Source organism: Schistocerca cancellata, chromosome 10, assembly GCF_023864275.1.
Source record: "Schistocerca cancellata isolate TAMUIC-IGC-003103 chromosome 10, iqSchCanc2.1, whole genome shotgun sequence".
Lineage (NCBI taxonomy): Eukaryota > Metazoa > Arthropoda > Insecta > Orthoptera > Acrididae > Schistocerca > Schistocerca cancellata.
Window position 1 is genome coordinate 142,329,481 of NC_064635.1, and position 288,358 is coordinate 142,617,838.

At 44.1% G+C, this 288,358-nt stretch overlaps 1 protein-coding gene, 1 non-coding gene and 1 pseudogene across 2 annotated transcripts; all 3 read left to right on the forward strand.

The window, feature by feature from the left end:
- The first annotated feature begins 22,968 nt into the window (after positions 1–22,968).
- Positions 22,969–23,043, forward strand: Trnat-ugu (transfer RNA threonine (anticodon UGU)). Its single transcript has one exon. It is a non-coding gene; the product is annotated as a tRNA-Thr (tRNA).
- Positions 23,044–96,507: 73,464 nt separating this feature from the next.
- On the forward strand, positions 96,508–96,625 carry LOC126107107 (5S ribosomal RNA; annotated as a pseudogene).
- Positions 96,626–103,545: 6,920 nt separating this feature from the next.
- Positions 103,546–230,738, forward strand: LOC126106204 (cytochrome P450 4g15-like). The gene is made up of 5 exons (XM_049912437.1): positions 103,546–103,791; positions 132,673–132,906; positions 158,988–159,218; positions 197,797–197,997; positions 230,310–230,738. Exons 1-5 carry the CDS (start codon positions 103,546–103,548, stop codon positions 230,736–230,738), a joined length of 1,341 nt encoding a protein of 446 aa, XP_049768394.1.
- Positions 230,739–288,358: the final 57,620 nt, after the last annotated feature.

A 288,358-nucleotide genomic window follows, 5' to 3' on the forward strand; every position in this document is an offset into this window, starting at 1 on the left:
GCAACGCATCCCAGATATGCTGAATAATGTTCATGTCTGGGGAGTTCGGTGGCCGGCGGAGGTGTTTAAAATCAGAAGAGTGCTTCTGGAGACACTCAGTAGGAATTTTGGACGTGTAGAGTGTCGCATTGTCCTAGTGGAATTGCCCAAGTCCGTCGGAAGGCGCAACGGATATGAATGGATGCAGGTGATCAGACAGCATGCTCACGAACATATCTCTCATACTCGTATCTAGACGTGTCAGGCGTCCCATATTACTCCAGCTGCACACGCCCCACACCATTACAGCGACTCCACGAGCTTGAACAGTCCCCGCTGACATGCAGGGCGCTTGGATTCATGAGGTTGTCTCCAACCTGTACACGTCCCTCACCTCAATACAATTTGAAACAAGACTCGTCCGACCAGCTGTAAGTAGGCTGTTTAGGTTTTTATGTTGGTAGCGCCACATAGCGCTCTTTATGAAAATCACTGACTGTGCTGTTTGCAATCTGTGGCTGGTTGACATTGTTGGAATATTCGCTATTGTAGTGTTGGGCAGTTGGATGTGAACAGTGCGTAGCGTTCCGCAGTTGGAATTGAGCCGCCAGCAGTGGTGGATGTGCGGAGAGAGATGGCAGAATTTTGAGAGCGGACGATTTGTACGTGTGTCCGCCAGAAAAAAGAAAGTTGTAAAGATGGATGTCATGCAATGATAGATATATGATGACTTTTGAACATTATTAAGGTAAATACATTGTTTGTTCTCTATCAAAATCTTTCATTTGCTAACTATGCCTATCAGTAGTCAGTGCCTTCAGAGAAGGTAGAATCTTTTATTTAGCTGGCAGTATTGGCACTCGCTGTATTGCAGTAGTTCGAGTAACGAAGATTTTTGTAAGTGATTCATGAAAGGTATAGTTTATTGCTAGTCAGGGTCACTCTTTTGTAGGGATTATTGAAAGTCAGATTGCGTTGCGCTAAAAAAATATATTGTGTGTCAGTTTACTGTTGATCAGAATAAGTAAAGACAGAAATGTCTGAGTACTTTCAGTTTTGCTCAGCTGTTTGAAAATCAAATAACTTAAGAGGTCTACCAGCACAGTAATTTATAATTTTCCAAAGGGGACGTTTCACAGCCATCATGTTTCCAGTCATCAACAGTCCACCATCGGTGTTGACGGGCCAAGGCGAGGCGTAAAGCTATGTGTCGTGCAGTCATCAAGAGCACATGGGTGGGCCTTTGGCTCCGAAAGCCCATATCGATTATGTTCGCACTCTGACACTTGGTGATGGCCCAGCACTGAAATCTGCAGAAATTTGAGGCTGAACTTCAGTCGTCGTTGGTCCCGTTCTTGCAGGATTTTTTTCCGGCCGCAGCGATGCCGGAGATTTGGTGTTTTACCAGATTCCTGATATGGTTCAAATGGCTCTGAGCACCATGGGACTTAACACCTTCGCAGGTGTCGTCAAGATTCTGAAGGCGACTTATCTCCTTTCTTTTCACCCTGTAGTGCTTGTTGGATACGTTGTTCCACAGGCGACGTAGGCAGTCCAGGAGTAACTGTTTAAAATGCCTATACTTAGGCGTGGCGGGCCGGCGGATAATTGTATACCTGCACCACTCGTTAATATTTTATTGTTGAGCGTGCTAAGGGGATCATAAATTTGGTATCTTCGTTTGTAAAGTCAGATCGAGCATTGCAAGCCCTGATTCTGCTTTATCAGGAGTGAATTGTTGTGGGCGTACGTTCATCTAGCTGCTGTTATCCACCGAACGGCCGTTCTCTGATGCAATAGAAAAGTTCAAAACAGCGTTTTCCTGGTTTTCAACATCGCGTCGTAAATCTTCGATGTGCTTCAACAAAGCGTCGCGCCGATGCGTAGTACTCTGCGTGTCTGCGGTAGACGATACTGAACTGTGCCGCGTTTGTTCGTCTACAACGGAATTCAGTATACGAGGTCACCACTTTAGCCGACTACAGCTTATCTCTGTCCACTAAAGAGATTCAACGAAGTAGTTAGGCAATAACTTTTTATTTTAAGCTCAAATTACACAAACTGGAAAGTCTAAGTCAGTACAAAGAACAATTATAAAAATTAAACGGTAAAGGAGATTGTCCGTGCGCTCGTCGCCACAGAATAAATCTGCGCTTCACTGTGCATTCACAGACGTTCTTCTGGGGATTCCTACGGCAGCTTGTGATTACTAACCTTCATTCACGACGTATTGTTTACGCATTTATCGCCTTTGTCAAGTACCTAGGGATACAATTTTGGTGAGGTCGTGTGTAAATGTGTGATTTATGTTCAAAAATGGCTCTGAGCACTATGGGGCTTAACAGCTATGGTCATCAGTCCCCTAGAACGTAGAACAACTTAAACCTAACTAACCTAAGGACATCACACAACACCCAGTCATCACGAGGCAGAGAAAATCCCTGACCCCGCCGGAAATCGAACCCGGGCGCGGGAAGCGAGAACGCTACGGCACGACCACGAGCTGCGGACTGTGATTTATGTTAGTGACTATATTGTACTAACGAGTAGAATGATGTGACGTCCGTGTTACACCGTTTTTCAATTGTGTTATAACTGTTAGTGTTTTGATAAGACAGCAAATGACGTAAATATATTGATATAATACGTTAATTATGGTGTTAAAGTAGTTTAGTAGTTCACTCTTACGACGTATAACGTTTACAAAGATTACATTATTTTATTAACTAAATTTTGTCACGATTATCTTTGGTTATTGCCATAGAGTAGAAAAATCTTGCGTTCTGGGCATGTTGTCAACATACACTAATGATGGTCATTTGATCTCTGGATACTGCAGTTTGTTCGTGCTGTCTGCATATTTCTAAACTTATTACGCGTAATTGTTGCGAAAGGAAGTACACCACACACGCGTTGTGGACTTGACTAAACGGAACTTATTGTCAGTCACTTCCAGCCACTCATCCTCCCACCGACGCATGACTCGTGAGCTCAACAGCGAGGTGAGTGCGTGCGGGGGGATAGCACACTGAAATATTTGTGGATCGAGATACCCCTCCTTGGCTGCTAGATCTGCCCTTTCATTCCCAGCAATGCCAACGTGCCCCGGAACCCAGCAGAAAGCCACCACCTTCCCCAGTCGCTATAGTTGGAGGAGGGCATCCTTGATGGTCTGGACTATTTTATCTGCTGGATACAAACGTTGCAATGAGTGAAGGGCACTTAGTGAATCGGAACAGACAAGAAATTTAGGACAGGAAGAATGTCTCATCTGCTTCAGTGCCCGCAATATCGCAGACAATTCTGCATCAAAGATAGTAAAAGTCTGAGGCAGTCGAACCTTGAGGACACGGTCCCGGAAAACAACAGAGCAACCAACGTAATCCCCTTGTTTCGACCCATCCGTAAAAACAGCTACATTTGTCGCGGTGCTCAGATAAAATGGCTAACAATGGTGCATTAAAAACGGTGACAGGAGAGCAATCTCTCATGTACTGCACCAAATATAAAATCACTCTGGGCCTCTCCAGTAACCAGGGTGGCAGGTGGTTAAAACCCAGGATTTGGGGTTGTACAGACTCCATACCGAGGGACTCTAGCGCACGATGCACACGGATCCCAAACGGCAACGTAGCCCGGGGACGGTGGGGAATAAGGCGGTCCAGAGGTGGATGGGCAACAATATGGTGAGCAGGCGAGGTTGGAGTTGCAAGAAACTTACAAGCCTGGCGCACCAGCGGGAGCTGCCGCCGGATGGTAAGTGGCGGTTCCCCAGCCTCAGCACAGAGGCTGGGTATGGAACTGGTCCGATAAGCACCCGTGACCAGTCTAATCCCTGCATGGTGGACAGCGTCAAGGATCCACAAATAAGACGGCCTCGCTGACCCATACACTGTGCACCCGTAGTCCAGGCGTGAACGCACAAAAGCTCGATAAAACTGGAGGAGAGGCGCCCTGACCGCCCCCCAAGACCTGGGATGAGGATGTTCAGTGCCTTCAGGGTTCTAGCTTTCGAGTCTCGTAGGTGTGGCAGCTATGACAACCTGGACTCAAAAATTAGGCCCAGAAACCGCACTGTGTCCCTAAAATGTAGGACGGTATCCTCCATATACAAGGCAGGCAAAGAAAAAAGACGACGAGAACGATTAAAAAGAACACAAACACAATTATCGGCAGAAAACCGAAAACCCGTCTTTGCAGCCCAATCCTCCAACCGCCGCACTGTTAGCTGCAAGTGACGGCTCACGGTTGCAACACTGGAGAAGGAACAGAAAACAGCATAGTCGTCCACAAATAAGGAGCACTGTACTGGACTCCTCACTGTAGACGTTATACTGTTGATGGCTATGGCAAAGAGGGTAACGCTTAAAACACTTCCCTGGGGGGGAGGGGGGGGGGGCTACCGTTCTCTTGCTCGAAGCGATCAGACAGTGTGTTACCAACTCGGGTCCGAAAAAACCGCTGAGACAGGAAAGACCGTATGAAAATGGGGAGGCGGCCACGAAAGCCCCATTGATGCAATTGTGCAAGAATACAGTGTCTCCAAGTAGTATCGTATGCGTTACTGATACCAAAGAAAATACCGATACAGTGATGCTGACGGAGGAAACGATACACGTGTGGAGAACGGTGGATAGTGGTATCGGTCACAGGCAGGCACTGTAGCGGAAATGCTGAGCGCTCGAAGGGAAGAGCCGTTCTAACCTCAAGCCTACACTCATATTTTCTGTAAATATTAAGTGGGGGCCCTCCACGCCAACACTTGGACGGTGGCTGTTCAACAAGATCTACTGTCACCTCTGCTTCGGTTAGGATCTAAGAAAAATTTCGTCTACAAAGCAGCGATCTATTTTCGCCTGGCTTGCTAACCATTTTTACCTTCCAGAGAAGCATCACGAATGGCGAAATCTGAGTAAAACCTACACATTTCTTCTAGCTGCCATGTTAAAATTTGCTTCTTTTGCCAAAACACAGCGGAATTAACACCGTCTCACCTCAGTAACATATTATGCAGTTGCAAAAGAAGTCAGACAAACCAGTTTATTAAGTTTATTAAGTGAGGAACTGAGGAAAAGTAAGATCAGTAGCGAACGAAAAAGCACGTTCTCGGTACAAAAGAAATATGTAATGTCTTCAGTTATGTTGTTCCAAAACCCAAAGCATTTCTCGTTTCACCAGTTGTCGATGGCCCTTAAAAATTAAATTTTTTTCATCGAAAAAGTTTGTAGTTAGTGGAATAACACAGAAGATTATCAATATTTGCACAATAACTATGTCGCAAAACGCTCTCCTCTTTGCGTGCTACTATTTACCAAATTCTCGTTTCGGTATCTGAAACCGTTTATGAAAGCTTTGGATTTGTAGGTATTTCACTCCGGCTTTATCAGTGGCGCAACGCGATCGCAAAATGTGTGTGCTACATCAGATCAGTTTTCTCGAAATTGTTGACAGATAGAGATCTTCAACCAGGTCTAAAGAAATATTCGACACGAGGGTGGTTTGAAAACTCGGAATCGCCGTGAGAGGTCAGCGCTTCGGCAACTGGCTGTTCACGTAATATACATTGGACTGTTGCCTGTAAACACGTGCCACGTCAGAGCTCTTGGCAGACAGCTCTGGCGGTGACGTTGCTCTCATGTTCTCGCGTAGTGATTTGCGAGGATGAGAAAGATCGAGATTCGAGCAGTGAAAAGAAAGGTCTGAAAGCAGTCAAGCTGATTTCCAGAATACACTGGTGGACTATGCTGCTTCACATTCAACTGTTACCAAGTGGAAAAATGAATTTAAATTTGGTCGGGAGAGCTTAGATGATGATCCGCGCAGTGATCGGCCAAAATGTGTCAATACTCCAGAAATCGTTGAAAAAGTGCACAAAATGGTCATGGACGATCGCCGATTGAATGTGCGTGAAATTGCTCACGCTTGCCAGATGTCATCTGAAAGGGTATATCACATTTTAACTGAAGAATTAGAAATGGAAAAATTATAGGTGCCGCGACTCCTAACGCTGGATCAAAAACGTGCCGTCTACATAGCAAAATCAAACGAACTAGGTGTGAATTTTTGCCACCCCTCCTTATTCACCTGATACGGCTCCGTCAGACTTCCTTTTCTTTCCAAAACTGAAAATTTTTCTTCGTGGACGAAGGTTCGCGTCAAACGAAGAATTGATAGCCGGAGTTGACAACTATTTTGGAGGCCTGGAAGAAACTCATTCTCGAGATGAGATCAAGCCACTGGAACATAGTGGGGCCAAGTGCATTAATCTACAAGGAAACTACATTGAAAAATAAAAAAAAAAAATCAGGGATGTAAGTACTTTCTTTCTATTCCGTTCCGAGAACTTTTCAAACTGCCCTCGTATTTTAGCTAAACTTCGTATGCAACAACATGTTATGTAATAAGCACCAAACGCAAAATCATAGCGACCTCTACTTTCCATTTCAAACTTTTACTGCCGGCCTAAGTGGCCACGCGGTTCTGGCGCTGCAGTCTGGAACCGAGAGACCGCTACGGTCGCAGGTTCGAATCCTGCCTCGGGCATGGATGTGTGTGATGTCCTTAGGTTAGTTAGGTTTAACTAGTTCTAAGTTCTAGGGGACTAATGACCTCAGCAGTTGAGTCCCATAGTGCTCAGAGCCATTTGAACCATTTGAGCCAAACTTTTACGAATTTCATGCAGTATCTTACTTCCGCGTATATATCATATCACCATTAATGAAATGATGGGCTCGCCATAATGAACCTGACATACAAAGATATACCAAAAGCACAAGTGAATTTTTTTTTACCGATTACTTTCTGTAAGATCGTTTCAGAAAGATTGCAGGGCGTGCGCCTTGATCCTGTCATCATTGACCAGCCGAAATGTTTCAGACATCGTCGACCTTAACTTCCGCACAAAGGAATGAGCGCGCCCAGCGCTTTGGACGAAAACTGGTCACTGCGCACTGGCCACCGCATCCTGCGCAGACTGTACACTGCAACTGCTTTGTTTGTTGTCATCACAACACTGGAATACTCAAGCGTAAATTGCATATTCTGCTCTGGAAATAAGTCAATAAGAAATCAACAGACTGAATGTGAATCGTAATAATGGGGAACAAAAATCTGACAAAGACACACATACACACACACACACACACACACACACACACACACAAGGTAACGAAACTACAAAACCAGCTGCTTTGTTGAATTTTACTTTCGGTTTGTTGCCTTAACGATCTGATCTACCGAGCACAGAGTAATGTTACATAAGATGCCACCCATGTGTATCGCCCACTTCCCTTGATGCTGTTAGATGGTCCGACACTGAAGAGCTAAAATAAATGTTACAGGAGCTATGGTTAATAAGTTCAAGCAGTACACTGTGTTTTAAGGGGAACTGCGGGGTAGCAGCGAGAGCAGAGCGCAACTTGTCATATACGAGTGGGATACATCTGACTTTGTAGTGCATTTAACCAACGATCGGATTTTTTATTCACTTATTACTTAGTCTGTAATGTGGTGGGAAGCAAATGCGTGAAATATGTACGCAAAGTGTTACCAGCAAACAGTAGGCTAACCTACAAGAAAGAGGAAAATAAATCTACAGAATCTAGAAAAAATCTATGAAGCTCATGGTATAATTGCTAATACGTGGCAAATTACGTGGCTTTCGCACACTTTGAAAGGCACTGCCCTGGTATCAAGTCGTTTTGCAATACTATCACATTAAAATATACTACATCAGACTCGGTAATACGATTAAGTGTCTTATAATTCCGAAAAATTACAAGGCTGACCCGGATACCAAAAAATGGTTGCATCCGAGCTGAGAGATTTGTCGCAAAGAAGCTCTTCAGACTTCAGCTCCTTGGATTCCTTCGTTTCTCTTAAAACCAGTTTATTCCAGTATATTTATGTATAAATTACAAACTGTAGTCATGTTTACAAAACATCTAACCCAAATCCACGGCACCTAGGAAGATAATCTGCCTGTACTAGTGATGTAATGACATTCTAAACGTACAGGGCCCTTCACAGACTAACCTACAGTGTACCGAGATCACTTTACCAGGCTGGCAGTGTCTGCTAACAACACAAAATCTGTACTACGAATCCGAATACTCACTATCGAGATATTTCTACTCTATGGTTGTTCCGCTTGACATTTATGGTTTACTCATTTTCGTGTTCTAGGAGCTCAATAAAGCATTTGAGATAATACTTGTGTCACAATTCTGCATTCTCGTTTAATATTAGTTGTCGGTATTTTCTCGCCTGTGTATAGATTTCCATTTCTTCAAGAATGATCATTGCAAATCATTTTAGAATTCTGTGTAGATTTTGGAGTGTAATTACCATGGAATCAGCAGTGCGGTTTCAATTTTCAAATGTGGAGAGAAGCTCGATTGATTATTCTCGCTGTCTACAATTTGTTCCTTATGTCTGACTTTAAAACTGCTTCTTGTTTCGCCAACGTCATACTTGCAGTAGACTAGTTAGTACACTAGTTAGTAGACTAGCTGCAGTATGCAAGTGTACTTGATCGGAATGTCAACCAGAGTCACAACTACGACTACAACTAATCCTACCCCACATTTTGCATTATCATACACTCCTGGAAATGGAAAAAAGAACACATTGACACCGGTGTGTCAGACCCACCATACTTGCTCCGGACACTGCGAGAGGGCTGTACAAGCAATGATCACACGCACGGCACAGCGGACACACCAGGAACCGCGGTGTTGGCCGTCGAATGGCGCTAGCTGCGCAGCATTTGTGCACCGCCGCCGTCAGTGTCAGCCAGTTTGCCGTGGCATACGGAGCTCCATCGCAGTCTTTAACACTGGTAGCATGCCGCGACAGCGTGGACGTGAACCGTATGTGCAGTTGACGGACTTTGAGCGAGGGCGTATAGTGGGCATGCGGGAGGCCGGGTGGACGTACCGCCGAATTGCTCAACACGTGGGGCGTGAGGTCTCCACAGTACATCGATGTTGTCGCCAGTGGTCGGCGGAAGGTGCACGTGCCCGTCGACCTGGGACCGGACCGCAGCGACGCACGGATGCACGCCAAGACCGTAGGATCCTACGCAGTGCCGTAGGGGACCGCACCGCCACTTCCCAGCAAATTAGGGACACTGTTGCTCCTGGGGTATCGGCGAGGACCATTCGCAACCGTCTCCATGAAGCTGGGCTACGGTCCCGCACACCGTTAGGCCGTCTTCCGCTCACGCCCCAACATCGTGCAGCCCGCCTCCAGTGGTGTCGCGACAGGCGTGAATGGAGGGACGAATGGAGACGTGTCGTCTTCAGCGATGAGAGTCGCTTCTGCCTTGGTGCCAATGATGGTCGTATGCGTGTTTGGCGCCGTGCAGGTGAGCGCCACAATCAGGACTGCATACGACCGAGGCACACAGGGCCAACACCCGGCATCATGGCGTGGGGAGCGATCTCCTACACTGGCCGTACACCACTGGTGATCGTCGAGGGGACACTGAATAGTGCACGGTACATCCAAACCGTCATCGAACCCATCGTTCTACCATTCCTAGACCGGCAAGGGAACTTGCTGTTCCAACAGGACAATGCACGTCCGCATGTATCCCGTGCCACCCAACGTGCTCTAGAAGGTTTAAGTCAACTACCCTGGCCAGCAAGATCTTCGGATCTGTCCCCCATTGAGCATGTTTGGGACTGGATGAAGCGTCGTCTCACGCGGTCTGCGCGTCCAGCACGAACGCTAGTCCAACTGAGGCGCCAGGTGGAAATGGCATGGCAAGCCGTTCCACAGGACTACATCCAGCATCTCTACGATCGTCTCCATGGGAGAATAGCAGCCTGCATTGCTGCGAAAGGTGGATATACACTGTACTAGTGCCGACATTGTGCATGCTCTGTTGCCTGTGTCTATGTGCCTGTGGTTCTGTCAGTGTGATCATGTGATGTATCTGACCCCAGGAATGTGTCAATAAAGTTTCCCCTTCCTGGGACAATGAATTCACGGTGTTCTTATTTCAATTTCCAGGAGTGTAAATATTGTTGCTAAACTTGTCATGACACTTAACTGTTTTAAACAGTGTACTGCTGTCCAACTGTAACTGACATATTATTTCAATATATTTACGTCATTTACTATCTTACCAAAACAGTGATGGTTATAAGGCAGTTCACTAACGAGGTAATGTGGACATCACATCATTCTAAACGTGAGTAGAATACAGTCATTTTAATATAAATGATAATCACATTTGTATACGGTCCCAACAAAATTTCATTCGCAGGTACTTGACAAAAAAATGCAGTAACGTTATGCTGTAAATGAATATTAAATATTATAAGGATCTTTCTAATGATCATGTCATTATCTGATGTATCATGCTGCTGGCCCTAAAGAAGGAGAATTGTTGAACTCGCTGATGTGGTTGAAAACTTTTCCGGTCTATGCCTTATGACTTATGAACTGAATCCTGCTCATTATATTACTTCACCTGGTTTCGTGTGGATGCTCCACTGGAAACTACTAAAGCAATTGCAGCTTACTACCAGTACTGAAGAACTCGAGATTGTTGGCGTCACGGGTGGTACTGTCCATTGTTCTTACAGACATGTCGTTGTCAACAAGGATTTAATGGCCACATAAGACGATAAAACTGACGAATCTTACATAACAAGTTCTGATGTGAATAGCCACTACAGATTCCAGTGTCAAATATTGTATAGCTTTTTCCAGACAGTCTTGAAAACGTAGCAGACTATTCCAAAATAGGGCACGTTTTGGAAGTAAATGCCGAATATCTTGAGAGTATTCAAGCTTTTCATTCAAATTTGCCCTTATGTCAAGCAAAAATGTCCACGGTAACAAACCTAAGAAATTATTTTCGACGTTTATTTTATTCACTACAGAACTTTGAAACACTGTTTTCAACTTCAATTGACTTCAAAAAAGATTCATCGAATTTTATCATTTAGGTAAGCTCCTTGGGTGAAGACATACTCTGAGATCAATGCACAAACACGCATGAGTGCAAGCAATAGTGTGTTTCGAAAAATGACGCAAAATATGTGAAACACACAGGACTCAAGACTGGCGACATCCAGAAGGCAGATATAAAACAGGTGCATTAACTGCCAAAACAAATTTTCATAGAATTGTTATTTTTAACGAATATTTTGTCAGAACTGAACTGATCAGGCTTATAAAGTCTCTGATAAACCCATTAGCAAAATGGTTCAAATGACTCTGAGCACCATGGGACTTAACTTCTGAGGTCATCAGTCCCCTAGAACTTAGAACTACTTAACCTAACTAAACTAAGGACATCACACACACCCATGACCGAGGCAGTATTCGAACCTGCGACCGTATCAATCGCGCGGCTCCAGACCGTAGCGCCTAGAACCGCTCGACCACCCCGGCCGGCAAACCCATTTGCATTTTTGGATATTTTGAACACCATTCTTATAGACTGTCATTATCTATGCACATTAAACACGTTTCCAGTAAATCATGTAAAGCTGTGATAGGCACTGATAATTTAATTTATCACATTACAATTCCAAATAGTTATGAGGATGTTAGGAATAATGTCCATGCAAGGTCTGATACTTCAATTATCAGATATGATATTCCGCTGGAGAATAAGAAGGGGTTGGATTAATCAAAAATGGTGCAAATGGCTCTGAGCACGATGGGACTTAACATCTGAGGTCATCAGCCCCTAGAACTTAGAACTACTTAAACATAACTAACCTAAGGACATCACACACATCCAGGCAGGATTCGAAACTGGGACCGTAGCGGTTGCGCGGTTCCGGACTGAAGAGCCTAGAACCGCTCGGCCACAGCGGCCGGCTTGGATTAATCAAAGACAAAATATATGTGTGCCTATTGTAAAATTTGTTGGTTTATGAGCTAAAATATAGGCACTTGTCACAGTATGGACGCATAAGGTGGAGGGAAAAGAGTATAAAAAGACTTCTCCTAATACAATGAATCCTGTCGGAGGAACATCCGCAACTGAGCATTATACCAGAGGTGGAAAATACCGCTACACCTGTAAGGTTCGTTTATATAGGACACGACCGGTTTTGGCCTCTTGTACATTCATCTTCAGGCGTCGTACTGAAAATAGCAAGGGACGGGAGATAATTCTTACACGCAGCAATACACATGGAAAAAAATGTTCCGTAAGATTTTTTTTTTTAACCACCGGTCGGAGTAGGTGCTGTAATACCTAATTCAGTGCGAAAGTGACACCAAACAGTACAACAGACGACTGACTGGGTAAAGATATATGCAAAGAATACCAGGAGAAGTCTTGCACCCGGTGCTGTGACTCCAAGCGCCACGGTGGACGAGTACAAAACGCCGTGAGCTACCAGCGAGCGCAGAGCATGGAGTAGCCTACGTGAAGGAGGAAGCAAACTGGCAAAAGAACTGCCATCTGTCGATGGGAAGAAGAACGCGGGACCACTAGCCCTGCCGTTCACAGTCTGAATTAGAGATTTACATTTAAAATTATCATGTAACTTTGTATATAATGTTTCTTTTTTTCGATTTTTCATTTTAAATGTAGATCACTAATTCAAATAGTGAACGGCCGGGCTAGTGACCCCGTGTTCTTCTTTCCATCGGTAGATGCACGGAGGTAGAATAGGCGAGATGGTGCTAAAGACATACGCGGTACGTTGGTTTGAAGCCAGTGGGCGGGATCTCCTGCCATCTTAGATCCCCCAAAACATTAGCAGACGCGTGTTTACAATTGCTTCTTGTTCGTTATTTCTGTCGTGTGCACACGATATTTGTTTTATACAGTAAATGTTACACTGTTTTAGTTAACAACACTGCCTAAGGAACGCAACTTCAAACGTTTTTCTGGCCTTAAATGCGTATTCGATACAGTAATACCACACGAAAATATGACGCTTCTGGTCTCAGTACTTTAATTCCTTTTTGTTTATACACTTCGAATAACCTATGAAAAGATCCGCAGCTCGTGGTCGTGCGGTAGCGTTCTCGTTTCCCGCGCCCGTGTTCCCGGGTTCGATTCCCGGCGGGGTCAGGGATTTTCTCTGCCTCGTGATGACTGGGTGTTGTGTGATGTCCTTAGGTTAGTTAGGTTTAAGTAGTTCTAAGTTCTAGTGGACTGATGACCATAGATGTTAAGTCCCATAGTGCTCAGAGCCATTTGAACCTACGAAAAGCGTGCTTTCGCAATCCATTTCTATTCACTTTCATTGTGTTTGTGTCGATAATTCATAAAGCCAGAACTCCAAAAGCAGTGATTGATAGTTTAGAGGCACCTATTTGTATAAGTTGCATTTTCAAGTCAAATGCAAATTTTAAATGTTCAAGTGTGCAAGAAACTTACCTTATTTTCTTTGGTGTCCCGTAGATATATGCAGGGATGATATAAACAAGCCAGCTGTCATGTCAACAAAGTGAAAGATTCGTGAAATTACGAAGGAAAAGAACTGAATTTAAGCTTGTCAGGTCCATTGTAGTTTACACATCTGCTTTGTTTTTAAATTGTACCTACCAATCGACATTCAGTGTGGCAGATGACAGCAATTTACAGGGTAACGCGACAGCACAGTGATTAACGTAATAATCTAAATAGCCTGGACTTAGGTAGGGAACTTTGCTTTAACAAATATGTAAAGCTTTAAGTACTTATAATTCAATCACTGTAACAGGCGTTCACTCAGAGAGCTCTTCGCGTTGGATTGATAGGAAATCTACAGTTAAATCACAGAAATAAAACCATACAGTAAAACTTTATAGTGCATCAGAATTTCAAGTACATATAAGAAAATAGCGCTTAAGTCCAATTGCGAATGAAATGTGTTTTGTTTACACTTTAGACTACGATCAGAATGATTAGTACGCCCGTAAGCAACACAAGCCGGCATTTTTTTTATCAAAACACTTCACGACTACACGGAATCAAACGACCAGAAGCGAATGTTTTGGTGTAGCTAACATGGTGGACCTTCAGTTGGGTCGGCTTCAAGTGTGTGACGTCATAACAACTCCTCTTACTTTTACCTCCATGGGTACATGGCAGTACTTTTGCCGCTCTGGTTTACCAGTTTGCTTCCTCTTTCGAGTACGCTACTCCATGCCCTGCGCTCGCTGGGAGCACACCGTGTCTGGTACTCGTCCACCACGGCGCTCGGAGTCACAGCAGGAGGTGTAAGACGTGTCCTGGTATTCTTTGCGTATTTCTTTACTCAGGCAGTCGTCTGTAGTATTGTCTGGTGCCACTTCAGCATTGACTTAGATTGTGCAGCACCAATTCGTCCCGTGGTTTTTAAAAAAAATTCTTATCGAATCTGTTTTGTTTGTTTGTTTTTCGTGCGTATAGCTGCGTGTAAAAATTATCTCCCGTCTCTTACTATTTTCAGTATGACACCTGAAGATGGACGTATAAGAGCCCAAAACCGGTCGTGTCCTAAATAAACGAACCTTACAGCTGTAGCGGTATTTTCAACCTCTGGGCGTCTGCTAATAGGTTAGCCACTGATAGTCACAGGCAACTTGTGTTGGTTTCAGAAGTTAAAACAATTGCATAGTATGTAATACAATCAAAGCACCATGTAGCTTCTACTTTTATCTACACTGAATGATATACTTCAGGCTAAGGCGAATACATTGTCTTGGGATCAGTGTCACATGAAAAATGATAGCGAGGAAGGTGACAGATTTTATTGTAAATACATGAAAAAATGCGAATAATGTTACTAGCTGAAAAATGTAGAAATTGTGAAATGGGAGAGTACGTTTAAAAAATGTGAATGATGAAAGACATGAAAAACTTGTGTGTGTGTGTGTGTGTGTGTGTGTGTGCGCGCGCGCGCTCGTGTGTGTGTGTGTGTGTGTGTCTGTATGTGAAAATGTAAACAGTTGATTGCAATTGTAAATTGTAACTGATGTGAATTACGTACATAACCTGATAGACTAGATTAAACTCGCTAATACCAGTTTAATGTGGTGTATTTTAACCATAATGTATTTGAGTGAACTCCTTGACTGTTCCTTTGTAGGGTGTTGAATAATAATCACTGCCAGTCACAATAGATGGTGATTTTTTTTTTTAACACATGACCGTATTCGAGCTTGTGTGTATCTTCTGGTGTCTTACATTCGTGTACATGTTTCCATAGTGAGTGCTGGAGATCAGTGTTTAAATCAAAAACAAACCCATCATATGACTAAACAGACTAAATGAAACATTTAGTTGTGGCTAAGCGACATGTGTTATAAAATACAGTATTCTAGTAATTACATACACCTGGTGTATCCACATCATTTCCACATTCATTTAAAAAAATATTTCGTTTTTCACTTATTAATTATATATTAGTACTATGATAAATATTGGTACTTCCACTGAGCAGGACTTTGTTATACAATGAAGCATAGGTCTGAAGAATGCCCTTCTGTATCGTATTGGGTGGCAGGAAGAGTTGTTTATGGCAACATGACTACTGGTGAGTTTTCTTAATTTGAAAGACAATTTTGTTTTTTTACATTTGAGATCGTAAGAGCAAGAAAATGGATTCCTCTATCTTCTTGATGGTCTACAGTGAAAGTAATGTTTTTGTACATGCTACTGATAGAATTTGCAAGTTTTTCAATTTGTTCGGTTGGACCCCTGTACAAAGTAATGACATCATCAGCATACCTTTTGTTATAAATAATTTTTTTCTTTAAATAAAGTTCATGACTGAAGAATTAATTTTCTGTATGATTACTGTAAATGTCTACAAGGATTCCTGCTAGCTGGCCGGTGTGGCCGTGCAGTCTAGGCGCTTCAGTCTGGAAACGCGTGACCGCTTCGGTCGCAGGTTCGAATCCTGCCTCGGGCATGGATGCGTGTGATGTCCTTAGGTTAGTTAGGTTTAAGTGGTTCTAAGTTCTAGGGGACTGATGACCACAGATGTTAAGTTCCATAGTACTCAGAGCCATTGAGTTACCATTGATTCCTGCCAAATTACTGCCTGTTGCAAGGCAATCTTCTTGCTTGTATATTTTGTTGTTAAAAGTGAAATAATGGTGTGTCATGATTAGTTCTAGTAACTCAGTGACATCATATGTCTCAGCCTTGGATAATTTCTGTTTCAGTAGGTTGTTTGTAATTATTTGGATTCTGTCATGATTAGGTATGTCGATGTAAGGATTTACTATGTCCATTGAGGCAAATTTGGCATGCACTACAGTTCGTGTAATTTTGATATCTTCCATAAGCCAACAGTTACTCTCAATTGAGAAATTCTTTTCGTAATTAAAAACATTTATGACAACGATTTTAGCTTCCTGCTGATAAAATACGGTGGACTATTTCTTGAGTTAACAACAGATCATGTAGGGAATTAGATTTATGAATGTAGACCATTTGAAGATGGGCACGAGCCTGAAACCAGTCACATGTTAAATAAAGTCATTTTCTATTGTGTCTGGTAGCAGTTGTTATTCTACACACAGTATAATATGTTCACATTATCTTGAAACTGTCTGAGTTCAAGTATGTTGTATAATTTTTGATAAATTGAAAATTGCTTGTTCACATCGGTTTGTGATCAAGAAATGTCTACCATAATTGCTCAGGTAGTTTACATGTGAAAAATGTGAAAACATTTTACAATTTAAACTCTGAATATATCTTATTATAGTAACAATGTGTGTAATAGGCTAAAATGTAATGTAAAAACACTGAATAAAAACATTGTGTGAAAATTTAGAAATATGTAAAATTTCAACTACCGTGATGTACTGGTACTGTATGAAAATAAACACCTCAAACAAAGTTTTGCATCACCCCGGTTCCCAGAACTCCTGAAGATAGACGTTCACTATGGATATTGCATCACAGACACAGTACCTTTGACTGTTAAGAGATGCCACGAAACCCGCCCAAAGATGTAAACAACCATGTATAAGAAGGGCTTATTGGATGGAGAGGGTCTGACAGCCAGTCAGTTCCAGTCATTCCACCAGGAAGGACGTACACGGCTAGTGTTGCCTGTAGTTCAATCATGTCAAGACGGTCAATACCGGGGTTCTACAGCGTTCGCATTGTCACTTTGTGCAGGAAGGGCTCTCAACAAGGGAAGTGTCCAGGCGACGTTGTTCGAACATGGAGGTGATACAAAGACACAGGAACTGTCTATGACATGCCTCGTTCAGGCAGTCCAAGGACTACTATACAATGGATGGCCGCTACCTACAGATTATGGCTCGGAGGAATCCTGACAGCATTTCGAATAATGCTTTTTCGTGCAGCCACAGGACGTCGTGTTACGACTCAAACTGTGCGCAGTTGGCTGCATGATGTTCAGTTTCACTCCCGACGTCCATGGCGAGGTCCATCTTTGCAACCACGACACCATCAGTGCAGTACAGATGCGCCCACCAACATGGCGAATGGACCACTCAGGACTGGCATCACGTTCTTTTCACCAAGGAGTGTCGGATATGCCTTCAACCGGACAATTGTCAGAGACATGTTTGGAGGCAACTCGGTCAGGCTGAACGCCTTAGACCCATCTGTCCAGGAAGTGCGGCAAGTTGGAGATTCCCTGCTGGTTTGGGGTGGAATTATGTGGGACCGACGCACGCTGTAACCATATCGGCAGCATATTGGCGAGGCATTCGTCTTCATGAACGACAGTTCGCACCCCCATCGTGCACGTCTTGTGAATGACTTCCTTCAGGATAAAGACATCGCTCGACTAGAGTGGCCAGTAAGTTCTCCAGACATGAACCCTATCGAGCATGCATGGGATAGATTGGAAAGGGCTGTTTGTGGACGATGTGACCCACCAATCTGAGTGTTCTACGCCAAATCGTCGTTGAGGAGTGGGACGATCTAGACCAAGTGCCTTGATGAACTTGTGGACAGTATGCCATGGCGAATACAGACATTCATCAATGCAAGACGACGTGCTTTTGGGACATACAATGTGTGGTTTTCATGAGCAATAAAAAGGGCGGAAATGATGTTTATGCTGATCCCTATTCCAGTTTTCTGTACCAGTTCCGGTACTCTCGGAACAAGGGTGATGCAACACTTTTTTTGATGTGTGTATATAAAAAATTATAATAAATCTTACACTCATGTTCAGAAGAAACAGAACACCTTGAATGAATAGAGACAGGATCATCAAAAAAATGGCTCTGAGCACTATGGGAGTTAACATCTGTGGTCATCAGTCCCCTACAACTGAGAACTACTTAAACCTAACTAACCTAAAGACATCACACACATCCATGCCCGAGGCAGGATTCGAATCTGCGACCGTAGCGGTCACGCAGTTCCAAACTGAAGCGCCTAGAACCGCTCGGCCACACCGGCCGGCGACAGGATCATCATATGTTCTGCAGAAATGATTAGCATTTGAACCATGTTGGCCCGCAGGTTGAAGGTCAACATCGATATTGCAGCCCGACATCACCTACTGGTAAAATGTTCCTCCGACTCATCGCTGTAAACCTAATATAATGGATCCGTGTGACATGAGCAGACATGCAGGAGTCCTTGCAGACGTATGCCCGAACCGTACTGTCAAATCAGTGAGTTTGAAAGACAACGCATTGTTTGCATGAGAGAATGTGATGCACCCGGTCGGGAAATTGCTGGCCATATGGGACGAAGTGTTTTGTCAGTGCAACAAGTGTGTGCAGCATGGTTCACGGAAAGGCGTAGAACACGACGGGTCAGGTCGCACTACCCAGACCATTCCCCAAAAAGATGGGCACCTCATCTGAATGGCACTGCAGGACATATCTGCGTCCTTCTGGGCTGTGGCACAACAGTGGAACACTGTAACACTTCGTACCCTATCAGGGATTAGAGTCCGTCGCCATTTATTATGGCATGGTTTTCGTCCACCTCTGCACTTACCTTTTACGAATGTGCAGAAACGTGCTAGACGGCAATGGAGTATGGGACGACGTGAGTGAGGACGGGAATGGCATCAGAGTTTTCAGAGGAACCCAGGTTTCGTTTATGTGAAAACGATGGCAGTATTATAGTTCGCCATAGACGGGAGGAGCGGCGTCACAATCATTGCATTCACACAAGACATTCAGCGCCAACTGAAGATCCTAGGGTGTAGGCTGCTACTGGGTACAGTGACAAATCACAGCTAGTGCATGTCCAGGGCGCTGTGATCGGTGTGACGTACGTGAACGACACGTGTAGCCCTGCCCTCTCTGCTCATCACCTCAGACGCCACGTTTCAGCAATATAATGCAAAGCTACATGTTGCTGCACAGACATGTACCTTCTAGGTGTCACAGTGTGTGACCCGCCAGATCACCAGACTTGTCGCCTGTCGAAAATGAGTGGGATATGGTGAAACGACTGATTCAGTGTTGTGATCCAATGACAACCACTAGAGATCAACTTGTGGAGCCAAGTGAAGGCAGCATGGGTGGCTATACCAGAGGAAGCCATTTGCACCTTATACACATTGATGTCATCGCACGCAGAACAAGTTATCAGCGCCAACGGCGGACTCTACGCCTACTAAGTAACAGCACACATGCTCAACTGTGGTGACTGAAAAGCTAATCATTTCTTCAGAACATACTAATGCACGTATCCTGTGAATATGAATGTCTTATCTCTAGTCGTTAAAACTGCTCTGTTTCTTCTAAACATGTGTGTGTATCTAGAGGATTCCCTTTGTAATATGTTGCTCATGCTTCATGCAAGAGATGTAGATGGAATGTCACACAACATTAGCAGAGTTGACTTCTGTTATCTCTCTTAGCAGGCTGGCTTGAGATACAAGAAGACATATACACTCCTGGAAATGGAAAAAAGAACACATTGACACCGGTGTGTCAGACCCACCATACTTGCTCCGGACACTGCGAGAGGGCTGTACAAGCAATGATCACACGCACGGCACAGCGGACACACCAGGAACCGCGGTGTTGGCCGTCGAATGGCGCTAGCTGCGCAGCATTTGTGCACCGCCGCCGTCAGTGTCAGCCAGTTTGCCGTGGCACACGGAGCTCCATCGCAGTCTTTAACACTGGTAGTATGCCGCGACAGCGTGGACGTGAACCGTATGTGCAGTTGACGGACTTTGAGCGAGGGCGTATAGTGGGCATGCGGGAGGCCGGGTGGACGTACCGCCGAATTGCTCAACACGTGGGGCGTGAGGTCTCCACAGTACATCGATGTTGTCGCCAGTGGTCGGCGGAAGGTGCACGTGCCCGTCGACCTGGGACCGGACCGCAGCGACGCACGGATGCACGCCAAGACCGTAGGATCCTACGCAGTGCCGTAGGGGACCGTACCGCCACTTCCCAGCAAATTAGGGACACTGTTGCTCCTGGGGTATCGGCGAGGACCGTTCGCAACCATGCAGCTGGGCTACGGTCCCGCACACCGTTAGGCCGTCTTCCGCTCACGCCCCAACATCGTGCAGCCCGCCTCCAGTGGTGTCGCGACAGGCGTGAATGGAGGGACGAATGGAGACGTGTCGTCTTCAGCGATGAGAGTCGCTTCTGCCTTGGTGCCAATGATGGTCGTATGCGTGTTTGGCGCCGTGCAGGTGAGCGCCACAATCAGGACTGCATACGACCGAGGCACACAGGGCCAACACCCGGCATCATGGTGTGGGGAGCGATCTCCTACACTGGCCGTACACCACTGGTGATCGTCGAGGGGACACTGAATAGTGCACGGTACATCCAAACCGTCATCGAACCCATCGTTCTACCATTCCTAGACCGGCAAGGGAACTTGCTGTTCCAACAGGACAATGCACGTCCGCATGCATCCCGTGCCATCCAACGTGCTCTAGAAGGTGTAAGTCAACTACCCTGGCCAGCAAGATCTCCGGATCTGTCCCCCATTGAGCTTGTTTGGGACTGGATGAAGCGTCGTCTCACGCGGTCTGCACGTCCAGCACGAACGCTGGTCCAACTGAGGCGCCAGGTGGAAATGGCATGGCAAGCCGTTCCACAGGACTACATCCAGCATCTCTACGATCGTCTCCATGGGAGAATAGCAGCCTGCATTGCTGCGAAAGGTGGATATACACTGTACTAGTGCCGACATTGTGCATGCTCTGTTGTCTGTGTCTATGTGCCTGTGGTTCTGTCAGTGTGATCATGTGATGTATCTGACCCCAGGAATGTGTCAATAAAGTTTCCCCTTCCTGGGACAATGAATTCACGGTGTTCTTATTTCAATTTCCAGGAGTGTATATCCCTCTCACACACTAGCCTCCCCAAGGTTTCTCTTTCTGAGGCAAGTAGCAGCACTGACACACTTAGTATATATCTCACATGCGTGTGTGTTTTACTAATGATGAAGCTCATGTACTTATTCGCTTCTGAACATGGGGAAAAATGTTGAGACTTAGCAAGTCAAACTTGTTCCCACACTGCCAGCTGTTGGAGATGTTAACTACCGCAGGCGTAGGGAAGTGTGGAGGTGTCAGCTACCAGAGGTGTCAGACACTGGGAGTGAGGATGTGTAGCTGCTTTAAGTGTAAGGTTCTGGGGAAAATAGTCCTACTTTCATTCCCTCTGTAATACACTGTTGTCATTTCTCTAAAGTAAGCATTACAGGGAGATAGAGAGAGAAAGAGAGATATAGGTAATATATATACTGTGCTGTATAAATCAAAGAGATGTGAAAATATTGTACATAACCTTTTGACTTTTTTGTGTGTAAATGAGATAGAATTTAATGATGAAGCAGTACAGCATTCACAGGGAAGAATGTTGTGCAGCGTGTGTGTGTGTGTGTGTGTGTGTGTGTGTGTGTGTGTGTGTGTGTGTGTGTCATGGCACCAATTTACACAATTCAAAAGCAAATCTCTTTGATCTTAGCGTCAGTTTTACTTACTTCATACGAAGCTTACATAATTTGTCAGTAGCTGTTCTGATTGTCTGCCTCATTTTAATATCCAGTAAAATACTGCCTTGTTACTGGCTGCCTCATTTTAGCGCCCTCTAAAATATAAGGAATTCACTGGCTTTGGAGTAGAAGGGAGGAGAGAGGGTTGTGAAGGGGTGAATGGTGTGGCATGTCACGTGATGATGATGACTGATGATTTTGATGTCGTCACAGATAGGAAGGGTGGTGCTTGATGCTCTCACCTGCTGATGTTTTCTCTGTAATAAATCGGTCAGGACGGCCATAGCTATACTAGTTACGGCACAACTTGATTGAAAGGATGTACTCCTTCAAATTATGTATCCTGAGGCATCTAGGAATCATAAAGTTGCTAGTGGAAGAGAGTGTTTGAATGGGGGGGTGGGGTGGGGGGAGGGATTTGGGGGAAGAGTAGATGTTTGTTGGAGATCGAGGCTTGAGCCCGACAAACTGGTTAAAATAAACGCAGCTTTACGCACAGAATAAAGCAGCTAGCAGAGCTCCACCAAACTAGTCTTCGGACCGAAGACAAAAACACAAACAACAGTTACATAAAAAAAGAAATATTTGAATTTTCAAAGATTAAGTTATCTCAATACTTCTAGTATACATCAATTACAAAATTTCTTCATTTCTTGTTATTCAAATTTGGATTCATCAGTTTAATTGGCTGGGAACAATGTTAAGTATCACACTTAGAGAGATTTTGGAATCATTTTCTCGCAATGTTAATACATACAGTAAATAGTCAAAATAATTATTAATAGCATGATGATTTTTGTGGACTACGTGGTGACAACTGCCCAAACAGAATTCTGGTGTTTCTCTACGCTTAACTCGAGGTGGGCGAGTACAGCGCACTATTTTGTGTTTGGAATTGGGCGTGAACACACTCACTCGCTCACTTTGGTTCAGCAGCATGGAGGGTTTAAATGATAATTAATTGAAACCCTCAGCTGCCGACAGGTGTTTTTGATATACCTCGATGGGAACAGCTGAAAATGTGTACCTCGACTGGGACTCGAACCCGGGATCTCCTGCTTACATGGCAGGCGCTCTATCCATCTGAGCCACCGATGACACAGATCTATGCCCTCGGTGGCTTAGATGGATAGAGCGCCTGCCATGTAAGCAGGAGATCCTGGGTTCGAGTCCCAGTCGGGGCACATATTTTCAGCTGTCCCCATCGAGGTATATCAACAACACCTGTCGGCAGCTGAGGGTTTCAATTAATCCTAGGACTCACTCTGGGGTCATAGGTGACCCCAATCATCTTTACTATGGATAAAATAATATTTCTATTTCTTGTAAAAATCCATAATTTTATGACTTTTACCACACAGCATTGTAGTTCTCTCACAAAAAATTTTTAGAACGCTTGACGCAACATTTAAATCAATAATTAACAAAAACTACTGTTGGGGTCAATTATGACTCCACATAGGTTATATGTAACATTCATAGAATGTATAGATTATCAACTATCAATCTCTTTCTTAGGTATTTTGAGTTGGTAACACTGAATTCAGTTGTTATTCAGGTGTTACTCAGAACTAACCTCAAACTGGAAGTTCGTTTGTACGTTTGTTGTACGTTTGTTGTTGCAGTGTAATTTCAGCATGGGTGGAATACGTTTTGCTCCTGGCTGTAGTGTAGGACAAGCTATGGAAGACTTATTTCGTGGCAGTAGTGATTCAGAAGGTAATGACGCCGAAGATGATGGAACAGAGACACAGGTAGACCACAGTGATGAAATTTGTTTACATGAATTAGAAGAAAATGATATTCTTGCTGAAAATGATGACAGTGGAGAAGATGAAAATGCAGTACTGGTAAGCAGGGGTCGGGATATTGCATGGAGTACAAAAGAACCATCAATTCGTAGATTTCCAGTCCGCAACATACAACGATTTTCAGCAGGTATTCCTAGTACAGTTAGTGTTAGCTCAGCTGTTGACTGTTTCAGGCAGTTTATTAGTAATGAATTGCTGGATATAATAGTTCAGTTCACAAATCAACGAGGAAATGAATTGAAAGTGTCTGGAAAATTAGTTGACTGGCGTGATACAGACAGATGCGAGCTTCTTTCATTTTTAAGCTTGCTGATTCTGTATGGCGTACAGAAGAGCCGGGGGAAACCTATTGACGAATTTTGGGCCTCTGAATATGGCACTCCTGTATTCCGTGCTCCTATGTCGAGGAGGGGATATCAGGACATTCTGCGTTCACTTCGTTTTGACGACCGCATCACAAGACTTGAAAGGAAAGAGAGGACTGAAAATAAGGCTGAAGCTGTACAGGAAATATTTGATTTGTTTGCCGTGCAATGTCAAACATCATTTATACCTTCCAGCAACATTACTGTTGATGAACATCTTTGCGTATACAGAGATCGGTGCAGTTTCAAGGTCTACATTCCATCAAAGCCAGGAAAGTATGGCATCAAGATATGGTGCGCAGTAGACTGTGAACATGGTTATCTGACAAATCTTCAAATGTACACTGGAAGGAGTGGTGATGTGAGAGAAGTGAATCAAGGCAAGAGAGTGGTCTTAGATTTAGTACGTCATCTGGCTGGCAGTGGTAGGAATATTACCACTGACAATTTTTTCACGAGCTATGACCTTGGCCAAGAATTGTTGAAAATGAAGTTGACACTTGTAGGTACTCTACGTTCTACAAGAAAAGAAGTCCCAAAAGAGTTTTTGCCTTCGAAAACTAGGGAAGAATGCACTACCAGATGTGCATACAGTGGTAAAACCCTATTAGTTTCGTATGTTCCAAAAAGAAATAAGGCTGTGCTACTTCTGTCAACACAACATCAATCATTTGAAGTGCCCAAAGAAAACAACTTGAAACGAAAACCAGAAGTAGTGTTGTATTACAACTCAACAAAATCAGGTGTTGATACGCTAGATCAAATGAGCTCTTAGTGTTCTGTGAAAAAGGGTACAAAACGTTGGCCATTAGCAGTATTTTATGATCTTGTCGATCTAGCTGCACTCAATGCCTACAGACTCTTCTGTGTTGCTGTTGAAAAAACAGAGAGACGTCTTTTTCTAATGAAGTTGGCCAAAGAAATGGCAAAGCCCCAAGTGGAACGTCGTTTGAGTTTACCACAAGCAAGGAACAAGGATATTATAGGCAGTTTTAAAGGGTGTGGATTTGATGATCTGTTAGACAATGGACATCCAGACGTAATACCCGACAATCAGAAGAGAAAGCGAGGCAGATACCCCATTTGCCCCCGATCAAAGGATACAAAATACAGTTCAACATGCAAAAAGTGTAACAAATTTGTTTGCAAGGAACATTCTGAAATAGTTACTACTTGCAAAATATGTGCAGATGACTATGGTACGGATTCCGGTTAGAATTATGTTTCCTGTTGAGTTGTTCATCACATTTTCTGTAAATTTGAAGCCATTGTGAAACATTTATGAGTGAAACAAATTATGACTTAGAGTAATATTGTAACTTCTGATATGTAATTACTCTGCCATATGTAATTTGATTCTACTATGTACATACCTGTTAAAAAAGCTGTGAAATGTGTCTAAATAATAAATAAAATGCAAACAAACAGTATTAAACGACAGTACGTTGTTCGCTGAATGATTAGTACACACAGTCAATTATATATTGATTGGGGTCATGTATGACCCCAGATGGAGTACTAGGGAAATTTTAGCAAAGTGAGTCCTAGGATTAATTATCATTTATTCTAGAGAAGCTGCACGGTCATCAATGCTATCTGTTCTTTCGAGAACAGTTCTATCTCCATATAAATGGAGGGTTTAGATTTGTCCCCGGTGGGCCTGTTATCTACCAGGACGGGTCACTACGCTATTTCTGGTACTATTCGGAGCAAGTTGCAGACAACACGTCACAGATGGCAGCACTGCGGCCAGCGGCTTCATCCTAATATCGTGCACCAGGTGAACGTAAACTGGAACCATCACACAGAAACTGTTGTGGGGAGGGCGAATGAAAGACTGCGTTTCATGGCAGAGCACCTAGAGTATTCAACAAATCTTTGCTACTGTGAAACACATCGCCTCTATTGAGAAAGTGCTCATACCTCGTCAGAAATGATTTAACAATCCACGTTAACTAGATATTTTTTCATGTTTTGGGTCATACTACCAACTCTGAAGTTAATCATACAGTGTACGCTTTCACGGCCGGTGCTGTCTTCAGTTGAAACTTCCGGGCTGGGAGGCCGTGGTCGATGTATAAAATTTGCACCTAACGTTTCGTCTCCATCTGCGGGAGCCATCTTCTGAGGTCGTCCGGCTACTGCAGGAGGCTGGGGTCAGATGGAGACGAAATGTTAGGTGGAAATTTTATACATCGACCACGGCCTCTCAGCCCGGAAGTTCCAACTGAAGAACTCTGAAGTTGCCTCCCCTCGAATCTTAGCAACAACAGTACCGGTACCTCTATTCCAGTTTCAGAGGTATCACAACGGATTACGATTATAACTTTCGACTCGTTCGTTTCCAGTGAAGAGACCCTTACCTCAAATTGATACATTTATACTTCTCCATAATCCTAGAAGGCCTGTAACATCCTCGCGCAATCACCTTGTATATACAGGGTGACATTTATTGAACTATATGAAATAAATCGTCATAATTTCTAAACGGTTTATCTTAGGAGTTCAAACCGCACAGTTGGCCAGGGGGCATGATGGGAATTTGTATGGTTTGGTTTAGCGACGAAGCCTACTTTCATCTGGATGGGTTTGTCAATAAGCAAGACTGACGCATTTTGGGGGGACTGAGACTCTTCATCCTCAATGTGTGACTGTGCAGTGTGCAATGTTCAGTCACGGAATAATCGGTGCGATATTCCTCGATGGCGCGTTGGCTACCGACAGGTACGTGTAAGGCTTGGAAGATAATTTCATCCCCATTATCCAACGTGACCCTGATTTGAACAAGATGTGGCTTATGCAAGACGGAGCTGGACCCCGTCGGAGCAGGAGGGGTTTTGATGTCCTGGAGGAGCACTTTGGGATCGCATTCTGGCTCTGGGGTACCCAGAGGCCTCGATTAGCCGCCATATTTTCCGGATCTGAACACATGCAACTCCTTTTTGTGGGGCTATATAGAAGACAAGGTGCACAAAATGACTCAAAAACCACTGCTGAGCTATAAACAGCCACTGAGAAGATCACCGACAGCATCGATGTTCCGACACTTCAGCGGGTCCTGCAGAACTTCGCTATTCATCTGCGCCACATCATCGCCAATGACGGCAACTATATCGAAGATGTCATAACCAATATATATATATATATATATATATATATATATATATATATATATATATATATATATATATAACTCCGCCATTGCCGGTCCCAAGCCCGGATCCTCATCTTACAAGTGATGAAGGAGGAGGAGGGGGAGGAGTAACAACCTCGTAAAAAAACCTGGGTCCATCTGGCTCCGGATGGTAGCACCCTGTGAGGGCCCCTGCCTAGGGTTACGGGTGAAAACCGGTCAACGGTCTCATAGGCGGATGAGGAATTTTTAACTCCCAACGGCTGAGAGAGCGGAGGAACCAAAAATCTATAACTGCAAGCGTCTGTACCCAGATTAGGCGGCTTGTGGGCAGCGTCTGTTCCTCATGTTAGAGGCGGCTGTTTTAAGAAAAACCTTCTAACGCTAACAACGTTAGTCGTATTCCTGGTAGGTTACGCAAGTAATCTCCCCAACTTTGAAGAATTTCAACAGTTACAATCTTAACGCATGATGGAAATGTCTTTCAATAACGAAACTACCCCAGGTGGCCAATCCACCGTCGGCAACGACGCAAGCAGACCCATGGATTCTGGGCAGTCTGCAACACCATGCAAATCCAACAAGATTAAACCCAGAAAAATCTTCAACATAGCAACTCTCAACATAAACTCCCTTCTCAAAGTGGGAAAACTTAAGCACCTTACAGACCAGTTACACACGGAAGACATACAAATTGTGGCGCTACAAGAAACTCGCTTCACTGATGAAAACACATTTGAATCAAACAAATTCAGAATATTTAAAGGAAAACCTGGAAAAATTGTAATGAAGAAATGCCCTCAGCTTGGCACAGCTTTTGCTGTAAACACAAAAATTCTGAACTCTGTCGAACATTTTTGGTCAACATCATCGAGAACATCTTTCCTCACTTTTCGATGTGCAAATAAAAAATACACATCAATCAATGTTCACGCTCCCACAAATGACAAAAATAATGCTAAAAATAGGGAAGAAACAGATGAATTTTGGGAAAACCTTAAGGATCATATATCAGAAATCCCAGAAAACAATGCAAAAATACTTCTAGGAGATTTTAACGCTCAGATTGGAAAAGAAAAGAAATTCCGCGATATTGTCGGCAACTTTCCCGCACACAAACTAACCAACAAAAATGGAGAAAGGTTAATTATGCTCTGTAAGCAGTTTAAACTCAAGCTAATGTCAACACGTTTTAAACATCTTCCCAGAACACAAAAAACCTGGGTATCTCCGATAAAGAGTATCGGAGAATTTCAAATAGATCACGTTGCCATCTCCTCCAAATGTGAAAAAGAAATATTGAACATACGTGTCCGAAAATCTCTAAACCTCGACTCCGATCACTATCTCACGAAAATAAAAACTAAACTGATCCCACAAAACAAACAGAAAAGCAGAAACGGTGAATATAAAAACAGAAATAAAATAAATTTTGATCTTACAACCCTGAGAAATTACAACCTTAAGTCCAACTCTAACCTCAAGGATTTTCAGAAAAAACTAAAGACATTCTCCCCTTCACAAAACCTCCAAGAATTTCAGAACAATTTGATTGAGGCAACAGAAACAACCTTTCCAAAAAAGAGCAAACCGAGACACCCGTGGTGGGACAGCAACTGTAATGAAGTTCTGCATGAAAGACTTAAAGCCTGGAAAAAGTGGAACTCACATAAAACTGAAAACAACTTTGATGAATTTAAGCAAGCCAGAAAGAATGCCTCGAAAACTATTCGCAACACCAAGAGACAATATGAAAAACAAGAACTGGACTCAGTCGAAGAGAATTTCAAGAAATGCAACACGGCAGCTTGGTACAAAACATTCAACCAGAAACTCCGTGGATACCAGTACCCTTGCCTAAACCTTATGAGAAATAATAAGACTCTCGCCACCAACAATACTGAAAACTGTGAAATCCTGGCTGAATATTTTGAGACACTCCTAAACTGCCAAACACCCATCCAGACTCTCAGTTTTACGCAACCAGAAACATTACCAACACATTCAACACCTCCGACACGAGAGGAAATCACAAACATAATCAAAAATCTCAAAAACAGGAAAGCATGTGGAGAAGACACAATTACAGCAGAAATGCTCAAACTTGGGGGAGAAACATCAGTAGAAGCACTACACAAAGAACTTGAACAAGTATGGGAAACCAAGAAAATCCCAAGTCACTGGAAAACTGCCCTAATTCACCCTTTGTTTAAAAAAGGTGACAAAAGGGATGTTAACAACTATCGTGGAATATCGCTGCTCCCATTCCCATACAAAATTCTATCAAAAGCCCTGCTCAATCGTGTATCACCAATTATAGAGAAAAAACTTGGAGAATATCAAGCTGGCTTCAGACCAGGAAGATCCTGCGCCGAACAAATTTTTAACCTCAAAACAACAATGAACTATTTATCTACAAGGAGCAAGAAATATTTCATAACATTCATTGATTTCAAAAAAGCTTATGACTCAATCGATAGGGACACACTCATCAAAACACTTCGAGAATATGAAATAGATGAAACAACAATCACCATAATCAAAGAAACATTAACAAATACAACATCAAAAGTAAAATTCCAAGGAGAAATTTCACGTCATTTCGAGGTCAAAACCGGCGTCAGACAAGGAGATGCGCTGTCCCCGGTACTCTTCAACTGTGTTCTGGATAAAGTCATAGCAGAATGGAGAAAACTCACGCAAAAACGTGGAGTTGAGAAAGTCCAAATTGGAGGGAAGTGCTACGAAGCCATTGAAACCAACTGTTTTGCCTTCGCTGACGATCTCGCCTGTTTAGCTTACACACAAAAAGACACAATAAAACAAATAGAATTACTTAAAGAAACTGCTGAAAAAGCAGGCTTGCAAATTTCATTTGAAAAGACAGAAATCATTACAAATATCAAAAATCCACCAAAGAAAATAACTACGAAATACGGGAAAATACAGGTATCTAAACATTTTAAATATCTTGGTGAACTAATTCAGCCTGTGGCAGAAGGTCATCCAGCCTGCAGGGCTAGAATACAAAAACTAGAGACAGCAACTCACTACTGCAGACAAATGTATTCAAAAAAATGTATATCCAAAAACATTAAACTCAGACACTACCAGACTGTCATTAGACCGCAGATACTATATGCATCAGAAACTCTGGCAAATTTTACATACGCAGAACAGATAGAAAATCGTGAAAGAAGAATTGTGAGGACAATTCTTGGACACAGGAAAATAACAGATGATCAAGGCAAGCCTGTATACAGACTAAAAAGCAACGAAGAAGTGTATACGAAGTGCAGCAAAATTACAGACGAAATTAGAAAAAGAAGATGCTCCTTTTATGCTCACATCATGAGGATGAACCCGAATAGGCTTACAAAACAAATATTTTCGTACATCGCAAATCTAAAAAATAAAAATTAATGGTTTGTCAACACAGAAAGAGATCTAATAGAAATGGACATAGATCAGGAAACAATATTTAACAGAAACCTTTTTAGAAAAAAACTGGATTCATTCACGGGTTTCGGTGTGAAAATTAAGAAGACTTGTGGAACTAAATGGTCTGAAGAGAGAAAAGCCGCCTTCAGCGCAAGAATGAAAGAAGTGTGGACTGAGAGAAAGAAGACTTCCCAGAAGCGCAAGAAATAACTGTTTTCACGGTCTTTAACGGCCAAATTTGTATTATATATATATATATATATATATATATATACACTCCTGGAAATCGAAATAAGAACACCGTGAATTCATTGTCCCAGGAAGGGGAAACTTTATTGACACATTCCTGGGGTCAGATACATCACATGATCACACTGACAGAACCACAGGCACATAGACACAGGCAACAGAGCATGCACAATGTCGGCACTAGTACAGTGTATATCCACCTTTCGCAACAATGCAGGCTGCTAGTCTCCCATGGAGACGATCGTAGAGATGCTGGATGTAGTCCTGTGGAACGGCTTGCCATGCCATTTCCACCTGGCGCCTCAGTTGGACCAGCGTTCGTGCTGGACGTGCAGACCGCGTGAGACGACGCTTCATCCAGTCCCAAACATGCTCAATGGGGGACAGATCCGGAGATCTTGCTGGCCAGGGTAGTTGACTTACACCTTCTAGAGCACGTTGGGTGGCACGGGATACATGCGGACGTGCATTGACCTGTTGGAACAGCAAGTTCCCTTGCCGGTCTAAGAATGGTAGAACGATGGGTTCGATGACGGTTTGGATGTACCGAGCACTATTCAGTGTCCCCTCGACGATCACCAGTGGTGTACGGCCAGTGTAGGAGATCGCTCCCCACACCATGATGCCGGGTGTTGGCCCTGTGTGCCTCGGTCGTATGCAGTCCTGATTGTGGCGCTCACCTGCACGGCGCCAAACACGCATACGACCATCATTGGCACCAAGGCAGAAGCGACTCTCATCGCTGAAGACGACACGTCTCCATTCGTCCCTCCATTCACGCCTGTCGCGACACCACTGGAGGCGGGCTGCACGATGTTGGGGCGTGAGCGGAAGACGGCCTAACGGTGTGCGGGACCGTAGCCCAGCTGCATGGAGACGGTTGCGAATGGTCCTCGCCGATACCCCAGGAGCAACAGGGTCCCTAATTTGCTGGGAAGTGGCGGTGCGGTCCCCTACGGCACTGCGTAGGATCCTACGGTCTTGGCGTGCATCCGTGCGTCGCTGCGGTCCGGTCCCAGGTCGACGGGCACGTGCACCTTCGGCCGACCACTGGCGACAACATCGATGTACTGTGGAGACCCCACGCCCCACGTGTTGAGCAATTCGGCGGTACGTCCACCCGGCCTCCCGCATGCCCACTATACGCCCTCGCTCAAAGTCCGTCAACTGCACATACGGTTCACGTCCACGCTGTCGCGGCATGCTACCAGTGTTAAAGACTGCGATGGAGCTCCGTATGCCACGGCAAACTGGCTGACACTGACGGCGGCGGTGCACAAATGCTGCGCAGCTAGCGCCATTAGACGGCCAACACCGCGGTTCCTGGTGTGCCCGCTGTGCCGTTCGTGTGATCATTGCTTGTACAGCCCTCTCGCAGTGTCCGGAGCAAGTATGGTGGGTCTGACACACCGGTGTCAATGTGTTCTTTTTTCCATTTCCAGGAGTGTATATATATATATATATATATATATATATATATATATATATATATATATATATATCAGTTATTGTCACTCTGTACAAACCTTTACACACGCCTGCGCCTGTAACTTCGACGCTCTGTAGCGTCGTTGGATGACGTTTCCGGACACGTGTCCCGATGTAAAACTTGATCTACTCAGTCCCCTCTACAACCTTCAGAAGTGTGACCATGAATTACGGAACACCCTGTAGAAAAGTCTTGCCTGTGACTACATACTGACATTCTCCATGACCACCCGTTGCCACGCACTCGTCGCTCTGGTGGCACATAGACCTTAGTCTCATGCCGTTATTAAGCGAGTTTTAAGCAAAACTAGGCGAAATACGGAGCTATAAATCTTAGGAAAAGTTATGCACTCTTTAACTTTCGGAATTAACCCTATATGTAAAAATGCGTTTATTGTTTCATTCACCGGACATAATACGGTGACTGCGCGGATTCTTCATTCAGGCCGGCCGCTGTGACCGAGCGGTTCTAGGCGCTTCTGTCCGGAACCCTGCTGCTGCTCAGGTCGCAAGTTCGAATCCTGCCTCGGGCGTGGATGAGTGTGATGTCCTTAGATTATTCAGGTTTAAGTAGTTGTAAGTCTAGGGGACTGATGACCTCAGTTGTTAAGTCCCACAGTGCTTAGAGCCATTTGAGCCATTTTTTAAACCCTCACCACGTTTTCATCAATGAAACTTTACCAACGATGAACAGATATAAAGAAAGAAACCAGATAGACTTAAAGATGATAATACTCGTAACTAATAAATGAATAATCGAGCGGTACACTACAGTAATTTCGGATAAAATTTCGCTTGTTCTTCATAAGCCCATTTTCGTAAATCAGTTACCTTATTCGTCATTTGCATCATTCTTCGTGAGTATAATGACCCAGCAAAGTCTGAATGGAACACGTTGAGGACTCTATCACCATTACATTGCATCGTAAATTAAACAATAAAAAAATGTTCAAATGTGAGTGAAATCTTATTGGACTTAACTGCTAAGGTCATCAGGCCCTAAGCTTACACACTACTTAACAGAAATTACCCTAAGGACAAACACACACACCCATGCCCGAGGGAGGACTCGAACCTCCGCCGGGACCAGCCGCACAGTCCATGACCGCTGCGCCTTAGCCCGAATGAAACTATAAATATATTTCCACATATGCGGTATGATTTGTAAGTCATTTATCATTTAGCTGTGCCATAGAATACTATTTGCCCACCACGCGCACACCCACTACCACGCACCGCGACCAAACTACCTTACTAACAGAATAGCTGCATTCAGAATATCCTTAGCGAGGTGTGCGTCTGGAAGCATCCCGTATCTAGAATGGCACTCGTGTCTTCTCTCACGTAATATTATTCTGCCCCAGGCAACTCCGTGTTTCTGAGCAAGTTCTCAATAAAAAAAACCTGCTGACCTCGTTTGCCACGCGCCCAGAGAGCGATTCAAGTGCACATTCTCTCTCTCTCTCTCTCTCTCTCTCTCTCGCTCTAGCAGTTCCAGGACTAATTCACTCTCTACGGCCCTACACACGACTGCTAAGATTTTTTACCATACCACGTCAATGATATTGCTAGGTTTCTAGTAGTTCGAAGAAAACACAGATCACACACTTCAACAAGAAGGCTGGCAGAAGTTATCCATAAAACTACTGTCCAGTATCCTTGATATCCGTTTGTCGTAGAATCTTAGAACATATTCTGAACACAAATGTAATGAAGTATGCTGAGGCGAGAAAAGTGTAAGAAATGTACAGTCATGCTCAAAAGTATCCGAAAGACCTGAATTGCATTTCGCCTGATTCGCATGTAACCCACATAACGCAGCTGTCTAGCAGGTCCTGTAATCGCTCCTTGGTCCAGTCGTTTGACTATTGAAAATGGTTCCAAAAAGTCACCACTAGAAAACACTGCTCTGTATCGCAATAACTTAAGATGTAAAGTAATACTACGATACTACAAATATCAAATAACACCTTATCACAGGTAAGACTGTCCTTAACGCTTGTAAGCTCACATTTATTACAATAAATGACATACCTGAAATGTTTCCTCTTCAAAGTAACATACCTTACTTATTATTTAACACAAAATGACATTAAAAATTTAAGTTATTCACGAGCAGCTAGTTGAGAATATGTATGAACTTCAAATGACACGACGAACCGTCTCGTTCTGCATATGGATTCAAACCCAGGTCATGCAGACTAAGCAAAGATTTCGTGACTGACGGAAACTAACAGTCATTCCTGATTAGGCATACAGTGAGTGATATACCTCCATTTTAGACAGTATCAATTAGCAAATACCAACTTTAAATTACATAACGCAAACATTTTTAACGGACGCGAATTCCTACCCAGTACCTATTGTCCCTGTTAACGAACTACGAGAGATGTTAAATATTGCTTCTTAACAAGTAACTTAATTGAAATCCCGTGAGGTAAAGCTTTGTGTTGGACAGGGATTCGAACCCAGAACCTAATCGGATTGATATATAAGCACAATCAACTGTAACATATCGGATTAGCTCGGCAGTAGCTAGATGTTTTAATTGAAATGACGAGACGAAACATTAATGTTTTCGTTCCCAGGACTCCTACCCAGTACCTATCGCTGTTATATTCTAGAGAAAACGAACGTTAAATATGGGTTTGTTGCACCAGCAGCGAAATGTGAGCATGTTTGAACTAGAAATAATATGACGAAGACTTCAGTGCTGACTGGGAATAGAACTCCACACATATCGTTGTTGACTACACACAAAGAGACGGCAGCTACCGAATTTTTCTCCACGAGCAGCTCGGAATAACATCTTGAACTTACAGTGATCTTGCAAAAAGTTCTGTGTCTCACTGGGAGTCAAAAATGTCAAATATCATTAGTGTTGACAACGAATGAAAATACATTAAAAATCGAAATTATTATCCACCAGCAGATAGGTGTTCTATGCTAGAGCTTGATAATACATAATGAAATCTTTAATGACGGACCAGGATTCGAACCTATTCACGCGCAATATGTGGAGATGTTGAGGAATCTGCAGTTTTGAACAAACAACAAATTGTAGCCGAGCTGTATTGTCATGAAGGGATCAGATGCCGCGTTAAGGGCGGTCTGAGTTGCATTCCCAGTTCAGAACCTTTTTTATCGACATACAGAAGCTCAGACAAAAGATGGAATAAGTGTCCTGTGAGCCTACATAGCGATTGTTTCGTCACTAGAAATAAATAACTTGTATAAGAAAGGTTACTGGTGATAGAGTTTCTACATGTCGCCACTCCAGACTTTATTGTGGCTCAATCTAACTTCTACTTGGTAGAGAAGGAATATCATTTTTAATGTGAATTTCAGACCACAATGCCTTTATATCTTCTTCACTTGGTGTAGCCAGAAGAAAATGGAATCTATCTCTCCCTACCTAAAATCATTGACCGAAGCTGCAATCGAACCCAGACCAGAGATATACGAACCCATTATCATACCAACAGACCACCAAATCCCGTTCTTGGTGGCTTATTTTTCTGTCTAACGCCTTTGTGCCACACTGGCTTAGATATCTGACACACAGGCTCCCTGTATCAATTTGCAGCATGTTCAGTAAATTCATTTGCTTGGTTGACCGAATCACCATGAACTAGCTACCTCGGCTACCCAGTGCATACATTCAACTTTATTTTGTAATCACCAAAATAAAATCACGTAACTGCCACCAACACAGAACTGCCAACAGTGTAGGATGCAGAAATTTAAATAGGAAGTGTTCCTTTCCACTTGAGCTACTCTATTGCGCTATCTGTTTGTTGAAAACGTCGTGCAGTGCAAAAGAAAAGGTATAACTGTTAGTCTCTCATAAGTATTCGCCTGGCCATATGCATTATCCCCACAGCGCTGTGGAATGCAGAAGTTCTAGAGGGGTTATAGCTCGGTGTCCGATAGTAGCGTAATGGTAAGTATCGCGCACGGTAAATAAGATGTCGCGAGTTCGGGTACAATCACTGCTATATATTTTTAGAACACAATTCTGCTGTCTGCTAAAGTTATTAATGTAATGGAACTTGTAACATAAATCCCTTCACTTCTCAACCCAAAATAGTCGCATGTGGGGAAAGGGCTAAGTTCTGTGACATTTTATTCTTTTCAGGTTTAATAGACAACCAGGCAGCAGATGCATCTCGAAACTTTTGTATTACGTATGGGTAGAGCGCATCGTGCCAAATTACGTCGGAAAAGTATTTTCTACACTAGCTTGTCGTCTGGTAGTGGCATTTGTTTCTTCTTCAAACGGCTTCTTATTGACAGCTTTAACTCAGAACAAATTTTCTACATGCATGTAATCAATAAACCGCATGTGCATTTTCAGACTGTTATAGATAACATCAGAGAATTCGCATATATCGTTGATGATTAATTTCTCTCTCATGTTTACTATTGTTTTAACAACACTAAAGGAAACCTTTCGAAAATTGTGAGTTGTATTATAAGAAATGTAATAAAACTAGCCACAATAACTTTACGACGAAAGTCTGTTGTAATAAAACTGAGTATCTGTACATAAGCGTGCCTCTATCGATACGAATTGGTAAAATACTACTCACTTAGATTTTGATGGGGTCTGTGTTTAATTGGTATGCTGTGTCATACTCAAGGGGTATGCAAATGTGGCACTTCATAAATAAAGTTATGTATTCCTAGAAACCCAAAATTTGCTTGTCAGCAACGGAACGAGGCGCTACCTGTTGTGCAGCATTGTAAGTTTTTCACCGTTGCACTTTGAGCCGAAAGCATTTTCTTGCGATTTCCTTATCGATGTGCTTGTAGCTCTTTCACAGAAGGGATAAAAACGCTACACTCAGTGAGACTGGAACTGCAAACCATAACAGACACTTTTCCACAGGTCAGCACGTTACCACAGAGCTGGCGAAGAAGTATGTATCTTAGCTTCATCTTACAAGACTAATAGTGGCTAGAACTCGTAAACCGCTATTTGAAGGACGAGATTAGTTGCGATTTCCACGTGCAACGACTTTCCTGGGCTGAAAACCGTAAATTAACGATCTTTTGTTACACCTCAAGCGATAATAACTCAGATTATTGAATGGAAATGACAGGTAAAATCAAGTGAACTTTAAGGCTTAATTCCGTGCACACCAGGAAGTAACTCGTCGATCACAGAGTAGCCAAATCTCAGTTACAATACCAGCAGGAAGAAGCCGAATCGATGTGATCCTACAGCGGGCTGGGAAGTGACCATAGCTGGTGTCTCCAAGTCGCGGCTGCTACGGCCTGGAATACGTAATGCGTCTGATTCGCATTTCTGTAACAAGGTTTAGGGACTGGAGTGTAGTTACTAATAATACTCAGAACTGACTGCAAACTAAGCATCATAAATCAGTAACTCTCATAGTTGTTTTTATATTTCTTTCGTAAGTGTACTCAAAATTAAGAAACTCATTTACAGACGTTTTCGTGCCTCGCCGATAATCGAATGTGTGTGTGTGTGTGTGTGTGTGTGTGTGTGGGTGTGTGTGTGTGTGTGTGACAGAGAGAGAGATAAAAATCAAAAAGAATGAGAGGGAGAGAGAGAGAGTAAAAAATTGTAAAGAAATTGAATCATGGTATGTAAAGAAATCTTTCATTAAAATAACACGTTCCACATCATTACGAAACATCGTATTCATGATCTATGAAACAAGAATTAATCTAATGTAATCTAATCTAGTCATATCATATTGATGACTAGCCATGAAGAGTCATGATTTAACGAAATTTTTGCCAATACCAGTAACCAAATCTAAACTTGAAAATAAAAGACCACAATTTTTGTAATAAACTGGGACTTTTGTCAAGACCCTTTCGTCCCTAATCTAATCTAGTCATATCATATTGATGACTAGCCATGAAGAGTAATGAATTAACGAAATTTTTGCCAATACCAGTAACCAAATCTAAACTTGAAAATAAAAGACCACAATTTTTGTAATAAACTGGGACTTTTGTCAAGACCCTTTCGTCCCTAATCTAATCCAGTCATATAATATTGATGACTAGCCATGAAGAGTCATGAATTAACGAAATTTTTGCCAATATCAGTGACCAAATCTAAACTTGAAAATAAAAGACCACAATTTTTTAAATAAACTGGGACATTTGTCAAGATCCTTTCGTCCCTAATGTAATCTAGTCATATCATATTGATGACTAGCCATGAAGAGTGATGAATTAACGAAATTTTTGCCAATACCAGTAACCAAATCTAAACTTGAAAATAAAAGACCACAATTTTTGTAATAAACTGGGACTTTTGTCAAGATCTTTTCGTCCCTGTTAATTAACCACGAAAGATGTCTGATATACCTCTATTCTGATGTAACAAAGTGTGCATGCATTTAAAGATGAAGTGCATGATGTTAAGCTCTGTGACGGAGATAGGAACCCAACACGTAATCGGACTGTTAACTAAGTAAAATTACATGTTTCGTATCGGTTTTTCTTACCAGCTGCTAGTTGTTTGAATTTAAAATAAGGATACAAACTTTTGTGCCTAAGCGACAATGAACTGCACACCTACCGTGCATCCACGAATATAGCTTAAGTATCAGTTGTTTATTTACCAATAGTAAGATGTGAGCGTGTTTGACCAGAAATAACGGCACCTATTGTGATTGTTGTCAGCACATGAACAGAAATTAAAAATGCACGTTAATTTTCACTAACAGGCCGATGTGCACGTCATAGGGCTTGAAATGAAATTATGAATATTTTTGTGCTGTATCAGAAATCGAACCCACACACTTGCCTTTGGAGGAGACGTAGAAAAGATTGCAGTCTTGAGAAAAGGAACGAAATTATTGAACTATACTGTTCCGAGAGATTCAAATCGTCGAAAGAGGAGATACGAATTCGAATCACAGTCCAGCACCAAATTTTTCAACGTCTCTATGTCATTCAAGTGCAAGTAAAGTAAGATCCCTGTTCCTTTAAACGGCTATCGGTTCATCAAATAAAATAAAATTTTCTAATGTAAGTACGGTTACTGGCGACTGTATTTCTGTTTACCATGACTTCCGCTATGTCATTTCCCAACGTAAACCGGCTCTGCCCAGTTGGTAACGAAGGAACGTTATGTTTAATGCACATTCTGGATTATGCAATGCATACGGATTAGAATTTAGTGGTGCTCCCTCTTCCACTCCAGTATACAATATGCCTGACAGAAACGGGCCCTTTATCATTACAGGCCCTGGGCATTGCAACATCATACTGACAACAGTAATGTGCTTATACTGACAACCTGACTGTTCGTTTTACCTGATTTTTTAATCATTTAAAAAAAACAACATGACCTTCCAGTTGGAGAGATTTCGTCCCTCTTTTCCTTCTGTGAAATTTGTCAGTAAGCTTTTTGCCTTCCAGCCAGCGAAATGTGACAAAGTACGGCCGGTAAACTATTCAAAAACCACGATTTAGTGCCGTTAAGACGATGTCTTTGTCGTTGTTGTTGTGGTCTTCAGTCCTGAGACTGGTTTGATGCAGCTCTCCATGCTACTGTATCCTGTGCAAGCTTCTTCATCTCCCAGTACCTACTGCAGCCTACATCCTTCTGAATCTGCTTAGTGTATTCATCTCTTGGTCTCCCTATACGATTTTTACCCTCCACGCTGCCCTCCAATACTAAATTGGTGATCTCTCGATGTCTCAGAACATGTACTACGAACCGATCGCTTCTTCTAGTCAAGTTGTGCCACAAGCTCCTCTTCTCCCCAATTCTATTCAGTAACTCCTCATTAGTTATGTGATCTACCCATCTAATCTTCAGAATTCTTGTGTAGCACCACATTTCCAAAGCTTCTATTCTCTTCTTGTATAAACTATTTATCGTCCACGTTTCACATCCATACATGGCTACACTCCATACAAATACGTTCAGAAACGACTTCCTGACATTTAAATCTATACTCGATGTTAACAAATTTTTCTTCTTCAGAAATGCTTTCCTTGCCATTGTCAGTCTACATTTTATATCCTCTCTACTTCGACCATCATCAGTTATTTTGCTCCCCAAATAGCAAAACTCCTTTACTACTTTACGTGTCTCATTTCCTAATCTAACTCCCTCAGCATCACCCGACTTAATTCGACTACATTCCATTATCCTCGTTTTGCTTTTGTTGATGTTCATCTTATACCCTCCTTTCAAGACACCGTCCATTTCATTCAACTGCTCTTCCAAGTCCTTTGCTGCCTCTGACAGAATTACAATGTCATCGGCGAACCTCAAAGTTTTTATTTCCTCTCCATGGATTTTAATACCCACTCCGAACTTTTCTTTGGTTTCCTTTATTGCTTGCTCAATATACAGATTGAATAACATCGGGGATAGGCTACAACCCTGTCTCACTCCCTTCATAACTACTGCTTCCCTTTCATACCCCTCGACTCTTATAAATGCCATCTGCTTTCTGTACAAATTGTAAATAGCCTTTCGCTCCCTGTATTTTACCCCTGCCACCATCAGAATGTGAAAAAGAGTATTCCAATCAACATTGTCAAAAGATTCCTCTAAGTCTACAAATGGTAGAAACATTGTCGTAGCTGAAGGAATTTAGTTTCGTCTTAAATCGTCTCAAGCAGCAACGTTCATAGACATTTCAAATAGGAAAAAGCTCATTATCCAGGTACGAAGGTTGTAAAACAAACTTCCCACAGTTTGTGTTAGGTTGATCTTTTCGTCTGATAGCACTGCGTAAGTATATTGTCTATAAGGTATCACAAGTAGTTTTCCTGTAACTGTGGGAATCATTGGTTGAAAATGAGTTTAACACCAATGTGTACGGTACTGCTAAATATTCAAAATGGTTATCAACCGAAGTCTGAGTTCATCCGAAAACTGAGGCTAGTTTATAATATTGAAGCTAGACTGTGTATCCTTGTCTTCCTTGGGTGGGCAGTGGAAGGTGTTTACACACACGTATACAATACTATGAATACTTCGAACGCTATAGTTCACGTTGCTCTCATAAACTACTTTTGTTTTTTTGATTCTGTTAGGTATTCAGCGTGCAATATGTGTTGTAGATACAGTCTTAGAGCAAAAAATTGACCGCCGAGTCGTTCACGTAAAGTGGGTAATACAGTCGTGCTCCTCTCAGAAAGACAACGATTTCTTGTCACATGAGTGATATCAATAGCAGCACAAAATTGTATAACTGGAGTAGGATTCGTTATGAATAGTAAGGTAGGGCAGAGAGTGTGTTACTGTGAACAGTTCAGTAACAGGGTTGTTCTTATCAGAATCGACAGCAAACCAACACCGACAACGATAGTTCAGGTATACATGCCGACGTCGCAAGTTGAAGATGAAGAGATAGAGAAAGTGTGTGAGGATACTGAAAGGGTAATACAGTATGTAAAGGGGGTTTAAAAGAGGAGAAAGACTGAGTTCTGTGACAAGTTTCAGCTAGTAATAGCGAATACTTTGTTCAGGAATCACAAGAGAAAGAGGTATACTTGGAAAAGGTCAGGTGATACGGGAAGATTTCAGTTAGATTACGTCATGGTCAGACAGAGATTCCGAAATCAGATACTGGATTGTAAGGTGTACCCAGCAGCAGATATAGACTCAGATCTCAATACAGTAGTGATGAAGTGTAGGCTGAAGTTTAAGACGTTAGCCAGGAAGAATCAATACACAGAGAAGTGGGATATGGAAGTACTAAGGACTGACGAGATACGGTTGAAGTTCTCACAGGCTGTCGATACAGCAATAAGGAATAGATGAGGAAGCAGTACAGTTGAAGAGTAATGGACACCTCTAGAAAGGGCCATCACAGAAGTTGGGAACGAAAACGTAGATACGAAGAAGGTAACTGCAAAGAAACCGTGGGTAACAAAAGAAATACTTCAATTGATCGATGAAAGGAGGACGTACCAAAAAGTTCAGGGAAACTCAGGAATACAGAAACACGATTCACTGGGGAATGAAATAAATTGGAAGTGCAGGGAAGCTAAGACGAATTGCCTGGAGGAAAAATGTGAAGACACCGGAAAAGAAATGATTGTCGGAAGGGACAGACTCAGCATACAGGAAAGCCGAATAACTTCGGTGACATTAAAAGTAAGGGTGATAACATTAAGAGTGCAAAGGGGAATTTCACTGTTAAAAGCAGAGGAGAGAGCAGATAGGTGGAAAGAATACATTAAAAGCCTCTATGAGGACGAAGATTAGTCTGATGTGATAGAAGAACAAACAGAAGTCCATTTAGAAGAAATAGAGGACACAGTCTTAGAATTAAAAGAGCTTTGCAGGACTTAAGCTCAAATAGGGCCCAAGGGATAGATAACATTCCATCAAAATTTCTATAATCATTGGGGAAAGTGGGAACAGAATGACTATTCACGTTGGTGTGTAGAATTTATGAGTCTGGCGACGTACAATCTGACAGAAAAGCATCATCCACACAATTCCGAAGACTGCAAGAGCTTACAAGTGCAAAAATTATCGCACAATCAGCTTAATAGCTCATGCGTACAAGTTGCTTACAAGAATAATATATAGAATGGGAAAAAATTAGGATGCGCTAGATGACGATCAGTTTGGCTTTACAAAAGGTAAATGCACAAGAGAGGTAATTCTGACGTTCCGGTTAATAATAGAAGCAAGACTAAAGAAAAATCAGGACACCTTCATAGGATTTGTCGACCTGGAAAAAACGATCGACAATGTAAAATGGTGCGAGGTGTTCGAAATTCTCAGAAAATTGGGGTGAGCTATAGGGAGAGACAGATCATAGACAATATGTACAACAGCCAATAAGGAATAAAAAGAGTGGACCAGGAATGAAGTACTCGTATTAAAAAGGGTGTAAGACAGAGATGTAGCCTTTCGCACCTACTGTTCAATCTGTACATCGAGCAATGATGGAAAATAATATAGGTTCAGGAGTGGAATTAAACCCAAGGTGAAAGGATATCAATGAAATGATTCGCTGATGACATTGCTATCCTGAGTGAAAGTGATGAAGAATTACATGATCTGTTGAATGGAATGAACCGTCTAATGAGTGCAGAATATGGATTGAGAGTAAATCGTAGAAAGACGAAGGTAATGAGAAGTAGTAGAAATGAGAACAGCGAGAAGCTTAACATCAGGATTGATGGCCACGAAGTAGATGAAGTTAAGGACATCACAAGCAAGCTAGCTATGGCTGAAAGGGAATTCCTGGCCAAGATAAGTCTACTAATATCAAATATCGGCCTTAATTTGAGGAAGAAATTTCTGAGAGTGTACGTCTGTAGTACAGCATTGTACGGTAGTGAAACATGGACTGTGGGGAAACGGAACAGAAGAGAATTGAAGCATTTGAGATGTGGAGCTACAATGGAATGTTGAAAATTAGGTGGACAGATAGACATCTGTTAAGACATGATGGAGGGACTTCTATGGTACTAGAGGGAGCTGTAGAGGGCAAAAACTGTTGAGGAATCCAGAGATTGGAATACACCCAGCAAATAATAGGACGTAGATTGCAAGTGCTACTCTGAGATGAAGCTCTTAGCACAGGAGAGGAATTCGTGGCGGGCCGCATCAAACCAATTAGAAAATGACAAAAAAAGAAAAAAAATAGAAAAGAAAGAAAAAAGGATTAGTAATTTTATTTATATAAAGCAGATTGACAATACTTAACTATAATGTACAAAGGACGACACGCAATATAAATCCGAGTCCTTGCTTTACCCAATACTCAGACAAGCAATGGATATGGATCACTACTATCTGATATCGTAGCACTCTCTGTGATACCGTGCTAATACTCTGCAAATCCTGTCCATTAATGTCCGTAAAGGGAAAGCAGAAAGGTGGTAGGAGTATATAGAGCGTCTATACAAGGGCGATGTACTTGAGGACAATATTATGGAAATGGAAGATGATGTAGAGGAATATGAAATGGGAGATACGATACTGCGTTAAGAGTTTGACAGAGCACTGAAAGACCTGAGTCGAAACAAGGCCCCGGGAGTAGACCACATTCCATTAGAATTACTGAAAGCCTTGGGAGAGCCATTCCTGACATAACTCTACCCTCAGACTTCAAGAAGAATATAATAATTCCAATCCCAAAGAAAGCAGGTGTTGACAGATGTGAAAATTACCGAACTATCAGTTTAATAAGACACAGCTGCAAAATAATAACGCTAATTCTTTACAGACGAATGGAAAAACTGGCAGAAGACGACCTCGGGGAAGATAAGTTTGGATTCCGTAGAAATATTGGAACACGTGAGGCAATACTTAATCTACGACTTATCTTAGAAGAAAGATTAAGGAAAGGCAAACCTACGCTTCTAGCATTTGTAGACTTAGAAAAAGCTTTCGACAATGTTGACTGGAATAATCTCTTTCAAATTCTAAAGGTGGCAGGGGTAAAACACAGGTATCGAAAGGCTATTTACAATCTGAACAGAAACCAAATGGCAGTTACAAGAGTCGAGGGGAATGAAAGGGAAGCAGTGGTTGGGAAGGGAGTGAGACAGGGTTTTAGCCTCTCCCCAATGTTATTCAATCTGTATATTGAGCGAGCAGTAAAGGAAACAAAAGGAAAATTCGGAGTAGGTATTAAAATCCACGGAGAAGAAATAAAAACTTTGAAGTTTGCCGATGACTTCGTAATTCTATCAGAGGCAGCAAAGGACTTGGAAGAGCAGTTGAACAGAATGGACAGTGTCTTGAAAGGAGGGTATAAGATGAACATCAACAAAAGAAAAACGAAGGTAATGGAATATAGTACAATTAAGTCGATTGATGCTGAGGGAATGAGATTAGGAAATGAGACACTTAAAGTGGTAAAGGAGTTTTGCTATTTGGGGAGCAAAATAACTGATGATGGTCGAAGTAGAGAGGATATAAAATGTAGACTGGCAATGGCAAGGAAAGCGTTTCTGAAGAAGAGAAATTTGTTCGAGTATAGATTTAAGTGTCAGGAAGTCATTTCTGAAAGTATTTGTATGGAGTGTAGCCATGTATGGAAGTGAAACATGGACGATAAACAGTTTGGAATAGAAGCTTTCGAAATGTGGTGCTACAGAAGAATGTTGGAAATTAGATGGGTAGATCATATAACTAATGAGGAGGTATTGAATAGAATTGGGGAGAAGAGGAGTTTGTGGCACAACTTGACTAGACGAAGGGATCGGTCAGACTTGTTCTGAGGCATCAAGGGATCACAAATTTAGCGTTGGAGGGCAGCGTGGAGGTTAAAAATCGTAGAGGGAGACCAGGAGATGAATACACCAAGTAGATTCAGAAGGATGTAGGTTGCAGTAATTATTCGGAGATGAAGAGGATTACATAGGATAGAATAGCATGGAGATCTGCACAAACCAGTCTCAGGACTGAAGATCACAGCAGCAACAATGTCCGTATTCTGAGCGATTTGAGCGGCCGAGGCTGACCAGGAAGGGCGCTTATATTCACTTCGACGTGAGGGCGTTCCTGTGGTGGGGCGGTCCTACTCCGCCCACCATTGGCCGACGTCGTTTCACCGCCTTCTCTGGTCTTGCGTTCTTCGTCTTCGTTCCGGCGCTTGTGGTTACGCCAGAACATCGACCCTTCTAAAACGGCCAAAGACGATTGTCGGTGACGCTGTTGTGAAGTGGATACGCGAAGGAACAATCACAGCATAACCAAGACAAGGCACATCTCACGTACTGACTGACTGGAAACACCGAGTTCTGCTGAGGGAGGTTGTAAGAAACAGCGTGAAGTCGGCGACAGGAATCGCTCGTGACTTCCAAAGGGCTGCCAGCAGTTCAGCCGACACAGTGGCTGTGTGTAGTGAGTCAAAAGCAATGCAGTGCAGTGGCCCATATGCCACACATTTTTGGAAACAGTGCTAAGCGATCAGTACAAAGAAACACCAGCCAAAGCTGCAAATTTCAGTTTTCTTATTCACTCGGTGACTACTTTCGAGCTGGGACGCATAGTCAAAATTCGTATTTCCGAAAATCCAAAGACCATGTGAAAAATGTGCAAATGGACAGTTACTGCACATACAGAAAACTGTTGAACAACAAGTTTGTTTGTGTGGCCGTCCTCTGCAGCAAGCATATAAATACTTGTCTCGCAAATAAAAGTGCATTTTCCTGTTGCTAGTTACTTTATTTATCCTATACGCGTTTCGCCTTCTCCTGTTCTAAGGCATAAGTGGGATCTTTAAAAATACAGTTTTGTTAGTTTTAGATTATTAAACAGTTTTCTTCACGATTTTTCTGTAAAATAGTAATTACTTACTATTTGCTGAACTGCGTTTCCTCCCATCTGGTCTGGAGGTCGCACTACCACTGTTATCACTGCCATATAATCACATCTTTGTGTTCTGGTCTTCCATACACTTTTCAACATGTATCTCACTCTTTTTGTAGTAGACTATTGTTATTTTGTCACTCGATACAACTATTTTGTCATACATTGTTTTTCGCAACGTAAATATTGCGTCTCCATTACGTGTTTCATCTTCTTTCGTATGTTTACCTATTTGTTGCTAAGCTAACGAAGTTTGAGACTAACTTCTATTAATGATGTTTATACCGTGTGTGAGTATGAGTGAGGGAGATGATGATGATGATGATGTTTGGTTTGTGGGGCGCTCAACTGCGTGGTTATCAGCGCCCGTACAATTTCCCAACCTTTTGCTCAGTCCAATTTCGCCACTTTCTTGGATGATGATGAAATGATGAGGACAACACATACACCCAGTCATCTCGAGGCAGGTGAAAATCCCTGACCCCGCCGGGAATCGAACCCGGGACCCCGTGCTCGGGAAGCGAGAACGCTACCGCGAGACCACGGAGTGAGGGAGAGAGGGGGATAGAGGCGACGAGATTCTTTTTTTGGTGGGGGGGGGGATGGGGAGTACTAGCTATTAGCAAGTGGTTGAAAACTTTGGTGACAGCTGATTTCACTTTTCTTTTCAATGTTATGTGGAGGTGTTCGTGGATGAGTGAGTGTAAAGATGTTGGGTTCTATTATTATTATTATATTGGACAATATTATTATATTATTATTTTATCTATTAGTGTAAATAATGAACTGCTCAGCATGTGTAGCTGGTCATACAACAGGATTTTCCCCTCAGCTTTGGTTTTCTGTATGTGGTAATTTCCTTGCATGGTGAGGAGGTGTTTTTCATTGTTGATTCTAATTACTTTCATGTCGTCTTCTCCAATGGTTGGTTTGTGGCCATTTTCTCTTAGGTGTTCTGCAAATGTGGAGTGGTTTGTCCCATATTTCCAGGCTCTCATGTGTTCTTTGTATCTGACATCAAATATTCTACCTGTCTGTCCTGTGTATCTGCCTTCCCGAGTGTTACATTGTAGCTGATATATACCTGCTTTCTGGTATATGTCTCTGTTTTTTGTCATTTTTGGGGTGTGTTTTTATATAGAATTGTCTGTTGTGTATGCTATGTTTATTCCCTGCATTTTGAAGATGTTGGTGATTTTATGGGTGAGTTTGTGTTTGTATGTCATTGTGTACCATCTCGTTTTCTTTCATATTTTTCTAATTATCCTGTGTAGTTGTTATGGGACTGTGTGTTTGTGTTTGGTTCTGTTGTGTCGCTGTCTGTGGTTTGGAGCGTTCTGCTTTTATTTTACTTTTAATTTTCTCGTTTAGCTTTGTGACTGTGTTATTATTGTCACTATAATATATGTAATTATGTTCAGTTCTTTTTGTTAGTTTTCTTTGGTGAGTGGTACTGTGTTGAGTCTATGGAGCATGTGTCGAAGTGCTGCTTGCTATTGTGTGGGTGGGTGGTTCGACGATTTGGGAATGATAATGTCCGTTGTTGTGGGTTTACGGTAAATTTCAAACATATGTTTGTTGTTTTCATTTTTGATTGTTATATCCAGAAAGTTAAATTGGTTATTCTGTTCTCTTTGAATTCTGAATTTTATATTTTTATGTATCTTGTTGATAGTATGTAGTTTTTCAATTACTGCTTGTGGTTCATCTATTAAGCAAAGGATGTCATCCATATACCTGAACCAATATAATATGTTGTATTCTTTTGCTACTAGTTTTGTGAAAATGATCAGTTCAATGTGGTTTATATAAATATTTGCTAAGGCTCCTGAAACTGGGGACCCCATTCGTAATCCATCTTCTTTTAAATAAAATTCATTATTGAATTGGAAGTAATTTTGTTCTGTTATGAGTTTTATTAGTGTGCATATTTCCTTAATCTGTTCATCAGGGAGTTGACTATAAGATTTCAGGTTCTTCTCTATAATTCCTATTGTTAATGGTAATGGTATGTTGGAATACATGTTTTCTATATCAACACTCCTTTCATTTGATTCAGGTCCAATACTGTCCAATATAATAATAATAGAACCCAACATCTTTACACTCACTCTTCTACGAACCTCTCCACAGAATATTGCAACGAAAAGTCAAATCAGCTGTCACCAAAGTTTTGAACCACTCGCTAACAGCTAGTACAACCCCCCCCCCCTTCAAAAAAAAAAACATACGTCATGGGCTCTATCCCCCCCTCTCTCTCTCACTTATACTCACACACGGTATAAACATCATAAATAGAAGTTAGTCTCAAACATATACTTCGTTAGCTTGGCAACAAATAGGTAAACATGCTAAAGAAGATGAAACACGTAATGGAGTCGAATATTTACGTTGTGAAAAACAGTGTATGACGATATAGATGTATCGAGTGACAGAAGAACAATACCAAAAAAAAAGAGTGAGAAACATGATGAACAGTGTATGGAAGACCAGAACACAAAGATACGATTGTATGCAGTGGTAACAGAGGTAGTGCGATCTCCAGACCAGATGTGAGGTAGCGCAGATCAGCAAATCGTAAGTAATTACTTTTTTACAGAAAAATCGCGAAATGAACTGTTTAATAATCTAAAACTAACAAGAACGTATTTTCAAAGATCCCACTGGTGTCTTAGAACCGGAGAAGGCGAAACGTGTATAGGATAAATAAAGTAACTAGCAGCAGGAAAAGGCAGTTTTATTTGTAAAACAAGTACTTAGAAAACTGTTGGTCTGCACATTTTTGACACGGTTTTTGCATTTTCGAAAGTACCAGTTTTCACTATGTTACGATGATTTGAAAATGCGTCCCAGCCCGAGAATAGACATCCAGTGTATAAAAATAGTGAAATTAGCAACTTTGACTGGTTCTCCGTTGTACTGATTAACTGAAGTCACTGACGCACAGCTATTCCAGCAAGATGGAACTTCATGAATGCTAAGCGACGCTTGTGGTGTAAAGAGCGGCGTCGCTGGCAGGTGGGTGACTGGAAACGTGAGATCTGGAGCGATGAACCACGCTGTGCCCTGTCGTGTGTAAGGGATTGCGTTTGGCGAAAGTCTGGAGACCGCTACCTGCCCACTTGCGTAGTGCCTCACGTTAACCAGGGAGCAGGTGCTGATACGTTACGGAGGTGTCTCGCGTGGTTTAAGTGTGGTCCCCACCTTGCGCTTAACAAAATACTAAATGCGGAAGGGCATGAACACATTTTACAGCCACGTGCACTGCGTGCAGCAGACGAACAGTTCGGCGACGATGAGTGCTAACGTCAGCATCACTGTAATTATATCAACACTTATATATATATTTTTTAAAGCATCACAGTGCACCCTGCGGTAAAGCAGCGTTCGTTAGGCAATGATCCTGGAGACAATGTTGCTGTTTGTTGTTATGGTCTTCTGTCCAGAGACTCGTTCCATGCATCTCTTTGTCCTACTCTATCCTGTGCAAGCCTCTTCATCTCCGAATACACTCCTGGAAATTGAAATAAGAACACCGTGAATTCATTGTCCCAGGAAGGGGAAACTTTATTGACACATTCGTGGGGTCAGATACATCACATGATCACACTGACAGAACCACTGGCACATAGACACAGGCAACAGAGCATGCACAATGTCGGCACTAGTACAGTGTATATCCACCTTTCGCAGCAATGCAGGCTGCTATTCTCCCATGGAGACGATCGTAGAGATGCTGGATGTAGTCCTGTGGAACGGCTTGCCATGCCATTTCCACCTGGCGCCTCAGTTGGACCAGCGTTCGTGCTGGACGTGCAGACCGCGTGAGACGACGCTTCATCCAGTCCCAAACATGCTCAATGGGGGACAGATCCGGAGATCTTGCTGGCCAGGGTAGTTGACTTACACCTTCTAGAGCACGTTGGGTGGCACGGGATACATGCGGACGTGCATTGTCCTGTTGGAACAGCAAGTTCCCTTGCCGGTCTAGGAATGGTAGAACGATGGGTTCGATGACGGTTTGGATGTACCGTGCACTATTCAGTGTCCCCTCGACGATCACCAGTGGTGTACGGCCAGTGTAGGAGATCGCTCCCCACGCCATGATGCCGGGTGTTGGCCCTGTGTGCCTCGGTCGTATGCAGTCCTGATTGTGGCGCTCACCTGCACGGCGCCAAACACGCATACGACCATCATTGGCACCAAGGCAGAAGCGACTCTCATCGCTGAAGACGACACGTCTCCATTCGTCCCTCCATTCACGCCTGTCGCGACACCACTGGAGGCGGGCTGCACGATGTTGGGGCGTGAGCGGAAGACGGCCTAACGGTGTGCGGGACCGTAGCCCAGCTTCATGGAGACGATTGCGAATGGTCCTCGCTGATACCCCAGGAGCAACAGTGTCCCTAATTTACTGGGAAGCGGCGGTGCGGTCCCCTACGGCACTGCGTAGGATCCTACGGTCTTGGCGTGCATCCGTGCGTCGCTGCGGTCCGGTCCCAGGTCGACGGGCACGTGCACCTTCCGCCGACCACTGGCGACAACATCGATGTACTGTGGAGACCTCACGCCCCACGTGTTGAGCAATTCGGCGGTACGTCCACCCGGCCTCCCGCATGCCCACTATACGCCCTCGCTCAAAGTCCGTCAACTGCACATACGGTTCACGTCCACGCTGTCGCGGCATGCTACCAGTGTTAAAGACTGCGATGGAGCTCCGTATGCCACGGCAAACTGGCTGACACTGACGGCGGCGGTGCACAAATGCTGCGCAGCTAGCGCCATTCGACGGCCAACACCGCGGTTCCTGGTGTGTCCGCTGTGCCGTGCGTGTGATCATTGCTTGTACAGCCCTCTCGCAGTGTCCGGAGCAAGTATGGTGGGTCTGACACACCGGTGTCAATGTGTTCTTTTTTCCATTTCCAGGAGTGTAATTACTGCAACCTACATACTTCTAAACCTGCGTAGTATATTCATCTCTTGGTCTCCTTCTACGATTTTTACTCTCCACGCTTTCTTCTAATAGCAAAATGGTGATCGCTTGATGTCTCAGAACGTGTCCTACCGACCAATCCCTTCTTCTAGTCAGGTCGTGCCACGAAAGTTCTCTTCTCCCCAATTCTATTCAGTACCTCCTCATTAGTTGCGTGATCTACTACTCTAATATTCAGAATTCTTCTGTAGCACCACATTTCGAAATCTTCTATTCTCTTCTTGTCTAAACTAGTTATCGTCCATGTTTCACTTCTGTACATAGCAACTCCACACAAATACTTACAGAAAAGGCATCCTGACACTTAAATCTATACTCGATGTTAACAAATTTCTCTTCTTCAGAAACGCTTTCCTTGTCATTGTCAATTTACATTTTATATCTTCCCTACTTCGATAGTCATCAGTTATTTTGCTTCCCAAATAGCAAAACTCGTTTACTACTTTAAGTGTCTTATTTCCTAATCACTCCATTATCATCGTTTTGCTTTTGTTGATGTTCATCTTATTTCCTCCTTTCAGGATAGTGTTCATTCCGTTCAGCTGCTCTTCCAGGTCCTTCGCTGTCTCTGACAGAATTACAATGTCATCGGCAAACCATAAAGTTTTTATCTCTTCTCCATGAATTTTAATTCCTACTACAAATTTTTCTTTCGTTTCCTTTATTGCTAGCTCAATATACAGACTGAATAACATTGCGGATAGGCTACAGCCCTGTCTCACTCCCTTGTCAGCCACGGCTTTCCTTTGGTGCCCCTCGACTCTTATAACTGCCATCTGGTGTCTGTACAAATTGTAAGTAGCCTTTCGCTCCATGTGTTTTACACCCGCCACCTTCAGAATTTGAAAGAGAGTATTCCAGTCAACACTGTCAAAAGCTTTCTCTAACTCTACAAATGTTAGATATGTAGGTTTGCCTTTCCTTATCCAATACCGTTCGCGAAATGGACTTGCCCGCCCAGACTCCAGCCCAGAACCTAAAGGATCACCTTTGGGAAGAGTGAGAACGTTTAATTCGCCCCAGGCACCAGAGTCCAACATCCTGCTTCCTCTGTTTTCGCCTGTTGAGGAATTATTAGCAGCCATTACTGCACAGACATTCAGACATTTCGCTGAAAGAATCCATATACGAATATAAGCCGTCATAAAGGCGAACGTTGAACATACCCCATATTAATATCCACTTATAAGAGTCGACGAGACCGAGAATCATGGCACAACAGCCCATCCGTCCAAGTTTCTGACAAGAATAGCACACAGAAGAATGGAAACGAAACCTGAGGATTTGTTAGATGATGATCAGTTTGGCTTTAGGAAAGGTAAAGGCACCAGAGGGGCAATTCTGATGATGCGGTTGATAATGGTAGGAAAAAATCGAGAAAAATGAAGACACGGTGGTGGATTTGTCGACCGGGAAAAAGCGTTCGACAACGTGAAGTGAAGCGATATGTTCGACATTCTGAGAAAAATAGGGATAAGCTATAGAGCGTGACTGGTAATATACAATGTACAAGAACCAAGAGCGGCCAATAATAGTGGCAGACCAGGAGCGAAGCGCATGCATTAAAGAGACAGAGATGTAGTCTTTCGCCGCTGTTCGATCTGTCCGTCGAAGACGCAGTGACGGAAGCAAATTTGTTCAGGAGTGGAATTAAAATTCAAGGTATATCAATGTTAAGATGCGCTGGCCACATTGCTGTCCTCAGTGAAGAAGAATTACAATCTAATGGTCTAACGACTATAGAATAGCAGGCACGGATCTGGTATCTGCCCCGGGCGGCAGTTTCAGGGGGGGCACCTAATTCATATTCTTGAAGAAAAGAAACCTTGTTTCACAAAGCGCCTAGCATCTGCCGTACGTTGGTCTATCGAATGTTCATATGATTTTGAAACGTAATACTGTTGGTTTTTGAACATTTTTCAACACATTCTCTCATAAAAGTTTTCTGGGTGTGGTACCGCGTCATAATGTACACAACTACTGCTGCTGGAGAAAAACCAACGTTTCGGCCACGGTTGCAGCGGCCTACTTCTGGGTCTTGACCAGTAGACCTTGAAGAAGGCAGATGCAATCGTGGCCGAAACGTTGGTTTTTCTCCAGCAGCAGTAGTTGTGTACATTATGACGCGGTACCACACTCAGAAAACTTTTATGTCGACTGACTCTGATGTAAGTTGATTTCTGAACGAATCGTAAGCAGATTTTTGAGTGCGTGATGTCTGTGCCAGTGGAATCTGCGTCGCATCTAGAAATAAAAAACTTTCCCGCAGACAAAAGGCGAGGGCGCTGACCGAGCTGAGTCGAATAAACCCGAACGGGTGAATGCCATCCGCTTAATGTGACTGACTACGTGTGCGAATGATAAGCGTGATTATAATCATTGGCGAGATACGTAGATTCAGACTACCACAGTGAAAATAAACGACTAACAGGAATGACAGGTAAGAAAGATTACGAATTATCTTCTCGTTGTATCCAAGAAAGTGAAATTTTGACAGAAAATTTTGGCCAGATCGCTACACTACTAATGGAGAGCTGCACAGCCCTTGGTTAGCAGCCGCTTAATTGTATTCTCGGAATAGCGCGGAAAACGCGTTGTACGACTACGTAATAACGTCTACGTGAATAGTTACGGAATTAGTGATGGTTTGTTGGACGAGAAGAGAGAGGACACGGGGACATTACACAAATTACGTGGAAGAATATGACGATTGCAAATTTATATAAAAATTTCGTACTACTAGCATTTTTCGATCTCATGCTTGAGAAACTGGAGCATATGAATGAAATGTAAAACTTTTTCCTAACCCAAAACTTTTTGCATGTAGTATCCTTAGCAAGCATTTGATATTGATATTTCGTGAATTATAATCTGTCGTGTTATTTTTGTAAATGAGGCAGATAAAAATGACCACTTGTGCCAAAACAGTTTCGCTTATTCGGCATGTTTTAGAATCGCTGCAATATTAGAAAGGCCTATCTCGTTTTATCTAGCAGACAGTGGCAAAATAAACGTAATCAAATGAAGAAATCACACTAGTCTAGGGTACTATTCGTTTCGACAGCTTTTTCAGTACTATACAATGACATTTTGATTTTTCATATAGTAAAACGTTTGACGAACTTTGATGAGATAGTAGATTCTTTCACGGAAAGGAAAGCACGTCGTGTAGCTGCAGCACGATTAGATAGAGAGAGAAAAATTTTCCCCCTCCCGCCACACGTGGGCTGTGCTGGGGCCATGGGCTCCTGCCAGCAGTAGTTGCGTGAACGCGACAGCCGCTCCACGTATTGTGTAAGTTTCTGTCTAGGCTGCGAGCGAGTGCGTCCCAGGTAAGTGGTGGCGATGACTTGGAAGCTGCTTGCCAAGCGACCATCTCGCAAGATTGTCGCACTTCTCTGCCTCGCCAGTGTACAAACCCGCCATTGCCTGGGTATTCATTTTGTCTGTTTTCTGTTGCATACGGGAAAGAAAACTGGCCAGTTGTGAGTAGGCCTCGCGCTGTGAGGGTTCTGTACAAATTTCGTTGTGTACAAAGACAGTTCATCCATCCCGAGAACCGAGAATATGGAGAATTTTTGCCTGTTAGCGATACTGATACTTGCCGGGTATCAGTCCCGAGAATTCCAAGAGTTTCGAGAATCTTTGAATTTTAAGTCTGCTCGACTATTAAAGTAACATTATTATGTATTTTACTAAAGACGCTTGCAAATCCGTCAATTGCTTGTTGTGAGTCGCGAAATAAGATGAGAACATCATCAACATAATGTTTGTAGTATACTATACATGCGGTAATTTCAGGGCGACGTTTGAAGAATTTTTTTTTTTCATATTGTTGACGAAAGTATCTGACAGTGTGCCTACTAAAGGAATCGCGTTTGAAGGTAGATCTGGTTTTGAAAAGTAAAGCAGATGTAGTTTAGTATAGTTTCTATTAACTCGAAAATTCCTTTAATTTCCCCAGGTGGAAATATCTTTCCTTTAATGACTGCTACAGTTTCGTGCGTAGGATTGATACACATGTTTGGCATGCCAAGCAAAGCGAACGTCGCATTAGTAGGGTTGCATGTATGTCTAATCTCTTCCGCAAATTTGTAACTGTTTTTTACAGAGCAGTTGTTTCGAAAGGTATGACAATCTCTTATAAGGAACCTCTCGAGTGGGGGGCTACAAGTTCAGTATTTAGGAAAGTTGGTTCTAAAGTGTTGTGCTACTAATTATGAGAGAAAAGTATTCGCTGCTAATGACTCACCATGTGTATTAGGAGGACGACAGAATATGAGTGTCTGGGAGGTGCAGAGATCAACCTGACGAATTGGACATCGTTGACATTCAAGAAATATTCGGAACAAACTATTAACTTGCACCATAAACACCAAATGAAAAATGGCGCTTCACGGTGATCACAAAGGTTCGCACCATCAACGTCTGACGTGAACTCCTTGGCAGTTAGAAACCGTGCAGGACGATCAGCTGGGTATCCACTCCTAAGGACTGCATACAGAATCACATTGGTGTAATGGGGTGATGAGAAATGATGTAATGTGACGGTACGCAACTAAATGCGAAACAGAGTATCGTCGAGTTTTTCGTGAAACTATGCTTTAAGGCGTAAATACAGATAGTGTGATAATATGATTTATAGGCACGGAAAAAACAAACATCCAGAGGCGGAATTTATCCAGTGGTTCCAGGTGATATGAACTGCAATGTCGCACTCTTTTTTGGGAGGGATCGCTTCCTCTATAGGAGTACGATTTTTATGTTCAGACCAGTAATCGAGCAAGTTATTTTGACCGGGTATTGGCCAAAAGCAGTGCTCATCCCATTGCTGTAGTTCTCGTATGCCCATTTTCCCACTGTTGCTTGCTGTCACCTAAATACTCCCTACTGCCCTACTGGAAGATCACACACAGGAGGAAGAATCGCAGGGGGCAGAGCACCTCCAACTTCTCGCAGCATTATAAATAACTTTGCATTGAATTTTCCATGCATTTTAACAGTCGTCATATCTGTGTACGAATGTGTTAAAGCATTGATGTTACTTGGTCATGATACAAACCTCTTTGGTACCTCTGATTTCCAGGATTCCTTTCGAGATGATGTTTGGTTTGTGGGGCGCTCAACTGCGTGGTTATCAGCGCCCGTACAATTACCCAATCTTTGCTCAGGCCAATTTCGCCACTTTCCTGGATGATGATGAAATGATGAGGACAACACAAACACCCAGTCATCTCGAGGCAGGTGAAAATCCCTGACCCCGCCGGGAATCGAACCCGGGAACCCGGGCGCGGGAAGCGAGAACGCTACCGCGAGACCACGAGCGGCGGACAACAGGATTCCTTTCGTATGCATTTCTCTTCAAACCCGATTTGTCGGAGTTGAAAACAAATTATTTACTGAACGATGGTATAACTTTGTTTATCTCATCTGCCAAATTTCGGACGATTCCACAGTCTGCTGTGCATCGTCAAGTTGACTCTTTGAGATTTCTTTATCTTACGTCTACCAATTCTGTAGAACTATTTGAAGTTATGCTGCCATCCACTGCTTCCCTTCAAATCAGTGTAATCTATATCGCGCTCAATTTGAGGTGCGTAATTTAGATGGTCGCTAGCATTTACACTATGTGATCAAAAGTATCGGGACACCTGGCTGCAAATGACCTACAATTTCGTTGTGCCTTCTGTCGGGAATGCTGGAATTCAATATGGTGTTGGCCCACAGTTAGCCTTGATGACAGTCCAAAAAAGGACTACAGCGACTGTCATCAAGCTTCCACTCTCGCAGGCATACGTTCAATCTGGTGCTGGAAGGTTTCTTGGGGAATGGCAGCACATTCTTGACGGAGCGCAAGACTGAGGAGAGGTATCGATGTCGGCCGGTGAGGCCTGGCACCAATTTGGCGTTCCAAAACATCCCAAAGGTGTTCTATAGGATTCAGGTCAGGAATCTGTGCAGGCCATAGCAGGGATGTTATTCTGTAACGACTCCGCCACATGCCGTGCATTATGAACAGGTGTTCGATCGTGCTGAAAGATGCAATCGCCTTCCCCGAATTGCTCTTCAACAGTAGGAAGCAAGAAGGTGCTTAAAACATAAGTTTAGGCCTGTGCCAGCACCCTCCGTAAGAAACACTACCACACCATAACACCACCGCCTCCGAATTTTAGTGTAGTCACTACACACGCAGGCAGATGACGTTCACCGGGCGTTCGCCATACCCTCACCCTGCCATCGGATCGCCACATTGCGTACCGTGATTCGTTACCCCACACAACGTTGTGCCACTGTTCAATCGTTCAATGTTTATGCCCCTTACACCAAGCGAGGCGTCGTTTGGCATTTACCAGCGTGATGTGTGGCTTATGAGCAGCCGCTCGACCATGAAATCCAAGTTTTCTCACCTCCTGCCTAATTGTCATAGTACTTGCAGTGTATCCTGATGCAGTTTGTAATTCCTGTGTGATGGTCTGGTTAGATGTCTGCCTATTACACATTACGACCCTCTTAAATACGACACCACATATTGCACTGTCTTATCTTGCAGAAACGCTAATACTTTATCTGCCACTTCTTACTCACTCTCCGAAATTCCTTGGGTTCCTTTCTGACGGAATGTCAACGTCGGCAACTGTCGTTGTAGGTATAACGCAATGTGTGTTTTGTTTATCGTCGCCTTTGCTCTGCTTTGTCAACACCTCTAACAAAGTATCACCGTTCTGAGTTACTCGTCGACTAAGTAGTTCAACTACGCTCCGTAGCCTAAGGCTGTGTTCACCATTGGACACCTCCGGTCTCGCCCACTGTTGCCATTGGCAGCCAATGTTGTGGTTACCTTGTAGACAATATATGGGGCGTCGAATGCCGTAAACATCATCTGCCTTTTCCGACCGCACACTCAAGTGGTTCCATGTTGGTAGATTATTGATCGTTTTCTGCATGACGTAACTAGGTTTTATCTGTAACGTTAACTGTTTGTCTGGCAGCATTGTTCTTGTGCGTTCTAATCTATAGATGTAGAGATGGTGTTTTGAGATTCATTATTTTGAAACTGTCTTTATCTTTCTTACCGCTGAATAGAAACCAGATTCTGTCTACACCTTTCCCGAGTTTATATGCTGGGTTATTACTAATTTCCATAATATTTTCCCAAAATAATTTGCTAAACGTGTCAGTATAATCGCCGTATGTATATGTACACAGGGTGCTCCAGTTCCGATAGGACCGCTTGTATGAAATTCCTGACTGCAATGCTGTCACATGGCGATTTGTGGCCGTTGAAATTTAATAAAGAGCTGTGTAGAAAGCCGAAGTGTAAACACTGCTGCAGCACGCATCCTGGTCGCACATGTAAACAGTACGTGTCTGACGCTCGTTGGAAAATGGCACTGCAGCAGTGACGTCACATCACGTTTATGAGTCCTCCACTGTTTTTGAGTGAGAATTCGCCGAATTTAACCTAACCGCTACGGTCGCAGGTTCGAGTCCTGCCTCGGGCATGGATGTGTGTGATGTCCTTAAGTTAGTTAGGTTTAATTAGTTCTAAGTTCTAGGCGAATGATGACCTCAGAAGTTAAGTCGCATAGTGCTCAGAGCCATTTGAACCATTTAACCCAAATACCGAGAGGCAGGTTCCCGGTCGCTCCTCCATGACGACATCCCAGCCCACAAAGCGAAGACCGTGGGCGAGTTTATGGCCAGCATACGGATCGCAGTCCTGTATCACACACCGTAATCGCTGCATTTGGCCCCAGACGACTTCTGGTTGTTTCACAAATTCAAGTTGGCAACGAAAGTACACTGCTATGACGCAGTTAAGTACATTTAAGAAAACTGTACTGCAGTACCAAACGCAAATCCAAACACTTTTAAAAATATTTCGGCTTTGGTTTGCTCCAGGTGGAGGCTGTTTTGAATAAATACAGTGATTTTGTGAACATAATCCATGACTATCATTATTCATAGCCACACTCCTGGTGCACAGTGTATAACGACCAAAATTTAAAGATTAAAAACAGTCTTGAACGCAACTTTTTATTTATATTGTAGTAATCTATTTCCATTCTATTTAAGAATCCACGGCAACCCTCGATGTATCTTTGCGAGTAGCGTCTCCCTGTTGAATTAACAACCTTTGCTGAATCTTTGCAGAATAGACGTAAGAGGGCACCATAGTTTTAGCTGATCTTAAACCAAGTAACTTTTATAGCTTATATTTCATGACGAATAATCATTTATAATGATGTTACGATGTAATTTAACTATAACGAACTTTTTAATCAACTTCTTGTGCTTACCTAATTATAGACGTCTTTCTGATTGGCTAGCAGTGATGTCACACTCAAGACGGTGGGCGTGACCAGCCTATTTAATAACCGTTCCCTCCTTGTTCGATTAGCAATTATTCCAGCGTCGAGGGTCGGCGCTGCTTGCACCACAGAGTCCACCCACCGTTCTGGGTATAATTATTTATTAGTTCTACATTTTGTTATATACTTACTATTATAACGAGCCCTCTATCAGGTAATACGTTTCTTCAGAGTCTGAAGATGGTTCTTAAATGGAACGAAACCGGTCACTCGAATAAAAATAAAAAGTTGCGATCAAGACTGTTTTTAATCTTTAAATTTTAATTTTAAGGATCGCTGATAATGTTTTCAAAAAGTTTGTGTTCACTGCCTTGTCAGGTACTTGGAAACCTTAAGAAATTTTGAGGGATAAGAACTAAAATCATGAAGCTCAACATGAAAATAAGCTTCAATAAACAGTGTATTGGAAATTTTGTTGTTCCTGGTTATGTCAGGATTAATATTAAAGCAAATTCTCCTGTAATTCCATTTGTACAACGAAAGAGCAGCTTTTTATGGATAAAACCACAAATCTGAGACACTTTTAAGACGAAAGATCGTTCAGATAATGTAATGTACAGGTTACATCTATTGTTAAGTAGTCAATTGTCACCTCCTATCTTTTCTAAAGAACTATTTGTCATTGATGAAAAGATAAATTTTGTGCATGAGCATGTTCTAGATAAACATCGTACAAAAATAGAAGTTCTCATTAATAAACAACATGCAAGCTCGTTTGATCACCCATATAACTTACATAACTTTTATCCTAGAGTTTCAAATCTCACCGACATCCAATTTACTACAGGTGAAACATTATTGCTAAATAAAGGTCTAAAATATAACTTAAACCATAATTTAAATCATGATATATGAAACAGATAATTGCAGAGGTAAAGGTTGTCACGAAAAGTTCTAAAGCTAACAAATCAGCAACATGTAAAATTGCTTTAAAACAAAAGATTTCATTGCTAATGAAAAGAATAGACATGAAACGAGTAATGAATCCAATATAATTAAAAATATATATACTAAGATGGTATCTCTTCTTTCGGACATGTCTGAAAGAACAGATACCATCTTAGTATATATATAGTTAAGGCTCACCGGCCACCTGACCATCTTCTTCTTCTGTGCAAATGCACAAACAGAGCCCGAGCTCTTACGGGAATCGGCAACGCGCCGCGAGTCATGAGTATAATGGGTGGGGGCACTACGAATGTAGTGCGGGACAATACGTTGAGAATGTGAGTTTCGCGGGAGGCGTGCAAGAGAAAAATCCCTGCAGTCGCGCTATCCTCTGTGTCCTCTGTGGCTCACATGGATAGAGCGTCTGCCATTTAAGGAGATCCCGCGTTCGAGTCTCGGTCGGGGGCACACATTTTCATGTGTCCCATTGACCCCAGATAAAATCCAGAAAGAAAGATTAATAGTAAAACAGATTGCTGTTGTAAATGATTTCAATCCCAATGACACAGACTTTTTGCTTAATAAGCTACAACATTCATATCACATATGTGACTCGAGCCCTCGAAAATACTCTAAAATAACATACATGGAGAATATTTCTGATAAAATAAATAAATTGTTTAAAAATACTGAACTCACACTAGCTTCGACCACCAACAATTTGCTTCAAAATATAGACATAATATTAATCAAAAAGATACCAGATACCAAAACTCTGGAGTCTATAAGTTTGTAACATCCCACCCGTCACTTATCTGGTTTTGGTGTGTGTTCACCCCAGGTAATTGACTAACAGATGAACAGAGAGTGCAAAACTGCTGCAATGGCAGATAACGCAAAGAAAGTAATAAGGCCTTGTCACTCCAGATTGAACTGCGATGGCAGTGTTGACATTAATTGATTCAGAATTGATCCCTTTTAATTAAAAAGGGGTGCACATTGATGTTACATACAGCTATTGAACACCAGATGCAGATGTTGAAAATAAAATTAATTAAGGAAGTGACTTGGGGTTTCAACTACTTGATTGAAAACAGATGCAGTCATTTAGCACAGATTTATTTTAACTCACGACCTTCAAACATCACATTACATAACTCTCCTAACAGGCAGTGGCAATACATTGCATTTGCGTGGAGTAAAGCGCGATAAATCAAAAGTAATTCCTATCGACTGACCAAGGCGTAATGGGAAGTGCGAGAAGAATTCTACAATACACGGCCCATGAAACCCTCGTGGAAATTTTGCCGACGTGATCCAACAAATTAATCAGTGGCCAGAGTGGGCGCAATATCACCGAATACAGCGTAGCGGAGCAGTGTCGTTGTGCGGACGTCGGCCGACCTCGTCGTGCTGCAAGGCTGCGCTCGTCTATTCACTCCTAGCTATCTTGTTCAGTACATAGCTGAACCAAAACTTCCTATCTCCAAGCTCAATCGTTCCATTTGCTAAGTCCTAAACTGCAGAGATGCTCACTCTTTCTCAGGCAAGCTGAGTAAAGAACGCCACATCCGCACTCTAGGCAAGCTCGGAACAGAAGACCTCTATGGAGACTTCTGACAGTCCGCTCTTTGCCTCAGTTTCCCCTCCAGCAAAACCACTTACGCCAATTGCAGCACAAGTCACGTTAATTATGCGTCGCTTCCCAGTGCCGACCAATGCCAGCTCTGGTAAGTGAACAAATTTCCCACAAAATTTCCCTTCTTCTCAACTTCTGCTATCTAGCTCCTCCCAGGCCACCCATGAAGGTTAGCGCCTGCACAAAACACCAATTTTTCCGGAATTCTGACTCCCAGGAGAGTACTTCAAATTCCTTGGTCCTACATTCCCATCAAAGTCTGGCGTATTTCATTCTGTCGCTCTTCACCTGATTTACTTCAGACTCTGCGGACCGTGAATTCAGCATGAAATTGCTATAGTCATAAACACGCATATTTTGTCCTCTGTTGACCGCTCCACCGTAGCTTTGCGCGGCTTTCTCGCATGTTTAACTGAAAACGGGATGATGAACATTTATCAACAGGCATACAAGTTCTCCGTCTGCTTCCCGGTACACCAGCATAGGGTCAACCACCCGCTCACGGTCACTCATCTTAAGGCAGCTGGAGGCTGCACCCCATTACTGCTTTCTCAGAGCTTGAGCCGCCCTAAGCTGCCTATTGTTGCTTCCCTTCGCCGCTCCCAGATGGCCTCGATCAACTCTTGAACATGTCCCTGGGATAAACTAGCCTCCAGTAAATCGACGCATTTCCACAAAGTTTTCATGTTGTGTGAATTACTTTAAAACCATCAACCGACATTAATTATTCCAATACGTCCAACTACACCCTCTACAAGATGCATTGTGCCTTGTCAGTCATTTTTGTTCAGCCTTACTGTTCGCTCAACGTGAGTTAGGTGATCTTTAATGACTTCCAAGTAAGGGGCATAGTTCTTGCCATCTTACATGTTACTATGTGATGTTTGTGAGAAACAATATATCGGACAAACTGGCCGCAACGTTTCTGTTCGTTTTAAAGAACATACATCAGTTACTTGTCGTAATAAAACCTTATTTGGCCAAAATTTGAAAGACTGCGATCATTGAGAAGGATCAATCCAAAATAATTTAAAAATTCTTCATAGTGCCCCAAAAGGACCATTATTAAATTCGTTAGAAGAAATAGAAATTTATACACATTATAAAAACAAGCCTCTAACCTTACTCAACGAGCAGCTCGACTTTAGAGAAAAATTTTTCTTTGATATTTTTGAAGAATTATTATAAGTAATACTGCTCTTTCATTCTCAAATACGTTATGTCCTTGCTCTTTTTATAAATCATGTTGACTCTTGATTTTATCATTATCGCTTTTATGATCAAGGACATAATTCTGTTTTTACACTTTTTACGTATTTCATATTTTATATTTTGATATAACCATTGCTGTTGCCTCATTACGTTTGTGATAAAACTTGGATTTATTGTATGTCAATTCTAGCAAATAATACCCCATTTTTCCTATATTGCTAATGATCTGCAGGTTATAGAGGTTGTATTCTCTAAATGCTATACGTAATGTAGCGTTTATGTCACATATTGGTGTCAACTATGTCTCATTACGGGATTACTTCCCTTAGCGTACACGAATATTGCTACCATTCTACCTAATACCATCATGATTCTACTTTTTAACTTTTTCGTAATCAATACTACATAGAATAGAACCTACGTATAGTAACTTTATGCTACTCTCTAATATCTATGTCTTTCACTATGGGCCGGTCGGGGTGGCTGAGCGGTTCTAGGGGCTACAGTCTGGAACCGCGCGACCGCTACGGTCGCAGGTTCGAATCCTGCCTCGGGCATGGATGTGTGTGATGCCCTTAGGTTAGTTAGGTTTAAGTAGCTCTAAGTTCTAGGGGACTGATGACCTTAGAAGTTGTCCCATAGTGCTCAGAGCCATTTCAACCATTTTCTTTCACTATGCACTAATGTGAAGGCTGCCTCCTCACGCACTCGTTGTAATGACTGTTAAAACAACCATCACATATAGTTATTTCCAACATATTATATCGACAGAGAACGTTGGTCTTCGCGTATAGCGATCTTTGACAGCTCTGTAAACTGTCGCATCGGAATAGGACGCCGTTTCCACGGCAACTCTCGATGTACCTCCGCTAGTACCGTCTCACTATCGATATAGCAACCTTTGGTGCATCTTTCACAGAACTGACATTACAGCGCAGCGTACCTTTAGCTGATCTTTAGTCTTCAACCTTTACAGTTTATGTCTCATGACGAATAATGAGACTTGTGTGATGATACGATATAATATAACTATAATTCACTTTCTAGTTATCTCCAACATGTTATATCGACAGAGGCCATTGGTCCTCGCCTATTGTAATCTCTGACAGCACTGTAGACTGCCCCATCGGAAAAGGACGCCCTTTCTACGGCAACCCTCGATGTATCTTTGCGAGTAGCGTCTCCCTGTCGATTTAATAACCTTTGGTGCATCTTCCCAGAATAGACGTTAGAGGGCAGCATACTTTTAGCTGATCTTAAACCAAGTAACTTTTATACTTTATATTTTATGACAAATAATCATTTATAATGATGTTACGATGTAATTTAACTATAACGAACTTTTTAATCAACTTCTTGTGCTTACCTAGTTATAGACGTCTTTCTGATTGGCTAGCAGTGATATCACACTCAAGACGGTGGGCGTGACCAGCCTATTTAATAACCGTTCCCTCCTTGTCCGATTAGCAATTATTCCAGCGGCGAGGGTCGGGACAACTTGCACCACGAAGTACACGCACCGTTCTGGGTATATTTATTTATTGGTTCTACATTTTGTTATATATACTTACTATTATAACGATCCCTCTATCCGGTAATATGTTTTTTCAGAGTCTGGGTCTTAAATAGAATAGAAACCGGTCACTCTAATAGAATTTAAAAATTTGAGACCAAGACTGTTTTTAATCTTTAAATTTTAATTTTAAGGATCGCAGATAATGTTTTCAAAAATTTTATGAAACGACCCAGATATTCGCCCTATTCGCTTTGGCGGTCAATGCATTATGCCGTTTACGGTGAATGTCGTGACGCACCGCTAGCTCAAATTAGTTAGCTCCATGGCGAAATAAAATTCTTCTTGACTGAACCTACAGTTGCGCAATCTGCGCCCTGCGTACATGGAGAGACTAGGAGTAGTAATGTCTCATTTGCCAGAGTCTTCTCTGTCAGTGTGTTTCCCAAAACGCGACCCCCATCATCGCTCTAATGACTCCCCGTTCCTCTCTGTTAGGCTTGTACGTCGTCCTTAGCTCGTCACTTTGTTCTCCTCAGAGCATCGTCGTCCGTTGTGCCACCAGGTGGTTTTATGTCACGTTGGGCAGTGTTCTTAATGTTTTGGTTCACTGGTGTACATAGATGTAACTCTAACGAAATACATGGGGAAGGGAGGGGGGTGTTTATAACAAATAACATATACTTTTACATAATAAATAATTCTAAGAGATTTCTGTGCTAATGTGAGCCTACCCTTTTTTTAGGTAATTCGACCATCATCAGTTATTTTGCTCCCCAAGTAGCAAAACTCCTTTACTACTTTAAGTGTCTCATTTCCTAATCTAATTCCCTCAGCATCACCCGACTTAATTCGACTACATTCCATTATCCTCGTTTTGCTTTTGTTGATGTTCATCTTATAGCCTCTTTTTCCTTCAATGCTTGCTCAATATACAGATTGAATAACATCTGGGATATGCTACAACCCTGTCTCACTCCCTTCCCAACCACTGCTTCCCTTTCGTGCCCCTCGATTCATATAACTGCCATCTGCTTACTGTACAAATTGTAAATAGCCTTTCGCTCCCTGTATTTTACCCCTGCCACCTTCAGAATTTGAAAGAGAGTATTCCAGTCAACATTGTCAAAAGCTGTCTCTAAGTCTACAAATCCTAGAAACGTAGGTTTGCCTTTCCTTAATCTATCTCCTAAGATAAGTCGTAGGGACAGTATTGCCTCCCGTGTTCCAGTATTACTACGGAATCCAAACTGATCTTCCCCCGAGGTCGGTTTCTACAAGTTTTTCCATTCGTCTGTAAAGAATTCGCGTTAGTATTTTGCAGCTGTGACTTATTAAACTGATTGTTCGGTACTTTTCACATCTGTCAGCACCTGCTTTCTTTGGGATTGGAATTATTATATTCTTCTTGAAGTCTAAGGGTATTTCGCCTGTCTCATACATCTTGCTCACCAGATGGTAGAGTTTTGTCAGGACTGGCTCTCCCAAGCCCGTCAGTGGTTCCAATGGAATGTTGTCTACTCCCGGGGCCTCGTTTCTACTCAGGTCTTTCAGTGCTCTGTCAAACTCTTCACGCAGTATAATATCTCCCATTTCATCTTCATCTATATCCTCTTCCATTTCCATAATATTGTCCTCTAGTACATTGCCCTTGTATAGACCCTCAGTCTATATACTCCTTCCACCTTTCAGCTTTCCCTTCTTTGCTTAGAACTGGGTTGCCCATCTGAGCTCTTGATATTCATACAAGTGGTTCTCTTTTCTCCAAAGGTCTCTTTAATTTTCCTGTAGGCAGTATCTATCTTACCCCTAGTCAGGTAAGCCTCTACATCCTTGCATTTCTCCTCTAGCCATCCCTACTTAGTCATTATGTACTTCCTGTCGATATCATTTTTGAGACGCTTGTATTCCTTTTTGCCTGCTTCATTTACTGTATTTTTATATTTTCTCCTTTCATCAATTAAATTCAATATTTCTTCTGTTACCCAAGGATTTCTACTAGCCCTCTTCTTTTTACCTACTTGATCCTCTGCTGCCTCCACTACTTCATCTCTCAAAGTTACCCATTCTTCTTCTACTGTATTTCTTTCCTCAATTCCTGTCAATTGCCCCTTTATGCTCTCCCTGAAACTCTGAACAACCTCTGGTTTAGCCAGTTTATCCAGGTCCCATCTACTTAAATTCCTACTTTTTTTGCAGTTTCTTCAGTTTTAATCTAGAGATCATAACCAATAGATTGTGGTCAGAGTCCACACCTCCCCCTAGAAATGCCTTACAATTTGAAACCTGGTTCCTAAATCTCTGTCTAACTATTATATAATCTATCTGAAACCTGTCAGTATCTCCAGGCTTCTTCCATGTATAGAACCTTCTTTTATGATTCTTGAACCAAGTGTTAGCTATGATTAAGTTGTGCTCTGTGCAAAATTCTATCAGGCGGCTTCCTCTTTCATTTCTTAGCCCCAATCAGTATTCACCTACTACGTTTCCTTCTCTCCCTTTTCCTACTACAGAATTCCAGTCACCTATGACTACTAAATTTTCATCTCCCTTCACTATCTGAATAATTTCTTTTATTTCATCATACATTTCTTCAATTTCTTCGTCATCTGCAGAGCTAGTTGGCATATAAACTTGTACTACTGTAGTAGGCGTGGGCTTCGTGTCTATCTTTGCCACAATAATGCGTTCACTACGCTGATTGTAGTAGCTTACCCGCACTCCAATTTTTTGTATTCATTATTAAACCGACTCCTGCTTTACCCTTGTTTGATTTTGTATTTATAACCCTGTATTCGCCTGACAAAAAGTCTTGTTCCTCCTGCCAGCGAACTTCACTAATTCCCACTATATCTAACTTTAACCTATCTATTTCCCTTTTTAAATTTTCCAACCTACCTGCCCGATTAAGGGATCTGACATTCCACGCTCCGTTCCATAGAACGCCAGTTTTCTTTCTCCTGATAACGACGTCCTCCTGAGTAGTCCCCGCCCGGAGGTCCGAATGGGGGACTATTTTACCTCCGGAATATTTTACCCAAGAGGACGCCATCATCATTTAACCACACAGTAAAGCTGCATGCACTCGGGAAAAATTATGGTTGTAGTTTCCCCTTGTTTCAGCCGTTCACAGTACCAGCACAGCAAGGCCGTTTTGGTTAGTGTTACAAGGCCAGAGCGGTCAATCATCCAGACTGTTGCTCCTGCAACCACTGAAAAGGCTGCTGCCCCTCTTCAGGAACCACACGTTTGTCTGGCCTCTCAACAGATACCGCTCCATTGTGGTTGCACCTATGGTACGACTATCTGTATCGCTGAGGCACGCAAGCCTCCCCACCAACGGCAAGGTCCATGTTTTTTGGGGGGAATAAGGAGGATGGTGATTTGTTTCACTATAAAGAGGATAGTGAAACAGATCACCACGAGGATTACAGAATGTTGCTCCCCTTTATCAGCAAGCAGTTCCATGGATCCACAGTGTGTTGCAGCAGTTACTGAGTGGTGCCGATGAAAGCCAGGTTGAAGGGGGCAGCCAGTGCACGAGCGGTCGTCCGACACGAATGTTGCCAACCAACCGACGGGATGTCGGCCTGCTGCTTGTAATCGAAGCTGACCCCGGTCAAGTACTCCGGTATCTTCGCTCTGCGCAGGCCCTCTTTGTGCAGCTCGTAGCTTCAGCCTCTCGGACCTCGTGACCACCTCTTGTCGCGACGCTACCGCCAATCCCCAAACTTCGTGCCTCAATCTCAGGCCAGAGTACGTCGTACATACGTAGACAAGCAAAGACTTTCAGACTACCCCCTTCCATCCTGCTTTTTCCCCACCTACCCTCTCTCTGCCACCCTTCTCTCCCCCGAGTCCTTTGCTCTCCCCTCCACTGCCTTTCCCACTCCTTCTGGCTTCCCCCCAGCCCCCCTTTTTTTCCTATGTCCCCTCCCTCCATCGACTCACCCCTTTTTTTCCTTTCCTAGCCACCCCCTTTTTACCCCTTCATCGGTCTGGGTGTCCCCTCCCCCCCCCCCCCCCCCGCCCCAATACACTGCCGCCGTGTCGCTTTCGCAGTGCTGGTTTAAGTGAGTGTCCAGTGTTATGCGTCCCCTGTCAGTATTGCCAACAGCCACCACACTCTCGTTAGTTGTATTTTTATATCATGTGAACAGAAACCAGACTGTCGCCGTGTTTTATAATTGTGCATGTCTCCCTCCTGTGTGTCTTCATCCGCATCGTCAACGCCGTGTTTTTGTATTTTACGTTCCGCCACTTTCTGCCATTTTACTGCTTTTAACAAAGTCACCGTTTTATCGCCTTTTTATGTATTGTTTGTTCTCTCACCATTCTTTGCCTAACTTTTCTCTCGGCTGTAGAGCAGCGTATTACACAGGTGTCAGCCTGCCCTCCCCAGGTGGGGGGAATAGAAAATCAATAAAGGAAAAAAAAGACTTTCTGAGGACACAACCCACAGATACCAACTCGTCCTAATAGATATTGGCAATGGGGCGCAAGAGGGATAGTCGGTACTACACCTGAGCCAGTGGCGCCAGACAGAACAGTCTACTAACTCAATGGCGCCACAGCTCACCGTTCCCAAGTGAAGCTCCTTCCTACATCGGAACTTCATTTTTAGTTATGTAAACAAAAAACAATTTATATTTTGTAAGGATACAATATACACAATAGTTATGTGCAAAACAAACAAACAACAAAAGAAGACATGGGCTCCAAGTTTCTCTCTCACACACTGATTTTTGTTTCTTCCCATAGCAATACAACCGGTAATCCTTCTATTAACTACCTCATTTATGTGCTGCACCAAAACTACCGAACCGTACAGCGGAACTGTATGCAGGGTGAAAAGTATTTAATCCGACAAAGTCTGGGAGGTTGTAGGGGACATCAAAACAAATATCTTTCCCTAATGTCATTTTTTTTCCTATGAGGAGTATTTAAACAGACAGAGGAAGATTTCTCTGGTGGCACATTAATTAAACCAACAAACACTTTTCCATTTTTTTTATGTCCAAGAGACATCACATTAACACAACCCAATTTCAATTACAGTAGATTTTCAAAAATTTCTCCATTGACATGTTAACAAAGGTTACACCGTCGGATCACGTTCTGTCTGACACGGACAAAAACCCCAGGAGTATCCCGAATTGTTTCTGCTGCTGCTACTATCCGGGCAGCCAAATCCTCTTCTGATGCAACAGGAGTTGCGTAAACAAGGTTGCGCATCTCTCTCCACACATAAAAGTCCAGAGGGGATATATGTGGGGATCGAGCAGGCCACGGTACAGGACCACCTCTTAAAATCCACGTTTCTGGGAACCGTCGGTCCAGGAATCGACGCACACGACGACTGAAATGTGCCGGCGCCCTTTCATGTTGGAACTACATGCGTTGTCTTGTAGCGGGATGTCTTCCAGCAATTCTGGCAATGCTCTGGCGAGAAAATTGTAACAGTGCCAGCCATTTAATGGCCTAAGTAGGAGATACGGCCCAATTGAACAGTCCCCAACAACAGCGACCCATACATTAACGAAGAACAGCACTTGATGAGCCCTAGTAACTGTGGCATGTGGGTTATCCTCACTCCAAACATGCGAATTGTGCATGTTGAAGACTCCATCACCCGCGAACGTTGCTTCATCGGTAAACAACACAGAGGATGGAAATGTAGGATGCATTTCACACTGTTCCAGGTACCACTGCGAAAACTGTGCTCTGGGTGGATAATCAACTGGTTCCATGTTGTGGACACGCAGTAAGTGAAATGGGCGTAACAATTGCTCTCGAAGGACTGTTCTTACATTCGTCTGATTCGTACCCATGTGACGTGCAATTGCGCCAGTGCTGATTGAAGGATCCCGCTCCACATGCTGCAAGACAGCTTCCTCAAATTGCAGCGTTCTTACCGTGCGGCGGCGTCCCTGTCCAGGTAATCTGCTAAATGACCCGGTCTCACGCAGACGTTGGTACACAGCAGCAAAGGTCGTATGATGCAGGGGGGCGCAGAAAGCTATGCGCAGAAAGCAACGTGTTTTGTCAGTTGTGCGCATGACGTCACGGTGGAAGCAGCTGTGCCAAACAGTACACTGTTCGAATTGTGTGTGATTGTTTTTCTTGTGTTGTTTTGTGTTTGAAGGAGTATTTTGATTGAGTTCTTTCTTATGAGGTACCCAGTCAACAGCGGAAACATTCGGAATTCGGGAGTGTTAACGGTTTTTGCTGTAATTGATATTTGATTCGGAACTGAAATAGTTAGCGATAGTGGACAGCGGAATCAACATTGTGTTCGCCAGCTCTATAGTTTATGGTTCGTCCTGTGAAATTCTTATTGGAGAATCTACAAGTGAGTGACAAAATTAATTTTTACAATGCCAGGCGGTGCTGTAAAGGCCTGTTCTTCCTACAACTGGAGCACAAAGGGAACTGACGTAATGTATCACAGTGTCCCGCGTAATGAAACATTACAAAAACTATGGTTGTCGAAATGTTGTAGGAAAGACAGTGTAAATGTTCCGCATGCAAGAATATGTTCCCGCCATTTCGCAGAAACAGATTACTTAAGGGATTTACAGTCTGAATTGCTTAATTTGCCCCGAAAAAGAATGCTCAAGCCAGATGCAGTTCCTTCGTGCAATTTGCCGTGCAGTAGTGCGACTGTCAATGTGTCACCCGCAACAGAAGACAGAACCAAACGGTATAAGAAACGAGAACTACATAAGAAATCTCTGGAAACTCTGGAAAAGCTGTCAGCAAATAAGAAACATCATAATAAGAGCACATGTACAGATGACAGTTTTTTTTTTCCAGACAGAGATAAAATTACTTTGATGAATACTATAGCGGCTTTAGAAAGAAGGAATGCTGTTCTTACAAACAAGTGTGTGCAACTTCGAACTCTTAAGTAAATTCATTTCAATGCGATTAAATGAATAGTTTCTGATTTATTTGAGCCGAGGTTTCGAATTTCAAGTGTGTGTCAGTGTGGTTGTGATCTGACATTTTACCGATGTGTGAGGCATAAGCTGCGAAAAATATAACTCATCAGTTGTAACTGTAATATTTTAGCAGCAGAAAAGCAGTTTAGACATCTCATTTCTGGTATAAACAAAATCTTCCGCCAAAAACTTGACGTAAACGCGCATGCCGTGTCGTCTGCTTGTGAGCGCTTGCTTCCACGCTGACGTCACTAGGCCAGCCAATGGCAGAGCAGAGTGCTTAATGCCCAACCTTATTATTTAGTAACCTTGGTATGATGCAGGATACGGCGACTAGGATATTGTTGTTGATAAACCCGATGCGCAGCTCGTCTATTGTGGTGCGCTACGTAGTACGCACCAACCATATCAGTGTATTCACTCCAGATGTACCGCTCCATTAGTAAACAAAGACAATGCACTACTACACCGGTGGACGGCAGTTGCCTACAACTGAAGAGCGTAATACTCCCTCTAACAACTGAAAATCGTAATACAGCCTCTAACAACTGAAGAGCTTAATACAGCCTCCACCGGTTTAAATAATCCTCATAGAAAAAATGACATTAGGGAAAAATATTTGTTTTGATGTCCCCTACAACCTCTCAGAGTTTGTCGGTTTAAATACTTTTCACCCTGTACATGCGTATTACACAAATGGATCGATTATTTTTTAGAAACTGTTCGAGATTTTATGACCACCCTCTAATACGGCAAAGCAACAGCGACTGTGCATTCGACCGAGGTTCAGGCGATCTTGTGACGCAATAATGTTACCCGCAAGGCATCCTAACTGGAGACCTCAGGCAGGCACGTGGGCGAAAGAAGGCCGTGGCTGCGTCTGCTGGAGAAACTTGCCAGACGAGTTTGTCGAGTCCGTCGCGTCCGTGCGTTCCAAACCACTTACAAGTGAATCGCAGAATCGCAGAGGATACTTCGCACTGTACCACGTATTTACCTCCTGCTTTTGCGTACGGAGTGCGAAAAGAATGACAACTGTCATCTTCTTTCGGTGTAGTCAGTCGGAAACTTGCCTTCGCAGTCCGTGGAGGAAGGATTTGTTTGGGGTTGTATTATACTCTTACGGCGTATTACTCACTTAGTATTGGTTCTTGCAACATTTTAAGTACGCTTCCGTGGCATAGTTTGTGTCTTCTCTTACACGGTACATGAATATACAGAAACATAACTAAATAGTATTACGCACATACAATAAACTAATAAATAAAAAAAGTATTGTAGGTCAAAGATGAAGCAGTGGAAAGGTTATGTTGGTAACACTACACTACACAAGCCACAACACATACAAAAACAGAGTACAGTGGTGCGCATAAAAGTGTGTTGTGAAAAACATAAGAAATGCTTAGTTCTGCAGAACAACTAAATATTTGACCAAATTTATCAGTGTATAAACCAGGAAAACAATGTGCAGCTCGTGGTCGTGCGGTAGCGTCCTCGCTTCCCGCCCGGGTTCCTGGGTTCGATTCTCGGCGGGGTCAGGGATTTTCTCTGCCTGGTGGTGACTGGGTGTTGTGTGATGTCCTTAGCTTAGTTAGGTTTAAGTAGTTCTAGGTTCTAGAGCACTGATAACCACAGATGTTAAGTCCCATCGTGCTCAGAGCCATTTGAACCAACAATGTGCTAGAAGGCGGCATATCCCGATGTAAGCGAGAAATCAACCGAAACTCACCGAAAGTACAAATGAAAGTCAAAATATAAATAATTGCAGACCATTGGTGGTGCTTTACTTCAATAAAGCGAAATGCGTCTGGCGAAAAAAGTCACGCATTTTTGAAGTTGCAACGACAGAACAAAAATAACCTCAAGAAGAGAGCAGGTAGTGTGATGCTAAATGGTGAAAGATGCAAACACATTATATGGCATTACGTACAGTATACAGTAGGGGAACAGCCCGGGTACGATGGTAGTGTCAGCATCACAACGCATCCTGTGATAAAGCAGCGTCTGTGAGGTATGCTTTGTGGACAGCGACACTCTCTAAATGGATAGGCCTCTTCTGAGTCCCATCCTTGACACCGGGAAACACTCCTGTGACGAGCCAGAACGTCGAAGCTGCCCCAGAACCCACGGCCCAATACCACTACCGTCCCTGGTTTCGGCCCTCGAGGAAGAACGGGCCGCCATCCCTCCGCAGACGTACAGACACCTGCCAGAAAGCGTCCGCAGCTGGGTTCACGCCGCCATAAAGGCGAAGGCAGGACACAGCACCCCTACATTAACATCCGCTAATGTAATTACTATAAATGTCTACAAACAGGAATACGTTGTGCCATATCTGCGTAAATCAACCCATAGAATTTCAGAATTGGAGTAAGAATTACAATCCATGGAGAAGAAATAAAAACTTCGAGGTTTGCCGACGACATTGAAATTCTGTCAGAGACAACAAAGGACCTGGAAGAGCAGCTGATCGGAATGGACAGTGTCTTGAAAGGAGAATACAAGATAAACATTAACAAAATCAAACGAGGATAATGCAATGAAGTCGAATTACATCAGGAGATGCTGAGCGAATAACATTTGGAAATGAGTTTTGCTGTTTGGGGAGCAAAATAACTGATGATGATCAAAGCAGAGACGATATAAAATGTAGACTGGCAGTGACAAGGAAAGAGTTTCTGAAGAAATTTGTTGACATCGAGTATATATTTAAGTCTCATGAAGTCTTCTCTGAAAGTATTTGTATGGAATGTAGTCATGTATGGAAGTGAAACATGGACGATAACTAGTTTGGACAAGAAGAGAATAGAAGCTTTAGAAATGTAGTGCTACAGAAGAATACTGAAGATTAGATGGGTAGAACACGTAACTAATGAGGAGGTACTAAATAGAATTGGGGAGAAGAAGAATTTGTGGCACGACTTCACTAGAAGAAGGGATCGGTTGGTAGGACACATTCTGAGCATCAAGCGATCATCAGTTTAGTATTGGAGGGAAGCGTGGAGGGTAAAAATCGTAGAGGGAGACCAAGAGATGAATACACTAAACAGGTTCAGAAGGATGTAGTTTGCAGTAGCTACTCGGAGATGAAGAATGTAGCACAGGGTAGACTAGCATGGAGAGCTACATCAAACCAGTCTCTGGACTGAAGACCACAACAACAACAGAATTTCAGACCCTCATTCCTTGCATTTCCTGTGAAACAGTTAAATAAGTTCTGAAAAAGTGTCATTTACAAGACGGTACTGAAAGATTTCTTTGTACTTTGCTCGCATGTGTGCTGCCCTGTCTCCTACTAACCACCACATCCGCAGGCCAGATCCTCTCCATAATCTTCTTCGACTCTTGTTTTGCTTCTCTTCAACCTGTCTGGCAGTTTTCTTCAGCTAACGAAGTCCTGCGCCAGCCGATTTGTTAAAAGGTATGAATTGCAAAACTACAATAAACGGTCGAGCCTTCTTAAGTACTACGTCTGTTGCCTCCATCATACAACGTAGCTACGTTGATGCCCTTCATATCACAGGATGATGTTGTTGGGCACCAAAGCCAGACCAGCTTATTGAATCTTTGATTACTGTGTCGCGAATCATAAATAGTAGGCATAAAATCGTACTGAATGCTTTCAACGAAAATTATTTTGAACAGTTACACTCGGAATGTAAATGGTTGCGAAAACATACTTCACCTCTTAGCGACAAAGAATCTTGTGAAAATAGGGAGCACCGACTGATGCAGGGATCAGTGACCACACGGTCGTTGTACCAAGACTGAATACTGTAACATCCAAATCCATCGAAAACAAAGCCAAATATATCTATTTGAAAAAGTGGGCAATAATTCTCTCGATACCTTCCTGAGAGATAGTCTGCACTCCTTCCAGACCATGTAAGCGTACACCAGATATCGTTTAGAATTCAGAGAAATAGTATTGACGGCAATCGTGCGATATGTACCAAAGACATTAATGAGAGTGGTACTGATTCCCCATGACACACAAAACAGGTCAGAACACTGTTGCAGAAGCAACGAAAAATACATGCCAATTGAAAAGAACGCAAAATTTCTGAGATTGGCGATGTTTTATGCTGAAGCTCGAAACTTAGTGTGGACTACATTACGAGATGCACCTAAAAGTTTCCGCAAAGAAATCCTGTCTCTAAATCTGAAAAAGGTTCTGGTCGTACGTAAAGTGCACCAGCGGCAAGACACGATCAATACCTTCACTGCGCTATAAGAATAGTGATGTTACGGATGACAGTGCCCCTAAAACAGTTTTCCTAAACACGCTTTGCCGACATTTCTTCGCCGAAGAAGGTGAAATAAATATTCCAAAATTCCAATCAAGAACAACTACCAACATGAGCAACTTCGCGCAAGATATCCTTGATGTAGGATATCACTTAGCAAAGGCAAGGTCTTCGCGACCATTTCCATTAGAGTTCTGGAACGTACAGTGTCTTCGGACACTACGAATTACTCAAAGATAACGGTCTATCGACACACAGTGAGCTCGTATCCTGAAAACATTCTTGTCAAATACAAATAGCTCTTTATTTTCACGAAGTAATGAGTACTATCGGTAGGGGATCTCAAATTGCTTCCATATTTTTACATATCGAGAAGGCTTACCCCCTCACAAGCGACTTCTAATCAAATTGGTGCCTATACAGCATCGTCTCAGTTGTGGCAATGGAACTGCCGTTTCGTGTCACAAAGGTTACAGTCCGTAATAATTGACAGAAAGTCACCGAGGACAGCAAAACTAATATCTGGTGTTCCCGGCGAAATGTTACAGTAGAGGCCCTCTGCTGTTCCTTATCGATGCAAACGATTTAGGAGACAGTCTGAGAAGCCGCCTTAGTTTACTTGCTGATGATGCTGTCGTTTATTGTACAGTAAAGTCATCAGAAGATCAAGACCAATTGCAGAACGATTTAGGTAAGATATCCGCGTGGTGAGGGAATTGGCAACTCACCGTAATTAATGAACAGTGCGATGTCATGCACATGAGAGCGACAAAGAATCCGCTAAGTTTCGGTTACACGACAAATCTCACAAATCTACAGAATGTGAATTTTTACTAAACGATTTAAAGTAATTGACTCAAAATGGGACGATAGCATACATAATGTTGTGGTGTAAGAGAAGCGTTGTGGCAGAACACTTAGAAGATGGAGAGAGACTGACCAAGCTAGGCTTGTCCGTACTATCTGGAGTATTGCTGTGAGGGTATGGGATCATTACCAGATAGAACTGACGTAGGGCATCAAAAAAGTCCAAAGAAGGGCAGTACGTTTTGTTTTACCACGAAACAAGGAAGAGAGTGCCACAGATAAGATTCACGTATTGGGGTTGCAAATCATTAAAACAAAAGTGTCTTTTGTTGCAGCAGAATCTTCTCATTATATTTAGATCGCCAGCTATCTCCTCCGAAGCCGGAAAATATTTTCTTGGGGCTCACCTACATACGGAGGAACTATAATTTTCATGAAATAAGAGGAAGCCGAGCTGACAAGGAAAGATTTAACTGTTCGTTTTACCGCGCGCTGTTAGAAAGAGGAAAGGAAGGGAAACAGCTTGATGGTGTTTCGATGAACCATTTGTCAAGCCTTAATTGTGCACTGCAGAGTAATCACGTAGATGTAAAAGATATAATATTCTTTCACCCTGAATGCTAATCCCTCTCCCGAACCTTTCTTGTATTTGTAGATAATAGATTTCAGCTATCAGTCATCCTTAGGAATTTTTATTGGCAGATCTATATTTCAGCTAGAAACTAGCCATTCTCAATGCACTATCATTTTTTATCAATGTTGGACGGGCTTCATCCACAGTTCATTGAATACTTTCTTGTATTTCCGTCGTTGCTTCTTCGATGTGTAGCCTGAACAGTAGGAGGCTAGGAATACATCCCAGTCTTACACCGTTTTCAACCCGAGCATTTTGTTCTTGATCGTCCACTCCTATTTTTCTTACTTGGTTCCTGTACATACTTCATATTACCCGTCTTTCCCTGTAGCCTACACATATTTTCCTAGGAGTTACGAGCATCTTCTGCAATTTTAACATGAAGAATGCTTTTTTTAGGTCGATAAATACTATAAAGATTCCCTGATTTTTCCTCACTTTTGTTTCCATCGGCGAGCGCAACGTTACAACTGCTTCTGCGGTGCCTTCGTCTTTCCTAAAACCGAACTGATACTCACCTAACAAACCATCATCATTCTTTTCCCTTCTGCTGTGTATTATTCCTGTGAGCAACTCGGATGCATAATCTGTTCAGCTGACTATACCATAGATCACACATCTATCTGCTCTTGCTGTCTTCGGGATTGTGTGGATGTCATTTCTCCGAAAGTCTGGTGACGTGTCTGAAAACTTACAGGTTCTTTTTAGGGATCAGTATGATGTAAGCGTTTCCGTAGTAACATTAAATAAATTTGTTCGTTTCTGGTAAGTAATCACGTAAATAGTGGTCTGTACTTCAAAAATGAAGAAAGTATTAGACAGAAAATCCAGCGCTTGCGGGTCGCATACGATTCGTGTAGAATTTTTTCCCCCTTTTCGCTGGCGTTTGTTGCACATTTCTCTAGTGTTCTCGCGCTCGCAAAATAAAATCGTGACGAATAGCGCAGGCCTTATTTGTAAATTCTGTATCTCTCCTTCTAATCAACTTGCGAGAGCATTCTGACTGGTTGAAAACACTCAAGAAACAGTCGAAGGAGAAGTTGCTGACCGACTCGCTTTCTGGCTGAGTAACGAGTACTCTCTGGCAATATTGAGGACACTCTTGGATGCATAACAAGACGCCTGTCGTGTGAAATAATTCTCGATCACCATGTAATCATTTAAAAGCTGTATCTTTTGCAGTATCAAATATCTACATCTACATCTACGTGATTAGTCTGCTATTCACAATTAAGTGCCTGGCAGAGGGTTCAGTGAAGCACCTTCAAACGGTCTCTCTACAGTTCCACTCTCGAACGGCGCGCGGGAAAAACGAGCACTTACATTTTTCGGTGCGAGCCCTTAATTCTCTTATTTTATCTTGCTTATGTAGGTGGGTGATAACAGAATGTTTTCGCAATCGCTGGAGGAAACTGGTTACTGAAATTTCATGAGAAGGTCCCGTCGCAACGAATGATTGCCACTGCAATTCACGTATCATGTCTGTGGCACTATCTCCCCTATTTCGCGATAATACGAAACGAGTTGCCCTTCTTTCAACTTTTTCGATGTCATCCGTCTGTCCCACCTGATGTGGATCCCACACCGCACAGCAATACTCCAGAGTAGGGCGGACGAGCGTGGTGTAAGCAGTCTCTTTAGTAGACCTTCACGCTTTTACAAGTTGTCCTACAAAGCTATTTTCATCCCAATTCCGTTCAGTACTCCTCTTCAGTTATTCGATCTACCCATCTAATCCTCAGCAATCTTCTGTAGCACCACATTTTAAAAGTTTTTAATCTACATTTGCCTCAACCGTTTTTCGTCAAGTTTCTCTTCCGTACATGGCTACACTCCAGATAAATTCCTCCAGAAGTGTCTTCCTAATACTAACATTTATGTTCGATATTAATTAATTTCTCTTCTTTAGACACGGTTATGTCACTATTGCTAGGTTGCAATTTGTATGCTCTCAACTTCGGCCACTGCCAGTTTTTTCCTGCCGGGATATGAAAACTTGTCCGCTACTTTCAGTGTCTTATCTCCTAATCTGATTCCGTAAGCGTCGAGTGATTTAATTCGATTACTTTTATTACCCTCGCTTGTGTTGATATTGATCTGGTGGACTCGTTTTAATACACCATTCGTTCCAAGTTCTTTGCTGCCTTTAACAGAAATACAAAATCTCACTTTTTATTTCTTCTCTTTGAACTTTTGCTCCCGTTTGCAAATTTCGTCTTATATATCGAGAGATCGAATAACTTCTGAGACTGGCGAAACCCCTTCCTCGACTACCGCTTCTCTTTCACATTTTCAACTCTCGTAATCGCAATCTGGTTTCTGCACAAGCTATAAACACCTTAGTTCCCTGTGTTTTTTCCCTGCCACTTTCGGAATTTTTATGGGCGTAATTCGTAGTCATACTTTAATCAGTATTGTCAAACAGACTTTTTCTAAACCTACAAATGCTATACATGAATCTTCATCTTCTGAGATAGATAGTAAAGTCGGTATTACCTCGCATGATCCATCATTTTTCTAAAAACCAGGCTGGTTTTCACCGAAATCGTCTGTTACCAGTTCTTCCACTCGTCTGTAAATAATTTAGGTCAGTATTTTGCAGTTATGACATATTAAACTGAAGGTTTGTCACTCGACTTCTTTGGAATTGAATTTATTACATTCTTCTTTAACTATGAGGACATTTTTATGAATTTAAGAGTTCAGAGGAACTACATGGCTTTGTAATTTCGACACCATTTTTCGGAACATTTGATATTTGGCGATATTTATTAAACACCACATGCATTGTATTCGAAACAACCCCAGCATACTAGCTCTTGGGTTTTCTCTTTGTGACTGATTCCCTGTTTCATGGGTGTTTTACCGACTTGTTGTTTCCATTTTCTGAACAATATTTCGACGAACGACGCATCCACTTTCTGCAGGTTCTGTGAATTTTGCTGTTACGTGTCCTCGCTGCCTGGATCGCAGTCAAACTACCAACTATTATCGGTTTCGCTCCACTTTTTATAGCACAGTTCGACTTCCGAAGCCCACTACGCCCTTGATGCCTTTCTTTTTCTTTTTTGTCAGATCACGCACTGATAGTCCGTGAAATACACAATCTCTCAACGTCTCACAACTATTGTGAATGTGATGGTCGGCGAGATTTTAATAAATTGAATGCCGAATCCACTACTGTGATGGAAACCACGGTTCTTGGACAGCGTCGTTAAGAATTCTATCGACATGAAGATTTTTCTCATTTTAAGAGTGTTGAAGGGCAACCCCATTTTAATTGTTAAAAACCATTCAAAAGGCAATATAGTATAAAATATTTCTTTATCGACGACAACTGGTTTCAACAGTATTTACTGTCATCTTCAGGTCTTAAACATGTTTTGGTGGTAAAATATGACCATCTTACCTGGAACCTCACACACAAGATGTCAAGTGGATAAAAGTCAAATGTTTATCACCGCTAAAATATTTAAAAACACAAGCACCTTGTCTAAAAGACCGTGTCCATATACATATTGCTTATTACATCATACAAACACGTTAAACAATAGCACATCTGTTTACATATGCTGGACATATGCCAGTGCGAATTCGCAAGATGACGGGTAGTTGCCTGGTTTTTAATCGGCCCATCTTAAGTGCATATTGTTTGAGAATGGTATTCTGTCTTCGCAGACCTGGCGGCGCGATTTGCCTTAGACGTGATATTAGTAAAGAGGAATAAATGTGGTGCAGAATGAGATTTTCACTCTGCAGCGGAGTGTGCGCTGATATGAAACTTCCTGGCAGATTAAAACTGTGTGCCCGACCGAGACTCGAACTCGGGACCTTTGCCTTTCGCGGGCAAGCGCTCTACCATCTGAGCTACCGAAGCACGACTCACGCCCGGTACTCACAGCTTTAGTTCTGCCAGTACCTCGTCTCCTACCTTCCAAACTTTACAGAAGCTCTCCTGCGAACCTTGCAGAACTAGCACTCCTGAAAGAAAGGATATTGCGGAGACATGGCTTAGCCACAGCCTGGGGCAGAGTGAAAATCTCATTCTGGAAACATCCCCCAGGCTGTGGCTAAGCCATGTCTCCGCAATATCCTTTCTTTCAGGAGTGCTAGTTCTGCAAGGTTCGCAGGAGAGCTTCTGTAAAGTTTGGAAGGTAGGAGACGAGGTACTGGCAGAACTAAAGCTGTGAGTACCGGGCGTGAGTCGTGCTTCGGTAGCTCAGATGGTAGAGCGCTTGCCCGCGAAAGGCAAAGGTCCCGAGTTCGAGTCTCCGTCGGGCACACAGTTTTAATCTGCCAGGAAGTTTCAAATGTGGTGCAGTCTGTTATTAGCCTCACTGCTGCGTCTGGCTGAACTTGGCTTCCACTCATACGTGAGTTATGCACACTATTCGGCAGCAGAGTAGACAAGTTCTAAAGAAGAACATCGAAGCGTTGTGGCTTTGCGCCACATAAAGAACCAGTCGGATTCTGTGTGATGTTACTGCGCGATCTCAGTTTTGCTGCGGTGTTCTGTATGTTTCTTGTACGACAAGCTCCTGTCTTGGGAAGTCTTGGCGGTGGAGCACGTGACCATTAAAGGTTCCCTTTAGTTTTGCATCCGCCATTAAAGCGTCGTTTAGTAGATGTTGGAGCACAGCTTTCATGTGTGAGTTTAAGGTAAGTACTTGACATGTACAGCTTCTGAATACTGCATATTGCACGGGAGTATCTTCACGGGCCTTTGGACCGATTCTGTTAAGGCTGCTTCTTTCCAAAATCTTGTATCAGCATCTCAGGAATACGGTTGGACTATAGCTGACAGCTTTATTTATTCGCTGATTTGCCAGGCTTCAGTATAGCAATGACTCGTTCTTTTGAAGGCTTCCTGAAAGCTACCCAACCGCATAATACTGATGAAGAAGATCGCAAGTCACTTACGAGTCTCATTCCCACAATTGATGAGGAACTCTGGGTGTATCCCATCGCATTCTGGAGCTTTGCGTTTTCTCGGTTCTTCGAATGCTACACTGCGTCGTCTAAGGTGAAGTCCCTGGAATATTTTGATTTGTTGGATGACTTGTGCTACAGATTGCGAAGCTTTTTCTTAACAATTCTTGTATGTGGCCTATATGAGGGGCTATGGAGGGAGATCTGTTTGCAATCTGGTCTGGCGTTACTTCTGGGTCTTTGCAGGTAGGAGGTCGACTTCCTCGTTCTTTTTAAGACACTTCATAGCTCTCTGCTTGACCTCGTAAAATACAGACTCTCGGTTTTTTATTCCCTCATTCTTTATGAGATTCTTCATAGTATTTTAGTAATTCCTTACCTGTTTCACAATCATTGGTGGTGAAATAGGACATATAGTTCTTCACAGTCATTACTCCAGTGTAGAATGTATTCCCTCCAGAATCTTCTAAGCGCACACTGTTTGCTATTGGTAAAACTGCTCCAACGGATGCCTCATAATTTTCTCTTAATGGGGCTGTCCATCTGATCAATTTACCACGTTTTTTGTAGAATTCATTCGAGTTAGATTTTCTGAAGTTCCATGTTGGTCTAGAGATTGAACTAATAAGAGGTATTTGCATTCCTACATCAAGAACCACTTGACCTAATTATAGGTATTTGAATTCCTGCTGTTTGGGAATCCTCCAATGATCTTTCTTTGTTGAGAAGTGGTCCCTGGGAATCCTGGGTTACAAAACATAAATTGATGTTGGAACACCCCTTCGAAGTTATATTTACTTTCAATAAAAAACTAGGCTTACTTTGTTGTGTTCAGCCCTACCTATACCATTAACGACTACAGCCAACTAAGCTACTCACTGCAGATTTGTTCTCAGGCGACCACACTAGCAGTTGAGCCATGGCATGGTGGGCGTGGCTGTTGGTGCAGTCGGTGGTGTGGTGCTGCGCCGGCGTGGTGGCGGTGCTGTGGTGGCTGTGGGTCACCAAACCCCACGTCGACATCCCAGGGCCGCCCACACTGCCCATCATCGGGAACGTTCTGCAATTCCTCGAGCATCCAGTGACTGTCCACAAGATGCGAGACTTCCACCGCCAGTACGGAGACTTGGTGAGGTGAGCTCACGGCGTCTGCTGGGAGAGTGATTAAATCCAACATAGCATACAGGCAGAAAATCCCACTGTCTAAGAGGCTGGCCCACACTGGGCATTGCCAGCTGTCTAATCTTTGTAAAGCAATAACGTAATAGTGGGCCAAGCGAAACTTCTGCAGACGTAGGAGCATTGGAGAAATGGGGCAACAGTTGATCAGTGGTTCGTAACACAGGAAACTGAAGGTTGCGCTCCTTCAAGTTACAAAAACCAGGAACATATCTTGAGTGAGCCTGCGGTGCTGTTAAATGAGGTACCCAAAATCCAAGCTGGGGATGGGAAATAACAGGCCAAAACGGACAGGTCAGAAGTCATCAGACTCTGCAACCTTGGACACTGATGATGATGTTTGGTTTGTGGGGCGCTCAACTGCGTGGTTATCAGCGCCCGTACAATCACCCAATCTTTGCTCAGTCCAATTTCGCCACTTTCCTGGATGATGATGAAATGATGAGGACAACACAAACACCCAGTCATCTCGAGGCAGGTGAAAATCCCTGACCCCACTGGGAATCGAACCCGGGACCCCGTGCTCGGGAAGCGAGAACGCTACCGCGAGACCACGAGCGGCGGACACCTTGGACACTGATGGCTCCTGATGGCACTGGCATGGGTACAGGATACACGTGTTAGAAAGTGAATCTAACAGCGTAGTCCAGACCAGTGCATCAGAAGCCTCGTCTTAAGTTATCTGTTTTCCTTTTTTTTTTTTTTTGCCTTTATTGTATTTTAAACACCTATACAGGCGGGCTGGCAGCAGCATGGTTCGCTGCTCTTCAGCCTTTAGTTGAACAATAAACACGATAGAGAGGTGATATACAAAAAAGACGGCGGGCAAAAACATGGAGATACAAGAAAAAACAAGAGACAAGAAGCCGTTCACGGTGGACGAAAAAACACTAACACTTGGAAACATGGCGCACAAAACACGGAGAACGGCGACGGCACATGTGAACAGTTGAGTCGGAACTGCACGAAACACAAAACGATGCACACACACTAAACACTGGTGGCGATGGTCTCCGGCGCGCGAATGTTCACTGAGCGTGTACGAGTCCGGGGACCTGCCAAGAGGGGGGTGGAGGAGGAGGAAGGGGAGATGGGAGAGGGGAGAGCAGAGATGCCACGGGCAAAGGAGAGAGGGGGAGGGAGGAAGGGGGAGGGGAAGCCCGGAGGAGAGGGTAGGAGGGAGGGGGAAAGGAAAGAGAAGGGAAGGGAAAGGGGGGAGGGAGGGAGGGTGCCTAAAGGGAAGGACACAGGAGGGGGGGATCTGTTTTCCATTAGCAACGTGGCTACATTCTCTACAAAAAGGTCAATCTTAGCGAGAGTGAGCTAAAGGAGGGGTGACTAACATCTACCACTCCTCGCTTCTCTCCATCGCAGCTAGCCTACAAGCAGTCACTGTATCGGTACGTATTGGCCATCGGTTTGTAACGGAACTGAAATGATGTTAGGCTGCCAGTAATTTGGAGCCCGCGCGTCGAAAACGGGCGCGCTAGCGTGAGACTGCCAGGGAGCACACCCTGATGCCATCTACTGGGAATTAGCGTGAGCTGACAGTAGCGGGAACTAGCGGAAAGGCACCACCACGCTATCTATCAGACAATGCACTAAGCTCTCGGACTCAAATGTATTCTTTTTCTTGTTAATTATAAGTTATTACTGTATAATTTAATGTTGTTAAGCGCTAGTAGTAAATCATTATGACTGGTATGAACTCCAGGGCAATAAATATAAAATTTCTTAAACACTAAATGATTTCGATAAAAATGTGGTAGGGGAAGGGCCCCACTCTTGGTGATATGAGCGTCGCTAGTGGCAGCTGGAGACAGAGGGACTGAACAATAGAATGGCCTGGGGAGTGTTGACGTGATCGGATGTGTGTAACTGTGTCACGCAAAAGTGATTGTGCAACGGCGAAGAGGCGAATATCGTCGCTGTTTGTGGAGTAAAACACGACGAATGGTTATCGAAGCGGCCTCTATGCCACTGGGGCCGATTGTAAGAGTTCCTGTACCCATATTTTATGGCGAACGTGCAGTAGCTTATACGAGTGCTACAGCTCATGGTTCCAGCCGCCATTAAGGGCGTGAGGCGTGAAGAGTTGCGTTATCCACATACATCTGACCACCAGCACTGGCACGTCTATCCAAGGCAAGACTGCTTGTAATTGTTAATTCGAACTCTATAGAAATGTAAAAGGAGAAAACTAGTTTTTCTTTTTATGCAAGGACACAATACAGTTATGAGTAAAATTACGACGTATGTTGTTCATTGTAAAGTGTGGAGGAGGAGGAGATTAGTGTTTAACGTCCCGTCGACAACGAGGTCATTAGAGACGGAGCGCAAGCTCGGGTGAGGGAAGGATGGGGAAGGAAATCGGCCGTGCCCTTTCAAAGGAACCATCCCGGTATTTGCCTGAAGCGATTTAGGGAAATCACGGAAAACCTAAATCAGGATGGCCGGAGACGGGATTGAACCGTCGTCCTCCCGAATGCGAGTCCAGTGTGCTAACCACTGCGCCACCTCGCTCGGTGTAAAGTGTGGTAACCTCAAACATAGTATAGTGAAATCAGACTGAGGCCACCATCGCCTCTTTCATTTACAATTCTTTTTGTTGTAGAATACTTTAGCGTATAAGAAGGTTGAAAAGAGCAATGGTCACATCAGAATGAGTCGCCATTTTATAGTTAACTTAAATTTTTCTGAGTAACTTTTTAAGTAACGTCACTTAAGCAATTCTATATCAATTGTTCAAAGAGTAATATCCAAAATCATTACATAAAGTTGAAGGATAGAATTTTGTTAACCCAAGTTGCACAAATAGTCTTGGTAGTAATTACCAAGGCAACACACACAATTTGAAAGAGTATTTGCTTTGTTGAATCACCTTGAATGCTCAGTAATAGTAATATTCAAAATTAAGTATTCAATTCAAGCCGTTTTACTTTGAAACGAGCCATAAAATTGATTTATTCTTTTGCTCCTTCAGAGCTGGCGACTGTAGTTACAAGTATTTTCAGGAGGATTCGATGGTAAGTCTGGTGCTCTCGTCGTGCTGATAGGATTATCCACTGCTGCTAGCAGTGATGACTGGATACATAATCTCACTACCAAGATAAGTGGTTCAGGTAGGCAGTATTACCATATGAACTGTAGGGCACTGTAGGCCGTGGATCGAACCCGTTCAATCATCACAGTTATTTTGGAAATAGTTCGGTTAGGAGTGTGCTTTAATCATTTGGTAAATACTGGCGAGTAACGGTCAAAATGTACATGCAAGTGAATTTAATAGTTTAGCAAGGTCAAAGTAGCACATAGTTAATGTTGTGCAATGGCGAGGGTAGGAGCGGAGTAAAAGTGAACTGAGCATGTGGCAGCTGTGCTGTATTCAAATATTAACAACTTGAATTCACTACTACCTCTTACCATTAGGACTGAGCTATTTACTGTTAAAAAACATAGCAGTAAGCGCAAAGGAGTGACAGCTACAAGTCCGTATTGGTGATATACATACAGAATGAGGAAGCGGGTTATTCCGTCCGGGGAGGGGGTTAAAACAACCGAGTCAGTTGAGAACATACCCCATTTACTGACGGAAGGATTCGGCGGTTCGGTCGCAGGTTGATGGCATCTTCAGCTTACCTGCCAGTCAAAGACGCTCTCAGTAAATCCATTACTCAGCTCACCCACCCTTTCCACCCTTGTGGGTATCTTAATGCACATGAAGAGCTTTGGGGCTCTGCAACCACCTGCCCCAAGGGCCAGTGCAATTGTGAGGTTCTCATGTTGTCACTTGCGTGTTTCTTGAACGTGGTGGGAGCACTGTAGTAGGGTCGTTTGTTCAGTATGCTCTTTGGTCCTTGCATGCTCCACTTAGTGGAAAGTGCTCAATCACCCAAGTGATGAATTCCGGATCTGGATTTACCTGACAGACATGCTGGTGACCTACAGAAAGCCCCACAATGGGCTCTTTACAGCTTTCTGTCTTTGAACCCTGTGGCAGCATCCAGAAATGGGTGGATCATAGTAGCAAAGGATCTATAACGCCACCAGGTATCCATTCCACAGTCTTCAGGTGAGCTAGGGAGGAAGCCCATTCTATGGTGGAGCGACGAACACCACCTGGCGCCGGCCGAGCGGCTCTAGGCGCTTCAGTCGGTCGCAGGTTCGAATCCTGCCTCGGGCATGGATGTGTGTGATGTCCTTAGGTTAGTTAGGTTTAAGTAGTTCTAAGTTCTAGGGGACTGATGACCTCAGATGTTAAGTCCCATAGTGCTCGGAGCCATTTTTGAACCACCTGCCAGTCAGGCCCAGGCAGGTGGCTATGCGCAGGCTCAAGTGCCAGCCAGGTGCAGAGAACCTCGGAGACATCTCAGTAGTGAGGGTGAAATGTCGCCGACTATTAGAGACACCAAAAAGATATCTCGGGAACAGCTTCTAAACGGTATAAACCGTGCCACTAAGTATGGAAGACAAGCAGGAAGATTTCTGATAGAGGAGGGAGGGTCCCAGTGGCTGATGTGAGAGGAATGTAGGTCTCAGACAAACCTGCGAGACACTGCCCAGACTATGGCCGAGTATTTTTCCACCGTTATCCTCAACGCCAGTTGAGATCTAGATTTCTGGCGCTACACGGTGATTGCTGAGAAGGTCTGCTGGGACTTCAGTTCCACCAGTGGTGAAAGATACGAGCACCTCTTTTCCATGCATCACCTAGATTCTGCATTATGTGCAACTGGCGACAAATCGTCTGGTTACTGTTAGCTCCAGTGAAGCATGCTGTGGCACCTGATAGGGCGAAGCGAAAAAATCATCCTCAACCTCTTTAACTTGATTTGAGCGTCACATCCCCTGAACACCCTGTGTAAAGACACAATTTGAATTTTAACACCTGTGAAGGGAAGTAAAGGTCACATAAAATAATGTGGCCGGTAGATGCGCAGTTGGCACTCCGGGATGATGAAGGCATTGAAACAGAGGATGACACGCGTAAAGCTGAAATACTAAACACCTTTTTCCAAAGCTATTTCACAGAGGAAGACCGCACTGCAGTTCCTTCTCTAAATCATCGTACAAACGAAAAAATGGCTGACATCTAAATATGTGTCCAAGGAATAGAAAAGCAACTGGAATCACTCAACAGAGGAAAGTCCACTGGACCTGACGGGATACCAATTCGATTCTACACAGAGTACGCGAAAGAACTTGCCCCCCTTCTAACAGCCATGTACCGCAAGTCTCTAGAGGAACGGAAGGTTCCAAATGATTGGAAAAGAACACAGGTAGTCCCAGTCTTCAAGAAGGGTCGTCGAGCAGATGCGCAAAACTATAGACCTATATCTCTGACGTCGATCTGTTGTAGAATTTTAGAACATGTTTTTTGCTCGAGTATCATGTCGTTTTTGGAAACCCAGAATCTACTATGTAGGAATCAACATGGATTCCGGAAACAGCGATCGTGTGAGACCCAACTCGCTTTATTTGTTCATGAGACCCAGAAAATATTAGATACAGGCTCCCAGGTAGATGCTATTTTCCTTGTCTTGCGGAAGGCGTTCGATACAGTTCCGCACTGTCGCCTGATAAACAAAGTAAGAGCCTACGGAATATCAGACCAGCATGTTGTTATCAATGGAGAGACGTCTACAGGCGTTAAAGTAACCTCTGGCGTGCCACAGGGGAGTGTTATGGGACCATTGCTTTTCACAATATATATAAATGACCTAGTAGATAGTGTCGGAAGTTCCATGCGGCTTTTCGCGGATGATGCTGTAATATACAGAGAAGTTGCAACATTAGAAAATTGTAGCGAAATGCAGGAAGATCTGCAGCGGATAGGCACTTGGTGCAGGGAGTGGCAACTGACCCTTAACATAGACAAATATAATGTATTGCGAACACATAGAAAGAAGGATCCTTTGTTGTATGATTATATGATAGCAGAACAAACACTGGTAGCAGTTACTTCTGTAAAATATCTGGGAGTATGCGTGCGGAACGATTTGAAGTGGAATGATCATATAAAATTAATTGTTGGTAAGGCGGGTACCAGGTTGAGATTCATTGGGAGAGTCCTTAGAAAATGTAGTCCATCAACAAAGGAGGTGGCTTACAAAACACTCGTTCGACCTATACTTGAGTATTGCGCATCAGTGTGGGATCCGTACCAGATCGGGTTGACGGAGGAGAAAGAGAAGATCCAAAGAAGAGCGGCGCGTATCGTCACAGAGTTATTTGGTAACCGTGATAGCGTTACGGAGATGTTTAACAAACTCAAGTGGCAGACTCTGCAAGAGAGGCGCTCTGCATCGCGGTGTAGCTTGCTCGCCAGGTTTCGAGAGGGTGCGTTTCTGGATGAGGTATCGAATATATTGCTTTCCCCTACTTATACCTCCCGAGGAGATCACGAATGTAAAATTAGAGAGATTAGAGCGCGCACGGAGGCTTTCAGACAGTCGTTCTTCCCGCGAACCATACGCGACTGGAACAGGAAAGGGAGGTAATGACAGTGGCACGTAAAGTGCCCTCCGCCACACACCGTTGGGTGGCTTGCGGAGTATAAATGTAGATGTAGATGTAGTTGGCAGGGTATATGTGGAGAGAGCGGTAGTGCAGGGGGCTGGGGGGCACACTGTGTAAGGGAAATACCAAGTGCTGGAGGGGAGGTGTCGTTCTCAACTGAAGCCTTCGCTCACATTTTTTTGTAAATATTAAGTGGAGCCCCTGCACTCCCACCCTTGCATGGTGGCCACTGGAAACGATCTGCTTCTGTTATTACCCAAAAAGAATGCCGCTGAAAATGCAACACAAGCAGAGGATTATGTTCGCCTGTCTTGATAACCATTTGCAATTTGCAGAGAAGCACCATGAGTGGCGAATTTCGAGTAAAACTTACATTTCACTTGTTGCCATGTTAAAATATGTATCTTTTGCCAAAGCACAGCAGCGTTTGCACAATGTCACCTCACATACACATTGTGCAGACGCAATGGCTACAGAATTCTGAAACACTGGTTTATTAATGTTATTAAGTGAGGAATTAAGTTCAATAGCTTAGGAAAAACTATGAGCCCGGTACAAAAATAAATGTGTAATATCTTCCATTGTGTTGATCCAAAACGCACAGCATTCCTCGCTTCACCTATCGATCATCCTTAAAAATTATAGTCTTTCTTTAGTGAAACGTGACATGGTAAATAGGGGAGTTCTGCATACTAAGCAGAAGGCAAAGTACACTCCTCTTTGAGTGCTATCATGTGTGCCAGCGACGGTCGGGCGAGTCATGGATATCCAAGCCTCACTACTGCTCCAACCCAACCGACTTCCACCGCGTCCAACTTTACGACTACCAAGTCCGAACTGCACTGCAGGCGTGTTCAAACTCGCTGCACGACAAATGTCAGTTGGGAAGTCATAGCAGTCAGCAAAGATAATACAGCAGGGCTATATCGATAAGCGCTGCTGCTGCCACTCACAGGCAGACAAAGCAGCAATTCAGTGACAACAGAAATTGAAACTAACATAACAAGGTGGCAGTATGCTAAAAAAAGAAAAAAATCAGGATATAAATTAAGAGAAGCCGTGAACACCAGCCACGCACGGCTCAGGAATGCTAAAATCTGAGGATATTTTCTTGTGTTTTGTAATGTATATTTGTAACTGGGCTCTACGTTAATGCTTCGTGGATCATGAAAGTCTGCCACTCCTTTTGAAACAGAACCTAAGTGATCATATAGAATTTTGAATCTGTCTTCCGCTGTGAAATACGGAGGCCACCAGAAAAATGTATACACTCTTTGTCAGGCTTTATCGAGACGTCGATATTGTCGTTCAATTTGAGTTACGAATGTGTTGCAGTATGGTCTTTGGCACAACAGATGTTTATCTCGGTATTGGGAAAATAAGATGGCTGGAGCACGATTGACATTGAACCAACGAAAATGTATTGTGAAGTGGTTTTTAAAGTTTGGTAATCCCGTTGAAATGCAACTTCAGTGGAGGCGGGAGTTTAAAACGGAACCGCCAACCTGCCTAACAATTAAATGCATCATTGACAAGTGTGAATCGCCTGGAACGATTTGTGATATTCACAAAGTAAGATAAGGAAGGCAGTGTACAGCTACTAGTCCTGCTTCATCGGCTCTCGTGTTGGAAACGTTAATTCTCCACAGATGTCTGTGACGCAATGTCGACCAGAAGTGGGTTTAGCAGTACAGGTGTACGAAGAATTCTGAAAGTGGTAAGTTTACATTCCACGATTATTGCACGCAATTAATGATGACGATGCTGCTCGCCGAATGCAATTTTGCGAATGGTATCAGCAAATGGTAACTGATGATGGACAATTTGTGAAGAAGATAGTGTAGAGTGACGAGGTACCATTTAAACTTAATGGAACCGCGAATCAGCGTAACAGTGTGTACTGGGCACTGGAAAATCCGCATGTTTGCGTGGATGAAGCGGTCGATCTACCAGAGGTTCATGTATGGTGTGGACTATCATATAGGGGATTAGTAGGACCCTTTTTCTTTGATGCTACTGTCACTAGAGAAGTCCACCTGGAAATGTTACGCACATCAGTTTTACCAGGTATACGGGTGTTTTATGGAGCTGATGAAGGGGTCTTCTACCAATAGGATGGGGCGCCACCGCACTACCACCTAGCTGTAGGAGCTTTCCTGGTTGACAGTTTTCTAGGGCATTGGTTTGAACAAAGAGGGTCCATTGAGTTCCCTCCATGGTCGCCAGGTCTTACACCCATGGACTTTTACTTGTGGGGAACTGTGAAGCATAATGTCTATCAACGTAAGCCACGCACGCTGGAGGAACTTCGCCAGGAGATTACTGCGAAATGTGCAGCGATCTCCACAGTAACATTGAATGACGTAGTTGCGGCGACCGCTCGTCATTCTGTTATGTGTACAGCCGCCAACGCTGAAGATTTTGAACTTTTAAAGTAACCATGTACTATATTGTTTGTTGTACAACATGTGTGATCAATTATTAAACGTAAAATAAACACATGAGTTATACTTTTAGTTTGTATACATTATTCTAATGGACTGTGTATACTACCAGTCACAGAAAACGATTTATTAATATCGCTATCTGACCACTATCATGAAGTTTTGGAGATCGTAAAACTTTCTCAAAGCGCGACGAAAAAAGAGAAAATGGGTAGCGGGAGTGTGAGAGGGTTTACTCGGGACAAAATATGTTTCTGCCACTTGTGACCTACACTGCCTAATAACCTAAAAAACTATGAGCATGTGTGGTGGGAGAAACAAATTTTGATGACATTCTGTACCGCCATGTGCATTGAAGTTCTTGCCTGACGCCACTGTAACTGAAATGCTGTAAAGTTCTCACGGACGATAAATGAGGCACTGAGATCAAAAAGGTTCTTGCCATCTGTTATTCAGTGACTTTTTCCCCGTCGAAACCAGTGCTGAAATTTCATTTCGTGTAGAAATGCGACTTGTCATAGAGACAAGTTCCTATATTTCGTGAAACAGATTGAGGCGTGATGGCAGCACCATAGCGAGAAGCAGTTAACAAAGTATTTGAGTGCACTGATCGAGCAAAACACCACCTCGGTCTCACCCACGAGCATTGGAATGGTGGAATATGAATTTCCTCTGGTTAAGACCGGTATAGTCCCTCATTTTCATAATCTGCCCAGAGCATACAAGGATGTTACTTCTCTGTAACCTGAAAGACTAGAGGATGATGGATGTTATCCCTTTGCAGTTTCGTGAGTAATTTGATGGTATTCTAAGGAAGTGACTGTGGAGCAGACGACAATGAATCTGGAAGTGTGGTTTGGAGCAAGCGATCAAGTGTGACAAGCTGATGAACATGTGTGTCTGTCGAAATAAATAGAGTTCTTCAATAATTAAAAGATGTGGGTGTTACAACCCAAGGCACCAAAAAGGATACTGTCGTCCATTATATTGTGTATTTTGATATGTATTGTTTAATTATGAATGTTTAGAGACGAGGGACGTTCAATAAGTAATGCCCCACTTTTTTTTCTCAGAACATATTTATAGTTAAGAATCAGAATTTGGTGACAATACACATCAACATGTCTTGTCCGTGTCCTATTTTTCTACATAGTCTCCATCAGGTTCTATGGCCGTACACCAGCGTTATGGAAGAGCATGTATTCCCCGCTAGTAAAAGCTCTTGTCCTGTAGGTTTAGATATGTTTTCACTGCATGACTGACACTCATCTTCAAGGTGTGTTCCCCGTTGGGAATCCTTAAGCGGCCCAAAGAGATGGAAGTCCGAGGGTGCCAGGTCTGGAGTGTAGGGTGGATGAGGCAATGATGTCCAACCCAATTTGGCGATGTGTTCCAGGGTTCTCAGACTTGTGTGTGGGCGTGCATTACGGTGTTGGAGCAAGATTTCTGCTCGATTCTTGTCCGATCGAACACGTCGGAAACGGTGCTTGGATTTATTCAGTGTCTTCACGTATGCCTCTGAATTGACGGTTGACCCTCTTAGCATCACATTTACGAGAATGACCCCATCACAATCCCAGGTGACTGTCATTGTGACTTTTCCAGCAGAGGGGGTTGTCTCTAATTTCTTCTTTTGTGGTGAATGAGGACGATGTCACTCCATGGACTGCCTTTTTGTGCCCGGCGCAAAGTGGTGCACCCAGCTTTCGTCCTCCGTAACGATCCGTCACAGTAAAACCTCTCCTTTGGTCTCAAAACGCTCAAACAAATCAGATGAAATGACCTATCTTTGAATCTTGTGGCCCGCTGTAAGCATTCGTGGAACCCATCGTGAACACTTCTTTGAATGTCCGAGAGTCTCGATCATTTCAGACGCGCTTCCACTGCTGATCGACAACTGTAGAGCGCCGGACGGAGTGGCCGTGCGGTTCTGGGCGCTACAGTCTGGAGCCGAGCAACCGCTACGGTCGCAGGTTCGAATCCTGCCTCGGGCATGGATGTGTGTGATGTCCTTAGGTTAGTTAGGTTTAATTAGTTCTAAGTTCTAGCCGACTGATGACCTCAGAAGTTAAGTCGCATAGTGCTCAGAGCCATTTGAACTGTAGCGCCAATTGCCGAGTTGTGAAGCGCCGGTCGGCGCGAATAATGGCATCCGCACGATTCAGCATGTCTGGAGAGGTGGCTGTGACAGGACATCACGAGCGTGGCTCATCATGGGGCTCCGTTTCTGCATTTCCTGACGCTGTAACTTTCTTTACCTATCGTCCAACTGTACCCGTACCAACTGCAGCATCGCCATACCAAGCACACAAACGTTTACGGATGTTCACCACCATTTCTTTTTCTGCACACAATAATTCAATAACAGCACGCTGCTTGTAACGTGAGTCGTATGTTGACGCCATTTTGACGCTGTACTACGGCTCTGCAATATGCCAGAACGATTCGAAACTTCACCGGCGCAGAGAACAAATATCAAGTGTGAAGCACCAACAAGGACTTTTGTCTATGTGTATTCACGGTTTTTTAAAAAAATGTCTGCCATTATTTATTAAATGACCGTCGCAAATAACAGGAATTTTTATGAACATTCTGAAGTCATTAAAAAGAATATTTTACTTGAAAATATACTGTGTTTTTAGTCGCACAATATTTATGGTAATGTGTGTGTTATTTGAATAAAAGGGTGATATATCGGTCATTTTCTATTATCATTTTCTATTATCATTTTCTATTATTTGCCTTTATTCTACGATTCCAGGTTTTGGTATAAGAGTGTATTCTTCCTGATGAGCGTGTGGGAGTAACTATAGGGTTTGTGACTAAAACTGCTCAAGATTACGAGGTTGCTGAGTACATCTCGAAAGAGCCATGGAGTGATACGCTCTTGGTTTGACCGCAACACCTCAGTCGCAAGCGTTGCTCATTCAGATTAAGTGTAAAAAACGTGTTAGGAACATAGTGGTGAACAGCATACTAAAAATCGTGACCGGTGAGGTGTGCGGGTTGCGGTGGAGGGCGGGGGGACCATGTAAAGTGTGGTGTCACCGCCAGACACCACACTTGCTAGGTGGTAGCCTTTAAATCGGCCGCGGTCCGCTAGTATACGTCGGACCCGCGTGTCGCCACTATCAGTGATTGCAGACCGAGCGCCGCCACACGGCAGGTCTAAAGACACTTCCTAACACTCGCCCCAGTTGTACAGCCGACTTTGCTAGCGATGCTACACTGACAAATACGCTCTCATTTGCCGAGACGATAGTTAGCATAGGCTTCAGCTACGTCATTTGCTACGACCTAGCAAGGCGCCATTCACATTTGTTATTTATCTGTGGATGCCTGTACCGTCAGACCGATGTTCACCAATTATGAATTAAAGTTAAGTATTCCAGAAGCTATGTACTATTTTTGGCTACTATAATTCCTTGTATTTTCCAGACCTAATGCCAGCCTGCGTGAGCTTAAAAGCGTGCATTTCGTCCTCCTCTAGCAACACGGTGTTGGCTCTTCTGCCAACACAATATAAAGGTCACTTTATTTATATTTTTGCCAACGGCCTTGCCGCAGTGATAACACCGGTCGCCGTCAGATCACCGAAGTTAAGCGCTGTCGGGCTGGGCTAGCACTTGGATGGGTGACCATCCGGTCTGCCGAGCGCTGTTGGCAGGTGGGGTGCACTCAGTCCTTGTGAGGCAAACTGAGGAGCTACTTGATTGAGAAGTGGCGGCTCCGGTCTCGCAAACGGACATACGGCCAGGAGAGCGATGTGCCGACCACATGACCCTCCATATATGCATCCAGTGACGCCTCTATGTTGAGGATGAGACGGCAGCCTTCCATGGCCTGTTCGGACGAAGTTTTCGCTTAGTTTTTTAGTTTTATTTACATTTTTACTCGAATATCTCAAGACCCGTGGCTTCTAGGGAAACCGATTCTCAGTACAAAATATCCTAAAAAGATGGTCCAATTAATTTCTCATCTTCGAATAATGCTTTCCGCTTTGCATGCAAAAATCGCATATTACTGAAAATAGTGTTTTAATGGCATACAATTAATATCTACTGTTGAATTAAGTGCGTTCAGGAGAAATTTTAAATGGTGTGTGCCACCTATGAGTGCAACAGAGCCGTATTCGTGGACACATTGTGTTCTCGATGTGTAAAAGAGTGAAGGCGGAGAGGAAGGTTGGGCGCCGGATTCTGGCCCTGCGCTCCCCGCCTTCGTAGGTCACAAAACGGAAGAGCGAACGCGTGATTCGCCGCTCTCGTACCCCACTGTAGCACAAAGAGCGACTGCGCGGTGTTTCAGCAAGCTACACCGACCTCCGCAGGGCGCCTTATCAACCACTGCCGAAGGAGTGAACAGACATGCCCGGGGAGAGGTTTTTTTTTTCCACAAAGTGCGTCAACACTGCATGGAATACGCACATGAGCTGCCACTGATACTAACGCAGATGGTTGGAATCCACGTAAATGCCTGCAGACCTGTATTGCTAGACGCGAAACTAATTCTTAGACATCTGGTACGGCATCCACAGCGTTCTTCAGGGAAAAATGACTTCCCCCACTCTGCTGCTGAGTTTACGTTTTGCAGACACACTATACCGACACAGCATTTCCTGCCCAGTTCTCTTACGTGAGTGGAGAAAATAACGTCACTGAACTCGTGTTTACACAGTGGAGTTACCAGAATAACCAAATTAAGTTTCTGGGTATAACGATCAAAAAACAAAACCGTACGCATATATTTGAAATTTACCGTAAACCCACAGGAACGGACATTATCATTCCCAATCTTCGAACCACCCACACTCACAAAAGCAAGCAGCACTTCGACACATCCTCCATAGACTCAACACGGTGCCACTCAGCAAGGAAAATTACCCAAAAGAACTGGACATAATAATGCAGACAGCACAAAACAATGGTTACAATAGTAACATAGTCACAAAGTTAAACAACAAAATTAAAAGTAAAACCAAAGCAGAAAGCACCAAACCACAGACAACAACGCAACAGAACCAAACAAAACACTCAGTACCATAACAACGACAGAGAATAATCAGAAAAATATGAAAGAAAACACAAGATGTTATACAATGACGTACAAACATAATTACACGTAAAACCACCAACATTTTCAAACGACAGGAAATAATCATAGCATACACAACAGACAGTTCTATGCAAAAATACACCCCCAAACCGTCAAAAAACAGAGATATTTATGATAAATCAGGTATATATCAACTACAGCCCAACACTTGTAATGGCAGATACATAGACAAACAAATAGAACATTTGATATCAGATACAAAGAACACATGGGAGCCTGGATCTATGGGACAAACTGCTCCACACTTGCAGAAGACCTGAGAGAACATAACAGGGAACCAGCTGCTAGAGAAGGAGCCATGAAAATAATTAGAATCAACAAAAAACACCTCTTAACCTACAAGAAATTTACCACATACAGGAAACCAAAGCTGAAAGAAAAACCGTGATGAATGATCAAGTGCACATGTCAGACGATTCATTGTTTACACTAATAGATAAAATAATAGAATAACTATCCAAAATAGGATTATTATCATAATAATAATAATAATAATAATAATACCACCCAACACTTCTTCACTCACTTGTCCATAAACTCCACAGAAAACTCAAGTTAGCCGATCTCCAAAGCTTTCAGCCACATTGTACCAGCTATTACATTCACTTTATCAACATTTTACAACCCAAACCATCAATTCCCGCCCCCCTCCCCATTTACCCCCTTCCCACACACGTAGACATAAACGTAGTTTTCAACATAATATACTACGTAGGAATGAGCGTTTTGTGTCATTGGCCTGGAGGCCCCTTACGGGGCAGGTCCGGCCGCTTTGGTGTAGGTCTCATTACATTGGACACCACACTGGGCGACCTGCGCGCCGGATGATGAAGACAACACAACAAGCGTTCCCTGAGCGGAGGAAATCCCCGACCCAGACGGGAATCTAACCCAGGCCCCTTAGGACGGCAGTCCGTCACGCTGACCATTCAGCTATCGGGGCAGACATATACTTCGTTAGATTGGTAATATGTAGGTAAACAAACCAAACAGGAGGAAACACATAAAGAAGTCACAATATTTACGTCTTTCAAAGCTCAGTGTTCGAACAAACAGCTATACCTAGAGGCAAAAGAGTAATAGTGCAGCACAAAGAAGAAGGAGAAACATGGTGAACAGTGGAAAGAAAAAGTTCGGAATACTAAATTGTGCTTACATTTCGCAAGTGAAGTAGCAGACCAGATGAGAGGAGATGAAGATGCCAACAAACTGTAAGTAACTACTTATTTACATAAAAAAAGCGACGTGAACTGTTTGATAATCTAAAAATAACAAACGTAAATCATTCTAGATCCCACTGAAGAGACCTTAGAGTAAGAAAAAGGTGAAGCGCGTTGGGAAAGCAAATTAAGTTGCAGCAAGGAAAGCAGGTTTTATTTACAACACAAGTACTATTAAACGAGTGCTTATATATTATAACTGACGAGAAAGATATTGTCCTTCTCTCACCATTAATTGTGTTACTGGTAGACTGCATAAATCCTTTCAGAAACTGCTGGCACTTGTTGAGTGGGCTCCACTGAGTGGAGTCGATTGTGACTCCTGTACAGTGAGCTTTTACGTAAAACCGTTCACCAGCTGGAGCTGTCAATTGTGTAACGCACTGAAGAGCCTCGCAAGTGTGACACGCAGTCAGTAAGTATTCGTCAATGTCGATTTCACTGTCTGCACTACCATTGCCTGGAATATCTGTCACGGAATGATGGCTATCAGATGCATCATCCCAGCCCAGCTCTCCCGACGTCTGAAGAGGCGCAGAGGTTTGAACCGCGTCCCTCTGTAGTAAAAGTAGGTCGCCTGGATGTTACTGAACTTTGCACATAAATCAAGGAATGCATTACAACAGATGAATTTTCTGGGTTTCAACACAGTCAGTCGCATTCTATCAGACCTACTCACACACACCCCGGAAGATATACTGTGAATACGTGGCAAGTGGCTCCACACAGCGCAGCCAGTGGTTCCTGTGTCAGCGGTGAGGAGAGGTGGGCTGCAGAGTGGTGCAGCAAATGCCGTCGTAGGAAAGCCGGACGGTAGCGGAAATGATTAGCGAATGGCGTAAACCATTAAACAGCAATAGCAATATCAATGTCAACAAGAGCGAGGCTCCCTGTGCCAAGCACAAACGGTGGTGTCACAGCGCAGTGGCTCTGAGAGCGAGTGGGCGGAGCGGTTGCCGCCAGCCGTGGTACAGAGCCGCTGGGGGCGTGGCTCCGCGGACGCACACCATTGGCTCCGCCACGTCCCGTGTGTCCCCTATCAGTGTCTAATGGAAACTTGCAATTCTGTTGCCAACTTGACGGCGCTCGTGGGATGGTATCAGTATCTGATACCACATCCCTCCCCGCAAAACCTCCTCTTCATCATTGGGCAGTGTCAGTGTAGATGACTGAGCCGGCCGCGGTGGTCTAGCGGTTCTAGGCGCTCAGTCCGGAGCCGCGCGACTGCTACGGTCGCAGGTTCGAATCCTGCCTCGGGCATGGATGTGTGTGATGTCCTTAGGTTAGTTAGGTTTAAGTAGTTCTAAGTTCTAGGGGACTTATGACCACAGCAGTTGAGTCCCATAGTGCTCAGAGCCATTTTTTTTAGATGACCGAGCGACGCGACGACAGGGGGGGGGGGAGGAGGGGGGGAGGGATCCAGGTGGCAATGAGGAGATGGGAGCCGAAACAGAGACTGGCGCCGAGCTCTTTGCCGACTAGGAAAAAGTCAGAAATCAACTGTAGCAGAGCATGCTCTTCAGTCAGGAAACAACGAAGTGAAGTTTCCTGAAACAGAAGTTTTATCTACAACGTCAAATTATTACCCAACTCTATGTAGAGAAGCCATTGAAACGGATAAGCACCAGAAATAGAAGTTTTATCTACAACCTCAAATTATTACCGAAGACCATGTAGAGAAGCCATTGAAATTGATAAGCACCATGATAATTTTAATGGGAAAGACGAGGCAATGACACTTAGCGACATATGGACAGCAGCTCTGCAGAATCACTATACAATTCCATCGTTGACAAGACGACAATCGTTAGTTAAGTTTATCTTTGACAGGTTTATCTCTGCTCATGACGTGTTATTTCGACCATGTCCCCCTTTCCTACAGTATACAGGGTGTTACAAAAAGGTACGGCCAAACTTTCAGGAAGCATTCTTCACACACAAATAAAGAAAAGATGTTATGTGGACATGTGTCCGGGACCGCTTAATTTCCATGTTAGACCTCATTTTAGTTTCGTCAGTATGTACTGCACTTCCTCGATTCACCGCCAGTTGGCCCAATTGAAGGAAGTTAATTTTGACTTCGGTGCTTGTGTTAACATGCGACTCATTGCTCTACAGTACTAGCATCAAGCACATTAGTACGTAGCATCAACAGGTTAGTGTTCATCACGAACGTGGTTTTGCAGTCAGTGCAATGTTTACAAATGCGGGGTTGGCAGATGCCCATTTGATGTATGGATTGGCACGGGGCAATAGCCGCGGCGCGGTATGTTTGTATCGAGACAGATTTCTAGAACGAAGCTGTCCCGACAGGAAGACGTTCGAAGCAATTGATCGGCGTCTTCGGGAGCACGGAACATTCCAGCCTATGACTCGCGACTGGGGAAGACCTAGAACGACGAGGACACCTGCAATGGACGAGGCAATTCTTCGTGCAGTTGACGATAACCCTAATGCCAGCGTCAGAGAAGTTGCTGCTGTACAAGGTAACGTTGACCACGTCACTGTATGGAGAGTGCTACGGGAGAACCAGTTGTTTCCGTACCATGTACAGCGTGTGCAGGCACTATCAGCAGCTGATTGGCCTCCACGGGTACACTTCTGCGAATGGTTCATCCAACAATGTGTCAATCCTCATTTCAGTGCAAATGTTCTCTTTACGGATGAGGCTTCATTCCAACGTGATCAAATTGTAAATTTTCACAATTAACATGTGTGGGCTGACGAGAATCCGCACGCAATTGTGCCATCACGTCATCAACACAGATTTTCTGTGAACGTTTGGGCAGGCATTGTTGGTGATGTCTTGATTGGGCCCCATGTTCTTCCACCTACGCTCAATGGAGAACGTTATCATGATTTCATACGGGATACTCTACCTGTGCTGCTAGAACATGCGCCTTTACGACACAACATGTGGTTCATGCACGATGGAGCTCCTGCACATTTCAGTGTTCGTACGCTTCTCAACAACAGATTCGGTGACCGATGGATTGGTAAAGGCGGACCAATTCCATGGCCTCCACGCTCGCCTGACCTCAACCCTCTTGATTTTCATTTATTGGGGCATTTGAAAGCTCTTGTCTACGCAGCCCCGGAACCAAATGTAGAGACTCTTCGTGCTCGTATTGTGGACGGCTGTGATACAATACACCATTCTCCAGGGCTGCATCAGTGCATCAGGGATTCCATGCGACGGAGGGTGGATGCATGTCTCCTCGCTAACGGAGGACATTTTGAACATTTCCTGTAACAAAGTGTTTGAAGTCACGCTGGTACGTTCTGTTGCTGTGTGTTTCCATTCCATGATTTGAAGAGAAGTAATAAAATGAGCTCTAACATGGAAAGTAAGAGTTTCCGGACACATGTCCACATAACATATTTTCTTTCTTTGTGTGTGAGGAATGTTCCCTGAAAGTTTGGTCATACCTTTTTGTAACACCCTGTATATGTCGTTCGCGGACGTTCGACCGGTCAGTCGGTAAGATTCAGCGGAGGAGCGCCTCTGAGGATGTCCAGCGCAGTCCTGGACGAAACGTCAGGAACAGAAGAGTTTCTTGGACCACGACCTCGCATCCGGAAATGTTTATCAGCAGCTACGTCATCCGGTCGTGAAAGCCTTCATTCTTTAATTACCAAGTACAAGTTTGTGATTGCTTTTCATTAAACACGTTATTCATTGGTTAGCTATACCATCAAATTCATAACCCCTCAGTTTATCTAGGAGTATTAGATGTATCTGCCAACGGCCTTGCCACAGCGGTAAGACTGATTCCTGTCAGATCAGCGAAGTTAAGCGCCGTGCTTGGACAGCATTTAGGTAGGTTATGGTACAGGTCTGGTGAGCCCTCCTGGCAAGCAGGGTGGTCGGTCGGTACACCCGGGCCTTTCGAGGCCTGTTTGGACGGAGTAGTGGACGTTCAAATGGTTCAAATGGCTCTGAGCACTATGGGACTCAACTGCTGTGGTCATAAGCCCCCTAGAACTTAGAACTACTTAAACCTAACTCTACCGAAGGACATCACTCACATCCATGCCCGAGGCAGGATTCGAACCTGCGACAGTAGCGGTCGTGCGGTTCCAGACTCTAGCGTCTTTAACCGCTCGGCCACTCCGGCCGGCAGTAGTGGACGTCTCTACAGCAGTACAGTAAAGCTTCTTCGTGTGTGCTTCAGCTTTTCTGTGAAGTTTTGTTCCAGTGAGTGTCGCAGTTTCTGCAGACTCCAGTGTACATACAGCTGTTTTCCCGCCATGCCAGCAAATAAAAAGTCTGGCTGCTGTGGTCTTGGTCGCAGGTTCTACGCGGGCCCGAAACTGGTCATAATGGTCGCTCACCCAGACGACGTACAACACGTCCTGGTGACATCCAAGATGGTAGAACGAGATCCCCTGACCACGACCGCCATGCGCTCCTTCGTCGGCGACGGATTACTCACCCTCAACGGCAGCCGCTGGAAGACGCACCGCAAACTCATTAACCCCACGTTCCATTCTGAGGTGAGTCAAAACCAAGCTCTCAAGACTTACAAAGCTTCGCTAAAATACGCTGGTGGAAAACGATAGAGCAGCATCATCATGCTGTGGTCGCACATCAAGGCGCTTTCACTCTCATACCGCGCAAATTGTAGGCTTTTCGTGATCTATATCTCGGAGACAGAGGCGGTTCGTGGTTTCAGTACTAGGGAAAGCTGCAAAAACTGTCGTGAATGTGTGACGGAATGTTCTTTGTTTTTTTTTTCTCTTTTTCATTTATGCAATCTGTGCTACGTAACATGCGTAAACTAATATATAAAATACTGTACCTGTGTAGTTTCTATTGTATGAGTACAATACCCAGAGAAAGCAAAAAATGTGAAAACAGAGGAAGACAAAGAGAGTTGAAAGACTGCTGAATGGAAAGGGATAAGTAATGGCATTCGTTGAACTGGTTGGCGCTATGATGGGCGAGAAACGCAAAATGTTACGTTACAACACACTAAGAATTAATTACTGGTGTGGAAAGTAATGTACAGTGAGAGGAAGCTGTCGGCGGTCGAGTTGTAATGTTTAAAAGTAACTGCTACACAGCGAGTCTTACGTTGTGCTACACTTACTCAGAGAAAAGAAAGATACGGTACGGTAAGTCTTCAATATAAATGTTGTTAATAATAAACTACTTCTCAGTTGCTTGAATATAAACTGAGAGTGCGATCTCATCTGAATGAACACAGAGGATATGAGCTTTTAATCTCCAACCCACTCGCACATCTTCCAAATCACTGTTCAACATACACTGAATTTCAAGAAATTACTGTATTACAGCGGACCATAACTAATATCATTCCATCCATAACATTAAGGGGCGAAGAACATAATATTCAAGAAAGAGTAGTCGCCACACTGAATACAGCTCCAGAGGTTGCAACGTCACTCTTCATTTCATACCTCGCGAAGTGGGGCGCAACTTACTTGCATATATCTTTGGATATCGAAACCATTGACAGCATAAACAACAGTCTCATTTGTACATAGCTAGAAACAACATACTGCTTGATATTATATTTATTTGGTTGTGCTGGGGCCCATGTGTTTAAAATGTAATGGTGCAAGATACCTTGCAGGTAGTGATATGTTAAAAGACAAAATACTGGGTGATCAAAAAGTCAGTATAAATTTGAAAACTGAATAAACCACGGAATAATGTAGATAGAGGGGTACAAATTGACACACATGCTTGGAATGACATGGGGTTTTATTAGAACCAAAAAAAAAAAATACAAAAGTTCAAAAAATGTCCTACAAATGGCGCTTCATCTGATCAGAATAGCAATAATTAGCATAACATAGTAAGAAAAAGCAAAGATGATGTTTAAATAAATACTGAAAATAAAGGCTTATGTCCAGTAAAGGTCACCATTTCCTAGGAAGAGGTGGTGGCTGGATGACTTAGGTGATTAGAGGTATCCCAAGTGCCTTTTCTTTCCTGCCATTTTCTTATGTGAGTAGAGACAGCCCAAGTGGCCTTTCTTTAGTCGCAAAATTCAAATTTCCCTCCAATCCCTAGGAAGAGGTGGCGGTCAGATATCTTAGGTTAGTGGAGGTAGCCCAATTGAACTATGTTCCCACCAAAATCCGCCATCTTGGATGACATTATGCACTGCAGCCAAGTCTACAGGCCACCTTCTTGGATGATGTCATCACATCCATCTTGGACACATCTAGCAACAATGGAATGTGGGGTGATGCCGGCCTAGTCTCACTACTGTCAACAACATCACAGTCTCTTATTGGTGAAGTGGATTTATTAAACTAGGGACAAGTAATAGCTAGAGTGCTCTCTGAAGACTGACAAGCAAAGTAACCAGCATGCTGGATGGGCAGCGACAGAAGCGGATGTGTGTGTTGCATGAGAAGGTTCAATATGATTGGTGTTTGCATTGGACAATTATTACTTCCATGTAAATTGATCTGAGCAGTTGGTAGGGATAGTGTGTAGATGCCAGGTGATGGGTGTACAGCAATGGTGTGGCTGACACATGTGCAGGTCTCTCCCAAACGATGCCCACATGATGATGCGATGTATCAGTCGACCGCACAACTGAGGTTCCCAGTAGTCAGCAGGCGGTGTGCTTCTCGTGATTATGAGTGTGTTCAGTGTGAAGGATCTTGCACAAGATACACTCCTGGAAATTGAAATAAGAACACCGTGAATTCATTGTCCCAGGAAGGGGAAACTTTATTGACACATTCCTGGGGTCACATACATCACATGATCACACTGACAGAACCACAGGCACATAGACACAGGCAACATAGCATGCACAATGTCGGCACTAGTACAGTGTATATCCACCTTTCGCAGCAATGCAGGCTGCTATTCTCCCATGGAGACGATCGTAGAAATGCTGGATGTAGTCCTGTGGAACGGCTTGCCATGCCATTTCCACCTGGCGCCTCAGTTGGACCAGCGTTCGTGCTGGACGTGCAGACCGCGTGAGACGACGCTTCATCCAGTCCCAAACATGCTCAATGGGGGACAGATCCGGAGATCTTGCTGGCCAGGGTAGTTGACTTACACCTTCTAGAGCACGTTGGGTGGCACGGGATACATGCGGACGTGCATTGTCCTGTTGGAACAGCAAGTTCCCTTGCCGGTCTAGGAATGGTAGAACGATGGGTTCGATGACGGTTTGGATGTACCGTGCACTATTCAGTGTCCCCTCGACGATCACCAGTGGTGTACGGCCAGTGTAGGAGATCGCTCCCCACACCATGATGCCGGGTGTTGGCCCTGTGTGCCTCGGTCGTATGCAGTCCTGATTGTGGTGCTCACCTGCACGGCGCCAAACATGCATACGACCATCATTGGCACCAAGGCAGAAGCGACTCTCATCGCTGAAGACGACACGTCTCCATTCCTCCCTCCATTCACGCCTGTCGCGACACCGCTGGAGGCGGGCTGCACGATGTTGGGGCGTGAGCGGAAGACGGCCTAACGGTGTGCGGGACCGTAGCCCAGCTTCATGGAGACGGTTGCGAATGGTCCTCGCCGATACCCCGGGAGCAACAGTGTCCCTAATTTGCTGGGAAGTGGCGGTGCGGTCCCCTACGGCACTGCGTAGGATCCTACGGTCTTTGCATGCATCCGTGCGTCGCTGCGGTCCGGTCCCAGGTCGACGGGCACGTGCACCTTCCGCCGACCAGTGGCGACAACATCGATGTACTGTGGAGACCTCACGCCCCACGTGTTGAGCAATTCGGCGGTACGTCCACCCGGCCTCCCGCATGCCCACTATACGCCCTCGCTCAAAGTCCGTCAACTGCACATACGGTTCACGTCCACGCTGTCGCGGCATGCTACCAGTGTTAAAGACTGCGATGGAGCTCCGTATGCCACGGCAAACTGGCTGACACTGACGGCGGCGGTGCACAAATGCTGCGCAGCTAGCGCCATTCGACGGCCAACACCGCGGTTCCTGGTGTGTCCGCTGTGCCGTGCGTGTGATCATTGCTTGTACAGCCCTCTCGCAGTGTCCGGAGCAAGTATGGTGGGTCTGACACACCGGTGTCAATGTGTTCTTTTTTCCATTTCCAGGAGTGTATGTTTAGTGGAAACGTTCTGGTATGGGAGGGTGCTTATGTTGTTGGTGCATACAAGGCCTCTGATGTATTTGTGGCTGAATTTTAATTACTTGATTAGCAAAATGTTTGAGTGTGATTCTGAAATATTGAAAATATCTTTTATTACGAGGAAGAATCATTGTAAGGTGGTGGTGGTCGTTTTATGCAATCTATTGGTCTCCTGCAAATTGTTAAGTAATTAATCTGAATGGTAGTGAAAATGGACTATTTATCTCTATTTTTTTATACTGAAATTGCGTCAGCTTCACCTTTGTCTGAAACATTATCCAAAGGGAGAAGCCCACCCAGCTAGCCGCTTGGTCTAATTCACTGCTTCCCTCGAACGAATCCACCCAGGTGATTAGGATCGAGGTCCGGGGTGCCAGCCAGCCTATGGATGGGTTTTAAGGCAGTTTTCTATCTATCTCGGCGAACATGGGCTGGTTCCCCTTATTCCATCTAAGTTACACTACGTCGGCGATTACTGCGCAAACACTGTCTCCATATATGCGTACACCATAACTACCCTGCCACATAATCATTTGGGGTTACACTCATCTGGTATGGGGAGGGGGGGGGGGGCCAAACTGTACAATAACCCTGGGTTCAGTGCGGGGCGGCGGTGGGGTGGGTGGACTGCTGTGGCCTGTTGTGGGGTTGTGAACCACTGTGGACTACAGTGGGATGAAGCCTCTTCATCGTTTCTAGGTCCCCAGTTTAATACACAATACACAATAATCCAAAAGGAACACAGTATTCTGAGGAGAGATGAAAACCTCTGTGTGTGTGTTTGGAGGCGTTGGTTCACACACAAACAAGCAATAGCCACCTGAGAGAGATAAGGACAGAAAGCAAGTCTGGAATTTCCTGATCAATAGAGTGCTGCCACCAGAATGCTTTGTTTGAGGCTGTGAGATCAAAGAAGACCAACATCTGGTCTGTAGTTGACGGAATTTAGTATCCAAATCTATAATTAAGACACGAAATTTCGTGACACATTAAAACTGTTTGCCATACTGTGACTGAACTCGGAACATTTGCCTTTCGTGGGCAAGTGCTTAGGTTGCTCAGTTGGGAGAGCACTTACCTGTGAAAGGCAAATGTCCCGATTTCGAGTCTCAGTCTGGCAAACAGTTTTAATCTGCCAGGAAGTTTCATATCAGCACACACTCCACTGCAGAGTGAAAATTTCATTCTTTAATTTGGACATTGGGTGGTTTTTTACTCCTGTGGCAAAGCCCAGATGATAGACACTGGCAATCGCAAATGGGGACTACTGTACTACACTTTGAACCACTCCTTGGTGTTTATAGTTATTATGTCATCGGAAGCAGGCGTGGGGGATGCAGGTGTGAGCTCTTTCTAAGTGAGGGAGCCTTGTCTCCTGAAAACTGATTAAATAAAAAATATGCTTCAATATACCGGGTGATCAAAAAGTCAGTATAAATTTGAAAACTGAATAAATCACGGAATAACGTAGATAGAGAGTTACAAATTGACACACATGCTTGGAATGACATGGGTTTTTATTAGAACCAAAAAATACAAAAGTTCAAAAAATGTCCAACAGATGGCGCTTCATCTGATCAGAATACCAATAATTAGCGTAACAAAGTAAGACAAAGAAAAGATGTTGTTCTTTACAGGAAATGCTCAATATGGCCACCATCATTCCTCAACAATAGCTATAGTCGAGCACTGTAAATCATGTCCGGAGTTATGGTGAGGCGTTGACGTCGAATGTTGTCTTTCAGCATCCCTAGAGATGACGGTCGATCACGATACACTTGCGACTTCAGGTAACCCGAAAGCCAATAATCGCACGGAATGAGGTCTGGGGACTGGTAGGCCAAGCATGATGAAAGTGGCGGCTGAGCACACGATCATCACCAAACGATGCGCTCAAGAGATCTTTCACGCGTCTAGCAATATGTTTTTTTTTATTCTAATAAAACCCCATGTCATTCCAAGCATGTGTGTCAGTTTTTACCTCTCTGTCTACATTATTCCGTGGTTTATTAAGTTTTCAAATTTATACTGACTTTTTGATCACCCAGTATTTTGGAACCAGTAATAAACTGATTAACAACCTGCAATTGCCGTATTACAATTTTAGTTAGCAGCTATGTCTGAAACCAAAGGCGAAAGGATGTGTTTTGTTTATTTTATTGGTTACGCAGTTTATCTCCTGGGCTTAACTACGTGTAAACAGTTGTTTGATGTAACGCTAAAGTTACAGAGAAGACCACACATGGGAAGTAAGGAGCGGTTCCCATGGGGCGGCTGTTAGCAGCAGCACATGAGAAAAAATAGCTTTCCTGCTGCAAACAATGAAAGGTCATTAAACTGTAAAAAACACTGTATATAAATGAAGCAAAGCTGCATCAGCTACTGAAGCTGAGGTTCATCTTTTCCTTTAAAAAATTAAAAAAGACTTGTTTCGCATTTGCGCGCTTTCTTCACTAATGTATACAATATCTCTCATTCGATTCTGGGGAATTTAACTGGGACACACAACTGATTCCTTTCATATCTTACACTTTTATGTCACGGCTCGATGATGAAGTATATGTTTTTACGATATTGGTCATTGTTACTGTGATTCTTATTAGAGCTCTGCACCGTAACGTTTGAAGGGTTTCAGCGAAAAATGTGGCCATTGGGTTCTTTACGTTTGGCTCATTTTAAGTGATACGTTGCTGTGTACTGAACGTAGGTTAAGTATCGGAACTGGTTTTATAGTTGGTAGGAAAGCCACACGTGACTATAGTATGAAGGAAACAGAAGTTAAAGTGTTTTATCTGAGCGCAATGCCCTACTGCGCCACGTGCAAGCAGCGTGCACCTCTGTCGTGAACAGTTCGTGAGAGTGAACACATGTTTCCCAATCTATTGTTGTAGTTGCTGTTGGAAGACAATGAGGAACTAGAAGACATTCCGCGCCATAGTTACGTAATCTAAATGCTGAAACACGTCTCATATTTAGGACGCAGCTTGACAAAAGTTTCTTTGCGACATGTCTCAATCGACATTTATTTAACGAATATTACTCATATTACGTAATATGTTAGAGTGAACTTAAAAGTCTGCGTCTCGCCTACCGTCTTCATTTAAAGCACTACCTATGTAATTTGAAATAAATTCGCAGACTGCCTATATCTTAACATCAACTGTGTTAGGTGCAGATATATTACCTAATATAATTTGTTCATCATAAGAATGAACCTGTTGTAAACATTGCTCTATGTATTCTTCCGCGTTTGCTGGAACCTCTTTGGATTTCCGTTTCTCGTGGGAGAGACTAAAGCCAAGGTGCCTCGGCTACTGTCCAGTGGCGGATTAAGAAGTTTTATGGGGGGGGGGGGGAGGGAGTGGTTGCCTCGAAGTGAAAGGGAACCTCGGTGTGTTCCCCAGAACACCAAGAAAAAAAGTCTTTAAAATGTAGCATTTCAAGCTTTTTAAGACTTAAAAAACATATCAAAGACGTGGGAAAGACGTGCTGTACTTTGGGGATACAGATGTCTAAAATTTCTTCAAACTTCTGGCCTACAAAGTCATTACGTACGTATTTACATTTACATAATTGTTGTTAGATTGGAATGTATACCGCAGAGACAGCCGGACAGTGAAGGGGGAGGCGTGTTTATAGCGATAAGAAGTGAAATAGTATCGAAGGAAATTGACGGAGATCCAAAATGTGAAATAATTTGGGTGAAGGTCACGGTTAAAGCAGGCTCAAACATGGTAACTGGATGTCTCTATAGTCCCCCTGGATCAGCAGCTGTTGTCGCAGAGCACCTGAACGAAAATTTGGAAAATATTTCGATTAGATTTCCCCATCATGTTATAGTTCTGGGTGGAGATTTTAATTTGCCGGATATAGACTGGCAGGGACAAAGCATCCAGTGAAATATTTTTAAGCGCTTTATCTGAAAACTATCTTGAGCCGTTAAACAGAAAACCGACTTGTGGCGATAACATATTAAACCTTCTGGTGACAAACACACCCGAACTATTCGAAACAGTTGACGCAGAAGAGGGAATCAGCGATCATAAAGCGGTTACTCCATGGATGATTTCAGCCGTAAATAGAAGTATTAAAAAAGGTAGGAAGATTTTTCTGTTTAGCAAAAGTGCCAAAAAGCAGATTTCAGAGTACTTGACGGCTCAACCAAAAGTTTTTTCTCTCAAGTACAGATAGTGTTGAAAAACAGACAAAGTTCAAAACCACCGTACAATATGCGTTAGATGCGTATGTGCCAAGCAAGGTCGTAATAGATGGAAAAGAGCCACCGCGGTACAACAACCGAGTTAGGAAACTGCTGCGGAAGCAGAGGGAACTACACAGCAAACATAAACATAGCCAAAGCCTTGCAGACAAAGAAAAATTACGCGAAGCGAAATGTAGTGTGAGGAGGGCTATGCGAAAGGCGTTCAATGAATTCGAAAGTAAAGTTCTATGTACTCACTTGACACAAAATTCTAAGAAATTTGCCGGCCGAAGTGGCCGTGCGGTTCTAGGCGCTGCAGTCTGGAACCGCGAGACCGCTACGGTCGCAGGTTCAAATCCTGCCTCGGGCATGGATGTCTTTGATGTCCTTAGGTTCGTTCGGTTTAACTAGTTCTAAGTTCTAGGGGACTAATGACCTCAGAAGTTGAGTCCCATAGTGCTCAGAGCCATTTGAACCATTTGAACATAAGAAATTTGGGTCTTATGTCAAAGCGGTTGGTGGATCAAAACACTCTGTGACCAAAATGGTACTGAAACAGAGGATGACAGACTAAAGGCTGGAATACCAAATGTCTTTTTCCAAAGCTGTTTCACAGAGGAAGACTGCACTGTAGTTCCTTCTCTAGAATGTCGCACAGATGACAAAATGGTAGATATCGAAATAGACGACACAGGGATAGAGAAACAATTAGAATCGCTCAAAAGAGGAAAGGCCGCTGGACCTGATGGGATACCAGTTCGATTTTACACAGAGTACGCGAAGAAACTTGCCCCCCTTCTTGCAGTGGTGCACCGTAGGTCTCTACAAGAGCGTAGCGTTCCAAAGGATTGGAAAAGGGCACAGGTCATCCCCGTTTTCAAGAAGGGACGTCGAACGGATGTGCACAACTATAGACCTATATCTCTAACGTCGATCTGTTGTCGAATTTTGGAACATGTATTATGTTAGAATATAATGAATTTTCTGGAGACTAGAAATCTACTCTGTAGGAATCAGCGTAGGTTTCGAAAAAGACGATCGTGTGAAACCCAGCTCGCGCTATTCGTCCACGAGACTCAGAGGGCCATAGTCACGGGTTCACAGGTAGATGCCGTCCGCCCCAGTAGCTGAGTGGTCAGCGTGACGGATTGCCGTCCTCCGGGCCCGGGTTCGATTCCCGGCTGGGTCGGAGATTTTCTCCGCTCAGGGACTGGGTGTTGTGTTGTGTTCATCATCATTTCATCCCCATCCGGCGTGCAGGTCGCCCAATGTGGCGCCGAATGTAATAAGACCTGCGCCAAGGCGGCCGGACCTGCCCCGCGAGGGGCCTCCCGGCCAATGACGCCAAACGCTCATCATCATCATCATCAGGTAGATGCCGCGTTTCTTGACTTTCGCAAGGCGTTCGATACAGTTCCCCACAGTCGTTTAATAAACAAAGTAAGAGCATACGAACTATCAGACCAATTGTGTGATTGGATTGAAGAGTCCCTAGATAAAAGAACGCAGCACGTCATTCTCAATGGAGAGAAGTCTTCCGAAGTAAGAGTGATTTCAGGTGTGCCGCAGGGGAGTGGCATAGGACCGTTGCTGTTCACAATATACATAAATGACCTTGTGGATAACGTCGGAAGTTCACTGAGGCTTTTTGCGGATGATGCTGTGGTATATCGAGAGGTTGTAACAATGGAAAATTGTACTGAAATGCAGGAGGATCTGCAGCGAATTGACGCATCGTGCAGGGAATGGCAATTGAATCTCAATTTAGACAAGTGTAATGAGCTACGAATACATAGAAAGAAAGATCCTTTATCATTCAGCTAAAATATAGCGGGTCAGCAACTGGAAGCAGTTAATTCCATAAATTATCTGGGAGTACACATTAGGAGTGATTTAGAATGGAATGATCATATAAAGTTGATCGTCGGTAAAGCAGATGCCAGACTGAGATTCATTGGAAGAATCCTAAGGAAATGCAATCCGAAAACAAAGCTTGTCGCCCACTGCTTGAATACTGTTCACCAGTGTGGGATCCGTACCACATAGGATTGATAGAAGAGATAGAGAAGATCCAACGGAGAACAGCGCGCTTCGTTACAGGATCATTTAGTAATCGCGAAAGCGTTACGGAGATGATAGATAAACTCCAGTGGAAGACTCTGCACGAGAGACGCTCAGTAGCTCGGTACCGGCTTTTGTTAATGTTTCGAGAACATACTTTCACCGAAGAGTCAAGCAGTATATTGCTCCGTCCTACGTATATCTCGCGAAGAGACCATGAGAATAAAATCAGAGAGATTAGAGCCCAAACAGAGCCATACCGACAATCCTTCTTTCCATGAACAATACGAGACTGGAATGGAAGGGAGAACCGATAGAGGTACTCAAGGTACCCTCCGCCACAAACCGTCAGGTGGTTTGCGGAGTATGGATGTAGATGTAGATGTAGAACAGCAAAGTATCATGTTACATAAGCGTTTTGTAAACACAAATACTTTATTTTAAAACAATATTAGTAAAGCCGTAAATAAATAGTTCTTTTTACGTTTTCAATTTTTAAACAGTTTAGACTGATACTAGTTCTGAAAAAAAAAACAGTATGAGCAATAGTCATTACAAACTTATATAAGAGTTTTGTTGCAGCCCGTGTTCACTCAGGTACGAGCAGCCCTTAGCGGCTCGCCATCTTATCTTATTTATAACTTTTCACGACGTCGCCTTTCCGGCTTAGATTTTTTTAGAATGTGACTTGTAAGTACAGCATCCCTTTCCAGTCAGTATGCACTTTAGTTTATTAATGTCTTATATACCTATTATGTTTAAGAACAGTTAGTTTAATTCTAAAGACGACGCTCATAGTAGCGTCGAAACCTGGTCAATTTTGACTTAACATTTGTGACCGAGGGCTTATTTGTTCTAATATAACTTATATAAGAGATAAAAACAATAATTTTGAATATATTATGATATATTTCTGTGTTGTGAGTGATTTAAATTTTTGTAGATGTTACATTAACTAACAATTTTTGTATTGGCTCGCTATTTGTAATGTACATATTTGATGAGTTTTATGCATACCACATGGTTTGTTGTTCTTATAGTTCTTACAAAAACGCAAAAACTAATATTGTTTCGTAATGATTATTCTTCCATCTGGTGAGTAAGATGTATGAAACAGGCGAAATACCCTCAGACTTCAAGAAGAACATAATAATTCCAATCCCAAAGAAAGCAGGTGTTGACAGATGTGAAAATTACCGAACAATCAGTTTAATAAGCCACAGCTGCAAAATACTAACACGAATTCTTTACAGACGAATGGAAAAACTAGTAGAAGCCGACCTCGGGGAAGATCAGTTTGGATTCCGTAGAAATACTGGAACACGTGAGGCAATACTGACCTTACGACTTACCTTAGAAGAAAGATTAAGGAAAGGCAAACGTACGTTTCTACCATTTGTAGACTTAGAGAAAGCTTTTGACAATGTTGACTGGAATACTCTCTTTCAAATTCTAAAGGTGGCAGGGGTAAAATACAGGGAGCGAAAGGCTATTTACAATTTGTACAGAAACCAGATGGCAATTATAAGAGTCGAGGGACATGAAGGGGAAGCAGTGGTTGGGAAGGGAGTAAGACAGGGATGTAGCCTCTCCCCGATGTTATTTAATCTGTATATTGAGCAAGCAGTAAAGGAAACAAAAGAAAAATTTGGAGTAGATATTAAAATCCATGGAGAAGAAATAAAAACTTTGAGATTCGCCGATGACATTGTAATTCTGTCAGAGACGGCAGGGGACTTGGAAGAGCAGTTGAATGGAATGGACAGTGTCTTGAAAGGAGGATATAAGATGAACATCAACAAAAGCAAAACGAGGATAATGGAATGTAGTCGAATTAAGTCGGGTGATGCTGAGGGTATTAGATTAGGAAATGAGACACTTAAAGTAGTAAAGGAGTTTTGCTATTTGGGGAGCAAAATAACTGATGATGGTCGAAGTAGAGAGGATATAAAATGTAGACTGGCAATGGGAAGGAAAGCGTTTCTGAAGAAGAGAAATTTGTTAACATCGAGTATAGATTTAAGTGTCAGGAAGTCGTTTCTGAAAGTACGAGTATTTGTATGGAGTGTAGCCATGTATGGAAGTGAAACATGGACGATAAATAGTTTGGACAAGAAGAGAATAGAAGCTTTCGAAATGTGGTGCTACAGAAGAATGCTGAAGATTAGATGGGTAGATCACATAACTAATGAGGAAGTATTGAATAGGATTGGGGAGAAAAGTTTGTGGCACAACTTGACCAGAAGAAGGGATCGGTCGGTAGGACATGTTCTGAGGCATCAAGGGATCACCAATTTAGTATTGGAGGGCAGCGTGGATGGTAAAAATCGTAGAGGGAGACCAAGAGATGAATACACTAAGCAGATTCAGAAGGATGTAGGTTGCAGTAGGTACTGGGAGATGAAGCAGCTTCCACAGGATAGAGTAGCTTGGAGAGCTGCATCAAACCAGTCTCAGGACTGAAGATCACAACAACAACAGCAAATGATTATTTAGTCTATCTTTTCTCATCAGCTGGCTTTACAACAATTAGACCTCAGAAAGCATACACCTTCTCCTCTTTCAACCCTTTGCAATAAATCCATCTAATATTTTTTATTAATAACAATGTCCCAATGTACGTTCAATAAAGCAAGCCCAGTTAAGCGGTTTTACCCACAACGATTTCTTAACTAAGTCTTAATCAATTTCACTGTGGAGAAAGATCTTTCGACTGTTGCAGTTGAGACAGGAAGACAAGAAAGGATCAACATTAAAGATGTAATCAAGGGGAAAATGTTTGTAGTACAAAACTGCAAACACTCAATTGCAGAGCTTGGTAGAGGTGTTTTCTTTGCATCTTCCCTTTTCCATTTTGTCACCTAAAACTTGACTTCTGCCCTCAAATTAGAGATGCAGTCGCTTTCATCCTTTCCAAACAGTTTATAATACTTTATAGGCACTGAAACTTCCTGGCAGATTAAAACTGTGTGCCCGACTGAGACTCGAACTCGGGACTTTTGCCTTTCGCGGGCAATTGCTCTACTATCTGAGCTACCCAAGCACGACTCACGCCCCATCCTCACAACTTCACTTCTTCCAGTACCTCGTCTTCTACCTTCCAAACTTTACAGAAGCTCTCCTGCGAACATTGCAAAACTAGCACTCCTGAAAGAAAGGATATTTCGGAGACATGGCTTAGCCATAGGCTGGGGGATTTTTCCAGAATGAGATTTTCACTCTGCAGTGGAGTGTGCGCTGATATGAAACTTCCTTGCAGATTAAAACTCTATGCTGGACCGAGACTCGAACTCGAACAGTTTTAATCTGGCAGGAAGTTTCATATCAGCGCACATTCCCCTGCAGAGTTGAAATCTTAGTCTTTCTAGCTACTGTTTCGGTATCACTAATTACTGACTCCATGGACCTTGACGATGAAGAGTGTTCAGGTTGAAGTGAATTAGAACGTTTTTAGAGAATCTGCTTTCAGAATCGTTGCTAATTGGTTGAGAATGGGGGTGAAGACATTAACCCTAATGGAGCAGCATTAGATCTGTCAATTTGGCGAGATGTAATTCTGGGTGTTTGGATGGTGCTTCCAACAATATCTGCGATTCTCTTCGCTTCATCATAAAGGAGACTGAACTCTGCAACTGCATTATCTCGCTTTGTTTTTAAGACTGATAAAGTGTCGTTTACGGTATTAGTTGCTTCTGTAACGTCAATAGTTTCTATTTGGAAAAAAATCTACTGAGAGGCAATTTTTGACGGAGCACATCAGCAAGACACACTAGAGTTAAGATAAATTCTCCATTACTGATAGCTTATAAAAGCGTCGTAGCTGTTACACTAGAGGTATCACTTGAAAAATCTGACCATTGTGAAATTTCCTCAAGGGCACAACACGATTTTTTAATTTTTTTTTAAGAAACGCCACTACAGATAACTTCCTCTCTACCCATGTTGTTTCACACATGGAGACAAGCTGACTGCCTGTATGCTTAACGAGACAGCAATTCTTTTTGTAGAGGCTGTAAAAAATGAAACCATTTCCTTAATAATACCAACTGAGTTTCTCACTTGTTGCACACGAGAACACTTAGATAAATTCAAAGAATGGTTGAAACATGGGGCTCTTTCAGCAATTGTACATTCTTTCGTTATTGTGGCAACTTGTCCAACAATCTCGGAACTCATGGCAGAGCAGCCATCGGTTGCAATACCAGTACATATACTAAGGTCGAGATTAAGATGTCTCATAGTGTTTATCACAGTTTTACCTAAATGTATTCCAGTCATTCTGGGATCTTTATCCTCTTCATCTGCTCTATCTTTATTACGTTTATTAGAATCACAGCCATCTTTGAAAGGTTCAAGTTGATCATTTTCATCGTCAGATGTTGAAGAGAAATCTTCGTTTTTATTACTTTTGGATCCAACTCTGAAGTTTTGTTTCCACAGATTTGTCTGTGGCTCACGTGGATTGATGAAACCTATGAAATCTTCTCTGGTCTCATCTTTATAAACATATCTTTAAAAAATTGACATCTGAGTTTTGTGGCTGATGTCAGTTATCTTTTCAAACCCAGTAGTATCGAATTTGTTTTCTTCGATTCTGTTTCCTATCTGAAAGATAATTTCTTCGCCACAGCATTCAATCAACTCATATTGAACATTTTTACTTAAAAATGTGCATCTTTTATAACCAGAGCTCTACTGTGCTTCTAATTCAATTTCCCCACATTCTTGGGTGCGAAATTTCATCAACTCTTTAAAGGTGCATTTATTTGATAGTCCGGGATCGTTAGAAAAAACAGAGCCATCCCTTCGATTTCCTCTAAAAGGTATATTCTGCCTTCAAAGAATATTACATTTTGCAAAGGAAATAACAACAGTTTTCGTTTTTTTTTTCTTCATTCTCTAAAACGGTAGGTGCCAACTTGATTTTCAACCAATTTATTTGGATTTTGGTAAGAAACCAAAAAGTTGTTGGCACGTCCTAAAGCTTGCTGATGACATACTGGTCTACTGTGATTTTCCGCCGGCCGGGGTGGCCGATCGGTTCTAGGCGCTACAATCTGGAACCGCGCGACCGTTACGGTCGCAGGTTTGAATCCTGCCTCGGGCATGGATGTGTGTGGTGTCCTTAGGTTAGTTAGGCTTAAGTAGTTCTAGGTTCTAGGGGACTGATGACCTTAGAAGTTAAGTCCCATAGTGCTCAAAGCCATTTTTTTACGATTTCCCGGGACGCCATCTTTACGTAATAGCAAATTTTGTCAGAAGTACCGCCACTAATGTGTTTAACTTAATTCCCACATGATACCCACCCTTAAGAGTAGACGCAAAGAAACGACACACTTTGCAAAATAGACCTTCTTTGTATGGAGACAAAACTAACAGTGCTTTACGTTTATCTAAGTGTTCTTTTTTCAGAAACCTTCTTCCAATCTTCCCACCCGTATTATGAGTAGAATGTGGGTAATTGTATTCAGCAGGAGGTTCCCAGTGGTTTTGTGGTATAGTGGCAAGCACACTATCAGATGGTTTAGTCCCAATATGCAGACCGATGTCGTTTTCGGAATGTACCCCTGAAACGGAAGTGTTATCTGCAGCTCATCTGTTCACCTGGACCATTCAAAGTGGGAGGCATTTTCGGTGCTGAGTCCTCAATCTCATTATGCTCATCTGATGTGGAACCTGAAAAGAATACATTGCACCAAAGTCATAAATGATATGTGTTTAACCCTCCTGCCTCACAGACTTACATGCCATGCCACAGTTAGTACGCACGAGCAACTGTTGGCATAAATGAATGCTTGGCTGCTCACTCTGCTAATAGACTTTTGGCCTAAATGCGCATTAGAGGCTTAATACTATCTACATCTACATCCGTACTCTGCGAGCCACCGTATGGTGTGTGGCAGAGGGTACTCTACGGTTCCATATGTTAAGGTTTCTTCCTGTTCCATTTCCGGACGGAAAGAATGACTGATTAAACGCCTCTGTGCGAGATAGATACGTAGGGGGAAGAAGAATATGCATCGCTTCTGCCATGATTTTGCGTCTGAAATTTTTCAAGATGGTTCTGGCGTGATATACGTCTTTCTTCGGGTGTTTGCCAATTCTGACTTCTCAACACGTCACTCTCTCACCAGTCAGACAAGCCTGTTAACATTCGTGCTGCCCTTCTTTGTGTTTGCTATACGTCTCCCGTTAGTCCAGCCTGATAGGGGCCCCGCACATTTGCTCCATATTACTGGCCGAAATGTCTGTGCGTCCTTTCTACTTCGCTTTTTGTATGTCGGTGTGACTTGTGTCCTTTTCCATTCACGCGGTAAATTATGGTCAAGAAAGGAGCTAATTCGGTCGCAAATTCCGTGACAGGAATTCCGTCGGGCCCTGGAGCTTTGTTGCGTTTTAGAGATTCAAGCTGTTCTGCGACATTTTTTTAATATCGGTCTTGCTGAGATCTCTAATTCTGTACGGCGTAATTTTATAGAGAACCTAAGGATCCCGCAGCGTACCGCATAAGAGTACACTGGCGTCAAATTTTTGGCCGGCTTGATTGACTATAATCGACATTGCTTCCTCCGTCTGTTACCAAAAATAGCAAAATAAATACTAGAACACAGCCAGAGTATTTATCTATTAACTAAAAAGATTCCCATCAGTCGCATAAGTAGTTCCAAATTTGTGATAATTTTTTGTAGATTATAAAAAATGGTTCAAATGGCTCTGAGCACTATGGGACTCAACTGCTGTGGTCATCAGTCCCCTAGAACTTAGAACTACTTAAACCTAACTAACCTAAGGACATCACATACAACCATGCCCGAGGCAGGATTCGAACCTGCGACCGTAGCAACAGCGCGGCTCCGGACTGGAGCGCCTAGAACCGCACGGCCACCCCGGCCGGCTTTGTAGATTATAGTGATGGAATAAAGCTTCGTGTCAGACATGACATGTGACACAGAGCTTTACGCCGTAGTTTAGTAGATGTGGAAGCCCTCAAAGACCCTTCTCTGTTTGTGAATTGCTGGTTAGCAGACTGAGATAAGAGGGCTTATTTAGAAAATTGCAATGAAGCTGTGGCAATAACTGCTGTCTTGTAGCGGAACCATTTGCCAGATTCGAAGGTGTATTTACCATTTTAAAAATATATACATGCTGAATATAAAAAAGATACACTTGTGTTTATTTCCATTTGACACTGATACTTTAGGTTGTACTCCGTCAAAGTATCTTACCTGTTAGCAGCCAAACATTTCGGTATTAGATCACGGCGCGCAGGAAATGAGCATGTTTTCGAAAGAAATAAATTATCACATTTAAGTGATAAATTGTAATTAGCCCTAAAGGTTACACATTTGATGATTTCGCAGGTAAGATGAGATTTAAACGTGTCCTGATAGGTAAATTGCCATTATACTGACAAAATGATGAAGCAAGTATCCAGTGCTGTTTCTTTGTAAATTTGCTACCATGATTTGTTTCTTTTCGTTTGTTAATTGTACAGTTTTATCTTATCGATTAATATAGCAATCGTAGTGTATCGTTTTTATATCTATCGACAATAAAAAAGTTAAGCAGGCAGTTCAAGCAGGGTATGCAACTTGGCACGCAAGCGCAATGCCAGTCGCTTGCTACTTTAGGAACGACGCGCGGAAGCAACAATTTTCGTAGTAATACATTGTTGAGACTTCATATTCAAACGTGACCATCCGATGTATTCTCAAAAACGGTCAGTCTGCCTGCAGTTTTCAGACGAGACAGACCATTTATACCACGTGTTTGCTACGAGGTCAGGAGTCCAACTGTGTTAGTTCATATCCCTGACACCAGAGAGTGCCGCCGTGACATTATTCAAGATTGCGGGGTTTGGCGGGAGGAGAGCCAATTGGGCCACATCCACTCAACTACCGTTACGACCTTAAATGCTCCTGCACATTCAGTCTTTGCTGAGCTGTCGTTGTGAAGCCATCGCCATGTGTTCGATCATTAAGATGAATGTGGGCGATAGAGCAGCTTTCAAGAGCTGCCTTACGTGTAGACATTCGATGGAGGACTGTAGCCACACCTCACTACATCAGGTATGGAAGAGTATGATAATGGATGAGTGTCAGGGGAATAAGCATAAAAATTTTGTTCAACAGATTTCGGCAATACAGAGGGATGGAGCAAGGACGCATCTCGTAACCAGCACATGGTCATGCGCATGCGCAAACTGCAGACATATTCACCATCAAGCATTCACTCACCCTAAACGCAAGAGTCGTCCAATTGATGTCAATTCGCTTCGGTCTAAACATATTCGTATACTCCGTATATACCATTGAAGACCATCCTGCACAATGTTCTGTCGATGAGTTATAGGTGTTTGACTGTGATGAGTTTAACAGCAGTGTAGCTTGCAAGCATACAGCTGAGGACTGCCCCCATAGCCTCCTAAATGGGGAATGGAAGCGCACATTAATGCTGGAACATATGAACAAGAACAAGAATACTGTCCTCCAAATAAATTCTTTGCAGCGAGAAGCCTTAAAAATGCATTACCCATCTCATGGGAACATCTGCTACTGTTGGAACTGTCTGCCTTTTCTAAAGCCTACATATAAGCTCTCAGCTCACAAGAGACGACTGTCTCCGATCCAGCAGAGCGACGAACTGATCTACTTCACGAGTTCTCTGCCAGAGGGCACTTCGATAGGTCACGTGTTCACGTCATTCAGCCAATAGGGACACAGCATCATGATGATGTAGTTGGCTTCTATATAAGGAGCACTCAGCAGCTCCTTGATCTATATTTCAGTCAGTAAGTCAGTCAGTCAGTCAAGATGAAGCATCAGTCACCACCGCAGCGGGGAACAGGAGGAGGAAGCAGCAGAAAAGTAAGTCCCAAATTATTATTATTTCTCTGTCAACATCACATCATTCTTATCAATATTCGTCTTTGAGCTGCAGCAGCTGCAGCTGCAGCCGTGACATCAGCATCAGCAGTTTCCAACCCATCGCAGTCCACACACGTGAAGGCCTCGGACTTGTCCACGCAGGATCCTGTAGTGCAGCTTCTCAGCATGCTGGAGCAGGAGGTGTTAATGTCAGTGCCAGAGGCATCACTTGACGTGGTTTCTCAGTACTGGGCTCCTTCGTACACACCATCCACTGATCATCTCACAAGAGACTTGCCACCGTCAGTGGAAGAACAACAGGCTAACCGCACTGGTGTGGATGTCGTGGATGGGGAGATACCGACCGCCAGTGCACCTCAACCTTTACTATTCGCCTCAAGCTATGTGTTAACAGTTAGTGGTTCAAAACGTATCCATGTAGGACTTGAAGTTTCACAATGCGGTAGCCTGTCAACTGTGTTAGTGCTGGAAAATGTACTCAAAAATATTAAAGTGAAATTTTCTGACTATGAGTGGAATGAACTGTCGTTTAAAAACACACATCAAGAATCATATGACCACCGAATATTATCCATCCCACTCCTGCCAGGACATGTACTGCGGCAGTCTAACAGGGAGTATTCTATCAATGTATGATGATGCTACACTAAAAATTAAAAGTGCTGAAGGTTATAGAATTTTCATGTAGCATCACACTGTTGATAACTTGTTCAGTTTAGACATGGCTGTAACTAGTACGATAGAGAGATTAAATAAATGGCACCCATATGTTCAGGCAGTATACAGTGACATCATTAACTGGCTTCACACATGTAGCATCCACATAGATGATATAGAAGATTGTTTTAGTACATGTATAACATCAGTGCCTAAGTCTTGTGCTATTCCTCAAATAAGTGTTGAAAATGTCAAAGTCAAATTTACTGATGGAATACCAGACTATTGCAATTCACTCATAACATTACGAGATATACGTGCTAAATTTGAAGCATACAAGAAGAAGCTATTTTCCAAATACTGTACTTCTGCTGCACCTTTTAAAAAAGAATCAAGTATTTTTTTCATGCTGATCATATTTATAAATCTTTTATAAATAAATATATTTATAATCTTAAAATTGTGTTTGTGTTTCTATTTGTCAAGACAAAATGTCAGCTACCTTAATTTATAAGACAAGCTTCAAATATATGACTTTTAGTTCATTATATCATGTAGCCATTGTAGCTCAGTTGGTAAGGTGACTGTGTTATATGGTGAACATATGTAATATGTTTGCATATGTTATCCGCTAGTAAAGGTGCCTTAACTGTATCTGCAGTACCGAGAGATTAGTACCTTTTCCTTTTCCTGTTCCAACCCACGCGCCGCCTCCCAGGCGGGATACAAAAGACAATGCATAAAGTCATTCAGGCATGCAAAGCAGTTCGAGAGAAATTACCTTTGCTTAAGTTCGGGTGCGAGGTGCCGGGGCTAGCAGTGTATTTAACACTAAATTCTTCTAGAATCTTCATATGGAAATGATGCTCTAAGCCCTTCCTTTTCTAACTCCGATTTTTGCTGTTGCACATGGATTAAGAAGAAACGCGAACTCACTGTAATCGACCCTGCAAGTGGAGTAGAAAAGAGTTTGGCTACTGCAATAATTTAATTTGATAAAGTGAAGTTTCATTAACGTAGTGAGAAATGAAAGGTTTGCTTTACCGATCCACAGAATGAAAGTTCTGTCCAAAATAACAATTTGATTTATTATGACTAAACTAAAAATAATAAACAAAACACATGAAACATTTACAATACGTCAAATTGGATACTCAAATAAATTCTGTGAAGGTGAAGTTGTCCATAAACTAGCTTGTGACGTTTATGACCAAGTGGTACGTGGAGCCAATTGCTTGCAACTCAAATCTTAAGAGAAACACCCAGCCAACCCAACATTAATTGTTGCTACAGTAGTGAGAACTCAGGCAATGAACATCCAAGACAGAACCACGTAAGAAAAGACGGGAACAGGCGCGCTTTGCTGAGCTCTGATTATCACAGAGCAAATTCTCTCATCTGCCGGTGCTGTGGACATACATTACCAAGCTGTCTTCTTAATTGCAAGGACACGATCTGGCGTACCGGAAGCGATGGCTGGTTACTTCGACGTCCCGTCGTGGTGATGATAATGTCGCAAGTATAGCCTGAAACAAATTATCCTGGTCTGGTTGTTCCAGATGAAGGACTTCCTATCAATACAAATGCGCCTCTGAGAGAGACGAAGAAGGCTGGCCACACAATCACTGACGGTACAGTGATTGATTTTAACAAGCGAAGTCACACAGTAACTCTGATACAGTCAACTTTAGCCAAAACTGCTCAAGATGGACAACATAGGCCGCTTGTACGCAGAACGCTCAATTACCAACTGTACTCGGAAAGTTTCGTTGAAGTCGAAACTTCAGCAACTTCGTCAAACAGTTACAGTTAAATGAAAGTATATTAGACAGCCAACGGAAGGCAGGCTGTCCAGAGCAGCGAGAGCTCAGTCTTGTAACCTACCCCGACCGAAAGGCGAGAGCCAACTCTCTCAAGAGCACCCATACAAACCGAACACAGAATATTCCCGCCCCCACGACAGTGGCCGTGGTTAAACGTTCCAATCAGCAACTCGAAAACCGGCGGAAAATTCCACTCTATTGCCGATGCACTACTATTCCACCAATGGAGATACTTGGCGCTAATTTCTGAGCCGATTTTGCTACGTCACAGAGCTATCCCCTGAGCCAGCCAATCATAGTTACAATTTTGCAAAAACGCGGGAATTTGCCCGCCAAGACTGCCTGGGAACACAAGTCATTCCCACGCCTCGCTGGTAGCCTGCCAGAAAGTGTTTTCACTAAGTTTCTGCGAAGTAACGGAATCTCTAGCCCAGCCGTTCCTTATGGCCCCTCTGGGCGTGTCGCTCCTGCTCTTATGACAATGTCGGCGTCTGGAAAGCATCCACTGGACTCCCTCACACCCGTCGGCTTAAGCCTTTCGAGCTCAGCATAACTCGCCTGTCACCGGGCCACCCGGGTGACGAGAGACGCTGCGTGGGAAGTCCGCGTGTGAAGGAATAGCAGCTTTTCACCGCATGAAATTGGAGAGGAAAATCGAATTACTCAGATTAAGATAGAAATATGAGAGGGGACTCATGCCACCTCTCACAGGCACATCGATCACGAGCAAACACTAAAAGAAACTTTTAAACCTGTTACCGAATCTGTCACCAAGATGGCGTCGCGTGATTTTGATCCAATTGCTGAATTCACCAACCAGTATCCACCCGTTAAGATAGATAGCACATTTGGTGTCAGCAGGGAGAGACCGTACATGCTAGGCTCTCAAACTGTAAGTTTATCCGATTGCATAATACGCATCGGCGATACATTGTTTAAAAGAACGCCTGGCTTAATGAACCTAATCTTCATAAGGACATCAAAAAACTTAAAATACTCTACCGATGATCGCAAAGTCTATCGTGAAATACTTCACTTGACTGATCTATATAAAAAATCCCGACGGAACACTGAGAAAGCCGCAAAACTCTAAATACACGACCATTATACAACTTTTACTGAATGAGCAATCTAAAAGTAATGGTGAGGGTGTAGACTTTCGGCATAAGGGAGTGAGCAATCAACTCCCTCAGTATATACAGGGTGGTCCATTGATAGAGACTGGGCCAAATATCTCACAAAGAACGAAACTCGTCTAGCTTGAAGGGGGAAACCATATGGCGCTATGGTTGGCTCGCTAGATGGCGCTGTCGTAGGTTAAACGGATATCAACTGCGTTTTTGACTGAAGACCTACAAATTCCACAGTCGGCAATCCATTCGACTCATCTTTCATGAGACTGATAACGTTCTTGTTCTTGTTCTGCGGAACATTTCCATAAGGATTGTCGGCCACATAAGAAGACGTGTCGAATTCATTACCGTGGCACCTAATTACTTCATGTGGATCGCAGGTCTTCACCCAATAGATGAATCTATCTGTATCCATATAAAGTAATTTAGGATCTGCGAATTGAGTTTTCGTGAACTCATAATGAAAGCGGTACATGTGGAGTTTGGACAGGTCTAGTATGCACATCCCCACATAGACAGGTTTAGTAAAATCTACTGCAGTCTTCACCATCGCCACAGCAACAAAGTTCTTATTGAATATGGTGACCCACTTAAAATTTGGTCTGGCAATGCATTTTTTTACGCCATAACTCCCATCCCATTCGGTTGTAATAAAAATTTCGCGTCGCCCCTTCAAATTCTCCACAGTTTTACCGAAAACTGAATTATTCATTAATTTATAAAAATGTTTCTCAAAGTCGCACGTCGCGGAATCTCTCTGTCTCGTATTCAAATCAATATACTCCTTCAACCAGGGGGACTGCTTGAAGGACGTGGCCCAGGTGATTTTAACCAGCTCCATACCCAAACTGAGGCATTGCTGACGATAGTGATTTATATACCTCTGCTTATCCCCCCAGCATTGTCATCAGTTTCGGTGTGGAACCTCCTCACAGAACTAGTTGCTCTGGACACAGTGGCAAATCGGTATGCACATCATGCAAACTAATAGGGTACATACCCTACATCAGAATCAGCTGTCATACCCCCATGATTTTTCCACCTAATCCCTTGCATTCATCTTTGGACTGCCACCAAAACTCGGAAATCGGCAGTGATTGCTCCATGGCATGCCTCTATAAGTTATTCAGGTCGAGGTACATTATATAACTTGAATCAAGGGATGCGTTGAACCTGTCACCCATCCGTGGGTTATTTGCTTTTCCGTGCCTATGGACACATTGGCAAAGTCCCCCATGGATCCCTCGCTCAAAGAAAAGAAGCATGTCACGATCAGTCAATAATTCGATGCTGCACTTCGTTTTCTTGAGCATTGTGTCCCAAGACAACCCTGGTGCCGTGTAATAAAAGGCGGGGTCCAGAGAATATGTGGTCATTAGAGATGGGCAAAACTGTTCTTTTCAGTGATTGGACCAGAACTGTTCACTCCCTGAAATGAATTAGCTCTTTTTCATGACTCACCACTCATTTACAATAGAAAATAAATGGAAGGCACATTGCCCTTTAAACTTGGTTTATTCCAGTACTATACCTGTATTTTGATCTTATTTGATCCTATTTTGAAGTAACACAGATAATGAGCAAGAATTTTGTATTGTTTATTGAAATTTCCACGATATGACAAAGTTTTTGATTATTGATTTATTTTCCACTATCGTGGTTTTTTGGGTGATCGGAAAATGTTGTAACTTGAGATTTACATTAACAATATATTTGGCTATAATGTATTAAAATTTCATTAACCTCATACAAATACATCGCAAGCCATATATTTTTAAAGTGAACGTTTCCTTCCGAAGACGCCTAAAATCGCAAAATCCGTACCAGAATAAAAAAAATATAAATTTGACTGTAAAACGAAAGTGCTGCATATAGCCTTACGCAGAATAAAACAAGGAAAATATTGGTGTATCACATTTTGCGATACGTTTATCGGTTCGCTCGTAATTAAAGCGTAAATTCGAGTGTCCATAATAAAAATCCTATAGTAAGAGGAGTCATCAGGAACCTAATCTAATCAGTTTAAACAAATAAAAATAAAATAAAAACAATTGATGTATACATAACATAATAATGTAATATACATAGCGGTATTACTACGAAGAACAATATCCAGTAGAGACGAACTCCGATGCAGAGGCGCTGAGTCGAGTAGGTCGAGCCGCGAGCTGTATTACTGCGTGAGCTGAGACCGCAGAGACCAGCCGTGACACCTGAGTAGCTTTGCTCAACGCTCTGGCTAGAGTCGAGACGGTGGGGCGAGCGTTGAGCGGGCGAGTTGCGAGGGTGGGGGTAGCGGTGAACTCACCCGCTCCGAGACAAATAGTTCGTTCCCTTGCGAGCGGGTTTTTGCAAGTAGTTCCTATGTTATCCGCTAGGTGGCTCTCTGTCCTGTTGCTCGCATCAACTGCCCAGAGGGCAGGACGTGCGAATGAAACGATCGCCGACAGAGTGCGATGCGAAGTTAAGCTGCGCCAGGCACTGCACTCGGCAGACGACGCACAGAGACGGCACGGCATATGTGAAACACAAAATCCAATGGGGCACTGCACAATGCAGGCAGCCAAGGTAGAAGCAGGGCAGAGGCCGGCGCTGGCTGTGTTGTGCGGCGTGCACTGTGCTCTGACCAGCAGAGGCACTGCTGATATGCTCCGTCTCTCTCTCTCTCTCTCTCTCTCTCTCTCCCTCTCTCTGCCGTGGGAAACGTTTGGAGCTACCGTTCTTTTTTTCTGAATCACTGATTGTTCACTCCTTTGAAAGATTGAACTCTATGAATTAGTTCAAGAGCGGATCCCCCATCTCTAGTGGTCATACATAGATTCCGGAACTTTTCGAAAACGTCCGCAAACAAGCGCACGTCTGTGTCCATGTAAAGCCGTGCATACTCTCCTAAAGTGGAAATATTGAATTCCCGCCAGACATTCACTGCATGCTCATACTCAGCAATTGTTATGGCGTCGTCCTTTCATAGGTCTCTTCAGTTTTGGGAGCAGAAAAATGTCGCAGGGGCCAAATTCGGTGAATATCGTGGCTGAGGCATGATTGGCGAGTTGTTGTTGGCTAAAAAGTCTCTCACAAGTAACGATGAATGAGCTGGTGCACTGAAGCCCATGAATTGTTTTTCCACAATTGCGGAAATTTTTTGTTATTGCTTCTCGCGGACGGCGATAACGTCAAGAGACGTACGATCTTGCGGCAAAAATTCAAGATGCACTACGGCACGGTAATTGAAAAACAAAACCGCCGAGCAAAGCTTTGACGTTTGATCGAACTTGGCGTGCTTTTTTCGGTGTTGGGACTCTGGGATGCTTCCATTGGGACAACTAGGCTTTGGTTTCGGCACCAGTTATGACCCTTTTGAGCAAATCACGATCATTATTGAAGTCATTCTAGAGCTCCTGTGACGGTTCTTCTGATCTGGGACAAACTTGGCTGACACGCGTCTCATGTCCAAGACATCCGAAAAACTACGTGACACGAGCCCATCGATATGCCAGCATCCTCAGCAACCTCTCTTAGGGTAATTCGACGATTTTACAAAACGATTTTCTTCACAGCCTGAACGTTATCATCTGTTGTTGATGTCCTGGGGTGACCAGAGCGAGGTTCGTTATTGGCATCTTCTCGGTCATCTTGGAAGTGCCTGTACCACTTGTAAACTTTTTTTTTTTTTTTTTTTTTTTTTTTTTTTATACTTAGAGCAGACTCGCCATATGCCACTGTCAACGTTCCATTTAGAGCACTTGATCTCATTTTCCACATAAAATTTTGTGCAAATTCTGGCTCCATTTCTTATAATAATCTAAAATCGCCGAGCACACTAAATCACGTCTAAACTTTCTATCTGTGTAATATAAACGAAATACGCTGTACATTTGAAACTGTGAACACATGTTCGGGACATGCGAATAACAGAAAAAAAGATCGATAATCGAATGTACGTTGCACGCGCAATTTGAAAAGCCACATTGTATGTATTGAACCGGGGATCTAGAAACGATAGAGAGGTTCGTCCTGCCATAGGCCTCAGCAGTTCACAACCCCACAACAGGCCACAGCAGTTCACCCACCCCACACTGAACCCAGCGCTATTGTGCGGTTCGGCGCCAGGTAGATGCCCCCCCCCCCCCCCCTCGGCAACAGCTCTTACCAGACGAATGTAACCCCAGATGTTTGCGTGGCAGAGTAATTATGGTGTACGCGTACGTAGAGACAGTGTTTGCGCAGCAATCGCCGACATGGTATGTTGTTGTTGTTATGGTCTTCAGTCCAGAGACTGGTTTGATGCAGCTCTAAATGCTACTCTATCCTGTGCAAGCTTCTTCATCTCCCAGTACCTACTGCAACCTACATCCTTCTGAATCTGCTTAGTGTATTCATCTCTTGGTCTCCCCCTACGATTTTTACCCTCCACGCTGCCCTCCAGTACTAAATTGGTGATCCCTTGAAGCCTCAGAACATGTCCTACCAACCGATCCCTTCTTCTGGTCAAGTTGTGCCACAAACTTCTCTTCTCCCCAATCCTATTCAATACTTCCTCATTAGTTATGTGATCTACCCATCTAATCTTCAGCATTCTTCTGTAGCACCACATTTCGAAAGCTTCTATTCTCTTCTTGTCCAAACTATTTACCGTCCATGTTTCACTTCCATACATGGCTACACTCCATACAAATACTTTCAGAAATGACTTCCAGACACTTAAATCTATACTCGATGTTAACAAATTTCTCTTCTTCAGAAACGCTTTCCTTGCCATTGCCAGTCTACATTTTATATCCTCTCACTTCGACCATCATCAGTTATTTTGCTCCCCAAATAGCAAAACTCCTTTACTACTTTAAGTGTCTCATTTCCTAATCTAATACCCTCAACATCACCCGACTTAATTCGACTACATTCCATTATCCTCGTTTTGCTTTTGTTGATGTTCATCTTATATCCTCCCTTCAAGACACCATCCATTCCATTCAACTGCTCTTCCAAGTCCTTTGCTGTCTCTGACAGAATTACAATGTCATCGGCGAACCTCAACGACATGGTATATCTGAGGGGAAATAAGGGGAACCAGCCGACATTCGCCGAGGCAGACGGAAAACCGCCTTAAAAACCCTCCACAGGCTGGCCGGCACACTGGACCTCGACACTAATCCGCCAGGCGGATTCGTGCAGGGGACCGGCATGTCTTCCCGCTCGGGAAGCAGAGCGTTAGACCGCGCGACTAGCCGGGTGGGCCAGAAAGTCAGCATACTTTTTCAACAGCCCTCGTACTTTCATATATTCTGATACCAGTTTTTTTGTTGTATTTTATAGCCTTTGAATATGACGTAACGGTGAAACGCTTAAGGTGTTTTTGGAAATAATGAAAATGTCGTCAGTACATGAGAGAAGTGTTGCATACATAGTTCCACGTAGTCAGCGCGTACACAACTTTCCCACTAGAGCGCGCCCCGCTAAGCACAACACTGCAGGCGCAGCGCTCGTCCATCTCCACACTACGAGATGGCGCTGCCATAGAGACGGACCAAATTCAGCTTCCGCCGATCTGCGTATTAATATGTAACGCAGCCAATGAGATTGCTGCTAACGTAGAACCTTTTCTCCATGCAGATCACACTCGTGCAGTGATACATGAACGCACAAAGTATTATAACAAGTGTACAGACCTCCGATTAGTCAGTCTGCATTTGTCTGCGCCGGTCTGTACCAGTCTATAGTCAAGTTTCAGTCTGCGCCCAATAAAAATGGCTCTGAGCACTATGCGACTCAACTTCTGAGGTCATCAGTCGCCTAGAACTTAGAAACATCCATGCCCGAGGCAGGATTCGAACCTGCGACCGTAGCGGTGACGCGGTTCCAGACTGAAGCGCCTTTAACCGCACGGCCACACCGGCCGGCGATGCCCCCAATAAGATCACCATATTCCTGTACATAGCCATGAAGATAAATTTACAGACACTTTTGTCAAATATCAGAGATATATGTGAGAATAAGATTAACGACCCAGGACCAAAGGAACTTCAGATTGTCAATTGTAAACAGCATCCAGAATCAAGTTACGTAACGTCTGTGCTTGTTATTATTTTAATAAATGTGTGTGAAAATTAATCAAGTTCTGTTTAAAGTTGGTCACCATCAATCTGCTACTCTAAGCGTGCAAGTGGCATTTCTATCGTCTGACCTAACGGCAGAAGATAAACACGCCACGATAAGACCACGATACATATTGCTGACACTCGCCTACTTCGTTAGAGCGACAAGTCAAATAATCTGATGTTGTGTGTACTGAAGGTCTTACAGTACGCTCACCACAAGAAGTTATTAAAGAAGAGCGCAGTATTGCAAACTGCTGGGCCGGCGCTGCACCAGCTTTGCTCTGCACCTGCTAGGTGTGCGGGTGAGGGGTGGGGGTGGGGGGGGGAGGCGCCCCCTGGTAGCCCGCCCGCTGGACGCTGCGAGAGCGGCGCCCCCGCCGTGGAGCGGCTCTGTACGGCGGCGTGTTGCAGCTGCTGGGGAACTTCCTGGAGGCGTTCCACGAGGGCAGCCTCTTCCTGAGCGAGCTGCTGGCCAGAGACAGCGCGGGCGGCGCCGCCCCCGCCGACGTGCACGCAGCGGCCTTCTCCGGCGCGATGCGGAGCTTCTGCAGCGCCGCCATCGGCGTCGACCCCGACCGGCTTATTCCGGACGTACCGAAGCACGAACTCTCTGCGGTGATGAGACGCATCATAGTCCTCTTGCAGGTAAGCTCGATTAAGGCACTGAAATCACCAACTAGCTTTGAGACAGTGGCACTGTCTGCTACTGCATCCGCTTCTTCACCTTCTAGGCTACATTACAACTTGTATCGTATGCCGAAAAATTAAGAGGAAGGAAACATAATGGAAGTTAAAGATCTTACGTTTGAATTTTTTCCGAAACATTTAAGTATCATCTTTTTCTTCGACAATGAAGAAATGAATTAAAATTTGTGACAAGACCAGGACTCGAACCAGGGCCTTCTTGTTTACTACCCACAAATGCTGACCATTACACCACCGCAGCCACGATGTTGCTACACAAATTACCCCAGTCGATTACCTCCCCAACACAAACTTCAATTGACATTCTCAGCCTATTTTCCCCCTACATTATCACTACTGACAGGGCTGTCTGGCAATGGAATAGCACCCCAGCGTTGTAGGAAACGCAGTATCGTAATTGGCCGCCCAGATAGCGGCCGATACCACGTAGGTATCACAGATGGTTGGTTGTTTGGGGGGAACAGACCAAACAGCGAGGTCATCGGTCTCATCGGATTAGGGAAGGATGTGAAAGGAAGTCGGCCGTGCCCTTTCAAAGGAACCATCCCGGCATTTGCCTGGAGCGATTTAGGGAAATCACGGAAAACCTAAATCAGGATGGCCGGACGCGGGATTGAACCGTCGTCCTCCCGACTGCGAGTCCAGTGTGCTAACCACTGCGCCACCTCGCTCGGTGGTATCACAGAGACGGAAAAAAGAACGTAAAAGCGCCAGGAAAGGTTTTGGAACAATACGGGGGATGGTATACATCAGATGGTTACAATTAAACTTTCCCTGTTTAACACGTTATAACACTGAAACTAATTACCATACGAGTAACAGACTTGGTAGCATTAATATCAAGGATATGGGGAAGAGAAATAATGCAGACTCAATCCTACTGAAACACTTCCAATGTGCTGCTAAGGTGCTACACACCGTTACATACCGGTCTCATTACTTCTACAAAAGGGGCTCAATAGGGGGCCCGTCAGTGTCCAGAAGAGTCCAAAAGCGCAGGATTGCATTCGGCACAGCAGAACCAAACATGTCTGTAGGTATGCTGGCTACCTCCTTTGATATGCTGCGCATCAGATCAGTACTTGTGTGAATGTTGCTCTGGTGAAACGTGTCCTTCAGGTGGCCCAACAACCAGAAGTCACAGGGAGTGAGATCAGGTGATCGTGCCGGCCCAGCATTTCGAAACGATCGGCTGACAGTTCGATCGTTTCCAAATGCGAAACTTCCTGGCAGATTAAAACTGTGTGCCAGACGGAGACTCGGACTCGGGCTAAGAGGACAAGTTGTGAGTCGTGCTTGGGTAGCTCAGTTAGTATAGCACTTGCCCGCAAAAGGCACAGGTCCCGAGTTCGAGTCTCAGTCTGGCAGACAGGAAGTTTTATATCAGCACACACTCCGTTGCAGATTGAAAATTTCATTCCGATTTCCGAATGTGTCTCAGAGAGGCATGTGAACTTCACGAACGATGGGTGGTGGGGTCCCATCTTGCATGCAAACTGTTGAGTTCAATGCGTCTCTCTCCTGTACGACGGGTATGACATGTCAACGAAGCGTATCCAGTCACACTGGACATCTTTGCCTCTTGAGCGGCAACCTGTTCAAAGAAGAATGTGCCAATGATGAACGTAGCCGTGAAGCTACACCATACGGTGATATGTTCACCATACAGAGGAACTTCGCGCACAGTGACTGGAGGTGAAGATCCACCCACATGGCAGTTTTGTGTATTGACCTCGCCAGTCAGAGAAAAATGAGCTTCGTCTGTCTGTAGATGAAGAGACCAACCAATCAATCATAGGAATACACAGAACCAGTTGAAACATTCTCTGCCACTTCCTCTTGTATTGTACGTGTAGAGCCAGCCCTCATCAACTTCTCGTGAGAAAGTGGAGAGCGAAGTTCAAAATGTGTGTGAAATCTTATGGGACTTAACTGCTAAGGTCATCAGTCCCTAAGCTTACACACTACTTAACCTAAGTTGTCCTAAGGACACACACACACACCCATGCCCGGGGGAGGACTCAAACCTCCGCCGGGACCAGCCGCACAGTCGGAGAGCGAAGTCAACACGCCATTCCGCGTCCTGTGGTGCGAGCTGCTGAACCATATGGATCTTGTACGGATACCGTTTGAGAATAGTTCGAAACACCTTCCGTATGGTGGAGCACGGGATGTTCATCTGTGGTGGCACAGCACGTGCACTGCTTGACGATCGGGAATTGCGACAGCGTTGTCTGCCATGGCAACGGCGATTTCACCAACCACCTGTGATGCCACTGGTCGTCGGCCTCTTGCCGGAGCGACGGCCAGTTCTCCAGCTGATTCTAACTTCTTCATAGTGCTGCACACAGAAGGTGGAGGAAGAGGACCCTTCCATAATCCTTTCAGCTGGCAATATTCTCGAAGTGCAGCTGCAGCATTACTGTTGTCTTGATAATAGAGCTTCACCAGTAATGCCCTGCTCATCTTGCCCAAGCTCATGTTGACACGTCAACAAGTACACTGCAACTGGTCAGGTGTGTGAGACTATGAATCACGATGACTGATCCCGGCACCTGGTGGCCATAGTTGGAACTGGACGGTGGAGCTGTGACACATCGAAATCGTGCATCGCATACTCTGGATATTAATGCTACCAAAATTTGTACTCGTATGGTAATTGGTTTCTGTGTTATAACGTGATAAATAGCCGAAGTTCAATTATAACTGCCCGCGAGATGAAGAGTCAATCACAAAAACACACAGCATGGTTCAAATGGCTCTGATCACTATGGGACTTAACTTCTGTCATCAGTCCCCTAGAACTTAGAACTACTTAAACCTAACTAACTTAAGGACATCAAACACATCCATGACTGAGGCAGCATTCGAACCTGCGACCGTAGCGGTCGCGCGGTTTGTGACGTATATACAGGGTGAGTCACCTAACATTACCGCTGGATATATTTCGTAAACCACATCAAATACTGACGAACCGATTCCACAGACCGAACGTGAGGAGAGGGGCTAGTGTAATTGTTTTGTTTAATACAAACCATACAAAAATGCACGGAAGAATGTTTTTTAACACAAACCTACGTTTTTTAAAATGGAAACCCGTTAGTTTTGTTAGTACATCTGAACATATAAACAAATACGTAATCATTGCCGTTTGTTGCATTGTAAAATGTTAATTACATCCGGAGATATTGTAACCTAAAGTTGACGCTTGAGTACCACTCCTCCGCTGTTCGATCGTGTGTATCGGAGAGCACTGCAACATACATCGCGTTTCTACAGAATGATCTGCCAACGTTGCTCGAAAATGTCCCACTGGAAACGTGTCGACGTATGTGGTATCAGCATGGTGGTGCACCTGCACATTCCGCAATTAACACTAGGCTGACCCTTGACATGATGTTCGACGGGCGTTTCGTAGGACGTGGAGGACGCATAAATTTGCCTGCCCGTTCTCCTGATCTTACACCTCTGGACTTCTTTCTGTGGGGTACGTTAAAGGAGAATGTGTACCGTGATGTGCCTACAACCCCAGAGGATATGAAACAACGTATTGTGGCAGCCTGCGGCGACATTACACCAGATGTACTGCGGCGTGTACGACATTCATTACGCCAGAGATTGCAATTGTGTGCAGCAAATGATGGCCACCACATTGAACATCTATTGGCCTGACATGTCGGGACACACTCTATTCCACTCCGTAATTGAAAACGGAAACCACGTGTGTACGTGTACCTCACCCCTCATGGTAATGTACATGTTTGTCAGTGAAAAAGAAAAACAAAAAGGTGTTGGCATGTGGACGTAATGTGCTGTTCCAGACTCTTCTGTACCTAAGGTCCATCACCGTTCCCTTTGGATCCCTACGTAATTCGGTGCTCTCCGATACACACGATCGAACAGCGGAGGAGTGGCACTCAAGCGTCAACTTTAGGTTACAATATCTTCGGATGTAATTAACATTTTACAATGCAACAAACGGCACTGATTACGTATTTGTTTATATGTGCAGATGTGCTAACAAAACTAACGGGGTTCCATTTAAAAAAAACGTAGGTTTGTGTTAAAAAACATACTTCCGTGCATTTTTGTATGGTTTGTATTAAACAATTACACTAGGAGAGGCCTCACGTTCGGTCTGTGGAATCGGTTCGTCAGTATTTGATGTGGTTTACGAAATATATCCAGCGGTAACGTTAGGTGACTCACCCTGTATATATACAAATTTTCAGTGCCTACAGTGTCACATCTTTCAGTGTCACACTAATTTATTTTTAAAAGGGATCACTTAAGACTATTTCCATGGGTTCGCCCCTCAAATTTCTCCATCATAAAATTGTCGTCTGATGTAGTACGAACTGAAAAAATAAATTCCTTTTGAAGCACAGTTTCGTGTATAATTTATATTCAAAACCTTACACCTGTGTCACAGAACACATCCTACATCGAGAATATTTTACACAAGTTTAAGGGAAAAAATGCTTCCGATAATTATTACAGTATTTGAAGAACATCAAAATATGAACGGCTGAAATTAACAAACAGTGCATGAGACTATGTTAATCAATTCAACTGTAAAAAGCTAAGGAGCATATTATGAGCAAAATGAGAAATACGCAAGAGTGAAATGCCGAAATGAGCACTTCTCAACTGGGAGTAAATCAAAACAATCAGAATGGCTGAAAGAGAGCACAATAACATGAGCCATAAACGAATATGAGCTAAGCAACTAAACAAATAAGAGAATTTAAAAAATATATATATATTTATTCATCATTAATATTTATACAAAAGAACCCACTACCTTAGTGATTAGTGGGTCGTAACTAATCTACATATATTAAATATTCAGCAGCTATTTCTCTTTATTATTGTAGTATATTACGCTATGTTAGTTATTGAAGCTACAGAGAGAATAGAAGATAATGGGCAGACTACAGCTAAATTCTACTTACTTAATATTTTCCTACTAGTTAATTCCTAACTGCCTGCAGCGTTACAGGTGTGTCAGCATAAATATAAACCTACTACTGTGGCCCTGCTCATCGAGCTAATCCCGATGAGCGTGCCCCTGACACTGGGCTGGCCAGGACTGTTTGTCGCTGCAGGTTCCTAACTTAATATCTATATCTAAAGCTACAACTATTACTAACCTACGTCAATTCCGGTGCTTTGGTCTTCATTGGAGAACCCTAATCCCCCTAGTCCTGCACGTGGCGGATTGCAACTCAAGAAGTCGACCTGTCCACGTACAGGCGGTATAGGATGAGGGTAATTGGTCGCATTCGGTAAAATGTCACTAATCGTGAACTACCCTCATGTATCCCTTAATGGGACACATTTGGTAAATGTCCTAATCATGTAAGTCACTCAGATATGCCGTTAATACTTTCCGTGACACCTCGTCTGCCAATTTGTTTAAAGTGTCGAAAGTCCCTTTGTGTCTTAATAGGTCGTATGTGTTATTGTGTGGAAGTTGTTGTCTTAGTGTCATTGCTACATCATCGAAAAGGGGGCACTCGTAAACCACATGGTCGGGAGTGCCCTCCGAAGCACCACAGTCACACTCGGGTGTAGCCTTTTTCCCAAACCGACACAAGTATGTCGGGTAGGGCCCATGACCAGTGAGAAAGTGTATTAGACCCCGCGTTGGCTCAAAGTACTTTATCCCCAACCTTTCTTTTACGTCTGGGAAGAACCCAAAGGTTCTTCTGCCAGTTTCATCTGTTTCCCAAGACCTTTGCCATAGGTCCTCGCCCCTTCTACGTATTTCTTTCTTATCTATTACCGGTATTCCCATGATGTTCTCTGTTTTCACGTTGTTCCCCTTCTTGACCCAGTACCAAGCCGCTTGTTCTCGAATTTTGATGTCTAAAGGACAGAGCCCCATTATTATTAAGAGTGCACTTCCTGGAGAAGTTCTATACGCCCCTATGGATCTTAGAAGCATGTTTCTCTGTACTCTTCTCACTGCCATGGCAGGCATCACCCTTGTGAGCCTATGTGCCCAGACTCCCGATCCGTAACCCACTACTGATGTTAATATACTGTTATGATACAACTTGATTAGGTGTGGTGGAAGATGAAATCGTTTATGACCTGTTGATGTGAGATTATTTAATAATTGTAATGCTTTTTGGGATACGGACTCAATGTGCTTTCCAAAGTTCCACCTTTCATCGATGATGACGCCTAGGTAGCGAGTCTCTTGTCGTCTTATTACTGGTGAGCCTCCTATTCTGACTGTAGGGTTCCTCGCCAGCTGTCCCTTCAGTAATAAGTACGTCGATTTGGTCGGTGAGATCGTCATCTTGGTATTTGTGCACCACAGTTGTAACTTGGTCATCGCTCTGTCTATTTTTGGTTCGATGTCTTCGCGGCTTCGGCCGCCGACCAGCAAGAGGAGGTCATCCGCGTAGGCTATCACCTCTAGCACATCTTCACTCTGTTCCAATTTGTCTAAAAGCGGTTCCATATGGATGTCCCAGAACAGGGGACCTAGTACGGAGCCCTGGGGACATCCTTTAGTTATGGATTTTCCTACTCTGCCGCTAGGGGATGATAGCCAGACCTCCCGCCCTTCACAATAGCTCCTCAGGCAACCATATAGCGACCCTGGACACTCCTTCTCCCGCAAGCAGGAGAAGAGCGAAGGCCACCACAGGTTGTCAAAGGCGCCACTGATGTCAACCATGATGCCAACAACGTACTTGTATGGGGTAGAGTCGCAGACCTCGGCCGCCAGAGCGATCGCATCAGTTGCCGATCTGCCCGGCCTGAAGCCGAACTGCCTGCCACTCATCCCACACAGCACTCGGTGTGCAGTCAATCTGTCAGCTAGCAGTTTTTCAAATAATTTCCCAAGGATGTTCAATAGGCAAATTGGCCTATACGACTTAACATCCGCTGGGTCCTTGTTGGGTCCCTTTTTTATTATGACAACGTTTGCCTCTTTCCAGATTTTCGGGAATTTTTCTTGTCTTAGGCATTCATTATATAACTGGGTTAATGGTGCCACCAGTTGAGGTGCCAGGAACTGCACTACCTCCGCTACAATGCCGTCTGGGCCGGGGGCTTTTCCGGTTTTCAGTGCTTTAATATGGCCAGCCACCTCCTCTTCAGAGAAGGGGTAGACCGCCCTGTCGTTAGCAACTCTGTCCAGATCTTGGTTTCGTAGCTGGGACTGTCCCTCCGTATCGCTGGCCTCATCGTCGTCAGGCAGCAGGGACCGGAGAAGAACCTCGGCAGTTTCCTGCCAGGACTCTGTCATCCCATCCCCGCGCCTGACCGTTGATAACATCATTGGGGACCGGATCTTTTCCCTCACTAATTTGTAGGGTATTCCCCATGGATCCAGGGCCAGCTGGTCCAGCACAAATCTTTCCCAACTACGTAGCCTGACTTCTTTTAGTTCTTTTTGGAATTCGTCTTTTGCCTCCCGGTATAGCTGTAACCATCGCTGTTTTTCCCACCAGACGACACTGCGCTGGTAGTGCCTCCTCAGCCTTCTGACAGACTGACGCATTTCCTGAAGTTCAGCTGACCATGGTGACGGGGAGGCCGCCATGGCTCTCCTCCTGGTTGGAACAGCTGCCTTGGCCGCTCTGGTTACTGCGTCTACCAGTTCTTCGGCCCGCTTGTCTATGTCCAGGTCCTGTCGTGCATCACCTTCAGGCAATGGAGGAATGTCGCACTCTCTCGCTAGTCTCTCCCAGTCAGCTCTCTTGAAATTCAGTTTCAACTCCCACCCTGCGGCCCAGTGACAACCTCCGTTTCCTAAGCTGAACATTATTAGATTATGGTCGCTTGTTGTCGCATTCTCCTTTACTTCCCAATTCTGAATGATGTTAGCAGAATTTGGTGTAACTAGCGTTACATCTATATTGGTGCCGCGCCCCCCTCCCGCTGCGTAAGTGGGAGGGTTGCCAGGTCTATTTGCAACCACAAGTTGCAGAGCCATAATCATTTCCTCTACTTTTTCACCATTTTCATCTCTTGTGCCACTGTACCACAGGGGGGATTTTGCATTTATATCTGCTGTTATTATCAGCTTGCGACCTCGCAACGCCGTGGCTACTCTGGTCAGGTGATCCAGATGTTGTTCGATGTTATCCCCGTATTGGAACTACATGTTTATGAAGGTTATAATTCCCATGGGAGCCTGTACCTCCACGATGTTGCAGTGACTGGTGGAAAATTGTGCCAGTGTTGTTGCTCGTAGAGACTGGTTTGTAATGACAATTGCCGCTTTGGGGGCTTCCCCACTACTAGCTATCTGCCATGTAGCGGCTGCAAATGAGAGTTTTCCAGCTTGAGAGTACGGCTCCTGCAAGCAGAGTACGTCAAGCCTCTTCTCCTTCACCTCTCTTCGGAGCTCCTGCATCACAAGTCTGCTGTTATGCGTATTCAACTGTCCAACAGTTAATTTTGTCATTATGGGAAGTAAGTGTGTATTCTATCGTCAGGCCAAGTCTTGCTCCAATCAAAAGCGATTCGACCATGAGCTAGGACTGATTGAGTGTAGATGTCATTTAAGTCAAATTTCTCCCCACGTCTGTCGAACACTTTCTTAAGTAAGTCTCGCAGGGCCCCGAAGTCGGTGGGGAGGTTCACTGACTTTAATTGTATTCTGTCCACAGCCTCCATTACTGAGAAGGTGACCTTTCTTCCGTCTTCGTGTCCTACCCGGACCACATGTCGTAAGGCAGTGGTCAGGATAGCCGGCTGCTCCAATCTTGCCAGTTGCATTGTGAATTCTAAATTGGGATACACCCTGATCGGATCTACAGGCGGTAGCCTGATTACTGGAGTATCTGCCTCAGTTGGGTTGGTGCTGGTGACTGTACTTTCTTGGAGAGGTTGTTTTGTTTGTACAGCTTCTTGTGTAGGGGCCAGGGAGGCCGCCACCACTACAGGATGCTTCTGCCGTTGAATGTTGTTCGGCCTTTCTCCCCGGTTTAGGGAAGGGGGAGCTGTGTTTCTGTCCGGAGAATCGGTTTGTATGCATCTGTCCACCATAAAGGGATCTGTTTGAATTTCCTTCTCGACTGTTATGATGCTTGAGGTGCCCGAAAGCGACCTTAGAAATTCCTTAAATTTATTAGCCCTCACAGCATCCCTCCTTCTTTTACTCGGGGACTTGTGTTTGAGCATCCTGTTAGCTGTGCTCTGCTCAGCCATAGTCGATTCTTGAGATCAGGCGTTGTTCAAGCATCCGGTAAGTGGGGCAGTTCCGTCCCGTGGCACCACAGGATTTCTTCCCCCGATTTTTACACGGAATGCAGACCCCTGTTGTTCTACATTCCTTGCGGTTGTGACCACTCTCACCGCATCTGGAGCAAGCCGACCCCCTGGTGCAGTGCCTCAGGATGTGGTCCAGGTCGCCACAGTTGTGGCAGCGAGGTACCACGATATAATCCCTAGTGTTAATGGCATGAAAGCCTACATATAGTCTGCCCATTGATCTTATTTTTCTCCATAATTGCGCAGAGACCTCGGCCACGTGATGTACCACATCGCGATCTCGAGGTCCTGTTTTAAACTTCAGCTTAAAAGAGTTTTTGAATTCTTGCTCATTGATATCATCGAAATTTTGTGATCTAACTTTTTCATGTAGCTCCTCATTGGTCATAACCGTGGGTACATCGTATAATATTATTAAAGGGTTTCTTTTTCTGGGGGGTTCACACTTAACGACTGCATTTAATTTTTGATTGTTTAAAAGTTTCTCTTTGCCCTCCTCACTAGCAACTTCCACAATAACTGAGTTTCTACTGGATTTGACCCTTTTGATTTTGATTTTGTCCTTCACTGGGTCTATTGTTGTTGTTAGCAGCTCTTGTATTTTCTTTACGCTAGTGTCTTGGCCAGGCAGGGTCCTCAAGAAGACTGCCGTGTCTGACCGTTTAGCAACTTTTTCTATTGTGTCCTTTGTTGAAGTCTGTTTAGCTGGCGCCTGTGCAGCCACAGCCGCCCAAGTCTTACTAGGTTGTTTTCTTAGTCTTTCATTTTCTTTTGTCAACTCCATTACGCGGCCTTCCAGTCTTGCATGAGCTATGGCCCATGCCGATAGCTCATTTTTGATCGTATTAAGAGCCGCTTGACTAATCTTACCATTTTTTACATTTTGCTCTAAGAGCATGGTAATTCTTGCATGTCTTTGTACTACGCTCTCATCATCTGCCTGTCCCATCCCGTCCTGTGGTGAGGGAACAGACATCCTAGAAGCCCGTAAAGGCGCACTCGTATCACTCGCTTCGGTTTCAGCCATCATAGGTAACGAGTGATAAAGATGTGGGAGCCCGTCTCTTGCCCCGGACCGGCTCCTCTGGCATGGGGGGGGGACTGCTGCAGCTCGCCCACCGACCTCGCCCCTAGGTCAAGGGCACTGCCGAGCTGCCGGGTTCAGCACGCCGTCGCCAGCGCACTGGTCCCCATCGAAGGCCTCGTCGTCGACGATTTCACACGACGCTCCTCGGCAACTGCACCCCGCACTCCGGAGAGGCGGATGCACCCCTCGCCCTTCGCCGCCTACTTGCCCGAGCTTCCACCTGAAGGCCGAGGACCCACTCCTACTCAGGTGGTGGGTCGGTCCCCCAGTCGTTCGGCGGTCTGGGCCCATCTAACCTAGCCCAGGCGATGTCACCACCTCCTGGGTTTGGCAGAACACGCCCCGGTTACCCAGGGGCGCGGCGAAGCATCCTTGCCGACTCGCGCCGCGATCCCACGCCGACAAACGAGGTCGCCGGCATGCAGAGCACCTGCTGGTCTGTGCCCTGCGAACAGAAAGGGACTGGTGTTCGGTCCCTCGACACAGCTCCCCCTGTGCCACGCACCCTTCGCTTTCGCATCGGGTTGGGTCGCAGCTCTCCCTTTTGACGCAAGGCAGGATGCCAAGCTTGACGTCTGGCACCACGGGAAGGCGGAAAGAGCCACTTGGGAAGGAGAGGCTATGAGAGACGCATCACTTCCCCGAGTGAGGACAGCCGCGGCACGCTCGACGTGAAGCGATACGCTCCAGTGCGAGCTTCCGTGCCTTACGGCGCGCCGGCAACGGGCAGGCCCGCACCGAAACGCGCCGTCAAGCGACTGACAAGAGAATAGGCAAAAATGAGATGCCAACAAAATGAGAGCTGGCCGAACTCCGTCGGCACTTACAAATACGGTTGCGCTCGTGGCGGCACCTCGCGGCCCGTACGCAACACGCGCGCCTGCGACCGCAATGCACTCTTAGCGCTCGCGGCGGCGTCTAGCGGCCCGTACGCAAGTTGTGCGATTGCTGTCGCACGTCGACCCTTAATCTATGATGTTACAGGTTCCAGACTGTAGCGCCTAGAAATATTCGCCGCTACTTCCTCTTGTACTGCACATTAATTTGTTTTGTGGCTGTTTAGTACCAATCGAAACAAAACACATCGGTTGAACGTGAGAGAAAATAATGTATGTCCAAACCGTAACCGACAACGTACCGTAAACAAACTGACTGTACAGGGAAGCGGAAGCGAGACCGGCGTGTGCGGCCCTGTTGACCGGCAGCCGTGCCCGCCGGCCCGCCTGCACCGGGGTAGCATTCATTTCACGCTAGGCGAGGAGAGCCCTACGTCAACGTGACGTAGGCACGCGTCATCATGAGCTTCACGAGTTGTGCTATCGACTGTTGTGTGCATTCTGTATACATCGACTGTTGTGTGCGTCTCGAATCTGCACTGTTCATTGTTCTTAGTTGATTTGCAACATGAAGGCAAGATTAAATGGAACTAGATGGTTTAATATTTCCAGCAACATTCGGAATTACTTCGAACTTCAGTTTCTCAGTTTAACGTTTCTGCCCACATGAATTATGTACAATTCATTGGCTTTTATAAAAATACGAAACACTTTAATTTCTCCCTATTTCACGTTTTTATGCACGATTAATCGGACTAAAAAATGCCTAGACACTTCCGTTATGGTTTGATTCCTTCATTCAGAAGGACATCCCATATTCTTTGGATTCCAGCTTAATAATTAATTATTTCATGTTTCTATCCACAGGATTTATGCACGATTCATCGGAGTTTTTTTTTTTAGTTGACTAAAAGCTTTTTTCTTTTTTACTTTCGTTATGCTTCCTTCGTTCAGACATTAATTATGTTCCTGAAACACATAATACCATCCCAAATTGTTTGTATTACAGCTTAATAATTAATTCAACTGGGATGAGCTTAACAGATAACTCCTGTAACCTAGTTTGTACACATGTATTTACATTTAGCTATGACGTTATCGGTACAACCACAAAGATCGATATACGCACTCATGTAGTCGATTTAGGTTAATTACGTCACGATGACGTAATGTTACGTCACTATGACGTAGCGTTTTCTTCACCTAAAGTGAGATGAATGCTACCGCCTGCACCGCCTCTGCGACGCCCAGCCCCACCCCCTCCTCCAGCCGTGCGCCTCGCCTCACCCCACCTGTACGCCCGTACTGCAGCTGCTGGCACGAGGCTTCGCTTCACCGTATGCGGCATACGATAAGAGGCCTGCTCGAATACGAGGAGCGCGCCGACTCCGTTTCCCAGATTTTGTCCAAATTTATATTAATGCAGGGGTTGGTCAGAAATGCAAGTGAGTAGAGGTGCGAGTTTGGTGGCCCGGCGTTTAAGGAAAAAAAAAAATACTAATAATGAACCAAGCACACATTGGCAATTATTGAACTATGTGAAACAAAATAGTCATAAATTCTGAACGGTTTGTGTTAGGACGTTCAAACTGCACGATTGGTCGCGGGATACGACGGGAATTAGTATGCGCTGTATACTTTGCTTTAGTGACGAAGCCCACTTTCATTTGTATGAGTTCGTCAATAATCAATCATTTGGGGGACTGAGAATCGGCATTTCGCGATCGAGAAGTCTCTTCACCCTCAGTGGGGGACTTTATGGTGCGCAATGTCCAATGTCCAGCTGATGAGAGATTAAATTGGAAGAAACACACTGATGATCTGCTGAAACATTTGAGTTCAGCTACTTATGCAATAAGGGGTCATTGCAAATTTTGGTGATAAACATCTTAGTAAATTAGCTTACTACGCCTATTTTCACTCATTGCTTGCATATGTCATCATATTTTGGGGTAATACATCACTGAGAAATAAAGTATTTATTGTACAAAAGCGTGAAATCTGAATAATAGCTGGTGTCCACCCAACATCATCCTGCAGACATTTATTTAAGGATCTAGGGATATTCACAGTAGCTTCTCAGTATATATACTCTCTTATGAAATTTGTTATTAATCAACCAAACCCAATTCAAAAGTAACAGCAGTGTGCATAACTACAATACTAGGAGAAAGGATGATCTTCACTAATCAAGATTAAATCTAAATTTGGCACAGAAAGGGGTGAATTATACTGCCACTAAAGTCTTTGGTCACTTACCAAACAGTATCAAAAGTCTGACACATAACCAACAAGTATTTAAGAAGAAATTAAAAGAATTTCTGAATGACAACTCCTCCTACTCCACAGAGGAATTTTTAGATATAAATTAAGAAAAAAAAAGAAAAAAAAACAAAAAATTATTTAAAAATTTAAAAAAAGAACAAAAAATAAAAAAGTTGTTATATGAACTTAATTATGTTGTTAAATTAACTTAATTATGTCATGTATTGGAAAATTTGACTCGTTCCACATCATTACGAAATATCGTATTCATGATCCATGGAACTAGTATTAATCTAATCTAATCTAATCTAATCTCACGCAATAATCGGTGGGATATTCCTCGATGGCAAGGTGACTGCGGATGGTACTTGAAGGTTGTGGAAGGTGGTTTCATTCCCATTATCCAAATTGACCCTGATTTCGACAAGATGTGGTTCATGTACGACGGAGCGCGCCCCCATCGAAGCAGGAGAGTGTTTGATGTCCTGGAGGAGCACTTTGGGGACCACAGTCTGGCTCTGCGGTACCCAGAGGCCACTGGTATCGGCTTCGATTGGCCGTCGTGTTCTCCGGGTCTGAACGTATGGGACTCCTTTTTGTGGTGCTCCTTTTTTTTGTAATCAGCCAGTCAAAAAAAGCCCCGAAGAGAATCCCTTTTGAATTTACGTCCGGTGCTAATAATGTTGTCTCACATTGCAGCGGCATCTCCATGTCCTTCATCATTTAATGCTGTTCGTGCGACTTATCAGCGCTACCAGGTCATATTTTTTTCTCTCTCTTTTTTTAGGCGTCAGTCTTCTGACTGGTTTCATGCGGCCTGCCAACCTCTTTATCTCAGAGTAGCACTTGCAACCTATGTCCTCAGTTTTTTGCTGGGTGTATTCCAGTCTCTCCCTTCCTCTACAGTTTTTGCCCCCTACAGTTTCCTCTAGTACCATGGAGGTCATTCCCTCATGTCTTAACAAATGTCCTATCATCCTGTCCCTTCTCCTTATCAGTGTTTTCCTCATATTCCTTTCCTCTCCAATTCTGCGCAAAACCTCCTGACTCCTTGCCTTATCAGTCCACCTAATTTTCAAAATTCGTCTGTAGCACCACATCTCAATTGCCTCGATTCTCTTCTGTTCCGGTTTTCCCACAGTCCATGTTTCACTTCCATACGATCCTGTACTCCAGACGTACTTTCTCAGAAATTTCTTCCTCAAATGAAGGCCTATGTTTGATACTAGTAGACTTCTCTTGGCCACAAATGCCCTTTTTGCCATTTTTAGTCTGCTTTTAATGTCCTACTTGCTCAGTCTGTCATTGGTTGTTTTACTGCCTAGCTAGCAGAATTCCTTAACATCATCTACTTCGTGACCATCAATCCTGATATTAAGTTTCTCGCTGTCCTCATTTCTACTACTTCTTATTACTGTCGTCTTTCTTCGATTTACTCTCAATCCATATTCTGTACGAATTGGATTGTTCATTCCATTAAGCAGATCATGTAATTCTTCTTCACTTTCACTCAGGATAGCAGTGGGGCTATATTAAAGACAAAGCGTACAGCACAACCGTTGCTGAGCTGAAAACAGAACATTCAGGAGGTCATCGACAGCATCGATGTTCTGACATTTCAGCGGGTCATGCAGAATTTCACTATTCGTCTGGTGCCACATCATCGCCAATGAAAATTTTGTGGTAAGTTCTATGGGACCAAACTGCTCAGGTCATCGGTCCCTAGACTTAGACACTAGTTAATGTAACTCAAACTAACTTACACTAAGGACAACACACACACCCACGCCCAATGGAGGACTCGAACCTCCGATGAGGGGGAGCCGCGAAAACTGTGGCAAGGTGCCCAGACCGCACGGCTATCCCGCGCGGCCATCGCCAATGATGGAAGGGATATCGAACATGTGATAACCTAAATCCGAATCCCTGTTATTTGCCGTGTTCAATAATGTGTGTGCATGACGTATGTTGTAACTAACTCAGGTCTTTTTTCGTATAGTTCATTAATTGTCACTTTGTATGTTAGCGTGAAGTTCTGGCAATGCTTGGAGCAGCAGAAGGGGCGCAGAACTGTAATCCGAAGGTTTTGTGACAAAGTCCAAATTAGGAAACATACTATTATTTCCAGTTTAAAGGTTTTTACAGTGCAAATAAACCGTGATTGTGCTCAACATATTATACCTGACGTGATCAAACCCAATGTGCAGGAGAAAAGAATTCTTCTGTTAACTGACTCGTGCTGAGGATTAACACAAACCCACAGTCATAAAACGCGATTTTTCAAGATGAATAATGATTGCCATCGGGCAGTAGTGAAACTATTAAATTGACCATCACCTCCCCTAATGCATTCCACCAGGGCAATCCTGCGACGTCCAATTCTATCGTAAGCTAAAAATCAAGAAGCTTCAAAACTTCCCTATCCCGTCGAGAGAGGAAACCAAATCACATCCCGAAAAGTCTGCATCGTAATACATTCCATTGTACACCAGCTATCCCTGCCAATATTTGGCGACATGATGCGTTATGTGTGTTTTGCTACCAAACTATTCCATGTCTGAGCACATTTTACTAATGTAAACCAAGTTTGTACTGAGCATCGATTCCTGTTGTTTGCACTGTAACTTAAAAATTGGAAGAAAGAGAGTTTCAGCCTAGGAATTCGATCCCACGACTCTCGGGTTATTATTTTGTTCTCTTTCCGTTGTACCAAACTCTACGCTGAACCCACGCTATCATAGATGGCTCATGCCTCGCCCACGTCGCAGAAAGAAAAAAAGCCATTTCTTTTAAACGCATAGCCATCTGGAGTTATCACTTCTGTCACTTACGTTTCTGGCTGAGCCCTGCATAAACCACAAATTTGGACGCAACCGGTGATGACGGGTAGGCTTGGTCCCTTTGTAAAATAACAGCACATTGCAGGAGGTTGGTACAAACGTAAACGAGTAACAGACATATCTGGTAAAGTGTCCTCGAATGTCGTAGACGTTATTCTTTCACATTACCAACCGGGGGAGAGATGCGGTGTGTTGATTTAAAACATGTGTGGATAAAAATCTTACGTTAGGAACGCAAATTATCTTTACTGATTGTTTCAGCTCATTAACGAACCATCTAAGGATCAACCTAAAATGTTGTTCAGTGTGGGAGACTCCTCGCACATCATCGTATTTTTTTTTTTTTCGCTAGGTGGCCCTATTTAAATAAAATCCTAAAGTGAACATGTTACTTGGTTATGTTATTACTGATTGATGTTGTCAATTTACGCAACGAGTTAAGACTTTAAAATTAGGATTTTATTTAACTAGCCGACTTAGCTCTAAAGAAATACGACGTTGTGCAAGGAGCTCAGCAGAAACCGGTAATTCAGTAAAGAAAATTTGGCATCTTGGAGTAGTTGGTTTTCAACTTGATTGGTTCAAAAAATGGCTCTGAGCACTATGGGACTTAACATCTATGGTCATCAGTCCCCTAGAACTTAGAACTACTTAAACCTAACTAACCTAAGGACAGCACACAACGCCCAGTCATCACGAGGCAGAGAAAATCCCTGACCCCGATGGGAATCGAACCCGGGTTAATTGGTTCAACATTGAAACTAGGAACTAATTTTTATCCATGTTGGTGCAATGCAATGTGGGCACCCTTTATAGATCGACAGATGGTGAAATGGTATTCCACATGTTCGTAATCATTATATGTGTCATAGCTAGGGGCAAAAAATTTCGCGATAACGATAACGCTTAAAATAACACGAAATTAATGGTTTTCACGACGTATTGCGAAATTTGTTATTTTCCAATGTCTAAAACTGTCATAAAAACAAGGACGGAAATGTACTAATATTCTGATAGCTACTGAATGTTAAAACTGCATTTTGGCTTCTTATCTCCTCAAGATTGGGGTTCGTGTATGATGTTAAGACAAAAGTTCATTTACTGTGTAACGAACTCTGTTTTTACGAAGTAAATAGCACTGAATTTAGCAAAAGAACACCACCATATTTGGCGAAAAACACCATCTAATTTGGCAAAAAAATATCGAATTCGGTAAAAAACATCGTCTTGGTTTAAAGGAACACCGAGTTTACAAAAGACAACAAGGATTTTCGCAAAAACCCAATACAGAATTTGGTAAAAGACACAACCAATTTTGCAAAAAACACCGAATTTGGTAAAAACGCCGAATTTCGAAAAAACACGGAATTTGGCAAAGGTAACAACGCTGACCTTGGCAAAAAATAACACCGAATTTACGAAAAAAATAGCACCAAATTATTTCATGGAAGAAAACTATTTTTAGCTGTCGCTAATTATGGCCCTGGCTGCAGTGTAGACCCGTTGTCTCAGATCTAGCAGATCTCGAAACGTTTTTCTGAAAACAGTGTCCCTGATAAATCGCACGCACTAAAATCCAGTGGAGCCAGGTCGGGAGAACGAGGGGGCCAATGGGACCGTCATCGCCATTCAACGCTCACGGAGAAATGTGGTAACAAACCCTCGATAGTGCGGTGGGGCACTGTCCCACTGGAAAACGACGTCGGGACGCACTCTTCGACCGTCCACGTTGCATGTCGACGACTCCACTCTAGACGTTCCCTTCTGTGAAGACGCGTCAGAGCGACACCCCCGGGATAACAAGGCCGCCCAGCAGTGTTAGTGACGTCACACTAAGCGGCCCATAGCCGACGCAGCAGTCCACGGACACCTCCGTATAGACGCGCCTGATGCTAACGATCTTCTGTCCGTCATACAGAAAGGTGCGAACTATAATTCGAACCAAATACCAAATTATTATATATATTCTTGTAAACAGCATAAAGGTTCATAACGAAATACCGATTACATATACGGGCAGGAATAGGTTCTAAAACTCCTCTGAAAAGTGTTTATCTTCAGTACCAGAATGAACATCAAATTGTCAGGTTTTCTAAATAGAAAAGCACTTTGTTAGTGACAGACAGCAATAATGAGACTTGCAGTTAGTGATTTCTACGTGGAAAAGGAAATAAGCTGTAGAGAGATTGAAAATGGTAAGTAAAGAGAGCCTCAGCCTTTTGCTCACATTCTTACATGTAATGCACTTGGTTGTTTTTCATTTCCTTACCTTTCATAACATTTTTAATATTGTTTCAAGAAGTGTATCTTCAATAGCAGAGTGAACTTCAAATTGTCAAGCTTTTCTTAAAGGAAAGAGCAGTCCCTTAGTATCACAGTGCAAGACAGAATCTTGTGTTCAGTGATGTCTACGTTAAAAGGAGAATATTTGATATCTATCTTTTGTTTCCATTCCTTATTACTGGGGATACACTTGTAAAAATTCTTGAAAAGAGCTGTCACCATGAACATATGAGTAAATTCACAATAGTCATGCGTTTTATGAGATAAAGCGAACTCTTGTTACCTTATTGTGAGGGTTTTGCTATGTATGACAGTGTTTAAGATAATTTACTTTCAGTGTAATAGCTTGAAAATGTTAAGTCCTGCTATCAGTTGGCATTTGTCACCACCTGTATGCGAGTTTTAAAGCTAAATAGTGTTCTGACAATTTAAAATAGTGGGAAAGTTCCTCAATCGATTAAACTTATTCCTGCCCGTATATGTAATCGGTATTTCGTTATGAACCTTTATGCTGTTTACAAGAATATGTATAATTTGGTCTTTGGTTCGAATTATCGATTAGTTCGCTCCTTTCTGTATGACGGACAGAAGATCGTTTGCTTCAGGCGCGTCTGTACGGAGGTGTCCGTGGACTGCTGCGTCGGCTATGGGCCGCTTAGTGTGACGTCACTAACACTGCTGGGCGGCCTTGTTATCCCGGGGGTGTCGGTCAGAGGTACTCATACAGCAGGTCTCCGACAGTAAAGACAACTCTGCCGAGGCCACCGCAGAGAGCCTGGTAGGCGGCTTCTCCGAGCCGTACTGCGCCGTCTGTGACCGTGTACTCAGCGATAACCCCAAAACCACTGTCCCGTTTGACAGGTGCCGTGAAGTCACCGTTGGCGTGGTTGTCCGTTGACCAGAATGCCACCTTCCGCGCAGGACACGGTCGTACGGAGATCTGGTTGACAGTTTGTACGATTATATCGTGAATTAGACACAGGAAGGGGAAACTATGGTTCGTTGCTTTAATTTTGGACACAGTCGTATATCGTTCCTCGGCTTAGTATTTAATGTGGAACTTTGCAGCTGTGTGTATATTCAGTATTTTTAGGTGTTCACCAGTCACACTGACTTCTCCGTTACTGGAGATTCTGTGCAGCATGATTACGTAGGTTACCTTTTACGTAGTAATGCACTATCGACGCTGCGCGGGATTAGCCGAGCGGTCTGAGGCGCTGCAGGCATGGACTGTGCGGCTGGTCCCGCCAGAGGTTCGAGTCCTTCCTCGGGCATGGGTGTGTGTTTTCGTCGTTAGAATAATTTATGTTAAGTAGTGCGGAAGCTTAGGGACTGATGACCTCAGCAGTTAAGGGGCTCAGGAACGCCCTATACTTGCAATGTTAAAATAACGCTTATAAATTACATCTTTCCTCACAAAGTATTTGAGGTAGGAAGTTGAACTTTTTACAGATTATTTATTGGAATATGGGCTACAACTTAACACAGGGATTTTACAAAATTTTAGTTCAGTTATTAAAGATGATTTTTTTTCAATTGTAATGAAAATTGACAACATTTTTTTGCAATTTTTTATTTATATATTCAAAAATATACAGTTTTTTGGAAAAAGGCTGTGTTAAATTATGCAGAAGGTACTGTGTAACATTTACCGAAAGTTTGAAACAAATATGTTTGGAAGATCCTTAGAAAACATGTAATTAGTATGAGAAAATAAAAGTTTTGGGAATCGGGCGACAAAGATTGGATTAACTTTTTAGTGCATTCCAGGTCCATAGGGTGGATTATCTTCATCCTCTGCAAACTCCTCCTCCAGCTTCCTCTTGTTCCTCCTCCTGTTTACTCTTGCTTGTATTTCTAGACTCTTTACAGCCCTGTCTGCAGCCCGAAGGCGTTCCTTGTCTAAAGCAAGCATCGCTCGTACCATGTTAGAACCTATCTTCATTCCGATATTTCTAAATACCTTGCACCTTACAATGTTGCCATCATTGAAAGTCGCAACAGCATCATACACACCAAAGTGAAGTGTTTCTATTCCAACAAATACAGTCTTGGGGATTCTCGACCATATAACACTATTTACACTTTCATTGGCGTTTTGAGTTTTTCCGTGAATACACTTTTTCAACAGTTCAGGTGCTGCTAAGTCTCTGAAAATAGGTTAGCCACAACACATACTTTATCTCACATCACTAAAATGTACCTGATGAACACGGACGTTAATAATAACACCATTTGACAGCAGTTTAACAGCGCCACAGTGGGTCACGCCCATGTAGAACACATTTCAAAAAAAAATTTAAAAATAGTTGTAGTCTTCGGAATTGAATAAATTATATATCTATTAAAAGGTAATAGTCTGCAGATTCAGAAAACGCAAAAAAGTAAAAATTGAACTTTTCATGATTTTGAGCCTTTCCGGAGCCCCTTAAGTCCCATAAGATTTCACACACATTTGAACATTTGATTTTTTGCATTATCGACATCCATAGCCTTGTATTTTGAATATTTGATACTCTGTATGTTGATTTATGTTTCGACTATTACGTTTCATTTGTGGTGTGTCGGTTTGGCCCGCTTTTTTATGTTATACTATGCCCTTATTATTTTTACTTCATGACAATGTCATTATAAATGTTCATTATTTTGTTGTTAGAGAATTTCATAATACATTTTTATTATATTTACTTCTTGACAGTTGCAATACACATTGTATATTTTTCTTTCAGTATTTGTTCTGTATCAGCTCTACCTCAGTTAACATTTTTCGTAAAGTAATGTGGTGTTAGCGCAGTTAGTAGCGGGTGGGATTTGGGAGAAAACGCGGGGATGCGGCCGTGTTTTGAGGTACGATTTCTTCTGTCGTCATTCGCGCCCTCGATGCTCGTTCTGGCGGCTGCCGCTCTGTGACGTAAGCGTGACCTGAGCCACGTGGCTGTTGTCAGCCCGTCAGTGTGTTGACCGGTCTTGCTGGGCGTCCATAACGTGGTGCGGGATCGGCTCTTGTACGGTAAGGTACTTCTGAGGTGCAGAAATTGGCGTTCAACGGCATTTATGCCTTGATCTTACTTTCTTAGGCCGTGCCACATATCCTGTCGTTTGCAGTCAGTTTATACGTTACACTACGCTGACAATGAGTGTTTATTTGCTGTTATGTCCATGGTTTTGCCACTTCGGTCCCGTTCAGCTAATGCAGTACTGCTTATATCGAAGAACCTTTTCATGCTCCACCCGCACGGAATCTCGCACGTTACTTGATAAATTTGCTGGATTTTTTACATGACTAGTACGATTTTCTCGTACGCAATCGAGGTATGACATAATATTCACATTTTTATAGACCCTTTTAGTGTTAATTAATTGTATACAATGTGATTCACGAAGATGTGCAAATATTTTAATATGTTATACTACAAGTAAAACTAAAGAAAAAAGTTCATATAAACATAGGTCCCGAAAATGTTTAGTTACGCAGTTACGGCTCATAAAAGATTTTGCCTGAAATTTAGCAACTTCGCTAATATGAAGACATCGCAAAACTGTACGAGGTTAAAGTAAAGTACGATTTCCATTTATTTTGTTGTTATTCATCTAGTGAATCTAATAAAACATGTCCCAGGCGTGTATCTGCAGTAGTTTTCCAGAACATCCAGAGGAGCAAACACGTAATTTCGTAAAATTTTTAATTTATTAACTACCTCAGTAAATAAAATGTATTTTGTGACTGCCGATTAGTGTTTAATCAGTTGCACAACTCCAAGCGAAGGGCAGTATCTCCCGGAAATAAATGAGGCACTTTTTGTTTCTGATAATGATACACATTATTGTACTTCAGTGTACGCCATACCTTAGATTGTGAAATGCCTCATCGTTGAGAGATACGTACCCGGGCTTCGTTGAATAGCATCCGTAATATCTTCATCATCGTCTTCAGGTATCGAGCGCTCGTACTGATTATGAACGCTAGATAGAGAACCTGTCTCCCGTTACATTCTAAATACTCAACTAATGGTTCGCGCATTCTGAATCCTCAGAGCTGGATAACGTACGCGATATTCGTTAACTGCAGCCGTAAGATTACCGTCACATTTGCCATAAATAAACGCCATATCGACGTATTCCTCTGTCGTAAATTTGAAAGGCATCCCTATTTCACAAATAATCTACAAACTACAACAGTTACTACTTGCTTTCACTTAAATAGACTGTTCTTATTATGCTCTCTCACTGAACAATGCAGAAAACCAACTCGTTTCAAGATTAGGAAACGACTGAAACAACTCACTAACGGTTGCAACAATCAGATAAACGTTACTACATTCTCAATGGAAAGTAAACAAATTTACTTTGATCCTCTCGATGTTCTGGAAAACTACTGCAGATACACGTCTGGGACATACAGGGTGCGTCAAAAAAATGTATACACGCTCTGAAGCGTTATAGAAAATTTATTTCCCGTTCTACAATGTTAAATTTCTGGAAATTGAAAGCTTAAAGTCTAGCTAGAAAAATAAATGTACTTCGCAAATGTCATTAATGTTCAAACTGGTGGTCTTCAGCGTCAATACATTTCTGAGTACGAGTCACCACTAATTCCGTCATCGTACGAGAGTGTCCAATGAGATTTCTGCGCATACCGCCTGAATCTCATTCCAAAGTGTGTCCAGGTTACGTGGTTTACGTTTGTACACCTCATCTTTTACTGTGCCCCATAAGAAGAAATCCAGCGGCGTCAGGTCTGGAGAGCGTGCAAGAAACTCGATTGGTCCCCTGCGTCCTATCCACTGGCCTGGCACATTGTGATCCAGGTATGCTCGTACGTCCCTATGATAGTGCGGCGGGGCGCCATCATGTTGGCAGTAAAACTCATCATTACGGTGTAATGCACGAATGGCAGGGAATTTGGAGTCAGCAAGCATTGTTAGGTACGTTTCTCCAGTAACAGTACCTTCAAAGTGGAAAGGCCCAATGAGTCCCCTTGCAGTCTTTTCAACTGTAATGTGAGGATTATCTTCAGCCCAGTACTCACAATTGGGCCTATTGACAGTTCCATTGAGTTTGAATTGGGCTTCATGCGACCAAATTATGCTACCCATAAATCCCGGTTCACGTCTCACCATCTCCTGAACCCATTCACAAAATTCTAACCTTCGATCTGGATCGTCGTCACTTAGCTGTTGCACCAGCCTTGGAATGTACACACGAAACTTGCCTTTCTTCAGAATGCGTAGAACACTACTAGCACTTACACTACTCTCACGTGCCGCTTGCCTTGAAGATTTTTGAGGCGAACGCTAAAACAGTTCCGAGGCCGCAGTTGTGGAATCATCACTTGTAGCTGTACGAGGTCGCCCTGATCGACCTTTATGCACATCACACACTGTTCCACGGATTTCGAATTTGTCTCTTAGACGTGTAATTGTTAACCTTGAAGGTGGTTCTGTACCATACTCACTTCTCCACTGTCTTCGATCCGCAGCTACATTCTCAAACTTCCAGTACCACTTAATTATCTGCTTCCGCGCTTCAAAGCTCAAACGCACGTCCGCCATGTTGCAGTTACTTTCTTGCCACTGCTGCCACCTGTTGAAGAAACATAGCATTACTTTCTCACAGGCATTTAACCTTGTAGAACGGGAAATAAATAGTCTATGACAGTTCAAAGTGTGTATACATTATTTTGACGCACCCTGGATTTTCTTACATTACCCAGACCAATAACAACGTCCTTTACTTTAATCTCATATAGTTTTGCGATGGCTTCATATGGATGAAGTTGCTAAATTTCAGGTAAAATCCTTTATTAGCCGTAACTCCGTAACTAAGCATTTGCGGACCTATGTTTATACGAACTTTTTCTTTAGTTTTACTTGTAGAATAACATACGAGGTGCATTCAAGTTCCAAGGCCTCCGATCTTTTTTTTTCTAATTAACTACTCACCCGAAATCGATGAAACTGGCGTTACTTCTCGACGTAATCGCCTTGGAGACGTACACATTTTTCACAACGCTGACGCCATGATTCCATGGCAGCGGCGAAGGATTCTTTAGGAGTATGTTTTGACCACTGGAAAATCGCTGAGGCAATAGCAGCACGGCTGGTGAATGTGCAGCCACGGAGAGTGTCTTTCATTGTTGGAAAAAGCCAAAAGTCACTAGGAGCCAGGTCAGGTGAGTAGGGAGCATGAGGAATCACTTCAAAGTTGTTATCACGAAGAAACTGTTGCGTAACGTTAGCTCGATGTGCGGGTGCGTTGTCTTGGTGAAACAGCACACGCGCAGCCCTTCTCGGACGTTTCTGTTGCAGTGCAGGAAGGAATTTGTTCTTTAAAACATTTTCGTAGGATCACCTGTTACCGTAGTGCCCTTTGGAACGCGATGGGTAAGGATTACGCCCTCGCTATCCCAGAACATGGACACCATCATTTTTTCAGCACTGGCGGTTACCCGAAATTTTTTTGGTGGCGGTGAATCTGTGTGCTTCCATTGAGATGACTGGCGCTTTGTTTCTGGATTGAAAAATGGCATCCACGTCTCATCCATTGTCACAACCGACGAAAAGAAAGCCCCTTCATGCTGTCGTTGCGCGTCAACATTGCTTGGCAATATGCCACACGGGCAGCCGTGTGGTCGTCCGTCAGCATTCGTGACACCCACCTGGATGACACTTTTCGCATTTTCAGGTCGTCATGCAGGATTGTGTGCACAGAACCCACAGAAATGCCAACTCTGGAGGCGATCTGTTCAACAGTCATTCGGCGATCCCCCAAAACAATTCTCTCCACTTTCTCGATCATGTCGTCAGACCGGCTTGTGCGAGCCCGAGGTTGTTTCGGTTTGTTGTCACACGACGTTCTGCCTTCATTAGACTGTCGCACCCACGAACGCACTTTCGACACATCCATAACTCCATCACCACATGTCTCCTTCAACTGTCGATGAATTTCAATTGGTTTCACACCACGCAAATTCAGAAAACGAATGATTGCACGCTGTTCAAGTAAGGAAAACGTCGCCATTTTAAGTATTTAAAACAGTTCTCATTCTCTCCGCTGGCGGTAAAATTCCATCTGCCGTACGGTGCTGCCATCTCTGGGACGTATTGACAATGAACGCAGCCTCATTTTAAAACAATGCGCATGTTTCTATCTCTTTCCAGTCCGGAGAAAAAAAATCGGAGGCGTTAGAACTTGAATGCACCTCGTATTAATATATTTCCATACCTTAGAGAGTCATCCTGTATAAGATCCCTTTCAGTTTCCCTTTTTTTGTGGCGCCTGAAGATGAGATTCACATCCTGAAACCTGGGTTATCCAAGCAAAGGATTTGTAAAAAACATTTGGAGCAGATTTGTTCCTCATGAAATGCTATCGTGACTTGTCTGATTAGTGGGGACCAGTCTTGCAAGGGCCCCAGAGAGTACCCAAACGGGGGCTATGTTTGACAAATGCCGGTGTTGTTCACAGACGATGATGGTGCGGCCGTGGCGGCGGAGCTTGTCGCTGCTGCGACTGAGTTCAGAGGGCCGCGCCATCTTGAAGTACTACGCGCACCTGCGGAAGTGTGTAGAGGAGGCCGTCGCCATCAGGTCGGCAGCCACAGAGGAGGGACCAGCCAAGACGCGGCGGCGTCTGCTCGAGACGCTGGTGAAGCCTGGTGGGCAGACCGCCCTCCCAGTCTCGGAGGTCCAGGACGAGGTAAGGCGTAGGCGGCTGGGCTGGAGCCGCGCTGTTCTTCTAATTACTCTCTAATCACACCTCACAATGCTTATCCTCCACTGACTTCTCCTTCTTCACTTCACCCCTTTCTTGCCATCCTCTTCCTTCCCTATGCAGTCTGCTTTATTCTCCCATTTGTTTTCTTCTATTTTGTCGACTTCTTCCTCCTCTTCTTCTCCAACCTGACTCTTTTTCCGTGCTTTTTTCCCCCACTTGCGACGGATTTTTTTATTTTTTTTTTTATTTTTACGTGCGTGCGTGCGATGCACCAATTGCGACGGATTATACGTTGCTGCTGCAATGCAATTTCTTTTATAATTTTTGTTCACCTACCTCTTTACAGCGGTAGATCTTCGCACGTAAACTCCTGACTACAGCTACTTACGAGATCACAGAAAAGCATTGTTGAGGAAACTGTAACCTCATAGCTACACGCCGGAGGCCGCTATAAGTAAAATTTGCTGAAAATTGTCTATGTACTTTAATGAAATGATTCGGAAAGGGGATGTCACTCGTACTTTAAACATGAAGTTCAAATTTTACCTTCAATAGATCTTTATTGTCGTTTAGCAAGATCATCAGCCCACATTTACGAAAATTACTAAAGTTTCTGCTCACAGTTATCACCATACCTAAAACAGCCAGAACTTTTACCTTCCCAAATTCCGAAACCAATTACTTGTAACACAGTCAATGATCGGCCAATTACTTCTGCACACGATAATCAGTGGTTGTCTTTAGTAAAAGTTTATGCTTGCCATAAAATACTCAGTAAGAATATACTCAGTACCGCCACGCTATATAATTCAAAGTTCATTCGCGATTTTCGTCGGAACGAATTATCACAACACTCTAAAATTATCATAAACAGTTTCTGTTCACTACCAGATACCATTAACATTGGACCATAGTGCGGAAGTCATCCCAAGACTTCATCTTACACATAATGCGAAAAGTCACATCCAGCATAACCCCCTCCAATCAAAGCTAGCTAGTGACTCCCCTCTCACTCTCCCTCACTCAAAACCATATCTCCTCGCTAGGCGGCCAACCATCTCGTTTCTCATTGGCTGTCAGCACTTGCGACCAATGAGAACTCACTTCTAGGGCGCGGCTTGCGCCAAAATCTAGCAAGCACCAACCACTTCTCTAGACTCATTGACGTTATCAAATCAAGTAACACAAAACTCTCTAATTAAATAAACAAAACAAAATGAACTATAAGCTTTACTCTACATCTGGAAATTTATTATGCAGTCGCGAATGTTCTGGCTGTCTTATACATAAGCATACTTACTTGGACAACCGACATTCACTAGTAGGGGAACCACTAGTAGATTCGTTCCCACGTTACAGAGTTGGAACACTTGCCAGTTCCTGTAGATAATTACATGAATGATTTTTAATAATGCCAAACGTCCCACATACTCTCACGCACACATTCTCATTCACACACACCCTAACACACAATACACATATTTCATTAGAATTCTTGAAATTACTATTATAGAAAAGTCACAGAGGTTTTCTGAAACTAAAAACTTTCCAAATTTGTATATGAACACTGAAAGTGTCATCAGATCATCGTACATAGTCACTGAAGGTGAACTATTACATAACTGTTTTTATTTAAATTCTTGACTGTCGGAAAATTACGTTCATTTTTTTTTTGAATTTTACTAACTTCCAAAATACAACTATTTTTGATCTCAAACCTTGACATATTGTTTGTTTTCACAACAGAAGGTTGTACATCAAATATGACATTCCTCAGGTTATTGCTTTATTAGTTATTAATATTTCTAGTTTCGTATTATGTAAGTGGCCTGCCAGCGCTACTCCACTGCTTTCACACGCGCAGCTGCAACACATGGTCGTGACGTCAGTCTGTAGGACACAACTCGTCCGTTACTGAATGTATAATACTCTACCAGCTTACATTGCAGCCCACATACATTCTGAAGTAAAGCTTTTAATAGACAAATTGGCGATTGCGCACTAGTTGCGACGCCACGCACTTCTTTATTATTCTTCTTATTATTAAAGGGTTAATCTAAATGATCGACTCATTTTCAAAAATTCGTATATATTCAAGCACAAATCCAAAAGGAACAAGCTTTATACCAATGAAAACTTCTTGGCTGCTGGGTGGGCGGTGATGCTTTCAGAAGCGGGAGGGCGGTGATGCCTTCAGAAGCGGCCGGTAGAGCTCGCACGGCAAGAGGGCCATCATTCCGTTTCACTGTCAGCTGTGAGTGAGATGGCGACTGTGGAACACAAGATTTTCTGCGTTCTCGAGTTCACGAAAAGTGAGTCGCAAATTATGGTGCAGCAGGCATTTCGTACCAAGTTCGGTATTCAACCACCAACTCGCAAAAGCATTAGCCATTGGTTTCAGCAATTTAAACAGACTGTGAATGCGTACAAACGAAAAAGTACAGGCAGACAGCGTTTGTCAGAGAATGATGTCTGACGGATTGAAGAAAGTTTTGTGTCCAGTCCCTGTAAGTCTACCAACAGAGCCAGATGAGATCTTGGAATACCCCAACCAACAGTATAAAAAGTTCTGAGACAGCGTTTTCTGTACAAGCCGTACCGATCACAACTTGTGCAGGCTGTCGCCCACAGTGACAAAGAGAAGTGACTCATATTTTGTGGCTAGATGCTAGGAAAGAAGAAGGATGACGCATTTCTACAGCGCGTAATTTTTAGCCATGAAGCGACGTTCCACCATAATGGAAAAGTCAACAGATACAATGTTCGCATATGGGGTTTGGAAAATCGGCATTCTCTACTTCAACACGAAAGAGGCTCAACGAGGATCAACGTGTTCTGTGCCGTTTCCCGTAAAAAGGTTGACAGACCATTGTCCTAGCAAAGAAGAAGGATGACGCATTTCTACAGCGTGCAATTTTTAGCCATGAAGCGACGTTCCACCATAATGGAAACGTCAACAGACACAACGTTCGTATACGGGGTTTGGAAAATCGACATTCTCTACTTCAACACGAAAGAGGCTCAACGAGGATCAATGTGTTCTGTGCCGTTTCCCGTAAAAAGGCTTACTGACCATTTTCCTAGCAAAGAAGAAGGATGACGCATTTCTACAGCGAGTAATTTTTAGCCATGAAGCGACGTTCCACCATAATGGAAAAGTCAACAGACACAACGTTCGCATATGGGGTTTGGAAAATCGACATTCTCCACTGCAACACGAAAGAGGCTCAACGAGGATCAATGTGTTCTGTGCCGTTTCCCGTAAAAAGGTTTACAGACCATTTTCCCAGCAAAGAAGAAGGATGACGCATTTCTACAGAGCTAGGAAACGCCCGAAAACCAGCTCCAGGGTGCACGCCAACATACGGTGTTTGCGCCCGTAGAGAGACAGGAGGGGCCGAAGGGTCGACCTCCATCGGACCGGGGCACCCGACGGGCGAAGACGACATATGGTCCGGAGCGGGCAAGAGTCCCATGGCGGAGGACAACTGGTCACGGGAAGCAATCGGCGGCACGTGACCCAGGGAGGCGCCCGGCGGTTGCAGCGACGCGTCCACTGCGGGCGTCGCCGGCGGGAGAACAGGCGGCGGCGGCGGCGGCGCGTCGCCATGGGGCAAAATGGAAGGCAGCGTCGGTAACACCTGGGGCTGAGGCGAGCCAGTAGATGGGTCCCCAGGGCGCTGACCGGACGGCACTGTCGGTGAAAGCAGACGGGGAGCGGCAGATCACGTGCGACGACAGAGGCGCAGCTGATTGAGATGCCGACACACCTCACCAGAGGCCCCCAAAACCAGATACATAGCGCGGCCGAGGCAGCGAAGAATGCGCCCTGCGAGCCATCGCCGTGAACCTCGATAGTTGCGATAATAGACAACGTCGCCTGGAGCAAAAGCAGGTGGCTGCCGCTGCACAGGAACCTGATGCGGCGGATGTAGCAAAGACATCAAGGTTCGATGAGGGCGACCGTGAAGCAACTCAGCCGGCGAGCGACCATCTCGGGGCTGAGAGCGATACGAGGACAAAAAGAGCAATAACGCGTCCTCCCGAGAATGCGACTCTTTCAACTTCAACATCTGTGACTTGAAAGTTCTGACCAAACGTTCAGCGGCACCGTCTGACTGTGGCGAAAACGGCGCGGACGTCAGATGTTGAATACCATTGGCCTTGCAGAATGACTAAAATTCTGCGGATATGAATTGTGGGCCATTGTCCGAAACAATAGTCTGTGGAAGACCTTCAATGCAAAAGATAGCGGATAACGCTTGGATGGTGGCAGAAGACGTCGTGGAAGACATCCAGAGAACAGAAGGAAACTTACTGAATGAATCTACCACAACCAACCATCGAGCATTCCAGAATGGACCAGCGTTGCCAAGGGAAAGTGGCTTTTGGCCATGCAAAGAATTTCCGTGGTGGTGCTGATTGTTGTTCGGCACACACCATGCAAGAAGAGCACATGTTCGTAATCGCGGCATCGATTCCGAACCAAGTACAGTGCTGACGAGCAAGTTGTTTCGTTCTCACTATACCCCAATGTCCTTGGTGGAGAAGCTGTAAGACAGAGGACTGTAACGAACGTGGTACCACGACCCTGGACTGATCATTATCTGAACGCTACAGCAAAACACCACGTCGGACAAAAAGTCTCTCCTTGTGAGCAAAAAATCGGCGAACCAACGGATCCCCGATCCGTGACTTTGACAAGGGCCATTGCGTAGCAACAAAACGCAGAACGGTAGCAAGGACAGGGTCGGCAGCTGTGGCCGTAGCTACACGACGAAAATCAATCGGAAACGATTCGACCACGTCATCGGTTTCCGAATCAATGAACATGCAAGCAAGTTCGGAAGAATCGAATGCTCTATCCTCAGCAACAGGCAAACGGGACAACGCATCGGCGTTTCCGTGCTTAGCAGTGGACCGATACAAGATATCGTAACGGTACTTCGAGAGGAAAATAGACCAACGAATGAATTTCTGCGCTGTACGTGGAGGTACAGGCTTGGTCGGATGAAAAAGTGATGTCAAAGGTTTGTGGTCGGTGATGATGGTAAAGTGACGACCATACAAGAAATCATGAAACTTTGTAACACCAAGTACGAGAGCCTATGCTTCTTTCTCGATCTGTGAATAATTTCGTTGCGCAGACGAGAGCAATTTGGACGCAAAGGCAAGAGGGCGATCGTGCAAACCATCTTTGTGCGCAAGCACAGCACCGATCCCGAAATCCGATGCATCCACCATCAACAAAAGGGGTTTCTGGGGATCGAATGGCGTAAGGCAAGTATTGGAAAGCAACGCCGATTTCAACTGGCGAAAGGCGCGTTCGCATTCCGTCGTCCAGATGAACGGAACACCTTTACGGCGTAAGCGATGAAGCGGAGCTGAAATGGAAGAGGCGTGGCGCACATAGCGATATAATAATTAATTTTTCCCAGCACACTCTGTAGCTGCTTCAAATTCTGCGGCGAAGGCAAGTCTTGTATGGCACGGAGGTGCTCTGGACTGGGATGTATGCCTTGGGCATTAAGTACATGTCCCAGATATGGCAATTCACGAGCAAAAAACACACATTTGTCCTTCCGCAAACGAAGACCATTTTGTCGCAAGACCTGAAATAATGTTCTGAGATCGGCTAAATGTTCTTCTTCCGTCTTTCCGGAGATCACAATATCGTCCAGATAGTATGCTGCAGTAGGGACCGACGCACAAACAGTTTGTAGATTTTGCTGAAACAATGCAGGGGCGGATGCACATCCGAATGGCAGTCTCGTGAATCGATACAAACCAAGATGCGTGTTAACCACTAAAACGCGCTGGGATTCTTCGTCCACCGGTATTTGCATGTACGCATCTGCTAGGTCCAACTTCGAAAAATTCTTACCCGGGCACAGTTTGTCAAAAAGATCTTCCGGGCGGGGTAAAGGAAAAGTTGCAGTCACTAGTTGTGGATTCACTGTTGCCTTGAAGTCCACGCAAAGTCTCAATTTTCCGGAAGGTTTTTTATAAAATTACTAAAGGTGACGCCCAGAAAGAAGTCTGCACACGTTCAGTTACACCTTGTGATTCCAAATCGTGTAATGTTCTTGCGACCTCATCACGCAATGCGTGGGGAACATTGCGCGCTCTGAAAAATTTCGGTTGCGCGTTTACTTTCAGTTCCAAATGTGCTTTATAGTTCTTAGCGCAACCAAGGCTCGGTGCAAAAATGTCTGCAAATTCTTCACAGAGATGAGAAACACTGTCTGAAGGCACAGTCTGGTTCACTGATAGGACCTGATTTACTATAGACAAGTTAAACAACTGAAATAAATCGAAACCAAACAAGTTCACTGCAGAAGAAGAACGAAGGACGTAAAATGACACGTTTTGTTTGTCCTTTGTATGTTGCCAGAAGCCTGCACTGTCCTAACACAGGGATCGCTTGTCCTGAATAGCTACGTAACTTAACATTTGCGGCACACAACGGAGGTGTGCCCATCTGTTTGTACGTGTCGTGATTGATCACTGAAACTGCAGCTCCGGTATCGAGCTGGAATGGTATCACTTTGCCGCTAATGTCCAAGTCCACAAAACGTTTATTGTCCTGCTGACGACAAGAGCGACTGTCTCGTGCAACGTGAACTGACACTGATACAAAATCACTTGCGACTTGACGGGAATTCCTGCGATGTCGACGCACACGTTTTGTGGGACGAACACAGTCACTGTTAGAGAGAGTGGCACTGGGAGGAGTGGCATGAACTACATGAATTTCCATAGGCGAAGTTTCACGAGCCGGAGTATCCTTGGTTCGATTCCGATTCCGGCGCGAAGAAAAGGGCCTGGAATGGTTGGGAGTGTCCGATTGGAGCTTTTTCTGGCAAATACTTTGAACATGTCCTTTTTTATTACAGAAAAAGCAAATAGCTTGGCGTGACGGGCAATTCTCACGCGAATGTCTAGTAGCACACCGCGGGCATGATTTCACTGCATTTGCTTGCTGGCGCATTACACGTGGCTGAGAGCCATGCGGATTTGGCGCGGCCGGGCGCGAGGAATGTTTACTGTTCAGTGCAGCTCGCCCGGCGGGCCAGTTAACCTGACACACAGGTGGCGAAGTTTCAAATGATTCCTGAGCAAAGTCAAGTGTGTCCTGCCGATCCAATATGTCCATCACTTGTTGAAGGGAGGGATTGACTAGTTTCAAAATCTGTTCCCGTATACGAACATCTGAAACGTTCTGTGCAATTGCATCACGTACCATAGTATCTGAATAAGGGAGTCCACATTGACAGTCAAAAGCACAATCCGTAGTAAGGCCTTGCAAAGTTGCAACCCACTCCCGATTAGTCTGACCTGCCGTGCGTTTTGTACGAAAGAAGGTATACCGTTGGGCAACTACATTGACTGATTCTTTGAAATATGCATCTAAGGCAGAAAAAATTTCGTCGTAGGACAGAGTTGCTATGTCGCGTCGGGGAAATAATTTGACTATCACAAAGTACGTGGTCACCCCGACGGAAGATAACAAAAAAGGCTGCAGCTCGTTACCTTAAATTCTGTAGGCGGCGAGATGGAATCCAAATTGGCGTGACCACTCCGTCCAGCTTTCCAGTGCCGCATCAAAAGGACGAAAAGGTGGTGCAACTGCGTGTTGTAGCTGCGGTAGCGGTGGAGCGGCGGCCGCCGCATCGGTTTGCAGTGCACGTCGACCCTGGACGAGCTGTCCAAGGGCATCCAGTAAGGCCTGCGTCTGCTGATTCTGTAAGCCATAAAATTCGGACAGTACATCTGGAGATTGTGGCGAAGCCATTACACAAGTAAATCAGGGCAGTATAGTTACGAACACGATTTGGGCTCGTCGCCAACTGTTGTGGTTTGGCAAGACAGCCAACCCACTATGACAGGAAGCCGAAAGGCACGCGTTTAAGCTCACGCAGGCTGGCGTGAGGTCTGGAACTGACAAGGAAGTTAGACTTTAGCAAAAAAGGTCGTAGCTGTTGGAATACTTAACTTTAACCCATAGTTGGTGAACATAGCTCTTGACAGTACATGTTTTACAGCATCAGTAGTAACTGGTAATGGCGCCTTGCTAGGTCGTAGCAAATGACGTAGCTGAAGACTATGCTAACTGTCGTCTCGGCAAATGAGAGCGTAATTTGTCAGTGAACCATCGCTAGCAAAGTCGGCTGTACAACTGGGGCGAGTGCTAGGAAGTGTCTCTAGACCTGCCGTGTGGCGGCGCTCGGTCTGCAATCACTGATAGTGGCGACACGCGGGTCCGACGTATACTAACGGACCGCGGCCGATTTAAAGGCTACCACCTAGCAAGTGTGGTGTCTGGCGGTGACACCACAGTTTACAGACCATTTTCCTTTGCGGAAAGAACTATAACGGGAAATGCATAACTGGACATGTTGGTACATTGGCTGTTCCCTCAAGTTATGGAAGATTCCCAGAACTTCATTTTCCAAAACTAATTAATTACAAATCATTACAAATTTTTAAATTTATTAAATTGACATCAAACATTATCAAAAAAATTTTGAAACTTCATGTTTTCATTGGTATAAAGCTTGTTCATTTTGGATTTGTATTCGAACAAATACGAAGTTTTGAAAAGGAAGCCATCATTTCGAGTAACCCTTTATTTCCCTTCTTTTCCTTCACTTCATCCTGATTATTACTCTCTGCCTTCTTCCCCCTTCCGATTCCAATCAGCCATGTTTTCCTGTTGTTTCCTCTTTTACACATTTAAATTTGCTTTGGGATCTACTCTTTCTTTATGCAATAGTCATTTTTATCTTGTACCTTCTTCCTCCTACTGATCGCAATTAGCTATGGTCTTTAGTCTTTTTTTTTTTTCTTTATCAAAGATGCGTTAGGTTGATGCAGGAGTTCGTAGCGTTTTTATTTTGCATGTTGGTATTCCGCTTGCTATGGGTTTATTTATCGATTGGCTTTTTTTATTTGTAGTTCACTGTTGCTATTTGAGTTTACATATCGTCATTTAGGCATTTGGAGTTAGTGAGCGGAACAGCGGACGCGAGCAGATGCAGTGCCAAGCGGACATTTCCGACAAATTCTTACGTTCGAGTTTAATAAGGTGGGTGACAGCAACGTCGGCAGCCATAAACAATTAACTTTTGCTACGTGTACCGGCCATGGACAGAGCACGACAAGGTAATGGTTTTCTCATTGTCAGCAGGATGTTTTTGACGTTAGTGGCTCTGCACGCTCAGGAACATCTTCGCGGTTTGATGAAGATCGTTTAAACGCATTGATCCACAATCATCCACGTTATTGTATTAGAGGACTGGCAAATGTGGTGAACTGTGGTCATTCCACCACCGTGACACATTTTCATTTAGTGGGGAAGATTTGAAAATCGGGCGTATGGGTAACTCTAAGATAGAGTCACAAAAAATCTGTGGGCAGCTGTATGTGCGTCTCTTCTTCCTCGTCATGAACAATACCGACTGTTCCGTTCCTGTGAGGAGGAATGGTGTCTTTATGGTAACATAAGGAAAAGAAACGAATGTTTGAGCCCAAACAAAGCAGCAACTCGCCGTACAAAGACCTCTGTACATCCGCTAAAGATAATGTTATGCATCTGGTGCAACAGCGACGGCCTGGTGTACAACGAATTGCTTAGCCGCGGTGTAACCACCACTGCTGACATCTGTTGTCAAGAACTGAGACGTCTTGCAGACGCAGTTCAAGCACGACGACCAGGAGGAATGCTCGAATCGGTGCTGCTCCCCGGTGACACCCGCCAATTTTGTGCTAGGCTGACGAAAAACACTTTACAGGGATTGCCTTTGAAAGTCATTCCGCACACACCTTATTCACTTGATTCTGCACCCTCAGATTTTCATCTTTCCCGATCTCTAACAACCTACAAGGGCCTACCTTTTCCGACGAAAATACGCTCCCGACGTGGCTCGCCGAGTTCTTCGCCTGCAATCCACGTGATTTTTACAGTCACGGAATTTAAAAGTTACCCCAGCGTTAGCAGACCGTTGTAAAAAGAGAAGGAGAATATATTATTGATGACTAAAGTCTCTGTTATGTGTATTTGTTGATAAACTTATCCAGAAACTCTACGAAACACATGCACCAACCTAATATTTATGTGGTCACACCATCAGCTGCTTCCAAAAAGTTTAGTTAAACTGTGCTAGTACTCAGTCGGGTGTCAATGTAATTCCGAACACGTGTGCACCATCAGTAACCGTGTAAAGGGTTGGATTTGCAGTTCTGTGTGACTGCTGCAACGACCACCAGGCTGCGCTGGTGTTGTCCGTGTTTAGTGCCGTCGCCAGCGTAGCAGGCTATTTAGGGGACGTTGCACAGCGGCAGGTGCTCAGCAATCGCTGTGAAGGGTACGGTGAAGCTGCGCACACGTCTGAGACGGGGTTATCAGCACTCGAAAGCGTATGAAAAAGGCTTCACTCTGGGTCTCCATTTGACTGTCTAGTCGAACGGTGCGGTATACAGATTTGTGGGGCAATCGGTTGTGATAGTGGCCATACTGATATGTTCTTTGTTAATTCGACTTGATTTTGCAGTCACTGAAATTACAGCACCAAATTACCCTCTCGACTGGCCGTGTTTCACTTCGTTTCTCCGTTCCCTCCTGGGTGCTTCGTGCTGTTTGCCACGCAGTGCCTGAGAGGCCACACCCACGAGGCGTCTTGTGAACACCAGCCTCGTGGACTCTCAAGTCGCCTTTGACGTCCCTCAAAATGGCTGCTGTCTTCGGTTCTTGGTGAAGATACGACTTTTTCTTAAACGCCATACTTTCCACATGTGGCAGGAAACCCTTCGATGCGAACCTCTCTTTATCACCTTCCTCAACCCTTAGCGCTTTGAACCCCAACAATATAAAAATATATATATTGTTATTATAGTTGACAACAAGAATAAATTGCGAAAAAGTAAACACTTAATTGCTTTGAGGGGGTAGCTGCTCTTTGGAATCCAAACGAATACTTTTACAGAAAATTAATCTTCATTATGGTAGCACCCAATACTATACAATCTACGAGGGTTGCCAAGAAAGTAATGCACCGCATTTTCTTTTTTCTCAGCCGAAAACAGTGCTACGAATGCGAAACGTTACGTATGTATTATCTGAAGTCTACTGAATGAGCGGCTGGTCCCGGCGGAGGTTCGAGTCCTCCCTCGGGCATGGGTGTGTGTGTTTGTCCTTAGAATAATTTAGGTTAAGTAGTGCGTAAGCTTAGAGACTGATGACCTTAGCAGTGAAGTCCCATAAGATTTCACACACTTTTTTTTTTTTTTTTTTTTCGTGAATGAGCGCACCAAGTTTCCGTCACTTCCGACAGATGGCGTAGCTGCAGGACAGTTTCAAGATGGTGTCTGTAGGTGATGTACGTTACAAGGCATGTCCCGTCATTGAATTTCTCACTACAGAGAAACGAACTGTGGCGAATAGTCACAAACTCTTATGCAAGGTCTATGGAGCATCTGTTAGTCGTTGGACACAGATGGTGTGGTCATCAGGAGGCGGTTCGGTGGAGCTCCACGATCTGCACAGGTTGGGGAGGCCACCCACGGCTGTCGCACGTAACGCATTGCACCGAGCTGATGTTGTCATTCTCCATTAAAGGAAGCCATTCGTGGAAGACATTCTCCGGACGATGACGAGGTGATTCATACACTAAAGCACTGGCTCCGCCACCAGGACAAGGATTTGTATCGACAGGGCGTACACGCCCTTATTTCGCGCTGGAGGAAGGCCACAGAAGGGGATGGAGATGACGTGGAAAAATAGGGTGTGTGGATAAAACATTATTCTTCAGTTTTAATTAGGTTCAATAAAGAATTGTTCAAGAAAATAGTGCGGTACATTACTTTCTGGGCAACCCTCGTACGAGGGTGGTTTGATAAGTCTGGTAAAAAGCAAGAAAAAATGTTTCTTTCTTAGACAACTCACTTTACTTCTGCACATCGTCTCACTTGAGGGATATGCACTTGGTCATTTGATCCTCCAGCTCGTTCTTCCCATCGGGAAAATAGATTCTCGCAAACTCGGTACAATACTCGTTGACTACAAGTATCACTTAATGATTTGATAAAAATTTCTTGGCAGCAGGCCAAAGCTTCAACTTAAGAAACAGGAACAAGCCACTGGGGGCTAAGTCTGATGAACAGGGTGGGTGAGGAAACGATTCAAAGCCCCATTCATGCAGTTTCGTCATTGTTATCGCCGATGTGTGGGATGGTGCTTTAACGTGGTGAGAGAGCACTTTTTTGCCTGCCAGCCTTGGTCTTTTTTCAGCCGACTCAAGTTTGAAACGATTCAGCAATGAAGCACAATAGTGTCCAGTTATGGTTCCGCCTTTTTATGAGTATTATTCCTTGGGAATTCCAAAAAATCGCCTTACCAGCTGTAAAAATAGTCTGTGCCTTCATCGGTGCACTTTCAGCATCTTTTGCCACTTGTCTTGACTACAGTTTTGAGTCTGGTGGGTAATGACAGATGTGGGTTGCACCAACATTCTCAAATCGGCGTAAAAAGTCTTGCGGGATCCCGATTAAACGTCGCCAGACGCTGTGACGAAATATTGTGTCACCTGTGCTTTCGGTCGACTGTGAGCAATCGTAGCACCCACCTCGCACTCGCCTTCTACGTAGCCAATTCTCCGTGTAGGATATTATGCGCTCACTCAGTTGATATGCTCAACGAATTTTTATGCGTTGGCCGTGCACTACCATACCATGGATTTTGTCCGTGGTTTCTTTTATAGTGACCTCAATTGAAAGGCTGGAGTGCTTGTCCGACCACGTTTAAGATCATTATTCCAGAAGGAAACGTCTTCAGTGATGACGCAGAGCCTGCGCGAACTTCATCCACTTCTGTTTTGATTTGTGCGGCAGTCTAACTCTTCAAATGAAAGTGTTTAGTAACAGCATGAAACTCGATTTTCTCCATTTTCAATCGCAGGAGACACACCGGCTAATACAGACGGCTGCCATCAATGAACCGTTTGCTGTGCATTATGATGATCCTTGCATTAATCAAGCTAATGTCCTAAAACAAATTATAGTCTGAAATAACAAGCAAAAACGGGCCTAAATATGTAATAAATTTTGTATCGCAACTGTATACTGTCCCAGTTGTTTCATTTCGATAATTATCATAAAAGCAGTAGTACAAATCAAATTTACGTTACAATAACTTTAATTGTAAATGATCTCCTCAATATGGCCACTATAAATAGAAGCATATCAAAATCTGCTACAACAGGAAGCTCAATTTCCGCGCCGACTGTTGCTTTGAACGCTATATGTGACTTCTATAATTCACTGTATTCGTGTAAGTTCTGTAGTACATCACTAGAGTTCTCTGTTTTGAAGTAGCATTGGCAAAGCCACTAGTACTTGCGCACCCCACCCACCAAAAAAGAAAAAGAAAGAAGGCTGTGGTATGGGACAGGAACGTCTGGGGCCAAAAGGGTTAAGGTACACCTGGCTCTTACAGCCCAGTGAACCAGCAGTGGCGCGGCGCTGCATCTACGCTGGTACGAACTCCCTGGAGTTAGTGTACATGGGGCAGCACACGTGGGGGCGTGGTGCGCAGGTTTAAAACGACGGAGCGATTGTTGTACGCGAAATACTAGGGGAAGAAATAGGGTTTCTGTGGTTGCACACCCGAACTTAAATGATTCTGTAAGGTGGCAACAACTATGCCCCTTACATGAAGTCATTAAAGATCACTTAACTCACGTTGAGCGAGCAGTAGGGCTGAACAAAAATGACTGAAAAGGCACAATTCATCTTGCAGAGGGTACAGTATGGACGTATTGAAATAATTAATGTCGGGTGATGGTTTTAAAGTAATTCCCACGACATGAAATATTTGTGGAAACACGTCGATTTACTGGAGGCTAGTTTATCCCAGGGAAGTACTCAGAATTGACCATGGCTGCAGGGGGAGCGGCGAAGGGAAGAGACAATAGGCAGCTTAGGGCGGCTCAACCTCTGAGAAAGTGGTAACGGGGTGCAGCCTCCAGCTGCCTTAAGATGAGTGACAGTGACTGGGTGGTTGACCCCATGCTGGTGTACCAGGAAGCAGATGGAGAACTTGTATGGCTGTTGATAAATGTCCGTCGTCCTGTTTTCAGTGAAACATGCGAGAAAGCCGCGCAAAGCTACGGTGGAGCGGTCAACAGAGGTCAAAATATGCGTGTTCGTGCTATAGCAACTTCATGCTGAATTCACGGTCTGCAGAGCCTGAAGTAAATCAGGTGAAGAGCGACAGAATGAAATACGCCAGCCTCCGATGGGAACGTAGGACCAAGGAATTTGAAGTACTCTCCTGGGAGTCAGAATTCTGGAAAAATTGGTGTTTGTGCAGACGCTAACCTTGATGGGTGGCCTTGGAGGAGCTAAATAGCAGAAGTTGAGAGGAAGGGAAATTTTGTGGCAATTTGTTCACTTCCCAGAGCAGGCATTGGTCAGTGCTGGGAAGCGACGCATAATTAACACGACTTGTGCTGCAATTGGCGTAAGTGATTTTGCAGGAGGGGAAACCGAGGTGAAGAGCGAACTGTGAGAAGTCTCTGTAGGGGTCTTCCGTTACCAGCTTGCCTAAAGTGCGGACATGGCGTACTCTACTCAGCTTGCCTGAGAGTGAGTGAGCATCTCTGCAGTTTAGGACTTAGCAAATGGAACGATTGAGCCTGGAGATACAAAGCTTTGGTTCAGCTATGTACTGAGCAAGATAGCTATAAGTGAATAGACGAGCGCAGCCTTGCAGCACCACGAGGTCGGCCGACGGCCACACAACGACACCGCTCCGCCACGCTGAATTCGGTGATATTGCGCCCGCTCTGGCCACTGATTAATTTGTTGGATCACGTCGGCAAAGTTTCCAAGAGGGTTTCATGGGCCGTGTATCGTAGAATTCTTCTCGCACTTCGCATTACACCTGGGTCAGTCGATAGGAATTACTTTTGATTTATCGCACACAAACGCAATTTATTACCACTGCCTGTTAGGAGAGTCATGTAATGTGATGATTGAAGGTCGTGAGTTAAAATAAATCTGTGCTAATCGACTGCATCTGTTTTCAATCAAGTAGTTGAAATCCCAAGTCACTTTCTTAATTAATTTTATGTTCAACATTTGCATCTGGTGTTCGATAGCTGAATATAACATCAATGTGCACCGCTTTTTAATTAAAATGGATCAATTCTGAACCAATTAATGTCAACACTGCCACTGTAGTTCAATCAGGAGCCACAGGGCCTTATTACTTTCTTTGCGTTACCCGACATTGCGGCAGTTTTGCACTCTCTGTTGATCTGTTAGTCAATTACCTGGAGTGAACACACACCAAAACCAGATAAGTGACGGCTGGGGGTGTAATGTGTTCGGTCTTCACTCTGCTGATTCTTCTGATGCGACGCTTCCCCGTGGTTCTCTCCATCGTTGTCGGTGTTTCTGTTCTACTTCCATCGCCCTGGGTGGCAGTCATTGGTTCCCACACAGCTCCTGTAGAGGGCACGCAGACTGTGCCCATTGTCGTTTCAAGAGATGCAGGCACTGTAGGCTATGCAGCACAAGAAATAACAGTCTCGTCCTCGTCTGATATCTGTCCGAGGTACAAACCTGTTAGTGCTCAAGGAACACGCACTCTCCTTGGCCCCGGAGAATCATAGGATTCGGTAGGTTCCGAGGATAAACAGTTGGCACACAACTGTATTACGACCACTGGCGAAGTAAGATCATCGGACGAAATGTTATTCAGTACCTAAAAACATCAGGTTCGTTTCAGGGTAGCGTCTTGGGATTCCTGCTCTTCGTGTTGCATATTAATTAGCTTGCAGACATTAAAAGTTGTAATCTCAGGCGTTTTGCAGCTGATACAGTTATTTAGATTGAAGTACTATTTAAAGCCGGCCAGAGTGTCCGAGCGGTTTTAGGCGCTTCAGTCTGGAACCGAACCACCGCTACGGTCGCAAGTTCGAATCCTGCCTCGGGCATGGATGTGTGTGATGACCTTAGATTAGTTAGGTTTAATTAGTTCTAAGTTCTAGGCGACTGATGACCTCAGAAGTTAAGTCACATAGTGCTCAGAGCCATTTTCCTTTTTTTACTGTTTAAAAGAAGCTTCACAAATAGTCTATTAGATCTTGAAAAGATTTAAAAGTTTTCCAATGAATGGCAACTTGCTTTAAATGTTTAGTAGTGCGACATTGCATACTTCATGAAACAAAAATGACTAATGTTGAGACGCGGGACACACCCTCACGGATACTTCAACTCAAAAAGACAAGGCAATACTTGCCAATCAAACACAAACCCTGGTTTGTATTTTCCAACAGATTTTATTTAACAATTTCATGACTACAGAAAATTGTTGTTACCCCACATTAATATACATAATTGTCCCAGAATTTGAAACATTACTAAACAGACAACGTGTCAACGGGCGGCAAAGCCGACCCCAAACAATAAATAATTTTAAAGCCATCTTTTCATTAATCTTAAGAACCATACAAATAATAATTGGTTTACTGACTAAAACTCCCACAGAAGCAGGATATCGTTTAAGATATAACTACAGAAACAACTCACAATTTCTCATTGTAAATAAGATATTAAAAACTCAGTACAATAAAAGGCATCTTTCAGGTATTACAAAGTTTCAGTAATGAGTAATAATACATTAGAGGTGAGCGGAAACTACAACTCGTATCGGTTCTGAATGAAAGCTGAAGGGAACGGCGAAGAAGGAAAGACGGACGCCTCGGCGTCACCAGGAACAAATAATAAAATGCTCAACTTCAATTCGCCGAAGAACTGGAGTCCACTGATAAAGAAATCGACCGCGCTATCGGCTACAATTCAAACTGGCGTCGTCCCCCAGTCAAACGGCCAGCTACAACTGATGATGCGGACCGCTGATTGTACCACTAAAACTACAATATGAAAGCACACAGCAACGGGGCGTATCCAGCGTAACACAATCCTTAAAACATTAGAAAAATTTAAAAACAGAAATACAATTACTCTTTGCAGCCAAATTAAATCTCTTGCAATCATTGTCTGCAACAACAGTTAACACTCTCTTTGCACAGGAACCACGATACATAAAAATTCACCATGAGAAAACTGCAGACGGTGTAGAAACCAGAACACAATAATAATTACATGCAAGAAGAAAAACATTGTCATAAACCTCTTAATTTTACAAAAGAATGCCACTATATGTGGATTACACTTAATAGGAAGAGGCAGAAAGAAGTGCCAGAAAATCGAACCCGTGGTTATTTCGGAGTGCACAGACACGCACTTAGATGCAAAAATGGTTCAAATGGCTCTGAGCACTATGGGACTCAACATCTTAGGTCATAAGTCCCCTAGAACTTAGAACTACTTAAACCTAACTAACCTAAGGACATTACACACACCCATGCCCGAGGCAGGATTCGCACCTGCGACCGTAGCAGTCCCGCGGCTCCGGACTGCAGCGCCAGAACCGCTAGACCACCGCGGCCGGCCCTTAGATGCACACTCCTTGCCAGCATCTCAGGTGCGTCCAAAACAGGCAAACCTCATTCACACAGGCAGCCACTGTTCAATAAGTTGCGCAGCAAGGACGTCCAAACACTGGGATAGCCGTTAACTGCAAACTGCACGAAATTCAACATACATATATTCAGCAGGACTTTTAGAAGCTGAACAATTCCCACCGTTTGATTCTGTAGAGTATCCGGTTGCAGGCTGATACGTTCCAAAGCCACTTTCTCACGTTCACATCGTCTAGCAGCACAGGCGGGACGCAGCACACACTCGCCGACCGCACGCACGTCTCCGCCCACGGCCCCACAGCCCACGTGACAGGAAGGGGCAGAGCACGCGCTAAGAGCGACCGCCAGCTAGCCGGCCAGCCGACCGACCAAGACCAGCCCTCTCCCCGCAGCGCCGGTGCGCTTAAACAGCCGAAAAGCGACCAGAGAGGAAAACCGCGGCCACGCGACACAGAGATCTCAAACGAATACCGAGAAGAGACTGCGGCCAATGGCGCCACGTATCAAATGTATCGATGACACACAATTGGAGTCAGTCAGCCAAATCATACAACTGCCCGGGTGCAACAGTTTGTATGTACACAATTATATCAGACATAGAAAAAATATACTATCACAACAGAATATTGATTAAGAGGTAAATTTTTCCAACTAACATATATGGGATGACATTAGGTCTGTTATGAATGTACACTCCTGGAAATTGAAATAAGAACACCGTGAATTCATTGTCCCAGGAAGGGGAAAATTTATTGACACATTCCTGGGGTCAGATGCATCACATGATCACACTGACAGAACCACAGGCACATAGACACAGGCAACAGAGCATGCACAATGTCGGCACTAGTACAGTGTATATCCACCTTTCGCAGCAATGCAGGCTGCTATTCTCCCATGGAGACGATCGTAGAGATGCTGGATGTAGTCCTGTGGAACGGCTTGCCATGCCATTTCCACCTGGCGCCTCAGTTGGACCAGCGTTCGTGCTGGACGTGCAGACCGCGTGAGACGACGCTTCATCCAGTCCCAAACATGCTCGATGAGGGACAGATCCGGAGATCTTGCTGGCCAGGGTAGTTGACTTACACCTTCTAGAGCACGTTGGGTGGCACGGGATACATGCGGACGTGCATTGTCCTGTTGGAACAGCAAGTTCCCTTGCCGGTCTAGGAATGGTAGAACGATGGGTTCGATGACGGTTTGGATGTACCGCGCACTATTCAGTGTCCCCTCGACGATCACCAGTGGTGTACGGCCAGTGTAGGAGATCGCTCCCCACACCATGATGCCGGGTGTTGGCCCTGTGTGCCTCGGTCGTATGCAGTCCTGATTGTGGCGCTCACCTGCACGGCGCCAAACACGCATACGACCATCATTGGCACCAAGGCAGAAGCGACTCTCATCGCTGAAGACGACACGTCTCCATTCGTCCCTCCATTCACGCCTGTCGCGACACCACTGGAGGCGGGCTGCACGATGTTGGGGCGTGAGCGGAAGACGGCCTAACGGTGTGCGGGACCGTAGCCCAGCTTCATGGAGACGGTTGCGAATGGTCCTCGCCGATACCCCAGGAGCAACAGTGTCCCTAATTTGCTGGGAAGTGGCGGTGCGGTCCCCTACGGCACTGCGTAGGATCCTACGGTCTTGGCGTGCATCCGTGCGTCGCTGCGGTCCGGTCCCAGGTCGACGGGCACGTGCACCTTCCGCCGACCACTGGCGACAACATCGATGTACTGTGGAGACCTCACGCCCCACGTGTTGAGCAATTCGGCGGTATGTCCACCCGGCCTCCAGCATGCCCACTATACGCCCTCGCTCAAAGTCCGTCAACTGCACATACGGTTCACGTCCACGCTGTCGCGGCATGCTACCAGTGTTAAAGACTGCGATGGAGCTCCGTATGCCACGGCAAACTGGCTGACACTGACGGCGGCGGTGCACAAATGCTGCGCAGCTAGCGCCATTCGAAGGCCAACACCGCGGTTCCTGGTGTGTCTGCTGTGCCGTGCGTGTGATCATTGCTTGTACAGCCCTCTCGCAGTGTCCGGAGCAAGTATGGTGGGTCTGACACACCGGTGTCAATGTGTTCTTTTTTCCATTTCCAGGAGTGTATATCAAATGGAGTGATCACATAGGCTGACGCATACGTGAAGAATGTGGCAGACCTCGTATGTTATAACACTATGGAAATGCAATCAGTCTACAAACAGCTTGGTTACAAAACACTCGCGCCACCCGTGTGTATGGGGCCCGTATCATACCGGACGACCAGAGGATTTTTAACATATACACGGTCCAGTCGCGTTAATGTGAGCACCTGTCAGCCGGCCGGAGTGGCCGAGCGGTTCTAGGCGCTACAGTTTGGAACCGCGCGAACGCTACGTTCGCAGGTTCGAATCCTGCCTCGGGCATGGATGTGTGTGATGTCCTTAGATTAGTTAGTTTTAAGTAGTTCTAAGCTCTAGGGGACTGATGACCACAGCAGTTAAGTCCCATAGTGCTCAGAGCCATTGTCTGAGCACCTGTCAAAAGCTTTAATAGCAAGGTTTTTGTAGCACAGTCGTATAGCAAGACACTGAAAGAGGTCCCGGAAGATACCGACATGGCCGTGGAGCCATTCACGAGGTGCCACAGATTCTTGACTGGGTTTAAATACAGGGAATTTTGTTGCCAGGGGAAACTCACTCTCGTGTTGCCTGAAGCGAGCACGTACACTGAGAGCTGTGTCATACTTTGCATTGTCCTGCTGGTAGATGCCAACGTGCTGAGGGGAAACAAGCTGCATGTAGGGGTGCACAGCGTCCGTAAGGATAAATTCGTATTTTTGTTGATCCTTTGTGCCTTCCAGACTGCCGTGATCAGCCAGGGAATGGCAGGAAAAAGTTCCCCAGGCCATAACACTCCTCCCTTGTTCACTTTCAGACGTCACAGGTCTTACACGCCAACGGCCATCTGTCAGATGGAGCACAAAACGGTCATTCATGTGAAAAGGTGCCTGTCGCAATTCAGTGGACGACCAGTTGCAGTATTGTCATGCAAATTCCAGCCTTCATTGACAGGAAACGGCAGCCAGCACGAGTGCGTGAACCAGGCACCTGCTGAGGAGGCCGATACGCAGCAACATCCAGTGAACGGTCGATGAGGAGACATCATTGGTAGCCCCCTGGGCAGTCAGTTGCTTGATGGTTGAAAGTCCATTCGGCTGCACGTATATCTGCAGCCGTCCTTCAACCCTGTCATCTATGGCCCGTGGTGCACCGCAGTTACCTCGTCCCCAGTTTTGGATAGCACGGTATACATTAACCTAGGCGTCACGTGAACAGTTGTCCACAGCTCGTGGTCTAGTACTGCCTCTGGACCAGGGGGTCTCGGGTTCGATTCTCGGCCTGGTTGGAGATTTTCTCTGCCCGGGGACTGCGTGTTCTTGTTGTCCTGGACATTTCATCATGATCATTTTTTTTTGGTCATCAGTCTACTGACTGGTTTGATGCGGCCCGCCACGAATTCCTTTCCTGTGCTAACCTCTTCATCTCAGAGTAGCACTTGCAACCTACGTCCTCAATTATTTGCTTGACGTATTCCAATCTCTGTCTTCCTCTACAGTTTTTGCCCTCTACAGCTCCCTCTACTACCATGGAAGTCATTCCCTCATGTCTTAGCAGATGTCCTATCATCCTGTCCCTTCTCCTTATCAGTGTTTTCCACATATTCCTTTCCTCTCCGATTCTGCGTAGAACCTCCTCATTCCTTACCTTATCAGTCCACCTAATTTTCAACATTCGTCTATAGCACCACATCTCAAATGCTTCGATTCTCTTCTGTTCCGGTTTTCCCACAGTCCATGTTTCACTACCGTACAATGCTGTACTCCAGACGTACATCCTCGGAAATTTCTTCCTCAAATTAAGGCAGGTATTTGATATTAGTAGACTTCTCTTGGCCAGAAATGCCTTTTTTTGCCATAGCGAGTCTGCCTTTGATGTCCTCCTTGCTCCGTCCGTCATTGGTTATTTTACTGCCTAGGTCGCAGAATTCTTTAAGTTCATTGACTTCGTGACCATCAATCGTGATGATAAGTTTCTCGCTGTTCTCATTTCTACTACTTCTCATTACCTTCGTCTTTCTCCGATTTACTCTCAAACCATACTGTGTACTCATTGGACTGTTCGTTCCGTTCAGCAGATCATTTAATTCTTCTTCACTTTCACTCAGGATAGCAATGTCATCAGCGAATCGTATCATTGATATCCTTTCACCTTGTATTTTAATTGAACTCCTGAACCTTTCTTTTATTTCCATCATTGCTTCCTCGATGTACAGATTGAATAGTAGGGGCGAAAGGCTACAGCCTTGTCTTACACCCTTCTTAATACGATCACTTCGTTCTTGATCGTCCACACTTATTATTCCCTCTTGGTTGTTGTACATATTGTATATGACCCGTCTCTCCCTATAGATCATAATCTTCATCATCATTCGTGACATTGGCTAAATTGGATTGTGTAAAAATTGGAGTGTGTACAAATTGAGATTTTGTACGGGCTCTGATGACTGTGCAATTGAGCGCCCTACAAAGCAAACATCACCACGTGAACAGTTGACAAACTTAGTGATTTCGGAAATGCTTCCACCCTTGATCCTAAATCCCATATGGCCATTTGGACGTTGCTTCGTTTACGCACTACAATCGCACTGTTTTCCGCGTCCCGCCCGACACACTTTATAGACCATCCACTTCACCGTCCGTCAGTGGTTATTGCACGTCGGAGTCGCACGTAGGCTGTGGGCACATTAATGTGACTGGACAGTATACAATATGGAATGAGGAGGTTCTGTGCAGAGTCGTCGAGAAAAGAAATATATGGCAAACACAGAGAACAAGGGACAGGATGATAGGACATACGATTAACTAAAGTGGTACTAAGGCCAGCTGTAGAGGGAAAAAGCTGTTGGGCAAGACAAAAATTGGAATACACGCTACAAATTGTTGAGGACATTAGATACAACTGCAACGCTCAGATGGAGGGGTTGGCACAGGAGAGGAATTCGTGACGGATGTCGTCGAATCAACCACAAGACTAATGACCCAAAAACAAGGCTTGTGGCTGTCCCCTTTGTTTCAGATCTCTGACGTTATCTTCAACAAGATAACGGTGGACCACACGCAGGCCCTGCTGTCCGGTCCTGAGTACAGAAGATGTTCGGCTTTCTCCACGGCCAGAGCGTTCTCCCGGTCTCCCACTCTGTGAGAACGCCTAGTCAAGCATCGCCTTGACTCTATCAAGTCACCATCTGCTAGCCAATATGATGATTTCGGAAATAAAATTGAATTATATGGAACTGATGCAAATACATGTGTCATCCAAACTCACTTCGGGTCGATTAATAAAGTCGTATGCGCGTCTGATTGGCAGTTTCAGCCACCAGATTCTTAAGGTTTTTCCTATCCTCCACGCGCCCTGGCACCCCTTCTTCGTGTGATGTCGTGTTTGTGTTGGATGATGATGAGAGACCTGGGAAAGTGAAACCCAGTGCCACCAAACACTTAGTGTATTCCTCCCATACAGCAGTAAGAGGGCCCCCGACAAGGGAACCGTACGAACTTCCCTCATCGATTTGATTCGTAGTGACAGGTTATGTGGGAGACTACACTCCTGGAAATTGAAATAAGAACACCGTGAATTCATTGTCCCAGGAAGGGGAAACTTTATTGACACATTCCTGGGGTCAGATACATCACATGATCACACTGACAGAACCACAGGCACATAGACACAGGCAACAGAGCATGCACAATGTCGGCACTAGTACAGTGTATATCCACCTTTCGCAGCAATGCAGGCTGCTATTCTCCCATGGAGACGATCGTAGAGATGCTGGATGTAGTCCTGTGGAACGGCTTGCCATGCCATTTCCACCTGGCGCCTCAGTTGGACCAGCGTTCGTGCTGGACGTGCAGACCGCGTGAGACGACGCTTCATCCAGTCCCAAACATGCTCAATGGGGGACAGATCCGGAGATCTTGCTGGCCAGGGTAGTTGACTTACACCTTCTAGAGCACGTTTGGTGGCATGGGATACATGCGGACGTGCATTGACCTGTTGGAACAGCAAGTTCCCTTGCCGGTCTAGGAATGGTAGAACGATGGGTTCGATGACGGTTTGGATGTACCGTGCACTATTCAGTGTCCCCTCGACGATCACCAGTGGTATACAGCCAGTGTAGGAGATCGCTCCCCACACCATGATGCCGGGTGTTGGCCCTGTGTGCCTCGGTCGTATGCAGTCCTGATTGTGGCGCTCACCTGCACGACGCCAAACACGCATACGACCATCATTGGCACCAAGGCAGAAGCGACTCTCATCGCTGAAGACGACACGTCTCCATTCGTCCCTCCATTCACGCCTGTCGCGACACCACTGAAGGCGGGCTGCACGATGTTGGGGCGTGAGCGGAAGACGGCCTAACGGTGTGCGGGACCGTAGCCCAGCTTCATGAAGACGGTTGCGAATGGTCCTCGCCGATACCCCAGGAGCAACAGTGTCCCTAATTTGCTGGGAAGTGGCGGTGCGGTCCCCTACGGCACTGCGTAGGATCCGCATGCCCACTATACGCCCTCGCTCAAAGTCCGTCAACTGCACATACGGTTCACGTCCACGCTGTCGCGGCATGCTACCAGTGTTAAAGACTGCGATGGAGCTCCGTATGCCACGGCAAACTGGCTGACACTGACGGCGGCGGTGCACAAATGCTGCGCAGCTAGCGCCATTCGACGGCCAACACCGCGGTTCCTGGTGTGTCCGCTGTGCCGTGCGTGTGATCATTGCTTGTACAGCCCTCTCGCAGTGTCCGGAGCAAGTATGGTGGGTCTGACACACCGGTGTCAATGTGTTCTTTTTTCCATTTCCAGGAGTGTATTTGGACTTCAACAAATGTAAACAGCAAGACGCAAATCTCAACCGTTTTCGGGAAAATGCAGTTTGAAAATTATGGACGTGCTCATTTTCATTGTATGGTCGCTAGCGTTCGACGATCCTGTAGCCGAAAGCATAAGCGCTTAGTTCCATAAACGCAGGGTCTCTCGATCGAAACTTGCTGTTGGTACTGGTTTGTGTTTTTCATTCCAGCGTAATCACCCACGTAATTCTGACAACAGACTTATTATGACTACAGCTGGCATAAACGTCTAGAGATATTCAACAGCTGTATTGATATTTAAAATAATTCTGATTTATTGTGCCGTCTAGTAGCACATTTTTAGCTAGATAGCAACCCATCTTGTATACTCAGAATCACATATATGTGGTTCTCAGTAGACAAGCCGGAATGCTGACGCAACTGCTGACACATGAAGATGATTCAAAATCATGTAATCTCGTATATGATATGTGATTCTCAGTACGCAAGACGGGTCGGTGATGCCACTACTCAGATCTGAAGATGATCCAGAGTGATAGAAACATTTAATCTCATTAAAAATGTGCAACTGTGACGGTACAATGAATCACAATTATCTTCTAGTGAGCAAATTATCAATGTTTAATCATTCATTTATTATCTTCATACTCTACTCGGAAAAACGTCTTTCAAGAGACCACTGACTCATTTGGATCAGTTGATGCGCACACTCAAATACAAAAACGGTACGATGGCACCTTCATCAGTCCGAAAAACTCGGAACAGCATTGTACAATAATTCCCTAACCGATGTGTTGAAGCCACGCATGAGAGAAGAACAACTTAATTTACTTCTAGATTCATGGGCATGTCATTTTATACGACGACGAAACTTTCTTTTGTTCGACAAAACTATTGGGATGGAGAGTGTTTGCCAATGTGCAGTATTAAAGTAATATCTCCAAAATGTACTCCGCTGGTGCACCTGACACTTTCTTGCCAGACAGTTGAGGAACCTTAAAAACTACTACAAAATTTTGCATGCATCATCGAACAAAAGGGGGATACTGCTTCTAGAGAAGATTGCATAAAAATTCAATCAATCGTACGACATCAGCTGTTTGCAGCAATATTCCCTGTTACGTTTCGATGTGCGTGGTACGCCGCCAAATTGTCTGATCAGCGAGAACCGTGTATGAACGTAAACCAAGTTTCTTTTGCAATAGACTCAGTGAAAAAGCCGTGCGCAAGTAAAAATTCAGCGTCAATTACATGTCCTGTATATGACAATATTTAAAGTTTTCCGTGTTTCTACGATCAGCATCATCCCTATTCCTGCAGTGCAGAATGGTTTACACAATATACTCGTCACGAATTAAGATAAAATAAAATGACTATACTTTGATTGAAAGTTCTTAAATTGGTTCAAATGGCTTTGAGCGCTATGGGACTTAATAAATGGTTCAAATGGCTCTGAGCACTATGGGACTTAACTTCTGAGGTCATTAGTCCCCTGGAACCACTTAAACTTAACTAACCTAAGGTCTAGGGGCTGCGGGCATGGTAGCTCGGCGTGTTTGGTCAGAGAGTTAGCTGCCCTCCGTAATAAAAAAAAACTGAGTTCATCGATCAACAACGAACTAAATCGGGTGTCTTACGACGTCCGCCCCAAGCAGATGGAACGAACGAAAGCGAACAAAATGAGATTTTAAAAAAATCCCCGCCACTGCCTACATTTTGATAAATAATCAGCATTGGCGGCCGAACACTTCCGGCATAAAGAAGTCAGCTTCATTCTGCCAACGGCCTTGTCAAAGAGGGCGGAGGAGCGGATAGAGGTTCAGGGCACTCTCTTGTCCTAGGGGTGGGAAATTGCCCCTAAAGGCGGAAGAATCAGCAATGATCAACGACATGAGGATTCAGAAGGCAATGGAAACCACTGCATTAAAGACACGTAACGTGTATCCACAGGACATGTGGCCTGTAATTGAAGAAGTGTCATGATGATCTCTCCATTGGCAAAAGATTCCGGAATAGTCCCCCATTCAAATCTCTGGGAGGGGACTGCCAAGGGGAGGTTACCATGAGAAAAAGACTGAATAATCTACGAAAGGATAACGTTCTACGAGTCGGGGCGTGGTATGTCAGAAGCTTGAACGTGGTAGGGAAACTAGAAAATCTAAAAAGGGAAATGCAAGGGCTCAATCTGGATATAGTAGGGGTCAGTGAAGTGAAGTGGAAGGAAGACAAAGATTTCTGGTCAGATGAGTATCGGGTAATATCAACAGCAGCAGAAAATGGTATAACAGGTGTAGGATTCGTTATGAACAGGAAGGTAGGGCAGAGGGTGTGTTACTGTGAACAGTTCAGTGTAAGGGTTGTTCTAATCAGAATCGACAGCAGACCAACACCGACAACGATAGTTCAGGTACACATGCTACGTCGCAAGCTCAAGATGAACAGATAGAGATAGTGTATGAGGATATTGAAAGGGTAATGCAGTATGTAAAGGGGAACGAAAATCTAATAGTCATGGGCGACTGGAATGCAGTTGTAGGGGAAGAAGTAGAAGAAAAGGTTACAGGAGAAGGAATGAGAGAGGAGAAAGACTAATTGAGTTCTGTAACAAGTTTCAGCTAGTAATAGCGAATACCCTGTTCAAGGATCACAAGAGGAGGAGGTATAATTGGAAAAGGCCGGGAGATACGGGAAGATTTCAATTAGATTACATCATGGTCAGGCAGAGATTCTGAAATCAGATACTGGATTATAAGGCATACCCAGGAGCAGATATAGACTCAGATCACAATATAGTAGTGATGAAGAGTAGGCTGAAATTCAAGACATTAGCCAGGAAGAGTCAATACGCAAAGAAGTGGGATACGGAAGTACTAAGGAATGACGAGATACGTTTGAAGCTCTCTAAAGCTATAGATACAGCAATAAGGAATAGCGCAGTAGGCATTACAGTTGAAGAGGAATGGACATCTCTAAAAAGGGCCATCACAGAAGTTGGGAAGGAAAACATAGGTACGAAGAAACCATGGGTAACAGAAGAAATACTTCAGTTGATTGATGAAAGGAGGAAGTACAAATTTGTTCTGGGAAAATCAGGAATACAGAAATACAAGTCGCTGAGGAATGAAATAAATAGGAAGTGCAAGGAAGCTAAGACGAAATGGCTGCAGGAAAAATGTGAAGACATCGAAACAGATATGATTGTCGGAAGGACAGACTCAGCATACAGGACAGTCAAAACAACCTTTAGTGACATTAAAAGCAACGGTGGTAACATTAAGAGTGCAACGGGAATTCCACTGTTAAATGCAGAGGAGAGAGCAGATAGGTGGAAAGAATACATTAAAGCCTCTGTGAAGGTGAAGATTTGTCTGCTGTGATAGAAGAAGAAACAGGAGTCGATTTAGAAGTGATAGAGGACCCAGTATTAGAATCGGAATTCAAAAGAGCTTTGGAGCACTTACGGTCAAATAAGGCAGAAGGGATAGATAACATTCCATCAGAATTTCTAAAATCATTGGGGGGAGTGGCAACAAAACGACTATTCACGTTGGTGTGTAGAATATATGAGTCTGGCGATGTACCATCTGACTTTCGGAAAAGCATCATCCACACAATTCCGAAGACAGCAAGAGCTGACAAGTGCGAGAATTATCGCACAATCAGCTTAACAGCTCATGCATCGAAGCTGCTTACAAGAATAATATACAGAAGAATGGAAAAGAAAATTGAGAATGCGCTAGGTGACGATCAGTTTGGCTTTAGGAAAAGTAAAGGCATGAGAGAGGCAATTCTGACGTTACGGCTAATAATGGAAGCAAGGCTAAAGAAAAATCAAGACACTTTCGTAGGATTTGTCGACCTGGAAAAAGCGTTCGACAATACAAAATGGTGCAAGCTGTTCGAGATTCTGAAAAAAGTAGGGGTAAGCTATAGGGAGAGACGGGTCATATACAATATGTACAACAACCAAGAGGGAATAATAAGAGTGGACGATCAAGAACGAAGTGCTCGTATTAAGAAGGGTGTAAGACAAGGCTGTAGCCTTTCGCCCCTACTATTCAATCTGTACATCGAGGAAGCAGTGATGGAAATAAAAGAAAGGTTCAGGAGTGGAATTAAAATACAAGGTGAAAGGAAATCAATGATACGATTCGCTGATGACATTGCTATCCTGAGTGAAAGTGAAGAAGAATTAAATGATCTGCTGAACGGAATGAACAGTCTAATGAGTACACGCTATTGTTTGAGAGTAAATCGGAGAAAGACGAAGGTAATGAGAAGCAGTAGAAATGAGAACAGCGAGCAAAAAAGGCATTTCTGGCCAAGAGAAACCTACTAATATCAAATACCGGCCTGAATTTGAGGAAGAAATTTCTGAGGATGTACGTCTGGAGTACAGCATTGTATGGTAGTGAAACATGGAGTGTGGGAAAACCGGAACAGAAGAGAATCGAAGCATTTGAGATGTGGTGCTATAGACGAATGTTGAAAATTAGGTGGACTGATAAGGTATGGATTGAGGAGGTTCTACGCAGAATCGGAGAGGAAAGGAATATGTGGAAAACACTGATAAGGAGAAGGGACAGGATGATAGGACATCTGCTAAGACATGGGGGAATGACTTCCACGGTACTAGAGGGAGCTGTAGAGGGCAAAAACTGTAGAGGAAGACAGAGATTGGAATACGTCAAGGAAATAATTGAGGACGTAGGTTGCAAGTGCTACTCTGAGATGAAGAGGTTAGCACAGGGAAGGAATTCGTGGCGGGCCGCATCAAACCAGTCAGTAGACTGATGACCAAAAAAAAAAAAAAAACACGCACGCTAAGAAGAACACAACCCATGCCCGAGGGAGAACTCGAACCTCCGACGGGGGCAGCCACGCGAACCGTGGCAAGGCACCCTTAGACCGCGCGGCTACCATGCGTGGCGCACGATCGACCGTCACCACGCTCACGTTCCCGCCAGAATGGCCAAAGTGGAATCCATCTACGGATCTGTGTAGCAGCCTCGCACAAGCCGCTTCGTCTACGAGCTTGAGGCAAACCGTGCCGGAGACAGTCCGCATAATGTCCGACGCAGCTGATACCGCTAACCCATTCCCTTGCCATTCCGATCTCCCACCTTCTATTTACATTGAAGGCCAATTGTGAAATGCAACTGCAGAGCTAACGTTTATCTCGCTCGGCTGCGCACTCTTGGGGGGGGGGCAGCGTGTTACGGACTTCTGGAGGTTGTAGAGGGGACTCAGTACATCATGTTTTACACAGGAGCCCACGTCCGGAAACGGTTCGTCTCCATGTTACAAGGAAAAAAGAGCTACTGACAAGAGAACCTCCCCATCGAACCCCCCCCCCCCCCCGTGGATTTATTTATAAGTTGGCACAGTGGATAGGCCTTGAAAAACTGAACACAGATCAATCGAGAAAACAGGAAAAAGTTGTTTGGAACTATGAAAAAACAAGTAAAACATACAAACTGAGTAGCCCGTGCGCAAGATAGGCAGCATCAAGGCTCCTGTGAGCTCAGGAGCGCCGTGGTCCCGTGGTTAGCGTGAGCAGCTTCGGAATAAGATGTCCTTGGTTCAAGTCTTCCCTCGAGTGAAAATAATTTTTTGTTTTCAGACAATTATTATCTGTCCGTCCGTCCGATGCGATGTAACTGCGCTGTAGTATGAGGAAGTTGTATGAAAACGTTAAAGACATATGTTTTGACAGAGCACAGGGAAAACTGTGCGACTGTGAAACTGTTGCATTCATTTGTTGCAGTTTATGTGACACTCTCTTATGTTTTCATCACCTTTTTGGGAGTGATTATCACATCCACAAGAAAACCTAAATCGGGCAAGGTAGAAGAATCTTTTTACCCATTCGCCAAGTGTACAAGTTAGGTGGATCCTTGATGTTGCCTATCTTGCGCATGGGCTACTCAGTTAGTATATTTTGCTTATTTTTGTCATAGTTCCACACAACTTCTTCCTGTTTTCTCGATTGATCTGTGTTCAGTTTTTCAAGGCCTATCCACTGTGCCAACTTATATCTAAACCTGAGGGGGCTGCGATGGGAAGGTTCCCTTGTGAGTCGCGCGCTAGATGTTTCTAACGCAGTTCGCCTGTTGTAGACTACCCACATTCAAGAATGGAACGATAATGCGATGTCACGTGATATCCTCTATTTCCATTTGCCTTGTGTTCATGCTCCCTGGTGATGCGTCGGTTCACATCCCAGTGACTACAGTAGTACTGCCGGCCGAAGTGGCCGAGCGGTTCTAGGCGCTACAGTCTGGAACCACGCGACCGCTACGGTCGCAGTTTCGAATCCTGCCTTGGGCATGGGTGTGTGTGATGTCCTTAGGTTAATTAGGTTTAAGTAGTTCTAAGTTCTAGGGGACTGATGACCTCAGAAGTTAAGTTCAAATGGCTCTGAGCACTATGGGACTTAACATCTGTGGTCATCAGTCCCCTAGAAGTTAGAACTACTTAAACCCAATTAACCTAAGGACATCACACACATCCATGCCCGAGGCAGGATTCGAACCTGCGACCGTAGCAGTCGCGCGATTCCGGACCGAGCGCCTAGAACCGCGAGACCACCGCGGCCGGCAGAAGTTAAGTCCCATAGCGCTCATAGCCATTTGAACCATTTTTTACAGTAGTACTGTAGTGACAGGATGCCAGAATACACGTTCGCAGAGTGCACGGATACGGTATTAATTTACAGAGAAGCTCGCAGTAGTGGCAGAGTAGCTCCACGCCTGAGCCACGCGTACTTCTCGAATCGTAACACTCCATCACTCGCCATGTTTGCCACAGAAGAACAACGGCTGCGCGAAATTTCACAAGCGACAGAGCAAACTGGGGTGTTACAATATGGTGGCGCGCTGTCGTACTGGAAGAGGAGGTGCTTCGTAAAGTTGAAGAGAACCCATCGACGAGTACTCGAGCCACTGCACGTGACTTGGATGTCTCTCACTCGTCTGTCTGGAGTGTTCTGCACGGACACCAACACCTCCCACACACCCTCACAAGGCACACGCTATGCTCCCGGCGGATTTCGTGCCATTTGCCAATTTCTGTACTTGGTTTTTACGTCATTGCGTGGATTTACCTCAGTTTCCAAGGTGAATTTTGTTCACCGACGAAGCGCACTTCAACAGCGAAACTGTTTTGAATGCTCAGAACAACCACATTCGGGAAGAAGAAAACCCCCAAGGCACCTCAAAGATTTCAGCATACCTTCGGTACCAATATTTGGGCAGCTACTCGTATTCGCGATATTCCCGATATTCCTACAACAAGTGATGGCGGAGTTTATGGAAGATGCGCCACTGGACATTCGGCACGAATTGTGGTTCCAGCTCGATGGCGTGGCAATTGATTTTGCAGTTCGGGTCCGAAATCACGAGAACGCAGTTTGCGGGGACAGGTGGATCAGTCGAGGCGGATCACATGCTCGACAACCGCGGTCCCCAGATTTAACCCCTTCGGAGTTGTTCTCGTGGGGCTACATGAAGAGTCTTGTCTACGACACCCCTGTCCAGTCGAAGGAAGATCTGGTTCCACAGATCGTGGCTGCGGAAGGAGTGATCAACCTTACACCACGCATGTTGGACACAGTTTATGCAAACTCACGGCGCAGATACACTGTGCGCACCAAACTTGGTGGTCGTCATATCGAACAGCTGTTATAATATCACAGTAAATAGGAGTGAAATCTGTACATATCGTTTTCCTTGTAACATAGAAACGAACCATTTCTGGACATTGGTTCCTATGTCAAACTTGATCTGCTAAGGCCATCTAAAACGTCTGGAAGTGAGCAACATAAATTGTGAACCTCCCTGTATAAGGTCGCTTACAATTTTCAAATCGGAATCTCATGAAAACGGTTGAGAGTTGCGTCTCCCTATTTGCACACGTTGACGTCCTATTTGTGCCCTACATATCCCGTCAGTATGAATCAAATCGTTAAGGGGAAGTTCGTACAGTCCCCTCGTGAGCTTAAGGGGCTCCGGAACGCCCTATACTTGCAATGTTAAAATAACGCTTATAAATTACATCTTTCCTCACAAAGTATTTGAGGTAAGAAGTTGAACTTTTTACAGATTATTTATTGGTATATGGGCTACAACTTAACACAGGGATTTTACAAAATTGTAGTTCAGTTATTAAAGATGATTTTTTTTTCAATTGTAATGAAAATTCACAACATTTTTTTGCAATTTTTTATTTATATATTCAAAAATATACAGTTTTTTGGAAAAAGGCTGTGTTAAATTATGCAGAAGGTACTGTGTAACATTTACTGAAAGTTTGAAACAAATATGTTTGGAAGATCCTTAGAAAACATGTAATTAGTATGAGAAAATAAAAGTTTTGGGAATCGGGCGACAAAGATTGGATTAACTTTTTAGTGCATTCCAGGTCCATAGGATGGATTATCTTCATCCTCTACAAACTCCTCCTCCAGCTTCCTCTTGTTCCTCCTCCTGTTTACTCTTGCTTGTATTTCTAGACTCTTTACAGCCCTGTCTGGAGCCCGAAGGCGTTCCTTGTCTAAAGCAAGCATCGCTCGTACCATGTTAGAACCTGTCTTCATTCCCATATTTCTAAATACCTTGCACCTTACAATGTTGCCATCATTGAAAGTCGCAACAGCATCATACACACCAAAGTGAAGTGTTTCTATTCCAACAAATACAGTCTTGGGGATTCTCGACCATATAACACTATTTACACTTTCATTGGGGTTTTGAGTTTTTCCGTGAATACACTTTTTCAACAGTTCAGGTGCTGCTAAGTCTCTGAAAATAGGTTTTATCACCTCCATTATTGCATGAGGCAGACTATGTTTATGAGTGTACACTTCACCATTAGCAATCCTTTGTTATATTTACACCAACTGTCTTCTTCTTTGGGACACAAGCTATGTTGGGGATTTTCATCGGTTGAAGAAGTATGAAAAAAAGGAGCCCAAACAGCCTTCATCATTTCGTCGACACTTTGTGTATTTTGCCTAATAGCCATTCCATAATAGTTCTGTATTTTGTCAATTACACTGTCAGTTAACCTTCCCTTCCCATCCAACCCTTTACCATCACTGAGTTTTTATTTTTTGTACGAAGCTTTCAGTCGCCAAAGTCTTGTTCCCATTCGCTTCTGTACGTGTCCAATACACTCAAATTTCTGCACTACAACATCATCACCATAGGGCTTCAGTCCTTGAACATGTTTGAAACTTTTAGAATCACCGTCACCAAGGTAATTAACATATCGCACTTTATCACACGCCTCAGAACGCTGGAATATACTGGCAACACCAGCCACTTCCATTCCTCCACTACTGCCACTATAGTTAGCTTTGCAATTATTTTCATGTGTACCTTTATATTTTTGTGGACATCTACAATACTTTGATATTACTGGTACATCTAAAACTTTCCCTGTATACATACTGGTGGCAGATACTACACCATGAAGAGATGTGTGTCCCCGTTTATGCCAGGTACCATCGAACGCTGCAGTCAAATCTCTGTTACCATTATTTTCCATTACTGCCTCTTCCACAGCGTTCTTCATAGATTCTATAGAGACATCTTCTACTTTAGACCCTATTAATTTATTATAGGTCGTAAACTTGGTTGGGGGATTTGGAAGATTCATGATGCCACAGAAAATTGCACCTGCAGTAGCACCCTTACCAACTGAACGCAAGGAATAAACAAATCTAATGTTGTGTTCGTAGATTTTGCTACCATTTTCTTGCAGTTACTGCAACACTGTTCCAAAAGGTGGTCATGTATGAACACTTATCACATTTCAGTTGTATTTCACTAGCAAGTCCTACGTGCTTTATTATGGAGAGTTCCAGAGCAACTTCACTACAATGAATACATCTTACACAGTTTGAAAAAGTTCCTTTGAGAACCGACATATCAAATATTTCATTCACATCCGATTCGCCCATAAAACATTCATAGTTTTCACTCATTGAACCAAGCTTCTTCTGTGAAGTATTTTCTTTCCCACTTTGACTGCTATGGGCAGGTGTACTTGAGAGGTTAGGTTCACTCACTTGGTTATCGTCTTTATTGTTTACAGTAATAACACATACCTTTGGCTTTCCAACATTTCTCCTTTTCTTAAAAGCCTTCAGAGGATTTCTAATAACTTTACTTTTACTCATTATTATACTTCAACAAAACAGAGACTCAAGAAACAGAATTAATTACGAATATTTTCGAGATAACGACAGAGTAAATAAACATGAAACAATCGACAATCACACCAGCGATATATATTGAACCATCACAGGTCAGCCACAACACATACTTTATCTCACATCACTAAAATGTACCTAATGAACACGGACGTTAATAATAACACCATTTGACAGCAGTTTAACAGCGCCACAGTGGGTCACGCCCATGTAGAACACATTTCAAAAAAAAATTTAAAATTAGTTGAAGTCTTCGGAATTGAATAAATTATATATCTATTAAAAGGTAATAGTCTGCAGATTCAGAAAACGCAAAAAAGTAAAAATTGAACTTTTCATGATTTTGAGCCTTTCCGGAGCCCCTTAATGTCCCCATCCGATGGACGGTTCACATCACCAGTGTCAGATGTTCCCAGTTCTGTCGAGACGTTTGGAATTTAAGCCAGGATGTCAGTGCAGAGACTGGTGATCAGGAAAGAAATGTGTGTGAAATCTTATGGGACTAAACTGCTAAGGTCATCATTCCCTAAGCTTACACACTACTTAAGCTAAATTATCTTAAGGACGAACACACACACCCATGCCCGACGGAGGACTCGAACCTCCACCGGGACGAGCCGCACAGTCCATGACTGCAGCGCCCTAAACCGCTCGGCTAATCCCGCGCCTGGTGATCAGGGGCCTTACGCCACCACATTATCCCCTTTGCTGTCAGGACAGAGGGAAGGCAGGCGACAGCAAGTGGCGGACCCACGCGGCTACTTCGACTCGATAACAAGCCCAGTTATGGCCACTGTTGTGAAAACTTCCTGGCAGGTTAAAATAGTGTGCCGGGCCGAGACTCGAACTCGGGACTTTTGCCTTTCGCGGGCAAGTGCTCTACCGACTGAGCTACCCAAGCACGACTCACGACCCGTCCTCACAGCTTTACTTCCGCCAGTGCCTCGTCTCCTACCGTCCTGAGGACGCGTCGTGAGTCGTGCTTGTGTAACTCAGTCGGTAGAGCACCTGCCTGCGAAAGGCGAAGGTCCCGAGTTCGAGTCTCCGTGCGGTACAGAGATTAAATCTGTCAGGAAGTTTCATATCAGCGCACACTCCGCTGAAAAGTGAAAATGTCATTCAGGGTACCTGTTGTTGCCACAGTTGGCAGTTCTGTGTGCTAGATGTCACACTGTTGTGTCCACAGCTCACTTGCAACTTTAAACGTGTATTCAGTGCACTACATCTACATCTACATCTACATTTATACTCAGCAAGCCACCCAACGGTGTGTGGCGGAGGGCACTTTACGTGCCACTGTCATTACCTCCCTTTTCTGTTCCAGTCGCGTATGGTTCGCGGGAAGAACGACTGTCTAGAAGCCTCCGTGCGCGCTCGAATCTCTCTAATTTTACATTCGTGATCTCCTCGGGAGGTATAAGTTGGGGGAAGCAATATATTCGATACCTCATCCAGAAAAGCACCCTCTCGAAACCTGGACAGCAAGCTACACCGCGATGCAGAGCGCCTCTCTTGCAGAGTCTGCCACTTGAGTTTGCTAAACATCTCCGTAACGCTATCACGCTTACCAAATAACCCTGTGAAGAAACGCTCCGCTCTTCTTTGGATCTTCTCTATCTCCTCCGTCAACCCGATCTGGTACGGATCCCACACTGATGAGCAATACTCAAGTGTAGGTCGAACGAGTGTTTTGTAACCCACCTCCTTTGTTGATGGAGTACATTTTCTAAGGACTCTCCCAATGAATCTCAACCTGGTACCCGCCTTACCAACAATTAATTTTATATGATCATTCCACTTCGTTCCGCACGCATACTCCCAGATATTTTACAGAAGTAACTGCTACCAGTGTTTGTTCCGCTATCATATAACCATACAATAAAGGATCCTTCTTTCTATGTATTCGCAATACATTACATTTGTCTATGTTAAGGGTCAGTTGCCACTCCCTGCACCAAGTGCCTATCCGCTGCAGATCTTCTTGCATTTCGCTACAATTTTCTAATGCTGCAACTTCTCTGTATACTACAGCATCATCTGCGAAAAGCCGCATGGGACTTCCGACACTATCTACTAGGTCATTTATATATATTGTGAATAGCAATGGTCCCATAACACTCCCCTGTGGCACGCCAGAGGTTACTTTAACGTCTGTAGACGTCTCTCCATTGATAACAACATGCTGTGTTCTGTTTCCTAAAAACTCTTCAATCCAGCCACACATCTGGTCTGATATTCCGTAGGCTCTTACTTTGTTTATCAGGCGACAGTGCGGAACTGTATCGAACGCCTTCCGGAAGTCAAGGAAAATAGCATCTACCTGGGAGCCTGAATCTAATATTTTCTGGGTCTCATGAACAAATAAAGCGAGTTGGGTCTCACACGATCGCTGTTTCCGGAATCCATGTTGATTCCTACAGAGCAAATTCTGGGTTTCCAAAAACGACATGATACGCGAGCAAAAAACATGTTCTAAAATTCTCGAACAGATCGACGTCAGAGATATAGGTCTATAGTTTTGCGCATCTGCTCGACGACCCTTCTTGAAGACTGGGACTACCTGTGCTCTTTTCCAATCATTTGGAACCTTCCGTTCCTCTAGAGACTTGCGGTACACGGCTGTTAGAAGGGGGGCAAGTTCTTTCGCGTACTCTGTGTAGAATTGAATTGGTATCCCGTCAGGTCCAGTGGACTTTCCTCTGTTGAGTGATTCCAGTTGCTTTTCTATTCCTTGGACACTTATTTCGATGTCAGCCATTTTTTCGTTTGTGCGAGGATTTAGAGGAGGAACTGCAGTGCGGTCTTCCTCTGTGAAACAGCTTTGGAAAAAGGTGTTTAGTATTTCAGCTTTACGCGTGTCATCCTCTGTTTGAATGCCATCATCATCCCGGAGTGTCTGAATATGCTGTTTCGAGCCACTTACTGATTTAACGTAAGACCAGAACTTCCTAGGATTTTCTGTCAAGTCGGTACATAGAATTTTACTTTCGAATTCACTGAACGTTTCACGCATAGCCCTCCTTACGCTAACTTTGACATCGTTTAGCTTCTGTTTGGCTGAGAGGTTTTGACTGCGTTTAAACTTGGAGTGAAGCTCTCTTTGCTTTCGCAGTAGTTTCCTAACTTTGCTGTTGAACCCCGGTGGGTTTTTCGCGTCCCTCACAGTTTTACTCGGCACGTACCTGTCTAAAACGTATTTTACGATTGCTTGAACTTTTTCCATAAACACTCAACATTGTCAGTGTCGGAACAGAAATTTTCGTTTTGATCTGTTAGGTAGTCTGAAATCTGCCTTCTATTACTCTTGCTAAACAGATAAACCTTCCTCCCTTTTTTATATTCCTATTAACTTCCATATTCAGGGATGCTGCAACGGCCTTATGATCACTGATTCCCTGTTCTGCAGTTACAGAGTCGAAAAGTTCGGGTCTGTTTGTTATCAGTAGGTCCAAGATGTTATCTCCACGAGTCGGTTCTCTGTTTAATTGCTCGAGGTAATTTTCGGATAGTGCACTCAGTATAATGTCACTCGATGCTCTGTCCCTACCACCCGTCATAAACATCTGAGTGTTTCAGTCTATATCTGGTAAATTGAAATCTCCAACTAAGACTATAACATGCTGAGAAAATTAATGTGAAATGTATTCCAAATTTTCTCTTAGTTGTGCACTATACTACAAAAGTAAAATAAGGAAACATTTCTGAACTGCTATCATCCCTTGTATAATAGTTTTAACAATTTTTCTCTCCTTGTTCCCGGCTGGCTTTGGAATGGTGTTGCAGTCTGTATTTTTAGTGCCCAAGAGGATCGATTGTGGTAAATGTACAAAGTGAACTGTGCCTCGAAGCTAATGTAACTGCGACGCTTTTGCAGCTGATGACTATGACAGTGACCGCCACCGACACGACGGCTGTGTTGATGAGTTACGCGCTGGCGCTGCTCGCGCTCCACCCAGAGTGGCAGGACGCGGCCCACAGGGAGCTGAAGGACATCTTCGGCGAGGGCGGCGACTACCTGCGTGCTGCCAGCCTCGCAGAGCTGGCCAGCCTCAGGGTCCTGGAGAGCATCATCAAGGTGAGCCGCCACCCACTGGTCTGTGAGGTCGCAAATCGTGCAACTAGAGGACGCCCACCAAGTTTCATCTGTAGACCACTGTTCTTGGACTTCAGACTGGATTTTTTGCTGGCGGTCGTAGTATCTCTGGAGAGTACCATGAAGGTGGAGAGGTACCCACTAATTTCCATGTCTCACGACTGCATACAATAATCACGCCATGAGAGTATGCGCATTATGTTCTACATGTGTTCTTCTACACTCCTGGAAATTGAAATAAGAACACCGTGAATTTATTGTCCCATGAAGGGGAAACTTTATTGACACATTCCTGGGGTCAGATACATCACATGATCACACTGACAGAACCACAGGCACATAGACACAGGCAACAGAGCATGTACAATGTCGGCACTAGTATAGTGTATACCCACCTTTCGCAGCAATGCAGGCTGCTATTCTCCCATGGAGACGATCGTAGAGATGCTGGATGTAGTCCTGTGAAACGGCTTGCCATGCCATTTCCACCTGGCGCCTCAGTTGGACCAGCGTTCGTGCTGGACGTGCAGACCGCGTGAGACGACGCTTCATCCAGTCCCAAACATGCTCAATGGGGGACAGATCCGGAGATCTTGCTGGCCAGGGTAGTTGACTTACACCTTCTAGAGCACGTTGGGTGGCACGGGATACATGCGGACGTGCATTGTCCTGTTGGAACAGCAAGTTCCCTTGCCGGTCTAGGAATGGTAGAACGATGGGTTCGATGACGGTTTGGATGTACCGTGCACTATTCAGTGTCCCCTCGACGATCACCAGTGGTGTACGGCCAGTGTAGGAGATCGCTCCCCACACCATGATGCCGGGTGTTGGCCCTGTGTGCCTCGGTCGTATGCAGTCCTGATTGTGGCGCTCACCTGCACGGCGCCAAACACGCATACGACCATCATTGGCACCAATGCAGAAGCGACTCTCATCGCTGAAGACGACACGTCTCCATTCGTCCCTCCATTCACGCCTGTCGCGACACCACTGGAGGCGGGCTGCACGATGTTGGGGCGTGAGCGGAAGACGGCCTAACGGTGTGCGGGACCGTAGCCCAGCTTCATGGAGACGGTTGCGAATGGTCCTCGCCGATACCCCAGGAGCAACAGTGTCCCTAATTTGCTGGGAAGTGGCGGTGCGGTCCCCTACGGCACGCGTAGGATCCTACGGTCTTGGCGTGCATCCGTGCGTCGCTGCGGTCCGGTCCCAGGTCGACGGGCACGTGCACCTTCCGCCGACCACTGGCGAGAACATCGATGTACTGTGGAGACCTCACGCCCCACGTGTTGAGCAATTCGGCGGTACGTCCACCCGGCCTCCCGCATGCCCACTATACGCCCTCGCTCAAAGTCCGTCAACTGCACATACGGTTCACGTCCACGCTGTCGCGGCATGCTACCAGTGTTAAAGACTGCGATGGAGCTCCGTATGCCACGGCAAACTGGCTGACACTGACGGCGGCGGTGCACAAATGCTGCGCAGCTAGCGCCATTCGACGGCCAACACCGCGGTTCCTGGTGTGTCCGCTGTGCCGTGCGTGTGATCATTGCTTGTACAGCCCTCTCGCAGTGTCCGGAGCAAGTATGGTGGGTCTGACACACCAGTGTCAATGTGTTCTTTTTTCCATTTCCAGGAGTGTATTTTGAGACTTCCGGTTTGATTTGCTGTTGATGGTGGTAGTAGTGCTGGAGAGCACTACTGAGGTAAACAGTGAGCCAGTAATTGCTGTCTCACAAATACAGTCAAGCGATGTCCCGTCAGAGAATGTCCCCAGGGTTCCATATGTGGCCTACTGTGTTGGAGACTTCACACTGAATTTGTAGATGTCGGTGGTGGTAGTAGTGCTACAGAGCACCATGAAGTTGTTAAAAGGAAGTCTCCTTCATGTTCCATTTGGGACACACATCTCAGATTTTCTTCTTACAGAAGTCTCCCTGTTGTGTACATAGTTCCGCGTAGTCAGCGCGTACACAACTTTCCCACTAGAGCGCGCCTCGCTAAGCACAACAGCACAGGCGCAGCACTCGTCCGTCTCCGCACTACGAGATGGCGCTGCCTTAGAGACGGACCAAATTCTGCTTCCGCCGATCCACGTATTAATATGTAACGCAGCCAGTGAGATTGCTGCTAATGTAGAAACTTTTCTCCTCGCAGATCACAATCGCGCAGTGATACCTGAATGCACGAGGTATTATAACGAGTGTACAGACCTCCGATTAGTCAGTCTGCATGTCTGCATTTATCTACACCTGTCTGTACCAGTCTACATTAGTCTGTACCAGTCTATAGTCAAGTTTCAGTCTGCGCCTAATAAGATTATCATATTCCTGTACAGAGCCCTGAAGATAAATGTATAGACACTTTGTCAAGTATCAGAGATATGTGAGAATAAGATTAACGTACCAAGACCAAAGGAACTTCAGATTGTCAATTGTAAACAGCATCCAGAATCAAGTTATGTAATGTCTATGCTTTTTATTATTTTAATAAATGTGTGTGAAAATTAATCAAGTTCTGTTTAAAGTTGGTCATCGTCAATCTGCTTCTCTAAGCGTGCAAGTGGCATTTCTATCGTCTGACCTAACAGCAGAAGATAAACACGCCACGATAAGACCACGAGACATATTGCTGACACTCGCCTACTTCGTTAGAGCGACAAGTCAAATAATCTGATGGTGTGTGTACCGAAGGTCTTACAGTACACACACCACACTCCCCAAGGCACTAATCGATGACTAGAGGAGAACAAGTCTGTAAACTGACAAAATTTCATCTTTCCTATGCATACATACTAGCTCCCACATCCCACAGCTACAGTCACAGCTTATATTGTAAGAGGATGCCCTCTAGGCTCCTTTTGAAAGACTCAGCAAACTTCTAATTACTACCTGTCATATCCCACAAGTGGAGTCACTGGGCAGTGTACGACAAGATACACCCTGAGTGCTATTCTGGCATTTAGATTTGCTGTTGGCGGTGGTGGTAGTGTTGGACAGCATAATCGAGGTGCCTTAGAGGCAAATTCTTCTTCATATACCAGTTGGAACAAAGGTTTAAGTTTTAGTTCTTACAGTAGTTTCGCCAAGGCACTGATCAATGACTGGAACAGAAATAGTCTGCAAAGTGGTCTATTACAAATTTCCCGCTTGTGTTGCCTCTTGTTCCCCAAGAACACAAAGTAAGAATAGCTGACATGACCCACGGTTCCATTTGTGGAGCGGCATCTTAACACTTAAGATTTGTTGGTGATGGTGGTGATAGCGGTCAATTTCACTACTGTGGCGAATTGCTACCCACTAGTTTCCAGGTCGCACAACGCTATGCTAGGGTGCGTCAATGTTTCCTTACGTGGACCACAATTTGAGGCTTCAGGTTGGAATTGTTGCTCGTGATAGCTGTGCTGGAAAGCGACATCAAGAAGCTTTACAAACAAGTATTTCAGTTAGGGCAACCATTTAACCCACTACTGCACGGATTTCTTTAGGAAACCAATTTTACTGAAAAAAAATCTGAGTGTAGGGTCAGATAGACAAAATACTATGTAACAGCTTGAACATTGAAATTCTGATTTATTCATTACTTTAGATTTGCTGCCAATACCAGGGACAGGGAAACAAAATCTTTGCTATCATTAAGCATCATTTTACACACCTTAAAACTTAACTAGGTGTAATCTAAGAGGCAGAATTGCTTCACTCTTTCAGCTGCTGTCGCGTGTGTTTAACTACACTCGACTTTTAGCACAGATTATTGATTTAACTGTTTCTACCAACATTATGATGCCTAACAAAGTCTAGCTCGATGGGGCGAGACTGTGTGTGTTGCCATATGGAAACATTACGGACTTACAAGTGGTATCCTTAATTATTATACATAAATTTACAGTTTGTTACAAAATGGCAACAGCATGCAATACAAGATTAGGAATTACCCCTTAAAGTAGTTCCGCCAAGGAACTGATCCATAACTCTAGTGTCCTGCGGTCGGCAGGAAAGAACTAACGATGAAGTTTGGACACGCTTTATTTAGCTGCACTAATTTCCAAACTCAAGAACAACAAGAAACACAATAATTCTTATGGTGGCGAAAGCTAGATAAAAGTTATAAGACAATGAAAAGAAGTAATAACAACCAAGATACTACGCTACATAGTTCCACAGTGGCGTTACGCCCAACAAGATACAAATTTCTACAAAAGACTACTGCGAGTGTTTACTGGGATAGAGCTGGTGTAGGTATTGGCCAGAGCTGTCCTAGCTGTAGGTACACACTGACGGTCTGACTCTTCTGGCATGCTTATAACACCGATTCTGCAGAGTGCTACGCTTGGTCACATTACTTGTTGGCTCTCCGTAAAATGGCTTTTCATGAAGTAGTACCGTGTTTGTGAGGAAAGTCTGTTGATGTTTACATTCACTGGCGATGTTTTGATATGAGTTCTTGAAGGGAGGTAGGCAGCCCACCTCGCTTGTATCTTGTGCGGGCCCTCTAACTGATAAGAGGCCGCTACGACAATAACTAGAACAAAAATAGTATGGAAAGTGGTCTATGACAAATTTTACGCGAAATTCGCCTCTAGTTCCCCATGCAGACATAGTAGTTGACTGACATCACAAGTCGTGCTAGAAGAGGATGGCCCCTAGGTTCCACATGTGGTCCACTATTCTGGGGCTTCGTATTAGATTTGCTGTCGTCTTCGGTTGTCACTCTTTTAGAGAACACCATCAAGCTGAGCTGTTTGGTATGAGTTACGGTATTCCAAACTGCAGCGTGAGAATGTTCCCCGCCTTCCCCTGGCCTCAAGTTTCTGTATTGTTCTGGATTTCATTCTACATTTTTTTATGTTCTCGGTTGTGGTAGTGCTGGAAAGCACGACTGAGATGAAGAGTAGCCACTAGCTTCCACATTTCGCGACTGCGATCACAAAATGTACTACGAGAGCGTCCATAGAAGGTAATCAATATTTTTGAAATTTTTATTGGATTTATTGCTGGTGATGGTGCTGGTATTGGAGAGCACCAGCAAGTTGAACCATTAGCCTGTAGCTGTCGTGTCGTGCAACTGCATTAACAAACCAAGCGCCCTAGAAGAATCTGCAATACCTAAATACGGTAATAAGCCCTAAAATTGTGACCAGATGCGTATTGGTCCACCTTTACAATGGAAGGGAGCAGCGACTCTACGTGGCACGTACTCAAAAACTCCCTTTGTAGGTACGTGGTGGTAACAGGTTCATATTCAGGGGTTGCGCATTTTCCATGAATTATGGCCCTGAGTGAAAGTGAAGAAGAATTAAATGATCTGCTGAACGGAATGAACAGTCTAATGAGTACACAGTATGGTTTGAGAGTAAATCGGAGAAAGACGAAGGTAATGAGAAGTAGTAGAAATGAGAACAGCGAGAAACTTAACATCAGGATTGGTGGTCACGAAGTCAATGAAGTTAAGGAATTCTGCTACCTAGGCAGGAAAATAACCAATGACGGTCGGAGCAAGGAGGACATCAAAAGCAGACTCGCTATGGCAAAAAAGGCATTTCTGGCCAAGAGAAGTCTGCTAATATCAAATACCGGCCTGAATTTGAGGAAGAAATTTCTGAGGATGTACGTCTGGAGTACAGCATTGTATGGTAGTGAAACATGGACTGTGGGAGAACCGGAACAGAAGAGAATCGAAGCATTTGAGATGTGGTGCTATAGACGAATGTTAAAAATTAGGTGGACTGATAAGGTAAGGAATGAGGAGGTTCTACGCAGAATCGGAGAGGAAAGGAATATGTGGAAAACACTGATAAGGAGAAGGGACAGGATGAGAGGACATCTGCTAAGACATGAGGGAATGACTTCCATGGTACTAGAGGGAGCTGTAGAGGGCAAAAACTGTAGAGGAAGAGCCGGCCGCTGTGGCCGAGCGGTTCTTGGCGCTACAGTCTGGAGCCGCGCGACCGCTACGGTCGCAGGTTCGAATCCTGCCTCGGGCATGGATGTGTGTGATGTCCTTAGGTTAGTTCGGTTTAAGTAGTTCTAAGTTCTAGGGGACTGATGACCTTAGAAGTTAAGTCCCATAGTGCTCGGAGCCATTTGAACCATTTTTTTTTTTTTTTTTGTAGAGGAAGACAGAGATTGGAATACGTAAGGCAAATAATTGAGGACGTGGGTTGCAAGTGCTACTCTGAGATGAAGAGGTTAGCACAGGAAAGGAATTTGTGGCGGGCCGCATCAAACCAGTCAGTAGAAAAAAAAAAAAAAAAGTTAATGTGTGCATAGCTGGTGGCTGCAGTGCGTGCCATCAGCTACAGACCAGTCTCGACGAGTCCGCATCCACAGTAGCTGCAATTGGCGATGTCGGTGAGTCAACATGGAGCACACAGGCGTCGTCTGCCGCGTGCTCAGCAACGCGCGCTCAACAGAGAGCACCGGAAAACGTGCGCCTGCGCCAGCGTTGTGCTCTGCCGTCACACCTGCCACACGTCGTTGCCAGTCGTGCTTTAGAGAGCGTTTTTTACGTTCTGGTTTCAGGCACTGACATCCAGCAGCTTGTCTCCCACCCACGATTTCACCGTCCTTCATCCACTTTTCGTGGTTGCTCTAGACAGTAGCAAGTGAACGGTCGCCCGGCTTCGCCATTTCTGAGATGTTGGTTGCCTGCTGCCACGTCATAACAATCTTGCGTTTGTCGAAGTCGCTTAAGTTCATTAATTACCAGGCGCGTGGCGCGTATCGTGGCTAGAATGATTCCCCATTTGTGTCTAAAACGTCTCTATGGTGGGAAGGCGCGTGAGTATCTCTAATGAACCTCTACCACTCAGTTAGCCGAGTTTTTTTTTTTTAAGAGTCTTCTGACTGGTTTGCTGCGGCCACGAATTCCTCTCCTATGCCAATCTCTTCATTTCAAACTAGCAGTTGCAACCTACGCCCTCAAATATTTGCTGGATTATTCCTTGCCTCTGCGATTCTGCACAGAACCTCCTCATTCCTTACGTTATCAGTGCGCCTAATTTTGAGCATTCGTCTGTAGCACCACATGTCAAATTCTTCGAAGCTCTTCTGTACCGGTTTTCCCACAGTCTATGTTTCACTGCCACACAATGCTCAAAACGTACATTCTCAGAGATTTCTTCCTCAAATTAAGCCCTATGTTTGATACCAGTAGACCTCTCTTGGCTGGAAGACTGTATTTGCCAGTGCTCGTCTGCTTTTGATGTCCTCCTTGTTCCGCCCGTCATTGGTTATTTCCCAAGGTACTAGAATTTCGTAAATTCATCTACTTCGTGACCATCAATCCTGATGCGAAGTTTCTCGCTGTTCTCACTTCTGCTACTTATCATTACTTTCGTCTTTCTTCAATTTACTCTCAGTCAATATTATGTACTGATTAGACTGTTGATTCTATTCAGAATATCACATAATTCTTCTTCACTTTCAATCAAGGTAGCAATGTCGTCAGAGAGTATTATGATTTATCCCTGTCAGTGTCACTACTGTGAACATTATGCAAAATGCGTTTAACTGTGGGTGACTATAAAATGTGGCCCTGTATAGCTGAATTGAAGACGACACAATGTACTTTTTCTTTACCCCCCGAATTCTCATTTTATTTCCCACATAAGAAAATAAAATTATTAAATCTGTTACCACAGGTTATCTGTTTTCAGCTGACTACTTGTGGTTGTTCTGTAAACTGGATGCACACGTTTGTACATTTTTTATTGTTTTACGTTAAAAACAGGGTTTTCTTTATAAAATAAGTGTACAAGCTACTTACGTTCTTTCTTTACATAATCTGCTCCTCCTCCTCTTGCTAGCAGTGAGTGGTGTCGACAGGCTTCATTCGACACCTGCCCTTGGCAGTTTTTGGCATTCTGCGTTATTCCTTGTGCTGCACTATTTACACTTTACATTCTTAAATGTTTTTCGTTCTTCACTGCCAGAGTGTTTATGCCTATTGGTTTGTGGTGAGTGTTGCCAACATATGAAACGAATTTCCGTGTGTGTGTAATGTGTGAGACAGAGAGAGAGAGAGAGAGAGAGAGAGAGAGAGAGAGTGAAATTGTCTCGTATGTAGGTAGAGACGTGAGAGGAGTGGTGTTCCCTTCTCTATCTCCCTCTTTTATATATATATATATATATATATATATATATATATATATTTTTTTTTTTTTTTTTTTTTTTTTTTTTTTTTTTTTTTTTTTTTTTTGTCAACCGGGGACGGAGGAAAGACAGGAATGGCATTGCACAGTGATTACGAAAAGAAAGCCAGTCCTCTCACGTTTCTACCTACATACGAGACAATTTCACTCTCTCTCTCTCTCTCTGTCTGTCTCTCTCTCTCTCTCTCTCTCATTCTCTCTCTCTCTCTCTCTCTCTCTCTCTCTCTCTGTCTCACACAGCACACACACACGCAAATTCGTTTCATATGTTGGCAACACTCACCACAAATGAATAGGCGTAAACACTCTGGCAATGAAGAACGAAAATCAGTGACCATGTTATAGAATATAGATCATTCTTTGTTTTAAATTCTGAAGAAGACACTCCTAGCAGTGTTGAAACCAGGTTAATTTGTTAAAAATATAGCGAAAGAGGGCTGTTTCTCTTTCAATTGTAACTATTTACGGTCTCTGAACATGCAGCCATGTACAAAATTTTGCTTTTCAGTCTATCCCAGGCATGTTCGATAGCGTTCATGTCTGGAGAATATGCTCGCCACTCTAGTCGAGCGATGTCGTTATCCTGAAGGAAGTCATTCACAAGATGTGCACGATTGGGGCGCAAATTTTCGTCCATGAAGACGAATGCCTCGCCAATATGCTGCCGATGTGGTTGCACTGTCGGTCAGAGGATGGTATTCACGGGTCTTTTACGGCGCCTTTCATGACCACCAGCGGCGTACGTCGACCCCACATGAAGCCACCCCAAAATAGCAGAGGACGTCCACCTTGCTGTACTCGCTGGACACCGTGTCTAAGGCGTTCACCCTCAATGGGTTGCCTCCAAACACGTCTCCGACGATTGTCTGATTGAAGGCATATGCGACACCCATTGGTGAAGAGAACGTGATGCCAATCCTGAGCCGTCCATTCGGCATGTTGTTGGGCCCATCATTACGGCGCTGCATGGCGTCGTTGATTGCAAAGATGGACCTCACCATGGACGTCGAGAGTGAAGTTGCGCATCATGCAGCCTATTGCGCACAGTCCTGTGACTGCACGAAAAGCATTATTCAACATGGCGTTGCTGTCAGGGTTCCTCCGAGCCATAATCCATAGGCAGCGGTCATCCAGTGCAGTAGTAGACGTTGGGCGGCCTGAGCGAGGCATGTCATCGACCGTTCCTGTCTCTCTGTATCTCCTCCATGTTCGAACAACATCGCTTTGGTTCACTCCGAGACGCCTGGACACTTCCCTTGTTGAGAGCCCTTCTTGGCACAAAGTAACAATGCGGACGCGATCGAACCGTGGTATTGACCGTCTCGGCATGGCTGAACTTCAGACAGCACGAGCCGTGTGCCTTTTCCCTGGTGGAATGAGTGGAACTGATCGGCTGTCGGACCCCCTCCCTCTAATAGGCGCTGCTCATGCATGGTTGTTTACATCTTTGGGCGGGTTTAGTGACATCTCTGAACAGTCAAAGGGACTGTGTATGTGATACAATATCAACGTCTACCTTCAGGAGTCCTGGGAACCGGGTTGATGCAAAACTTTTTTTTTATGCGTGTATATTCATGATGGGAAGTCTGCCTGATGGGTGTTCTGGATTTAAGATTGGCATAGAGTTATATCCTGGGATTTCTAGGATCAGATTTTATGATCAGGGAAATAATTCCATTCAGTGAGGAGAAGTCCTCAAGGCAACCTGATAGCCACGGCAGCCACAGTGAGTCTGTACTCACATCGAAAATGCCCGCTTCAGTTCCCAGTAGCGGGCTGTAGACAACATCTAGCTCCCTCCGGCCGCAAATCCTCAAGCATACACGAACTGTTGCCACGGTCTCACGACATCAGTGTTCACCCAGGTAGTTTCTACTTCTGGCAATCGCCCCCGCCCGCAACCACACGAACGTGTTTGGCCGTGGGTATTATTTGTAGTAAATCGTGACGGGCCCATCAAATTAGTCAGAGGACTGATCACCAAAGAGACAGGCCGCGATAAGTTATTGAAAAATCTTGTATGCTAGCTGCTCCACAACTTGGGTCTATTTCATTAAGGACAAGTAACTGCATGACATGAGACTCACTTCCGACGCGTTTATTAGCCATACTGGTATTCAGGCTTACAGCCTATCATCAGTGGCATCTGGTACATCTACATCCATACTCCGCAAGCCACCTGACGGTGTGTGGCGGAGGGTACCTTGAGTACCTCTATCGGTTCTCCCTTCTATTCCAGTCTCGTATTGTTCGTGGAAAGAAGGATTGTCGGTATGCCTCTGTGTGGGCTCTAATCTCTCTGATTTTATCCTCATGGTCTCTTCGCGAGATATACGTATGAGGGAGCAATATACTGCTTGACTCCTCAGTGTAGGTATGTTCTCGAAACTTCAACAAAAGCCCGTACCGAGCTACTGAGCGTCTCTCCTGCAGAGTCTTCCACTGGAGTTTATCTATCATCTCCGTAACGCTTTCCCGATTACTAAATGATCCTGTAACGAAGCGCGCTGCTCTCCGTTGGATCTTCTCTATCTCTTTTATCAACCCTATCTGCTACGGATCCCACACTGCTGAGCAGTGTTCAAGCAGTGGGCGAACAAGCGTACTGTAACCTACTTCCTTTGTTTTCGGATAGCATTTCCTTAGGAGTCTTCCAATGAATCTGTCTGGCATCTGCTTTACCGACGATCAACTTTATATGATCATTCCATTTTAAATCACTCCTAACGTGAACTCCCAGATAATTTATGGCGATAACTGATTCCAGTTGCTTACCTGCTATATTGTAGCTAAGTGATATGGGATCCTTCTTTCTATGTATTCGCAGCACATTACACTTGTCTACATTGAGATTCAATTGTCATTCCCTGCACCATGCGTCAATTCGCTGCAGAACCTCCTGCAGTTCAGTACAATTTTCCATTGTTACAACCTGTCGATATACCACAGCATGATCCGCAAAAAGCCTCAGTGAACTTTCGATGTCATCCACAAGATCATTTATGTATATTGTGGAGGATAAACAAACAATGTACGCAGAGCTACGCCATAGCGTAATTAGACTTTGTGTACACTAAAGTACAGACAAAAGATTACTTACATATTGCCATGTGAACATCAAACGATGTATGATTAAAGGGTAAGGTTTTTATGAAGATTAAAAATGATGGCGATCTAGAAAACAAAGAATGCGCCAAGTCTTCATCATCTAACTACGAGGGGAAGTCGAAAATAAAAGGGGACTTTTGAGAAAACTGAAGTATACATTACTTTTCTACGGACTTCAACGCACTTTGTCCTACATTTCACAATATTTTTTTTTTTTTTTTGATTTCGTGGGAAAGAAAAGGATTTTGGTTGCACGTGTAAAAATTTTTGCACCGCGTCGATGATTTGCAAATCTGCTACCCCTGAGCGCTTTCTTTAATGATCCAAACGTATGGACAATGCTTGGAGCCATGTCTGTGATGTATAAAACATCATATGCTAGCAGATGGCATTTCCCGATATAGCCTAAGCGAGAAATCAAGCGAAAATCACCACGGGTAACATATTGTTAACGAACTGTTTTTCGATGTTAAAGCAAATCAAAATGTAAAGAACTTAATTACAGACTACTGATGGTGCTTGACCTCAATAAAGCGAAACGCCTCTGGTGGAAAAAAAAAAAAAACACGCATTTTTGTAGTTGCAACGACAGGACAAAAATACCCTCCAGAAGTGTAACATGGCTATTTTGGAAGGCGTTGTTGTGTTTAATAAGGGATACATTTAGTTGCTTTTCCAAATTTTTGCTGAGAGTTGGTTTGAGATCACGTTTGTAGTAACCAAAACCCACCGCGGGAACGCCTTGGGCTGCGGATCGGAGCCGCCAGGCGGGGAAGCCGTCGGCGGTGGAGCACGCACCACCGGGTAAACACAACGACACAACGACAACCGACAACGACCGACTATGAGCGACACAACAAGGAAGAGATAAACAACGGAGGCTTGTAGAAACCACAACACCAAACACCAACAATAAATCCACTGGGAACCAGAGCCAGGCAAATGTCAACAACGAGCAACGACCAGAACGCAGTACCGCCGAGATAGAGACGCAATCCAGAGCGAGTACCAGACTGACTGGACTAGGTTTTTTTTTTCTTTGTTGTGATTTCATTCCCCTGGGGTGGCTCCTCTCGCCGCTGCCCGTCTGACTCTGAACGGCGGTCTCGCGGCGGGTCGGGTGGAGCTGGAGGACCCCGCGTCCAGTGTAAGCGCAGCCCCAGGGTGCCTCCAGCAGCGCTGAGCAGGCTGTACTCAATTAAGGAGTCAACAACATGTTTTGACAGAGCACAGGGAAAACTGTGCGACTGTGAAACTGCTGCATTCATTTGTTGCAGTTTATGTGACAAACTCTTATGTTTTCATCACTTTTTTGGGAGTGATTATCACATCCACAAGAAAACCTAAATCGGGCAAGGTAGAAGAATCTTTTTACCCATTCGCCAAGTGTACAAGTTAGGTGAGTCGACAACATACGCCTGTCATGTGACGCACATGCCGTCACCAGTGTCGTATAGAATCGGTTGACCTATGACCTTGCGATGAAATGTTTTCGGTTCCCATTGGAGAGGCGCATCCTTTCGTCTACTAATCGCACGGTTTTGCGGTGCGGTCGCAAAACACAGACAGTAAACTTATTACAATGAACAGAGACGTCAACGAATGAACGGACAGAAAACAACTTTGCGAAAATAAAGAAAGTAAAAATTTCACTCAAGGGAAGACTTGAACCAAGGACCTCTCGTTCCGCAGCTGCTGAAGCTAACCACGGGACCACGGCGCTCTTCAGCCCACGATATCCATAATGTTGCCTATCTGCCTATCTTGTGCATGTACTACTCAGTTTGTGTATTTTGCTTTTTTTTTCATAGTTCCACAGGACTTCTTCCTGTTTTCTCGATTGATCTGTGTTCAGCTTTTCAAGGCCTGTCCACTGTGCCAACTTATAACTAAATCTGAGAGGGGTGCGATGGGGAGGTAACAACGAGAGTAAAGCCGTCGGCACACGGACCGTGCTGCCGAACGTTAACGTTGAGCGTGTCAAGTTCAACGTGCTGCTGAACGCTCAGGAACGATGCCACTTCTGCATACGGTACGCGGGCCCCAACGTGGTATACGCGATCGCAACGCATTCCAGCGGCAGTTGAGGGATGTTTCTAGTTCGTAAATCACACTGTTTACTCAACGGGCGCGCGTAAAATTCCCACGTTAGCTCTATTAAAACACACATTTACTCCATCGTCCACGAAAAAGAGGGTACCATGTCCAATCAACAATCAACAGTGCGGTGCAAATTTGGAATACTTCACCGCATAAGATAAACATTATTTTATCATTCCCAAATTTTAACAAAACCCCAAGATCAGTCTTACTTGATCACTGTTCCCACCCAGAAACAGAATCTTTGCAATTTGTGAATTATAAACCGTAAAAGGAAAAGGAGCAAAATATCTTTATACAAGTAGCGCAAGATGTCCTGTAGATTAAGCCAATCGAACAGTCACCCCTCAGAAAAAGGTGAACTTATATTTACATAATATCAAATATTATGGCATATACTTATATTGAACTAATAATAAAGTATCAGAACCTAATAAAACGCGAATGTTATGAAAAAAATATGGGACACTTACGACGCGAACCACCACCCGAACGAAAATTTATGTCTAGACAGACACACTACTGATTACGCTAAAGCAACAGTCCAGTACTTTTCCTTAATCATTATGTCTTACCCCTTGCTAAAAACGTTAATAGTAGATATTATGATATTAATTGTAATTTAATTATAACACATTGTACCAAGAACAATGCGTTTTGGGTGGATCGTCAGTTTGTCGCTGCCGTCAAATAGCCTACTCTCATAATACGCAAGTTACAATGATTCTTTTGCCACGAATATGATGTTTCTCATTATTTTATTGGAACGAATCACACAACTAACAACGGGTTTTCCACTGATTCTCAATTTGCTGGTGCTCAGAAGCGGCCTATATACATATAGGCTTGAAATGAACGCCAATATGGCGCCTCACAACTCTGTACCGAAGGGAGACGTAGGTGATGCAGGTGGCGTTGTGCCATCTCATTGGTCAACGCTCAGACGCACGCTCAGAATATCTGACATGCCAGATACTGCTCTGCTCGTTCGGAAAGACTCCCGAGCGTGTTATTCCATGCTGTGACGTCAGAAACTCGGCACGCTCAACGCTCAACGTTCGGATGCACGGTCCGTGTGCCGGCGGCTTAAGCGTTCGCCTCTGCGGCCGAAGTCTCGCCGCCACGGTAGCTCAGCGTGTTCGGTCAGAGAGCCGATTGTCCTCTGTTACAAAAAAACTGAGTAAAGGAATCAACGATCAACTTGAACGGATGTCATATGACGTCCGCCCAGACCAAACGAAACGAACAATGAAAGCCGTCACAGTAGCTCAGTGTGTTCGATCAAAGGGTTAGCTGCCATCTGTAATTTAAAAAAACTGAGTGAATGGATCAGTGCTGAAGTTGAACGGAAGTGAAGGGACGTCCACCCCGTACAAATGTAACGAATAATAACGAACAAAACGAGGTTAAAAAAAGGTAGTGTTCCCGGTATATCAACGGCTAAGAAGATGTGAAGATGTCATGGGTTCGATCACAGTTACTTCCTATATTTAGCCGGCACGGTAGCTCAGTATGCCCGGTCAGAGGATTAGCCGCGCCCTCTGTAATAAAAAAAAACTGAGTTAACGAAACGACGATGACTTCCATAAACCTCATGGGACCTCCGCCCCGAACAAACAGAACGAAAAGCCGGCGCGGTAGCTCAGCGTGTGCGGTCGGAGGGTTAGCTGTCCTGTGTGATAAGAAAACTGAGTGAATGGATCTACGGTGAACTTGAATGGGTGTCACGGACGTCCGCCCCAACAAATGTCACGTAACGAACAAAATGAGATCAATAAAGAAGAAAATCTCTAAGGCGCGCATATGCGGTGGCGCTCGACCGGGAGGATAAGCGGGTTCGAATCTCGGTTTGCGGAAAAACTTTCATTGGCAGTATTTGGCCGGCAATGAGAGGAGAGGTGGTGGCATAAAGTTGCTGACCACCAGACTTCACGTCAGTGCCCTGGTTTAAGTTCCAAACCTGTTCGCAGTGTGTGATGAAGTGGGGGCGTGCGACACAGTAGACGGCGATCCGTCCGTCAGGTGGGGGCGTTATGCTCGGCAGCCGCCTTGGTGCAGTTCGCGAGGAGTCTGTGGGCCGCCGGCACCAGGGCTGCACCCTCTGCCTTCTCTCATCACCACCATCATCATCATCATACAACACGAACACTACTAACACTACACACACAGAATACATACATGTAGTATAGTGTGTAATGAAGCATGTTGTAAACAAACAAAAACACAACGGTAAGAAACATCCGGATAAAAAGATAAAAAAAACTCAGCATGATAGCATCAAAAAACAATGACAAAATGTCGCGCTTACAGTTCTTAAGTACAGTAATTTAGATAAATATTTTGCAATTAAATGTTTTATTTATATCCTAAATTTTTATGTTTCGTTAATTAGTGTCTTGTATGTCTGGTCGACGACCCTCTGCTTCTAAGACTTTGTGACGTAGAGAAGTACGCTGACTGTAACCCCAGTATGTCAGTCTGAAGGTACGTTCACACTGAAAACCAACGCCAACAACCTCGGTTGACAACTGTTGGTCGACCGTCGCCTGGTTTGGCTGCACGAGACCAGGCAGCTCCTTAGCCACTCTCAGTGTGGCTTTCGGAGATGTCGTTCAACTATAGACAACTTGACCCTGCTTGAGGCGGCCATCCAGCAGGCCTTCCTACGTAACCAGCATTGTCTAGGTGTATTCTTTGACATTAATAAGGCGTATGACACTACTTGGCGCCGCCTTATCCTCAATCAACTCCATCAGTGGGGCTTTCGTGGCCATCTCCCCATCTTCATTCGGTCCTTTCTTTCCCGCCGCCTCTTTCGATAACGGGTTGGTAATGTGTTTTCTGATTTGTACGTGCAGGAGAATGGTGTTCCTCAGGGAAGACACTGAATATTTTGAAGTGTCTGAGCCATCGGTCCTGGGGAGCAGATCGGGCGCGTCTGCTGCAGTTTTATAGGGCTTTCGTCCGGTCGCGTCTTGACTATGGATGCTCTGTGTATGGGTCAGCGAGGCCTTCGTATCTGAAGATTCTTGACGCAGTACACCATGAGGGTATCAGGCTGGCTACTGGTGCCTTCCGTACCAGTCCCATCCCCAGCCTGTGTGCTGAGGCAGGGGAACCGCCGCTCGCCATCCGGCGGAAACTCCTCACGGTGCGACGGGTGTGTCAATTCCTTGCCTGTCCTACCTCCCCTGCATACCCTACTGTTGCCCGACCGCCTATGGAACGTCTCTTATCCAGTCGCCCAAGGGCAACGAGACCATTTGGGATTCGTGCCAAGCATTTGCTTGAGTCCCTTGGTGTGGAGCGTGTGGCACCCCAACTCCAGGGTTTTACCTGCCTGCCATCCTGGTTGCTCCAGAGGCCCAGCGTCCTTTTAGACTTGTCAGAGTACCGGAGGAGCTGCACTCCTGTGTTTGTTTTTACCTCCTTATTTTACGATATTTTAAACCAGCATCCCGACCATGTACCAGTATTTACGGATGGCTCTAAACAGGGGGACTCTGTTGGTTGTGCTGTTGTTTTCCCTGATCGAGTCGTCAAGTTACGGCTTCCTGCAGCGTTTACCATCTTTGATGCCGAATTGTTTGCGATCTTGCGGGCATTGGAGCAGATGAGATGTGTTCCCAGTCTTAAGTTTCTCATCTGTTCTGACTCCCTGAGTGCCCTTCAGACCATGCAACACTTGTACCCAGCGGATACGGTCGTCCAGAACATCCACGATGTCCTACTCCACCTGCAACGGCAGGGGAAGGAGGTTTCTTTCTGCTGGGTGCCGGGACACGTGGGTATTAGGGGAAACGAACTGGCGGGTGTGGCTGCCAAAGATGCATGTTCCCTCCCTCAAGTTGTTGAATGTGCCGTCCCCCTCCATGCTGTTACCTCCCTTTTGCGTTTTCGTGTTATGTGTCAATGGGAAGAGGAGTGACTGGCAGTCGGTGAAAATAAGCTGCGTCTGGTCAAGGCCACCACGCGGCCATGGCGTACGTCCTACCAGTCATGCAGGCGGGATGAGGTTCTCCTCACTCGCCTCCGCATAGGGCACAGTCCCTTAACGCACGGTTTTTTACTCCGGCGGGAGGACCCCCCAATCTGCAGTGCTTGTGGCGTCCAGATTACGGTCCGCCACATTTTACTTGACTGTCCTTTATTCTCTGACCAGAGGGCGGTGGTTTCCTTGCCACCGGATTTGCCCTCTATTTTGCAAGACGACGCAACGACTGTGGTTAAGGTCTTACGGTTTTGTGTCCTGTCCAATTTGTTGCCTCGGATTTTAGGGAGAGGATTTTAATGTGCTGCTGGGTGACTGGCTCACCCAGGCTTTAGGTAAGAGGTCCGCCAGTCACGATTACCTACTTGTTTCACTTCGATTTCTGTTCCCTTTTCCTTGTGTTTCCTTTCCTCTTTTAGTGCGTTTCTTCTCCTCTTGTTTTGCCTCTGTATGTGAGGATTTGGAACTGCGTCAGGTCTGTGTCTTTTAGCCGTTCTCCTTGTTCGGTGTCCGTCTTCGTCCCTTCACTGCATGTGTTCCTGTTTCTATGCATTTGGGCGCTGACGACCAAGCTGATTAGCGCCCGAAAACCTCAAACCACACACACACACACACACACACACACACACAACTGTTTCCAATTCGAAGTTTGACTTAGTCTTCAACTGTTGTCAACAGTTGTCTGAAGTCGTGAGTCTGAACAAGTAGTTGAGGGAAATGTCTCGAGTTTGTAGTTTATGGTCAGCGAGCAAAACATGGAAAGAATTGGGTGACTCGCGCGTGTGCATTTGCCGTGTCGTCTGCAGTGTTTCAAGGCGACTCTGTTGGAAAATGAAGTGAGGAAACCTCTGTAGGATCCTTCTGATTCTGCATATAAAGACAGACATAAAAGGAAAGATTTGTTGAAAGAAGTTTCGGATAAAATTGGTGTACCGCTTGGGGAGTGTGAAAGGAAATGGACAAATATGAAAACATAGTACAATCGTGAGCATTGTAAAACGGTCAAAACTAAAAGTGGATCTGAGACAACTGAGATTTACGTTCCCAAATGGACATTTTACGAGCATATAAAGTATTTGGAAGGCGTGAACAAGCCAGGGAAAAAGATGTTTGCAATCGCAAGTAAAATGTCATTCTCTAGTAACTGAACATTTGGTCATACATTTTGTGATTACAACTGTACTTTCACAGGAAACTTATTTATTTTTCTTGTCATATAATTTTGTAGACATCTGATACAAAGTAGTTTGTAGATTAATGGCTTACACCCTTAATGACTAAAGCTATAAGGGTTTTGGTCGGAAGGTTTTAATTACATTTGTCTTTTCACTCAATTTCTATTTGTTGATATTTTTGTTGCCATTTCGGTTTACCAACACCTGATACAAAGCGCATTGCGAATTCATCTCTTATAATCTTTTCGGTTCTTACTGCGTTGCCTCCCTTTCACTGAAGACATTTATTATGGTGAAACATCCTTCAAGTGCCATCCGAAACCCTGCCTGTTTCTGGATCTTCCACATCAAAAATGCCAGGTGGTGAGTAAACTATAGCAATTTCTTTGTTTTCTAACTGGACAAAGACACAGTTGCAGAAGTGACTATGTCCCTTTTCTCAGGACTTAAGTGCATAGTTGTTCTACGATGCCGGAAATATGCTCACAATATTCCGAAAAAAATCTCCACAATTCTTCTAGCTCGAGATATTCGGTAAATGAGCTTTCTTTCCTGGCTGCCGTTCCCTTGCCATCCTGTGTATGGTTTCATCATGTACTCTGAAAGAGCAAAGCGTCACCTCCCACCATAACAAATGGCAACTTCACAGTCAGAATCCATTTCCACTGCTTTCCTGTAACAAAAAATGAAAATGCCAAACGTGTGTTTACAAGAGTTTGAAACCGTTGTCAACATTTTTCAACAGTTCTCAACAGATGTAAGTTTGCCGAACTCACGACAGTTGCAAGTTTGCCAGACTTACGACAGTTGCATGTTTCTGTTTGTTGGAGTTGGTTACCAATGTGAAGGTACGTTAACGGGTTATACTTTCTCAGTTCGCTTTCTATTCCATCGGCTGAAAATAAATGGTTGTTTTCTAGTTTGTATTTTAATTATATTATAACTGACATGTATCGCAGATCCTTGTGAATAGCTACACCACCGAAACCACCTAGCAAACAATACGAAATGATTAGGTACCAGTCAGTATTGCAAACTGATGTAATTCCATAAAATACGGCGCTCTGTACCACAAAACGCATGAAACGGAGCACATTGTCGGTAGCAATATGCACGTCTGGCAGGGGAAACAAAATCTTCAATTCAGCATTTCATACGGTCATTGACCGAATTAAAATGCTATCATAATCTGCTCATTCAGGGATACAATTGTACGTTACAAGTATTACAGTCAGAAACCGTGTACATGCCTCGAGGCAGTGTAAGTCATGGTGCGCATATCATCCAGATTAATTTCATCCAGTGTTTGAGAAAGAGAGCAATCAGTCACTGCAAGAAACGTTAAACATAGTTAGAAACATTTTCCAAACTTTGTCTCGCTGACGGCCTCCGGAAAATGATGAAAGGAAAAGAAATTTACTCCATTTGCGCTCTTCGTGCAGTAAAACTTGAGCATCAGAAATGACGTTTTAAATTCATTTCCTCCTTACTACTGACTCTATTCGGGACACAGTTTGCAGTCAGGATTCACACACACCACCGAACGCACCTGAAAAAAAAACGCTGAGGTGACGAAAGTCCTCCGATACCCACCAACATGGTGTCGCACCTCCTTTTGCCTCCCTTAGTGCAGAAACACGACGTGGAGTGGGCTCAACAAGTCGTTGGAACTGCCCTGAAGAAAGACTGAGCCCCACTACCTCTCTAGCCGTCCACAACTGCAGGATTTGTGCACGAACCGACCTCTCGATTATTCCCCACAAACGTCCAATGGGTTTCAAGCCGGGGAATCTGGGTGACCAAATTATTCCCTACGACTGTCCACAACGTCCGGACTAGCGCATTGTTATCCATTGAAATTTCATATTTCTTTGGGAACATGAGGTCCATGAATGCCTGCAAATGGTCTCCAAGTAGCAGAACATAACAATTTGCACTCAGTGATAGGTTCGGATGGACCAAAGGACCCAGTCCGTTCCGTGTAAACACAGTCCACACTATTATCGAGCCACCACCAGCCTGCAAAGTGCATTGTTGACAGCTTGGGTCCGTGGCTTCGTGGGATCTGCACCACACTCGAACCCTACCGTCAGCTCTTTTTTTTTTTTTTTTTTTTCGTCATCGGTCTACTGACTGGTTTGATGCGGCCCGCCACGAATTCCTTTCCTGTGCTAACCTCTTCATCTCAGAGTAGCACTTGCAACCTACGTCCTCAATTACTTGCTTGACGTATTCCAATCTCTGTCTTCCTCTACAGTCTCTGCCCTCTACAGCTCCCTCTAGTACCATGGAAGTCATTCCCTCATGTCTTAGCAGATGACCTATCATCCTGTCCCTTCTCCTTACCACTGTTTTCCACATATTCCTTTCCTCTCCGATTCTGCGTAGAATCAGTCCACCTAATTTTCAACATTCGTCTATAGCACCACATCTCAAATGCTTCGATTCTCTTCTGTTCCGGTTTTCCCACAGTCCATGTTTCACTACCATACAATGCTGTACTCCAGACGTACATCCTCAGAAATTTCTTCCTCAAATTCAGGCCGGTATTTGATATTAGTAGACTTCTCTTGGTCAGAAATGCCTTTTTTGCCATAGCGAGTCTCCTTTTGATGTCCTCCTTGCTCCGTCCGTCATTGGTTATTTTACTGCCTAGGTAGCAGAATTCCTTAACTTCATTGACTTCGTACCCATCAATCCTGATGTTAAGTTTCTCGCTGTTCTCATTTCTACTATTTCTGATTACCTTCGTCTTTCTCCGATTTACTCTCAAACCATACTGTGTACTCATTAGACTGTTCATTCCGTTCAGCAGATCGTTTAATTCTTCTTCACTTTCACTCAGGATAGCAATGTCATCAGCGAATCGTATCATTGATTTCCTTTCACCTTGTATTTTAATTCCACTCCAGAACCTTTCTTTTATTTCCATCATTGCTTCCTCGATGTACAGATTGAAGAGCAGGGGCGAAAGGCTACAGCCTTGTCTTGCACCCTTCTTAATACGAGCACTTCGTTCTTGTTCGTCCACTCTTATTATTCATTCTTGGTTGTTGTACATATTGTATATGACCCGTCTCTCCCTATAGCTTACCCCTATTTTTTTCAAAATCTCGAACAGCTTGCACCATTTTGTATTGTCGAACGCTTTTTACAGGTCGACAAATCCTATGAAAGTGTCTTGATTTTTCTTTAGCCTTGCTTCCATTATTAGCCGTAACGTCCGAATTGCCTCTCTCGTCCCTTTACTTTTCCTAAAGCCAAACTGATCGTCACCTAGCGCATTCTCAATTTTCTTTTCCATTCTTCTGTATATTATTCTTGTAAGCAGCTTCGAGGCATGAGCTGTTAAGCTGATTGAGCGATAATTCTCGCACTTGTCAGCTCTTGCCGTCTTCGGAATTGTGTGGATGATGCTTTTCCGAAAGTCAGATGGTATATCGCCAGACTCATATATTTTACACACTAACGTGAATAGTCGTTTTGTTGCCACTTCCCCCAATGATTTTAGAAATTCTGATGGAATGTTATCTATCCCTTCTGCCTTATTTGACCGTAAGCCCTCCAAAGCTCTTTTAAATTCCGATTCTAATACTGGATCCTCTATCTCTTCCAAATCGACTCCTGTTTCTTCTTCTATCACATCAGACAAATCTTCACCCTCATAGAGGCTTTCAATGTATTCTTTCCACCTATCTGCTCTCTCCTCTGCATTTAACAGTGGAATTTCCGTTGCACTCTTAATGTTACCACCGTTGCTTTTAATGTCACCAAAGGTTGTTTTGACTTTCCTGTATGCTGAGTCTGTCCTTCCGACAATCATATCTTTTTCGATGTCTTCACATTTTTCCTGCAGCCATTTCGTCTTAGCTTCCCTGCACTTCCTACTTATTTCATTCCTCGGCGACTTGTATTTGCCGGCCGCGGTGGCCGTGCGGTTCTAGGCGCTCCAGTCCGGAGCCGCGCTGCTGCTACGGTCACAGATTCCATTCCTGCCTCGGGCATGGGTGTGTGTGATGTCCTTAGGTTGGTTAGGTTTAAGTAGTTTTAAGTTCTAGGGGACTAATGACCACAGCAGTTGAGTCCCATAGTGCTCAGAGCCATTTGAACCATTTTTGAACTTGTATTTCTGTGTTCCTGATTTTCCCGGAACATGTTTGTACTTCCTCCTTTCATCAATCAACTGAAGTATTTCTTCTGTTACCCATGGTTTCTTCGCAGCTACCTTCTTCGTACCTATGTTTTCCTTCCCAACTTCTGTGAATGCCATTTTTAGAGATGTCCATTCCTCTTCAACTGTACTGCCTACAGCTCTTATCAACTAAAATCTGCGCTCAACTGACCAGTCCACACTTTTCCTGTCGTCTAGGGTTTAATCGATAGGGTCACGAGCCCACAGGAGGCGCTGCAGGCGATGTCGTGCTGTCAGCAAAGACACTCGCGTCGGTCGTCTCTCGCCATAGCCCATTAACGTCAGATTTCACCGCACTATCCTGGCGTATACGTTCGTCATACGTCCAACAACGATTTCTGCGCTTATTTCACGCAGCACTGACAACTCTACGCAACAACTGCTGCAACCGGCGGTTGAGTGAAGTATGACGGCCACTGCGTTGTCCGCTTTCAGAGGTAATGCTCGAAATCTGATAATCTCGACACACTCTTGACACTAAGGACGGCGGAATATTGAATCCCTAACGATTTCGGAAACGGAGAAGTCCCTAACGATTTACAAAATCGGATGTCCCAATCTTCCAGCTCCGGCTACCATTCCGATTTCACACAGTGTTGCTTGTCTGCTAGCACAAAAGTCTCTACGCAAAAATCCCGGCCGGTGTGGCTGCGCGGTTCTAGGCGCTTCATTGTGGAACCGCGTGACCGCTACGGTCGCCGGTTCGTATCCTGCTTCGGCATGGATGTGTCTGATGTTTAAGTAGTTCTAAGATGTAGGGCACTGATGACCATAGATGTTAAGTCCCATAGTGCTCAGAGCCATTTGAACCATTTTCTACGCAAAAACTGGTACTCCCGGTCGTTGAGTGAAGGCTGACGTCTACTGCACTCTCCGCTTTGAGACGTAATGCTTGAAATTTGATAATCTACACACTCCTGACACTGTCGACCTCGGAATATTGAATCCCTCACGATTTCCGAAATGGATGATGATGATGACGATGTTTGGTTTGTGGGGCGCACAATTGCGTGGTTATCAGCGCCCATACAATTACCCAATCTTTGCTCAGTCCAATTTCGCCACTTTCCTGGATGATGATGAAATGATGAGGACAATACAAACACCCAGTCATCTCGAGGCAGGTGAAAATCCCTGACCCCGCCGGGAATCGAACCCGGGACCCCGTGCTCAGGAAGCGAGAACGCTACCGCGAGACCACGAGCGGCGGACAATCCGAAATGGAATTTGCCAAGCTCCTGCTACACATTCCGATTTCACACAGTGTTGCTGCTCTGCTAGCACTGTCAACTCAATGCAAAAACTGCAGCTCCCGGCTGTTGAGTGAAGGCTGACGGCCACTGCGTTGTCGGCTTTGAGACGTAACGCCCGACATTTGATAATCTCGACACACTCTTGACACGTGGACCTCGGAATATTGAATCCCTAACGATTTCGGAAATGGAGAAGTCCCTACCGTCGATCGCCGGCTACCATTCCGATTTCACGCAGTGTTGCTTGTCTGCTAGCACTGTCAACTCCACGCAAATACTGCTGCTGCCGGCTGTTGAGTGATGGCTGACGGGCATTGCGTTGTCCGCTTTGAGAGGTAATACTCGAAATTTGATAATCTCGAAACACTCTAGACACTGTCGACCTCGGAATATTGAATTCCCTAACGATTTCCGAAATGGAGTGTCCCAAGCTTCCAGCTCCGGCTAAAATTCCGATTTCACGCAGTGTTGCTTGTCTGTTAGCACTGTCAACTCTACGTAAAAACTGCTGCTCCTGGCCGTTGAGTGAAGGTTGACGGCCACTGTGTTGTCTGCATTGAGAGCTAATGCAACAAATTTGATAATCACGACAAACGATTGACACTGTGGACCTCGGAAAGTTGAATTCCATAACGATTTCGTAAATGGAATGTCCCATGCTTGCAGCTCCAGTTACCACTCCGATTCCTTCCAGTGTTGCTTGTCTGCTAGCACTGACAACTCTACGTAAAAACTGCTGCTCCCGGCCGTTGAGTGAAGGTTGACGGCCACTGCGTTGTCTCCAGTGAGAGGTTATGCCCCAAATTTGATAATCCAGACATACTCTTTACACGGTGAACCTCGGAATATTGAATTCCCTAACGATTTTCGAAATGGAGAGTCCCAAGCTTCCATCTCCAGCTCCAGATACAATTGAGATTTCAAAGTCTGTTCAATCGTGTCATGCGGACATAATCGCGTGCGAAAAGTTCTCACATGGGTCGCCTGAGCGCAAATGACAGCTCCATACATGCACTGCCCTTTTGTTCCTTGTCTTCGCGATACTACCACCATCTCCATTTGAACATATCGCTATGCCGTGACTTTTGTCATCTCAGTGTAAATCGTTGGACGAAAATAATTCAGGAGGTACGACAGCATAAACGTTTAAATGCGTGAATAATTAGCTTTTCTGAAGACAGCAAACTGAAAAGTCCAGACTACACTGTGTTCATAAGAATAAACATGATGCAAACATAACACTACGTATTCTTCCGCGTTTGCTGGAATCTAATTTGATGTCGTTTCACGTGTAGCCAAAGCTACGCTGTCTCGAGTACAGTGAAGTATAACAATAACGACACGTTTTATGATGTATATTATGCAGTGCGTTAGGCGCTCGTCGTCTGGGCTATAATACGAGACAACTGCGTTTCTGGTGCATTTAATCTGGACAGCACTGTGTAGCCAGCTAGTGCAGCGATGTTAGCAGTTGCAGAGAAATAATATAGCTCCGAATGTCATTCATTTTTTGAAGAGAATGGAACAATATTTGACAAAACTCTAGCAAACATCGCACATTTCTTAGGTTACCAGACAGGAAGCATAACAAAGTCTCGTTTTTAGCTAACGTAAGATTGTAGTTAAAAACAAGGACTGGGAAAATTCGTAACTTAAACACAGGATAATTTTTCAGAGCGAGATATGTGGAGCTAAAACTTACTGTAGGATTTCACCTCATATTTATATATCGAAGCCACTGATGGTGTTACGAGAGTGCCTAGAAAGTAATGCACCACTTCATTTTTCTTCAACGATTCTTTATTGAACATAATGAGAATTGCATACACGAAAGAATGCTGTTTTATCTACACACCCTATTTTTTCACGTAATCTGCATCCCGTTCTATGGCCTTCCTCCAGTGCGAAACATGGGCGTGTATGCCCTGTCGGTACCAATCCTTGTCCTGGTGGGGGAGGCAGTGCTTCACTGTGTGAATCACCTCCTCATTGTCTTCAATATCTCTTCCACGAATGGCACCCTACAATGGCGAATGACACCAGCTCGCTGAAACATGACAGCCGTGGATGGTCTCCCCGACCGCTGCAAATCGTGGAGCTTCGCCGAACCGCTTTCTGATGGCTTCGCCCTCCGTGCGCAGCAAGTTGCTGTACTTCTGTCGCCAGCAGATGCTCCATTGACTTTGCACAAGCGTTTATGAATATTCCCCACCGTTTCTGTCTCTGCAGTGAGAAATTTAATGACGTCATGTCGCTTGTAAGGTACATCACCTACAGACGCTATTTTGAATCTGTCCTGCAGCTACGCTATCTATCGGAAGTGACGGAAACTTGGTACGCTCACTCAAGAGACGTACGTACGTAGCGTTTCGCATTCGTAGCATTGTTTTCGGCTGAGGAAAGAAAATATACGGTGCATCACTTTCTGGGCAACCCTCGTACTTACAGTCAGTCGTTCAATTCCTTCCGAGAAATACATTTCTGCTACGTTGATAATAATTCGATCGACAACAGAATTTACGAAGCCATCCAAGCGCCACATTTTCTCTTCTTCTCTTATGACGTGCCGTCCTGTATCCCTCCACTGTTTGACAGTGACGTGTGGCAAAGCTTCGTGCGTTAGTTTCAGTACGCCTGGAAGCTTAAATGTGTTGTCACTTCTTGCGACAAAGCTCAAACCTGGCTCCAGGTTGGCAACCGTAAGAATGCAGCAAAATGGTTCAGAAGGCTCTGAGCACTATGAGACTTAACTGCTGTGGTCATCAGTCCCCTAGAACTTAGAACTACTTAAACCTAACTAACCTAAGGACATCATACACATCCATGAACGAGGCAGGATTCAAACCTGCGACCGTAGCGGTCGCACGGTTCCAGTCTGTAGCGCCTAGAACCGCTCGGCCAACCCCGGCCGGCAGGAATGCAGCAGTTGTATAGTGTGCTCAGTGCTGTGAAAATTATTGTTTTCCGTGTTTCCACGACACTTATCACCCTTGCTAGTGCGAGACCACATCTGTGGTATAAAACAGTGAATAAGTTGCAAACAAAGAGTATCTCATGTTCCATTTTGTCAAAAAAATTTAATTTTGTTATGTTTTCTTAATTTGAACAACCTTTATAACAATATTTTATGAATTATTGATAGTTAACAGTTTATATTTGCGATGGGAAATGGATTTTTTCGAGCAGTATGTAATTATTAGGTCTACAACTTTGCTTTTGCCGTTTTCCAGCAGATGGCAGTAGCGGCAAGTGGTTTTATGTCGTGTTGTACAGTAAGCGTTAGCATTTTTTAGTAGATCTGTGATTGCATCCTAAAGTTTTTCTCGATTGGATATGTCGACTTACAAGCCCAATTCTCGTTATTTGCGTGAAGTTTTAACTTTCGGCTTCGATATGAAGAAATCTGCGGCTGAGGCTCATTAAATGCTGTGTAGGACCTGTGGTGAGGCACCTGTTAGTGAAAGAACGTGCAGAGAACGGTTCCAGTCTTTTTAACAACGTTGATTTGGCGTCGAAGACCGGCACGACGGTGGAAGAGAGAAGGTTTTCGAAGATACTCAGGATATTGTTAACGAAAGCAGCTGATGCCTCTGCGCCGAGCACTGAAAGACAAACGGCCTCAACCCAACGACGGACATGATCAAGTGATTTTCCAGCATGACAGCGCGCGATCCCATGTCGCAAAACCCATCAGGACATACTTACAAACGTTGAAACGGGGAGTCCTACACCACCCGCCGTAAATCTCGCTCCCTCTGACCGCCGGGCCAACCATCACTTCCGGTCATGTATGAACAAGTGCAGAATACGATCGATTCATGGACCTTCTCCAAAGTCGCCCAGTTGTGCCGCCGCGGGTTTCTTATGCTGCTCGAAAGCTGGGAAAAAGTTGTGGACAGCGATGAGCAGTACTTTGAATTATGAACTTTTTGTAAGTTTTGCACAACAGCGCTTCAAACTTCGAGGAAAAAACGGTGGGAACAAAGTTGTGGACCTAATAGAAACAAGTTGTTACATTGTTATGGTCTTCAGTCCAAACACTGGTTTGATGCAGCTCTCCATGCTACTCTTAATCTCCGAGTAACTATTGCAACCTACATACTTCTGGTCTGCTTAGTGTATTCATCTCTTGCTCTCCGTCTACGATTTTTATCCTCCACGCTGCCCTCCGGTACTAAATTGGTGATCCCTAGACGCATCAGAACATGTCCTACCAACCGATCTCTTATTCTAGTCAAGTTGTGCCACAAATTCCCCTTCTACCCAATTCTGCTCAGTAGCTCCTCATTAGTTACTTGATCTACCCGTCTAATCTTCAACATTCTTTGTAGCACCACATTTAAAAAGCTTCTATTCTCTTCTTGTCTAAACTGTTTATCGTCCATGTTTCACATCCATACATTGCTAGACTCCATACAAATACTTCCAGAAACGACTTCCTGATATTTTAATCTAAACTCAATGTTAACAAATTTCTCTTCTTCAGAAACACTTTTCTTGCCGTTGCCAGTCTACATTTTATGTCCTGTCTACTTCGACCATCATCAGTTATTTTGCTCCCCAAATAGCAAAAGTCCTTTACTACTTTAAATGTCTCATTTCATAATCTAATTCCGGCAGCATCACCCCATTTAATTCGACTACATTCCATTATCCTCGTTTTGCTTTTGTTGATGTTCATCTTATATCCTCCTTTCAAGACACTGTCCATTCCGTTCAACTGCTCTTCCAAGTCCATTGCCATCTCTGACAGAATTACAATGTCATCGGCGATCCTCAACGTTTTTATTTCTTCTCCATGGATTTTAATACCTACTCTGTATTTTTCTTTACTTCATTTACTGCTTGCTCGATATACAGATTGAATAACATCAGTGATAGACTACAACCCTGTCTCACTCCCTTCCCAACCACTGCTTCCCTTTCATGCCCCTCGACTCTTATAACTGCCATCTGGTTTCTGTACAAACTGTAAATACCCTTTCGCTCCCTGTATTTCACTCCTGCCACCTTCAGAATTTGAAAGAGAGTATTCCACTCAACATTGTCAAAAGCTTTCTCTAAGTCTACAAATGCTAGAAATGGAGGTTTGCCTTTCCTTAATACACATACTTTCAGAAAAGACTTTCTGACACGTATATCGATGTCAACAAATTTCTCTTCTTCAGCAACGCTTTCCGAACCATCGCCAGTCTACATTTTATATCCGATCAACTTCTACCACCCTCAGTTGTTTTGTTGCCCAAATAGTAAAGCTCTTCTACTACTTTAAGTGTCTCATTTCCTAATCTAATTGCCTCAGCATCACCTGACTTAATTCAAGAATTTAAGAAGACACTGATATTTGATTAAGAAATGTCGATTATACATCTGTTAATTAGCACATATTTGATGACTTTTACATTTAAAATATGTAGGTACTGTTAACTTAACGATGGAAGAGGAATAACCAAAGTGAGATTTGAACCCTCTATCCACGAAGTGTATTGAAATCCCAGACTTCAATGCTACCGGTTCAGCTATGCATTCCGCAAGCGTTCTCAGCTTTAGTAAATACAGTTCCTCGGAAAAGTTCAAAGCTAACTTTTTTTCTGTAGACTTTTGTAAAACATAGATGAGCAGCTTGTTTGGGACCCCTTTTTAACGGGCAGCGGCGCCAACGTATTGGCAGCGCGACAATCAGAGTACAACAGTACGGAACGTATACGATTTTAAAATGAAAACTACGTAGCTAAAGTATGCTTAAGAAAAACACTGAAGGATGTTAAGGCATCAGAATATTTCAAAGTTTCATTTAACGTAACATAGTAATAAGATATCTAACACATACGTGGGACCTACTTTGTAGAGTGTAACAACATTTTGTAGTCTCACCCTCGCACACATCGGCATTAATTTTTCCTGTCTGTTCAAAAGTTTCGAAAGCTTCGAAAGGCGTAAGATTCCTATTGATCTAAATAATGTTTGAAGATTTGCCAGTTTTTCTCTTGAATTTTATTTTTTGTCACAGTTTTCAATATCACACCGTCTTTACAATTTTCACTTCTATAACACCACAAGTTACATTGTTAGTATCAATCACGAAGTCACTGCCGGCCGGAGTGACCGAGCGGTTCTAGGCGCTGCAGCCTGGAACCGCGCGACCGCTACGGTCGCAGGTTCGGATCCTGCCTCGGGTATAGATGTGTGTGATGTCCTTAGGTTAGTTAGGTTTAACTAGTTCTAAGTTCTAGGGGACTGATGACCTCAGAAGTTAAGTACCATAGTGCTCAGAGCCATTTTTGAACGAAGTCACGTCAGATCCCATCAGAGGCATGCCCATTACTCCTTACACTCTGCGGTACTCACAATATTCCAAAGAGTTTAAAAAGGAAAAGAGTTTACAGACTTTCTTGACAAAAGAAGAATCATCACCAAGCTATAACATTATTTTATGAACGAATCCAGAAATGAATTTAATAATTAGGTTAGATTGAGCAATTAGTAATATTAATTTTAAGCATGCCAGGTATTTCTTAATTTCAAATATTTCTAATAGAAAAGTGATTTTAACTGTAAGTATAGAGTACTAACAAATTAATTTCTTTTTATACATTTTAGCCTCAAATATAGTACATCGTATTCAAAATCATATGAAATTCTTTTAGTGAAACAGCTGAGATAATTTTAACCTATAAAAATAGGTTATGTTAGGAAAGGGCGTCTCATTACAACCTGTGTACGGCTACTGACCAATCATCGCGTGTGTGTTTGCGTACATCATGTTTATTCTTAAGACGTACAACGTATATACTTATCCAGTGTCTGGTAATGAGAGCGCCCAGCTACTCTGAACAAACATCAAATATAGCTTCAAACCTGTTCTAAATTTTTTCTCGCTTGCAGCCCCGCTTACTAAATGTTGTTTACTCAAACAGTTTACTTCCCGTATCAGGCACGACATTTCAGTGTATTATTTCTTTCCTGCTAACTCAAAGCGGTATCCAGGTTGCAGGCAGTTTCACATATACCACTGAAGATGCCTACAATATTTTTATCATTGTACGACACGCAGATTAGGAGAGGAACTACACTTCCAAATAAATGTAAATAGGTCTCAATATCGTTGGTATAAATACTTGCGGAATTTAAAAATTTCAGTAGGAAGGTAATTCTGATATGCCTCTACTGGGTAACTTCCTGGGTTATATTAGGGAACTGAGTAACATATCTAGCTTCAGAAGACAATTAATGACATATCTCCTGGAGCAACAATAATGACTACCATTCTCCTCGTACACATTCGCTGCCTCTGTACATCCTTGTTTCCAACCAGATCTTCCTCATTTTCCATTACGCTTACCTGATGAAGTCTTCTTAAATTTCCTTTCCCCAGAACTCAGTGTATCAGAAAACATCAATTTTGTACACCTATACATTCTGTTTATATGTGCCACTGTCATGATTGTTATTATGATCATTATTATTGTTATTATTACAGTTATTATTATTATTATTATTATTATTATTATTATTACCAGTGGCAGCAACAGCAACAGTAGTAACAGCGAGTTCATTGTTTGTCTTATTTACTGACACTGACGCATACATTGTCATATAAAAATTGTTATTTCTTAGGTAACTATGACATAAAATGGTACTGTATGTGTGAAAACCTGATCCGATGTAAGAGAGGTAATGATGGCCATAATCAGATTAGGTTAAATAAACAAAGAAAATCTACGGCCTCTGTTTACCTACCGAATTAAAAAAAATGGTATAAGCTTTTCCCCTAGTCTATGGGTGAATAATTAGAAGCTAATAAAACCGACATAATTACTGTTTTGTGTTTTCAACCCTAAAGGTTTTACCTGCTTAACATCATATATTTAACAAGTTAGCTGATTTGCAAAGGAACAGACGTCTAATTAACTTTTCATAACTGGGATTCACAGTCATGTAAATTTTTTTAAAGACATCATGTTTATGCCAGTGACTGTTATACTTTATATTTCCACAACTGCAATTTCGGCCGTAGGCCATTATCAAGTGCAGATGTTTTGGCTTTAAGCCATGTCAACTTCATACAGGCTGTCACATTTATATGTCGTTGTCATTTTCTGCGCTTGATAATGGCATAAGGCCGAAATTGCAATAGTGAAAATAAAAAGTTTAACAGTCACTGGTGTAAACATGATGTCTTTCAAAGAACAGACGTCTGATGCTGCTTTATACATGGATCTTCAATTCCTTTAAGAATCTGGGGTAGGGTGTTGTTTGTACCTTAGGAAAGTGGAAGCCTGTATACTCAATCTGTATCTCAGTGCCTGGAATGATACCACAGGAGACGCTGCGGCTGTTCCCGGTGGTTCCGATGCTCCCTCGGATGGTCAGGGAGGAGATCTGGTTGTCCAAAGGGCGGGTACTGGTCCCGAAGGGCGCGATGCTATTCGTGTCGCCCTTCCTCACGCACCGCCTGCCGCAGTTCTTCCCAGACCCGCTGAAGTTCGACCCTTCACGCTTCCTGGAGGGTCGAAGCGGCGAGGAGCACCCCTGCAGCTACCTGCCGTTCGGATTGGGCTCACGCAACTGCGTGGGCTCCCAGTACGCGCGCCTCGAGGTCAAAGTCTTCCTGGCGACCGTCTTGAGACGCTTCCGGTTCCTGCCGCACAGCCGCTGGGAGGACCTTGAAAACTCCGTGCTCAGCATCACCCTACACACCTTCAAGCCGATCGAGGTCTACTGTGTGCCTCTGCAAGAGTCTGGCCTGTAGCACCACCACCCGACACACCCTCGGACCTCAATGTGTTCCTGGAGAGGTCCTTCTGCTATCTGGTCACTGCCACTGGAAGGACTTGAAACGCTACATCCTATCCATCATCCTTCACACGATAACATCTGTAATTCCTGTTCGCTCCTGCTAGCACATAGGATCGCCCTCATGACATTATTAAATCTCATTGTTTCCTAGCCAGTATTCACAGGAGATTCATCATTCTGATGCACAGTCACTGAGAGGACCTGGGGCACAGACTCTCTTTCAGCCTGCACACTGTCCAGCTGAGAAGGGTTTCCTGTGTGCCTCTGCAGGTGCCCATTCTGTAGGAGCACAATGTGCCCCTGGACCTCAGTATGTCCATGGTGAACAGTGACAGCCAATTTGTTCCCTTCTAGACAACCACTTGGAGGACTTGCAGTGCTGCACCCTTTTACATCAGCCTTCATATCAAGCAGTCACGGACACCTGCGTGCTCCTGCTCGGCCCAGCACATCAGTTTGCTCTCATGATATTATCTTTTTAACCAGTACTCACAAGAGATTCAGGTTCCTGTTACGACTCCACTGGGAGGACCTGGATGACAACGCATTCTCCTTAAGACTGTACATGGTTCATCCAATCAGATTCTGCTGCATGGTACTAATCACATAATAACACACTTTACACTGCTGGAAGTCATTCTCTTTGAGGCCATCATCCTAAGGCACTTCAGTTTCCTACTACACAGCCATTGGGATGACCTTATTCATCCCACTCTCCATCAACCTATATACTGTTGTCATGGCCTCCTGCATGCCCATAAACGAGCCCAGCCTGTAGCACTGCCCAACACACTGCTGGACCTCTTGATGCATATCCAGGAGGTCATGTGCTTCCTACTAAGCAGACACTGACAGGATCACTTTGCATCTATCAACCTTCATGGCATCTGATCAGGGACTCATGTTCACTTCTGCAGAGGCCTACAACATAGGCTTGCCCCCAGGACATACGAAGTTTGAAGGTTTTCCTGCCCAATACCCAGGTGATACACAACTGTTGGGACGAGCTGGAGGATAGGCCACTGAGGACAATGCATCCTCCTTGAGACTGTGTGCCATCCACCCAGCCTTCAAGCATCTGGTCAGGTACTCCTGCATTCTTCTGCAGAGGATCGCTCTCATGACATTGCTAAACCTAAAGGCCTTCCTATCCAAAACTCGGGTGCTAGACAACAATTTGGACTATCTTGAGGTTAGTGCATTCTCTTTGAGACTGTACACCATCCATCCATGTAGGATCTTTGGCATTCTAGCAACCACACAGCACTGCCCTCCACACTGCTCGAGCTCATTCTTTTCCTGTTGATCATCCTGAGGCACTTCAGCATCCGTCCACACAGTTATTGTGAGGGCCTGCAGTACATACTGTTCTTTCTCAGCCTATATACAGTCCAGGTGATTAGGGATACCAGTGTGTCTCTTCTGAGGTCTAGAAAATGAATAAAAAACAAGACGTGCCTGGTCTGAGGCACTGCCGGTTTCTGCTACACAGCAGCTTACAGGAAATGAAGGGCAATGTACTCTCCTTCAGACTATATACACAAATCAGCCAGAACATTATGACCATCTGCCTAATAGCCGGTATGTCAACCTTTGGCTCGGATAATAGAGGTGATGCATCATGGCATGGAAGCAGTGAGGTACTGGTAGGTCACTGGAGGGAGTTGACATCACATCTGCACACATCAGTCACCTAATTTCCACAAATTCCAAGGAGGCCAGCGATGAGCTCTGACGCCACGTTCAGTGACATTCCAGATATGTTTGGGCGAGTTGTTGTGCCAGCACATAAATTTGAGCTCACAACTGTGTTCCTCGAACCACTCCACCACACTCTTGGCCTTTTGACATGACGCATTATCTTGTTGAAAAATGCCATTTCTGTCAGGAAACATGATCGTCACAAAGAGATGTACATGGATTAAAACCAGTGTATGATACTCCTTGGTCGTCATGGTGTCTTGCACAAGCTCCATTGAACCAATGGATGCCTATATGAACGTTCCCCATAACATATTGGTTCACTGCCAGCTGCCAGCTTATCTCTGTCCCACAGTACAGGCACCAAGGAGCTGATCCCCTGGAAGACGCCGATGTGCACTCTCCCATTGGTAAGATGAAGGATTTATCAGGCCATGCTGTGCTGCACAGCTGCGCCAATGTCAAGTACCAATAGTCACGTGTCCATTTCATTTGTAGTTGTGTATGTTGTGGTGTTAACATTGGCACATGCATGAGTTGTCAGCTGTGGAGGCCCATCATTAGGAGTTTTCGGTGGACTGTGTATTTAGAGACACTTGTTCTCTAAGCAGTATTAAAGTCAGATGTTAGTCCTGCCTTTCCTGTTTTTCCCGTCTGCTCGCCTATGATGTTAGACATATGTGATGAGGGCTGGTCGCCAATTTTCAGGAAGTCTGGATACAGTTTCACCTTGTTTTCGCTACATGTTGAAACACTGACTGCAGCACTCCTCGAACACCAGACAAGTCAACACTTTCCAAAATGCTCGTGGCGAGCCTCCAGGCCATCACAGTCTGTCATCGATCAAACAGACAGATCGCTTGCCTTCCTCATTCTACACAAGGATAGCATACTCATACTCCATGCACCATGTGTGTGTCAGCCTAGCAGTCATTCCTCGCCAGGAGACGCTGCTATTGCCTCGACGAGTTTATATCAATAGTAAATCGGTGATCATTATGTTCCGCCTGATCAATGTTTAATGCATTCAATCAGCGCCTCTTGTGTACCTATGCAGGGTCCCATCACATAGATCACCGTCAAAATAGCTAGACCCCTCAACCTCCATAGCCAGTACCCAGAGGAGACTTTATTTCCTGCTACATGCCCACTGGAAGGATAATACATTCTCCATCACCATATCGATCATCTATATGATGAACGTCTCGTTTGTGTGTTCAAGAAGCCTAATATCATCACTATCCATTCTCCAGCAATTTAAGTATCTCCTGGCCAAAATTTTGAAGTGTTTCCCCTTACTACAACAGGTCTTTTGGGAGGACCTGGCACACAATGCATTCTCCACTGGATTACATAGCATCCAGTTAATCAGTCTTGAGATGCTTAATGCTACTGCAGTAGCCCACAATAACAAACACTGATGCTGGTCAGAGCCTTCCTGGCCAGTGGCCGAAGGTAAATCCACTTCCTGCTGTGCAGCTGCTGGAATAGGCCTGGCAGTCAATGTACTCTCTATCAGACAGTACACTATCCAGTTGATCAGGGCCTCCTGTATGTCTTCTGCCTATGAAGGAACCCAGTGTAAACTGTCCATGCAGGTGCAGTCTTTTGCATACCTCTATAGGAGCCCACTGCACACCACCACACTCCACACTACTGTGACTCAGGGTCTTCCTGGCCGAAATCCTGAAGCGCTCCCATTTCCTGCCGCACTGGTGCTGAGATTATCTGGAGCATAACGCCCACTCAGTGCCCTACACACTGGACAATCAGGGCTTCCTTCATGTCTCTGGGGGATCCCAGCATATACTACCACCATTCGCATGGATGGAGCTGAAGGTCTTGCTGGTCATTATCAGGAGGTGCTTCTGCTTTCTGCTGCAGATCAGCTAGAATGATGTAGGGGACAGTGCACCGCCTCCCAGCCCCCACACTGCACACCTGACACGCTTTCCCATACATCTCTGCAGGTGCCCCCAGCAGGCAGCTCATATGACTGCTGTCCACACTGACGTGCAACAAGCTGCAGCTTATCTGATGAGTGGTTTCTGACGAGCACTTCGAATTGGGATTTTTCTATTAACATGTACATACTAATCTATATATGCAATAATTTGTTGATAATCCAATTTTATTGTGTAAAATATCTCTTTTGTTCTTAATGTTTGTCTTCTGACAAAGTGCAGAACTCTTTCTGTTTTTGATGTGTGTGGGTATTGTCTAGGTTGTAATTAATAAGATAATCTGGAAGCATTATTCTCTACGAAAAGTAATGCTATGGCTAATGTAGGGATATATTTTATCTATGTAATATTTTGTCAATGTTGATGAAACTTTGCTGGTGAAACAAGTTAATATGCATTGCTGTGTTAGGAAGAGGACGTGAGAATATATACAGAGCGCTATGTGGATTTTATAATATGACCGTTTTGAGTATTTTGCTAAGTGAAAGCGTTGTGGAGGCTGTGGTATAGTAATTTTCTACGTTGCATTATAATGCAAATGGAAGTTAATGCTGTTTTAAATTCAACTATTATTAAAAGACTGTGCTCATACATTTGAGCTGTGTGGGAGATGGAGTTTTGATAAGAGGGAATTCTTAATAAGAAATGTGTGAACTGTATTAATTAAATTCTGAAACTATAATTTTGTTTCTCAGAGATTTTAAGCAATCAGCTTCTCTGTTAGCATTAGAATGAAGTTCAGGCAGATAGTATCTGACCGATTGTATGGGCCATTCGCACATTTTACACTTTGTGTATGTGTGTGAACTAAAATAAATGTACACAATCTGATAAAATAAACCTGGAAATGGTGTGTGCTGTTGACAATATTATCCGTGTTTTGTCCTAATTAAACATCAAACTCCACTCCCGAAACTGTCGATCAGTGGACAGGCAGTGGAGAACTTCAGCACCTTAAATTTTAATTTTATGCTTTCTGACATGAAACTTTGGAGTAAAGTCATTACCAAGATGGTCCGTTGGGTCTTGCTGTACCGGCGGTCGCAAATTTTATTGCACCATCAGCGAGGCCACACTGTCCTGAGGGCGTGTCACAACAAGTTTAAATTTCAGAGGGTGGCTATGCATCCTCCATGTCTGAAGCAAATCGATTTCCCGTCCGCGACTTTTTCTGTGGTCTGTGTGTGCTTTGTCACACATCTATGAACCTATAACTACCTGCAAATAGCTCATGCTAATTTTATTTTTTCTCAAAAAAGAGTAAACATCAGCGATTTCTGTGTAAAAATAGCAGCTATAAGTAAAATGTTAATCGAAAAACTGCAAGACGACTCAAAACATGTTCGTCTACTCACGACAACTTCCCGCTACTGGCAAATTGGAAATAAATCTATGCAATTTCAGTAGTTACCACATGAATATTATGTAGTAATCTTCCAAACGATGCGAAGTTTAGCTAACAGAAACGGTGATTATCATAGAAATTTTGTACTTTTGTTTGTATTTTAATTAGAAAATCAGACTACAATCAATGATAATATCTTGGAAAAAATATGTATTACAAGTAATTAGCGCAAGTAGTGCAATAATAATAATAATGACTTACAAGACAAACAAGTAATTCATTGTAGTTGCATTTTACAATGCTTTATTGATATCTCACTTCTACAATGTTTACTTCGACATTTCATTTCTGCAATATTTTCAATGACGTTCTGCTTTTGTAATTTTTTCTGTAACCTTTAAAAAAATTGGTATGTAGTCGTCTTGCAACTTTAACTGTCAACTCAAAAGATTTAGATGCACATAAACGATTTATTCTGTGGATAAAATAGTGTTTGAGGTGAACATTTTTGTTACACACAACGCGCTTTCTTCCCAAATTCATTTGCTGTAAAAATATGGCCACTGTTTATAAATAACGAAATTCTCAGTATTTGCAATGAACTGTTATTGGATGAGGTAATTTCACAAACTTTGGTAAGTAGCTATACGCACTAGCAGAATAAAAACATGGGGCCAGACCAATTTCCTTATCTTCCGAGAATATTGAGTTACTTTACCACTAGCTTGAAGTTTCAAAATGTCTTTCGACAGATCTGTTACTTTTTCACTATTCAACACATCAGTAGCGCATTGTCAGCTTGAACTGTCATATTGAGCTTTCAGATATTTTTGGACTTGGAAGACCGTAACTGTGACCATTACAAACAGATGCATTGAGCATCAAAAGAAAGAAATGGCACCATAAGGTTATAATAAAAAATTTACTGAACAAAAACAGAAATTATGGGGATGCGTCGGTTTCCCCAGACTTAATGAAAACCAGGAAGTGACGAGCCTGCGGCCGTGGAAATGGCAGCCGAGTTAACGTTGGCAGCGCCGCAATACTTGTGTCAGCCGCTCTATGGAATTTTAACTCGTCGGTATGTCATCTGTGAGTTTCCTCCCATCTTTGGCGGAACTCAGCAGTGACAAGAAAAGACGGGGCTGCTATTAACAACAGCGTCCATGGTCATGAACTTACAACTATTAGAGCAGAATTATGAATAAAGCTAGTTAAACGATGAAAGATTATCACTCTAGTGAAAGAACTCATTTATAATTGATTGACTAAGTAAAACAATCTTTTAGCCTGGTTTCGATAACCAAAGTGTTGGATTTTAAGTCCACTTTCTAGTAAATAACTGATCCCAAAGATGACAATGAAGCAAAGGCAAACATGTCAGCTTTCTAAATCTATCGATTCTTGACTTAAACTGTAAAAGTTGTCTTTGTTGACAGTTTTGACAAATTACGTATTTTTTAGAAAATTCATTAGGACAATAGTACGAAACTGGTAAGTACAGCATTTACAATAACTATGACTAAACGTACGTTGGAGTAGATCTATGCACTGTAATGGAATTTTTTGTTATTTAGATGAAGGAAACAAGCTTTCTCTGATATATAGGAGTTGCAGTATTGTCTAGAGATGAATAATTGAACTGAGTTTGTTCATTCAGTCATATGTATGGGGCTACACACATCTGTTTCTTAATTTCTAAAATTTCTAACTGAGTGAGTTTTGCAGCCTTTCCTTTTATTTGTAGGACTTGTACGTACATATTATGTATTTGTGGTTTTCATTTATGCTGTGCGAGGCAAAGAATGCGTATAATGTCCAACGTCGGTGCACTCTCTGAATCCAGAGGAGACTGACCTCCCAGTCTGTTCACTATAGCAGGACTAACAGCCCCGGTAGGTGACGTTACGAATTCCACTTTTAATGATGTCTGGTTCTTTACCTTTCGAACTGAACAGACATTTACCTACTATCTGAGGAACGTAGAAAACTTTTAAAATGTTGATTATCCATTTCAAGTTTTCCTCATGAAAGGTAGACTCCACCATTTCATTTTCCTTCTACATATACAGAGGGGTCCAAAAAATGTATCCACTGTTTAAAAGTCCATAACTTACAAACTAATTGACGGAGTTGTCTCATTTTTGGTGAAACTGCAGCTTAAAGTCCAACTTAAAGATATCACTGTACGTGTTCGAAATGGTCGGCATTAACATCCACACACAAACGATGCCGCCGAACTGCAGCACGAACTACTGACTGCCAAGTGTTCAGTTGGATATTTGCACGTGAATGTACGGTGGATTCTCGAAGTTCATCCAGTGTGCGTGGCTTTTGTCGATAAACGACGTCCTTTAGTGTTCCCCACAGGTAAAAGTCCGGAGTAGTTAGGTCTGGGGAACGTGGTGGATACTCCACGCCTCTACGGCCTATCCATCTTACTGGTAGATTTTCGTCGAGATACGCCCTAACACGATTTTGGTAGTGGGCTGGGGCACCATCTTGTTGAAAGTAAACTCTATCATCTCCATACAAGTCTCGGATGGCAGCTAAAATGGATGTCTGAAGCTTCTGAAGGTACACCTCCCCGGTAACTGTGCCGTCAAAGAAGAATGGCGCATTCAAGCCCCTGTAAGACAACCCACACCACACATTTACTCCTGGCAAATTCACGGCTTTGTCTACAGGGACGTTCGGATTTTCGGCGGCCCAGTAGATGCAACTGTGGCGATTTACTGTACCACTGAGTTTGAACTGGGCCTCAGTGGACCACACAATCATCTCTGCAAACTCTTCATCGATGCCACCATGTTAGTAAACCACTCGCAGTACTCCATTCTACGATCTGGATCGTCCTCGTTCACTGCGCGTAGCAATCGTGGGATGTTCAAATGGCTCTGAGCACTATGGGACTTAACATCTGAGATTATCAGTCCCCTAGAACTTAGAACTACTTAAACCTAACTAACCTTAGGACATCACCCACATCCATGCCCGAGGCAGGATTCGAACCTGAGACCATAGCGGTCGCGCGGTTCCAGATTGAAGCGCCTCGAACCGCTTGGCCACGTGGGATGTAGCACTTCCACTTTGCTGTCTTCAAAATTCGCCGAACACTTGAGCGACTCACTCCAGTTTCACGGGCACACTGTCTCACAGATTTCTGTGATGAGCGAGTGAATTGTTGTAACACACGACGGGAATTAGCTGGACTTGTTACAGATCGTACATCTTTAACACAGCCTTCGTCTTCAAATTTCTCTCGAATGTGACGAATCGTTAAACGTGTCGGTGGCTCTGTTTGATACTCATTTGCCGGCAGCGGTGGTCTAGCGGTTCTAGGCGCTCAGTCCGGAACCGCGCGACTGCTACGGTCGCAGGTTCTAATCCTGCTCGGGCATGGATGTGTGTGCTGTCCTTAGGTTAGTTAGGTTTAAGTAGTTCTAAGTTCTAAGGGACTGATGACCACAGATGTTAAGTCCCATAGTGCTCAGAGCCATTTTTTGATACTCATTTCGCCATTGCCATTGAACCTCATTAATGTTTTCGTACTTAAAATACCACTTCAAAACTGACTTCCTTTCTTCGAATGTAAGCCTTGCGCCAGCCATGTTTACTCAAGTAACTAGGTGCTACTTAGAACAAAACACTGACTATCTGGCGACTGTCATCTGACAAAACAAAACAACGCAATACAACGCTTGTGTGGCGATTGCCGGAACTACTATCTACTACACTACCAAAGATGAGACAACTCCATCAATTAGTTTTCCAGTTATGGACTTTTAACGGTGGATGCATTTTTTTTATCCCTCTGTATATTGTTCACCGGGAACTTCTTCAGGTTTTTTACTGAGATTTCTGTCAATAATGTTGGAATAAAATTCATTATTTGAAGTTATTAGTTCTATTGTATTGAGTTCCACATCACAGTGTTCTCGGGACATGAGGATAGAAAGGAGACGATGGATCATGTGGTAGAACTCTGCAGCTTTGTAGACTGGGGTTAATGTGTCAGTAAAGAGTCTTTTCAGTGAATTTTAAATTTATGGTTGCTACTTTCTATCTGTAAGCTGATGTCTCGGAACATAATGCTGGAGCACCCTAAAGCCGTCGGCACACGGACCCTGCTGTCGAACGTCAACGCTGAGCGTGCCGAGGTCAACGTGCTGCTGAACGCTCAGAAATGATGCGACTTGTGCATACGGTAAGTGGGCCCCAACGTGGTATACGCGATCACAACGCATTCCAGCGGCAGCTGCGGGATGTTTCTAGCTCCTCTAACTCGTAAACACTGTTTACTAAACGGGTGGGCGTTAACTCTATTAAAACGCACATTTCTTCCATTGTCCTTACGCCAGCCACGTCTTTGTACATGTTTTAAGACGAAAAGAAAAGTACCATGTCCAATAAGTAAGGACACATGCTTATAAAAGTTGTATTACAAACAGTGCAATACAAATTTGCAGTAGTTCTCCACATAAAATAAGCATTATGTCATCATTCTCACATTTTAGCAAAACCCCAAGGTCATTTTTACTTGATCACTGTTCCTACCCAGTAGCAAAATCTTCGCAACATGTGAATTACAACATGTGAATTACCAAACGTAAAAGAAAAAGGAGCAAAATATCGTTTTACAAGTAGCGCAAGCTATCCTGTAGATTAAGCTAATCGAACAAACACACTCCTCAAAAAAAGGTGAACTTGTATTTACATAACATCAAATACTATAGTATATACTTACATTAAAGTAATAATAAAGCATCAGAACCTATTATGCGAATGTTAGGGAAAAAAATTAGACGTGGCGAGACGCGGACCACCGCCATTTCACGCATTTCATTTGGAATAGGTAACGCTACTCACTGCGCTAAACCGATTACAAACATGTATTAACCAATCCTATGAGGTGACACGTGGTAAAAGCTTTGATTTCACGCATTTCATTTGGAATAGGTAACGCTACTCACTGCGCTAAACCGATTACAAACATGTATTAACCAATCCTATGAGGTGACACGTGGTAAAAGCTTTGATTTCACGCATTTCATTTGGAATAGGTAACGCTACTAACTGCGCTAAACCGATTACAAACATGTATTAACCAATCCTATGAGGTGACACGTGGTAAAAGCTTTGATTTCACGCATTTCATTTGGAATAGGTAACGCTACTCACTGCGCTAAACCGATTACAAACATGTATTAACCAATCCTATGAGGTGACACGTGGTAAAAGCTTTGATTTCACGCATTTCATTTGGAATAGGTAACGCTACTCACTGCGCTAAACCGATTACAAACATGTATTAACCAATCCTATGAGGTGACACGTGGTAAAAGCTTTGATTTCACGCATTTCATTTGGAATAGGTAACGCTACTCACTGCGCTAAACCGATTACAAACATGTATTAACCAATCCTATGAGGTGACACGTGGTAAAAGCTTTGATTTCACGCATTTCATTTGGAATAGGTAACGCTACTCACTGCGCTAAACCGAATACAAACATGTATTAACCAATCCTATGAGGTGACACGTTGTAAAAGCTTTGATTTCACGCATTTCATTTGGAATAGGTAACGCTACTCACTGCGCTAAACCGATTACAAACATGTATTAACCAATCCTATGAGGTGACACGTGGTAAAAGCTTTGATTTCACGCATTTCATTTGGAATAGGTAACGCTACTCACTGCGCTAAACCGATTACAAACATGTATTAACCAATCCTATGAGGTGACACGTGGTAAAAGCTTTGATTTCACGCATTTCATTTGGAATAGGTAACGCTACTCACTGCGCTAAACCGATTACAAACATGTATTAACCAATCCTATGAGGTGACACGTGGTAAAAGCTTTGATTTCACGCATTTCATTTGGAATAGGTAACGCTACTCACTGCGCTAAACCGATTACAAACATGTATTAACCAATCCTATGAGGTGACACGTGGTAAAAGCTTTGATTTCACGCATTTCATTTGGAATAGGTAACGCTACTCACTGCGCTAAACCGATTACAAACATGTATTAACCAATCCTATGAGGTGACACGTGGTAAAAGCTTTGATTTCACGCATTTCATTTGGAATAGGTAACGCTACTCACTGCGCTAAACCGAATACAAACATGTATTAACCAATCCTATGAGGTGACACGTTGTAAAAGCTTTGATTTCACGCATTTCATTTGGAATAGGTAACGCTACTCACTGCGCTAAACCGATTACAAACATGTATTAACCAATCCTATGAGGTGACACGTGGTAAAAGCTTTGATTTCACGCATTTCATTTGGAATAGGTAACGCTACTCACTGCGCTAAACTCATTACAAACATGTATTAACCAATCCTATAAGGTGACACGTGGTAAAAGCTTTGATCGTAGCTGTGTTACTAACTGAAATTTAATTATAACAAACTGTGCCAAAAACAATCCGTTTTGCTGGATCCTCAGTGTGTCGTTGCCTTCAGATGGCATACCATCGTAACACGCATGTTACAATAACATTTTTGCCACGAATAAGATGTTTCTCATTATTTTATTGCAACCAATCACACAGTTAACAACGGGTTTTCGAATGATTCTGAATTTTCTGGTGCTCAGAAACGGCATATATACGTATCTAGGCTGGAAATGAATGCCAATATGGCGCCTCTGTGCTGAAGGCAGATGTTGTGCATGTGACGTAGGTGGCGTTGTTCATTCTGATTGGTCAACGCTCAGACGCAAGCTCAGAATATCTGACACGCCAGAACGTGCTATTCCACGCTATGACGTCAGAAACTCGGCACGCTCAACGCTCAACGTTCGGATGCACGGTCCGTATGCCGACGGCTTAACTGCTTACTGATCTTTGTGCTAGCGTGCTGTAGATTCATATTTTTCATGACCTTATGAGTTGACTTTTGCAACCTTTCCATATACAGAGAACATCATCGACATATCTGTACCAATGTACAACATGGTTTGGCAATGGTTCAATGGTAAGAAAATCGGTCTCCCACTTGTCCACGCACTTCCCTGTTAGCAAGAGGAATAAGGATGAACCCGTCGCCTGACCATCTGTTTGCTTATAATAGGCTTCTTGAAAGCAGAAATAATTTTGACTTAAATAACATTCCACTGTACTAAATATGCTCAGCTGTTCTTCTCGATTAGTGTTGCGTAAATAAAATGATAGAGACACAGTATCTACACAGTCTTGAAAAGGGAATGCTTGTGAACAAGCTGTGCACATACAAAGAGACTAACTTCCATTTGCTGTAATCTTAGCATCTGTTAACGTGTTAAGTAAACCGAAACTGCTCTTAATGCTATATTTCCCTGTGAAATTCACTGTTCTCATCAAGATGGTGATCTGCCTCCTGGCAATATTGTGTACTGGAGCTAGCACTGCAGGTACCACTGGACGGTACTGACTTGTAGAATATGGGTAAGCCATGCAGTTGTGGAGTCCTTGGATTCATTTCAAGGATGCTCTAACAAACATATTCACAATATTGCGGGAGCACTTGTTAACTGTCTGCTTAGACCAGTCACTGTATTTAGCTGTTGGGTCTGTCTAAAGTTTTTGTAACTGTACTCACTGGTAAACTTCTTCCACTTTGCTGATATACACGGACCTGACTAATGTTACGGGACAGCGTTGTGCACGTATACACGTGGTGGCTGTATCACTTTCACAAGGCATGAAAGGGCAGTCCACTGGCGAAGCTGCCACTTGGACTCTGGTGATTCCTGTGGAAAGGTTTCCCACGTGTTATGGCCGCACGAGGGATTAACAGACTTTGAAAGCGGAGTGGTAGCTGCAACAGGACACATGGGATATTCAATTCGGAAATATTATGGGAATTTAATATTCCGAGATCCACAATGTGAAGAGTGTGTCGAGAATGCCAAATTTCAGGCATTAGCTCTCAGCGTGGATAACGCACTGGCCGACGGCCTTCACTTAACGTCCGACAACAGTGGCGTTTGCGTAGAGTCGTCGGTGCTAATAGACAAGAAAAACTGCGTGAAGTAACCACAGAAATTAATGTAAGACGTACGAATAACCTATCCGATAAGACAGTGCGGCATAATCGGACGTTAATGGGCTGTGGCAGCAGACGATCGACACTAATACACTACTGCCCATTAAAATTGCTACACCACGAAGATGACGTGCTACAGACGCGAAATTTAGCCGACAGGAAGAAGATGCTGTGATATGCAAATGATTAGCTTTTCAGAGCAGTCACACAAGGTTGGCGCCGGTGGCGACACCTACAACGTGCTGACATGAGGAAAGTTTGCAACCAATTTCTCGTACGCAAACAGCATTTGACCGGCGTTGCCTGGTGAAACGTTGTTGTGATGCCTCGTGTAAGGAGGAGAAATGCGTAACATAACGTTTCCGACTTTGATAAATGTAGGATTGTAGCCTATTGCGATTGCGGTTTATTGTATCGCGACATTGCTGCTCGCGTTGGTCGAGATCCAATGACTGTTAGCAGAATATGGAATCGGTGGGTTCAGGAAGGTAATACGGAACGCCGTGCTCGATCCCATCGGCCTCGTATCACTAGCAATCGAGATAGGCATCTTATCCACATGGCTGTAACGGATCGTGCAGCCATGTCTCGATCCCCGAGTCAACAGATGGGGACGTTCGCAAGACAACAACCATCTGCACCAACAGTTCGACGACGTTTGCAGCAGCATTAACTATCAGCTCGGAGACCGTGGCTGCGGTTACCCTTGACGCTGCATCACATACAGGAGCGCCTGCGATGGTGTACTCAACGACGAACGTGGGTGCACGATTGGCAAAAAGTCATTTTTTCGGATGAATCCAGGTTCTGTTTACAGCATCGTGATGGTCACATCCGTGTTTGGCGCTGTGAACCCACATTGGAAGCATGTATACGTCATCGCCATACTGGCGTATCACCCGGCGTGATGGTATGGGGTGCCATTGGTTACACATCTCGGTCACCTCTTGTTCGCATTGACGGCGCTTTGAACAGTGGACATTACATTTCAGATGTGTTACGACCCGTGTCTCTACCCTTTATTCGATCCCTGCGAAACCCTACGTTTCAGCAGGATAATGCACGACCGCATGTTGCAGGTCCTGTACGGGCCTTTCTAGATACAGAAAATGTTCGACTGCTGCTTTGGCCAGCACATTCTCCAGATCGCTCACCAATTGAAAACGTCTGGTCAATGGTGGCTGAGCAACTGGCTCGTGACAATACCCCAGTCACTACTCTTGATGAACTGTGGTATCGTGTTGAAGCTGTATGAGCAGCTGTAGCTGTACATGGCATCCAAGCTCTGTTTGACTCAATGCCCAGGCGTATCAAGGCCGTTATTACGGCCAGAGGTGGTTGTTCTGGGTACTGATTTCTCTGGATCTATGCACCCAAATTGTGTGAAAATGTAATCACATGTCAGTTCCAGTATAATACATTTGTCCAATGAATAACCGTTTATCATCTGCATTTCTTCTTGGTGTAGCAATTTTAATGGCCAGTAGCGTAATACATCACCAGCAGCCATCGTGACCATATTGCTTGGACCGTAAACGGCTGGAAAACCGTGGCCTGGTGAGACGACTCCTGGTTCGAGTTGGTAAGAGCCGATGGTAGAGCTCGAGTGTGGCGCAGACCCCACGAAGCCGTGGACCCAAGTTGTCAACAAGGCACTGTGCTAGCTGGCGGTGGCCTCGTAACAGTGTATGTTGTGTTCACATTGAACGGACTGGGTCCTCTGGACCATCTGAATTACTGTGCTCGCAAATGGTTATATTCGGCTACTTGTAGACCATTTGCAACCATTCATCGTCTTCATGTAAACAAATAAAGATGCAATTTTTATGGATGACGATGTACCATGTCATTGGGCCACAATTGTTCACGATTGGTTTGAAGAACATCCTGGGCAGTTCAAGGAATGATTTGTCTTCCAGATCACCTGACTTGGGCATAATCGAGATGGCAGTGCGCGCACAAAATCCAGCACCGGCAATACTTTCGCAAGTATACACGTCTGTAGAGGCAGAATGGCTCGATATTTCCATCGACTTGTAGAGTCCATGCCACGTCGAGTTGGTGCGCTACGTCGGGCAAAATAAGGTGTGACACGATATTAAGAGGTACCCCGTGAATTTTGTCACCTCACTGCATATAGCTGTCGCGTCCTTCTGTAGTTTTTGTACCCTCACTAACTGGGAAAAATCTTCCACACGTATAATGTGTTTTATTTAATAGCACCACAGCGCCTCCTTACCTGCTCTGGTCACTTAAAACTAGGACTGAAAGAAGTAACGTGACTGTGATAGAACCGATCCTGACGACGGGTGCGTGCCTGAAGTTACATTATCATCCGACCACGTCTGCTGGGTGCTTCACGTTTTGTGCAGGCAGTGTACACTGAGGAGACAAAAGTCATGCGGTACCTCCTCATATCTTGTCGGACCTCCTCATTCCCGGCGTAGTGTAGCAACTAGACGTTGCATGGACTAAACAAGTCGTTGGAAGTCCCCTGCATGAATATTCAGCCATGCTGCCTCTATATACGCATAACTGAGAAAATGTTGCCGTTACAGGACTTATGTGCACGAACCGACTTCTTGATTACGCCACATACATCTTCAGTGGCATTCATTGCAGACGATCTGGGTGGTGAAATCATTCAAAATGTCCTGAATGTTCTTCAAATTGGTGAGATGGCGTACTGTCATCCATAAAAATTCCACCGTTGCTTGCGAACATAAAGTCCGTGAATAGCTGCAAATCGTCTGCAGGTAGTCGTACATAACTATTTCCAGTCAATGATCGCTTCATTTTGACCAGAGGATCCAGTCCATTCCATGTTAATGCAGACGACACCATTTATGGAGCCATCAGCAGCTTGCACAGTCTTTTGTTGAAAAACTGGGTCCATGGCTTCGTGGGGTCTGCATCACGCCCGAGACCTACCATCGTCTGTTGCCAGCTGAAACCTGGGTTCATGTGACCAGGCCACGGTTTTACAGTCGTCTCAGTCATCGATATGGCCACGAGCCCAGCAGAGGTGCCGCAGGCGGTGTCGTGCTGCTATGAAAGGCACTCGAGTCGGTAGTCTGCTACCACAGCCCATTGACGCCAAATTCCGCCGCACTTTCTTAATGTATACATTTCGTTGTACGTCCCACATTGATTTCTGCGGTTATTTCGTGCAGTGTTGCTTGTCTGCTTAGCACTGGAGCCATACGCAAATGCCGCCGCTGTCGGTCAAGTGGAAGACTTCGGCCACTGTCTTGTCCGTCGTGAGAGTTGGTGTTTTAAATCTGGCGTCCTCGGCAGACTCTTGACTCTATGGATCCTAGATCATTGAATCCTCTAACAATTTTCGAACTGGAATTGCCCATGCGTCTAGGTCCAACTACCGTTGCGCGTTTATTAATTCCCGTCGTGCGACCATAATCACGTCGGAAACCATTTCATATGAATCACTTGAGAAGAAATGATACCGCTCCGACAAAGCACTGCCCTTTTACACTTCTTGTACTGTCTCCATTTCTGTGTGTATATATCTCCATCCCAAGACCTCTGTCACCTCTCTGTGTAGTAAACTGAGTCGAAACATGGTCTGCACACTATCTCACAAGATAAGCACACCGCCAGCGAACCTCGCCAAGGTGGTGTAATTGCGCGTAATTGGCTAGAAGCTCCGGAAAAATTGATAACAGCGGAAGAGTTACTGTGTGACGGATCGCACAGTAGTTATGACGTAACAAGACGCGGGCTTGCTGTTGCTTGTGTTACTGGATGGAGAAGCACTGGAACCGCATTGGGAATCTGACCGCAACGACCGAGGGCTGTCTGTGCTGTCGACACAGCCCTCAACTTTGTGATCCACCGGTGAAGCCGCGACGGACGGCATCGCCTGGCCCTGTACATCGTGTTCCCTGATACTGACGGCCTGTCCGCGTAACAACATTCCACCTACCTGTTACTACACACTGGTGTGCCAACCACCGTGACCGCCTGATTAATTGCGTATTGCTTCACCTTCAGTACCCAGTACTGCAGCGATTCTACTACCCGGACACTGACAGAAATCCGAAATAACTGACACCACACATATAAATACATGCGCGTTGACGGCAAACAATGATACCTTCAGTGCGCATGCACTCTTCGTTCCACCTCTTGCAGGAATGAGGTGAGGCTGCGAGCAATGAGGATAATGGAGGAGGGACACTGTGTCTGTATTGGGTGACGTGTGGGCATCCTGGCTGGTCGGGAAACGTGCTCAGATGGCCAAAAGTGTTAAGGAAACCGCTCGCGATAAGTGGTAAATCCGGGTTCGAGCACCGAGCACAAATTTTCACTTCTCGGCACTGGATTTATTTCAATGCCCGATTGCGGCTGATGTCGAAATCCCTCTTCCGTCATGTTTACATACTGCTGCAGAGTCATGAATGGTGCCCGTCCTTGTGGAAATGTCCGAAACGACTGATACCACACACATGAACCGGCCGGAGTGGCCGAGCGGTTCTAGGAGCTAGAGTCTGGAACCGCGCGACCTCTACGGTCGCAGGTTCGAATCCTCCCTCGGACATGGATGTGTGATGTCCTTAGGTTAGTTAGGTTTAAGTAGTTCTAGGTTCTAGGGGACTGATGGCCTCAGATGTTAAGTCCCATAGTGCTCAGAGCCATTTGAATCATTTTTGAAGTTCCATGCCCGCATCTCGTGGTCGTGCGGTAGCGTTCTCGCTTCCCACTCCCGGGTTCCCGGGTTCGATTCCCGGCGGGGTCAGGGATTTTCTCTGCCTCGTGATGGCTGGGTGTTGTGTGCTGTCCTTAGGTTAGTTAGGTTTAAGTAGTTCTAAGTTCTAGGGGACTTATGACCATAGCAGTTGAGTCCCATAGTGCTCAGAGCCATTTTTTGAAGTTCCATTTGCAAAGAAGAAAACAGACGAGATTGTAATAGAGCCTTCAGTCTAACCTGCTCTGTAGGAAGGTCCTATGGTCGAATTCTGTGGGACACAATCGAAGCAGAAATAGTAGGTATAGATTAAACGCAGTAGATTAAAAAAAGTATTTTTGAACCTCTCTAGGGCCGAAAATTCTGACAATATGAAAATATTTTGATTGGTTATTACGGTGGTTTGAAGTAGTTTTTGTGCGAATATAAAAGTATTTCAGACCGAATCCTAATTTAAAGACCCTAATCTTCAGTTTAAATAACAGAGTGAGATACGCCCAGTTTTTGCTCTGTGTGTCCAATGTTCCTTGAGTTCAAAAGCCTAGGGACATTTTTTTCCGTTGCTTTGAGCGTTCAGATACTGGCTACGCTGTTTCAAATCCTTTTTCAGTTCCTTTCTATAGTAATAAAATGAACCCTTGAGGTTTTTTTTCTGAGCAAATAAATGCTCGAGATCGACCCCCTAAGTATACAAGAAAAGTTCTGAAGGACCTGGATGAAAAATATAGTGAATATAACCTTTATAAATACAAGATAAGTTGACAGTCATTTATCTAGTGATAGTTGTGTATGTTTAAGGTTAGGTGATGCTAATACTTCTGTCAGCACAGAATCAAATGGAAGTGCTCTTCTAGGAACAATCTGCTTTCCCCTCTTCTACATATCGTGGTGATGCAGAAAACTCTCAAACCAGTAACCAGAATGTTATATTGGATATTACAGAACTTTTACAGGATATCTACACCAAAGTGCACATGATTATTCTGCAATTCCCAATTAGGTGCCTGGCAGAGGGCTCATCGGACCACATTTAAGCTATTTCTCTACTATTCCTCTCACGAACAGCGAGCGGGAAAAACAAATACTTATATCTTTCAGTGCGAGCTCAGATTTCTCTTATTTTATTACAATGATAATTTCTCCCTATGAAACTATACACGAACAATAGTTTTTCAAGTTCTGAGGAGAAAGTTGGTGATTGATGAGAAGATCCTGCCGCAATGAAATCACTATTGTTTTAACGAATGCCACCCAAATTCGTGCATCATATCGTGACACTCTCTCCCCTATTTCACGATTACACAAAAAGAGCTCCCCTTCTTTGGACTTTAACAATGTCCTCCGTCAATCCTTTCTTATATGGATCCCACACCGCACAGCAGTATTCCAGAAGAGGACTGACAAGCGTGGTATAACCGTCTGTTTAGTAGACCTGTTACATTTTGTAAGTACTCTGCCAAAAAATCACATTTTTTAATGTTATTCGTAATTATAACACCTAAGCCTTTAGATTTGTTTTATACTGTAACCGAAATTTAGTGTACTCGTTTTAGTATTCCTGAGGATTACATCACACTTTTCATTATTTATAGCCGGCTGGCACGTTTCACACTATTAGATATCTTGTCTAAACCATTTTGCATTTACTTTTGATAATATGAAGACAACGACAAAATGACGGCATCATCTGCAAACAATCCAAGCGGGCTGCTCAGATTGCCTCCTAAATCATTTGTGTAGTTTAGGAACGCCAGATATCATTTCCGTTTTACTCGTTGACTTTCCGTAAATTACCACAAAATGTGATCTTTCAGACAGGAAATCACGAATCCAGTCACACAACTGAGACGATTCTTCATAGGCACATAATTTGATTAGAAGCCCCCTGTGAGGAACGGCGTCAAAAGCCTTTTGAAAATGTAGAAATATGGAATCGACCTGACATCCCCTGTTGATAGCACTCATTACTTCATGAGTATGAAAAGCTAGTTGTATTTCACAAGAACGATATTTTCTGAATCCGTGTTGGCTTTTTTTCAATAAATCTTTTTTTTCTTTTTTTTTCGAGGTGATTCATAATGTTCAAACTCAGCATATGTTCCATAATCCCATTGGAAATCGACGTTAGTGATTATGAGTCTGTAATTCAGCGGATTACTCGTACTTCTTTTCTTGGGTATTGATATGTCACGTTATGTTATGTTATGTTAACCGGAGACCTAGAAACGACGGAGAGGCTCCGTCCACGCCGCAGCCGCAGTGGTCCGCAACCCCACGACGACTACCGCAGTCCACTTCACCCCTCCGCCGCCCCACACCGAACCCAGGGTTACTGAGCGTTTCGGCCCCCGGTGGACCCCCTGGGAACGTCTCACACCAGACGAGAGCAACCCCTATGTTTGGGTGGTAAAGAAATTGTGGTGTGCGCGTACGTGGAGAACTTGGTTGCGCAGCAATCGCCGACATAGTGTAGCTGAGGAGGAATAAGGGAAACCAGCCCGCATTTGCCGAGGCACATGGAAAACCGCCTAAAAACCATCCACACACTGGCCGCCTCACCGGACGTCGACACAAATCCTACGGGCGGTTTCGTGCCGGGGACCGGCGCTCCTTCCCGCCCGGAAAGCCGTGCGTTAGACCGCACGGCCAACCGGGCGGGCTGGGTATTGATATAACTTGCGCAAATTTCCAGTCCTTGGGCACGGATCTTTCTACGAACTTGTCGTCGTATATGACTGCTAAGTATGGGGCTATAGTATCAGCATACTCTGAAAGGAACTTGATTGTTATACAGTCTGGGCCGAAGACCTTGTCCACAATGATTTAAGCTGCGTCCCTACAGCGAGAATATCTATTTCTTAGTTACTCTGATTGGCAGTTCTGGATTGCAATTACGGAATATTTATTTCGTCTTCTTTCGTGAAATAATAAGTCATATGTTAGTTTTGAACATGAAAACATAGCATGAAAACTCAGTTTCTCGTAAGCTTCGTTTTTCCGAGCTTAACGTATCTTCCCTCTGAAACCATTTATCCCAGAGCAAAGAAAATCTAACAACCAATTGCCTTGCCAGTTAGGGAAGAAGTGACATATTTTTAGCTTTCTAGCTGTATTACAAGGAACAGTCTGCCGTTGCTTATTTTAAAAATTTGCCTAGAAAATGGTCATTATAAAAAAAATCCACAATACAGTTTTAATACATCATTATTAAAAAATGCCAGATTGTTACCAAGGTGTGTGAATGTACCTGAAAAAATATCCGTGTTCTACTGTTAAAACATCCTGAGAAAAGGTATATTTAAACCGATCAATTTAACATGGCGGAGATAGAAGGTACCTCCTTCACTTAAAGTAGTGACTAACACTTTGTCTGGTGAGGTCACAATTATTGTGCCACGTGAAGTCGCGCCGGCCGTGGTGGCCGAGCGGTTATAGGCGCTTCAGTATGGAACCGCGCGACCGCTTCGGTCGCAGGTTCGAATCCTGCCTCGGGAATGGATGTGTGTGATGTCCTTAAGTTAGTTAGGTTTACATAGTTCTAAGTTCTAGGGGACTCATGACCTCAGATGTTAAGTCCCATAGTGCTCAGAGCCATTTGAACGTTAAGTCGCACAAGGGAATCAGCTCCACAGGGGTCATCCAAACGGCCGCAGACTGCAACACACAGACGCTCTGCGGGCGGCCTAAACTTCAAATTTAAGGCGCCACCGTACAGAGACTGACTCTCACTCGATGTTGGCGGAAGGGAACGGAACTAAGGGCGAAGTCACCGTCAAACAGAACTGTCTTCACACAGAATGCTACTTAAAGACAACGTCTCTTCATTTAGACCAGCACGGAACGGTCAAAGGGAAGTTATGAGACGGTATGCTGGACAAATGTTGGAGAACAATAACAGCGCGACGTGAACTATTTTATAACCTACAAATAGCGCATATCAAAACACAACTGTGATATTCTATATTCCATTGAAGGTACCTTAAAATAAAAGGTGAAAGCATGTTTAGAACAAATAAAACACAGTGCAGCAAGGGAGAGGTGTTTTTCTATTTACAAAACGAATACAGTAACAGTATTAATGTCAAAGCAACTTCTGTGACCTAGAGTTTTGACGAAAGTAAACTGCAGAAAAGTGTAAAAGTGAAATTTAAACATTTCAAAGAACTGGCTAGGCGCGAGCAGAGCTCCGCGGAGGGTTCCATAAAAACTCAATTACGTATTCCAAGAATGGAGGTGTAGTGTCCCTTTTGCAATATTCACCCTTATCAAGGTGAAACATAAATAAAACTGACAGTATGTGACTCAAAATGAATTGCAAACATTGATTTACCATTGATTTAACTGTAAAAATATACAATATATATAAATGCAGAAAAGACATTATTTTTATTGTATGAGATTATAATGTGATTATCTTTGTAAGAGTATAAAATACAATGCAATGCTCATTCTTCTGTCTAGTCTGTTTTGTTCTGTTCGTTCTGGTGTTAGCTGGAATAAGGTACGCAAGCTATTGTGCTGCGCTAGCATTTGTTTCTGTCGTAACGTAATTGCAAATATTTAATGGTGTAAGCTGTGTCCTAGTAAGAATATATTAGTATAAAGTGATCTCCGTGTGTTATTTCAAGAACCTACGCCACATTTATCTTATGAAAAGAATATTTAATGAAAATTATTTAGCATGTTTCCAGCTGCTGCGGAGTGAGTAACAGTAATCTCTGACTGTTAACAATAAAAACAATAAAAATATTCAGTGAGATTAATTGAAGTAATCCAGTGAAATAATTTTATTAAAACTTTTCTATTTTCTGTGATGGTAATAATTTCAGACCTGAGTACTACTACGCTATTGCATTTACAGTAATTTGTAGGGAGCCTGGCGCTCGATAAAACCAAATATAATACGTAATTGGCAACCTACGAAATTCATTATTTTGCTTATTATATCTCTTTTGTATTTTTTTTGAAAGCTAAAAGTAAGAACTAACTCCACTAAAAATCAGTAACAGATCACGATAAATCAAAGGACAAACAAATTTACTAGGAGAGTTAGCCTCAAAATAAATAGTATACATTATATTTCTTTTAAGAGATATAATAGAGGGTCTCGACGACTTTTGCCTGTTATCGGCGTTGTTACTAGCAAGATATCGGTCCCAGGGACTGCAAGAGAATTGAGAATGTTTCAGTCACAAATATGAAGTCACATAACACATGATAAAAGAAATATTTTTTCGTATGATAAAATCAGTAGATGAATATCGCTGTTTGCGGAGGAAAGTAACTGATGATGGTCGAAGTGGAGTGGATATAATGTGTAGATTGGCAGTGGCAGGGTTAGCGTTTCTGAATAAGAGAAATTTGTTAACACCGAGTATAGATTTAAGTTTCACGATGTCTTTTCTGAAAGTATTTGTATGGAGTGTAGCCACATATGGAAGTGAAACATGGACGTTAACGAAATGTGGTGCTGCAAAATCATGCTGAAGATTAGATGGGTGAATCACGTAACTAATGAGGAGGTACTGAACAGAAGTGGGGAGAAGAGGAATTTGTGGGGCAACTTGACTAGAAGAGCGGATCAGTTGTTAGGACGCGTTCTGAGGCATCAAGGGATAACGAGTTTAGTGCTGGAAGGAAACGTGGAGGGTAAAAATCGTAGAGGGAGAACAAGAGATCAATACACTAAGTAGATTCAGAAGGATGTAGGTTGCAGTAGTTATTCGGAGATGAAGAAGTTTGCACAGCATAGAGTAGCCTGGAGAGCTGCATCAAACAAGCCTCTGGACTGAACAACAATTACAAGATAATAATTTTCTGATTTTTTTTCCTTAACGCGTACTGTGAAACCCACCTGCTTCTCAAATTTCATGATTCTAGGTCGAGGGAATTACCATCTAGCTTTTGATGAGTGTGTTTGCGACTATCTAAATATATGACGTAAGTGGCCGTATCTTTGAATTACATTGACTTGGATGCTTTAATTTTTTACATCGCCAGGAGACCGAAGAGCTTAATATCTGGCATAAATTTCCACTTGATACGTCCACCTTTCCTCAGAAAAACCAGACAGGCAGACATACAGATCAAAAACAGAGTCATCCTGTGACGTTTCCGTTTTTACAGATTGGACTACGGAGCTGTAAAAATCGACTATCATTTACTATACATACACATAAGCACATCTAATTTTTATCGATTGTAAATGGTTTATGAAAGCCTGTGAAAATAAAACCAGTGATTTACTTTTAATTAACTTTCTTGTACTACTACACACGATTTTCGTTTGTTTACTTCTGGCACGACGCTTTACAGGAAATGATTCTCATTTTTCGCATCTTCATGCGACATTTGTGAATGATGTTTCCAATGTGTGGAGTGTTGCATTTTTCTGTTGCCTTTACCATAATACGCAGGGTATAAACGATGTTTGCAACAGACCACAATGGTGCAAGGTAAGTCGAGACTAACAAATGGATATGTGGGACACTTTGGTCTAATTTGTTGCCGACATGCTGCCTTAAATTGTCCTACAAATGCCACGAAGCCAAAGCGCATGCGCACTATGAGATAGTTTGGGCTAAAATCCTCCTTCAGTGTTAATAACTCCTTAGCCTTCCACAAAATGCAAAATGACGTTTGTCTAACCTGAGTAAATCGTTGCGTTTGTGTGCCCTTCTCAGTATTAAAAAATTGTGCTTGTAACTATTAAATTTAGATCGAATTCTAAACGTAATTAATTTTTGCATAATATTTACAAAAGTCTTTTTTTTCCATTACCCTCACGGGAAAATTTAAATTAATTATGTTAGAGATATAAGCCACTAACCCGTTGGCGTAAAGACCCGTCCTCACACAACAATCTGTCGGCACGGATATCTGCGAGGATGTGAGTACGATTACATGCGAAGATCTCTGAAGATGTGGTACGTTCACACGACGCAAGTTCGATCTACTGTTCGCCCTCCATCTGTCGGCGCGAGAAGAAATTTCAGAGGCAAACGACTACACTTTAGTACTATAAGTTCAGTTTATTTCATTTATTCAGAAACGTAGGAAACTCTATTCCGGTCTGCATTTGCAACTTGTATTACAAGAAACAAAAAACCAGAAACAGAAATGGTCCACACAGTGGTTGCTAAGGGAAAGGCAGTTGTCTCGCATAAATTTACTTCACGAGCTGCAGGGAAAATTCTACGACTGTCTTAATTATTTAAGGAAGTATTTAGAGACGTATAATTATCTTTTGACACTCGTAACTCCTAGTATAATGCGGGAAAAGAAACTCGCATGACGAGAATTTGCTCCTGCAATTTCGAAAAAGGACTGACTGAAACAGTATATTGCTCGAAGTTACATAAGTGGTCAATGAGCTACAGTTAAGTTTGTTTCTAAGTCGAAGTTTTCAGTTCCCTGGTTGAAATCTACCAGCAACTTTTGCACCAGAATATAAAATTCCATTCTGAACTCTAGGCAGGGATTCATACTACATTTGGGAGGTCTTATTTGTAGTAAGGTGGTAGTGAATTCTACAGTTCGCCTCTAAGTCACTCTTGTTATGGACCATGTATTATATTGGGAAGTAAAACAATTGTAATAGTAATTACTGCTACGTCTTCGAAGGGACTGTTCCAAGGTTTTCCATTATCAGCTTAACACAATAATCTGACTGCAATCTTCTTTAGACCAGACAGGACTTACATTTCTTCGCTACGTTGCCACTACTCACGTTACATTATGGCACAGGACAGCACTGAGTGCGAGTATGCTAGCAATTCGCCGCTACCAGATCGAAAATATTTCGTTACTTTCTACATCTACATCTACCTGGATACTTTGCAAATCATATTGAAGTGCCTGGCAGAGGGTTCATCGAACCACCTTCACAATTCTCTATTATTCCAATCCCGTATAGCGCGCGGAAAGAACGAACACCTATATCTTTCCCTACGAGCTCTGATTTCCCTTATTTTATCGTGGTGATCGTTTCTCCCTATGTATGTCGGTGTCAACAAAATATGTTTGCACTCGGAGGAGAAAGTTGGTGATTGGAATTTCATGAGAATATTTCGTCGCAACGAAAAACGCCTTTCTTTTAAGGGGAGTTGGAATGCCCTATCTCGCCAATGTTAAATTTGCTAACTTTGTGTACCTTTTTCTTTGGAACTATTATCTTCAGAACTTTGAAATTCTGGCAGAGGTTTTCAGCATATATTGTGAGCCCACTGAACTAGAACCAATGTTTTCTTTTTGTTGGTATAGTATTTATGAATTTTTTACCATTAAGCCATTTTTTATTGGAAAAAGTATAACATAAACTTCCCTAGTTCAGAGAATAAGCCAGTTCTTGTCATGATTCTAGTTCAGTGGCCTCTTTGAACTGTTTTGCAGCATTTCTGAAAATTTGAATGTTGTTGGTTGAGTGGTTTATGAGATAAAGGTACATGTAACACTAAAAATGTCAAATGCCAGAAAATGCGATTAAAGTAATTTATTATGAAAATTCACAAATACCTTTTATTCTATTATCAAAAGTGTCCAGCAGAGTAATCAGGGTCATCTTCTAGTTCTTCTTCTTCACCTAGAAGCTTTCTTCTCCTTGCTGCCCTTGCTTTTTTTGTATTAAATTCAGCTGCATACTGAGCCTTCCTTACTCGCACGCTGTCCAGAAGCTGAAGACCTCTGATGGTGTTGATACCAGGAGCAATGCCGAGCCTTGCCATGACCTTTAGCCTACCCATATGACCATCATTGAATGAAATAACAGCATCACTGACTCCCCATTTCAATGTTTTTATCCCAACAAATACATTCTTAGGTACACGAGTCCAAATGAGGTTGTTGAACGACTCGTTTTGATTCTGGGTACAACCATGAAGACATTTTCGCAGAAGATCAGGATGCCCCAAGTCTCTATATATTGGTTTAATTACTTCCATAACAGCCAATGGAATATAATTTTTATGGTGATAAGGATCCCCAGTAGCTTGAGATTTTCTATAATTGCACCATGACTGAGGACCATCTGGACAAGCAAAATGTTGAGGATTATCATCAGTTGATGATCGATGTAAATATGTGGCCCATACAGCTTGTCTCATTTCCTGCAAATTATTTGCATTATTTCTTATTGCCATACCATAGTATTGTTGTAATTCATTTATAATTTTATCTGACAGGCGACCTCTAATGGTTTTACCATCTGACAAAATTTTGTCCTTCAGATTCTGTTTCAGTTTCCTTAGACGAGTGCCCATTCGTTTCTGAACATGACCGACACATTCTAGTTTAGTTATTGTCTTATTGACATATGGCATGGATTCTGTAACACTTTTGTATGCCTTGGAGTCCCCATCTCCAAGGAATTTTGTGTAAAATACTCCCCGTTCTTTTTCTGATCTGCTAAACATTTTCACAGCAGCGGCAGCCTCCATGCCTCCACTCGTACCTTCATAATTCTTGCTACATATGTGAGCTGCTTCTATCTTACCAGATGCACAATGGTAACAATGTTTAGTGAGCACTTCATAGTCCAAAACTTTACCGCTGTCCACACTAGTAACAGTAGCAACAGCATTTTTGGATGTGTGACCCCTTTTCTGCCAGGTTCCATCAAAAGCAACAGGGATATCTGGGTTTCCTTCATTTATATATTTTGCTTCACTGGCAGCAGCTTTCATTGATAAATCTGCTACAGACTGAACAGCATCTCCTATCACTTCAGTGTAATTGTCAATTTTAGCAGGTGGAGGTGGAAGATTCATTATGGCACAAAATGTTTGAGCAGCAGTATGTCCTTTACCAATTGCTCTCATTGCATACATTAGCCTGATATTACTCTCAAACAAATTGCTACTGCATGTTTTAGAGCTCCAAAAACAGGTCTCATTTTCACAACTGGCACAAACTATAGCAATTTTGCAGGAAAGTCCTATAGATTTTGTTATGTTCATATCAAAAGAACCTCCACAAAGATTACAACACAAACATTTCTTCATAAACTCAGTAAAAACAGGAAAGTCGACTAAAACATATTGTTCATTAGAAGCTTCATCTGTAATTTCACTTGCACAGTTTGATAACTTCTTTTTTGATGCACTGGTGGGCGTGTCTCCTTCACACATCTCAGCTGTACAAACGTCAGAACTTTCACCAGCATCAACAGGTGCTGAAGCAGAATCACTTGAACAAACGTTATTTGTAAATCTATTACCGCGAAACTTTCGCTTTTTAAATAATGATGCACTCCTAGGCATCGTAGAAACTACGCACTCACCACTGAAAGTCAAAACAAGACAGATAACAAACTCCAAATGAGCGACAAACTAAACTCGAGGCTCAAAACAAACACTCACAGATCAAAAACTGAACAATAAACACAGCTAGTCGTAAAAACAATGGTACCTATGGAAGGATCAAAGATTCTACAACTGAAGAGTGAAATCCACAGCCTTCTATATGTAATGTTTTCGGAAATGCGAAGATTTAAATGTGTACAAATCACAAGATGGGTAACTTTGCTGGGCGCACATGTAATTTTGAAAAATTAAATAAAAATACTTCCAATTGGAATTTCTTAACAAATTTTGCACCATTTTAAGCAGAAAATTTCAAATTAAGTTATAAGGTTAAAAACTGAAAATGTGAATTTTTTCCATTTTCCGGCATTCCAACTCCCCTTAATGATGTCCAGCCCAAATCCTGTAACATTTGTGTGACACTCTCTCTCATATTTCGGGATGGTAAAAAACATGCTGCCCTTCTTTGAACTTTTTCGATGCACTCCGCATCTGGTAAGGATCCCACACCGCGCAGCAGTATTCTAAAAGAGGACGGACAAGCGTAGTGCAGGCAGCCTCCTTAATAGATCTATTACATTTTCTAAGTGTCCTGCCAATAAAACGCTGTCTTTGGTTAGTCTTCCCCACAACATTTTCTATGTGTTCCTTCCAATTTAAGTTGTTCGTAACTGTAATTCCCAGGTATTTAGTTGAATTTACTGCCTTTAGATGTGACTGATTTATCGTGTAACCGAAGTTTAATCTGTTCCTTTTAGCACTCGTGTAGATGACCTCACACTTTTCGTTATTTAGGGTCAATTGCTGATTTTCACACCATACATATATCTTTTATAAATCGTTCTGCAACTTGTTTTGACCTTATGATGGCTTTACTAGTCGATAAACGACCCCATCATCTGCAAACAACATAACACGGCTGCTTATATAGATAAGGAACAGCAAATTGTCTATAACACTACGTTGGGGAACGCCAGACATCACTTCTGTTTTACTTGATGACTTTCCGTCAATTACTACGAACTGTGACATTTCTGACAGGAAATCACGAATCCAGTTACATAACTGAGACGATATTCCATAAGTACGCAATTTCACTACAAGCCGCTTGTGTGATACAGTGTCAAAAGCCTTCCGGAAATCCAGAAATACGGAATAGATCTGAAATCTCTTGTGAATAGCACTCAACACTTCATGTGAATAAAGAGCTAGTTGTGTTTCACAAGAACGATGGTTTCTAAACCCATGTTGACTGTGTGTCAATAGACAGTTTTCTTCGACGTAATTCATTATGTTCGAACACAATATATGTTCCAAAATCCTGCAGCATATCGACGTTAACGATATGGGCCTGTAATTTAGTGGATTACCCCTACTACCTTTCTTGAACATTGGTATGACTTGCGCAACTTTCCAGTCTTTGGGTACGGATCTTTCGTCGAGCGAACGGCTGTATATGATTGTAAAGTATGAAGGTAATGCATCAGCATACTCCGAAAGGAACCTAATTGGTACATAGTCAGGACCAGAAGACTTGCTTTTATTAAGTAATTTAAGTTGCTTCACTACTCCGAGGATATTTACTTCTACGTTACTCATGTTGGCATCTGTTCTCGATTCGAATTCTGGAATATTTACTTCGTCTTCTTTTGTGCAGCCATTTCGGAAGGCTGTGTTTAGTAACTCTGCATTGATTGTTTCTTGCCGTTAACATACTTCATCCGACCAGAATCTCTTTGGATATTCTGCCAGGTTTCGAGACAAAGTTTCGCTGTTTAAACTGTTATAAGCTTCTCGCAATGAAGTCCGCTCTAAATTTCGAGCTTCCGTAAAAGATCTTCAATCTTGGGGATTTTGCGTCTGTTTAAATTTGGTATGTTTGTTTCGTTGTTTCTGAAATAGTGTCCTAACCCATTTTGTGTACCAAGGAGGATCAGCTACGTCGTTTGTTAATTTATTTGGTGTAGCTCTGTTAATTGCTGCCGATACTATTTCTTTGAATTTAAGTTTATATTATTAATTTGGGATGAGTGGAGATTGTCTCTCAGGAATTTTTATCTGCTTTTTTGAATAGGCATAATTTTCGTTTATTTTTGAAGGATTTGGGGATTACGCTATACAATCTCGCTACGACAACCCTGTGTTCACTAATCCCTGTATCTGTTTTGATACTCGTTATTAACTCAGGATTATTTGTTGCTAAGAGGTCAAGTGTGTTTTCACAACCGTTTACTATTCGTGAAGGGGCTCATCAAATAACTGCTCGAAATAATTTTCAGAGAATGCGTTTAGCACAATTTCGGATGATATTTTATGCGTACCTCCGGAATTAAACATGTATTTTTGCCAACATATGGAGGGTAAATTAAAGTCGCCACCAACTATTATCGTATGAGTCGGGTACGTGTTCGAAATCAAACTCAAGTTTTCTTAGAACCTTCCAGCAACTGCATCATCTGAATTTGGAGATCGGAAAAGGATCCTATTGTTATTTTATTCCGGTTGCCGACAGTGACCTCTGCCCATACTAACTCAGAGGAGGTATCTACTTCAATTTCGCGACAAGTTAAACTACTTCTAACAGCAACAAACACGCTACCAACTGTGTTTAGCCTATCCTTTCGGAACGCCGTTGGGTTCTTCGCAAGAATTTCGGCTGAGCTTATATCCGGCATTAGCCAGCTTTCAGTGCCTATAAGAATTTGAGCATCAGTGCTTTACATTATCGCTTGGAGCTCTGGTACTTTCCCAACACAGCTACGACAAATTACAACTATTATCGCAGTTGTTCCTGTATCTAGGTTCTTCCTGTGTTCGGCCTGCACCCTTTGTGACTGAAGCACTTCCTGTGTCTTTCCGAGACCCTCTAACCTAAAAAACCGCCCAGCCCACGCCACACAGCCCCTGCTAGCCGTGTAGCCGCCTCCATCTGACCTATTCAGTGGAGCCCGAAAGCCAACCACCGTTTGGCGCAAGTCGAGGAATCTGCAGCCTACATTGTCACAGATCCGCCGGAGCCTCTGATTCAGACCCTCCACTCGGCTCTGTACCAGAGGTCCGGAAGCGGTCCTGTCGACTACGCTGCAAATGGTCAGCTCTGCTTTTATCTTGCAAACAAGACTGGCAGCCTTCACCACTTCTGTTAGCCGCTCGAAACCAGAGAGAATCTCTTCTGATCCAAAGTGATAAACATCATCAGCGCCGACGTGAGCGACCACCTGCAGTTGGCTGCACCCTGTGCTCTCCATGGCGTCCGGGAGGACCCTTTCCACATCTGGAATGACTTCACCCGGTATGTACACGGAGTGCACATTGGTTTTCTTTCCCTTCTTGGTCCCTAAGGAGCCCCATAACGCGCCTACCGTTGACGTTCCCAACTATCAATGAGCCCACCCTCTGTGATTGCCCGGATCTTGCACACATGAGTGGTTTCTTCTGAAACAGGACAGCCGACAGCATCTGGCTCAGGGACAGTGTCAGCCACAGACAGCACCTGGAACCTGTTTGTCAGACAAACCGGGGAGGCCTTATGTGCGGCCGTCTGGAAAGTCTTTCGCCGCCTGCTTCGCCCCGGGGCAACCTCCCACTCGACCACAGGTGAGTTTAGGCTTTGCAGACTACAGTCCGCAATGATTTTTTTTAATTATATACTGCCTCCCTGTTTGCCGTAGTATCAACTGCTCACAATTTCTTCGTTAAGGAATTATAAGGAGCTGTCGCCTTGTCCCAATCACTGAATTCCCTGTTTCTAATTGGAATACTCTCTTTCAAATTCTGAAGGTGGCAGGGGTAAAATACAGGGAGCGAAAGGCTATTTACAATTCGTACAGAAACCGGATGGCAGTTATAAGAGTCGAAGGACATGAAAGGGAAGCAGTAGTTGGGAAGGGAGTGAGACAGGTTTGTAACCACTCCCCGATGTTATTCAATCTGTAAATTGAGCAAGCCGTGAGGAAACGAAACAAAAATTTGGAGTAGGTATTAAAATCCAGGGAGAAGAAATAAAAACTTTGAGGTTCACCGATGACATTGTAATTCTGTCAGAGACAGGAAAGGACTTGGAAGAGCAGTTGAACGGAATGGACAGTGTCTTGAAAGGAGGGTATAAGATGAACATCAACAAAAGCACAACGAGGATAATGGAATGTAGTCGAATTAAGTCGGGTGATGCTGAGGGAATTAGATTAGGAAATGAGACATTTAAAGTTGTAAAGGAGTTTTGCTATTTGGGGAGTAAAATAACTGACGATGGTCGAAGTAGGGAGGATATAAAATGAAGACTGGCAATAAAAGGAAAGCGTTTCTGAAGAAGATAAATTTGTTAGCATCGAGTATATATTTGTCAGGAAGTCGTTTCTGAAAGTATTTGTATGGAGTGTAGCCATGTATGGAAGTGAAACGTGGACGATAAATAGTTTAGACAAGAAGAGAATAGAAGCTTTCTAAATGTGGTGCTACAGAAGAATGCTGAAGATTAGATGGGTAGATCACATAACTAATGAAGAAGTATTGAATGGAATTCGAGAGAAGAGAAATTTGTGGCACAACTTGACTAGAAGAAGGGATCGATTGGTAGGACATGTTCTGAGGCATCAAGGGATCACAAATTTAGCATTGGAGAGCAGCGTGGAGATTACAAATCGTAGAGGGAGACCAAGAGATGAATCCACTAAGCAGATTCAGAAGGATGTAGGTTGCAGTAGGTACTGGGAGATGAAGAAGCTGGCACAGGATAGAGTAGCATAGAGGGCTGCATCAAACTAGTCTCAGGACTGAAGACCACAACAACAACAACAATTTTCCAGAAACATGTATGTCTCCTGTACATTTCTATAAATTCGGCACACACACACACACACACACACACACACACGCGCGCGCGCGCGCGCGCGCGTGCGCGCACGCACGCACAAAGACACACACACGCACGCACAGACACACACACACAGAAGAGAGAGAGAGAAGGGAAACATCTGAATGAACACACAGCTGAGTCAAACACGTTTTAGTGCCAGATCTGCGGCGACCTCCTGTCCACACTCTCCAGCTTGTCTGAGCAGATCTGATTTTAACTCACTGATTTGAGCAATTTCGTTCAAATCTCCAACTCCAACTTCCAGGTTTGCGCACGTAACGATCTGTCTGCCGAGATGTGAGACGCGTAGAAATTTTCGCAGACTGCGCGTGGACGGGCGTTAAGAGAGCTGACGTACCCCAGTTCGAGGTCGTTTCCCAGCCTGACAGACCGCCAGTGTCCCGTTAGCAAGTTGCTCGTCTCGACTTGCCCTACACCACTGTGGTACGCTGTGAACAGTTAGCGTTTACAGCCTCTATAAACACCCGCAGTTGTGTAATTAATGATAGATGTTTATGTGTAGGTAATGGTGAACTTGGAGAAATCATTTCACTTATTTACACGAAAACTCACACATTTAACTTCTCTCGTACAATTTTCAGTACGCGGTACACGTTGAAGAAAGCAAACTACACTACCAAACTGTCACATAGATATTTTTCGTGCATAGTGAACAGAGGTGACGCTACAGATCGTCCACAGAGCGTGTGTATACCATTCTTTGCTGCGGAGGTTATTTTTCACATTTGCAATCTGAATCATTAAATGCGTTTATATGTATTGTTTAGAAAGCTACTTCCAGTCGATGATGCTATCGAAGCATCTGAAGAAATTCACTAAGTTTTTCATTCAACATTTTGTCATCATATTTTTTGTGATGTTAATATATCACCAGTTGTTTCAAGAAATTCATCTTACTTAAGTCTTCCCTAATGATATCACTGGGAGGTCAGCGTCACTGATCTCCAGAAGAATTCGACGGGATTTCTTATCAGAAATATTCGCCTTACACGCTTCTGAAGAACACCAGTATAATTATTAGAACAAGTGAAACCGAGAAATGGAGAATCACTCGGACAATATGCAACACTTGCACCGATAAAATTCAGTAAACATCAACTCAAAAAATTACTAAACTAAAGCAAAGGAAACTCAACAACTTTCCATGTTTCTTTTTAATTTTTTACAGTTTCTTATATGAATTTTCAAACGTACACAAACAAACCACTCAATAAAATTAAATAAATAATCAAGCAGAAGGCGCAGTCAGAGTATAAGGGGCAGTCAAATGGAAACGAGACACATGCAAAAAGTAAGTAAATTGTTTATTATTTCAAAACCACTAGTCACAACTTTTAATATACAGGGTGTACAAAGAAAGAATCATCCGATTTAGCACGTCTGTATTCCTGAAACTAATTAAAATGTACAACGAATTTTGTTGTTTGATGATCGGGAAACTCAAAAACTTTTTTTTTTCTTTGCATTGCACAGGTGTTCAATACGCCCCTCATGAAATGCATGGCACATGTTAATGCAGTATTCAAATTGTTCCTCCACTGCAGCGAGCATGTCTTGAGTTGCAGTTTCCACAGCTGCTGTTTTGCGATGTTTCCGTTCATTCATTGTTTTTGGTCACGGAGGCACATAAACAGAGTGTTTTATAAACCAGCCGCAAGAAGTAATCACATTCAGGTCCGGTGACCTTGGAAGCCAGTAATGTAAGGCTGAATAATTCAGTAATCCTACGTTTTAAAAATTCCCTCACTTCCTGGTGCCAGTGTGGCGGTGCATCATCATGTTGGTAAATGAAGTCGTTCGAATCAGTCTCCAACTGTGGGAAAAGAAATTTCTCTAGCATATCGAGATATGTGCTTCGTGCAACAGTGTTCTCCGCAAAGAAAAATGGACCATACAGCGTTTTCCGTGAAAGTACACGAAACACATTAAATGTTGGAGAGTGGCTCTCGTATTGCACAACTTCATGTGGTTGTTTCGTACCCCATATTCCCACATTATGACGGTTCACCTTCCATTTAAATGGAATGTTGCCTCGTCACTAAACGCTAAGAGTGGAAGAAAACTGTCATCCTCAATCTTGTCAAGAACTAAATTACAGAACTCCACACGCTGTTGTTTGTCACCTTCACGAAGGGCTAGCAGTAATTGAATTTTGTACGGTTTCACGTGTAAAGGTCGACGCATAGACGCCAGACGGACATCGGGGGTATGCTGAGCTGCCAAGCTGCACGGCGAAAGGATTTCCGCGGACTCCTTGTGAAACTATGGAGGATGCGTTCGACGTCTGCGTCAGACACTCGGGGACGGCCCGGCCATTTTTTTTTTTTTTGTTTATTTGGCCTTTGAATGTGTACTCAATTTAGCCATCGGCAACACATAGTGACAATGTACACATAATTGAATAAACAAATACAGAAATGCATATTTACGAGAATAAAAAGCTTAACTGTTACATTTTTGTTCATAATGTTTTACAAATTGAATTGAATTGAATTGGAAAATAATTAAAAGTGTCTTGGCGTACAATTCACACCAATTCTGAAATATCTTCATTAGCAAGACATATTTATAATTTACGTACACCACTAAAACCTACAGATTGTAACCAGTACTCTTGATGAAGATAACAATCACTTTATATAGACGAACGTCTTTATTACACAAAAGAGAAGAAGCTGATTGAGGAAGATGGTAGCACATACTCAGCAATATCTTCAAAAAGACCAACCGTTCACGGTCAAATTTGGGGCACATAAATAAGATGTGGTTGACATCAGCTTCCGACTCAGGATCACACTCACATGCTGGTGAACTGTAAACGTCGATCCGATGTAGATGTTGTGGGAAAGAGGCATGATTGAAGCGGAGTCTTATGATGGTAGAAATGGTGGATCGGTCCAGATGTGTCCTCATGAACCGCGTCTGTGAAGGAATCCGAGGTTGTAGTGTTGTGGATTGGCAAGAGAGCCAACCCACTATGAGAGGAAGCCGAAAGGCACGCGTTTTAGCTCACGCAGGCTGGCGTGAGGTCTGGAACAGGTCAAGGAAATGAGACTAGCAAAAAAAGTACGTAGCTGCTGGAATACTTAACTTTAATACATAATTGGTGAACATCGCTCTTGACGGTACATGTTTTACAGCATCAATAGTAACTGGTAATGGCGCCTTGCTAGGTCGTAGCAAATGACGTAGCTGAAGGCTATGCTAACTATCGTCTCGGCAAATGAGAGCGTAATTTGTCAGTGAACCATCGCTAGCAAAGTCGGCTGTACAACTGGGGCCGAGTGCTAGGAAGACTCTCTAGACCTGCCGTGTGGCGGCGCTCGGTCTGCAATCACTGATAGTGGCGACACGCGGGTCCGACGTATACTAACGGACCGCGGCCTATTTAAAGGCTACCACCTAGCAAGTGTGGTGTCTGGCGGTGACACCACATGTAGCACTGCGTAATAACCGCCTTTTGTCTGTTGAGAAACGTTCCACATTTCCTGCCATTGTTGTCTTGCGTGATCCTTGACTTCACGTAAGTAGTCTGTATAAGGAAGGTGCAGATCCAGGGCGGTGCCTAAGGTTGCCGCTTGTTTGGCTAATGCATCAACTTCATCATTATAGAGGATACTAGAGTGGGAAGGTACCCACAACAAATGGATCGTCCGGCCCGTGCGTGTGCTGCGAATATATTCAGATATCACATCCAAGATATAACTGTTGGTTGTTTTGTTCCATCGACTGTACTGGATGTTTTTAAGAACGCTTTGCGAGTCGGATACTATCAATATCTTGGGGAAGGAAGCGCTAGAGACAAACTTAAGTGCTTCCAAAACTGCCACTGTATCCGCCGTAAAAATAGAAGCGCTCGTAGCCAGTTTGAAGGTTTTGCGGATCTGGATCTGAAGGCAGAAAAAAGCGCCTCCTGTACACTCTTCTTGCGGAATTTTGGAGCCATCGGTATATACACAGAGAAAACCCGGCCACTGTGCTTGAACGAGACGACTGAAGCCAACGTTGACATTAGTACTGTCCAGCCAGGTCGTACTTAAATAATGGACTGGGATCTGGGAGCAGAGCGTTTGAAGATCATATTCAAAAACAGGTAAATGCGCTGAACGCCGTATAGAATGTATGAAAGGTGACCAAGTGTCAAAGCTGGCACAAACGGCTGGCACTTTATTCCTTCTGTGGGACGCAATCCACAGTCGATAATTGCAGTCTCTACTTTGATAGACGGAACTGTCCATAATGGCCATGCCTTGAATGTAGAATTTGTCCGATAACATTTGGCGCCTAATGCTCAAGGGCATCTCCCCTGCTTCTATTAAAAGGGCGTTGGTGGGCGTCGATCGCATGGCTCCAAGACAGGTACGAATAGCTCCGCCCGGCGATTTCCCTTTACACAAACAACCTGTTTCCATGAATTGTTGACGCCACCGTGTAATGCTCTGTGCTGTAGAAGGATCCACATCATACCTGGCAAGTCACACTAAAGTTTCATTACTGACCCGCCCTGCGCGAAACGTAGAACGCAAAACGCTTTCCGTTGCCCCAACACCGTTTTTACTAGAACTGAAGTGGATGCAAAATGCTGCTACCTAGCGGGAACCATGAAAAGCTCGAGAATTTGCTCTTTCCAACACTACGTTGTTCACGCACGTATCTCAAATAACATAGCAGCTATGATTTTATTAAATAGGATGATTCTCTTTTATACACCCTGTATTCCTCCCACAGTGAGACAAGAGGGCCAGTTCCATCACGGAAAAATGTTTGCGGTAGACTGCGGGACTACGATTGTGCCCAGTCGGCACTTCTTCATCCGAAGCTCATTGACGGCCGTCAGTGTGTTTCTTCAGATCTTCAAAAATAGGGAAATCGCATGGGGGAGAAATCGGGACCGCAGGGACTGCATTGCCTCCATACTTAGCTTGCATTTATCGCGAATCTCTTGCCCAACGTAAAGTCCCGAGCGACTGGAAAAAAGCGCAGGTGACGCCTGTATATAAGAAGGAAGGATCCTCAAAATTACAGACAAATATCCTTAACATCAGTTTGTTGCAGGATTCTCGAACATATTCTCAGTTCGAATATAATGAATTTCCTTGTAACAGAGCAGTTGCTGTCCATGCATCAGCACGGCTTTAGAAAGCATCGCTCCTGCGAAACGCAACTCGCCCTTTTTTCACATGATATCTTGCGAACCATGGATGAAGGGTATCATACGGATGCCATATTCCTTGACTTCCGGAAAGCCTTTGACTCGGTGCCCCACTGCAGACTCCTAACTAAGGTACGAGCATATGGGATTGGTTCCCAAATATGTGAGTGCCTCGAAGACTTCTTAAGCGATAGAACACAGTACGTTGTCCTCGATGGTGAGTGTTCATCGGAGGTGAGGGTATCATCTGGAGTGCCCCAGGGAAGTGTGGTAGGTCCGCTGTTGTTTTCTATCTACATAAATGATCTTATGGATAGGGTGGATAGCATTGTGCGGCTGTTTGCTGATGATGCTGTGGTGTACGGGAAGGTATCGTCGTTGAGTGACTGTAGGGGGATACAAGATGACTTGGACAGGATTTGTGGTTGGTGTAAAGAATGGCAGCTAACTCTAAATATAGATAAATGTAGATTAATTCAGATGAATAGTAAAAAGAATCCCGCAATGTTTGAATACTCCATTAGTAGTGTAGCGCTTGACTCAGTCCCGTCGATTAAATATTTGGGCGTAACATTGCAGAGCGATATTAAGTGGGACAAGCATGTAGTGGCAGTTGTGGGGAAGGCGGATCGTCGTCTTCGGTTCATTGGTAGAATTTTGAGAAGATATGGTTCATCTGTAAAGGAGACCGCTTATAAAACACTAATACGACCTATTCTTGGGTACTGCTCGAGCGTTTGGGATCCCTATCAGGTCGGATTGAGGGAGGACATAGCAGAAATTCAGAGGCGGGCTGCTAGATTTGTTCAAAAAATGGCTCTGAGCACTATGGGACTCAACTGCTGAGGTCATAAGTCCCCTAGAACTTAGAACTACTTAAACCTAACGAACCTAAGGACATCATCACATCCATGCCCGAGGAAGGATTCGAACCTGCGACCGTAGCGGTCGCGCGGTTCCAGACTGTAGCGCCTAGAACCGCTCGACCACTCTGGCCGGCGCTAGATTTGTTACTGGTAGGTTTGATCATCACGCGAGTGTTACGGAAATGCTTCAGGAACTCGGGTGGGAGTCTTTGGAGGAAAGGAGGCGTTCTTTTCGTGAATCGCTGCTGAGGAAATTTAGAGAACCTGCATTTGAGGCTGACTGCAGTACAATTTTACTGCCGCCAACATATATTTCGCGGGAAGACCACAAAGATAAGATAAGAGAGATTAGGGCTCGTTCTGTTTGGGAGTGGAACACTGAGAGAAGATGCTAGTTGTGGTACGAGGTACCCTCCGGCACGCAGCGTATGGTGGACTTCGGAGTATGTATGTAGATGTAGATGTGTGCACCTTACTCGAAACAACGGGCGCGCCAGCTCCATGAAAGTCATAATGCAGTTTTCCCTTGACTGCAAGCGTCCGTTGTTCATTGACTGTGTAAAACACGGTGCCACAGTTAAATCACAACGGTACATGGAAACATCGCAAAAATTGATCTTGGGAAGCTGTTGGTCGGATTCCCTTGACAACAAGGCTCGTCAAATGCGCGTCCACCTCCATCACAAAAAGCAACTCGTCTTAAAAGCAGGCGATTTTCTAAATTACTGCTGGGAACAACGAAGAAAAGACCGCCAAGGTGGTGTGGGGTACGCGCGAGAAGAGGCCGCCGAAATGAGACGCTGGTGATCAGAATGTGGAGTTCCCCTCTAGTCACCGCCGTGTTTTGAAATACACTCCTGGAAATTGAAATAAGAACACCGTGAATTCGTTGTCCCAGGAAGGGGAAACTTTATTGACACATTCCTGGGGTCAGATACATCACATGATCACACTGACAGAACCACAGGCACATAGACACAGGCAACAGAGCATGCACAATGTCGGCACTAGTACAGTGTATATCCACCTTTCGCAGCAATGCAGGCTGCTATTCTCCCATGGAGACGATCGTAGAGATGCTGGATGTAGTCCTGTGGAACGGCTTGCCATGCCATTTCCACCTGGCGCCTCAGTTGGACCAGCGTTCGTGCTGGACGTGCAGACCGCGTGAGACGACGCTTCATCCAGGCCCAAACATGCACAATGGGGGACAGATCCGGAGATCTTGCTGGCCAGGGTAGTTGACTTACACCTTCTAGAGCACGTTGGGTGGCACGGGATACATGCGGACGTGCATTGTCCTGTTGGAACAGCAAGTTCCCTTGCCGGTCTAGGAATGGTAGAACGATAGGTTCGATGACGGTTTGGATGTACCGTGCACTATTCAGTGTCCCCTCGACGATCACCAGTGGTGTACGGCCAGTGTAGGAGATCGCTCCCCATACCATGATGCGCGGTGGTGGCCCTGTGTGCCTCGGTCGTATGCAGTCCTGATTGTGGCGCTCACCTGCACGGCGCCAAACACGCATACGACCATCATTGGCACCAAGGCAGAAGCGACTCTCATCGCTGAAGACGACACGTCTCCATTCGTCCCTCCATTCACGCCTGTCGCGACACCACTGGAGGCGGGCTGCACGATGTTGGGGCGTGAGCGGAAGACGGCCTAACGGTGTGCGGGACCGTAGCCCAGCTTCATGGAGACGGTTGCGAATAGTCCTCGCCGATACCCCAGGAGCAACAGTGTCCCTAATTTGCTGGGAAGTGGCTGTGCGGTCCCCTACGGCACTGCGTAGGATCCTACGGTCTTGGCGTGCATCCGTGCTTCGCTGCGGTCCGGTCCCAGGTCGACAGGCACGTGCACCTTCCGCCGACCACTGGCGACAACATCGATGTACTGTGGAGACCTCACGCCCCACGTGTTGAGCAATTCGGCGGTACGTCCAACCGGCCTCCCGCATGCCCACTATACGCCCTCGCTCAAAGTCCGTCAACTGCACATACGGTTCACGTCCACGCTGTCGCGGCATGCTACCAGTGTTAAAGACTGCGACGGAGCTCCGTATGTCACGGCAAACTGGCTGACACTGACGGCGGCGGTGCACAAATGCTGCGCAGCTAGCGCCATTCGACGGCCAACACCGCGGTTCCTGGTGTGTCCGCTGTGCCGTGCGTGTGATCATTGCTTGTACAGCCCTCTCGCAGTGTCCGGAGCAAGTATGGTGGGTCTGACACACCGATGTCAATGTGTTCTTTTTTCCATTTCCAGGAGTGTATTTCACGCAGAAGACGACCTGCAACTATGTCAAAAAAGTTATCTTCTTCAATATGTTCTGTTGTATGCTAATCTACTTTAGTTTTTTCCATATACTAAAAGGCGCAAAGAAATAGTTTAACGAGTAGGCAACGCCAGCGCAAGGGGAATCCCCCAATGAGGCAGGAAGAACGCGCGCGAGGAACAGCCGCCTCAAGAAACCTTTCTACGTGAGGCACTCGGTTGTATGGATGCACTACTCGGGATAAGTCGGTCTGCTGCGGCGCCAACACACATTCCGAATAAGAACCGCAGAGACAAGACACGAGAAATTACGCCCCTTACGTAGGCTTATAGACACTCGTTTTTCTCTCGCTCTGTTTTCGAGTGGAACTGGAAATGACTTGCAGTGTGGTACGTGGAGCCTTTCTCCACGCACCGTACGGTAGCTAGCGGAGTATGTCTGTAGATGTAGATGTAAATACGTGGTTGGCGACTGATTTACGCGCAAGCACGGGACGCACGCTCACAACGTGAAGCCTAAAGTCGCTCGTGTAAAATGGGCACAAAGGGTTCAGCTTGTTTACAGTGATGTTCTACCGAGCAGAAACACATACGCACATCCACCTCGATGGTAGAAGCCGACCTCGGGGAAGATCAGTTTGAATTCCGTAGAAATGTTGGAACACGTGAGGCAATACTGACCCTACGACTTTTCTTAGAAAAAAGATTAAGGAGAGGCAAACCTACGTTTCTAGCATTTGTAGACTTAGAGAAAGCTTTTGACAATGTTGACTGGAATACTCTCTTTCAAATTCTGAAGGTGACAGGGGTAAAAGACAGGGAGCGAAAGGCTATTTACAATTTGTACAGAAACCAGATGGCAGTTATAAGAGTCGAGGGGCATGAAAGGGAAGCAGTGGTTGGGAAGGGATTGAGACACGGTTGTAGCTTATCCCCGATGCTATTCAATCTGTATATTGAGCAAGCAGTGAAGGAAAGAAAAGAAAAGTTCGGAGTAGGTATTAAAATCCACGGAGAAGAAATAAAAACTTTGAGGTTTGCCGATGACATTGTAATTCTGTCAGGGACAGCAAAGGACTTGGAAGAGCAGTTGAACGGAATGGACAGTGTCTTGAAAAGAGGGTATAAGATGAACATCAACAAAAGCAAAACGAGGATAATGGAATGTAGTCGAATTAAGTCGGGTGATGCTGAGGGAATTAGATTAGGAAATGAGGCACTTAAAGTAGTAAAGGAGTTTTGCTATTTGGGGAGAAAAATAGCTGATGACGGTCGAAGTAGAGAGGATATAAAATGTAGACTGGCAATGGCAAGGAAAGCGTTTCTGAAGAAGAGAAATTTGTTAACATCGAGTATTGATTCGTCAGGAAGTCGTTTCTGAAAGTATTTGTAAGGAGTGCGGCCATGTATGGAAGTGAAACATGGACGATAAATAGTTTAGACAAGAAGAGAATAGAAGCTTTCGAAATGTGGTACTACAGAAGAATGCTGAAGATTAGATGTGTAGATCACATAACTAATGAGGAGGTATTGAATAGAATTGGGGAGAAGAGGAGCTTGTGGCACAACGTGACTATAAAAAGGGATCAGTTGGTAGGACATGTTCTGAGGCATCAAGGGATCATAAATTTAGTATTGGAGGGCAGCGTGGAGGGTAAAAATCGTAGAGGGAGACCAAGAGATAAATACACTAAGCAGATTCAGAAGGATGGAGGGTGCAGTAGTGTTGTGTACATAGTTCCGCGTAGTCAGCGCGTACACAACTTTCCCACTAGAGCAACGCTCGTCCGTCTCCGCACTACGAGATGGCGCTGCCATAGAGATGGACCAAATTCTGCTTCCGCCGATCCGCGTATTAATATGTAACGCAGCCAATGAGATTGCTGCTAACGTAGAACCTTTTCTCCTCGCGGATCACACTCGCGCAGTGATACCTGAACGCGCGAGGTATTATAACGAGAGTACAGACCTCCAATGATTAGTCTGCATTAGTCTGCATTAGTCTGTAGTCAAGTTTCAGTTTGCGCCTAATAAGATTACCATATTCCTGTACATAGCCATGAAGATAAATGTACAGACACTTTGTCAAGTATCAGAGATATGTGAGAATAAGATTAACGTACCAAGACTAAAGGAACTTCAGACTGTCAATTGTAAATAGCATCCAGAATCAAGTTACGTAAGGTTTATGCTTATTACTATTTTAATAAATGCATGTGGAAATTAATCAAGTTCTGTTTAAAGTTGGTCATCGTCAATCTCCTACACTAAGCGTGCAAGTGGCATTTCTATCGTCTGACCTAACGGCAGAAGATAAACACGCCACGATAAGACCACGAGACATAGTGCTGACACTCGCCTACTTCGTTAGAGCGGCAAGTCAAATAATCTGATGGTTTGTGTACCGAAGGTCTTACAGTACGCACATCACAAGTACAGGGTGTTTCAAAAATGACCGGTATATTTGAAACGGCAATAAAAACTAAACGAGCAGCGATAGAAATACACCGTTTGTTGCAATATGCTTGGGAGAACAGTACATTTTCAGGCAGACAAACTTTCGAAATTACAGTAGTTACAATTGTCAACAACGGATGGCGCTGCGGTCTGGGAAACTCTATAGTACGATATTTTCCACATATCCACCATGCGTAGCAATAATATGGCGTAGTCTCTGAATGAAATTACCCGAAACCTTTGACAACGAGTCTGGCGGAATGGCTTCACATGCAGATGAGATGTACTGCTTCAGCTGTTCAATTGTTTCTGGATTCTGGCGGTACACCTGGTCTTTCAAGTGTCCCCACAGAAAGAAGTCACAGGGGTTCATGTCTGGCGAATAGGGAGGCCAATCCACGGCGCCTCCTGTATGTTTCGGATAGCCCAAAGCAATCACACGATCATCGAAATATTCATTCAGGAAATTAAAGACGTCGGCCGTGCGATGTGGCCGGGCACCATCTTGCATAAACCACGAGGTGTTCGCAGTGTCGTCTAAGGCAGTTTGTACCGCCACAAATTCACGAAGAATGTCCAGATAGCGTGATGCAGTAATCGTTTCGGATCTGAAAAATGGGCCAATGATTCCTTTGGAAGAAATGGCGGCCCAGACCAGTACTTTTTGAGGATGCAGGGACGATGGGACTGCAACATGGGGCTTTTCGGTTCCCCATATGCGCCAGTTCTGTTTATTGACGAAGCCGTCCAGGTAAAAATAAGCTTCGTCAGTAAACCAAATGCTGCCCACATGCATATCGCCGTCATCAATCCTGTGCACTATATCGTCAGCGAATGTCTCTCGTGCAGCAACGGTAGCGGCGCTGAGGGGTTGCCGCGTTTGAATTTTGTACGGATAGAGGTGTAAACTCTGGCGCACGAGACGATACGTGGACGTTGGCGTCATTTGGACCGCAGCTGCAACACTGCGAACGGAAAGCCGAGGCAGCTGTCGGATCACCTGCTGCACTAGCTGCGCGTTGCCCTCTGCGGTTGCCGTAAGCGGTCGCCCTACCTTTCCAGCACGTTCGTCCGTCACGTTCCCAGTCCGTTGAAATTTTTCAAACAGATCCTTTATTGTATCGCTTTTCGGTCCTTTGGTTACATTAAACCTCCGCTGAAAACTTCGTCTTGTTGCAACAACACTGTGTTATAGGCGGTGGAATTCCAACACCAGAAAAATCCTCTGTTCTAAGGAATAAACCATGTTGTCTACAGCACACTTGCACGTTGTGAACAGCACACGCTTACAGCAGAAAGACGACGTACAGAATGGCGCACCCACAGACTGCGTTGTCGTCTATATCTTTCACATCACTTGCAGCGCCGTCTGTTGTTGAAAATTGTAACTACTGTAATTTCGAAAGTTTGTCCGCCTGAAAATGTACTGTTGTCCCAAGCATATTGCAACAAACGGTGTATTTCTATCGCTGCTCGTTTAGTTTTTATTGCCGTTTCAAATATACCGGTCATTTTTGAAACACCCTGTAGATACTGGGAGATGAAGCAGCTTGGACAGGATAGTAGCATGAAGAGCTCCACCAAACCAGTCTCAGGACTGAAGACCACAACAACAACATCCACCTCGATTCACGAATCAATTCTCGGGAAAGCGAGGCCCGTGTGGCGGGCTGTTAATATTCCGTACCGGCCACTCGCGTGGGTGCGCATCTGAGCTGCTGTCCGCTCCCCCGGGACTCCAGTGGGTCAGGGGGTGGACAGACGCGGCTGCGCATTCAGAGAGCCCGCAGCACGCAAACCGCCTCGTCACTTCTGCGGCCTGCCCCCGCAAATGGAGACGTGGCGCGGCGCGGCCTGTTGTGGTCGAGCGGCCAGCGGGCAGCCAAAAGACGGCAACAGTGGCCAGTGGTCAGCGCGCCACACCTGCTGCAGGTGGTGCTCCGCCAAGGCCGGCCCCAGCCATTGTCCGGCCCGTCATATCTGCCGTCAGCGGCGGACGCCGGGCGGCGGCCAGCTGCTGCCGCCCACCCTAATAATCCCGACCCCCTTCGCTGCCACGCTGGCCGCAGCGCCCTGACAAATTCATCAACTCTGCCTCTCTACGCGGACATCTTACGCTCCACATTTTTGTCGCATTTCGCATGAAATTCCTAATGTATTCAGACCATAGAACATACAAAAATTGTTCAAATGGCTCTGGGCACTATGGGACTTAACTGCTGAGGTCATCAGTCCCCTAGAACTTAGAACTAGTTAAACCTAACTAACCTAAGGACATCACAGACATCTATGCCCGAAGCAGGATTCGAACCTGTGACCGTAGCGGTCTCGCGGTTCTTGCCTGTAGCACCTAGAACCGCTCGGCCACTCCCGCCGGCTTACAACATACACTGAAGCGCCAAAGAAACTGGTATACGCGTGCGTATTCATATACCCGGGTATGTAAATAGGAAGAATACCGTGGTGCAATCAGAAACGCATATACAGGGTGTTACAAAAAGGTACGGCCAAACTTTCAGGAAACAACCCTCACACACAAATAAAGAAAAGATGTTATGTGGACATGTGTCCGGAAACGCGTAATTTCCATGTTACAGCTCATTTTAGTTTCGTCAGTATGTACTGTGCATCCTCGGTTCACCGCCAGTTGGCCCAATTGAAGGAAGGTAATGTTGACTTCGGTGCTTGTGTTGACATGCCACTCATTGCTCTACAGTACTAGCATCAAGCACATCAGTACGTAGCATCAACAGGTTAGTGTTCATCATGAACGTGCTTTCGCAGTCAGTGCAATGTTTACAAATGCGGAGTTGGCAGATGCCCATTTGATGTATGAATTAGCACGCGGCAATAGCCGTGGCGCGGTACGTTTGTATCGATACAGATTTCCAGAGCGAAGGTGGCAATTCTTCGTGCAGTTGACGATAACCCTAATGACAGCGTCAGAGAAGTTGCTGCTCTACAAGGTAATGCAGACCACGTCACTGTATGGAGAGTGCTACGGGAGAACCAGTTGTTTCCGTACCAAGCACAGCGTGTGCAGGCATTATCAGCAGCTGATTGGCCTCCACGGGTACACTTCTGCGAATGGTTCATCCAACAATGTGTCAATCCTCATTTCAGTGCAAATGTTCTCTTTACGGATGAGGCTTCATTCCGACGTGATCAAATTGTAAATTTTCACAGACAACATGTGTGGGCTGACGAGAATCCGCACGCAATTGTGCAATCACGTCATCAACACAGATTTTCTGTGAACGTTTGGGCAGGCATTGTTGGTGATGTCTCGATTGGGCCCCATGTTCTTCCACCTACGCTCAATGGAGCACGTTATCATAATTTCATACGGGATACTCTACCTGTGCTGCTAGAACATGTGCCTTTACAAGTACGACACAACATGTGGTTCATGCACGATGGAGCTCCTGCACTTTTCAGTCGAAGTGTTCGTACGCTTCTCAACAACAGATTCGGTGACCGATGGATTGGTAGAGGCGGACCAATTCCATGGGCTCCACGCTCTTCTGACCTCAACCCTCATGACTTTCATTTATGGAGGCATTTGAAAGCTCTTGTCTACGCAACCCCGGTACCAAATGTAGAGACTCTTCGTGCTCGTATTGTGGACGGCTGTGATACAATACGCCATTCTCAAGGGCTGCATCAGCTCATCAGGGATCCCATGCGACGGAGGGTGGATGCATGTATCCTCGCTAACGGAGGACATTTTGAACATTTCCTGTAACAAAGTGTTTGAAGTCACGCTGGTACGTTCTGTTGCTGTGTGTTTCCATTCCATGATCAATGTGATTTGAAGAGAAGTAATAAAATGAGCTCTAACATGGAAATTAAGCGTTTCCGGACACATGTCCACATAACATCTTTTCTTTATTTGTGTGTGAGGAATGTTTCCTGAAAGTTTGGCCGTACCTTTTTGTAACACCCTGTATAAGACAACAAGTGTCTAGCGCAGTTGTTAGACCGGTTACTCCTGCTACAATGGCAGCTTTCAAGATTTAAGTGAGTCTGAACGAGATGTTATAGCGATGGGACACAGAATCTCCGAGGTAGCGATGAAGTGGGGATTTTCCCGTACGACCATTTCACGGTTGTACAGCGAATTTATGAACCTTCAACATCGCAGCGCATCAGCAATCGTTGGTTAATATACAGGGCTATTACAAATGATTGAAGCGATTTCATAAATTCACTGTAGCTCCATTCATTGACATATGGTCACGACACACTACACATACGTAGAAAAACTCATAAAGTTTTATTCGGCTGAAGCCGCACTTCAGGTTTCTGCCGTCAGAGCGCTCGAGAGCGCAGTGAGACAAAATGGCGACAGGAGCCGAGAAAGCGTATGTCGTGCTTGAAATGCACTCACATCAGTCAGTCATAACAGTGCAACGACACTTCAGGACGAAGTTCAACAAAGATCCACCAACTGCTAACTCCATTCGGCGATGGTATGCGCAGTTTAAAGCTTCTGGATGCCTCTGTAAGGGGGAATCAATGGGTTGGCCTGCAGTGAGCGAAGAAACGGTTGAACGCGTGCGGGCAAGTTTCACGTGTAGCCCGCGGAAAATTGGCTCATGCCACAACTGGAGACCGACAGCGCCGACTTCATCTTTCAACAGGATGGTGCCCCACCGCACTTCCATCATGATGTTCGGCATTTCTTAAACAGGAGATTGGAAAACCAATGGATCGGTCGTGGTGGAGATCATGATCAGTAATTCATGTCATGGTCTCCACGCTCTCCCGACTTAACCCCATGCGATTTCTTTCTGTGGGGTTACGTGAAAGATTCAGTGTTTAAACCTCCTCTACCAAGAAACGTGCCAGAACTGCGAGCTCGCCTCAACGATGCTTTCGAACTCATTGATGGGGACATGCTGCGCCGAGTGTGGGAGGAACTTGATTATCGGCTTGATGTCTGCCGAATCACTAAAGGGGCACATATCGAACATTTGTGAATGCCTAAAAAAACTTTTTGAGTTTTTGTATGTGTGTGCAAAGCATTGTGAAAATATCTCCAATAATAAAGTTATTGTAGAGCTGTGAAATCGCTTCAATCATTTGTAATAACCCTGTATTAAAAAACTAAAATCCCGCCCGATTGCGAAAAAGCACCTAGTGTTAAGTGTTAACCCAGGTTTCGGTGTAGATAACTACACCTTCTTCAGAACAACAATAAAACCCACAACTGCCTAAGAAGACCTTTGTCAATGATTAAAAGAACACCATAGCTATACATTTATAAATGAAAAAGAAAAGGAAGACACAAACAGTACATGTGTACAAAGGCAAAACCACTACTTAACTTAATGGTGTACGCTCCACCTCACACCGGTCTATGTTCGATGGGCCAAACGTCTTCTCAGGCAGTTGTGGGTTTTATTGTTGTTCTGAAGAAGGTGTAGTTATCTACGCCGAAACCTGGGTTAACATTTAACGCTACGTGCTTTTTCGCAATCGAGGGGGGTTTTTAGTTTTTTAATGTGTACCGTGAATATCAGGAATTTGGTAAAACACCAAATCTCCGACATAGCTGCGGCCGGTAAAAGATACTGCAAGAACGGGATCAACGACAACCGAAGGGCTCTGAGTACTAAGGGACTTAACTTCTGAGGTCATCAGTCCCCTAGGACTTAGAACTACTTAAACCTAACTAACCTAAGGACATCACACACACACCCATGCCAGAGGCAGGATTCGAACCTGCGAACGGAGCGGTCGCGTGGTTCCAGACTGTAGCGCCTAGAACCGCTCGGCCACCCCGGCCGGCGACGACCGAAGGGAATCGTTCAGCTTGACAGAAGCGCAACCCCTCTGCAGATTGCTGCAGATTTCAATTTTGGGTGATCAAAAAGTGTCAGAGTGCGAACCATTCAACGTAACATAATCTGTATGGCTTTCGGAGCCCAAATCCCGCTCGTGCACTCTTGCTGACTGCACGACTCAAAGCTTTACGCCTCGCCTGGGTTCGTCAACACCGACATTAGTCTGTTGATGACTGGAAATACACTCCTGGAAATTGAAATAAGAACACCGTGAATTCATTGTCCCAGGAAGGGGAAACTTTATTGACACATTCCTGGGGTCAGATACATCACATGATCACACTGACAGAACCACAGGCACATAGACACAGGCAACAGAGCATGCACAATGTCGGCACTAGTACAGTGTATATCCACCTTTCGCAGCAACGCAGGCTGCTATTCTCCCATGGAGACGATCGTAGAGATGCTGGATGTAGTCCTGTGGAACGGCTTGCCATGCCATTTCCACCTGGCGCCTCAGTTGGACCAGCGTTCGTGCTGGACGTGCAGACCGCGTGAGACGACGCTTCATCCAGTCCCAAACATGCTCAATGGGGGACAGATCCGGAGATCTTGCTGGCCAGGGTAGTTGACTTACACATTCTAGAGCACGTTGGGTGGCACGGGATACATGCGGACGTGCATTGTCCTGTTGGAACAGCAAGTTCCCTTGCCGGTCTATGAATGGTAGAACGATAGGTTCGATGACGGTTTGGATGTACCGTGCACTATTCAGTGTCCCCTCGACGATCACCAGTGATGTACGGCCAGTGTAGGAGATCGCTCCCCACACCATGATGCCGGGTGTTGGCCCTGTGTGCCTCGGTCGTATGCAGTCCTGATTGTGGCGCTCACCTGCACGGCGCCAAACACGCATACGACCATCATTGGCACCAAGGCAGAAGCGACTCTCATCGCTGAAGACGACACGTCTCCATTCGTCCCTCCATTCACGCCTGTCGCGACACCACTGGAGGCGGGCTGCACAATGTTGGGGCGTGAGCGGAAGACGGCCTAACGGTGTGCGGGACCGTAGCCCAGCTTCATGGAGACGGTTGCGAATGGTCCTCGCCGATACCCCAGGAGCAACAGTGTCCCTAATTTGCTGGGAAGTGGCGGTGCTGTCCCTTACGGCACTGCGTAGGATCCTACGGTCTTGGCGTGCATCCGTGCGTCGCTGCGGTCCGGTCCCAGGTCGACGGGCACGTGCACCTTCCGCCGACCACTGGCGACAACATCGATGTACTGTGGAGACCTCACGCCCCACGTGTTGAGCAATTCGGCGGTACGTCCACCCGGCCTCCCGCATGCCCACTATACGCCCTCGCTCAAAGTCCGTCAACTGCACATACGGTTCACGTCCACGCTGTCGCGGCATGCTACCAGTGTTAAAGACTGCGATGGAGCTCCGTATGCCACGGCAAACTGGCTGACACTGACGGCGGCGGTGCACAAATGCTGCGCAGCTAGCGCCATTCGACGGCCAACACCGCGGTTCCTGGTGTGTCCGCTGTGCCGTGCGTGTGATCATTGCTTGTACAGCCCTCTCGCAGTGTCCGGAGCAAGTATGGTGGGTCTGACACACCGGTGTCAATGTGTTCTTTTTTCCATTTCCAGGAGTGTATGTTGCCTGGTCGGACGAGTCTCATTTCAAATTGTATCCAGCGGATGGACTTGTACGGGTATGGAGACAAGCTCATGAATCCATGGAAGCTGCATATCAGAACGCTGGTGGAGGCTTTGTAATGGTGTGGGGCGTGTGCAGCTGGAACGACATCGGACTCCTGATACGTCTAGATACGGCTCTGAAGGATGACATGTTCGTGAGCATCTTGTCTGATCACATGCATCCAGCCGTGTCCATTGAGCGTTCCGACGGACTTTGGCAATTCCAGCGGGTCAATGCGACACGCCACAGTCCAGAATGGCTATAGAGTAGCTCCAGGAATACTCTTCTGAGATCAAACACTTCCTCAGCCCATGAAACTAGCCAGACATGAACGTTATTGATCATATCTGGAATGCCTTGTAATGTGCTGTTCTGAATAGATCTCCACCCCTTCGTACTCTTATGAATTTATGGACAGCTCTGCAGGATTCATGACGTCAGTTCTCTCCAGCACTACTTCAGACATTGGTCGAGTCCATGCCACGTCGCCGCGCGGGATTAGCCGAGCAGTCAAGGGCGCTGCAGTCATGGACTGTGCGGCTGGTGCCGGAGGAGGTTCGAGTCCTCCCATGGACATGGGTGTGTGTGATTTCCTTAAGATTATTTAGGTTAAGCAGTGCGTAAGCTTAGGGAATGATGACCTTAGCAGTTAAGTCCCATAAGATTTCACACACATTTGAACATTTTTTTTAACATGCCACGTCGTGTTGCGCCACTTCTGCGTGCTCGTGGGCGCCCTACACGATATTAGGGAAGTGTACCACGTCCTTTGGCTCTTCAGTGTAAGTGTTCTCACGATGAGCCTTTCATAAGCAGTGCTTAACAGATTTTCTCTGAAAGCAAGTTGTTTTTATTCAGGATTCCAAAACAACGTATTACTTTCTACTGTTTTGCTTATAAAACCCTTCATCACAATCTACCTTCAATTCCGTGACCTTTGCCACGTTACTGGTAGGGCCTCTATGCGTGAGTGGTAGCACTCTACCGATCAACGTCTTGTTGAATCAATAGTCTTCCCATCATCCACGACCACTTCCCACGGAGTGCATTCTTGATTGGGGCAAACAGATGGAAGTCGAAAGGTGTGATATCCAGCCCGCAGGCTGGATGAGCAAGAAGAATCCAGTGACGTCTCGTTAGCTCCTCTTGGGTACGCAGACTTATGCAAGTCCTTGCATTCTCATGGAGAAGGAGAAATTTGTTTACACTCTCGTGGCCACGAACTCGCTGAAGTCGTTTCTGCAGTCTCTTGAGGGTAGTACACTATGGTTCCAGTTGACCGTTGCACTGTGAGGGAGGACGTCAAACAGAATAAGCCCTTGAGAGTCCCGAAACACTGTCACAATGACGTTACCAGCTGAGGATGCGGCACTGAACTTTTTCTTCGGAGGAGAGGAGATGTGGTGACAGTGCATGGGCTGTCGTTTTGTTTCGTTAGAAGTGTTGAACTCACGCTTCATCGCCTGTGACGACATTCTCCAAAAAATTGTCACCGTCAGCCACGTAACGCTCAAGCAACGCCGCACAGATTACGCTTCGTTGCACTTTTGGACGTTTATTAGGGTGCGGGGAACGCAGCGGGCATACACTGCTGAATAACCCAAACTGGTCGGCGAGGATGTGAGCACCACCGACACAGACGTCCAGTTGTGCAGCGAGGTGTTTCATTATCTGTCGTTCGTCTTCAATGACAGTATCCGCACAGTCCATCATTGCAGGAGTCACGCAGGAGATCGGACAGGTTTGCACAACCTTGTTCCGATAGTGACAGACGCCTTGGCCAACGACTCACCTTGCTTTTGTTCACTACCAGGTCTCCATAGACATTCTGCAGGCTCCTTTGAATATCTGCGATGCTGTGGTTTTCCGCCAAAGGAATGGAAAAGGGCACAGGTCATCCCCGCTTTCAAGAAGGGACGTCGAACAGATCTGCAGAACTATAGACCTATATATCTAACGTCGATCAGTTGTAGAATTTTGGAACACGTAATATGTTCGAGTGCAATGACTTTTCTGGAGACTAGAAATCCACTCTGTAGGAATCAGCATGGGTTTCAAAAAAGACGATCGTGTGAAACTCAGCTAGCGTTATTCGTCCACGACACTCAGAGGGCCATAGACACGGGTTCCCAGGCAGATGCCGTGTTTCTTGACTTCCGCAAGGCGTTCGATACAGTTCCCCACAGTCGTTTAATGAACAAAGTAAGAGCATGTGGACTAATAGACCAGTTGTGTGATTGGATTGGAGAGTTCCTAGATAACATAACGCAGCATGTCATTCTCAATGGAGAGAAGTCTTCCGCAGTAAGAGTGATTTCAGGTTGCCGCAGGGGAGTGTCATAGGACCGTTGCTATTCACAATACACATAAATGACCTTGTGGATAACATCGGAAGTTCACTGAGCCTTTTTGCGGATGATGCTGTGGTGTATCGAGAGGTTGTAACAATGGAAGATTGTACCGAAATGCAGGAGGATCTCCAACGAATTGGTGTATGGTGTAGGGAATGGAAATTGAATCTCAATGTAGACAATTGTAATGTGCTGCGAATACAAAGAAAGGAAGATCCTTTATCATTTAGCTACAATATAACAGGTCAGCAACTGGAAGCAGTTAATTCCTCAAATTATCTGGGAGTACGCATTAGGAGTGATTTAAAGTGGAATGACCACATAAAATTAATCGCCGTTAAAGCAGATGCCAGACTGAGATTCATTGGAAGAATCCTAAGGAAATGGAATCCGAAAACAAAGGAAGTAGGTTACAGTACACTTGTTAGCCCACTGCTTAAATATTGCTCATCAGTGTGGGATCCTTGCCAGATAGGGTTGGTAGGAGAGATAGAGAAGATCCAACGGAGAGCTGCGCGCTTCGTTACAGGATCATTTAGTAATGGCGAAAGCGTTACGGAGATGATAAACTCCAGTGGAACACTCTGCAGGAGAGACGCTCAGTAGCTCTTTACTGGCTTTTGTTGATGTTTCGAGAGCGTGAGGAGTCAACAGTATATTGCTCCCACCTACTAATATCTCGCGAAGAGACCATGAGGATAAGATCAGAAGAGATTAGAGCACACACAGAGGCATACCGACAATCCTTCTTTCCACTAACAATACGAGACTGGAATAGAAGGGAGAACCGATAGAGGTACTCTCCACCATACACCGTCCGGTGGCTTGCGGAGTATGGATGTAGATGTAAAACAAACTGAATGACAGCTCTCTGCTTGGAACGCACCTCAGTCACAGACGTCTCTTTGAAGGCCGCCTATAGCGCCGCCTCCTATCGCATCTTCATGAAGCTACAGCAGCGGAGGCGCGAGTACTCCACGACCTACCACAACAAATTCCACATTTCTTAAACCGAAATTCGCCGAACCAAAAAAATGTTTATGTATTACTTACTGAACGCCCCTCGTAAAACCTGACCCAGTCCGTCCAAAGGGACCGATATACGCAAAGTTGAAAACGTACCAAAAAGCTGGGCGCAAAAACGCGATTTTGCAGGGAATCGTAACTCGGATTCTATTGATCACACAGATAAAGATGAAGTGTTTTGGATAGGTCTTGGCCACCAATCGGAAGAATGGGTATGCCCTAGATATCGTACAGTGCAGGGTCAGAATTTAAATAATACACATGTCCTCCAGCTAACGTAAATTCACCAAATCGTCTGATTCTTTTGCATTAAGTGTCGTCTACGGTGATCCTTATGCAGCTTACGAAACCGTCATATGTTCATGAGCGGTAAAACCTGAAAAACCATGATCTTTGGATATGAAAAGAACCAGTCGTGGGAATGACCACGTCCATAATTTGTATTCACGGTAGACCGTCCTACCAAATTCTCTAAAGATGATATTTTTGAAGAAATTCAGAACTATTTTCGACATCGTTATCCAGATCAGAGATTCAAAGTTACCGTACTTATGCGCGTAAAATACGTACTAACGTCCAGTCTGAGACGTAGGTGTAATTTTAAATGACGCAGTGAGCACATGGCAAGGAAAGTAGGGCCGAGAGTGCGTTACTTTGAACAGTGCAGTGATGAAGTTGTTCTCGTCAGAAGCGACAGCAAATCAACACCGACAGCAATAATTAAGGTATAAATGTCTATGTAGTAAGCAGAACATTACGAGATAAAGAATGTATATCAGGATATTGAACGTGTAATTCTCTACGTAAAGGGAGATGAAAATCTAATAGTAATGGGGGATTAGAATGTGATTGCGGGGGAAGGAGAAAAAGAAATGGTTACGAAAGAATATGGGCTTAGTATGAATAATAGAGGATAAAGACGAATTCAGTGCCGCAATAAATTTCGGCTAGCAACAGCGAATACTCTGTTTAGTAATCACGAGGAGGTATAATTGGGAAAGGCCGGGAGAGTTCAGTTAGATTACATCAAGGTCAGGCAGAGATTCCGAAATTAGATATTGGATTAAAAGATATATCCGGAAGCAGATATAGACTCAGATCACAATTTGGTAATCATGAAGAGTAGGCTGAAGTTTAAGACATTAGCCAGGGTCAACACGCAAAGAAGTGGGATACATAAGTAGTAAGGAATGAAGCCATACTCGGAGGCTATAGATACTCCGATTACGAATAGCGCAGTACACAGCTCAGCTAAAGCGGAATGGGCACATCTAAAAAGGGCAATCACAGAGGTTGGTAAGAAAAACGTAGATACAAGGAAGATAACTGCGAAAAAATCGTCGGTAACAGGAGAAAAATTTCAGCTGATCGACGAAAGAAGGAAGTACCAAACAATTCAGGAAAATTCAGAAACACAGAAATACAGTATCCGGTAATCCATCGAGGACAGTGGGCGTCAGCCGGACATGAAGTATATGCGTAATGATAATTGAAAGCAACACCTGTATTGTAATCCAGCGTGTTTATTCGAAACATGCCACCAGTTCCGACGCCAAAAAGTGTCAACTTCAGGCCCCAAGCTTAATCCGCCATCATTGTACGAACTACAACGACAAAGACCAACGGAGTCTTCAAACGGAAACAGTTCGACTTATTAAGCATGTTAAGCCAGCACTTGCAGTCGAGTACAGCGGGGCCAAAATGAAATGGATTCCGTAGGCTCCAGTAACAAGCCCACTAGTGGTCAGTCGTCTGAGGACATAGGTTGCAAGTGCTGCACTGGAACGAAGAGGATGGCGCAGGAGAGAAAGTCATGGCGAATAGCATCAAACCAGATTACCCAATGTGTTGTTGTTGTGGTCTTCAGTCCTGAGACTGGTTTGATGCAGCTCTCCATTCTACTCTATCCTGTGCAAGCTTCATCATCTCCCAGTACCTACTGCAACCTTCATCCTTCTGAATCTGTTTAGTGTATTCATCTCTTGGTCTCCCTCTATGATTTTTACCCTCCACTCTGCCCTCCAATACTAAATTGGTGATCCCTCGATGCCTCAGAACATGTCCTACCAACCGATCCCTTCTTCTAGTCAAGTTGTGCCATAAGCTCCTCTTCTCCCCAATTCTATTCAATACCTCCTCATTAGTTATGTGATCTACCCATCTAATCTTCATCATTCTTCTGTAGCACCACATTTCGAAAGCTTCTATTCTCTTCTTGTCTGAACTATTTATCGTCCACGTTTCACTTCCATACGTGGCTACACTCCATACAAATACTTTCAGAAACGACTTCCTGACATTTAAATCTATACTCGATGTTAACAAATTTTTCTTCTTCAGAAACGCTTTCCTTGCCATTGCCAGTCTACGTATTATATCCTCTCTACCTCGACCATCATCAGTTATTTTGCTCCCCAAATAGCAAAACTCCCTTACTACTTTAAGTGTCTCATTTCCTAATCCAATTCCCTCAGCATCACCCGACTTAATTCGACTACATTTCATTATCCTCGTTTTGCTTTTGTTGTTGTTCATCTCATACCCTCCTTTCAAGACGCTGTCCATTACCCAATAATAAACTTATTTCGTCCATGTTGGCCTATGATCAGGAAATCACAATTTTTGACGATACACAACAGAAATGTAAAGCAATTATCTCTGTTTTTTCTACGGCGCTTTTCGAGGTATTACACCGTCACTTTCAAGCGGATATAGAGGTTTACATGAGAACTGTTTCTTCTGAATGTAGCCAGTCGTTTGCTTTACGTACTACTTTTCCACGAACTGTATGTTATGCACCACTTGTTATCATAATATGGGACTCAAGTCGTACGTTATAAATGATAACAAAGCTATTTATAAACTTCGTGTTTGTATTATATACTTGCATGTGCGCTGCATGTAGATGTCTCCTCTTTAAGTCCACAAGGACGGAGCGCTGTGGTTTGGAAGTCGACAGCAATAACATAAGAAACCAAAAAAATTCAACAGTTTGTATATGGAAAGGC

Bases quoted from the DNA above. Each gene is read 5' to 3' on its own strand.
- LOC126106204 (XM_049912437.1), top strand. From the start codon at position 103,546: ATGCCAGCAAATAAAAAGTCTGGCTGCTGTGGTCTTGGTCGCAGGTTC. The intron at 103,792-132,672 runs GTGAGTCAAAAC...GGCGTGTTGCAG, and splicing joins ACCCCACGTTCCATTCTGAG to CTGCTGGGGAACTTCCTGGA. The intron at 159,219-197,796 runs GTAAGGCGTAGG...ACGCTTTTGCAG, and splicing joins TCTCGGAGGTCCAGGACGAG to CTGATGACTATGACAGTGAC.